Below are 288,358 nucleotides of genomic sequence, written 5' to 3'. Positions count from 1 at the left end.
GCACATGAGGCAAGTAACTACTACACAGGTAAATGGGCCTTGGTAAGGTTAACATTTAGGAATACAGTCCAAAGAATTGCGTTCTGACCGGAGTCCTATACTTCATCTGAGGCTTTTCACTTGGTCTCTCACATGATGCTTTCCTTGGAACTGGGTACACAAATGAGGTTGAGACAATGACTTTAGCAGAAGTGTAAATGGGATCTCATTAAAAAAAACTATTGATCTAGATTCTGACCTGTTAAAAACTTAAATGTAGTTTCTCATGTAGTTAGGAGTTGGGTAGCAATTTTGTTTTTCTCCAACCGTGAGGTTGCTTTTAGGTTTAATGCAATGTGAAAGCTTGCCATAAAAAGATTTCTTGGGTTCTGTCTGGTAAAAGCACCTCCGTTTTGGGGGGCTTGGCTACCCCACAGAATTCATTTCATCCCTTTCACTCACCTGTCTTCCGTCGGTTATCCTGTCAATCCTGTCATCTGTGACACAACCTCTGCCCTCCAAGTCTTGGCCTATAGCCTGAGTTCCTCTTCTAAAGTAACCCTTCCATTTACAGCACTCAAGTTTATCATATCAGTTTTCCTTCATCCTTCAATTTTTGGAAAGCATTATCTATACTGCTTCTCTTTTCCTCTAATGCCCAACAAAGGCCTTTGCTCATTGACTAAATGTGTTTTTTTAATGGATAATCGATAATGGTCAAATTGAATATTCTCTCAGACTATGTGCTGTGTTGTAATAGAAGACTGCAAAAGAAGGAGTCATCTTCGGAATCTAGTCCAAGTGACTGAGATAAATATTTGAGTTGCGAACAAGAGCGTTTACCTCCTTTGAATAGAAGCAGACTTCGGAAAGGATATTAGGTGCTAATGGAGGGCAGAGACTTGAATGCTATTCAGCTAGGGCAATGCTTAAAGTAAATTTAAAACAAGTTCGCCAGTGCTCTCACTGTCAATCATTAGAGTACCTGATGCTTCCCTACTACCACCCTAAAGGCTAGAGTATCAATACTTTTGAGTAGTAGCAGTTTTCTGACAGTATTTACAGTACCCAAGCAAGTTTATCATATCCTCTTAGAGTTCATTGGGCTACTTCCCTCTCTGCTCAGATTTAATATCTCCTACATTCTGGATTCAGGGTAAAAAGGAGAGCTGGATCCCTGCTCCATGTCATCCACTCATGTTTTCATTCATCGCTTCAAAGCTAAAATAAGTAAATTAGTCCTGGACTCAGTTATTTGTTGGACCTCGTCAATAGTGTCTTCAGCCTGCCTTCTCTATTTTGAATAATATATTTTCCACCAGATCTAACGTTTAGAGTCCTTTGGTGCCAGTGCTGTCAATCAGCACCACCACCAACCTCTAGCATGATCCATTGTGCTACTAGGTCCAATTTAAAAACACTCATTTGAGATGTTAACTACTGATTAGAAGTAGAGGGATATGATTAGGAAGGAATCAACTCAACCTAAAGAAATCTAAGATGTGGGGTTTGAATTGGGCTTTGGAGAGCAAAGGACTTGACGAGGTTGGAAAAGACTTGGTGAAGTAAGACGGCACGAGTAAGTGACGACCTAATGTAGGGTTGATTGGAAGGAAACTAAATTGTAAAGGCAGGTAGGACTTAGTCTGAGAAAGCCTGGCTTTCCATGCCAGGGTAAGGAGTTGGAATGTTCTATACAGTGGGAGGCGATTAAAAGTTTTCTATCATTCTAGGAATGGAACTAGTAGCGATGTAACATCAGGAATGGTATAGATTCAAGTGGTTAGGCTATTACGAGAGTAGATGAGAGGAAAAACCTGAATTGGGCTATTGGCAGAAAGGACAGAGACAGCTGATTGGCAATGTTTTAACCACAAATGGGTTGTAATAGTTTTTAAAACCCTTGTATATAGGGCACCAAACACCCTTTTCAAATTCCCACTTGTTCTAAGCTGTGTTATACAAATTGATCACTAGGAGGCATCAGTTCATCAACTAAGAAGCTGAAAAAGGTAGGTAGGCAGATGCACCCATGAAGTCTGGATAGTCCTGTATCTGAGAATACTTAACATTTCCAACTGCATTTTGGAGATTAGAGTCTTCAATAAAGGATTTCTGCTGAGTAGTATCTTAAAATGAACTGAATGGCTAAAAAGTGTTAAATTACAGTGTAAGACCTTCAGGTGTTAGAGTGACCAGACATTTTCATAGATCATTGAACTTTTAGCTATTTTTTGAAAGATACTTGAACTTTGCTGTATCCAAATCTTTAATCATTGCTGAGAGTCTACTGTGTGTTGCAAATTAGGAAGTTCATAGATTTTATAACCTTGTAATCAAGTTGTAAGTGAAAGTAAGTAGTTTTTGTTATTAAATTACCAAGTTCTGTTAAATGGCTTTAAGTCAGTATTGATTAATGGACTTTTTTTTTTAATTTTTTAAATGTTTGTTTATGTTTGAGAGACAGAGAGACAGAGTGTGAGCGGGGAAGGGGCAGAGAGACAGACACAGTATCTGCAGCAGGCTCCAGGCTCCAAGCTGTCAGCACAGAGCCCAATGTGGGGCTTGAACCCACGAACTGTGAGATCATGACCTGAGCGAAGTTGGACGCTTAACCAACTGAGCCACTCAGGTGCCCCTAATGGACTTTTAAACAAGTAGTTGGCTATATGCCAAATAGGAGAAACTGCTACAACTCCGTTCCATTATTTTTCCCTCTTTTCGATTACTCTTATTAGAAACCAGTAGGATGACAGTTTGTATAAATACCTCTCATAATGTTAAATTGCATGTTGCTCAGAAAAGTTTGTAGGACTTCTAGATAGCACCTATAGAATATAAAAGCATGGAAGATCTAGAGAGAGGCCCAGTGTGTGTAGTAGTTATCCATTTTAAAAGATTATACCAAGTACATATTGGTATGGAAAGTTTTGGAAAATTTTCCATAACGTCTTTTACAGTTTGAAAGCTTTTGAAGGGATGCATTATGAAAAATCCGTTACAAGCCTTTGAAGAGCTTGATTTTCCTTTTATATTTCTTTTTTAATGTTTTATTTATTTACTTATTTACTTATTTACTTATTTACTTATTTATTTAAGAGAGGGAGACAGAATCCGAAGCAGGCTCCAGGTTCTGAGCTATCAGCACAGAGCCCGATGCGGGGCTGGAACCCACGAACCATGAGATCACAACCTCAGCCAAAGTCAAACACTTAACTGACTGAGCCACCCAGGCACCCCTGATTTTCTTTTTAGGACAGATAGGGGCTTCTGATTCAGTTTAAATTGTACATATACTGAGCTCCTATTTGCCAAGAATTGTATGAGGTGATTGAGACACATTAAAACAATGATCCTTGCTCTATTGAACTTACATTCTATAGGAAGAGGAACTGAAGTTATAGGCATAATAAATTATTCAGTAGATGTTAGGAGCTAATACATACTGTGGAGAAAATTAAGGGGAATGGGGTGGTGGCAATTTTAGAGTGACAGTATAGCAGTATAGGCCTCATTGAGATGATACTTGAGCAGATTTGGAGGAAGTGAGATGACCCTGACTGCTTTGTTGAAAACTATAAGACAGTAATGAAAGAAGTGGAGAGATATGGACAGAGTATATAATTTGAAGGCCTAGTTGATGGAATTTCCTGACTACATTTGTGGATTATCAATCCACATGAGTGAAGGATATACTACAAGGGAGGCATGCTTCTATATATTTGCAGTCCTGGGGCAAGACTGCAGTGGAGACACAAATGGTTAAATACTTAAAAGCTTCAGGGGCGCCTGGGTGGCACAGTCGGTTAAGCGTCCGACTTCAGCCAGGTCACGATCTCGCGGTCCGTGAGTTCGAGCCCCACGTCAGGCTCTGGGCTGATGGCTCAGAGCCTGGAGCCTGTTTCCGATTCTGTGTCTCCCTCTCTCTCTGCCCCTCCCCTGTTCATGCTCTGTCTCTCTCTGTCCCAAAAATAAATAAACGTTGGAAAAAAAAATACTTAAAAGCTTCATTGAATGAAAATATATTCAATGCACATATCTTGACAATTATATCTACATAAGCACCTGAAAAGCCAGGTCTGATTTATTAAAGTCCAGTGCCACAACATTACTTGAGAGTAGAGCAGATCCTCAGTCCTTCCTTCTCTTCCTATCCCTGTCTGTGAATTGTGTGGCAAGGGGCCTCCTACACATCTGTTTTGATATACTAGCCTGCATGTTCAAAATCTGTCCACCCCTTTAACACACCAGTGCACACACACTGGTGATGTAATGCATTCTCTGCAATAGTTGAGGCCATTTAGGCAGGGTATTTGGGATCCCGAGTACCTGGAGTTGGTCTAAAATGAGTATGAACTCCAGATGCGCATGTGATTTTGACTCGTCTAAAGCTCAGGGCTCTGGATAAGGGCCTCTCAACTTTTAAGGGCTATACTGCTTCAAGGGTTTTGGCCTGAGCCACTGTACTGGTGGAATTGCCATCAGCTGAGAAAAGGGCTGCAGGTAGAGCAGATCAGGGTGAGGAGACAAGTTTGGGAGGACATATATTTGAGTCCTTTACTAGACATCCAAATGATACTGTACAGAGTAAAAACAAAAAAATTTCAATTTACAGTAACCATGGCCTGAACATATCAAAACTGAAGGCTGTTAAAAATGAAGCAAAATAGGGGCACCTGGGTGGCTCGGTTGGTTGAGCGTCTGACTTCAGCCCAGGTCATGATCTCACGGTTCGTGAGTTCGAGCCCCGCATTGGGCTCTGTGCTGACAGCTCAGAGCCTGGAGCCTGCTTCTGATTCTGGGTCTCTCTCCCTCTCTGCCCCATCCCCACTCATGCTCTGTCTCTATCTGTCTTAAATAAAACATTAAAAATTTTTTAAATGAAACAAAACAAACTATTAAAAAACACACCATGGCTTTAACCCCAGATCCTTGCTGAATCAGTTCCATCCAGGAATTTGTTTTAACCAGTTGTATATAAACCTATGGTGGACTTCATCCTACCCAGAGAGAGATTTTTCTATTTTTTTTTTTATTAGCAAAAGCTCTGTGAACCCTACTTTCTATGGCCTAAAAATCCCCTTAGACTCTTCCTTCTAGTAAACTCTCGTGAATGTGTTCACCAGTATTTGTTCTCTTGCCTGGCATGTTAGTATTATTATTATTTTTAAGTGTGGTGGCCTTTGTTTTCTTCTTTAGCAACAAGTAGTTGGATACAGATTGGGGAGTCTGGCATGTCACTGAAAATGATGGGAGTGGTCGAGACCAATAAGTGAGTAGAGATAAGGAGAAGCAAGGACTGTGCTCCGGAGCACTCTAAGACTGAAAGATGGGGGAAGAGGAGGAAGCTGCAGAGGATCCGGAGACAGTGACCAGGGAGGTAGAAGGGAAACTAGAGCAATGTCCTGGAAGCCAGGTGAAGAGCTATCCAAGAGGGGAAAATCATCAACTGGGTCAGGTGTTGCTGATGTACAACCTGATGTAGACAGTTTGAATCTGCCATTTCAAATTGGTTACCAAAGCAATGATTTCATGAGTGTGCTTTCTCAACTTTAGTAACTTGTGACAGTTGTAGAGTCTCATTATATCTATGGCTAAAGTTGCGGTATTTGGGTTACAGTTATTTCCTGTAATTTATTTTTGTATGTGTGTGTGAATTTATTTCATGGTCTTTTTAAAAAATGGCCAAGGGGGCCATTTTGTGAATTGGTAGTGACTTTTGAAGTAAACTAAGCAAAGTTGTCACTGAGCTCCAAGATTCCTACACACTTGCAATTTCCAGTAATCGATGCACTGTGGTCAGAGAAGGCACATTGTAGACTGACTAAATCATTGTGAAATACCCAGCTGGAAATGGAGTGGTAAGGTATCTAGTTAAAGTAAGTGCTTTTGAAAACCATGCTGGTTTTCAGACATTTTGAAGTAATTTAGAATGCATCTGCCCCATCCTGATTAGCTGTGAAAGGTTAGATAACACCAAATATCCCTTCTCCTAAGAAAATGGCTTGCCACTTCAAGATTACATCTTGGTTTTTTACCCAAGGTTTGTATTGTATCATTTCTCCACATGAAACGTCTTCCTCAACTACACCTTCTCTCAGAGACTCTGAATTGCACACTATCCTTCCCAAATGAGCAGAAGAATGGCATTCTGTTAAAAAGATGAACAGCTGGCCATGTAGAAACTCCCTGGAATGTTCACTTGTCCTGCGAAGGCAGGCAGAGAAGCGAGCTGTGAGGTGCAGGGTTTGTCACTGGTACACGGAATTGTTCAAACAATCTTACTAGAAATCTTTATATGATTCAAATACTTGCCTTTCTCCATTAACAATTGGAAGGCGCTGAGAACCTACCAAATGCAATTCAGTGGGACTAAGGACGGTGCCGGCATTGTCTCATTTGCTAAGACACTGTTTCTTACGTTAAGATTCAGGACCCTCCCGTGTTTAAAAGTTATCCTGTGTTTTCAATTACCTTGGGGTTCAGTTGGAAATTTTTCGCATGACATAAAGGATTTGACTCTTCCTCCCACAAGCTCATCTCTCATTTCTTCCCTTGTTGAATTCTTTGTTTCAGCCATAGGAAACTAGCTGATGAGCTAACTCCTCCCGTCTTTCTTGGGCACAAGGAGCAGTCTTTTCCTCTTACTTTGGCCAACTCGGGTTCGTCCATTCCTCATTTCTTCGTGTGTTTCTTCTTTGTATCCTCAGGGTCGATTCACAGTTGGGTCTGTTTACTTAATGGATGAATTTCCCCACCAAGAGGTTTGGTTTCGGTTTGTGCTCTATTTTGTTTTGTTTTCCAGAATTTCTATAGAATTTTTTAAAAGTGAGTGTAGTAGGAGGGAGCTACGGGCAAGTACAGCATTACCTCCCCCAGGTCACAGATAAGTGAGATTGCAAAAACAGATCTGGCCCGTTAGGCGTTCCCAAAGAGAGAGACCCGTGGAGGCCAACCGGCTGTTTGGAGCGCTAAGCTGTGCCTTAAAGTGTGAGGTGTCTCAGCCCTGGACATTTCCCGGATTTGTAACTGGAGTTGAGTTAATGTTGTGAGGTGTTGCAGGCCGTACGGATGGGTCAAGAAGGAATCCGGAGAGCTTGTGTCCCGGGTAAAGATCGGCTAGTGCCGGAGGTCCCGGGTCGAGAAAAGGAAGGCCAGACGTCCTGTGAAGTGAGCCCCCCTTCTCTAACCCTTCCAAACCGGACATACGTAGCGCTATGGCCTTGATCGCCCTCTCTGCTCCAAGAAGAGCTAGTTAATGACTGTGAGCAAATAGGAGTGTGAAGACAGCGTGTCCTCTGGGGCCTTTGTGCCCTGAGCTGTTTACGTAGGGTCCGGGGCACTCACACTTCCGCGGGACTCCGCGGCTCGCGAGCCTTATCCCCAACCTCCTCCCTCGGACACTGGCTTTGCGAGATCTCCGGGCTCATAGCGAATGCCTGGGTTTGGTCCCCGAGGGCAGCGAGACAGCTCGGCATTCCAGACACTGTCTGGTAGCCGTACCCACCCTCGCAGCCCTATGTTCATTTTCTGAGGCTGTTAGCACAGAGCCCCGCCGGCCGGGATAGGCGGGACGGAGGATGGCCTCTCGGCGCCCTCTGGGTGTCGGCATTCGTCGCCGGGCAGCTGGGGCGCCCAGGGCCGTCGCCCTACGCACAGACGAGGAGTTTCCGGGGCTGGAGTCCCTGCAGCCAGCGCAGGGAACCAGCGCGGAAGAGAGTGGGCGGCGGGAGGCGGAGCAAGAGATGCGGGGGGCGTGGACGCGGCCCGCTTTGGAAAGGCCCCAAGTTAATGAGGCGTGCGCCGGCGGCAGAGCGCCTTTCCGAGCTGGGCTTTCCCCCGCGGTGCGGGCGCCAGGAGCCGCCTTTTCCGCTGGGTGTCACTCGGGGGTGGGGGGGATGGCCCATTCAAAAGCGCCGCGAGGGGGCCCGGCCAGTGCCTTTCAGTGAGCGCTCGCAAGAGGACGGCAGAGGCCCGGAGGCTCGCTGCTCCGGGACCTTGTGGCGCATCAGGACGCGGCTGCCCTCCTGCCCGGACCCCGAGCCGCCTCCGCCGCCGTCGCTCTGCTTCCTGCGCGTTAGCCTTCTCTGCGCGCTCCGGGCAGGCGGCCGCGGGAGCCGCTGGGGCGAGGACGGCGCGCGGCTGCTGCTGCTGCCCCCGGCCCGGGCGGCTGGAAGTGGAGAGGCCGAGCCGATCGGCGCCCCTCCCTATGCCGGGAGGATGTTGGAGAGCAGCGGCTGCAAAGCGCTGAAGGAGGGTGTGTTGGAGAAGCGCAGCGACGGGTTGCTGCAGCTCTGGAAGAAAAAGTGCTGCATCCTCACTGAGGAGGGGCTGCTGCTCATCCCGCCCAAGCAGCTCCAACACCAGCAGCAGCAGCAGCAGCAGCACCAGCAGCAACAGCCCGGGCAGGGGCCGGCCGAACCGTCCCAACCCGGAGGGCCCGCCGTGGCCAGCCTCGAGCCGCCGGTCAAGCTCAAGGAATTGCACTTTTCCAACATGAAGACCGTGGACTGCGTGGAGCGCAAGGGCAAGTATATGTACTTCACTGTGGTGATGGCCGAGGGCAAGGAGATCGACTTTCGGTGCCCGCAGGACCAGGGCTGGAACGCCGAGATCACGCTGCAGATGGTGCAGTACAAGAACCGTCAGGCTATCCTGGCGGTCAAGTCCACGCGGCAGAAGCAGCAGCACCTGGTCCAGCAGCAGCCCCCGCAGCCGCAGCCCCAACCCCAACCCCAGCCCCAGCCCCAGGCTCAGCCTCAGCCCCAGCCTCAGCCTCAGCCCCAGACACAATCTCAGCCGCAGCCCCAACCCAAGCCCCAGCCGCTCCACCCATATCCGCATCCGCACCCGCACCCGCATCCGCACCAACTACCGCACTCGCACCAACAACCGCTCTCACAACCGCTCTCGCAGCCGCACGGCCACCGGCTCCTCCGCAGCACCTCCAACTCTGCCTGAAGGGGGCAGCACCCGGGCCAGACAAGGTAAGGTCCCGGCAACGCGGGCTACTCAGGGCCTTTCCGAGGAGTAGGTCTCGGGGCGGGCGGGGGGAGTAGGTCTTGTGCGGAGGAGTAGGAAGCCTAAGTCACGGGTTTGGCGCTTGGAGAGGAAAATGAGAAATTATTACAAGTTTCTGCAGATGCGGAAAGAAGGGAAGCAAGCTGGAGCCTGGAAAGGCCGGGCAGAGAGGGGAGGATGGGGAACTCGGGCCAGGCTGGGACGCCTCGCGGACCGGCCTCCTCCCGACCCTGGCCCGCGCGGGGGTCCGTGGTGCGCTTCCCAGCCACGCCGCGGGCTCCCTCCGTCGCTTCCCACGTGCGCCGCTTCGCTGTGTCTGGGCACTCGAGGGAGAGACCCCGGTGTCTTTTCGAGCACGCTCTGTGCACCGGACTGGCCCGAAGAGAACTGGGTCGTGGAGGATTCTGAGCCACTTACTTCATTGCCTGTCATTTCTTTCCAGGTTTTGAGGACTTGAAGTGGGACGAACACCTGTCTATTGTCTTCACTTGAATCGAAAACAAAAGTCTCCCCGCCCTGCACGAGATCGAGTAGTTTGGACCTCACCCGACTGATAACTTGAGATTCCTCTTAGTTTTCTGCATACTCTTCATCACAATGCAGGAGACGGTTTCAGTCCAGAAGGCTTTATTTATGAACCTTTGAAAGGCTCTTCCAGTATGGTGGACCTTCTAGGAGCGATGATGTACTGTAATTTTATTTTAATGTATTTTGATTTATGATTATTTATTAGTTTTTTTTAATGCTTGTTTTAAGACATTTCTGAATGTAGGCCGTTTTCCAAAAGAGAAACTTTTATTTTCAAAAACCTATTCCCTAGTAAGTTCTAATCCTGGAAAAGAAAAAAGTAGAAGGGCGGGGTGGAGGGGAAACCCATTAAGAACTCATTCGTTATTCCTAGGCATTTTCAGAAGGTCTGACACTTTCATTGTTATGCCAGGTGGTTGAAATTAAACTCTGATATTCTTCATTTTTTTTTGAGATTTTTTTCTTTAGACATATATTTTCTGTAGAAGTTCAAGAAAGCTAAGTGTTCAAAATTGTGTAATTATGAAAATCTAACTGCTTTTCTAAAAGGAAATTCATAGTAGTGATATCTAATTCCAAATATTTAAACCGTAACCCCAGGTGACGGCAGGATGAGCATATCTTGAATGTACGGTAGGGCTGGGTGTAATGCAGCAAAAGCTTTGCTTGTGTCATCCGTTTGAAGGGCTTAGTAAGGAGATTTCCATGGTTTCTGAGTATGACTGCCTTAGGTGTTTCCTTTCAAAAAACACAGTGCGGGGGGAAAGAAAACCATTCAGCTTGCTTAAGAGAACACTTGTGCTCTTATCCACACGAGAGATTACCCTTCTCCAAGATCTTCGCACGCTCCGCTTGAACCACATTTTCTGACCCTTTTACCCTAGGGTCTAGAAATACACCCTAGAATCTCATAGCTTAAAATACAGTTTGTAAATATTTCAAAGGACCAGGGGTCCTTGCTTTTAGGTATTCATACTGAAAATAACGTTGGTCAGAGAAACTCACTGTTTTACGTTTCGTGGCTCTGTGAGAAATTTGAGGGTTCTATGTTTTGTAGTTAGGTTAGCTAACCTCAGAAATTGGAAAAGGAAGGACAGGATAAACACTGGATTTTCAGTGAGAAAACAACCCAGTCTTGTTTGAGCAGCCACTTGTTCAGGAGTCTGAGGGGCGGGGTGGAGGGGGGAGGATGTGCTTTTAAAGGTAGAACAAGCCCTCCTCTGTGTCAAATCAAAAGGATGGTCAGAATCCACAAGGGCAGATGCTACTTAAGCTTAAAAAGAGCATAGTTGATACCAAATCTTCCTGGGGCTGAAAATCACTTCCTATCTGCATGGCTTTACTGACAGTCTCTGTTTCCCATTACCTTTTCTGCAAAGTCTTGATCAGTATTTTTCCAGCACCCAAATTGGAATGGTCAGGATTAGGCGATTGCTATGTTATGTGGTCAAGAAATGAAAATAGAATTTTATGCTAGAGATGTCTTTATTCTCCTTCCATCTAGAAAGGAGTCTCGAGATCAGATTCCTGTTTAGCACAATATTGAAATGATGAAACTTTGAGATCACAACCCGAATCTGAAAAGTTGTGGGGCAAGACTACAAGTCAGGCAAATGGCAAGCAGAACTGAATTGGGCTCTCGCTTTCAGTGGCTAAGGCACGGTTGTGAAAATACGCTGTAAAGATTTTATATATACAGGATACAGGCAACTCAGACAGCAAATCTGAAGCGTTCTTAAGTGTGATTTGGCTTCTGAGAAACTACTGCTGTGCATTTTAGAGAATGCCTCTTTGTACTGTCATTTTAATACATGCAGATCATATAACCCCCAATTAAACCGCAGTTTTTTATGTCAAGTTTTGTGCTATAAAAATAGTAAAGTCCATACCAAATATTTTAAAAATTGAGATTCACGTGGGCTTTTAAAAGACATTTGCTACGTTGTTAGATTACATATAGGCCAGGTAGTATTCCGGCTGCTGGAATCCTCTGTCACTCCCTCCACTCCCCCACCACAATGGCTATGGTTGTTAACGGGGCCACCAGAATCATGGTTCCTTATCTTGTCTTTCCACAGCCCTTATTCCTTGGTCTGCTGTGATATTTACATTGAGTTGGCCCTCTTAGTGGCTCTGTTAGTCTGAACCCCTCTTAGCATTTACCTGTGAAACCTCAGAAATTAGGAAGGAGAGGAATAGGATGTTTTTTGTTGTTTGACACTTTGAAATGATTGTGGCTGAATAATTTTTTCAGAATAACAACAACAAAAAAAGCACGCTTACCAAAACAAAACACAAATGCAAATCACTTAATGTGATTTGCAGTGGCAGAATTCTACCATATTCTCTAAGAAAACGATACAAACCACTTAAGGTATTCTGAGGCCTGACAAATCACCTTCATGGAAAAAGGTAAAAATGATTCTTTCAATCCAAGACAAGGAAAGGGGAAGGGGCAGGTCCATGGAAGACGCACCCCTTAAATAAACACAATGTAAAAAGTTGGAAAAACTAAAAGGAATGTCCCCATCTGGAAACTGAACTTTTGTCCTTGAACTTGGGTTGACACCACGGCCTTGTACACAGCGAGCTCAGTAACTATTTGTGGAGACAAATTAATGAAAGAAGGAAAAAATATGTAACTCCCAGTATCCAGGAGGTGGTTTCTCTTGCCTCACACAGTGCTTCCTTCACTTGCTTTCTTGTCGTTCCCCAAGAACAAGTAATACTGGGCAGGCTAAGCCTCATGACGAAGCTCCTTAGACATACTTTCTTAGCAGAAATGCACGTAGATCTATCTGCGTATGCCCTACAGGGAGTGCTGAGGTCAGGGAGTAAACGGTTATAAAGGACCCTTTCAAAATGAACATTTTCGTCATAGAGGAAGTTGGGATTCTCTCATCATGGCAGAAACCAAACTAACTGTATAATTTCACTTCACATGTTTTTTTTTTCCAATGGAGGTTTAAACAACAACAAAAAACTCAACCTCAACTCATTGCTTAAAGGAGATCCCTTTCCACGTAAACACCGTGAGGAAATCTGGCTTAAACCCAAAGGCCTGCTTTAACTCCTTCCTGCTCTGGTGTACTAATGCTGAATTTCTCCTACAGACCCCTCACTTTAAATCTGACGCTCCGCGAGCCTGTTGCCAGTGTGTGGGTGGGAGCACACTGGTTTGTTTTCTGTTCCCTGGGGAAAGCGACTTGGTTTTAGCTTGGCTCCAATCATTTGCAGGCTGAGAAGAGGGTCTGAGGCTTGAGTGAAGCTGGAGCCAGCAATCCCATGGATCCCAGAGCTCTGTAGGTGAAACCAGGCCGATGAACATCCCTTCTCTCTTCGTTGGGTCAAACTAATTTGCTTTTGCTTTACCAATAAACTGCCTTCAGCAGCAGAATCATATTTAAATTTGGGGATTACAGAGCTTGATATTGAGTATATCAGCGATTCTCCCGAGAGAAATATACCCGTTCACTGAAAGCAACCTAAGATGTATTAATTGTGGGATTCTGGTGAATGGGTTTTAAAGAACTGTTTTCTAAATTCTTGACACAATTCGAAGGGTGACTTTTTCATCTGCGGTGTTGAGCAGCCAATCTAGATTTACAGGAGATTGGATGACAAAGTGGTCTGTGACTTTGTTGGCAGGACATTTGCCGAATGGAGGATAGGAGCCAACAGGGTTTTCCTGCCAGGGCATTATTGTCCAGTGAGGGCAGCGGAAGGGCTCTGGAAACATCCGCAGAAAAGCTGTGAGACCTTCCCCAGCCTGCTCTTCAGCCGACCTGTCGGTGATCAGTTAGGCTTTGAGGAAGATTTTAATAATAGGTGGTTCTTCGAGATCACTGTATTTATTTTGAGAAGAGGACACGATGGTCCGTTACATGCCGCTGTCGATCTTGTGCTTAAAGTCTTAGAATATGCAGATGTCAGCTTCTGAAAACCAAGCATCACCAGGTACCAAATGCTTTAGAAAGTATCCCATTTGTGAACTCAATAGTGTGGTCATAGTTTGTATAAATATGTCTCAAATGATTTTGGAGAGATGTGATTTATTTTTCATATTTTCAAAATGCATTCCATTTCAAATAAAGTATCTATGGAGATGACCGATCTGTGCATCTTTTGGCGGCCTTACGTGGTGCGTACAGTGTGGTCCCCCTAGGAGAAAAGTTCTAAAGGCCTTGGCTATTATGAAGGCCATGGCCATTCTGGGAAGGAAAGGACCGTTTTCAAGGTTGGGAATTCTTCTTGAAAAATTACCTGGGAGTTTTTAATAAAGAAGATAGTAATTCCCTAAGATCTTTTGATGAAACAACTAGCTTCCAGAATGCTAATGAATATGTGTTGGATTTTCCATAGCCCCCCAGAGGATGAGAAATGGTACCTAGTGATTAGCTTGAAGGCAATTTTCTCTGAAAATTCTATAGCTCCCTATAGAATTGGTTTTTGGTGTTTATTCTTTTAATGTTTAACATTTTTTCTTGAGAGAGAGTGTGCAGGAACAGGGTGGGAGGGGCAGAGAGAGAGAGAGAGAGAGAGAGGAGAGAGAGAGGGAATGTTAAGCAGGCTCCATTCTCAGCATGGGACTCTATCCCGAGACCCTGGGATCATGACCTGAACTCAAATCAAGAGTTGGACACTCAGCCAACTGAGCCACCTGGGTGCACCCCTATAGAATTGTTGGGGCCTGTCTCAACAGTGAATTTGCACTGCAGTTCAACTCCCCCTCTGCCCAATCTTGTTTCCATTGTTCCCTCACAGCTGAGGTTCCCAGGAAGCCTGACCCCCCTCTCCTTCTTCCCCCCAAAATCTCCTGCTATCAAATCTGAGAGTCTCAGAACCTATTTCTCAGGGAACCCCATCTATGACTATGTCTGTGCATGAAGATATATAGGAAGAATGTATGAATACACATATTTATATATGTATGTATATATATATGTGTATTTATAAATGTATATACATAACATAATGGTTAGGCCTATGCTTTAGAGTGGAAGCTCTCAACCTGGGGAGATTTTGTTCCCCAGGAGACATTTGACAATATTTGGAGACATTTTTGGTTTTCACAACTGGTGGTTTTCCAGAACTGTTTTCAAAATGCTTTGGTTTTCACAACTGGTTGGGTATCAGTGTTCACAGTGCTCAGGACAGACCTTCACAACAAAGAATTATTTAGCTCAAAATGTCAATAGTGCCAAAGGTGAGAAACCATGCTTTAGAATCAGATCGTCTTGCTCTTATTAGTTGAGTCCCCTTTGGCAAGTAATTTATTTTAGCTTCAGTTTTCATGTGTAAAATGCAGACAATGATAGTACCTGTCTTGCAGAGTTGTGAACCCAATACTAGGTGGTTCACATAAAGGGCTATTGCTATTCCTGTCACAAAGTAAGCATTCAACAAATAAGCATGGTAACTGTCATCCTAATTATTATTATTTAAAGTCATATGGCAACATAGTATCCCATTGTTTTGATATATTATTTCATCAATTTTCCTACAGTCATCTAGTGAGTTCCTGTTTTCCTTTTTAAAGTTTATTTATTTATTTTGAGAAAGAGAGAGAGAGAGAGAGAGAGAGAGCACTTGCATGAGCGGGGGAGGGGCAGAGAGAAAGGGAGAAAGAATCCCAAGCAGGTTCCATGCTGTCAGTACGGAGCCCGACTTGGGGCTCAACCCACGAACCATGAGATCATGACCTGAGCCATAATCAAGAGTCAGATGCTCAACCGATTGAGCCACCCAGGTGCCCCATTAGTTCCCGTTTGTATGCTATTATCAATATGGCTGCAATAAATATCTTCACGTGTTCATCATATTGAAAAGGGCAAGGACGTGGATTCTAGCTCTGACTCTGCTCAGTCATGTGACATTAGGCAGCTCATTTCATCTCTCTGAGCCCTAGTCTGCTCATTTTAAGTCGGAATAGTAGCCCTGCCCTTGAGGAGATATCATGGACACACTATGAAGTGTAAGTGAAATCTGCATGAGTTCGAGTCCCAGAGCCATCACTTAACCACTTTACTTACAGCAAAGTTTTATGCAAATGAAAACATTGTTACTATCTGGATACCATTTTAAGAGAGATTAGATATTATATCTATAAATCTGTTATACCTATAGATATTAAATGTATATATATAATATACATATGTGTTTTCCAATCCAAATAATTTAGATTTAAGAAGTAGAAAGTTATTGCAACTAAAAAAAATAGCATCAAGTAATTCTTAGGTTTCTTTTTGTAGAATTTGAGCCAAATTTATACTTACATTGGAGTCAAAAGAATCATGTGAACATAATATTACGACTATCCAGAATTACTGACAGAGGAAAACCTGAGGAATGAACGCACTGGCCATTGAACAGGTGTTATTACTTGCTTTGCTTCTTTTTCAGAACCTTGTTGGAAACTCTTGCCACATAGAAAGGCAAACAAGTGTCATGGTGGGAGTGTTCTAGATCCTGGGTCCTGATTGCCTACAAAGTGAGCCTGGGTCTCAAAGATGGCATAGGTGGGGGCCAGAGGACTTTGGAGATTTCAGGGATGTGGGTGGATTGGGGATGTAGGCAGGTCTTCTTGGTCTGAGAAGGGTTGTTTTGAATCTGACTTTAGTTTGAAGAGATCGTTAGCACCTGAGGACAGAGGGCGGTCCACTTTGTTACCTGATAGGTCACAATTAACTGCTCCGAGATAGAGTAGATGTGGAAGTGGCTTATTCCCTGCCAGGGCATTTACCTGAAGCATTTGATGTTTGCTTAGACTCCAGAAATGAAAACTTGAAAAATAGTCCATGTGGTTATGTTGCATACTCTCAAAACCCTGCCAGAGTCATTTATAAGAGAGTGAGCAAACACGGACTGCCATCCCGTAGGGCCACACAGCCTGATGAATGAGTATTCGACTGTTGTGCAGAAAGAAACAGGAAATGACTCTTGAGGAGGCCCAACGTTTTAATTATGTCATTGTCCTCCGCTGGCTCTCGCCTGACGCTCATAGTTCACACAGGTCAGTTATTTTGCAATTATTTTGAACGTTGCTGTAGCAAATTCTACCAAGTAGTGCAGCTTGACTCCGTCAGGGCTGACTCATCACCTCAAAAGAGCAGACCGGCTTTGTGACTAATCACAGTCAAGGCAGCCAAACTTGTAATAGTTTTAGGTATATTCTCTTTCTAGTTTTTCACTGTTGAAGAAATGCTCATTTCTACAAAGCTTGGCTGCAGTTGTCAACGCATACCTACCTTTAATGATCCTTCTAAGTAATTCCCATTATTTATGTGCACGTGTGTGTGTGTGTGTGTGTATGTGGTTCACTTTTCTTGCTGGTAACTTTCATGGCTAATGAAGGCAGGTCGGTCAGTTTTTTGTTGCGGAATGTGACATCTGAAACAGTACTGGGCAGACCTAACTTCCTCCAAGCTTTGAGGTTTAGCCCCACCCTGCCTGAACTCGTATTACAAAGCAGTGGTCTGTGGTAGAGACAGATCCCTCTGCAATTTCCTGTTGCCCTGTTCTAACACCACCACTGGAGGGAATGGCTAGGTCTCAGTAACTGTACCCTTAGTGACAACCCTGTACCCTTTGTGACAACAAAGGAGACTTTTTTTTTTTAATGATTATTTTTGAGAGAGAGGGAGGGAGACAGAGAGAGACTGGGTGTGAGTTGGGGTGGGGCAGAGAGAGAGAGGGAGACACAGAATCTGAAGCAGGCTCCAAGCTCTGAGCTGTCAGCACAGAGCCCGATGCCGGGCTCGAACTCACCAACTGCGAGATCATGACCTGAGCAGAAGTTGGCTGCTTAACCGACTGAACCACCCAGGCGCCCCAACAAAGGAGACTCTTAAGGTCGATATGAATATATGAGTTGTGTGAGAGTGAATGTGATCCTTCTACAAGGCAGAGGCTCACTATTCAATAATTGTAAATATTGCCAGAAGTTCTAGTTAGATCCTGACGCCTAGAAAAAGGGCCCGGCAGCTACTGGAAGCTGCATGGCTGTCTCAATAGCTAGTGGACCCTCCTTTGTATTTGCCTTCTATACAGTGGTAGGCAATAATACCTCTCCTAGAGGAGAGGTGAGTTTGAGACCAGGGGGGAAAATGGAATTTTAGGAGTTTAGACAGAGTCTCCTTAATCTTTCCCTTTTTTGCAGATGAAAAAATGAAGCTAAGAGGGGTCAATGACCTGTCCACGGTCACACAGCCAGTTAAAGACAATGTCAGATTAGAATCCAGTTCCCTGATTTTTTTTTTTTTTTGAGGGGCAATGAGAGAGAGGGGAAAGGGAACAGAGAGAGATGCCAGGCTTGAGCTCACCAACTGTGAGATCATGACCTGAGTTTAACCACTGAGCCACCCAGGCACCCAACTTCCCTGATTCTTAATTAATGCTTTTCCCACTGTACCACTACTTTGTGAGGTATGGAAGATAATTTATGTAAATTCAAGGTGTTGTCCTTCTTGTGGATCGTCACTTGAAGAATTCAGATGTCATATCTTTTCCCCCCAAAAGTACACATTTTTGTTTAAATTACATAGACCATCTTAAGAAGTTTATAGATATTGAAAATAAACATTTAATTTAATTCCACAATTTTAAAAAGTGAGTTGTGACTTAAACCTTTCAAATATAATCCATACGGGTTAACAGAAACCTTAAGCAAGAGGAAAATTCACAAAAAGGTATATATACATAATATATTTTTATGTATACATTTAATTTATTGAAAATCATTTATTTAGACATTGGGTTAAAAAGCTATTTGGAATTTATTTTATCATACGACTTCTGAACTATTCATGGAATGTTTCCAGTATTGCTAGTCACCCCTGAGGTCTTGAAATTATCTGCGAAGCTGAGAATGTTGAAGTGATTTGAATGTTTATACAGTTACTTGAGGAGGTAGCTGACTGGTTTTTCTAGCCTGGCTGTGTAGGTGTCAGAAGCAATACTCCCTGAAAAGTTTGCTGAGGGTGATGGATCCTTGGGCATCCGTGAAATCCTAATAGGTAGAATGGCAAGACTTGTCGCTGCCCTTTTAGGGAACTAGGTGAGTGTAATCCACATAGCCCCAAGTTCAATCATAAGTAAGAGTGTCTGACCTAACATAGGACATTAAATACCCAAACCAGATAACTTAGAGATTTCAGAATCCTACCTTTTAGTGAGAGGATTGGGGAGAGAAAAGAAGAGGGATCGTTAACAAGTATACTACTTCAGCATCCAGTAAAAAGGTTTTTGATTAAAAAGTTGTGTATGCGCCCTGGGTGACGCCATTATTTCCTCTTACATAAAATGACCTTTTAGAGGGCTTCATTCATAGCACTTGGCTCCCTCCCGGAGTCACAGAGTTTGTCACAAGGCAGCGGGCTGCCTGCTTGTCCTTCTGCAAGTGATGACTGGAACGGCTTGATAGGAGGATGCTGACAGCCGCTCTCTGACAGCAGATTGTCAGCATTCTTGACCCGGGCACTTCAAGAGCCTGGGAAAACACTTTGATTTCAACGTGGCTTTTCAAAACAGTATCGAGTTGAACGGCGTGTCTGTGTCAAATCGGTCCGCAGAGTAGTTTTTGCAGGATCAGCTGGTCCTTGGTGCCCCCAAACAAATTTATGACGATGCCAGTGTCATAATCAGGGTATCGGCTTATTTGGATGCGTTTAACTTGACACAGAAAATCAGTATTCTTACTTCAAAGTTATTGCATGGAAGCTAACATGCAGAAAAGGCACAAGAGACAAAGAGTGTGTCTGAATTAGAAATATGGAAAGAGCCAGGTGTGGAATGGAGGGCTGTGAATTGTAAGGGTGGACGCAGACATGCCTGGGGAGCGAGGAGATCTTGCAAGAAAATGGACGGGGAAGGAAGATATTTTTCTAAAGCCTTTCTCAATTCATGCTTTCCTCAAGTATCATGAATGTTTCCCTTTTACTCAGGATGTAAAGTTCCTACGGACCCTTAAGGGTTTGGTTTGTTTCTAACAAGTGATTATGAACCTCAGTTTTAAAAAATAGAGTTTATTTTGGAGGAAAAAGGAAATGAATTAAGCCCCCTTCTCTCTTTTGAAAACTGTTTCTTCTCTACATAAGTCTCCAAAAACGGACGTAAATACAGAAGAAAGGGAAACTTCTGTGAGTTTTCGATAGGCTCAAATCTTTTAAGAAACATCTTCTGTAATTAGGCTTGAGTTTGGAAAGCTGACATTCATTATACTAAACTATAGGAAGGGGTGAAGGCAATCATACTTTCTCCCACAGGACTGATATCAGCAGTTGATTCAGACAAGGTACATAAAAGGCTTAGCCTCATGCCAAGTTCATAGTTAGTGCTCAATAAACAATAGCTACAATAACAGTGAGATTGCTAGACATGGGTGAAGGGGCGTGGCAGATGGTTTTGGGGTCCAACAGGCAGACTTGCCATGATTTTTTGCACATTTTTTTGGTAAATAAAGATAATGTTTTGTTAACAACACACCTCAACGAAACCGGTAGCTAATTCACATGTAAAGAAGACAATACATACTTTAAAACGAGAATTAGGAAATACAGACACCTATATAAAAATTGGACCTTTTGCTCCAGGTTTTGTTATCAATGATTGATAAGCTGGATTCTCCTCAGCTGATTTAAGCTAAAAAATAAACTGAAGTAGAAGATGGCTTTAAGAAAATTTGCATGCAGGGCCTAGCTGGCAGGCCTATGGGGGATACAAACGGAAATATAATATAAGGTTTGCTCTCAAGAAAATTGCATCTGAAGCACGGGAAAGATAAGACAATGCGATTGGTGGTCTAGTACTAATCATAGTTAATGGAGCATTAGTAATAGCAGTAGCAGCAACTAACATTTACTGGGTAATTACTAAATGTCAGGCCCGACACTACATGCTTTGTATGAATTATCTTATTTATTTAGTATAAAGGTCTTTGATGTAGATACTTCGATCAGCATTAGATTTGACTGTATACAACAAGTGTCTCTAAATAAGCACATTAAGATTTAAAGATTCACTTCTCCTTTATATAAAAGAAATCTGGAGGTGGGTGGTTGGGGCTGGTATAGTGATTTCTTGACCATCACGGAACCAGGCTCCTTTTTCTTTCTCTTCCACCACCCAGTTGGTAGAGGGCTTATATCCTCATGATCCAAGACGGTTGCTGAAGTTCCAGACACATTATTTGAGTTCTAGGCAAGAAGAGAAATGGGGAGCAGATCAAAAGGAACACCTTCCAGATAAGTATTTCTTTTTAGAGAAATTTTGGAATCCCCATATGACGACTTTCACTTACATCTTATTTTCCATCCAAAGTTGCAAGGAAGGCCACAAGTGTATTCATTCAAGGCACACTGCCATCCCCACTAAAGTTCTTTCAGCAAAGAAGAGGGTAAAGAATGATTTGGGGGAGGAGAACTAGCAGTTTCAACCATAGTTCTTCTTTTTTTTTTTTTAAGTTTATTTATTTACTTTGAGAGAGAGAAAGAGAGAGAGAGAGAGAGACAGGGAGGGGCAGAGAGAGAGTTAGAAAGAGAATCCTAAGCAGGCTCTGCACTACCTTGAAGCCCGATGGGGGGCTCAGTGCCACGAATTGTGAAATCATGACCTGAGCCGAAATCAAGAGTCAGACACTTACCCAAATGAGTCACCCAGATGCCTTCTCAGCCGTGGTTCTTATCAGCCTCCAGTTAATAGTTGAGAAACTGAGGATTAGGAGTTGAAGACATTTGCCAGCAAAGAGTGGGACCAAGATTGTCATTCAAGCATCTAACTCTTTTGTCTTTGTGTTTAAGCCCTATGAAAACCATGCTCATGTGCTGTACTGCCATGAAAATATAAGCCAGATCTCTGGCAGACAGGGGTGGGTGGGGAGGGTGTTGCTTAGAAACATCAACGTGTAGTCTCTTACGTATTGCTACAATTCCTTCTAAGATCTTACATTTTTCTTTCAAATATGGTAGTGTTGTAATGATGTTTAATTGGTTCTTTTTTACATTTGATTTTTAAAACAAATGTAGTCACTTTCCATGCCTTCGTGTCAGAGTCCTAGAGACATAAGAGATACAAGAAAGATCTAAGTTTCTCAGAGGAGTCTGGAGCTCTAAAGAATGGTGCTTGGTGATTTTACAGCAGCCAGCCCTTTTAGAGACCTCATGTCCACCACCATTTATAGTTTCCATGACAAGATCCTAATCAGGGAAACAGGAGAAGACATGAATGGTTTTCATTCATGCTCAACAAGAGTTTATTATATCTTGAGAACTTCTTATCCTTTTTTAAAATTTTATTTAGTTTTAAGAGAGAGAAAGAGAGAACATGAGTGGGGAATGAGCAGAGACAGAAAGAGACACAGAATCCCAAGCAGGCTCTGTGCTGTCAGAGCAAAGCCCAACGTGGGGCTTGAACCCACGAACTGTGAGATCATGACCCAAACTGAAGTCAGATGCCCAACTGACTGAGCCACCCAGAAGCCCCGAGAATTTCTTATTCTTTAAGGAGTTCCTTCAAGGGTCAGCAGAGTAGTACAAAGAATCCTGGATTCTAGACTTGGCTTTGCTGCTAATGAGCTGTGTGATACTAAGCAAATGATTTTGCCTAAAGATTTGTCTTCAGTTGCTCCCTTTCAATGATAATATTTTACAATTATTAGTTACTTCTAGACTCGATTTCCTTTTTATGAAAAGGCAAAGCTTTGAATTTGGAGGACCTGGGTTCTACTCCTAGCTCTGCCTCTCATAAGCTGTGTGACTTTGCACAAATCACCTAATGTTCTTGAACTTCAGTTTCCTACCTGTAAAATGGGAATAATGAAACCTGTTCTATAAGGCTGTTGTGAAGATGAAAATAATATATGTGAAACTGCTTTGTATAGCAGTACATGATTAGTAAAAGCGATCAATAAGTATGTTACTAACCCAACCTAGAGCTTCTTTTTTAGTACTTAATGCATTATACCTATTTTATACCCAAATAAAAGAGAGAGATTTTATGTCAATTCTGTGCATTGGGAGAGACAGGAAGGGAAAGGGTTTATAGCTTATACCTATAGTTCAAAATACAGTCTCTTCTGTTCATCTAGTATGTTTAGATACAATGCCAAATACCTCTTTCCCTGCTGGGAAGCCTGTGTCTATTCAGGCAAAACATCTAAGAAGAGCTTGTCTCCAGCGTATGCCAAAGAGCATCCCCAGCTCATGACCTCTTTATTTCAATCCACTGGAGGCACAGACAGCAAAAACCTCCATCAACTTTCAAAACCATCTGTCTTTATTCTGTGCTTTCCCCTCCTCCTTCCTTTAGGAAAGAGAAGGAATCTACAAAAGACATGCTACTTTGTAGGGTTTTGTTGTTGTTGTTTTGACAGCCCAATCCTTCAGCTCAACCTTCTTCAATGCCTATCTGATGAAAACCCAGCTGTATAATGAGACCCGCTGACTAGAATGATGAAAGATGCTCTGTGACCCAAGTGCCCAATTATTCCCTAGAGCAAGAATGCACCTACCATGATCTAGAATGATTTTCTACACCATGGCCTGAAATGAAAATGGGTACTTCTGAAAGATTTGATTCAGGCAGGAAATTAATTTGAGCTAAATCCTCTATTACCTGAACACTCTAGTGAGAAGTGTTTACCTTCAATAATGTAACCAGACAGAGTAATGATTGAGGAAATAATAAAAATCTAACAATAGTAGTTTCTATTTTTTCCCTGCATTTACTTTATGACAGGTCCTTTATCTTAACAGTGCTACTAGGTAGGTATTGTTATCTCCCCTTTTCTGATAAGAAAATAGAATCTTATAGAAGTTAAATAAGTTCCCAAGATCAGAAGGCAATTACACAGATCTGGGAGACCTCAGAAGTCCTGTTCCTTCCACAGTGGGAGGCCGACTTCCAGCCCTTAAGACTTATCAGGAATGGGGGTGACCAAGCACAGCTGGGCACACCTTTTTCTGGGGAAAGAAGAGCTTGGCAGAGGGCAGCAGTGTGACCAGTATGGCTTTCCAGAGAAGAGTGTGGTGTCAGAGGTCATCACACAGTCTGCGGATTCTCTTCCCAGACCACCCTGCTAAGCAGTCTGTGTGCTTTGGAGTTATCACTTTATTTATGGAATGATGGGGTTGTGGATCAAGGGGAAAAAACATAAAGACTAGTTTCATGTAGCATTTATTAAAGAAAAAAACATGTCTTTATAAGGAATGGAATGGAAGCCTTGTCTCCCAACTGCAATGACAGGCATGACTTCCTGGGGAATTAATGAGAACATCTTGTCATCCCAGAACCCCCCACCTTGCCAAGACTGAACCTTTGGCCTTATCTGAGGAAGACACATAATTCATGTGTCAAGCAAAGGCTTAGGAGGACTGTCTGTCCAGCCAGTGGGGTGAGGGCACCTGCACTGAACACAAGTGGAAAGGAGCTAAAATCTAGAGAAGGTTATGAGGACTCAAGACCTGACCCATTCACCACTCTACCTTCACCCTGTTGTCACCATCCCTTGCTTTCATTTGAATTTTTAGTAATTTATCAAAGCCTCTTCTGGCCCTCTTGCTTCTCCCCCCACTCTTTTTTTAAATAAGCATTTTGGGGGTCTCTGCCATATCACAGAAATGATGCTCTCCTTAGGTCTGCCTGCAGCCTGTCCTTCTCTGCTTCTCCCATCTGACTGCATCCCACCTCTGTGGGTGCTCTGGAAATAATGATACTACTATGAGACCCCTTAGGTTGGTTTCTTCCAGCTCCTGCCTCATTTCTGGGGGATTACTGGGCCCCATCCAAATCCTCAGGGCCCCGGGAAGTGAAGGCAGGATGGAGCTGAGGCTCAGTGTGGGAGCACAGAAGGAGGAGCTACCCTGACCTTCTCCTCCCAGCTTTGTGTCTCATTTGCTTTTAGAGACTCTGCAGAGCCTCAGAGCAGAGCTGCCTCCCTCAGTCTGCTGGTCAAAGGCTTTGGAATCCATGTTGCTCTTCAGGTGTGAGAGGCACCTCCTTGTCATAAGAGGCCCCCTCTATCTCCCATTGGGAGGAAGTGTGAGCGTGTGGAAGACGTGTTCTTAGGATGACTAGTTTTCCAGGGAATGTGCAAGTTACAGAGAGGGCAGAGATGTAAACAGCAAGACAGGCGTTGCCAGGAAGCAGAAAGGGGAAAGATTTTGAGCACAGATGCAAATTCCAGCTCTTACAGAGAGAAGATTAAGGGTGAATAGCCTAGAAGAGTAATGAGGCTCTCACATTTTTACCTGATTCCATCCGTGCCCTTTATGGTAGGTGGTTACGTTGCCCAGAAGTGAGCATCTTTCCAAGAGTTGCAATCTGTACTCCCCTCTCCGCCCCCACCTTGGTCTGCCTGCAATCTCATCTCTCCAAGGTCCCCGCATTTGACATCTAAACAATCTGCCTACTATGTGGATGGGGACCTTCCTTTTTGACTCCTGCCCACTCCTTCCCACATGATCAGTGCACCTCCAGCCACTTAACATGAGGGTGCTTTCTAGAAGGCCTCTCTCATGGAATACCTGGTCCTGAGAAGCTAAGGATTCTAGGAATGGAGCAGCTCCACTTTCCCTGGTGGTGAGCATGTGCAAAGTGTGTAATAGCACATCACCAGTGAAGGAAAGTAGCTGGGGATGGAAATGGGGTTCAATGGAGCATCAGAATCGCAAATGGCAGAGAAAAGAATGGGGCTGTGTGAAACCTGCGGGTGGGAGGTAAACATGGGTGGCACAAACAGGAAAGGGGCTGATCCAGTCTCCATGAGTATTATGGTATGGTTAAGAAATCCAAATGTCCCCAGGCCCCCTGACCATGGAGATAAATGCGTGGACAGGACTGACAGTGGCATTTGGTATGACCCACTCACCTTTGCGTCCTCACCTTTTTTCCCTAGAAGGTCTAGACAGTTCGCTGAATGCTTGGTGTTAACCGTTTAGTCAAAGCTGTTATCAGTGTGACTGCTGCCTTGTCCTCTGTGAAGGCTGTCTCGGTTTGTCCCTCCGGTGACCACAGGGCCTTTGAGATCCTGGAGTTGAGTCTGGCTTTTTCATTTTATACCCTTGTCCACTGAGGAGCTTTGAGAGGCCTGCCTGGCCTGGGCCAGGTGTCATTTGTGACCCCAGCATGTGTGATAATTGCAAAGTGCCCTCAGCAGAGGTCCCCACACAGGACCTGCCCTTAGTTGCTTCCTCCTGGGTGGCCCTGGAAAATCACTTTATCTTTCTTATGTCCCTCCTGCTCTTCCAGGAATCAGGGCAGCATTTGCTCAGGAGTGTTAATCCCAGTCTACCAAGTGTCTGACTGTCAAGACCGAAGTCCCTTTGCTGTTTCTTCTGGGTAGCTAAGGGCTTCCCCACACAGATAGAGGACTCTTGGTAGCCTGCCTCATTTTGCAGTTTCCAAAATAAGCATACAAATGAGTACCCGACAGTGACATATAATTTAAAAAGTAGCAAAATAATTCTTTATGGATGACTTGTAGAGACCAGGCCAGACTTGTGTTTTTACGCAAAAACAGAGACTATTTCAATGAGGTCTTATTAGGCCCTGAGCTATTTTTGAGGTTGAGTGCTGGGAATCCTTTTGAGTAATACAAGGCAGAATCCCTTTGGGCACATTGGACCACCCCCAGAGTTGCAAAGTGGATTGCAGAGGCATTCCAAAGAAAGGCTGGGAAAAACCTGACAGGAAGTATTCCCAGAACACTCTACTCCCCAAGTCCCTGTTGGCTAATGACTGGGGCATAACTGTAAACACAGCAGAAGAACTTCAAAGAATAGCAATTTGTATAAGTGAACATATGCTACTCAGCAGACAGAGAAATGCCCTCCTGGTTTTGCCAACTCATACACCCCTTCTGCCAGGACATTCTGACTTTAACCAAGCAAACATACATGTCTGTTACCCGTGGCCACGTTTAAGCCCTGCCTCCAGCCCCCCAAACACACCACCCAGTGTATTCCATCTTTCAGCCAGATTTTCCTGGAGCTAGAAAGAAGAGTGATGGCGGAGGCATGAGAAAAGGGGACAAGGAGGCCAAGATGGTTACTGGATCTCATTTGATGTCCACACAGGGTGAGTTTCTGGTGGTCACGGTCTTGACACACCTGACCTTGCTGATCTCCCAGTTAATCCTGCTCAGCACTGCCTGGCCTCACAAAGCAAGGCATACATGAGCTTTGGGATTAGATAAGCCTAGAGCCAAAACTCTGCTCTATCACTCAGCAGCCTTGAGAGCTTACTGGACCTATTTTCTCATCTGTACAATGGGATAAATCATTCCTGATCCATAGATAGGGCTCATTTTGAAATTATAAATATATATAAATGAATGTATTTTAGTGCTTGGCAGACAGGAATAAATCCTGTTATTATTATTAATATTACTTTTCTACTACTTTCACAAGTATTTTAAAGTAGTGACTGGTCAGTGAGTGCTTACCATATGCTGGGTATTGGATTAAACATTGTGAATACACACATTATGTGATCACCCTTCTATCGTAGAATTTTTTTTTTCAAACCATGGTTCTTAATGCAGTTGAGTGCTGCTATATATCAATTTAGTTAAATGAGAATCTCAGTCAGGGAAGGGAGGTTTGAATAGACTGATATTTTTGTTTGCATTTGTTTACTTGAAATTCACTCCTGTTTCACAAGTGATCTGTATTTCAGCCAAGAAACTATATTGTATTTCAGCAAGTGTTAGTCCTGACTGTTTCTAAACTTCTACATGATGTTGAGAATTGGGTCAGTTGGCTGTGTAGGCTAGGTTAAAAACCTAGAGGTAACAGGGTAAGCAAAACAATCCCCCCCCCCAACACACACACAAAAAAACCCTCTACTTTTAGGTAAACAATTAATGAAACCTAAGAATTAAGTATCAACTGTTTTAATTATTTTACTATCTGACATAATCTTCCTTGACTCTGCTTCTATATAGATGCAACTCTTTTATGTCACTTCACACTTATCCAAAATTTCTGGGCTCTTTAATAAGTGGACAGGAAACATTTACTACTCTAGACTATGTGAAGAGTCTGAGATCATTAGCTTGTGATACATCATGTGCCAATACATTTTGTTGGGGAAGTCCATAGCTTTGATGATTCTCACACTGAGTGCCTCACTCTAGCTGAGAAGCACAAGAGTGCCCAGTTGAATAAAAACCTCCAAGTGGGGTGTGGTTAACCAGCATGGTGGGCTCTCTGTGAAGGGCAAACACACAGCTCCATCCCTGCTTTTCTGCAGATGTCTGGTAACAACTATTTGCCTTGTGCTTCCAACGTGATAGAAAAATTTGTTTTTGTTTTTATTTATTTTATTTTTTAGTGTTTTTTTTAAATTTTACTTTATTTATTTATTTATTTTTTCAACGTTTATTTATTTTTGGGACAGAGAGAGACAGAGCATGAACGGGGGACGGGCAGAGAGAGAGGGAGACACAGAATCGGAAGCAGGCTCCAGGCTCTGAGCCATCAGCCCAGAGCCTGATGCGGGGCTCGAACTCCCGGACTGCGAGATCGTGACCTGGCTGAAGTCGGACGCTTAACCAACTGCGCCACCCAGGCGCCCCTACTTTTTTTTAATTTACATCCAAATTAGTCAGCATATAGTGCAATAATGATTTCAGGAGTAGATTCCTTAATGCTCCTTGCCCATTTAGACCATTCCCCCTCCCACAACCCCGCCAGCCACCCTCTGTTTGTTCTCCATATTTAAGAGTCTCTTATGTTTTGTCCCCCTTCCTGTTTTTATATTATTTTTGTTTCCCTTCCCTTATGTTCATCTGTTTTGCCTCTTAAAGTCCTCATATGAGTGGAGTCATATGATATTTGTCTGTTTCTGACTGACTAATTTCGCTTAGCATAATACCCTCCAGTCCCATCCACGTAGTTGCAAATGGCAAGATTTCATACTTTTTGATTGCTGAGTAATACTCCATTGTATATATATACCACATCTTCTTTATCCATTCATCCATCGCTGGACATATGGGCTCTTTCCATACTTTGACTATTGTTGATAGTGCTGCTATAAACATGGGGGTGCATGTGTCCCTTCGAAACAGCACACCTGTATCCTGTAGATAAACGCCTAGTAGTGTAATTGCTGGATCGTAGGGTAGTTCTATTTTTAGTTTTCTGAGGAACCTCCATACTGTTTTCCAGAGTGGCTGCACCAGTTTGCATTCCCACCAGCAATGCAAAAGAGATCCTCTTTCTCTGCATCCTCGCCAACATCTGTTGTTGCCCAAGTTGTTAATGTTAGCCATTCTGACAGGTGTAAGGTGGTATCTCATTGTGGTTTTGATTTGTATTTCTCTGATGATGAGTGATGTGGAGCATTTTTTTTATGTGTCAGTTGGCCATCTGGATGTCTTCTTTGGAGAAGTGTCTATTCATGTCTTTTGCCCATTTCTTCACTGGATTGTTTTTTGGGTGTTGAGTTTGATAAATTATTTGTAGATTTTGGATACTAATCCTTTATCTGATATGTCGTTTGCAAATATCTTCTCCCATTCTGTCGGTTGCCTTTTAGTTTTGCTGATTGTTTCCTTCACTGTGCAGAAGCTTTTTATTTTGATGAAGTCCCAGTAGTTCATTTTTGCTTTTGTTTCCCTTGCCTCCGGAGATGTGTTGAGTAAGACATTGCTGCGGCCAAGATCAAAGAGGTTTTTGCCTGCTTTCTCCTCTAGGATTTTGATGGCTTCCTGTCTTACATTTAGGTCTTTCATCCATTTTGAATTTATTTTTGTGTATGGTGTAAGAAAGTGGTCCAAGTTCATTCTTCTGCATGTCACTGTCCAGTTTTCCCAGCACCACTTGCTGAAGAGACTGTCTTTATTCCACTGGATATTCTTTCCTGCTTTGTCAAAGATTAGTTGGTCATACGTTTGTGGGTCAATTTCTGGGTTCTCTATTCCGCTCCATTGATCTGAGTGTCTGTTCTTGTGCCAGGACCATACTGTCTTGATGGTTACAGCTTTGTAGTATAGCTTGAAGTCCAGGATTGTGATGCCTCCTGCTTTGGTTTTCTTTTTCAAGATTGCTTTGGGTATTTGGGGTCTTTTCTGATTCCATACAAATTTTAGGATTATTTGTTCTAGCTCTGTTTATTTTTTTAATGTTTTAATTATTTTTGAGAGAGTATAAGTGGGGGAGCAGCAGAGAGAGGGGGACAGAGGATCCCAAGCACACTCTGTGCTGAGAGCAGTGAGCCCGATGTGGGGCTTGGACTCATGAGCCGAACTGTGAGATCATGACCTGAGCCAAAGTCAGACACTCAACTAATTGAGCCACCTAGGTGCCCTGTTTTTATTTTTTAAGTCAATCGATGTGTCCAGCACGTCGAGATGATCTACTTTCCTATTTTGGGGACACACATGGAGGATTGAACATATGTTTCTCTGACATATAGTCATTGAATGAAGGCTACAAACTGTGGGATGTGAAAAACAAAAGAAACAGTTATTGATCCATTCCCAGTGCCAGACTCCATGGTAAGATGCCTCATGTTCCATATCTCTTCTGAGTGTGCCAGTAAACTGTAAATTAGTTATTGTTATCTGAACTTTATAGGTGAGGAAACAGAGGGGTCAAGGAACTTACCCAAAACACATAGTAGCACCATCAGGATTCAAACTAGGGTCTTTCCAATATCCACGCTGGTATCCAGATGATTGGCACGTTCAGAATAACTGCCATATTGGTAAGAACATTTACTTTGTCGTTAGAGTTCATGGGTTTCAGTCCCAACTCCTCCATTGTGTGATCCCGGGCAATTTCATGCATCTATGACTCAGTTTCTCATGTATGCAAAAGGGAAAATAATAGTAACAGGGGTGTAGTAGTAATGCCTACCTCAAAGATCGACCTGAAGGATTAAACGAGGAGGTGCACATGAAGCCTTACCACCTAGTAAAGCCAACAAGTACCATCTGTTACTCACGTTATTTTTATTGATGAAGGATATCATTAGTTTTCCTGTGAAGGATACTACAGCAGTGGGGTTTCACAGCATCTTTTTAGAGACTCCATCACCAGAGGTAGGGTAAGAGAGACGGTAATAGTATGTAATTCAGGATGACAGAAGTAAGGGTTAGCAAGACTTTCCATACTAACTAGAGGGAACTTCAGTGCAGTGAAAACACAAAATCTGCGCCTGAGAATCTTGAGCAGCAGTTGAGTTGGCCTGACGTGAGGCCTGGCAGGATACAGGAATGAGCTCCTCTCTGCTACCAGTAAAGGGGGCAATGGTGTGGGGGGGGAGGGTCCTATTTTGGTTGCCTCTGAAGGATTTAGTGACAAGGACTAGTGGCTTTTGTCACCATTTGCCCCAAACAGTGGTCCCTGGTAGCTATTTCTGAGCCAATCCTTGGGAAACTGGGTGTAGACGATGGTGGTGATGGTGTGTGTACCTGCTTGTGGTATTTGTGTATATTTGAACATGTGTGTGTGCATGTGCGTGTTTGAGAATACTTGGGAAACAAGAAACCACTATTGTGGGATTCTACTGTGTCATCTGTCCTTTAATTTATTCATTCAATGCATATGAAATAAATATTGAATAATCCTTGAAGGAATCAACATTTCATGATTTCATTTATTCAACAAACATTAATTGAATATTTCCTACTTGCTAGGAACTTTGAAAAGGTCTGTGTTAAAAACCTGAGTAAGACACAAGTCTCTGCCCCAAGTGAACTCACTGATAGATAAGTGAATGAATGAATGAATGAATGAGTGAATGAATGTCACTAGGAGAGTCTGGCAGAGGCTTTTCAGGTAACTAGTTCTTCACCCGTCACGAGAAAACATGACATTCAGTTCATAGCAAACCATGGATTTTGCCCTTAAATTAGACATAGATAAATGCCTTATAAAATACAAATGCCATTGAAATAATGGGTTGAAATGCATTCAGTTACTCTGTGTAACAGGTTACTGCATGTGTAATCAGGGTGACTGAAAATGACTGACTGACTCCATCTGATTTCAATGCAGAGCAAAGGGCACGGATAGGGGTAGAGAGTGACAGCTGAGGAGGAGGGGCAGGTATAGAAAAAGACGGGAGTGGAAGACAAACTTCCCACTTGGCCTCGTACGGTCTCAGTTCACCCCTGGAAGGGCAGCTGGGGGTGGGGGGCATTTTCATCCTGCCTGGCTGCAACATGCTTTTGTGGCGTTGGCACCAATCTTCTGGCAAATAAAAAAAAAAACTTGCAATTTACTATAAAGTAGCTTTTAAGGATTTGTTAATCAAACCATCACTCTATTAATCTGTTGCCTGTGGTCTCAGTTATAGCCCTTCTCCTAGGAGAAAGCTAAAAAGAAGCCTCAGGACCCCGCAGACAGTGTAACATGTGTGGGATTTGCCCAGCAATTCAAGCTTGTTATTTATTTAACTGAAAAGCAGTAAGGACTAAATCTAATGAAAGATAGAGGAGAGGTAGATTAATCCACTGAATAATTAGCTCTGGCAGTAAGGTGTAAATAAAGTCTTCTCTCTAGCCTCTTCAGTTCTCAAGAAGACTCTGAGCTGATTCCCTGACTCTCTGGGGGGAGAGGGTGAATGGACAGGCTCTGAAAGTTCTTGGGTGCTGAGCACAGCATCTCCACCTTCCTGACGGTGTCCTCAGACATACTCTGGCCTTTCCAGTGTCGGTTTCTCATCTGCAAAACAAGGATGATAATACCTATCTCATAGAGTTAGCTGTTGGAACAGCCAAATGAGATCTTATCTACAGTTACGGGATCTTGGGCAAGTTATTTAAATACTTTATGCCTCAGTTTTATCCATCTGTGAAGTGTGGATAATGTGGATAATAGTAGTATCCACCTAACAGAGTTCAGAGAATTAAAGTTAGTTAATATACACAATATACATCAAGTGCTGAGATACACACAATAAGCACTATTAAGTGATGATGATGATGATGGTGTAAAGCATTTGCTGGTATCAGTAAGTGGTAGTTCTTATTTTATTGTTTCTTCTTTAGTCCCAGGCATGCCATTTTGTGAAAGCACTGCTTTTATCATACAGCTCTCTAACTAGATTCATTAGGATTATTATTCTAACCGTGGTAACAAAAAGACCTAAAAGTGTCAGCATAATGACTTTTTTTTTTTCCTGTAATGGTCTCGGATGCAATGAGGCTGGAGGGACATAGGTAGACAGGGGTTCTGGCGTCTCGAACACATCCATTTCAAGTTACTCTGGGGGTGCCATTCAAGTCAGCGGGAAGAGGAAAAGGGTAAGGAAGGAGACGTGTAACAGGTTTTTATGGTCTGGGTCTTGAAGTGGAATACATTATTTCTACCCAGTTTTTGTTGGCTGGTTCTCAGTCACGTGGCCACACCTAGCTACAAGGGAGTCTGGGAATGTGGTTTACCTGCCCCCAGGGAGATGAGGAGTTAGAAGACCCGGCAGCCTCTGTGAGTTCTCCTGACTTCATGATCAACTAAAGACCACTCTTGCTGGCTGTACAATTGCCACTGCCCTTGAATTTCATGGTATAACCCAATACAAATTCTCTGCTCATGTTGGCCCAGGGTCCTCGCTGCCATGTTCACAGACCCATGATCCTCCCTACCAGACTCTCCCTACATTTGCTGCAGATTCAGATTCAACTAACACTTATAGGCCTATTAGATGCCAGACACTTTTTGATTCACGTACATGTACACCAACCCAATGAGGTAAGCATTATTATATCCATTTTCTGGATGAGCGATCTGAACCCAGAGAGGTGAAATAATTTACTTACAGTCATATTTTGCCCACTCCTCTTCTCTTTCTCAATCTCATAGCATTTAGAGTCTCTACCAAATCAGTTAGTATTCAATCCTCCCTGATTTTATAAGAACAGGTCTTGCTTCCCCAACAAAGATGGAGTTAAAGCTTCTAGGTCGAGCATGGGAACTCTAGATGTTTTTCAGATCCCTAAAAGGTTCTTACACAGGGTGGTGAACATCAGGATTACTTGAACCTGAATGTAACAAAATCTTATTGATGAATGTACTAATGGATCTTCTTAACTTAGGTGTTAGCCTTCATTCAGGGTAAACCCAAGATGGTTCAGACTCTAAGTTACCTACAAACTTCTCTCTTTTTCTTCCTCTTAGTGCACGTTGAAAAAACTGCTGTCTCTTGCTGAAGTATATGGTGCTTTGCCCAAAGTTTTCCCATCCCCGCTCCCCGAGTCTCCCCATTACATGGTACATTAGTTTTGCTCTTGAAAAATAAACTTTAAGCAGAAACTCACAGCTGTGATGTTTCTTGTCCAACTTCCTGTGTTTGATGTGTAAAGACTGGAAATGCTAGCTCCTTGACCACCAAGAGGTCCTTGCAGTCTTTCCTTTTGTGATCCCTTCAGGTCATGGAAGGTCCTCAGAGCCAGCAGCTCAAGAAAGAAAACCAGCCGGGCCTCAGATGATGATTATCCCAAGTGGCTGGTCAAGAGCAAGGAAATGGCAGCGGTGAGTTTTATTGCTTTTGTTGTGCTTCCCCCCCTCTTCAGAGATTTTTATTATAATTATTTAAAGATATTTACAATAAAACAAACAGTTACAAATGTTAGGAAGATCGTATTGCACTGGGGTTCTCTTTGGCTTCCTCTCTCTCACAGCTGCAAGTGTTGCCTGTTACATGTTATTAATTTAGAGGTAATCAGGTTTGCATTTGCAGCTGTGCTGCATATGTTTTCCTCCAACAGTCATGGCCACAGGCACCAGAACAATTAAGACTGGAAAACATGCCAGCATTTGTTTCCCCTCCTCTGATGAACTAATAGGGTTTTTCTTTTAATTCTTGGTTTTGTATAATTTCATCAATCGAGTAGAGCAAACATTTTTTTTGAGCACCTACCATGTATCTGAGCTATAGGCTTTTTGTAAGTGTTATCACTTTTAGATATACTATCTTGGTTTTTAAACATGGTTCATATTTTATTAGTGGAGAGAGAGGCTAAGGCCTGAGGGGCTACATGGTAGGAGACATAAGAAGCGAGACACAGTACAACACCCGTAACACTGTAGTCAGGCTGTTACATCAGGAAAAAAGCTGATTAGGTATTTCCAGGTGGAAGTTGCTATTTCTTTTTCCAATTTCAATGGAATTCTAAATCGTCTTTAGGTTATTGCTGTAATCTGATTTCTGACTCAAACACACAGTGTCTTCACTTTTTTGGATACTCGTGTAGAATTTAACAGACCACGGATTCCTTTGAAATAGATTTTAACTGCATTATGGTGTGCAGATGATAGATCAGCCAGGAACAAGGCTTGAGTCAGAAAAATCCAGAACTACAGGATGTTTTCTATTTGGTGTCTAAGCTCCCCTGTTTCTTTCCCCATTCAGTGCAACCTGTTCCTTCTCTTGCATTAAGTAAGGCTATCAATATAAATAAAATTCACTTCAAGAGTGATCCAGCTAAACTAACCCCTGTGTGAAATTGTACTTATTCAGCACATATGCAATTTCATTTTATTCTGTATTCTCTTTATCAGCTTTTCACTAGCGTTCTGAACATTTCACCTCCGTCATGCTAACAATCTAGCTCCGTGGCGGGCAGACTTGCTCAGGTACAGCCCTTGAGTCAACCCTGCCGCCACCTGCCCGTTCATCTTCTTGTTGTCTACAGCTACGTCTGCATTCCAAGGGCAGCGACGAAGAGCTGGGGAGTAGGAGCTGCTACAGAGAGGGCTAGCTTCGTGGGCATGCGGGGTGCGCAGTCACACCGGGCCCTGGGCTTCCCAGCGTCCCGTGCTTGGTTTAATGCTCTGTGGTGGCCATCTTGAAGTCATTAAGAATTTTTGAACAAGGGCCTCTGCATTTCCCATTTTCGCTGGGCCCCCCAAATTATGTGGCTGGTTTGGGTGACAGGGACCGTATGGCTTGAAAAGCTTAAAATAATCATTGTCTGGCGTTCTACAGAAAACTTTACTGCTTCTTGATTTAGCTAATCTTCTGTTTTCTTATATTCGTAATTTAAATCATTTAATGTGCATAAGAATTACCTGGAGAACATGTTTAAAAGGTAATTACTACTGGGGCGCCTGGGTGGCGCAGTCGGTTAAGCGTCCGACTTCAGCCAGGTCACGATCTCGCAGTCCGTGAGTTCGAGCCCCGCGTCAGGCTCTGGGCTGATGGCTCAGAGTCTGGAGCCTGTTTCCGATTCTGTGTCTCCCTCTCTCTCTGCCCCTCCCCCGTTCATGCTCTGTCTCTCTCTGTCCCAAAAATAAATAAACGTTGAAAAAAAAATTAAAAAAAAAAATTAAAGGTAATTACTAGAGATTCCCCATGCTCAGAGATTCTGGTTCAACAGAGGTCTCTTGTGTGGCCCCAGTGTCTACATTTTTAAAAAGCCCCGTATTCCTTAACCGACAGCCAGCAATGAAACGGGGACTCAGCCCTAGGACCATAAGGAATTGAATTCTTCCAACAATCTGAGTGAGGTTTGGGAGTGGATTCTTCCTCAGAACCTCCAGGTTAGAACTCAGCCTGGCTAACCTCTTGGTGTTAGCGTTCTGGGACCCGAAGCAATGAACCCAGCTAAACCAGACTTATGACATCCAGAACTGTGAGCTAATAACTGAGTTTTGTTTTTTAATTAATTAATTATTTTTAAGTTTATTTATTCTGAGAGAGAGAGAGAGAGTGAGAGTAGGGGAGGGGCTTAGAGAGGGAGAGAGAGAGAATCTCAAGCGGGCCCTGTGCTGTCAGTGCAGAGCTCGACGCAGGGCTCCATCTCAGAAACTGTGAGATCATGACTTGAGCTGAAGTCGGACACTTAACTGACTGAGCCACCCAGGAGCCCCAAGTTTTTTTTTTTTTTTAATGATCAAATAAAATTAAGAAGCCCAGTGATGGGGATGCCTGGGTGGCATCAGTTGAGCGTCTGACTCTTGATTTCAGCTTAGGTAATGACCCCAGGGTTGTGGGATTGAGCTCCACGTTGGGCTCCACACTGAGCATAGGGCTTGCTTGAGATTTTCTCTGTCTCTGTCTCTCTCTCCCTCTGCCCCTCTCCCCCACTCCCACACTCTTTCTCTCTCAGGAAAAAAAAAAAAAAAGCCCAGTGATGGTTCTGCTGTCACTGCTTCTTGGACCATACCTGGAGAAATCCCATGGGCCTCTTGCCCTTTCTCACCCGTATTTGGGCTATCTCATTGGATAAAGGCTTACTGATTCACCTGCCACTAGCCCCGTACTTTTCCAATCCATATTTTATCCTGTGGTCAGGTTAATCTCCCCCCAAAACAATCTTCCTGCCTTGCTAGAGATCTTTTCATAGTGACCCAATCTCTGCAAAACAGAGCCCTAATTCATGGGTTTAGCACTGGCCTTCCTCACTGGCTTCCACAAAATCCACTTCCAAATGTCTCCTGCCCCCGCCCTGTACAGATGCAGAAAGAGTCAAAAACAAATTCCTGTTTTTACGTCTGAGTTTTACCACTCATCAGCTGTGTACCCTCCTATGAGCCTTAGAATCTTCACCCCGAAAACTGAGACCATAATTAATAGGCTGCACTGAGAAGGGACACAGCACCATGTCTCCTGTGTGCTGGAGACATGAGGGACCTTCTACAAAATGATTGACAAGTACCCTTCAAAAGTGTCAAGGTCATGAAAGATAGGGAAGACTGAGGAACAGTCACAGGAGACCAAGGAGACATGATGATGAAATGCGATGTGGGATTCCGGATTGATGCTGGCCCAGAAAAAGCACATTAGTAGGGAAATTGGTGACATTTAAATAAGGCTTCTTTTTCAGTGAACAGCATTGTGCCAATGATAATTTCCCATTTTTGATAACTTTACCATAGTTATATAAGGTATTAACATAGGGGAAGCAGGGTGAGGGATATAAGAAGATTCTCTATACTATTTTAGTGACTTTTATAAGTCTAAAATTTGTTTAAAATAACAAGTTAAAGAAGTTGAAATAGTAAGATATATATTACAAGGTTGTAAGAAGTGATAAAATAACAGGTCGCTTCTGAGGGCATTTATTAAGTGCCAGCCGTAGAGAACTTTGCATGCCCTTAAGCCATTCTAAGAACCCTATGTGGTAGGTAACCATTTTTATAAGTGTACAATTCCGGGGTGTTAAGCATATTCGCACTGTTGTGAAGAAGATCACACTTATACATTTTTTAACCCCTAAAAATACTTCAGTTGTCTAGAATATATGACACTCGCTACTTAACAATAAGAACAAACATTAAAGTCTTTCAAGAAAAAAAATGGGCTAAAGATTTAAACTGACATTTCCCCAATGACAGGTAAGCACGTGAAAAGATATTCAACATCATTAGTGATCAGGGAAATGAAAATTAAAACATCACTGAGATACTTTCTGAATGGCTTTAAAAATGCTGAAGATTCCAGGGGCTGTCAAGAACGTGGAGTTCATGGAACATCATCCATTGCTGGTGGGAATACAAAAAGTATTTTGTATTTTGAAACACGGGTTGGCAGTTTCTTATAAGTTAACCTTACATTTACCATATGATCCAGCATTCCTGCTCCTAGGTATTTACACAAGAGAAGTGATGGCATACATGCACACAAAGACCTGTACGTGAATGTTTACCAGGCAGCTTTACTCATAATTGCCCCAAACTGGAGACAACCAAATGTCTGTCCATTGATGGTTAGTGAACAGATCCGAGTACCCCTGTTCTATGCAGCCCACTCAAGTAAAGAGGATCGACTACTGGTCCACACAACAACATGGATGAATCTTGAATGTATTATGTGACAGAAGCCAAATTCAAAAACAACAGTATATAATTCCTTCAACATAACACTTGGGGAAAGCAAAACTGTAGGGCCAGACTAGGTTCAAGGATAGGATTAACTACATACATTTTGTGTCAAGTATTCTATTTTTTTTTTAAGTTTACTTATTTATTTTGAGAGATACAAAGAGCAGGGGAAGGGCAGAGAGAGTGAGAGAGAGAGAATCCCAAGCAGGCTCCGTGCTGGCAGTACAGAGCCTGAGATGAGGCTTGAACCCACAAACCATGAGATCATGACCTGAGCTGAAATCAGGAGTCCGATGCTTAACCTACTGAGCCACCCAGTCACCCCAAACTGTTCTAAATCTTGACTGTGATGGCAGTTAAAACAACGTGACTGCCCAAGTATATAGAACTGTATGCCTACATAAAGTCAATTTTTACTTGGATGTAAATGATAGTTCAGTTGACCTGGCTGTAAAAATACTTCAGATATCTGATACTTCCGGTAGTTAGCACTTAATATACCATACTATTATCAGCATGTAGATAGATCTTAGTTTTCCCTGGGTAGTCCCAGTTAGTGCTCATTTACTTGGTGACCCAATCGGTTTAACATTTGTCGCGGATAATAGAAACCTGGTTTGGATGATATGTAGTCATGGTAGGGCGAGGCAATATTCTCACGGTACTTCAGGCAAACTTTTGAGATACCAGGCCATTAGGTGGAGTGGTCAAGGATATTAGATCAGCACTAACTTTTCTTCCAAGGAAAAGTATAAGTTAGAGCACATTCCTGCCGCCCCCTCTGGCCTAGTCTGACTGATAAAATATGTGACACAGAGTTTGAAGTCCAGTAGATTCAGAATTAAATACTAGGACAGCAGCTAGGTAAGTGGGTATGATATTTAATCTAAACAGCCTCACTTGTAACATAAATATCATAATACTTGAGTCGCAGGGGGGTTATGAAAAAGTGACTTAGCACATTGCTTGGTGCGAGGTCAGTAGTTGCTATAATCACTGTTGTCACCTGTTTTCATTGTCGTCGTCCTCCTCCTCTGTTTCCATTTATGATGGGCTGCCTCACCACACGGAGGGCAAGTAGATTATGCCAAGGAAGGTATACACTTAAGCCATTATGTGTTTTGGCATCCGCGGCCTCTTTTCTTGCTCATGAAGTGGACTTATTGAAAACTTGCTACTCACTTAAAGCTTGGTCCCTCCCAGAAGAATTACTTGTAGTGCCTTCAAGTACCTCCCCTCTCCACGGTTGCCCACTTACTGGTTGCTTGTTGTCTGGTGTTTCCAAGACAGGGTGAAATGTATTTAAGTAATTTCAGGAACGCAGCACACCCAAGGTGTAAGACAGCAAGAAGCACGCCTCACCGGCGCCCTTGCTTTGTCGCCGAGTGTGGTCAGATCAATGGTTAGATATCTGAGTTAGTGAGTCAGAATATTTGAAGAAAGTGTGAAATTCAACTGTGATTCATTTGAACCTATGTAGAAAGAGATTCCTGCTCAATGCGTTCTTGAGAACCACAGTGTGAGCCACCGTGAACCTCAGGCAATTAGAGGGTCACACAATATTTTCTTTGGGCCAACAAATGAGTGCTGTGTTAAGGTATAGACAGGGAATGAAAAGAAATGGAAGATCCAGAACCTGCTTTGAAGGCATTTATGCTATACCCGGGAAGACAAAATGAAAAGGCACAAATCAAGAGAATGATAATATGGAATAGAATTAAGCACCGCATGCCATGGAAAACCCTAAAATATTGCTATTAATAATAATACTACTACAAAGATGTGAGTTAAAGGAGAGATGACTGTAAATGAGAAGTGGTCAGGACAGGTATTTAAGAGCTCCCTTTATAGGACTTTAGTGACTTTTTACATGAGACTTAATTTCTGTCACCAATAAGGATTTCAGAAAATCCTAGTCCTATATCCGAACTGAGTGAGAAGCAGTCAGTGTGGCTAAGATTGAAAACAAAACTCAGTTCATTGTTAGCAGATGCAAGATTGATCGGGGTAGGAGATAGCTGGGGCTGGGAAAGGAAATATTCTCCAAATGTTCAAAAGGCCTGTTTGTGAACTTTTTAAAAAATGTTTTTATTTATTTTTGAGAGAAAGAGAGCGAGCACCTGGGGGAGGGGGAGGGGGGGATCCGAAGTGGGCTCTGTACTGACAGCAGCAAGCCCAATGTAGGTCTCAAACTCATGAACCGTGAGATCATGACCTGAGCTGAAGCCAGATGCTCAACCAACTGAGCTACCCAGGTCCCCTTTGTGAACTTTTAGTACCAAGTTGCTACAGAAACTTCTGTGTGTGTGTGTGTGTGTGTGTGTGAATAAATTATGGGACTTCTACTTTGCCATGAGATGAGATGGGAAGCAGAGGTTAAGAGGAAGCTTCAAAGAGCAAATAAGCCTTTTCCTTTGATAGTTTGTCCATCGACAGATAAAGAAAACGTGGTGTATACAGACAATGGACTATTATTCAGACTTAAGGAAGGAAATTGTGATACATGCTACAACATGGTAAAACTTGAAGACAATATGCCAAATGAAAAATGCCAGACACGGAAGGACAGTATTGCATGGTCTACCTATATGAGGTACCCAGAGTCGTCACATTCATAGAGACAGAAAGTAGAATGGGAGAAATGGGGAGTTATTATTTAATGGGTATAGAGTTTCAGTTTGAGAAGAAGAAAAAGTTCTGGAGATGGATGGTGGCAATGGTTGCGATATGATTGTACCTTATGCCACTGAACTGAACACTTAGAAATAGTTAAGAGGGTAAATTCCATGCTGGTGTGCCTTATTGCAATTTAAAAACCCCAGACATTTCATAAAAAATTACATGCGTATGCAACCAGTTTTTTCTTGATTAAGTATCTCCTTTCCTTATAAAGTGTGGTTGAGAATAAAATGTGTGTCTTTCGTTTCAGTGAAGCATTCCTGTGTGAATCCTAGCTCATTAGATTATATTTGTCAAGCCAGGCAATGATTACTACGATAGGGGATTAAGGAGTCTTGTGAATTTTAGCCTCGAATGCCCAAATCTAGAAGTGATAAGGTCTAAAGTTAGTACCTTCACTGGTACGTATTTATGAGTTCACCTGGGCATTGAGGGGATTCTAGGTGTATGGAAAACAATGGGTAATGGCATGCAGGCAGGAATAAGTATGTGGTGGGGGGGCTGAATGGAGTAAAGGGATTGGGTGAGGGGTAGTAGAGAAACCATCCTGATTAGAGGGAAGATTATATAAAAGGAAATTGTGTGACCAAATGACGGGTTGTGCAAGGTCAGGCTATGGAGGGAGTTCAGGTTGGGTGTATAAGTAATAGGCATCCATGGCAGATTCTTGTTCTGGTTGTACGTGCATTGCATATGTCAAAATGTAAATCCTTTCCAGTGAGGAGATTGTATTCTTGAGAAAAGATGAGAAAAAAAAATATGTCCTTGAGCCTTCAGAATTCTTTATCCCTCTTAAAAGGCTCTGCTATGTGCAAAGATTCTTTAAAATGCAAAGCTTTGTGCATGCAAAATTGAAGCCATTGCAAAGAAGGCAAATTATATTTGCACAGTGCACAATGACTATACTCCGGTGATCTCAGTAAATGACAAAACTGATAACAATTCTTGAAATCCACTCCTGTGACAAACTGTGCCGTAGCTAGTTATCTGACTTGCTTTTCTTGAAGGCTGAGATGAGGGTCACAATGTGTTGACTTGTGGCATAAATATAAATGTTTCCTTCACTTTTTTCTTCTGACATCATCTACTAGCTGGAGAACACGGAGACCTTTTGTTTGATTTGGACAAGGCAGCGTATTTACCAATGGCTGAAGGGTGATTAAGAAATAATGTAACTTCAAAGAGTGTGTGGAGAGAGGCCTAGGTAAAGATTGCCTGGATCTCTTCTAGATATTATGGGAAGGTGACTTGGGTTAAATTTGAACAAGTTGGATAGGTCATTGAAAGTTAAGAATAAGCTTAACTTATTGTAAAAACATTAAGTTGTAAAAACATTGTCTACAATGATAGTCCCTTGGACTATTTAAGAGGCTCTATTGTCAGGATCTTGTAATAAAATTGCAAAATCCCGGTATACTGCAGTTGATAAAGGCAGAGTGAGCCATTCTAGCCTAATCAACAAATATTACTAACAAAGGGAAAGAAGGTGTTAAAACAACTGTGTCTACATGGATAGGTCATATGCTGGAGAGAATTGCTATTAATTTTCAGGGGTAACTGAGAACCAGGCTTAGTCAGATTCATTCTTTTTGGTGAATGAAAAGCTAACAGGAACTATAACAGTGCAGAAAAGGGCCAAGTTATAGTTTCCATTTCCAGCAAAGCCACACAAAAAGTTTAAAGGGTAGAAAGTGCTCAGCATGGGTCATTTGTCATGAAGCCCAGCTTTCTGTTTAGCACAGCTAAAGGTGCTTTGCCAAAAAGGGAAGACTGGAAGGGAAAATACTCACTTTAATTTTCAGGCTATGTGTTGATGGAGACCTACCCTCTCCAGTACCTACTCACATGTGGCTATTGAGCATTTGAGATGTGGCTAGTCTGCATTGACACATGCCATGAATATAAAATATATACGGGATTCTATATATATATTTTTAATGTTTATATTTGAGAGAGACAGAGTGCAAGAGGGGGAGGGGCAGTGAGAGAGGGAGACACAGAATCCGAAGCAGGCTCCAGGCTCCATGCTGGCAGCACAGAGCCTGACAAAGGGCTTGAACCCACGAACCATGAGATCATGACCTGAGCTGAAATCGGATGCTTAACCGACTGAGCCACCCAGGCACCCCCTTCCCGTGTAGTTCTAATACACCTGCCAGGAAACTTGAATTACATTAAGTGGCTTGCATTATAGTTCTATTGGATAGCACAGGTGTAGATGGTACCGCATTGACTTTAAGAGCTAATATTTTTCATTGATGTATTTCATTCTGTTAGCGTAGACATGATAAGTTGAAACTCAGTTAAGAAAGAGGAGTTGGGCTTTTTAACCCCTAAATTATTGTTTTTCAAAACATGAACTGTTTTATCTTACGGAGGCTTTAAAAAATACCCAGTGTGGTTATCCCTCAGCCAGTTTCTTTTGCATTTATTTGTTTAATGATTTTTTTCATTGTGCTGTCATAATGATAACTTTCTATTCTTTGGAAGAATTAGATCAGATGATTAAATCCCCTTCTGAGTATTTAGAAGGGGGCAGCCAAAGAAAGCTGATTTGAATATAGGGAATAAACAGTAATTAAACTGTAAATGTTGATTTTCTTTTGAAGTCCACTGGCGTGTTTGGTGTGAATAAAGAGCACATTGTCAGTTATTATTTCTGCTGCCACAGTTATGGCACGTGAGAGTCGTTGAAAGGCTACGTTAAATTGGGGAGTTTCCCAGGGTTGCTGAACTGAAACTTCCCTTGTTTATATTAAAGCTTAGATAATTTTTTTCCCCTCAAACAGTACACATTGGTTTTAGATAAAATCTGAGCGGTTTTTCCACCACCCCCCCCCCCCTTCAGACTCATCTACTTCACTCTAATCTGGAGATGAGCTTTTAAAACCTGGAAATGTGGCTTCTTCCTGGAAACCAAAAGGGGCTTACTTCCACTCGGCATTTTTGGGAAACTCTAAATAGAAGGTCTCAACCTTAGCTGTTTCTTAGGCTCTCCTGGGGAGCTTTTAAAACTCCCAGGATCCAGGCTTCAGGCTACTCTCTGGATCAATTATATTAGATACTCTGGGATGGGATCAAGGGATTAGTAAGTGATTTTGAACACTCCCCACGCAATTTGAATGCGTGGCTGAGGCTGGGGACCACGGCTTCATTAAGGCTACCTTAATGCAGCTGAACACCTATGTTCATCAGCCTTTTCCAGAAAGACTCAAGGAGACTGGTTTGCAGTGTGTGAAGTTTCTAAATAGCTTTTCTGCCTCCAGTTGAAAATTAGAGGGGCTGTGCATTGCTCACCCCAAAGCACATGGCAATGTATATTTTTCTCATGCTTTAACGTAAACGCCGAAGAGACTTTGATGATTATAAAACCTTCACAAGCTTAATGATTAATGGGACTTGCATTATTCAGGATGGGTGATGCAGGTTATTAGTTTCTTAAAACCACACATGCAACACACACATACAAAGTCAAGGTGTTATCTACTGAAAATATATTTTCATAAGTTATTTTTAATGTTTATTTATTTAGAGAGGGAGAGAAAGTGCACAAGCCGGGGAGAGGCAGAGAGAAGGAGAGAGAGAATCTCAAGCAGGCTCCACACTGTCAGTGCAGAGCCTGATGCAGGGCTCGAACCCATGAACCGTGAGATCATGACCTGAGCCCAAATCAAGAGCCTGACACTCAACTGACTGAGCCATGCAGGTGCCCCTTTCATAAATTATTTATCACAGCATTAACAGTTTCAACCAGATTCTAAAGAGAACATATTCAGCAGAGTGAATATAGCAGAAATCGTGCTGAATTCTTTTGGGTTTGGTTGGGTATCACTGTCTTTGCAAACGTAATTATTATGATGAAAACCAAATTTTCCCCTTGTGAAACTATTTGGTCCTCATGAGTCTGATTCTACTTCATTTAAGACTTCAAAAGGAGTTCATGTAGTGAAGGTGTTTTGTAAGCTCTAAAGCACTAAGCAAAGTAAGCTAATGCATTATATATTGTGAAGGTTGGAGTTTTCATATTTAAAACCGACATCAAACGAGACAGTCCCAATTGTGGGTAGCCAAGAAAGGTGATTTATTCTGGGGTGGCACTGTTGGGAAAGGATGAGGTGGGCTTCTTCAGTAATCTCAAAATGGATGGAGGGTAGACTAAAAGTTCTTGAATCAGTGGCAATTTGCTGTTGGCTGTTTTGTTATTGACAGCTTTAAGAGGTTTGTTCATTCTTTCAACAAACATTCATTGATGGTCTACTGGGTTTCAGGTAATGTTCTAGGTGTTAGAGACATGGCAGTGAACAAAGCAGAAAAGCAATGAAAAACCCACCTTACCTTCATAGACTTTAGATTCTAGTTGGGGGGAGACCGAGTAAATTATATCAATTATGTTTTAGAGGAAAAAAATAAAGAAGTTCTGGGAAGAACCAGATTATGGCTTTTCATGTGACTAGGGCCAGCCTCTCCAATCTTTTACATCTGAGTAAAAGATTGAAGTAGATGAAGGAGCCAGCCACACAAATATCAGAGGAAGGGTATTCCAGGCAGCGGTGACAGGTAGTATAAAGGGCTTGAGGTGGGGGTACGCCTGGGCTTGCCAGAGAAAATACATGAAGTGTGAATTTCAGTTAAATAACACATAATTTTTATTTTATTTAAAAAAAATTTTTTTTCAACGTTTATTTATTTTTGGGACAGAGAGAGAGCATGAATGGGGGAGGGGCAGAGAGAGGGAGACACAGAATCGGAAGCAGGCTCCAGGCTCTGAGCCGTCAGCCCAGAGCCTGACGCAGGGCTCGAACTCACGGACCCCGAGATCGTGACCTGGCTGAAGTCGGACGCTTAACCGACTACGCCACCCAGGCGCCCCTAAATAACACATAATTTTTAAATATAAGTATGTGCCATGAAATATTTGGGGCATACTTCTATTAAGAATGACATTGTAGTGTTTTTATGTATTAAATCTGACAACTCTAGGTATACTTAGCATATTTGGAGGTGTGAAAGGGGGCCAGAGGATGGCCTGGAGTGAGGACTGCAGACAGTAGAAATAGACGAAGGAGGAAAGGCACCGGGGGCCAGAGTGTGCAGGGCCTTTTTGGTCACTGTAAGAATGTTAGCTTTCAGTGCAGCTGACACTGGTCATCACTGGAGAGTCTGGGTAGAGAGATGTTGTCACCTTTCTTAAAGTTTAAAAGACCCAGTGTATCTGCTGTGTTATATGAAGGAGAACAATGGTAGGAGCACGGAAACCAGTTAGGAGGCTATCTCGAAACTCCCGGTGGGGGATAATGGAGGTGCTGAGAAGGGGTGCGAGTCTGGGTATATTCTGATGGTAAATCAATAGTGTTGGCTGATGGACTAGGTGCGGGGTGCAAGCGAAAGAGAGGGAACTGGGGAAGACGCCACTGCCATTCAAATCACTGGGGTGATTTCAGGTGGAGCAGGATTGTTCTGGAGCAGGGGAGGGGAAGATCATGAGTGCATTATTGATGTGTCCACTGGGAGATGTCTATGAGAGATCCGAAATGTCAAGTCGGCAGTTAGAGGTGTCTTTTCAAACAGCGAAATCTGGAATTGGATCCTTTGACCCAAGTGAATAGGGAAAGGAAAACAAGGAAGGCTGTTTAGAATAAGATGAAGTTCATAGCCCTGCTGTTGGGGACTTCACCGGGGGTTGTGGCTGTCTTAGGGAGCTGAGAGCTTAGGGAGCTGCCTAAGCTGGGAGCAGCTTAGGCAGCTGCTAGTATGTGGCGATCTCTTGAATCCCAGGGGAAGACAGGCCACCAGAGCCCTCAGACGACAGATGGAAGAGCTGAGCTGAATATCACATCTCTGCGCTTCCAGCTGCCAAGACCTAGCTGAGTCACTCCATGCCACCACCTCTCGGTTACCCTGCCTCAGTGTTCTGTAGTATGGCCAGGTCAGCCTGTTCTTGCTGCTTGCCCTCCGCATAGAGTAGCTGTGAAAGAAATATGTGGGACTCAGTCTCCGTATAGATCACCTGAGGAGAGAAAAAAAAAAAACTCTCTGTGGAGGGGTGAGACAAGCCTTTATTATGTTGTTGTTGTTCACAGCCAGTCTTTCGCCCATTGCTGTGACGAGTGAGGAGCTCACATGGCATGTCCTCCACCCTGCCTCTGAGAGCCCTCTCCTTTCTTCAAGGTCTTCAGGAGACTCCTGATTCTTCCTTTCAGAGCTTAGGCGGCAGCAGATGTTATCATTTCATCTTGCCCACCCACTAAAACTTGGCTCCTCCTCGAGGCACTTTCACATTTTCCCACACTTTTCTTCTTCAATCTTTTCCTGTCAGCTTCTACGTTTGCTCCTCCCCTTCTCTGTAGATGCTGTGAGATACTTGGCAATTGTCTCTTTGGCTCGTTTTTTGTTACTTATTCTCTCCCTTTCTCCTCCCCCATTTTATTTCTCTGGACTTGTTATATACTGAGATTTGGTTTACATTTTTGTTCTATGTGACTCTAATCAATAAGGCTCAGAATGGAGGTTTTTTTTTTTTTTCAACCCTCATTATGTTACTTGTGGTTTTCTCAGTTTCATTCAGAAATCAATTATACATCCCAATAATGAAACTTAATTTGGGCAAGTTTTGGTGATTCTCCCCATGCCAAGTCCCTGATACAATTGTCAGCTGAGATAAAATATGTAACAATTGCCATTAATATTTCATTGCAAGATTATCAAACTCCACTTGAAAGTTTCCCACTGGTTTTATTTTGCGTAGAAGTTATTTGATCCAGAGATCTAAATATAAGAGATCTATATGGTTCGAGTCATTTGGCTTAAGTTGTTTAATGACTCTGGGTTAACTGGAACTCAGACTCCAGTTCCACATGGTACCGGGTCCCCTTTGTCTGACCCTCTCTTTCTGCCAATTAGCTGGGTTTGAATTCAAAAGCCTTTTTCTCTGATGCCAGTTATTGTTGATTATCTGGACAAATTCTCACTCTGCTGCTCAGTTAAGGGCAACTTTTCAATCTTCATCCACTGGTGTCTCCAATGGGTTCCCCCTTTCAGGTCCACGGGGAGTGTAATATGGGTGAAATTCTTGGAAATTCTTTAACAAAATCTGCTCTTTGGCCAGTATTTTTGTGGTGAGTCTTTCTTGTGCTGCAAGGCCTTATCTTGCACAGACCATCCTGTCTCTGGCATCTACAGTTTTCAAATTGGTTGACTGGAAAAATGCAATGTGAATTTCACTTAAAAAATTTTTTTAAATGTTTATTTAATTTTTGAGAGAGAGAGAGAGAGGCAGACTGCAAGTGGGGGAGGGGCAGAGAGAGGGAGAGACGGAATCGGAAGCAGGCTCCAGGCTCTGAGCTGTCAGCACAGAGCCAGATGCGGGACTCCAACCCACGAGCTGTGAGACCAAGACCTGAACTGAGTCGGACACTTAACCGGCTGAGCCACCCAGGGGCCCCAATGAATTTCATTTTTGTAAAGCTGTCATGTACTGAGCTCTTATTCTGTGCCAGTCTTGTACATAGAAGATGCATTTAGTTCTCACAGCCCAGATCCTTGGAAAGGTTAAATGGCTGGCCCAAGTTAGAGACAGTAAGTATGGGAAATCAGGGCATGTACCAGATCTGTCTGATTCTACAACATGTGTTCCTAAGGACAAAACTTCCTGGGATGATATGGGGTTTAAATTAAATCAGCAGATGAGAATCAAGATGATTCCTTTTCCCTCTCCCAAAGAGTTTAGTTTCCCTGGAAAATGTCCAACTTCTGTGATACTCATTTGAAATCTAAAAATTGAGTTGTCTTTGCAATGTCCTTCCTCTATTCCTGGAGTCAGAACCCTGATTCACCAAGACAAATCCTGAAACTTTAATCTACTACGTTTAAAAAATATATTGTTTTGAGCATAGTGAGCTTCTGAATCAGAAACCAACCGTTCTGAACTGTACATCAGCACCAGACTAAATAGCTATGAAATGCCAAGCTATGGGGAACATGTACTCATTAAAGACAGACTGTTTAATTCTTCCATCATTGCTACACAATGACTGTTATAATCCTAACCCATCTGACAGACGCTCAGTACATTGTTGATAGGTTAGTTCAAGTTAGGAATGAAGGTAGAAGATGAGAGAGTGATTTGTATTATCTTTACTGTTGTTCCCAGCAGAAGGTCAGAAGATGAATTCCAAATGACAGGCTGATCTCAATTGGTCTCTTTCAATGTGTGCTTGATGAGGTGTTTCTGATGGGCTTTTGTTGGTCAAGCTTGAAAGATCATCTTTTCAGAAAGGTCAAATTCCCCATTGTCAAGGAATAGGGAAATCAGACTGCCAGCAATTCTGATGCTGGATTTCGTCCTTTCTCATTTCTTACACATAAGAAAGAAATATAGAAAATGTGCAGATGACAGGTGGGATGTCCACATGGAAATGAGACTTCATTATGTTTTCCCTCTACTGCCTAGTATGATTGCATACCTGAATGTAAGGGAAAGGTGACCATAATCAATGTGGTAACAAATACGATTCACTCGTTTCTTCTTTCCCTAGCCTTATAGGGCCCATACAGTGTGTTAGTGAAGAAGATCTCAGATTGTGAAGTGGGGCAGCTCTAGGCTTAAAGCTTGGTTCCTTCACCAACTGGCTTGATTTGGGGCAAGTGACACAATTGCCCTAACTTATAGTTTCCCATCTATAAAGTAGGGATAAAAGTAGCACCTATATGCTGTGGTTACTATGAAGATTAAAAGGATTAATGTCTGTGAAACCTTTAGCAGAGTACCTAGCATACAGTAAATATTGAATGGATGATAGCCGTTTAAAAAAAAATGATTGCTATAGTCACAGAAAATAGACTAGTTCATTAGCTGAAAATATGGCTAGGGGTGGACGTGGAAGTTCGTAAAGGGGGTGGGAAGATATTACCAGGACACCCTGATACCAATTGTATGTAAATCATTTAGCAGTGCTCCAAGGATCGTACTGTAATTCTGTGCTTGTGAGGGAAGACTGAATCACCTCCATTTCATCCGTAAATGCTGAGGGCAATAATCGGGTGCGGACCAATAAATCCTGCCTGTCTACCTGGAAATGACTAAATCCCTTTCTCTAATTTAACAAAGTAGGATAATGTTAGAGACTATAAAAGAGAGGGAAGTGGGGATGGAAGGGAAAGGAAAGGTTCTAAGGTCAGCCCCAACCTGCGTTCTTGAGCTATGACTAGAACATCATCTGTTTTTTAACGTCCTCTGCAACTTGAGTTACCAAACACAGATCAGAGCTCTGAATTAAGCTGTGTGGCATACGAACACCTAATTCCCACTCTCCTAACCAGCAAGGGCAAAGTTTCTTAGCCAAGTTCATTACGAGGGCAAAGGCCTGGGTAATTTCTTTGAGGGATGGTATACTGTTTTGTAATAAGGTATATAGGGCGCTGTACTATTTGTAGACCCATGTAAGGAGAGAAATTGCATTTGGAAAGCTCACCTTGGAGTGGAGGGAAATGCCTTGGAACTCTGCAGCCCAGCAAGTGCTTACCAATTTCCTGGCCATTGATGGTGAGCGGAGAGGCTGTTGCAAAAGCACTTGTGTTCAGTAACGTAGGCAAGTAGAGATTTTCCTTCTCCTCCTGGATGTTAGCTTTCTACTCTGTAGATGCTTTTGGCTGAACTATATTTAGCTTTCAGGTTAGCATTTTGAAGCCATTCTGATTTTGTTTAAAATTAAAATCACAACCTGAATGTTGGACTATGGCTGTAGAGAACTCTTCAGATTGTGTTGGGACTCCTCTACCGGTTATTGTACTCTGCCTCTCTGAAGCAGACACTGGGCTCCCATCTGCTTAAATGTAAGTGATTCTGTCAAATTCATCCCAACTTTCATACTTGTATGAGTTTGGTTCACTTCCTTGAAGCAAGCCAAGCAGATTCTCCAAATACCAAACATAGGATGCAGATTCCAAGGGGCACTGGGTCATCGCTCCCCTCTATGCAGCTCCTCCACCCACACCCAGCTAATGGTGGAAGGTGTTCAGATAACTGCTTAAGACAACACACCGGTGGATACTGCCAGACTGTTCCAGATGCCAGTTGAAGCGCTAAGTTTTCTCAGAAACTCAGGGCTTGCCCTGTATTCTCAACCCCTGAGCTGCATTCTCCTAACTTGGTTATCTTGGTCTCTTCTGCCAATTGATTTGCATCATTTTTCATGTGCCTTGTCTGACTGCCCTGTCTCCAGCTCTGTTGAGACTGTCTGTGGGTGGTTTCCCTGTACCAAGATGACAAGGGCAAAGGTCAGAAGCTTCCATGATTCATTTCCTCTTTGCTGTACGCAGTGGATGGTTTTCTGGGTGAGTCACTCAGATGCCAAACACAGGAGGGATTTTCTTCACATGCAGGCCCCCAGGCTCCGCCAAGCCCTGAATTGTAGGAACTGAGTTCTTAATATCTCCTTAAAATTTTTGTATTTTTTTCTGATGATTTAATAAGCCCATTTGTATCCCCTTTCTTTGTTTCTGATGACTCTGACTTATGCATGCTGCCTACCCCTTGGAGAACTTCCTGGTATCTTGTGGAGCCCACTGAATTCTAACTCTAGAATAATTGGACTTTTAAAAATATATCCCAAACATACCCCAGTATTAAAACAGTCTCTGGTAAGTCACCTATACTGGAGTGCTTACAGCAGTCTACCTGTGACTCCTTAAAAATATACCCTCTTCTTTCTCTCCCTGAAAATAATCTATGGGAGGAACATGTATGTCCGTTGAGGAAGATGTTTAAATTACCTAGAGCTAAGCTCTGCAGTAAACAGTTTTGTTTTTCTTTCTCAATGATGGGAGGGATATTATTTTCTCTCTTTTTTTTAACCTTTTAAAAATTATGAAATAGAAGATGCAAACAGAAAGCGTAAATGTATAGTACAATGAATAATTATAAAATGAACAGCCCTCAATCAAGAAATGGAAGTCGCCAGCCCATAAGCCCCTCCTTTGTTTACCTTCTAGACCACACCCCCTCCCTCCTTTTCAGAGGTAACCACTATCCTGACTTTTGTAGTAATCACTTCCTTGGTTTTCTTACCACCTATGTATGCGAGGTGGTTATTTTCTAAGGTAATATCTCTTCTATCGTCTACTGGTGGCACTGTATTATTTATTTGTATTAAGCAATGACCATGGGATGACACCAGCTGCAGTTGTGCACACATACTCTTCTCTCCCTCACCCCTAGATTCTGCAGGACTGCTTATCCGTGTTCACTGTGCCGTGAGCAAACAATGTTCGTACCACCACACGTGTTTACAATAATGACAGTGGAGAGGTGAAACAAACATGAAACTTTCAGTGGTCTCTGTCCTGTGTTCTGGTTCCTGAGCTACAAGTAGAATTAAACAACTTTGTGATGGGAGTAGGAACACTCCTCTTCTCCCCATACATGGTCCCCCTCTTTCACTTCCCTGAGAAGTAGTCTGGCAAGGTCTAAAATCTGTAGAACTTGGGCGTGAAAAGGACCCATTTACTGGTCCTGGATTCTCCCCCAGTTTGCTTCCTGTTGTGGGAATATTGCATCACACTCTTAATTGCCATTCCTCATAAGGATTCCTTGGCCTTCGTTGGTCTGTCATATTCTCTGCTGAACTAGAAAAAAAGAGAAGTGGGAATGGGACCTAAAACCTGATTCGTAACCATTTTCACTTCCTGTCTTCTTTCACTTCCCCCATTGGCTCAGGCAGGTTTGTGGATGAGGGAAGGAAAATCACCACTTATTGTACCCCTAATTTTGAGTCCACTATCTTATTAAATGTGAATAACACTATGGGATAATAATAATGATGGTGATTATTGTTTATTTTTTAACGTTTTTACCCCCTTCACCTATGTGTAGCAGGGACCAGGTGACAGAGGTGGTCAGACCAGTGATGTCAGGAAGCACGGATAGTGGCCAGTAGGCTGTGGTAGGCATCGTAAGTGTAACGTGAGAGAATCTAACTGAAAGATGGTGAAGACAACATGGAATGTGCTATGGTGCTACTCACTGTCTAATGCTACTCGCTGCCTGTCCATCCTTGACCTTATCTAGGAGGTGGTCCCAGAAGCACCAGCAGGACTTTATGTCTTGCCTATAAGGCAGTTGTTCTCCATTGTGATTCCTGTAGCCAGTGTTTCCCCACGAGTGGAGGGCAGGTTAAATGCTTGTGTGAAACATTTTGGTCAGTCAAGGAGCAGGTGTTGGGAAAACAAACAAGGCAGGGATTTAATTTTGGAGTATGTCTGGAGGTGGCATTAACAGAGCATGTTGAAGTTATTTTCAGAGGTGCTTACGAATTGTTCAAATCCATGTCCTTAACTTTGGGAGGGAGTAACATCTGAGTCACACTAAATGTGGAACCTGAACAAGGCTCAGAGCCTGTCACAGACACCATGACCTTGGGCCATTGGCTTTCATTCATCCCATGAGGTTTGGTGCCCAGTGTTAAAGGGCATTTTTTTCAGAAGAGGAAGTTGGAGAGAGAGCAGTGGTGGCAGCTCCCCTTTCAACATGTCTCTGGGAATTTTTAACCTGTGTGAGATGAGGGATGGTTTTTCACCCTCCCCCTGCCCTGGCTCTACTCTGCAACTCCTTTGAATTGGTCGTATTGTTGTCATCATTTTACGAAATGTTTATCCTTCTTTTGTAATATGTGTGTTGAATACTTTGTTCATTCTTGATTTTATTCATTTAATCAACAAACATTTAATCAACAAACAACAAACATTTTTGAGCTCACACTTAGTGACAGGCACGGTCTCAGACTCTGGTGATACACAAATGAACAGGCACAATTTATTTCATATTTAAAAGTTTTCAGTGTTCAGTAAACTTTTAAAACACGTGGGACACCTGGGTGGCTCAGTCGGTTAGGCGTCTGACTCTTGGTGTTGGCTCAGGTCACGATCTCATGGTTCTTGAGTTTGAGCCTTGCATTGGGCTCTGTGCTGACCGTGTGGAGCCTGCTTGGAATTCTCTCTCCCTCTTTCTCCCTCTCTCTCTGCCCCTTCCCTGCTCATGCTCTCTCTCCCTCTCTCTCTCTCTGAAAAATAAATATTAAAAAACCTCACAATTATGTTATTACAAGTATAATTACGAGAAAAGAGTTGCTTATGTTTGTGATCCGTAGGAATGACCAAAAAAACCCCACAATGCCATGTGTAACACTCAGACACAGAGAAATCATGAGAATTTTACTAGGACACTGAAATACTGGCCTGACAAGAAAAGAGTCGCATGTGTCCTTTTCTTCGCTTTTTCTCGTTTCTGTTTCTACTCTGGCAGAAAATTCTTGAATTCTGTTTTTGTGAATTAGTCCCTTCTCTAAGTCATTGTAGGAGCATTACTGATTTGTTTCCTGACCTAGTGGGAGTTATCACATCTTTTCACATTTTTGACACAGTGTAGTATCACACAGTGTTAGAATCGGACACCCCTCTGATGTTTATCCATGAGGAATTGTATTCCAGATGGGGAAGTGACTTTCCCAATATCAATGCCTGGTTAGTAGCAGCTGGTCCTGTGCCTCTGACTTCAAAATGGAATTTCTGTCTGATTTGTCTTCCTGACATCCGTTCCACAGCTGATGATAGATACTTCATTATGTCACTGGCTCCCCTCTGTATCTGACAAATATATTTATGTACTGACTATAGTGACCATATAGCTAATATATATTAAGAGTTTACTGTATATGCTAAAAAATAAGCTGAGGGCCTTATGTGCATGACGTTATTAATCTTTACAACAACGTTTTAAGGGGAGCCTTATTATTACTTTCATTTTACTCATGAGAAAAAAGAGTTAGACCAAGTCTGTGGTTCCCTTACCAGTTTTTTAAACAACGAGGTTATCTTGAAAAGCAAAATAAGTAGTGTTAGTCTTAGATTAAAACTCAGCATAAAATATCCCTGATTCTATCATGACATCAATAAATAATTGAATAAATAAATTGAGGAGAAGGAACAAATCTTCCTTATAGAGGATTCCAATTAACAAATGTAAAAGGGGTGAGGGAAATAGAAAATCGCCATTAGAACACCACGGTAATAATTGTTGCAGGTTTCAGTACATGGAAGTTTGAGGGCAAACACAATATTTGTAGTTTCAAAGTATCTCCCTCAAGATATTTATTAATTAAAAATGGAAAAATAACAACTTTCCTATTAATAGAATTAACAGTAGCCTAGCAGGCACCATTTCAACTGAGCGATCAGGGTTAACATCACCAGTAATAATATCTAATGATATCTTGTACCTCTGATATATGCACTGAAAAGGGAACTTCACTTCTGTGGTATTCTTGTTGAAAAGGTATAACATCAGTCTCCTTATGAGAAAATATCAGACAAACACAAATTGAGCAACCTCGTATAAATTATCTACCTTTACTCTTCAAAAGTGTCAAGGTCATGAAAATCTAGGACAGACTGAGGATTTGTCCTAGCTTGGAGGAGGCTGAGGGGACATGGCAACCCAATGCAAGACAGAATCCTGGGGAAAAAGGATATTGGTGGAAATATTGGTGAAAACCAAATAAGTGTCACTCCAAGTAAGTACCACATTATATCAGTTCATTTCTTAATGTTGATCATTGTATTATGGTTATGTAAGATATTAAGATTAGGGGAAGCTGAGTAAAGGATATTTGGAAACTCTACCATTTTTTTTTGCAACTTTTTGGTGAGTCTAAAATTATTTCAAAATGGAAAGTTGGGAAGTAGATTATAGAGTAGGTTGTCAGGCCACACCTCAGACTTACAAAATTAGAATATTTCAGGTTGGTACGACCCAGATTTCAGTACCAGAGAAGCCCTGTGTACAAAGCCATACGTAAAGAAAGTAGTACGGTCAGTATTTGAACCCAGGTCTGCCTGATTTGAAAGCCACTTCCCTTTACCCCCACAGGCTGTCTAGTGGAGACTTGAACTTCATGGAGAGTCAGACTGAAAATATCAGTGATATTTGAGATAAAAATGCTCAGTGCAAAATACTGCTTTTTATATCCTGTTCTTTTAAATACACAGCAATATGTGATTTATGATTGAATAGAACTAAAGACTATTCTTCCTGACCTTAATTCCCAAATCATCTCCATTTGTTTCAGATAAGCACCATAGTTATTCCAACCAAATACTGTACATTGAAAGCTGTAATTCAGTGCTTGCTCCATTGTTAAAGAGGAACTCAAAACTGTGACTGTAAACGTCACCATTGTAAAGTATGGGCATGTCATGTCATAGGAATTGCATGATACACACACACACACACACACACACACACACACACGGGACTGCATAAAAAGAGGTAAATCAAAGTTTAAATGTAAGGCATGTTTTAATGTGTCTTCTTTTCTTTTTGGCACAGCTCATCTTTCAGGTTGCTTCAGGGTCTGGCAAGTAGAAGTTTCCAGGAGGCCAGAGTTTCCCACACTTGGGGGATGGTTGCCAAAGAGGCGTGGCAGGGAGGTTGTCGAAGCGCTTGGAGTCCAAGTCCTCTTCCTCCTCACTACCTTTTGCACGAGGCACCACATAAAGATGAATGTGGTATAGTCCCTGCCTTCAAGTAACTCCTGGCCTAGTTTGGATGGGGACCCATGCATGGTTCGGACTGGGGACTGGACAAGAAAGGGCAAGAGGAAGGTAAACATTGCTTTTGGAACAAATATGACCAACACCATTTTCACACACTGGGACATTGACATAATTTACCCAGATGTGATGGTTCTATTCTTAGAAATTGGGCTTGCACTCCTCCTTTGTATAGTGGATCTCCTCTCCTCCAAGAGTGGGGCTGTGGTCTGGAAATTTAAAGAGCTTTCTGCTGTGCATAATCAAGTTGCAGGAATTGGGGACTGTTACCCAGTGCCTCAGAGGCAACTAAAAAAGAGCAGGAATGTGGAAGTGGGGTGCAGTCTGTGCCCCCCGATTTCCCCAGATAAGTCAGAGGAAGGATGAGCTTGGAAGTGGTGGGGTGGGCAGACACTTATGCTGAGTATGGAAGTGGAAAAGTGGGATAAGAACAATACAATACAGTGGAGTCATGTGCTGATTGTAATAGAACCACAGAGGAGAGGATCTGGCCCTTTAATGGGTCGGGGGCTGGAGACAGGAAAACCTCATAGAGTACATGATATGTGAGATTAAAATATGAGTAAGAGTTCATTAAATGTCGGAAGAGAAAAGAGCTTTCCAGAAAGAGGGCTCATACATTAGTGAGCAACAGTACCACCTCCTAGCACCTTTAAAATTTTTTCTTTGAGTGAGATATTGTATCTGTATAGGGCTCCTGCCAAAATACAGGTAAGTTTCCTGGGAGTGTATTATGATCATGTAACAGCAGTTTCAGAGGAATATACCACGTGAGTTTTGCTAAAGGAAGAGAAAAAAAACAAGGCACTCAGCTCTGGGAGGTCAGGTGCCATCCATATATCTAACCCTATTTGGGGCTGAAATGGGGTCCTGGGCATCCAGGGAGATACAGAACAGCGGTGCTTGACAAAGGGAGTGTGTGTGTGTGGAGGGGGACAGGATCCAAATCAGGCTCTGAAGATAAATGTTCCCTCATGAGCCATGCTGGCTTTGACAAAATGGCGGTTCCTGTGTTTAGATGGGACATGGCTAACCATTCAAACCATTACTGTGTTTGAAATGAACAACATGTCGAACAAAAAATGTGATAGTAACAATGAAATGGCTAATGGTTATTGAGAACTCATTGTGTACTTTATATGCAATTTCTGATTTCAAACTTCCTGCCATCTGGTAAAGTAGATACTATCATTGGCATCTTCACTTTGCAGAGGAAGGGACAGAGAAGGGGTGAACTAAGCTGGCCATGGTCATAGAGCCAACAGGGGCGGATCCTAAATCCCAGAGCAGCCTCCTAACTACTAGCTGTGCTGCCTCTCTGCTGATGGAAGATTCAAGCCAAGATATGAGCATAATCTTAGTGATTGTATGTACACTAAATGTTTTCCATGAGTTTCCCTTCATGGCATTTTGGGTGAGACGATTCTTTACTGTGCTGGACTGTCCTGTGCAGTAGTACCTATGAGTCTTGCTCCCCAACTGCCAAGTGTTTCTCAGTCATTGTGCCTGCCCACATCCACTTCCCCATGCCGTACTGCTAAGAATGATGGCAGGTTCACAAGGCAGGACCTGAGCTAATTAAACCTGAAAATCTGACCATGGGCAAGAGTTTGGGATAACTTGGTGACTCTGGGCAAGCCAAGTTCCCCAAGCCCCAGTTTTCCTCATCAGGATAATAATATTGGTTCTCCAGATCTCATAGGATTGTGATGAGGAACCTCTATTTTCAGGATTGCTTCAAAACAATTAAAGTAGAATGTTGTGCAAGACCTACAGACAAATAAGAAGGAACTGTTGCCCACCTGGAACTCACAGTCTACCAAGGATGAGCGAGGCTATCACCAACCCTTATAACCAATGGACTGATGTAGAGCTTTGCTATACTCAGTGTGGTGCATGGGCAAGAATTGCATCACTGGCTTGTTAAAAATATAGAATCCCATCCCTCATCCCAGCCCAACTGAATCCAAATTTGTCTAATAACAGGATTCCCAGGTGGTTTGGATGCATCTGAATGCTTGAAGAGTCCTGGCTGTAGAGCACGCAGGAGGGACCAAGTAAGTGTGTTTGTTGCAGTGACCAGGGACGTCTTCCAGAGAAAGGAATGCTAGGCTTTGAAAAAACAAGCGGGGTTCCAACAAGCAGTGAGAAAACAGAGTATATAAGAGCCTGATACGTAGGAGCATAGAATTTCTTTCCTTGTCATTATTTCTTAGTTTGAGACATTGTGGCTGCAAAAGGAATGACAATTTATGTGTACTCAGGAAATGAGAGGGTCTTTGAGTATCCAGGTTCATGTCTGATAATATCAATTCAGTTCAACAGATGTTACTGGACATCAATCATTGATTATCATTCAACATACATGTGTTCTAGGTATGTGAACGAACGGTAAACAAAACAGGTGTGTTCTTTCCCTGAGTTCTGAACCCAGAAGAGCCCAGGTTAGAATCCTGGGAAAACCAGACACCCTTGTCTAAATGTGGGATAGTTTTAAGCTTCATCATTCCTCAGTTTCCACATCTGTAAATGACATCATAATGGTACCTACCTCCCAGTGGGTTTATGAGAAGCTTACATGAGTAACACATTTAGAGCACTGAAGTGCTAACAGGAACATAGAACAAGTTTATTGGGCACTTTCTATAATTAGTGGTTAGTGTGGTCAGAGTAGCTGGAAGTATTGGACTAGATGAAACATTTCTGAAGACCTTTTAAGATTCGCTGGATGACCAAATCACCTGTGTTTCCCACCCCTAACGGCAGAGAACACTGACCAAGAGGGTAGCCAATATTAACCATGATACCTAGTTTATACCTAGTCTTTGGTCTTGTGCAAAGACTTTCCTCTTTAGTTATTTCATCCTGGCTCATTCCTTGTTCATGGTGTGACCATGAACCAGTCACTTCACTCCCAGACCTCAGTTTCCTCACAAATATAATAGGGTTGTTATCAGGATTCAATGAATTACTGTAAGTAAAGTGTTTAGAACAGTGCCTGATTTGTATTAAACAACTGATAAATCTTAGCTGTCATTATCATTTCTTTTTTTTTTTATTATTTTTTTTTAACGTTTATTTATTTTTGAGACAGAGAGAGACAGAGCATGAATGGGGGAGGGACCGAGAGAGAGGGAGACACAGAATCGGAAACAGGCTCCAGGCTCTGAGCCATCAGCCCAGAGCCTGATGCGGGGCTCGAACTCACGGACTGCAAGATCGTGACCTGGCTGAAGTCGGACGCTTAACCGACTGCGCCACCCAGGCGCCCCTATCATTTCTCTTTTTATTATTTCCCTTAAAGAACTATCTGAAAATTAAGCACAAGAGAGGGTATCACTCACATATTGTCAAGGTTGGTTCTAACATATAGTGTCCTTTATGCTCAAATCTTTGGCTGTTCCCCCTCTCTTGTTTGATGGGAACTTGATTTGGCTGGTTATTAGGCTACATAGAGTATTCTTAGTCCCTACCTGTCATGTGAGCAAAAAGGGAAATATGATATATATTCTCAAAATAGCTTATCTGTTAAGAATTCCTTTGCCACCACCTGCCCCCGCCCCAAACTCTGTCTCTCTCTCTCTCTCTCTCTCACACACACACACACACACGCACACACACACTCCAGTTTGAGAATTTGGACATTTATTTTCAAGTTTGTGTCTTTAGCATTGGCGATTTGTTTAAAGGGGGGACCGATAGACTGAGGGCATCCATAATGATGTAAAACATGGCAGCTGTTGAGAAGCTGCCAGTCAGCCACATCTCAGATTTCCCATCCTGCTAGGTGGGGTACTTCATTGTCTTACCTTTTTCATTCCCTTGTCATTGCTACACAATGTACTCTTTCACTATGAGGAGAAAATGGAACACCTGTTGTAACTCTTTGAGGATTTTGTTCTGTGTTTTCTTGTAAAACCAAACCAGAAACCCCCACTGGCAAAACCAGCTCACTTCCCATTTAAACACAAACTATAAAGTGTCAAGGGAAAGAAAAAGCGAGTTAACCAATGAAAACAGTACGCAGGGGGCCTGAATTGGTTTTCAAGATTTATGGGCTGAAAGGAAGCCAGACTCTAATGAATATTAAGTGAAACCCTTCTTATTTGTGGAAGACAGGCTATATTTTCTTATGGACGTTTATGTGGGATGCCTCTTTCTGAAACTTGAGTTGTCTCCTTAAAATGATACGCATGTCAGAACATTACAGTAAATCTTCTGAAAACGAAAAAATAAATGATGGTTTGGTACCACGGAAATTATATGTTTTTCCTCTAGAAGGTGTCATACTTTTATCTACAGGCGCATGTTTTGAGTGAAGAGTAGAGATAGAAAGCAGGGTCTTATATTTCAACTTGCTTTACCCTTGGTTTGACGTTCTTGTGATTTTGAAAATGAGGCCCAAATTTGGTATAGAGAGTAAGATGTGGCCAGTATCTGTCCTCCGTGTCCTTAGTACTTTTTCCCTATGTTCCAAATTCTCCTTCAATCCTGGCTGCCCCAAGGAATTCCACCCCCATTTCCCTACCACTCCCACCCCACCCCCAAGTGTTGCCAGGAAAAAATGGACTCTTAGTGTGAATAGGACCTGTTAGCAGAGTATTTTCATTTAAAATATCTTTACTAAGCCTGAAAGGAAAAGCTGATACATCCGAGGTATGTAAGGAATTAATAGTGTTTTGTGGGGGAGTTTCCCATCCTAGGGGCACCTGTTGTGTTATATTCTCTATTTCCTAATGATGTACAGTGCAGAGGCCCTGGAGGAGGAGACTGTAGTTAGCTTCTCAGTGTTTCTAAAATCACACTAAAATACTAACTAGGAGCCTCCCTGTCTGGCCTGGCTGGACATGGGAGGCACATATAGAAACAATCCCAGAAGTGAGGCAAACCAGCCTGACAAAGAAATGAAGTATCTGTTAGAAATGCCTTCCATCAGGCAGGATGGACCCTTGTGCTGGAAAAGGAGGGTAGACAACTGTGAATGACCACATTTCTCGATGTTCACTTCTAGTGCTGTGTTCAAATTGTGCAGAGCTTGAATGTAGAGGTCTCAGCCTTCTAGGGAGGCACATCAAGAATATGGTGTAAATATCCCGGAACTAGGTAGAAGTTCTTCCTTTTGCTTGTGAAGAGTGGTGATTTGGAACATCAGGCTATAGTCTCCAGGTTAGTCAGATTAGGGTAAACTATACGATAACAGGACAATTCTTTAGTCTCTTCTTTGGGAGGCAATACATTTAGTGGTTAAGGAACAGGATTTGGTGTCAGACGGAAGACAAATCCCTATAGGGCAGGGATGGCATCACCTTTGGTGATACACCTGGCTCTATTCCTGGCACAGAGTACATACTCAATAACTATTGGTCTAATGTTGAGGGAACGAATAGATGGACATATGAATGAATAATCTGCTTGAAATGCCAGAGCTGTTATATTTTAGCTTTATGGCCTTGGGCAGGCTACCCAAACTCTGTGTCAGTTTTCTTATTTGCAAAATTGGAAAAATAACACTTACTGTACAGTTGAAAGTAATAGAAATCTATTGTATCAATGACCCTTAGCACGGTGCTTTAATAAAGACGAGCTTTCATTACAGTGGTAGCAGAAACAATAATATTAATTGCATTCATAGTCCCAGTATGGGGTTGTTTTTCCACGGGGGAGGCAGTTAAATACCAGGTATAGATTCCTGTGGCAGCCACCGAATGGACAGAGGAAAACTGCAGTGCTGTGGAGTCTGGAGTGTTTTAAGAGGTTTAGGTGAGAGACCGTGCATGCTTTGGTCTTGGGAAAGAAGGTAGAATGGGCCGGAGTGGGTCTGAGTAAAACTGGCTCAGTTTGAAAGGGAGACTGGTCTTTAGGAAGTCAGTGATGTGTCTAGCCTCAAAGTTCAGGCTATTTCCACCACAGTGGGCCTAATATGACCATCTATGTATAGAAGAGGAGGACTAGATCCAAGAATGCAGGTGTGTGTGTGCGTGCGTGCGTGTGTGTGTGTGTGTGTGCGTGTGTGTGTGTGAAAGGCCTGGAAGGCATTGCCTGGTTGGTAATGGAGACAAAGTCATGGGGTAAGATAGTGGGAAAAAGGGAAGGGTGTGTGTTAATTAAATTCCTTCTATTTTTCTATTCTGGCAGGGATGGGACTTACTTGTGATGTTACCTATGGGAAGCATGACTCATAAGCTGACACATTGGGTTTTCTAACACTTATGTGCACTCACTCTTTCTGGTGAAAAACTATGTTTGCTGGCAAGTGATCCTATGCTACTTTTACAGCCAATATTCATGGCCTTTGCAATTTACAAAGCACTTGCTAAAACGGAATCTATAAAAGTATAAACAAGAACCAATAGAGAAAGTTGGTGCCATCAATGTATGTTATTAGCCAGGGTACGCCAGGCATTGGACCGGATATTTCATATACATTATGTCTGATTTTTACAATCCTTCTTTCCATTTTATACATGGGAAAACTGAGACAGAGAGAGGCTAAGTAACTTGGTTAGCATGTTGTCAAGTCAGGATTCAAACTCAGTATATTTGAATTCCAAAGCAATCCTCTTTCTAGTACTCAGTAATACACGTAAGGATGCAAAGCTAAGCACGGCCCTGTCTGCTTTTGTCTTCTCTCATCCACAAGTTATCTTTCATTATGTGGATGGGCTAGTTCAGTGTTAGGAATAGATACGTTGATGAAAAATAAGCATTTGCTGTTCCAGGGGCCATGCCTGTATCTTAAGAAGAGCTACAGACATGGAGGCCTTAATATATGCCAGTTACTCTGCTAAGAGCGTCACATTTACGATCTCCTCGAATTGTCACGAGCCCAGGGTCTGAGCCCTGTGTATGTAGTGCGCTGGGATTAGTACGCGCACTCCTCCCTAACCCTCTGCTGCGCCTCGCCAGGGTGGGGTCGGCAGCACCGGCCTCTAGGCCGGACGTAGTAGGAAAATTACATGGGGGACTCCTGTTAACGCACGTTCGCAGCATTTTCGGCTTGACCACAGGCAGCTGGTTGGTGTAGGCCCTTCCCCCTTCCCCCGCCCGTAAACAAGTGAGTCGTGAGTGCAGATCTGGTAGTTCTCCCTTATCCGCAGTTTCGCTTTCCAACGTGTCCGTTACCTACAGGCTGGAAGCTGATGGTCCTTCTGACGAATCATCAGAAGGTCAATAGCAGCCTAACGCTATGTCGCAATGCCTCGGTCGTTCACCGGCTGCGCCTCATCATATGGGCATTTTACTTTGTTTTATTCATTTTTGAGTGAGAGAGACAGAGCGTGAAAAGGGGAGGGGCAGAGAGAGCGGGGCGGGGTGGGGGTGGGGGTGGGGGGGGGGTCACAGAATCCAAAGCAGGCTGCCGGCTTTGAGCTGTCAGCACAGAGCCCAACGCGGGGCTCAAACCCACGAACCACGAGATCATGACCTGAGCCAAAGTCGGATTCTCAATGACTGAGCCACCCAGGCTCCTCTCATATGGGCATTTTAGCATCTCATATTTTGAGAAGGAAGGTAAGTACAGTATAATAAGATATTGAGACAGAGAGAGGAAAAGAGAGGGAGGGACCTTATTCAGATACCTTTTATTACAGTATATTATAATTGTTTTATTTATTAATTATTGCTCTTAATCTCTTACTGTGCCTAATTTAGAGTACATCTAGGATAAACATAGTGTGTAAGGTTCGGTACCATCTGTGGTTTCAGCCATCCAGCAGGGAACAGGGAATCTGGGAACGTATCCCCTGTGGATGAGGAGATACTAGTGTACCGCCCTTTACCAATCGATGTGAACTGTAAGCTGGATAGGGCAGCTTTTGTGGGACCACAGCCCGCCTTCTTACCTTCTCCCCTGCAATAGCGGAAATAATACCGACTATGACATGTCAAGCTGTTGCTGAATGCCGGTCTTTGTAGTGCCTTTGCTCCTTTAATCCTCACAACTACTCTCCGAGGGTGGAACTGAGACAGGAAGTCAAGGCCATTTGGCAGTGTCTCTCAGTGAGCAAATAGAACGGCTCCGATTCAAACCCAACGTGTCTGTTCTTAGAGGCTGAATGCCTGGCAAGGATGTCTACAGCTGCTGATCTCCACCAGACTGTAAATTTCTTTGAGGACTATTGTGTTCCGTCACCTTCATAACACCGGTCCGTTCAGAATAGGGACCCGGTAATTCCTGTTACTCAGCAGGGCCACAGAGAGGTGACTGGCAGGGGAGTGAGGCATACTGTATGTGCTCGGTGCCTTTTAATCCACCTGTATTGAAGCCAGGGTTATTTTTCTCTTCTAGATCTGACTTCTGTGTCCTCCTTTTGGCCAGTCGTCTTCCGTCGCTGTGGTTGTTTCACACCTACCTTTCCCAGTGGTTTACAGCCTTAACATTCCGCTCACTTTTCATTTTTAACTTAAGCCTCCCTGCTCAGACCTCTTCTCTGGGTGAATAAGGTTCGCTTTCCACAAAGAGCATTTTCCAGTCAGGATTCCATACTTGGCTGCTTTCTGAGCTGTGAAGACCTGACCTGGGTGGAGGAGATATTTTTTTTTTTTTTCCTGGGGAAAGGACAGGGCTCAAAGCTTTTGATTGGTCTCAGGGCCCAGTTCTCTCTGGTGCCCTTTTAGATGTACTTGATTAGAGAGCTCCCGGGCTGGTTCTTAGGAGCTTCCTGTGGGCCAGCTGCTACGGTGGGTTGGCAGGTACCAGGTGTGGTAGGCAAACACATCTACCTCAGAGGCCAGGGCCCTTTGAAGTGCCGCAAGAATGTCACACTTCAAAGAAACCTCACTGCAGCTGTCACCTGGCTATCTAGCGGAGGTCAGGGAGTTAATATGCAACTACAAACCCAGTCCGCCCACCTCTGACCAGCACCTGGGAAGCTGGAGCACATTTTCCTCCGGTGCAGAGGATTTGAAAGCGTTGCTCCTGATTTATCTCAGCATTGTTCCTACTTTATCTCAGCAGGAGCTCAGTGCCCTGAGTTTTTAGATAAAAATCCATTGTACACGTCTGTCCAACAATAAAATAAGTAAATGAGCTGCATTTTTTCTTTTCTGAATAGGAATTCTTTCGTAATGAAGTCTCTCCAATTACTATTAGCAGGAGTTTGCTTATGGGACTAATCTATGAGAAAAAAATTAGCGAGGCTTCCTACAAACGGGGCATCTTTTATCTGAGGATCTCGACGCATTGTATGCAAATTAACGAACTCTCCTGGGCTTGGTGTGCACTCAATTACTGTTTTGAATGTTCCCTGGGCATCCAGCACTCTGGGGCTGAAGTGGGAGGCCAAAGCTTATTTAGAAATTGCAGCAAGATGGGTGCAGATTAGATCTATAAAAAAAGGACTTCCTGGTTGTGCTGTTATTAAATGCTGGCTTGAATCACGGAGTCCGTTTTTAAAGACTTGCATGATGAGGGCTCCCTGCCACTTCCTCGATGCTCTTTTGCCGCCAAACCAAATCCGCCTTCTCAGTAGAACAAGCTCAGTCTTGGACTTAAGCACAAATAGTAAAGGGTCAAAGGAAAGAAAAAGAGGACTGTGGTGGGGGACCTAGGAAAACCCAAATTCTGGACTCCGTGAAGGCTAGGGCAGCAAGGTGTTGATGCCTCAATTAGCATCGGAAGGAACACGTTTTTCACGGAGTAGATTTTGTTGCTGTTCCTATTTGCGAATTCAGACTTGAACTCCCTTTCCCTCTACCCTGGCCTACACATTCCAATAAAGATTATAGACTCTGTGTTTTTAAGAAAGAGCATAGACAGAATCTGCATATGTGTGTTTAGGATGGAGTTTCAGTTCAGATTTCCGTCTAGTGTCTGACAGATAAACCAGCCCTGATGTTCTAATATTCCCTCCGCACTTGGTTTATATGGGCTTCGCGTTTCTTCTACCTGGTCTTTCTTGGGCAGGGAGAGAAAAGATTTGGAAACACAACAGGCTTTCTACACACTGTCCACAGCTACTCTGTTCGTGGAAACTGGCTGTCCTCTCACTTTTCCCCGGTCTCCTTCTGTCAGTGTCTCTGGGCCAATTAGAACCATCAAGTTTCTCTCTCCCAGTGTCTTATGAGAACCATCAAAAGTTTCTGAAGTTTTGCTGCTAAACTTTGCAAGTAGTTTTCTTCTACCTTTAAGAATCTACCTTCTCACTTCCAGCTGAAGGAGAGTGAGGGGAAGTCCACAGGAATTGAAAACAAGAGTTTCTAGAATTGGGCTGCTTATTTCAAAATTTGGTTCTATCATGTACTAGCCATATGAACTTGCACAAATTTCTTAATCTCTCTTCCTCAGTTTCCGTATCTGTCAAATGGGTACAATAACAATCCTTACCTTATTGAAAAGTTGGGAGGGTTTGTATGTAAAACACTTAATAAGCACATAGTAAGCACTCAAGAATGCTTTGATAATAATAATCATTACTGTTAATTAATTGGACTCCAAAAATATAAGAATGAGTCTTATAGGGGAAGACTCATGCCTATATCTCTTCCTAGAACCAGAGCATCTTCAATTATTATAGTGTTTCTCCAGTTGTGGCTTGATCTTCTTAATGGTTCATGGACTCAATTTAATTAGGTCTCAGCTAGCCCAAGAAAAAAGGAAAAAAGAGCAGTAAACAAGGTGGTATTAAGAATAGTATTGTTTTCTAAAAGTTTGGTTTCTATTATATGTATATTGTATATTATATATGTTTACTTACATACTTACGTATATTTGTAAATATACCCACAGGAGGAATACTGAATACACTGTAAAATATCTTATTTCCACTGTAGTCAAACAAGTGAAAAACATGAGACTAAAATATGAAGAATTGAAAAGGATTGCTTGTTGCCACCCTGTGACTCCTCTGTTGTGGATTATATACTCAGCTTTTTCAAAATGATAGGGTCCTTTAGAAATATGTTTAGGAAAGTCATAAATGCAGCCAATGAGGGAAGAAAGGAATCACTTAAATGACTTACATGGCAGGACAAAAACCATACATATGCAGTATGTAAGTTATGAAAACTCATTCTTTGTAAAGTAGATTCATGCAAAGGGTTAATATCCTTACTGTATAAAGAACACTTACAAAGTATATGAATAGCTAATCCACAAAAGAAGTGAATAGCAAACAAGCATTCAACCTCATTAGTAATAAAGGAATACAAAGGAAAACAGTAAAATTATTTTTCATATATCAAATTAACAATTTTATTTTATGGTATTACTAAATGTAGAAAAAGTTATTGGGAAGTAAATACCTCCACACAAGGCTAGTGAGAATAAAGATTGGCAAAACTTCTCTGAGGGAAAAATTTTGTGATTGCAGTGCAAAAGTCAAAATTGTACCTACCTTTTGAGTTGACAATTCTACTTAGAAGAATTTATCATAAGGCCATAATAAAGCAAGTGAACAAAAATTTAGCAAGCAGATGTTCATTGCAGGAATGTTATAGTAAAACGGGAAGATAAAACATTTTCTTCAAAAAAAGATGATTGATAAAATAAACTTTGATATGCTGATACAATGGAATAAAAGATAGACATTAAAAATGATGCGTGTTTGGCACCTGGAGGAATAATTCCCCTTTGTGTGGGGCCTGGTGCTCACAGGCAAATCCCATCTTGAAAGGAGCCTTTCTTTCCTTGGACATCAGACTTCTCTTAAACTATTAAAGACTTAGACCTTAAGTTTTACAGTTTTTCCAAAGGGCAACAGGTTGAATTTAGGCAAGTGCTAAGTTGAATAATAAGAACATAATTGGTGCTTAGTAATACATAATGAGGAAGAAATTGTAGGTTACTTATGCATGGGCCAGGTGGCCCTCACTGGCCCTGATGTTCTCCATAAAAGTCCTGACCACACCCGGGTCAGCTTTGGCCTCCCTCCCCGGGGAGCCTGATGCAAGGGTCAAGCATTCTGGACTGTGTGTTGTTGTTACACCCACTGACGGAACTGCTGTCCCTCCCCTGCCTGGCCCAGCAGAATCCAGGGCTATGAACTAGGGCTGCCGGTGCCGTGCAGCTACCAGGACACTGCCCACCTGCCTCCCTATGGTCACTGGGAGCACTTCCTCCCCCAGCTAGCAACTGTGGGTGAGGATGACTTGGGCGTCCATCTAGTCGTCCTTTTTGTTTTCCTCATAATGTATTGAGTCTAGACCACTGGTTATAGTTTGTAAAACAAACAAACAAACCCAAAAAAACCCCACTCCTAGTCCTACTTTTGAAATGTAGAAATTAGCCTCTAATCAGGCTGTAACATATAGAAATATGGCCAATAATATGGCAAGTGAAAACGGTTATGACACAGTGTTATGTACAGTATAGTATCATTTTAGGACAAATAGTATGAATTCATATACACTGAAAATAGATTGAAAGGGAGAATATAGCATTGGTAATACATATTAATATACTATATATTTTATTATTATATGTAATATTATATATGTAGCCCATAAAATTGGGATTGGTTGGGAGGATTCAGGTGATACCGCCCTTCAGTTTCTCTCCCTTTTGTAATTTTTCTCTAATAAGCAAATATTACTTTAATAATGAAGACAAGTGAATCTTTTTGTCATTGGTGCTGTCTTGTTCACTGACGCTTGGGTCCTACAACGATATCTAGTGCAAAGCAGATACGTGCAAAGGGTTAATATCCTCACTTTGTGAGCGTATAAGGGACGCTTACCAAGTTTAGGAATAGCTAAGCAGCCTCTCAAGAAACATCTTGGATAGATGAATGAATGGGTAAATGTTGAAGGTCATCACTTCCATTGGGAATGGAGAGCAGTAAAAAGGGCTCTGAGTGCATCGCTCCTGTCAATAGTCCTGGCTTGTTAGGTTCACAGGTGAGAGTTTTGTTAGCATGTGTGGAAAAACATAACTTCCTTTCTGCTTTAAAATCACCCATGGCTCTGGGCTCCCTGTCGTGTGCTCTCTTTCCTCCTGTGCAGAGGCTTCCTGCCTGCTGACCCAAGAGGTCTGGCTACTGCACTCCAGCTAACCCGTCAGCCTTCCCCTGGGGGGTAGTATGACCATGAACTTGGTCCTTGGTGTTCAACTCAAGTCTGGCCAAAAGTTGAAGAGAGATGGCACATTAGCTACAGCATTCTTGTTTCTTGTCCTTCTTCATGGGGGTGTTTTGGAGACTAAATTAACTGAAGCACCAGGTGTGGGGCTGGGAACGTGGTGAGCGATCAGCCAATGCAAGTTCCCTGTCCGTGGCCCTCTGCCCCTTCAAAGCCCTCTTTCTATACTGGAGGTTTTCCTCTGGAGGGCTGGGGTAGCTAATTATTTCAAGCTGGTGTGGGAATTAGCTCCGGAGATTGACTGGCAGATCAAAATTTGGATTGTTCTGACCAAAAGGAGCACCACTCTCTACCTCATTAAGTGTGTTTTTGGCATTTTGTCTTTCTCTCTCTTTCTGGCCACTCTCCTGCTCATACTTCTTTTGGAGTCTGCACTGATGAATCTCAAGTTTTCACAGTACCACAGGGTTTGTGGGAACTGAATAAATTCCTTCAAGATCTAACATAAAAATAAGTCCTGGCCCGGTGCCTAAAAGAAGTCACTGGGAACCCATTCGGAGCTGGGCAGTGAGCCCAGGCCCAGGCTAATGAGACATTTACATTCTAGACCTTCCCTTCCAGTTTGGTCTTTGTGGGATGCATTTGTGAGTTTGTGCCCGAGGCGGGGGCCTCTAGCTTCCTAGTGTGGTGTGATGGGTTCCTGCTGGGGAGCAGAAGCATCATGAAAACACACAAACAAATCCAACACATTTAACAAATGACAAATCCTTAGCCCAGAGCACTTGTTTTTTGCAACTACTTATTTTTCATTTACATTCTCTCCTGAGCCTTTGGGTCTTGCATGTCTGTTTACTGCTAAAATCTAATCTTTTACTCTGACGGGAGGCCAGAATAGGCAAAGGAAAAATGTAACCTCATTTCTTTCAGTATCTGTGGGAACACTTGGCCCCGGGGTCAATGTTTGTTGGAGTTTTAGGAGAGCATTTTAACCTATCAGGCCCAGGAATATTTCAAAGGCACCTAGAAGAGAATTGGGAATTGGGAAATAAGCACTAGGAGGAAGTTGAAGGTACAGTGATCATTTTGTTTGGAGAATAGTCTTGTCTTTCCAGCAGTCCCTAGCGGATGAAAAAGCCAAGAGGGTTGACCAGCTCTTATGTTTAACTTAGGTTAAAAAGAAGTGTTTTTCTCTCAGGTAAAGGTTGGATGCTAGTATGGCAAAGTGTGGTACTTTTTCCAAAAATAGGAAAGCTGTTGTGCCAGTGTGCAGAGAAGAGAACCTGATGGCTTTGTGGGTAACTTTGCAGGTTTTTTTTCTAGGAGAGGGAGAGAACAAAGGGAGGCAATCAGAGGGGCTCCTGAGTTAAAGAATCATTGTTGCAAATCAGGGGTGAGAAGGTACAAAGTTAATTTCCAGAAATTTCAGGTTCCCAGATTTGGGAATTGCTTTTTTCAGTAATGGCTCTTCATATAGTACATTAAAAAAAACTGTTTATCAATTTTTGAGAGAGAGACGGGCGGGGGGCGTGGTGGATCCAAAGCGGGCTGTATGCTGACAGCAAAGAGCCCGATGTGGGGCTTGAACTCAGGTACCCTGAGATCCATGACTTGAGCTGAAGTTGGACGCTTAACTGACTGGGCCACCCAGGCACCCCTTTGTGTAGTACATTTTTATTTGTTTTAAGCACAATTTTAGAGGTGTCAAGAAAAACAATCCCAAACTTGAAAATAAGGGAAAAAGAGGACAGGATGTTCTATCAATATCACATTTGGGGAAATGTTTAAAAGGCCACCAAGGATTATATAATTATTCAAGGAAAAATACCTTTTGTTTGGTATACTATTTACCACCAACAAGGCCCAGACTCTGTGAGGTTACATGTTGATTTGTAGTGTTATGTCTGGTAGAAAAGATAACCCCAAAGATGGTTTTCATTGTCCTGGTAGGACATCAACCAATATTGTATTTAACCTAGCAGTTTTATTCCTACATTCTCTTTTACAAATTTGTATATATACCAGGTCCCCAAATGCTTCCATTGTGTTGGCTCCCTCATCCACGAGTTGAATATGAGTTAACATGTGTTTGTTCTATATTTGTGTGAGTCATGTTTTAACTATTAAAAAAATCACTCTTTGACAGTGGAGTTTGATCTCTGATTGTTTTCTGAATAAGATTTCCCATAATAACTTCTCTTCTGCTCTTTGATTACTAAGGAATAGAGTCAAGATTTTACCAACATTTATTTTTGTAGAAGCCTCATGTGCAATTCCACCTGTATTCTTCAAAAGCATCTTTAAACCTCCAACAAAATTATTTCCTGATTTAAATCAGTGTGCAAAATCTGTCCTCATTCCTTTTTTATTTAAAAAAATGTTTTATATTTATTTTATTTTTGAGAGACAGAGCACAAGTGGGGGAGGGGCAGAGAGAGAGAGAGGGAGACACAGAATCCAAAGCAGGCTCCAGCCTCTGAGCTGTCAGCACAGGGCCCGATGCGGGGCTTAAACTCACCAACTGTGAGATCATGACCTGAGCCACAGTTGGACGCCTAACCAACTGAGCCACCCAGGCACCCCTGAACCTGTCCTTGTTCTTAAAGGAAGTTACGGTGAATGAGATTTCTTCAGAGCAATCCAGGAATTTTACCTAAATAGGAGAATCAATGTTTAATGTAGGTCAGTACTAACTTGAAATGAAGAGGTCTTGTATGTATACAGTTTTTGCTGGCTTTTGTGTTGAAAATTACATCTACCCATGAAAATGGTTTGGGGGAGAAAAAGACTGAACTGGTTTCAAAGAAAGCCAGCTCTTTAAAAAAGAAAATATACTGAGCCATAAACAGTTAAATCCAGTCAGAATTAGTTGTTCATTGCCTGAATGAATTTGACCCCTTGTCCCTGAATAATGAGGCACTTAAATTCAACTGCTTTTTGGTGTGATACAGTTGCATCTTTGAAATTTTGGAGCTGTAGAATGATCTCAAATAGGTTTAATTGCTTGCAAAGAAAAATAGGCAGGAGAAACTGTGCCACTTTAAAAGCAAATAGATACACATATCTGGGACTGTAGCAATTCTATCTGTGTCTTCCATTCAAGCAGGTAAGATCCCTTTATAGAAATAAATACCTGATACTCAGAAAGGAAATACTCGTTATATGAACCTATCCGGTAGCTGGAAATAAAACTCCTGACAAATGAACTCCAAATGTTTAGCTTAATGTCCGATATTTAAAATCAGAATAAAAGTACCAGTGATCTTTATACACATAGATTATTTCTTTCTTTAGAATACTCATTCTGTAGTTAAATACTTAAATTCTTGCTATCAGATCTGTGTAAATGGACTGCCAGGAATTTTTTTTTTCTTATTGTGGGTGTTGGGGAATGATAGAAAATAACATATGGGTTGTTTCTTTTAGAAAGCAGTGTTCATTCATAAATATGGTGTGGTCTTTGTTTAAAATTGGGGTATCTGCTCCTCATTGTACTATTCCATTAGCATCTTATTTCCAAGATGGGGTATCAGTCAACATTTCACAGGAGGGAATGCTTAATTTTCGTAGGTCAATATGTTAAAAATATCTAAGAGCAAGAAGGAAGTTCTACACTCCTATGATTTGTAAATTAGAATTAGTTAAAAAATAACAAGAATTGAGATGTGAATTTTTAAACAGGATTGTACTAACCAGTGTGACAGTTATTCATAGTAAAAAAAATTTTTTTTAATGTTTTATTTATTTTGAGACAGAGAGAGACAGAGCGTGAGCAGGGGAGGGGCAGAGAGAGAGGGGGAGGGAGACACAATCCAAAGCAGGCTCCAGGCTCTGAGCTGTCAGCACAGAGCCCGGCACAGAACTGGAACTCACCAACCGTGAGATCATCACCTGAGCCGAAGTCGGATGCTCAACCGACTGAGCCACCCAGGTGCCCCCAATTATTTATATTTTTAAGGGTGATATTCTTGGCATTGTATGTTTGCAGGCATCTAAATTACAATAATTAAAAGCGGACACACCTAAACTTCTCAGATTCACGAAACTGTTTTTAACTGTTGTTTGAAGATCCCTAAAGATACAGATGTTTATTATTTGGTTCCTTTTTGACTAGTAAGGCGTTATAAATAAATGTAATGAGAAGCTTTTGATCTTAATAAAATGTCTTCAAATTAACAACAAAAAAACTGCATTTTGAAATTGTTGAAATCAATTTCTAGAACCACCCCTACCCCCCAGGTTATTAATGTTTTCTTCCTGTTCAGTGTTTTTTTTTTTTTTTGTTTTGTTTTGTGTGTGTGTGGTTTTTTGTTTTGTTTTTTTGTCTATCAGTTATCAAACCAATTGATAATGGGTGACTGCCGCCTTCCCTACCAGCCTTCAGAGCTGCTTATCTCTACTGTGAAGTTCTGCAGGAGTTATTTCAGGTTAGCTTATCTTAAACAAGCACTGTTTATGGAATTCTTCACTCAGGCTTCTCATCCAGCTTTGATTAATTTGGGGAAAATAGAAATGATGTTCTGGGAACTATTGACCCCTCGACACAAAAGAGTTGGTCCGGCTGTTTTTGGTTTCTCTTGATAACTACTGTTTTAAAAAGCACGATTATGACAGCGATAGATACTCCTAGCTGAATAAGCAGAAAAGAATAAAGACTCATAGGGGCCCAAAGTTAATCCATAAGGCTAGATCAGCCAGGGAAGCCTCTGTTTCTCTTTTGTTCAGCAACTTTCTTTAAAAAAAAAAAAATTTTTTTTTACATTTACTTATTTTTGAGCAATAGAGAGAGACAGAGTGTGAGTGGTGGAGGGGCAGAGAGAGAAGGAGACACAGAATCAGAAGCAGGCTCCAGGCTCTGAGCTGTCAGCGCAGAGCCCGACAGGGGGCTCGAACCCATGAACCATGAGATCATGACCTGAGCCGAAGTCGGACGCCCACCTGACTGAGCCACCCAGGTGTCCCTTGTTCAGGAACTTTCTGAACAAAAAAGAGAGGGTATCTGTTGCAGTCAAAAACAAACTGATAAGTATTCTTAAAATCTTTCCCCCCAAATTCCTTTTTTTAATTAATAAAATGAATCTCGGATGGGTGAAGTAGGTGATAGGGATTAAAGAATACACTTTAAAAACAAAGTATAAAAAAACAAAATAAAATACAAAATGAAATGATACTCAATTTTTTTAAGTTAAAAAATTTTTTTTAAATGTTTTATTTTTTGAGAGTCAGAGGGAGACAGAGTGCAAGCAGGGGAGGGTCAGAGAGAGAGGGAGACACAGAATCCAAAGCAGGCTCTAGGCTCTGAGCTGTCAGCACAGAACCTGACATGGGGCTTGAACCCATGAACGTGAGATTATGACCCAAGCCAAAGTCGGATGTTCAACCGACTGAGCCACCCAGGTGCCCCTAAAATTTTTTTTTTTTAATTTTTTTTTCAACGTTTATTTATTTTTGGGACAGAGAGAGACAGAGCATGAACGGGGGAGGGTCAGAGAGAGAGGGAGACACAGAATCGGAAACAGGCTCCAGGCTCTGAGCCATCAGCCCAGAGCCCGACGCGGGGCTCGAACTCACGGACCGCGAGATCGTGACCTGGCTGAAGTCGGACGCTTAACCGACTGCGCCACCCAGGCGCCCCCTAAAATTTTTTTAATGTTTATTTATTTTTGAAGAGCAGAGAGACAGAGAGTGAATGGGGGAGGGGCAGGGAGAGAGGGAGAGAGAGAATCTGAAGCAGGCTTCAGGCTCTGAGCTGTCAGCACAGAGCCCGACGTGGGGCTTGAACTCACGAGCCGTGAGGTCATGACCTGAGCTGAAGTCAGATGCTTAACCAACTGAACCACCCAGGTGCCCCAAAATGATACTCAATTTTAAAGAGAAGAATAATGATAGAGATGACTTATATAGTTCCCATTCCTTCAATGAAATAGCTGAATAGCATTTTGTTCATGTAATGGCATATGGCCTGTAACTGGTACCTTTAGAAAATAAATCAACTGGCTCCATTTTCCTGTGGGTAGGCAGATGAGATTAGAGCACTTTGTACTAAATGAAAAAAAAATTTTTTTTTAGCTTTTCCTTGAAGTCATTGTTTCACGTTGTACAGGGATTATTTGAAGATGACTTTCCCACAGTACAACTGGCCAACTTAATTCCTCCAAGACATAGGAATGACTGAAGAGTGTTTTTAGTTTTCCTCAGAAAAGCAGGTTAAGCAAGCTCTTGGGTCTGGAACCTGGTGAATCTAATGTAATTGTATTCATCCTGCAGTGACAGCCCCAGTGACCAGAAGTTGCTCAAACTGTAAAAGAATAGAGTGGGTCTCAAAGTAAATAACAATAGCTCAAAGCATTTGTGGAGGGGTAGGGACATTTAAGGAATTTTCAGCCTTCAGGATTTAACAGGTGGAACACAGAATAGTTTGTGTTGCTTGGTCTTTCTATCTAGTAGAAAGATGTGCAGTTCAACTCCAGCCCGTAATCCACAATTGGCCAGAGGCAAAATTGTGAGGCAAATCTTGTTCCCACTTTGTCCTGACTGGGTAGCATTGCAGATAATCTCATGGGCTTTGGAGTCTGACTGCCTGAGTTCAAATGCTGACTCGGCACTGCTAGCTGTATGACCTTGGCAAAGGTGCTTAAACTCTCTGTGCCTCAGTAAACCCATGTATCAAATACAGATATCAGTGGAACTCACTGTCATGTGAGTATATTGACTTAGCATGCATAAGGAACTTAGCAAAACTGCCTGGTGCAGTGTAAGCATTTAGTAAGTGTTAGCTGCTATTTTTCATAATTCTGCCTCTGGTATCTTAGGACTCACTATTTGTTGTTCCTATATACTTGCGTTTATTTATTTTGTATAAGAAATAATCACATATCTAGTTTTAACAGTACATTAAGAAAACATTAATGAGTAAGTCAGAAAGAATTCTAGGGATGGAGAAACCTTTCCAATACTCAGAAATGTAATCACCTAAGTACTGTTTACTGCAGGCTTGCAAATAACCAGATGAACAAAGTAAAGGAAAATTCCTGTTTAGAGTCAAAGGCTGGGATTTTCCTTGTAATGCACAAGGGGATTGATTGACAGGACACTGAACAAGAAAATACCCTTTTCTTAAGTGAAATGGGTTTGTATCTTTTATGGCTTTCTGACTCCTTTGTGTACCCGGTGAAAGCTAACTCTTTTTCTTGCATATGTCCTTTACTCTCACTCATCTTTTAGGTCTCAGCTTGGACATTACGTCCTCTGAGAAGACTCCCTTCCCTCCTTGAGTTTCCATAAGAAACTTTCCCACCTTTTATAGCACTTAGCGTGTTACATCGGAACAACAGTCAACCTGTTAGTCTCTCCCATTAGATCACAGATTCATGAGAACAGAGAAATTATCTATTTTGTTTGTTGTTGTAAACTTGGCCCGTAGCACAGTGCTTAGTGCATAATAGATGCTCAATAAAATTTTGTTCTGTTTAAGACCTTTAAACTTTGGTGCTGGGGGCCGTTGGTTTTGAGCATTAGTAAATGTGGACCCTGGAGGGGCTGGGTGAGCCTGAGGCTTGCTGGGCATTATTTTCACATGCAGGGTATATAAGAAGAATGAATTAGGCCCCTGGAATTCCCCTGGCAATGAGAATGTGCTTCAGTTTCTACTTACCTGTTTTCTTACTCCGTGCTTTGCTCTTCAAATACAATCTTTAACTCCTGAATATTGAATGGCCCCTGATAAACCTATTGTAGGGGCTGGGGCTGGGGGTGGGGCTAGACAAGACCTGCAGTGGGCATTGGGATGGGGAAGAGGCCAGTCACTTACCTGTTCGTTCACTTTTGGGCCATCCCAGGATACAGCTCTATTTGTTTTTCAACTGAAAGGTCAAGTCCCTGTGCAGAGCCCTCAGTGGATGTGCAGATAGCTTGTTTCCGTTTCCATTTTCTGGCCTTGGGCTGCTCTGAGACTTCCTCCAAAGGTTTATGAGTATCTTTGCTAGATAACTTGGGGGTTAAACTTCCTTTTGGAGGAGATAAATCTTACCTGAGTCATTCAAAGAATTCTTATTATTCAGAATCCTTTGTGGTGTGGGTTAACCCAGCTGGACCTGTGGCTTCCCTTCTGTCATCTCATCTGCCTGTTCATCTCACTTGTTCATATCTTTCCGCTGAATCAGGATGTTAACTGGTCAAAGTGTCTGTATACTATATGCAAAATGAGGTTGCTGTTGTGTCACCAAGGAGGAGCCCTTTACCTTTTTGCCATTTGCATGAGAAGAAAAGGTCCATTAAGAAGGTTTGTGCTGGGTAATGATTATGTGCCTCTATCTCTTTTAATTCCTGCTTTTAAAAGGAAGTGACTCATACTGTAGATAAACTGGACTTGAAAGAATGTCTGGCTTATGCAAAGCTCTTATTTACATACTAGTCTCTTTCATTCACAAGAAAATAGGGACTCGAGGATTTTGGAGTTCCTCCCTTTTTAGTCCTGTTCTTTGATAGCCTATATGATCTCTGGGAGGATTTTGTCTATCCTTAGCACCTTCCCCAACCCCCCACCCCCCTTCCTTTCTCTGTTGGACGTAGGAATTGCAGGAAGGTAAGAGCAGAGACCAGAGAGATAGTGTAAGTTCCTCTATCTTACATTCCTAACTCCTGAAAGGCTCAGACCTTCCACCACTAGTATTTCATGCCTTCTTGTCTGTCTAGATGAAGTTATATTTACACCCTACAATGTCTTTCCCAGGGTTTAATAAAGTGGTTTAGAGTCAGGTTAGGGGCATGTGCATTAGTGTCAGCTAGACCTGGCTCGGTTTCAGACTAGCTGTGTGGTCTTGGGCAAGTCATTTATTTCTTCTATAAATAGGAATCCTAATAGTAGCTGGGTCAAGACTGCTATGATGGTGACATGAAACTTTATGTAAAGCACATGGCCTGGTAACTGGCTGGTCGTAAACTCATTCAATATTTGAGATTATCATTAATTGAGAATTTTATGTGTAGGGACACGTGGGTGGCTCAGTCGGTTAAGCGTCTGACTCTTGATTTCGACCCAGGTAATGATCTCATGGTTTGTGGGATTGAGCCCTGTGTTGGGCTCCATGCTGACAGCACAGAGCCTGCTCTCCCTCTGTCTCTGCCCCTGCCTGCAAAATAAATAAATAAACTTAAAAAAAAATTTATGTATAAACTTAGTCTCTATTTTTTAAATTTAATTAATTAATTAATTAATTTATATATAATTTGTTGTCAAATTGGTTTCCATACAACACCCAGTGCTCATCCCAACAGGTGCCCTCCTCAATGCCCATCACCCTTAAACTTTGTTTTAGAGAGAAAGATCATGAGCAGGAGAGAGGAAGAGAGGAAGGGGGGTGGGAGAGAGAGAGAGAGAGAGAGAGAGAGAGAAAGAAAGAGAGAGAGAGAGAGAGAGAGAGAGAGAGAGAATGAATCTTAAGCAGGCTCTGAGCTTAGCACAGACTCAATCCTACAACCCTGGGATCATGACCTGAGCTGAAATCAGTTGAAATCAGTTGAAATCAGTTGGATGCTTAACCAACTGAGCTACCTAGGAGCCTCAGTCTCTACTTTTTAATTTTAAGTTTCTTTTTTTTTTTTTTTTTGCATTTTATAAATAATTTCTTCAAGTTTAATTATTTTATTTCTCAGTATTTGTTGAACAAATGAATTTGGTGAATGAAGGGTAGTAGTTTATGTTCTCAATTATAAGACCCTACTATAGTCTCAAAAGTTCTAATTTGTTCCTGAGGTTTCTGGGCAGACAGTCCACTTCAGGGTGAAGAGTTGATTCTTTTCTTTTACGGCATTAAAAGGGGTTCCTAGAAGCCAGGTTTCCTTGCACTGCCCACTGGCTTCTGAACCAGAGGTGACCTCAGGCAGGTGTAATCCAGAACAACTCCCACTTAGGCCTGGCCCAGTCTTCCCACCAAAATGGCTTCTGGACAGGGCAGTAGCCAAACAATCCTCTCTTGTTTTCCCCTCCCTTAAAATAACCCTTCTCTCATTCAAAGGCAGTTATTAATTCAGTTGTAGCTCATACATTAGTTCAGGTATAAATGACTAATAAAGTAAACTCTTGAGTTTCTCAGGGATTCTTTTTTTTTTTAATATTTCTTTTGCTCTGTTGCCTATCCTGCTTTGCTGCCTATTCATTCATTTGTTCCCCCCCATCCCTTCTCACTCCCAACGATTCAGCCAACCAGCAGTAAATGGAGACTTGAGGGCTTGACATTAAGGCATTAGTGACACAGTCCTTCCATTCATGCATTCAACAACCGTTTGGGAACATGTGTTCTTTGCCAAACAGTGTACTAGATGTGTGTATATTAACTAAAAAATGAGAGAGAGAGACATAATCCTTGTCTCTTAATGGAATTTATAACCTAGCCTCATCTTTATGGGAGATCTTAGGGCTACATTAGGACCCACCCAGCATCCAAGCCTCACAATTTCATAACTGCTTTAATTCGATTTGATTTTCACCTCCATTCCACTTCAGTCATCATTTTACATAGGCACTTCATGGGCATTTACAATTACACTTGACCTTGTCATCGCCCAGTACTGAAATCTTAAAACCCCATAGACTAGCTTGCTAACTACAGCCTCCTGTCCTTCCAGCTTTTTTACCCCCATTTTCCAGCCATGTATTTCCATGTATTTCCTGTAGTTCCTTTTTTCTCCCAGTCTGTCAGTCTCTGCCATATGTTCGCATCCCTTCCTGTCCAGCCTGGACAGGATGATGGCTTAATGCTTCGATTTTTCTCTAGAGAATACCGTCACATTCCTTGCACCTCTTTCTGCTGGCATACCCTTCCAGATCCTTTCCCTGTATTAGTGCATTTTCTTTACTTCCACTTTTTCATCAAGCTCGTGAGTGCTGATGGGAAAATAGTCACGCAACTTTGTCACAACAAATGTATTGTCTTCAGCTTCAGGCAGGCTTGCATGGCTGAATAGTAATCTTTCTGTATGTCTGTGGTTATCTCTTTCATTTTCCATAATTGCTTTGTTTTTTCTTCAGGCTTAAAAAATTTTTTCATTATGGAAAATTTCAAATATACATAAAAATAGTATAGTATCATAAACCTTCATATATCTATTACTTAGTTTGTGATCAATCTTGTTTCATCTCTGACCTCTCTCACCCCAGATTTTTTTTTTTTTTCAACGTTTATTTATTTTTGGGACAGAGAGAGACAGAGCATGAACGGGGGAGGGGCAGAGAGAGAGGGAGACACAGAATCGGAAACAGGCTCCAGGCTCCGAGCCATCAGCCCAGAGCCCGACGCAGGGCTCGAAGTCACGGACCGCGAGATCGTGACCTGGCTGAAGTCGGACACTTAACCGACTGCGCCACCCAGGTGCCCCCCTCACCCCAGATATTTATTTATTTATTTATTTATTTATTTATTTATTTATTTAAAAGTTTATTTTTGACAGAGAGAAAGAAAGAGAATGAGTGGGGGAGGGGCAGAGAGAGAGGGAGAGAGAGACAATCCCAAGCAGGCATCACGCTGTCAGCACAGAGCCCGACACAGGGTTTGATCCGATGAACCATGAGATTGTGATCAAAGCCAAAATCAATAGCCAGATGCTTGCCTGACCCCCAGATTATTTTGAAGCAAACCCTTGGCATTATATCATTTCATCTGTGAATACTGTATGTATTCTAAAAGTTAAGGACAGTTAAAAACTAATCAGCCCCCTTTATTAGGATGCCCTTTCTTCTCTTTGTTTAACTTAACCTTTGAGCCTCAGATCATGGGTTACCTCTTCTTGGAAGTCTTCTTTGACCTCTAGCCCAAGTTAGGGAGTCTTTCTATCTGTCTGCTTCAGAAAATGCATTTTTTTAAAAAGATTTATTTATTTGAGAAAGAGAGAGAGAAGGGGAGGGGCAGAGAGAGAGGATCCCAAGCAGGCTCCACAGCATCAGTGCAGAGCCCACGTGGGCCTCAATCTCACAATGGTGAGATCGTGACCTCAGCTGAAATCAAGAGCCAGATGCTTAACAGACTGAGCCACCCAGGTGCCCCAGAAAATGCATCTTGATAGACTCACTGTTCCACCTTGTCCTCTTTCACCTATTGATCTGTCTGAGATAAACCAAAGTCTTGGCCAGTGCTCACACAGGTGGCTTCCCAAGTTGTGGTAGGTTCCAGTTGGAAACGATCACCCCCCTCCCCCATTTTGTAGGTAAATTTTTTCTGTTTACAGCTTGCCATCTTTAAGAAGGGAATCCAAACTCCCTGTTTTAGCAATTCAGAAGCTGTTTACCAAGGATCTGCCAAGGGCAAAGTTCTATGTTAGACATCTTCAGAGTACAAAGATAGAATCCTTTCCTCAGGTTGCTTAGTGAGGCAGAGGAGATAAAATATCCATTTAAATAAGTATAATTCAATAATAAAGAAGTTCAGATAAAATGCTTACAGACTTCAGAAGAGGGTGTGATAAAGGGCCTTGGTGTCACCAGGGGGTTGAGCAAAGAACTGTGTGGGCCTAATGTTTGAGCTGAGCCTTGAATACAGATGGGTAGGGGACAACTGGTTGGGGTGGGGGGGGGGTTGGGTAGAATATTTGAGGCAGAGAGGCCAGTGAGAGAGAAGAGAGATTAATTTGAATTTTAAACCATGGGCACAATTTGCTATATACGTATCTGAGAATTAGCAGGCCCTTTTCTTTTGTTTCTTTTCTTTTTTAATATTTATTTATTTACTTGGAGAGAGAGGAGACAGCATTCCAAGCAGCCTCCGTGCTGACAGCACAGAGCCCATGCGGGGCTTGATCTCACTGACTGTGAGATCATGACCTAAGCTGAAATCAAGGGTCAGATGCTTAACTGACTGAGCCACCCAGGCGGCCCATGTTTTCTTCTCTTTTTTTAATTATAGAAATTGTGTAACACTGAACCATGGATCTTCTGCAATTTGAAAAAAATATTTATATAGTATACATGTATTATCCTATATTATCACGTTTGTCTGCTTATTCCTAATGTTCACAGAGGCAAAAATTTGGTAACATTTTTTTATTCAATAATCAATTATTGATCTTTGCTAAGAGTAGGTATAATAGCATCCACAAAGATAAGTAAGCTGAAATCACTGCTCCCAGGAAATCATAGTGTTGTGGGTGTGGTAAGAGATAGAAAGGTTATCAGTTGGTGAAAATACAGCATGGTAATAAATTACTCTGGCTATAGGAGCTGAGCCAAAGGGAGTTTCTAACTCTATCTGGCTTGGGGGTAGGAGAAACTGTCAGTGAAGATGTGAAGCAGGTGGGGGTGGAAAAGTGTCCCAGAGAGAGTTACACTGTGTTAGAAGTGAATGGAAGGTGAGAAAAATGGACCCAGGGTGTGTAGTGTTTTGTACTTGTGCAGAATTGCAATAGGGCTTCTGCAAATCTCCCTGATCTCTTGATCCATATTGTTTTTACAAGAAGAAGAGAAATAGAACCAGGAGGAGGAGAAAGCAGAGGACCTGGTTCTGGAGATGTGACTGTAATTCATGTGCTGTGTAATTGAGGCAAGTTATGTAATATCTCTGGGTGTCTGTCAGTGGGCGCAAGCCAGATGATTTTTAAAGCCTTTTCTAGCTTAAATGATCTAGGGCTCTGTTTTCCATAACTTTTCTTTTGATGATGAAGCTGGACATATGTATATTGATGGATACTGGATTGAGATATTTGGTTCAGTGTATGCTGAGAAATAGCGAAACCCATTTTCAGATGTTTTTTTTCCCCATGACTGAGCAGTGTTAGGCTTTTATCCACCAGCAGTGGCTGTTCATCAGCTGTTTTCCTCAGAGGGAGAAAGGGGGAAGGCATTAATTTTTTTTTTTTTAAACATTCTAACACCTTTCCTTGCCTCAGTATCAGTACTGCTCATGAGCTACATAATATGGTGATAAGAACTGAAATTACTCATTGACATTGTCATGGGGCTATTTTGAAAACATTATCTCATGTTCATTTCCTAGAATATCATCAAGTCTCTACAATATCAGTTCCTTAAAAGAGCATGTTGTTTTTGTTCCAACTGAAGCCAAAATAGTTTTGTGAATTTTGTTTTTAGTACTACCAACTTCCTTCACTGATAACGTGGCCAAAAGCATAGCTTTCCGCCAACCATTTGCCATAGCAGAATCTGATAGAGATTGCTGAGTTTGAAGTTAGTTGTTTTCAGTAATTTGTTCATATTTACTCTTTATGTAGATTATCTCCGTTGTAGGTTACTTTTGGAATATCTCAAATCCTGGACTGAATTACTTTCATCATTTCCTGTGCTTTTGAACATCTCTTTCCTCAGCCCAATCCTTCAGTCAGTCAGTGTGCGCTCAGGAGAAGAGAACTCATTCTCCCAATGTTAGACAGAGCACCATCTCAAAGCAGAATCCGTCACAAGTTGGTATTGTATGTATTCCGAAAGGTAGAAAAGGGGCTTTCGTACTGAGAATTTAGTTTGACTCCACTAATGTGGTAAAGTGGTTGTCTAATAATCAGACACTTCTCTTGTGTGACCTTGAAGTTTTATTCATGAGACCAGATGAAGTGAGCATTCATTAGTGTCTCTAGGAAGGATTCTTTTAAAAATTTCTAATGAGTTCCAGTTTTCTTTGCTTTTCTGATAATATTGACAGATTCATGCATTCACTTAAAACATTTAATTCACTTTTAAAAAATGTTACAAAGTTAATTTTAGTCAGCTTCCTTAATGCATTTAAAGCAATAGTAGTTAAGGGGTAAGAGAGCCAGCAGTGTTTTGTGACATCCGGAGGCAGAGGCACACACAGTAAGAAAATTTGGAGCTTCCGGGAGGCCCAGGGGCTTGATGTCTAAGATTTCGATCATCGGAACTTGTTTCAGCAACGGTCTTGCCTCTACTACATGAGTCACAAACATTAAAGGAGGCCATACCTTCAGCTGGATGCAATGGAAAAGAATTTGTTAACATGGAAAATATGGCATGGCTGTATCAGGTAACTAGTATGACTCCCAGGACTGAGTCTTTTAGGCCTGCTAATTACTTTTGAGTGAATTAACATATCTGAGTAAACCCGTTAGGACGTTGCTAGAGCATTATTAGCCAATGAGCAGAATTCCTTGTAAGGCAGCTTGAGATCAAGACCAGTCACTAATGGATTACTCAAACAATCATTCGTAAGGCTGCTACCCAGATAATTTAGCGATAAATAGTTCTGCCCACTCTTGACCTTTCCATCTAGCCTTCCTTCCTACTAACACCTGATACACAGCAATCCAGATTTTTCTTGTCAGTTAATATAGCACATTTTTTTCTCTTTGTAAAGTATCTTTGCATATCAGGCTGTGCTTTCAAAGCTTGTGCAAGGATAATGTCTTGGATGATACATTTTATTGTTAACTTTTCAGATCATCTTTCTGAATAGGATAGTATAATGAAGGTAGGAATTAGTGCAGAGGAGTGAACATAAACACAGAGATTTTTATTGAACACTGCTTTGTTTTTAGACAGTTTTTAGTATTTAATATGCCATGTCTGCTAATTTAGGAGGAAAAAATATTCTCTGGATTCTTCTTTTGTGTAGGTTGTTTCACTTGCTGTTTTCTGGGCCTGGAGTACACAAAATGATAAAATAGGTAAATAGCAATGAACGTGATTGTGGAAAAATAGAAATTAATGGTGCCATTAAAGTGTTAAATTCCTATCAGTCAATATGCATGATTTTAGTTTCACAGGAATTTGACGGTGAGTCTTCTGGCCTTTATGCAGCCCCTTGAAGGCCTGCTATTATCATGAAGGACCAGGGAGGAAAGTCAACTATTGTAGAAGCCAACAGTGCTAGTTTAAGAAAAGAGAACTTTGAAAAGGAGTGAGAATGTGTGAGAAGGGCTACTTCAGGTAGGAGGTTGGTGGACAATGAAGTAGAAAGTGTGGCCACTCTGGGATTAAGGTCCAGGATAAGCAAAGAGCAAAGATGTGTTCTGTGGCTAGGGACAGGCTGTTTGCATAGTGAATGAAGCCATTGTACTTACTGTGCGTGCATTTCATGGAGTGCAGTGTGTGATTGTGTGTGTGTGTGTGTGTGTGCGCATGTGCATATGTGTGTGCATGTGCACGCACGCTTGGGGGGCTGGAGGTTGAGGCAGACTGGAAAAAGGAGCAGTTTCCGTCTAATGAAGCTAGCTGCTCTACTTTAGCTCCAGTTAATTGTTGCCATGTGGTCTTCTCAGTTTTCAAACCACATGGGAACTCTGACATCTTAGAGGAAGTATGTCACATTTAAACGTAGCACCACATAAAAAAAAATGGTGAGAGCCGGGGCACCTGGGTGACTCAGTAGGTTAAGCTGCCAACTCTAGATTTCGGCTCAGCTCACGATCTCTTGGTTTGTGAGATCAAGCTCCCATGTGCGGTCAGTGCAGAGCCCGTATGCTGACAGTGCCCGGCTTGGGATCCTCTTGCCTCCCTCTTTCTCTGCCTCTCCCCTGTGCATGCGTGCGTCATGCTCTCTCTCTCAAAATAAATAAATAAATATTTAAAAAAATTGTATGAGCCAAACTGCCCATATCTATGGGCTGGTAGGACCAGCTGGCCACCTATATTCTAGGCTGATTTCAGAATGACATAGCTACATGCTGAGATTTGTGCTACTTATTAATTGGGTAACCTCGATGTCTCCATCTGATTAATGGTTGTAAGAATACAGCCCATAGGATTGTTTTGAGAGTTTAGTGAGATAATTTATATAAAATCCCCCGAGAAAAGGTTTGTTTCTTCTGTACTTGGTGCAGGGAAAGCGTATCTTGTCTTCCTCACTTGACATTTCTTACTAATTTCCCCCAAATGTTCCCCTCTACCCTATCCCTACTCAGACACATCTTAGAGAGTTATTCCTTAGTGTACAGAAGGTGTGAAGAGGCTTATAGCACCAGATGGAGAAGCAGCTTCATCTTGCCAGCCAGATCCAGGATTGCCCAGCACCTCACACTGAGAAGAACTAGACTTACCAGGTTCAGCATAGAATGGGGTCCTAGTCCATTAGCGATGTCTTCGAGGCCCATGAGGAAGGAGTAGAAATACATGCTAGTCCTGTGCCTAGTGAATATAAACTTTCATTTGAATTGATTTGAGAATGAGGAAAGGGAAATAAATTTGCCTGTATTGACCCTGGGTTTGTTTTATGTTAAAAACTAAAGGATAGAGACCATGTTTTAATGGCTTTACTTCAGAGTTTCATGTCATTTTCCCCAAATATGATGAATCTTTGTTTCTGAAATTATAAATTCTCTAGTATTGTTTCTTTGTCCACTTCTTCCCCCTTCCTTTGCTGTTATTACCACTTCCTAACTTCTGTGTGTAGAAAAGGGAGATGTCTCTTCCAATCCAGTAAAGCCCATATTGTAAGTAAAGGCTAGATTTCATGTGTGAAGATTATTGAAATGTGAAAGGATCTGGAAACTTTGGGTCCCAAGTTCTTTAGGGTCTTTCTGGTAACATTTTTCCAGAAAAGCAGCTTTGCTCTGCCTGGACCACATTTAGTTTTCTGAGGTAAATTTAAAACTCCTGCCATCATGGAGACCTGGGGTGGCATCTTGAAATGCCTTTAGTGACCAGGTGGAGTGTAGATGGGGCTAGCTATGGGAAGGCAGTAGTCCAAATGGGATAATAAATGGTAACTGTTCCTGGACTGGGCATCGGTGTGAGCTGGAATGCATGTGCTCATTTATGTTCAGCCTCTATTGATTGTTGCAATGAACTTGGGGCCCAGAGTTTTAAGAGCAGATATCTGGATATGTTTGTGGATGTTAAAGCATGGTGGGGGCAGATATAACATGTCTGTGGATTGGGTTGAGGCTCACGTCCTTCAATTCCTGGTATCTGAGCTAAGTTAGGGAGTGATCAATGATATGAAGATCATGTAGTCTGAGATCCTTACTTATGGGATTGGAGACATATATGTGTGAGGGGGGATGGGAGTGGGCAGGCAGTGCAGAGAAGTGAAGTCTTTTTTTAAAAAAAATTTTAATGTTATTTTATTTTTGAGAGAGAGAGAGAGAGAGAGAGAGAGAGAGAGAGAGAGAGAGAGAAAATGAGAATGAGAATGAGCAGGGGAGGAGCAGAGAGACAGGGAGACGCAGAATCCAAAGCAGGCTCCAGGCTCTGAGCTGTCAGCACAGAGCCTGACGTGGGGCTTGAACCCATGAACTATGAGATGGCCTGAGCCAAAGTCAGACGCTCAACCGACTGAGCCACCTAGGCGCCCTGGGAAGTGAAGTTTTAGGGACAGTCACTGCAATGTCTTGAGCCCGAGTCCACTGCATGAAAGTCTGCTAGAAGAGAAAATATGTAGGCACAGCGAACTTAATGCTATGCACAGGATGCACAAGTATAGGAGGCACATACATAAGAAAACAGACAGGAAAAGAACAGCGTGGAACAAAGGAAAAGAGCTGTCAAAATTTTGTAACTGTAATGGAGCCCTTTCAGGAAGATATTGAAGAATGCAGTCACTGAACGTCCTTTCAAGATGCACAGAGACATGACTGATGGTGAACCAGGAAACAGGACAGGATTGAAAAGCTGATTACCCCCAAACTGACTAGTGATCATTTACTTGCTCCTAAGAAGGGATTGATGCTCAAAACCAGACCTGTAGGTAGAATATGCTTGTAACTAGTTGCTTGAGATGGTATACCTACATATTTCTTGACTGTAAGTAATTTTCTAGAAGATTCCTTATTATGAAAAGCCCCAATGATTGTATCAGTTGGATTGGTTTCACCAAACCTCCAGATCATGGCGTTATGAGACTGAAAGGAACCGCAGAGATCATATAGTACCTTCTTTTTTATAGATAAGAATCCTGCACTGAGAGGAATGAAGACTTAACTAGTGTCGCAAAGCTTATAATCCATCTGAGACTAGAATCTACTCTCCTGTCTTGGACTCAGATCTGATCTCTATGCTCAGATCATGACAGCAGTTGCTGTCCCCCAAGCGGGTCTCCCTGACCCCCTGTCTGCCTGCCCAGTGGACAGGAATGTTAGGCAGAGCAGGGAAGGGACAGGTGGAATTGTAAAGTAGAATTTGAAAGAAGACTGGGCATATTTAGTATGCCTTTCTTTTCCTCTTCTGTAATTTGGTGGTGCCCATAGATAGAATTCCTGGCTGAAATTATCCCTGATGAATAAAGCAAAGTTCTTACATGTAGGTGGAATCTAACAAAAAAATCTTTTTATTAACCATATAATAAGCTCGTATTGTTTCTTGACTCCTAGAATAAGAGCTAGTTTTCCATACATTTAGAGGCCTAAACAGCATATTTATCATATCAGAACATGATTATTATGTTATTTTCTGTGTGTGGTTTATTATCTAGACCTAGTTTTAATTAAAGCATTTTGGTTAGGATAAGTAGAAAAATAATTGGGGCAGTATGTTAACTTGTTGTAGTTCTGTACATTTGTATTGTGGACGGTGATCTTCTAACACAGAAATACTTACCCTGTCACACCACCTCAGTGCACTCTGCGTAACTTCTTGGCTTCCCACGGGCAGTGATTCTCAAGAGAAGAAGGTGGTACAAGAGAGGAAGAGGTGTATCTGAATCTGACTCGTGGTGGTGGTCTGGGTAGAAGTCCTGTGTAGTCTGGAAAAGCATTCCTCAAAGAGTTTATGACATCCCTCAGTGGGAGCTGTGTTACCTCCTAAGTCGGAGAGTCTCTGCACTATTTGTTCCCGCCTTGGGGGCATGGCCTAAATTAGGAGTATAAAGGGTCTAAAAGGATACTTAGAAATATTCCCCAGCCTCCTCGGCAAAAGGAGAGCTTGTGGAGGCATTATAAGCTAGAATAATATTGTGTTGCGAGGGAGAGGGGCGAGGAGTTGGGGGGAAGAATGCCCAGGTTAGCTATTCTCTCCAAGAGCAGTCCCCACTGCTAACAGTTGCTCCAGTGGCCAAAGGGAATTTCCTTCCCCTGACTGTAAACCTCCAAGGTTCACCAGATCATCACCAGACTTTCAGAAGCAGGTTGGGTCTTATTTCTGTCCTTTCTGGTTCCTTAAGGGTTGAGGAGTTGGATTAGAAAGAAAGAAACAGATTAGTCAAGCATGCTAAAGCTTAAAAGGTGGTTTTATGGTTTGATTATCAGTGTTATATGTGAATTCCATCAGTTGAAAAAATAAGTACAACGCTGCGTCAATGTAAGTTCATTGTAAAAATGTTGTCAAAATGTCAAAAACATTGTCAAAATGTTGACAGTGTGGGAGGCCATGGGGGTTTGGGGGCAGCAGGTATGTGGGAAATCTGTGCTTTCCACTCAGTTCTGTTGTGAACCTGAAAGTGCTCTAAAGAATAAAGTCTGTTAAAACAAAACCCAACAAGTACATGTTCATCTAGTTCCCTTTCAGCACTTAGTGTCCTATAACTTCATAGACGTTTATGTGAAAAACGTCAGGACCCTGTGCTGGAAGGAGTGTGCTAACATATTCCTTTTCTCTTCCTTCTCTTTTCTCTTTCCCTCTTGCTATTTCCCACCTCTTTTTAGAGCTGCTGGTTTTGAAATCTGTTTCCCTCTCTGTCTGAGGCTCACTTATGCTCAGGACAGTGCTTGGTATGCAGCAGATGTTCAAAACATTTCATTGACTGGAAAAAAAGGAATGAACGACCCTGGCTTGGAAGCCTTGCGGTGAAATTAACCTCCATCCCAAATGCAGGGAGCATTTGTTATGTGTTAGGGGGACTCTGGCAATTTGGAGATTTTTATTTTAATTTTATTTTTTAAAAGTTTGTTTATTTTGAGATCGGGGGAGGGGAAGAGAGAGAGGGAAGGAGAATCCCAAGCAGGCTGCACCCCATCAGTGCAGAGCCCGACGCGGGGCTTGAACTCACAAACTGTGAGATCATGACCTGATCTGAAATCAAGAGTTGGGACGCTTAACCAACTGAGCCACCCAGGTGCCCCTGGAGATTTTTAGCCAACACATTATTTGTCAGGGGTTAAACGGATTCCTGTTTTTAGAATAGAATTGTTGTAAGTGGAAATCAGTTTTGAGATCATCTAATCAAGTACTGGCATTTTAAAGTAAGATTTCATGTGTGTGTGCTCCTGTGTGTTTGAGGGAAGAGGGCAGAGAGGTTTACTTATGTGTTCAAAGTCACAAAGTTAGTAAAGGGCAAAGCCGGTGTTCTGAAGCCCGGTTCTTCTGACTCCTAGTGCACATTTGTGACATGACTTTTCTCAGAGAAAACCTAACCTAGGAAGGTCCTCTGGGAGATGACGAATGCCATGCTGGTGATGCCCTCCTTCTATGGCAAGGCGGATGTCACTTATATATTTTCCTTATCATCAAGCTAATTTCCACTACAGAGAATGGTTTTACTTCTAGGGAGGGCTGTGTAGCTTCATTTCTATCCCAAGCTGAAGTTTTCCTTTTTTTTCTTTTTTTTTAATTTATTTTATTTTTTTTCAATATATGAAATCTATTGTCAAATTGGTTTCCATACAACACCCAGTGCTCATCCCAAAAGATGCCCTCCTCAATACCCATCACCCACCCTCCCTTCCCTCCCACCCCCCATCAACCCTCAGTTTGTTCTCAGTTTTTAAGTGTCTCTTATGCTTTGGCTCTCTCCCACTCTAACCTCTTCCCAGGCTGAAGTTTTAAATGAGCCTCCCTCCCTCCCTCCCACCCCACACGCACACACGCGCTCGCGCGCGCGCGCGCGCACGCGCGCGCACACACACACACACACACACACACACACACACACACTTTCACTTAGCTTGCTGGCATCAGGGAATTCTGAATGTGACCTTATGTAAATTTGGATTCCTGCTGAGAGAAGAAAATTCAATGAAGTGGGCCCTGCTGATAACCTATAAAACATTAAGTCATATCTTCACGATCAAAACGGGGGCGGGGTGTTGGAGTACAACACTTATCTTAGACTCCGCTCAAGTTAAGCGCTTTCCTCATGATTGGCTTGAAAACATGGCCTGCCTGGTGGTGAGGGTCTGCTAACAGGTAAGCTGGCAACAGAAACAGAGCAGTCAGTTGAAGGGAGATCTTTGAGAGCATCAAGATGGCATTAAGAGAAAGTCTGATGAGTTCACTTTGTTTCAGTCTCTAAAAAACATTTGTAGTCTTTGCTTGCCATCTGTGCTAAATTACTGCTTTCCTCGACGCCTCCTGGGCCTCCTACCCCCACCCCAAACAACACAGAGTCGTTTTGGAAAAGAAATGATTAACTCTAAATGTTAGCTGTGGCTGCTTTAGGACATTTGGATCGACTGAAAGAAGAGGCAGAAACTAAGCCAATGGGGTGGGTGACCCATGAAAATGACTCAAGTAGTAGGAGATCCACAGGGCCTATTTGAGACAAAACAGTAATGGTTGGGTGACCTTTATACCTTTTACTGATTACTTCTCATCACTTCTACAAAGGCACTGAGGATGCATTTTACACTTTAGTATAAATTCTGTTAGTTTCACACATTTCACATCACACCCTGGTACATGTGTGATTTTTTTTTTTTTTTTTTTTTGTGCTTTCATAAAGACCCAGCTAAGACTCCACAAATACTTTTGGCCCCATGTAGCCTTCCTTGAAAGATGCACTGTAAAGGTACAAGAAAAGATTTTCTGAGTTTAAGTGAATTGAGATCTCCCTCCCTCCATCCCTTCTTTCTTCCATCCTTCCTTCCTTCTCCCTTCCTTCCTCCCCCACCCCTACTTTCTCCTCCTTTTTCTCTTTACTGTTCCAACTCTCCCTTCTTTCCCATGAAAAGAGGAAATGGAAGGAGAAAGGTAGGGCTGGAAACTCTTTATAACTCTTTATCCCTGCCAAGATATGAATATTTAACAATTAATAGTAAAATTTAGACTCTTGAATATAAACAGCTTCCCTTCTCCGCTTTCTGTCAGATGAATAACGCTTCTCTATTCTAGGGGTATGTCTTCCCTAGCTGTATACAGGGAAGGGGAAGAGAGCTCAGAGCTCATTTGTTTCTGTAGCAGTCACCAGGAGCATGGGCTTGCATTCCTGAGCATGCCTCTCCTGGAGGTGAGAGTAGAGAGGCATCTTGGCCTGGGCTGATTCTTCTGCCCCCAGCGTCTATCTGGTGGGGAATATGCAAGCAGCAAAAAGTTCCATTACTGCCCCCTCTAGTCTCCCCTCCATGGGCCTCCCATGGCACCTGGTCTGGTCCATGGGAGGGACTAAGGGCCTACTGGTTGAATGTGACATTATAAGCAACTGTGGGGGTAGTTTTAGAGACATTTCATCAGTCCCCCTGAAAGTTTTCATCTGATACTTTCTGGTTTGTACTATCTAAAAACAAAAATTTCCCCATCCCTTACCCTTTCTCTCACCAACACTCTGAACGATGCATTTCTGAGCATATATGGATGTTTGTGCTTTTAGTGAGAAAGCATTAGATAGTGGAGAAATAGAGAAGGGGCTGTTAGTATTGTTTTCTGGGTATAATTTAAAGCCAAGTTTAAAAAAATGCTGTCCTCAACCCATGAGGGGTTTGTCAACTCAATAGAGTGGCTTTCAACTTGCAGCAGCATTGTTTTAGAAGGAAAAAATGGAATGGAGAATATCAAGAGTGAGTACTATTTTGTGGAACTTCTATTTCAGCCACACATGCCTGTGAGTGCACACATCAGGGTGTAGAGTGAAGTGCTTTCTTACAGTAGGTCTGTGGAGTTCGAAGCTATTGATTGTAGGTATTCATACCTTCTTGGTTTAATTTAAAGTTGCAAATGTGATCTTTGTAAGATCTTAAATCACTCAGTCACTGAGCTTATGTTTCTAGAGCAACTCCTTTACCTGACCAGAAGTAAAAATTTAATAGATAACAAGGTTAAAATAAATAGTTTAAATATCTATTTGTACCAACTGTATTAACACTGAGCCAGTGGCTTATACAGTTAGCTCTCTACTGCTCCAAATTAACAGCTAGCTGATCACATTTGTAAAGAGGTCATCGGCTTATTTAAAAAAAAAATCCTTTTGTATTGTATTGGGAAGGTGTGGGAATGTACTGAAATGGTTGTCCGTGGAGGTGGGAGGGGCTTTTACTCATTCCAAAGAGCCTTGGAACAAACGCGACTTTATGTGGGTCAGGGTTTTCAGTTGTGTTGGGTATGTGTGGTCAAAGGCAGAGCAGAACTTAAAGAGTAAACCCCCTGGTGACAGCCTCTGTTCCTTTTGCAGCCACTCAGGCGTCTTGTTTGCAGGGAACAGGATGGGTGACTCCCTGATGTGTTTATCTGATCATCTGGTTATCTGTATGGGGTTCTCCACAGTGGGGTTGTGTTAGAGGAAATGCATCTGGGGCTGGTGTTCACAGCTGGAGAGGAGGGCCGCAGAGGCAAGGCTGGCCGTGCTGGGAAGCTCATCTCAAGTTGCTGCTGAGGGCACAGAGCTGGTACTGGAACGGGTGGAAACGCTGTGAGTGCCACACATGGCTGTCCCTTCTCTAGTCCCTGCCCAGACCCAAGCTTTTCTTTAGTCTGACAAGGATGGAGGTTTTTTCCCCTTTGGGCAATCTGCCCCATATTGTACAGGGGAAGGCACAAAGAAGCCAATTGATTTATAGACTCCTTTTAGGGAAAACAAAACAAAGGAAAACAAAACAAAAGAAACCCCAATGTAACTGAGGCTATTTTTCCATCTGACCTTGGGTTTTGCCTTCCTTGGAAATAGTGCCTCTTGTATGGATTCACAGCTTTAGAAATTCTGCCTGACCTTGAGGGGTCCGTCTTTAGACAGGTCGGTGAGTAATGCTCATTGAAGCTGTTTTTATTTTTTTCTATTCTAGAACTAGCCCACTTCTTCCTCTCAGACAATGTAATGGCTCCCCAGGCTCAGGAGCTGGCAGGTGGCCTAAGAAAATATATTGATGTTCCATTTGGAAACAGACCTTTTAATTTTGTCCTTATTCTTGCCCCTCCTCTGACTCCTCTAACTGCCCCCAATCTGTTATTTGAGAAGTAGGACAAAGAAATGCAAGAGGAAGGTCTTGACTTGCTGGTGATCACACCAGCTCCCAACGAACAAGAGGGCATCCCCGTATGCTTGGTCTGGACCTCTTGAATATGTTGTCTGCCAGTCTAACTCCTATTTTATGTTCAGGTCTGAAAAGAAAAATAAATGAACATATCGTTATGGGAGCAATTCACCTCAAGTATGGACATCAGAGATACGGCTTTAGCGGGAAATGCCTCCTGTCTTCTCCCTCCAGGATCACAGCCTTTATTCTAAGATCTTTGAACTCTCACTGTCGCTAACCGTGGTTAGTGAGAAAGTGGGAAAAGAAGAGGCACATTAAATGCTATGGGTGGGTCCCTAGTGCTTTTCATTCAGTAGAAGAAACTGGACACTCGTGAGGGAGAGGGGGATGGGTCAGCTGTGTCTTGACTGTTAAGCTCCTGGAATATCTAGGTCTCTTGTTTTCTTGTCATCCTGGTATTTGGTCATTAACCCTGCAGGGGATAAAATTAAAACCAGTGAAGGTAAACGAAGTTCAAAGGTACACACTTCCAGTTATAAGATAAATAAGTCCTGGATGTAATATACAGCATGGTAACTATAAAAAATAAAAAAACACAAAACCCACAATATTTCCATTACAGAGTAGATGAATCTGATCGTACTTAATGAAAGAGAATTTAGCTCCTCTTCGTCCTCACATGGTAAAAGGAGGGTGTCCACTCGGTCTGTCCTTTATTTTCCAGCCGCTGCCTTTTAGTAATCTGATTTCTCAGGGTATTTGACTAGTCAAGCGTATCCTGACCCTAGTTACTGAAGCGAATTGAGAGTCGGCAGTACATGTGCTCATTATTTTGCTTATTTCCTCGTCTAAACGCAAGAACTATTGCTCACACTCCAAACCTGGGCCAGGACCTAGCATCGATGGTACTGTGTAATTCAAGGTGGGATAGACTCCCTCCCCACTAACTCTCCCACAACCCATTTCACTACCTGCAACTGTACTAGTAGAGAGTTATTCATCTGGGCTAAAACCTAGCTTTGCTTTTCCCAGGGAGAAGTGATACCAGATTTAAAAAAAAAAAAACTTTCTCACTTTTCTTGATTTTTGAAATTGGTATGCATCACAAGTGATGAATATATTACAGTGTTCTTTTTCCCCAACAAAGTTTTATTGAATTTATAATGCATTTCAGTAGCTTAGAATATTATAAAGATCATATATTGAGCCATTATTAGTTAATCGTATCTGAGTATGAATTATTTTAGAATTTTTATTTCTGAAATTTATCTGAGAAAAGGGCTTTGTGGAATTAGGAATGTTAATATATTTTTTGTGTTAATATTTATGGATCATCTTACAATGTGCCAGGCTCTGCTTTTGTTAACCGAATCTTGCTTGATCTTTAAAAGAATCCTACAAGGCAGGTATTTTCTATAATAATAATAATAATAATATTAATAGTAATAATAATAGAACTAGCCTGCTTAATAGTTACATTATTATATTAACATATAATATATTAATTATATTAATATATTATATTAATATACAATATAATCAATATATTGATACATAATGTATAATATTAATAATATGTGATATAGATAATATTAATTAATATATAATATAGGATAATTATAATTATATAATAATAATATATTATTATTATTATAGAACTCTGATTCAAATAATTTGAACACCTTTCATTTATTTACATAACAAATATTCATTGGTATTTATTATCTACTAGGTACCAGGCATTCTTTTTAAGTACCAAGGACTCAGAGATGAATAAGGCGGTTAGTGTCTCTGATCTCAGGAAGCCAACTGTGATAAACAAGCAAAAATAAGTGAGATAATTTCAAATATTAAGTGCTCTAAGGAAAATAAAACACAGTGCATCTGGGAATTACTGATTATTGTGGAGCTTACATTTACATAGGTGGAGGGAACAGCAGGTGCAACGCACTGAGACTTTGATTATGGCTTTTTTCAAGGTCACCCAACTAGTGCATGGCTCTGGGTTTTAATCCGTTTCTGCAATAATAAGTGACAGTGGCATGCATGGAAAGTTTTGCTTATTCAAGGTGAAGCCACAAGAGTTATCAGAGCATGTTATTTGCAGATATTTACAGACTGGAAAGGTGCCAGGACACCTGGACTGCAAGGTCCACCCCCTGTGCTTGGAACACTAGGGACTGCAGAGGAAGTATTTGTTTGAATCATTTCTGGAAATGGGATTTCTTTGATGTTTTCTCATTCTGTTTGCCTGACGACCACATCAGAATCAGACTTTTTAAAGGCCTCTCTTGCCTAATGAACTAGATGCTTTGGAAAAATCTGCCAAATAATAGAAATATTTCTCTTTCAGCTTAACTGCTGACCCAGACTAGTCAGAGAAATGGCCTTTCAAAGGATAAATCTATGAAATTCCATTTCTGGGGCCAAGTGCCTTGATTTGCATTGAGCATTGTTGTAAATGTCAACCGTCCGGCTCCCACTGTCAGCTTGAATGGCCGGCAGTGTTTATCCTCCCAAGAAAATTGCAGTAAACTTATTCAGCGCAGGGTTGGGGGCTGTGAGGCCGTACTGTTTCTTGTTAACCTCAACCATACCCCTCTTATCTGTCCTCCTTCCTTTTTCTTCTGTGAGTCACTTCCAAATATTCCAAAGTTATGATGAAATGCTGACTTCTTCGCTTAGCTGGGTTGTTAGTTTTCCTGGGCTACTCTGCTGAGCTGGCATTCCCATGACTGATCCTATGGAAGGGGCTGGGAGGGTAGGAGAATGTGAGCTGGTGGGAGAACGTGAGCCAGTTGAGGGGACTGAACAAAGGAACAATATGTGGCAGTTTCCCTCCCTGCAAATGGAAGTAGATGTGAAGAGCCCAGGGCACAAATTATTCCAAATCAGAAATACCAGAATGTATGCGCTGTCTTGTTTACCACTGTTTCCCCAAGACCTAGAACATAGTGGGTGTTGAATAAATACTTAATGAATGACCGTGATGGCAAGTTATCTACTAGCTTAACCATAGTCTGCATGGTCTCCTTGGCCCCTTTCTCACAATGACTGCTGGGCTTTTGCCAGTTTGCTCTTGAGGAAGGGGTTGAGACTAGAAAGGGAGGGAAGCCTGCTCCTATTGCTGGGCTTGATTGGCTGCAGCTATCGTGACTCTTTTTTCCAGCTGCAGAGCAATTTGTGATAAATGGTACAGAAACATGTCCCTGGCAGCCAACTGGCCCCTCACCAGTTCTTTGCAAATACCAGCCAGAGACGGCTCTGGTCTTGTGCCAGGCTAGAGAGACGGCAAGAGCAAACCTTGCAGGTTCTTAATCCTCACAGGGGGCTCATCATACCTCTATAGCTGTTGTCTGGGGTCTGGATCTTGGTTGATGAATCCCTTGTGATTTTCCTTTGGAGAATCTATGAAGGAAATGTCATTCTCCCACTTCCCTCTAGCTGTACATGTCTGCTTTAACAGAGAATCGCTTTGCTTTCCTTCCTTTTCTACTCTCATCTCTTTGACTCAGAATGTTCTCTCCCACCGGTTACTTCTTGCTCCTAGAGGTATAAAAGACAAGTTTGGTTTTACAGAAACATCAGGAGGATGAATTAGGTCACTTGAGGGATCTAGACTAATAAATTGGAGTGTCTTAAAATCCACCTTACCTGTCCTTCCATCAAGCTGCATTATACTGAACCGGTCTAGGAAAGATAATGGATATAAATGACATGTTTAGCCCAATGACTGAGGGGTTATGTTACCACGGTTCATGGCTTTTGAGAATCAGACACTTTCACACTTTAATATTTCAGAATTTAAGAGGTATCTTTCTTATAATGCACATCACACATTAATTGGCAGTGTTATTTTTCTTTTTTGGTGGTAGATAAAATAGTGGTGTTTCTTACAATTGATGGAGTACTAGATTTCATTAAACAAGGCAGTTAATTTTGGCCAGAATTGTCTCAGGTTTTTTTATAAGACTTTTTAAAAGAGAAGTTTTAGGTTTATAACAAATTAAGAGGGAGGTATAGAGATTTCCCATATACTCCCTGCCTCCATACATGCATAGCCTCCCCCATTGTCAACATCACTCACCATTTTTTTTTTTAACCAAGGATGAACCTACATTGATACATCATAATCACTCAAAGTCCATGTTTACCTTAGGGTTCACGCTTGGCTTTGTACATTCTTTGGGTCTGGACAAATGTATAATGACTATATCCATTATTATAACAATATACAGAATATTTTTTACTGCCTTATTCATCTCCCCCTCCTGGGGCAACCAGTGATCTTTTTATTGTCTTCATCGTTATACCTTTTCCAGAATATCATATAGTTGGAATCATAGAGTATATAGCCATTTTGAATTGGTTTCTTCCACTTAGTAGTATGCATTTAAATTTCCTCCATGTCTTTTTGTGGCTTGATAGCTCATTTTGTTTTAGCACTGAATAAAATCCTCTTGTCTGGATGTACTGCCGTTTGTTTATCCATTCACCTACTGAAGGACTTCTTGGTTGTTTTCACATTTTGGCAATTATGAATAAAGCTGCCATAAACATCCACGTGCAGGTTTTTACGTGGACATGATTTTCAGCTCCTTTGGGTAAATATCAGCAAGTGTGATTACTGTATCCAATGGTAAGAGTATGTTGTTTTTTAAGAAACCACCAAACTGTCTTCTAAAGAAGTGTTACCATTTTGCATTCTTACCAGCAATCAATGAGAGTTCCTGTTGTTCCAGACTCGCCAGTGTTTGATGTTGTCAGTGTTCCAGATTTTGGCCATTCTAATAGGTGGGTACTGGTATCTCGTTGTTTTAATTTGCATTTCCCTGATGACAAATGATGTGGACTATCTTTTCATATGCTTATTTGCCATCTGTTTATTTTCTTTGATGAGGTATCTATTAAGGTCTTTGGCCCATTTTTAAATTGCATTTGTATTTTTATTGTTGAGTTTTAAGAGTTCTTTATATATTTTGGGTAACACTCTTTTATCAGATGCTTCTTTTGCAAACATTTTCTCCCAGTCTGTGGCTTGTCTTCTAATTCTCTTGATAATGTCTTTTGCAGACAGAAGTTTCAATTTTAATGAAGTCTGGCTTATTCATTGTTTCTTTTATGGTTTGTGTCTTTGGTGCTATATCCAAAAAGGCATCACTACACCCAAGGCCATCTAGGTTTGCTCCTGTGTTATCTTCTAGGAGTTTTATAGCTTTGCATTTTACATTTAGAAATAGAATGTATTTTGAGTTTATTTTTATGAAGTGTGTAAGGTCTGTGTGCATATCATTTTTTTTTTTTTTTTGCATTTTTTGCATCCAGTTGTTCTAGCACTATTTGTTGAAGACACTATCTTTGCTTCGTGGTATTGCCTTTGCTCCTTTGTCTAAGATCAGTTGACTATATTTATGTAGCAGTTTGTGTTTTTCAGTCAATTTTTTTCTATTTGGTCTTAGTCATTCAGACTAATCTAGGGGCAAAATATTCTATAAGCAATCTATTTTTATTATTATTATTTTTTCATCTGGGCATGGAGCCTCACATGGGACTTGAACTCACAACCCTGAGATCAATATCTGAGCTGAGATCGAGTCAGACACTTAACCAGCTGAGCCACCCAGGTGGCTCAATAGACATATTTTTTTTAATTTATTTTTTATATTATTTTATTTTTTATTTTATTTTATTTTATTATTTTACCAATAGACATATTTTTAAATGTGTTTGTAATCATACTTATTTTGAATATATGTAGATAGATTTGTATGAAGGAGGAAAGGAGCCAGGAGTGAGAAATTTGGGGTTCTTGTCCTGATTTGCCTTTAGCTAATTGTAAGACCTCACATAAATCCTTGCCTTTTTCTCTCTTTTCTTGGCTATAAAATGACTTGTATGCAGTGATGGCAAATGTTTTGGTTTCATAGCTGCCTTTTCCTCCCATGGGTCATTATTCTGAGTCAAAAGCATGAGGGGGCTGATTAATATTTTCTCAGAGTGAGGTTATGTCACAGTGACTTGCCAGAACCTCTCGTGCTAGACCAAATTAGTCTTCTCTGTAAGATAATGATCCTACAACATGAGCATATAATACGAATTCATGGCTATGGAGTGCCGACTGAGTGCTGGGTATTGCACTATCTGCTTGTTGTGATTGAATTGTGTCTCGCCAAAACCACTGAAGTCCTAACCCCTGGTACTTATGGATGTAACCTTATTTGGAAATGGGATTTTTACAGACGATCAAGTTAAGATGAGGTCATGCTCAGCACAGAGCCTGATGCAGAGCTTGATCCCATGACCCTGGGATCATGACCTGAGCCAAAAATCAAGAGTCAGACACTCAACTGACTGAGCCACCCAGGCACCCCTAAAGATACCACCTTTCTAAAGGGCAGTTTGACAACATGTATTAAACGTCTTCAACTGTGAATATTCTTGGAGCGATTCTAATTTCAGAATTTCTTCTGCCCTTCAGAAATTGTTGGAGCTGGATGAAAAGATCTAGTTACACAAGTGTTTATTGTAGTATAATCTATAACAAGATTGGTTAATATGGTAGAATATTATGTGGTCTTTACAAATCCTGTTGCTAAATGAGAATTTTTAACTGTTTTTGGGTCATGCACCATTTTGAGAATATGGTGGAAACAATCAGCTCCCTTCTTGGGAAGAAGACACATAAGCACCTACCCAAATTTTGTGTGTAATTTCATAGAATTCATAGACTCTCTGAAGTCCATGCGCAGACTTGGGTTGAAGACTACTACTTTGTAATAGACAGTAATAATTTGTGATATGGGGAAATAGTGGCAAAAGCACATATGTGCATAGTCACACGAGACTATTTATATATATAGTTGTTAGCTCTGAGAAATGTTGGAGCTTTTCCGTATTTCTTGGATTTTCCACTGGTAGAATGAATTATCTCAATATTATTTTTAAAGTTATCTTAATATGGAGTAAAAACTACATCGGAGGCTTAGAGAAGTTCCTGAGAAATGTAGAAAAAATTAAAAAAATGAAGAAAAGTGCAAAAGAATAATATTATGTTGCCTACAGTAATAGGTACTCCTATGAGGAGGCACACAACAGTTCTCTGTGCTCTTGGAACATTTAAAGGAAATGGTTATAATTTAAACTAAAGTTTATACTTGGGCAGGAAATAGAATTTCTTTTTCTGTCAGTGCTGTAAAATACTTAGACGGGGCACCAAAGGACAAGTGGGACCTGTGTCCATGAAAATGCAAAAGGTGTAGTAAAAAATTATCAATCTTTTTGGTTTAAGAATCCCTCTCCCTGAAGGCATGAAACAGAATCAGGTGATTTATCTATAGCCCTTTTGCTCCATTTGTCTATGTTTTTGAAGCAGGGAACGCTAGTACACAAGAGGGGGAAGCATCGCGGGTACTCAGCAGTCTGTTCCACCCCCACATCCTTTATTGAGGCCCCTTCTCACACAGCCATCAGCTGGATCTCTATTAATAAATATGGGCCAGCAGGGAAGCTGGTGATCTAATTTCAGCAAAGCTGAAGTTCATTTTTATGCCTTAGCTTAATCCACATCATTAAGTGAAATATACAGTGGGGAAAATCTGGTCAAGTAAAGTTATCCTCCATGCTCCTGGTTATTAACATTAATAACTTCTCTGGAGGAAAGCACTCTGTTTTTTGGCCAGAATCTTCTGGAGACCTGCTGAATCTGTAGGGGACTTTCTCTAATCCACTCCAAAGGCTTGGCAATCCTTTGACCTTGTTATTTCTTGTTTCCTATCATGCTTACCATTCTTTTTATGAATCCCAAGTACTTCTGCTAAAAGTATATACCTTATAGCAATTTAGTTTCTACAACAGAATGCACAAACTGGACATCATTGTAACACACACACACACACACACGTGCACATGTGCGCACACACACAGAGAAACATATACACATATTTATACTACATGTGTAGATGTAGAAGTATGCAATAAAGTTTATGGATAAGAGCATGGGGTCTGTGGACAGACTTTCTGAGTTGGGCTCCTTGTTCTATCACAGCTCTCTGAACTTGGGCAATTTATTTAACCTTAGTAAACTTTATCAAAATGGGTGTAATAATGGTTATCTTACCGGTAGGGTATTGGTGATGATTAAATGCATTAATACATTATAATATTGCCTGTACTACAGTGCGTGTTTGCTAGCAGTATCAACACTTCCTGAGTGTCCAAAGGTTTATGAGAAATTCTCTGATTTATTGTCCCTCCCAGTTCCAGGTCATGAAATTCTTGCTTGTTCCTAAGGCCACAGAAACCAAGATCTCCTTTGGATATTATATACCTTTCCTAACACTAGCTTCTGTAGGGCAGATATGATCCCAATTGTCTCGACTGGTGCTTGGTTATCATGTTGACAGGATGACCCAAAGGCGATTCATGACGTAGAGCTCTCCTACCTTTGGGCACCCATGGGAATGGAGTCCTTCTACTTATTCCTAAGTTAACTTATTTGCCAAAGATACCTGAAAAAGAGGTTTCATCTTAGTTCCAGTCTGAGAACCACAGATTGTCTTGGAAGTGTAGAGTGTCTTCTGGTCCTTGGCTTCACTGTCTCATGAATCTAGTCGTGATCATCTCTTAATGTGCTCTCTGCCTTCCAGTAGGCAGCCTGAATTCCTCTTAGGTTTTCTTGGAATCCCAGACTTTCTGACTTTTCTAGATGAGCTAGAGGAACTGGTTATATTGAGATGTTGACAAGGATAGTTCACAGAATCATGGATGGGTATCTCTCCCTTCACACAGAAGTAAAATTTCTAAAGTTGTATATAGATAAAATTTTTGTAACTCAAATATAAACTTGTTGGAGCACTGTTCTTTTATGGGGGTGGGTAAGGATTCTGCCATATTCTCAAATATGTCTGAAATATTTTAACCATTTTGATTTCCTGAAGGTTGTATATCCTGGATTTACTGGAACAGCACCTGCTTTATGTATTTCATTCTGTTCAATAGAAGTGATTTATTAAATCCACAACCAGAGCAACCTATTTAGCCTTCCACATTGATGTAAATCAAAACCAAAACAAGAACACACCTTTCATGGACCCCAAGTTCTGATATTTGGTTCTGAAAATATGGCCTTTTGGACCCACAGCCCTTCTGGTTTCACAGGTTTCTCAAAATTGCTACTTAGAAAAAGAGGCCAACATGGTTTGGGAGTCTGACAGTCTCCTCTGAGGTGAAGACAGTGCTTTACTTTTCATACAGGGCATCTCGGATTGAACAGCTCCTTTGGCACCGTTCATCGTGGTGCACTGGGCCCTCTGTACCACGATTGTTGGCTTGTTGGCTCTTCCATCTGTCACAGACAACCAAGAGCAAAGTTTGAGTGATCCTGCCATTGTTTATCCCTGGCTCCTCCTTCCTCTCCATTTCCCAAGGCTGCTCCACTTCCTCCACTGGTTAGCTTCTTCACCTGGGGAAACTTCAAGTCCTTACTGAGTGTCTGTCCCTAGTCAAAGGAAAACTCTGGGAAGCTCTGTTCTTTTTTCTTCTAAAGAAGATTGGAGGGGCTCCTGGGTGGCGTGGTTGGTTAAGCATCTCACTCGATCTCTGCTCAGGTCATGATCTCACAGTGAGCTCGAGCTCCACATCAGGCTCTGCGCTGACAGCGCAATGCCTGTTTGGGATTTTGTCTCTCCTTCTCTCTGCCCCTCTCCAGGTTGTTCTCTCTCTCTCTCTCTCCCCCCTCTCTCTCCCCCCTCTCTCTCGAATAAATAAACAAATAAACAAAAAAAGAAGATTGGGGAAGCCATCTCTGTGTTGTGTCAAGTGTACGTTTGGCCTGAAGTGCCCCAGTTGTCTAATCTGAGAAGTCTAGAGCTCATCATTCATTTTTATGTCTTTGGGCTGACAGTTCTTTAGCTGGTTTTGACCTTAGGCTAGAAAAGTAAATTACAAAGGATTTAATAGTGCAAATAATAACTTTAATGATGTGTAGAAAGGACACCTTGATGGATGAAAGAAGACCTTTAGGGCCAACCTGATCCCTGAAGTTAGAGGGAGAAAAGAGTTGGGTCAGGTCAAGTGTTTTTAATCTTTCCAGATCAGAGTTCTGGTTTTGTGAACCCTCTTATGGTTCATAAGCTGTATCTGCTCTAAAACATTTTAGGAATCTTAGCACAAAACCTTCTCTAATAGGCTTCAGAGTTGTCTCAGACTAATTTTCCTTAATTAGATATAATGGATTGTCTGATGAACTATATGACTCTCTGGTCTGGCGGAGGTAATTAGCCATGAATGATTGTACTTGGCCATTTTTTTTTTTATTATGCTGGTGTGCCGATTATGTTTTTATTTTTCACAGCTACCATTTGAAGAAGTCTAAAGACTTTACTGAAGTAAATACTGTGTTTCTTTTCTTTTAAAACACCTGTTTAAAATCAGAACACCTTTATTTGAGGTCTGCCACATTATACCCCTTCCACCCCTGTGCCCCACTTCACCCCTAGTACTCACTGGTTGTATGATCCTGACAAATCACTCATGCTAAGTCTGTTTTATCAGCTATATAATGGGACTAATAATGATCCTCATGGGGTTAGATGAAATAGTATCACAATACTGTTTAATAAATAATGCTATGTCATGTGCTTTATAAAAAATAATAATGAGAACCTCCAAAGCTTGCATAAGCAATATTTTTCAAACAGTGGGTTGCAGCCCATTACTGCGTCCTGAAACTTATTTACTAGGTTGAGATGACCAGTTAAAAAAAATAGCAAAATAGAGTGGGATAGAAAATATAAGTATGCTCACAGGTAGTAAGGACAAGTGTTTTCACTGAGGGTTGTGAAGTGAAAGTTTATGTATAATGTTGTGATTTTAATGTATTTTTTTATTGTGCATGAAGGGCACTGATGTTTGAGAGCTACTGTTTGGGATTTTGTCTCAAAATGGAGACGTTATCGATGGAAACATAAAATTTTGAGCAATTTTATCCACTAGTTTTCCAGCTCCCTTCCTCTGAATTCTTACTGAAGAAAAAAAATCAGTATTTTGAAGTCCTAGACCCACAGAATCTTAATCAGATACATTAACTGATAATTTTGAAAGCACAGTATTTCTGCCTTTAGCAGACCCTGCTGCCCACCTAATTGCTAAGGTCCCACATCTCTTTCTTCCTTACTGCCATCTTGGGGGCACTCCCATCAAACTCAGGGAAGACTGCCATTATCTTCAGTTACAGGGATAAATCCTGACAGCTCTAAGCCAATTTTAACGGTTTCGTTTTCGTTGATGGTGATTAATTTTGGAATGGACATGTGACAGTTCCCGCCATGAGATGCGAGGACTGTTCTCCTGAGGCGCTTCTGAGAATGGTTTCCTTGCAGATAAAAACAAGTCATAGGAAAAGATTCCCTCCTTTTCTTTCTCTACTAGATGTGTCATTCAGTAAAGCCTGGGTGTGTGACAGACAACAAGGAACTGTTTGAGGACATCCCAGTGGATCGCAGAGCTGAAAGAATGGAATAACGGGTAAGGTATTAAGTCCCAAATTTTACTCACCCTGAAGCTAGTCTACATCTACCTGTGACTTCTTTCTAAATGAGATAATACATATTCTTTGTGATTTAATCCATTTTACGCCAGAGTTTCCTGTTGGGTTGCAGCTGGAAATCCCATAGCCAATACACCCAGAACAACATTTTGATTATGTTCCTAAGAAATGTAACCCCTGTCACTGCATATCCTTGGAATATTTTGAGTTCTGTCACATGGCCATTTACAACCTGAGAGCCAGGTGTGAGTCAGAAGGTTCTCTATCATCCTCTTTTAAATCATTATTCCTCACTTTCTTTGGAGTCCTTTCTCTATAGAGGTTGTTGGTATAGGTGTGTGAGGGAAAGAGATTCTTAACACTTCATGTTGGTATTGTGCTTTGTACCTTTTGAAATCATTTTATATCTATTTTTATTGAACATTCATTAACATATCTATTATCGAACACCTACAAATGCTGGAGGGGTAGGTATTTGGACATACAGTGGTTAAGTATGTTCAACATAGTTTGCCTTCCCTGTGAACCTAAAAACAAGGTATTCTCAGTAACTTTGTAAAGTAGGGCAACTTTTATTAAATGTATTGTTTTGTGCATTTATTCATTAATTCACTATGTTTTTGATGAGATTCTGTGTACATGGCAGTACGTCAGGGAATGCAATGATAAACAAAGCAGACATGATTCTTGCCTCCTCTACTCTAGCTCTTCCTGATCATTTTGTGAGGTGGTAAATATTATGAATTCATTCACTCAATAAATATTTATAAAATGCCTTCTGTGTGTAGAGAAAACTGAAGCCAGAGGTGAAATGACTTAACATGCATCATACTAGCTACTGAGAAAGCTCAATCTAGCACACAGAAATCTGTGATCTAAGTGACCTTCTCACTTGATCACACTGTCTCTTAGTACCAAGTACGATGAGAATTACTTCCTAAGAACACCTTGCTCAATCTGTAAAAGAATTGGCATCAACGTTGTCTTCTCAAACAAGGCATAGAAAATTAAGCTGGAAAATTCCTCTCAACTTTAAATGTAACCTTTACTTTTATATCCTAGGGGATGAAGCTAGCCCAAATGTTTTTAGTTCAAAAGACTGGGGTTCCATCAAAATGGAAGGTTTGCAAATGAATAAATAGGAGTATTAGGGTCCTTAGAGAAGAGCAAAAATTCTAGAATTTATGAAGGAAATAGTTCTTCACTGTAAGTGGATATTTGTCTGTATTGTATTGCCTCAAAGAGCCCATGTTTTGTCTCTCTCTGTGTCATGGGACTTCCTGTGATTGTGTTAATTGTGCCTTTCTTCTCTTCAGATCTTTCTTTAGATTCCTTACTTTTTCTAAAGTGCCTGGCCCTATCTAATATCTCTGACTCAGATCCTGATTTACAAGGACAGAACGCATGCTTTAAGGCATAAATATAGGGCATTTAATGCCCAAGAGCCTAGAAGTGTTGAAGTAACATAAATTCTCATAATTTGGAAACAAGGTTAGAAAAGACCACTTTCTGATATGGTAACTACCAAGCATCAATACACCATGACATTAGTTACCTAGAGGAGATATTCCTAGGAAATAGCGTATGTTAAGACTGACAATGATGAAAACAAGAAAACCAAAAAGATTGAATAAATCAAAGAAAAAAAGAAGCTAAAGAAAGTGGTAAAGGATAAGCAGAGAACATGGAGTTAAGGGGATCATCTTTGAACTTCGAAATGACTTGGTCCTAGGAAGTAAAGGTGGTCCCAAGGAGGTCTTGCTCTTCTGATGTGCATATGGATTCCAGGTGGCTCTGGGAGGGTGAGAAAGCCCTTGGAAGGGAACTGATAGGGAAGCTTCCCATCAGTTGACTGGTTCTCTTGGAATCATCTGTCCCTGCTCAGAATACGTATAGAATTTTATCCTCTAATGGTATTGTAACATTCTACTTTGCAGTGTAGTTATCAATTGAGTGAATGGCCCGCCTGGCATCTTTTAGACTGTAGTCTAAAAGGATTGGTGCATTCTTAGTTCTGTTCACCTATTTATAGCTCCAAACATAATTCCTGGTATATGGCAGACAGGCAATGAATGTTCTTGAATGTTCAATCAATGAAATGGAACATGGGTGTGAGTGTGAATATAACTCAAGCATAGAGGTGAAAAGTTGAAATGCGTCATTCTATTTTTATTTCATTTAACTTCCCGAGTGGTTGTTGCTTTTCTTGTTGCAGTATTGTTACCTTCCAATTTAGCAAATAATCAAATAGTGCAATATTGGAAAGCTAGTTTCCTAATGGAGGCAGAGAAATATGAAAGCAACAAGATAGTGACAAAATGATCATCAGAGGAAAACCCGTTATTTGAATCAGTTTGTTTGTTTGTTTTGTAAGACAGTTACCATAGATTTCTTGGATATGTCACTGTATATAAGCTAGAGCGCACACACACACATTTTGGTTTGTACCCAGTGAGAAATATGCCCATTTTCATGGAAAATGAAATCAGTGTCAAGGTTGCAAATAATTTTCTGTTTGAAAATAGTAGCATCAATGTGTTCTTGCATAGCCGACCTCCAAATGGATTGTGAACATGAAGAGCTTGGCCCAAAATGCCTGAGCTTGAATCTCATCTCTGCCTCTTACTAGCTCCATGCCAAGTTATTTAACCTCTCTGTGCCTCAGTTTCCTAACGCATAAATTGGAAATGATGATAGCTCTGCCTCACAGGGTCCCTGTGAGGATTTAATGAGTTAATATATGTTAAGTTATTAGAACAATGCCTGACTTATTGTAAGTGTTGACTATTATTATTAACAATCAAACATTACTGATAACATCAAGATTTAATAAAATATTAATAGATTATTTAGAGCCACCGCATTTTGTAGTATTAGCAAGTATTGACCAAGAAAATGCACAATTAATTAATTAAAAGCTTTTAAGCTCTTAAAAATTATGCTTTTATTTTTTATTAATTTTTAAACATTTTTTAAAGTTTATTTTTGAGAGAGAGAGAAAGAGAGAGAGAGCGTGCACATGGAAGTGGGGGAGGGACAGAGAGAGAGGGAGACACAGAATCCCAGGCAGGCTCCAGGCTCTGAGCTGTCATGGGGTTCTAATTCATAAACTGCAAGATCATGACCTGAGTTGAAGTCGGCGCTTAACCAACTGAGCCACCCACCTGCCCCTATAAATTATGCTTTTAAATAAACTTGTATTTTATTAATCAATGGCATTTATATATACATTTGAAACATAACAGTACTGGACATTTATGAATATATGTGGATATACTTGTTTGTGGCATTGTGTGTGCATGTGTGTGTATGGCATTGTTTATTCAGTCTTTGCATGAAGCACAGTAAGTATATATATGACTTTGTGGCCCTTGAGGGATCCATGATATGTGCAGTCCTCAGTTTGGGAGCCATTGGCTTCCTAAACCTAAATGCTCACTCTATCAGTCATACAGATCAGTGCAGATCCTTTTCCTAAAAGATATTACGTTAAGAATTGATTAAGAATCAAGTACACTTAAACATAGTTTAACCAACAAAACTGGGCTAGGATCTCCCTTAGGCTAGTGGAATTCACTCCATGGTTCCAGGGATCTCGTGGATCTGCTGGAGATTAGTGAAGGAAGAACCAAGGGCAATTTTGTGATTGGAGGTAATGCAGACAGCAGAGTGATTAAAAGCGCACAGCAACTCTGTGAGGAAGGTGGTATTATTGTTTCTTTTTATAGGTAAGAAAACTGGAGCTCAGAGAGGTTCAGTGACTTGCTGAAAGTCTTACAGTAGAGCTGAGATCCAAATCTGAGATTGGCTGTCACTAGGGCAACATATTTTTATGCTACAGTCCTTCCAATAATGGCTCTCATTTTAAGATAACCTCAGGATTGTGCAGGGTTTTTGTTATATTTTTATTTTGCCTGACCCCTAGCACACACCACATCAATGCAATGCAGGCAGAGATAACAAAAGAATAAACATAGATGTTCATCGTGGCAGCCAGCAGCAGGGAGGGGCCTGGGACCTTCCATGAAATTCCTTATAGTTCAGAGACTAAAATGTAGGTTATTTGAATCAGTTACTTGGGCACTGCTGGTCAGTAAAGATTAGGCCTCAAGATGATGCCTGCTTATGGGGCGCCTGGCTCAGGTCAGGATCTCAGCTTGTGAGTTCGAGGCCCGCGTCAGGCTCTGTGCTGACAATGTGGAACCTGCTTGGGATTCTATCTCCCTCTCTCTCTTTCCCTCCCCTGCTCTCTCTCTCAAAATAAATAAATAAACTAAAAAAAAAAAAAAAAAAAGATCAAGCCTGCTTAAATGGCTGTGGGCATGGATCTAAGTCTAAGTCTCCACTACAAAGGTGGTGATGGTACAGCTGATGAAGAGAGTGGTAAGAAAGAGCCATTCCAAATGGTTTGTTTTTCAAAGAAGGGAATGGAGGTAGATAAGGAAAAACCCTATCAAAATCAAGTAGTGCATATCCAAGGAGTTATAAGGGAGGGGGATGGCAGGTAGGCTCACAGAGACATAAGGAAAAGAAGGAGGCTAATAGCTAATATGCATCCATCCTGGTTGGGGGGGGAGGGAGCTTTTTGATTTAGGGTGGAGTGGGAGAATATGGGAAGGACAGGTGACCCTTAATGATTAAATCAGTTCTGCTCCATGTCTGGGCTGGGATGACATTTGAGTGTCTGATCTTGTCTTAGACCAATGTTTGTTTGTTTGTTTGTTTGTTTGTTTTAAGCTGTTTATCCCTTATTGCTGGCAGCTGGCTCATGGTCCCCCTCTCTTCTACTATACCTCTTACTCTCCAGCCCGTTTTTGGATTTTCTGCCTTTGATGATTCCAGAGGACACTCTCACATTACTTTATCTTATTAAATGTTATTCCTGTGAATGAGGTTTATTAAGCTCCTTCCCTTCATCTCCAATCCTCTTGCTGAGTTCCTGGTGACCTAACAGTAAGTGAAAACGAGTGATTGCTTATTGAGCAATCAGTGCCTACTATGTGTTAGGCACTGAGAAAACCATGCTCGATGAAACAGAGTCCCTCCTTTAAAGAGCTAATATCCTCTCATGGAGGTGACTTTGTCAGAGGGGAAAACAAAACTGCATATAATACAGTGTAAGAATATAATGTTAAGAATATGTGCAATGCTGAATGTGAACCCCCTTATGCCAATGGAGTCCATTCAACCTTAGGGAAATTTTCCCTGTCTGAGAGGTCCTTGTAGGTCATTACCTGGCAGCAGGGAGAATGGAAATGGATGAGTCAGGGACTGTGAAATGATTCCACCTTTTCAGTGAACAGAGGACTATGTCAGCCCAGAGTTGGCCTCTGTATGGAAGTGCAGAAGAAACAAAAGGTACAATATGTGAGATAATTATGCTTTCCCATCGTAAAGAGTAAATTTCTTAATACTGTCTGCACTTCTTCCTCTCCTTACTTAGATTAAAATTGGGTGAGTTAGTCTCAAAAATTTTTTGGAAGAGGATTTAAAAAGAAACTGGATGAAAATCTGTCTGGAAGCTAGTTGGGAGATTATTTTGAAGAGATGATGGTTCCTGGAGCCCGGCTCCTGATTGCTCAAGGAAGTACCTGAGAATAATGAACAGTAATGTTGGGACAGAAGAGAAGCTCAACCCAGAAGTGTTGTTCTGAGTGCCTGGACCCTCCCTGGCAGGAGCAGTTGACACAAGAGAAGATTTTGCAAATAGGAGGAACCAAAACTTGGCACCAACTTTTGGAAACACAGGTTAACTGATGCCAAGAGATTCAAAATGAAAATGCTTCAGGACAAAAATTTGCTAAATACTAGGAAGACTCAATCTACCTTTGGGAAGCCATCTGTCTAACTGTTAAAGTATCTCTATGGATTTCAAAGTTAAGGAATGACACAAAGGAGGGATATTAAAGTGTTATGTAAATATGCCCCTGTTAGAGTAGGATGTCAATGAAAAGTAACCAAAAGACTGACAGAAAAGACAAGACGGTGGGTCTTTTCTTTTAGCTTCCTCCCCTCCCCTCCCCTCCCCTCCCTTCCCCTCCCTTCCCCTTCCTTCCCTTTCCTTTCCCTTCAAATGGAAATTGAATTTCCTGAGATGGGAACTTGCAAAATCTCTGAAGTCCCCAAGTAACAGTGTTGACTCAAGATCCAGAAATAGTGGGAAAGGAAAACTGGCCTGGGAAAAGGTCTACCTGTGCATGGATGGGACAGTTGCTTCTGGGCTGTCTTCATAAGAGGAACTATATAAAATATGAATCAACAAAGATACAACTAGCTAGGGGCCAGACACTGTTTAATGCTTGTTATTTATGCTGAACCAGAAGAAACTGTGATCTGGAATTTTGGGGTGGTGGAGTTCCCAGAGCTGTGAATGGTGTCACTGCAATTCGATAAATATTTATTGAATATCTGTGTCCATCAGCACCATGGAGGTACACCAAAAACTCTAAGATTTTTACTTGTTTTCTTTGGTCGTATCTGGGCTGTGATTCATGAATTGGATGAAAATGCAATGGGATTTTTGGATAGATTAAAAAATGCAGCCTGCACGACACTGAGCATAAAATTATTTGCAGATAATTGAGAACTGACCTGATGTCTGAGAATCCAGAGCTTGCTTGGGAGCACATGGAACACATCCAAGGCCCCCAAATCCCATCTCCAAAAAGTTGTGTTATTTTTCTCCTTGCTGTTTCTCAGAGAGCAGTGGGGATTTGAGGGTGGGGTGGAGGGGGGGACAAGGGTGAGCTTGAAGTTGTATATTAAGGAGAGAAGCCATTTCGAAATTGAGATCTGTGTTTACCAAATATCTGGCTTTAAGGAAACAGTGTTTAATCCAAAGTGAAATTGGTGGATTTCACAGATGCATTTACCCCTCTATAATTAAAAGATCAGTCCCGTACAGTTCTTTTCTTTAAAGATGATTCTATAATGTGAATAAACCATTCTCAGAAATGACAGCTTCTCTCTTCTGAAACCTTTCATCTCTTCCACAGCTGATTAAAAGGGCTGCTCATGGTCTTTTTCAGCTGCTTATAAGGAATATAAAGCAAAGCAGTGCAGTAGAAAGAGATGAATAAAGATGCCTTTGTTCCTGATCACGTGCCTGAAGAGAGAACACCACTGCCCTTGAGGCGCTCTCTTGAGTGGGTTCAGGATCTTCCCTCTTCCTGTAGCAGTCTGCGTGATTCTCTCACAGTGCGGCATGAAAAAGCGGTACTGTTCCCTCTGGGCTGTGCCCCCACCGTGGAAACTGCCCCTGCCGCCTCCATTCCCCTTCGCCCAGACGACAGACGGAAACTGCTAACAGCACAGCGTGTTTAGTTACTCCCTCTGCCTAGTGGAAACTTGTTTCAAAGAAAGTAACAAGGATTGCCTGGTGTTAGAAGGCTCAACAAAGTGAAAATACATTTTGTAAAATAATTTGGCTACATTATCTGAATGTACATGGTGTCTGTTTGGGGGAGTTGCAAAGGAATGGATGGGCGTATTTGTCAGGGAGGGAAGGAGGCAGAGGAAAATAAATCCATAAATCCTCTCTCTTTGGGAGGCATCATATGACTTTAGTTTACACATCGCATCTGAATATCTGCCCAAGGAATGTGATATGTTTGTTTTGATTTTTCTAAACTTATAAATTTCCTGGAAAAATAAGACATCTGGTCTTTGGAAACCTTTTCTCTCATAATCTTAAAATTTTTATTTCTCTAATTCCTTGTTCCTTTGCTTGGGTATCTTCTAGATCTAACTTCCTGGTGGATTCCTTACATATGTTGGTGATTTATTATCATTTGTAGCCCTGGCCCCTATGTGTAGCCTTACACACACTGGGTGCTTGATAAATGTTTCTGGAAAAAGTGAATGAATGGAAAAATGAAGAGGTCAATCTTAAACTGTTTAGTGAAAACCTGATGAGTAAGCCTCTCCCCTTGGAAATATTCTGGTCTTGATAACGGGCTCAGATATTAAGTTCCTGTCAAAGAGGCTGATTTTCCTTGGGGTATTACGGAGCTGGACCCTTGGAACATAAGCTTCGGGAAAACAAGCCATACAATGGCCACTGGGGGTAGGGTAAGTGGAAAAGTGGTCAGAAAAAATTTGTTCCATTTCTCTTCAGGAAAATCTTTGATGATTTAGCTGCCTACCTCAGACTTACGAGGCTGTTAATGTTTGACTGTGAAGAAGAAAATAAAGGAAAACATTGCAGGTTGAGTTTAATTCACGGAAGAGTGTGCTCATGGCAGTCTGAAATCTGATCTCTATCAATAGGGCCCGGCATGAGGGTGAGGACGGTGGCATTCTGTGTAGGCCACCAATATTGTTTGTGTGCAGGAAAGAGGCTTAGTCCCTAGTTACTCTTCTGTCCAGCGGCAGTGGGTAGACAGGGCAGAGTAACATCATTCTCTTTTCTAAGGTCACAACTAGGAGAAGGGCCTGTGTTGATTCTCTAGGGCTGCTATAACAAAACGACACACACCGTGTGGCTTAAACAACACAAGTTGTTTTTTTTTTTTTTTAATAGTCTGGAGGCTTGAAGTCCAAGATCAAGGTGTTAGTGGGGTTGGTTTCTTCTGAGGCCTCTCTCCTTGGTGTACAGATGGCTCTCGCTTCCCTGTGTCTTCATACGGTTTTCCCTCTGTACATGCCTGTGTTCATGTTTCCTCCTTTTTAAGGACATATTGGATAGGGTTCATCCTAATGACCTCATTGAATATAAATGATCTCTTTAAAGGTCCTATTTCCAACTATATATTCTGTGATACTGGGGATTAGGGCTTCAACATATGAATTTTGGGGAGGCACAGTTCATAATAGGACAGTTGAAGCCAGATCCTTGTTCCATCATTGTTGGATATAAGTTATTTCACTTCTGGAGGAAAATTAAGGCATAAAAATAGAGAATAGATAATGATTGATTTTAGGGAAGAGTAACCAGAGAGTTAGAGATATTAAAATAAGCTGGCTAAGGGGCAATAATATAGCTGGGTGTGACTAATTAAAACAGAACAACCACATTTACTTACATTGGGTGAAAAAGAGATTCCTAGCATGCAGGAAGAACAAGGGCATTTTTCACTCAAACAGTATAAATCAGACTTTCATATTATTGTGCCACTTGAGGAAGCTTTTAAGAAATGAACAATTTGGGGGCGGCTGGGTGGCTCAGTCGGCTAGGCATTCGACTCGGTTTTAGTTCGGGTCATGATCTCATGGTTTTATGGGTTCAAGCCCCACATCAGGCTCTGTGCTGACAGTGTGGAGCCTGCTTGGGATTCTCACTCTCCCTCTCTCAGTGACCCTCCCCCGCTCATGCTGTCTCTGTCTCTCTCAAAACAAATAAATAAACTTAAAAAATTAAAAAAAAAAGAAATGAACAATTTGGGGGCACCAGGGTGGCTTAGTCAGTTAAGCATCTGACTCTTGTTTTTAGCTTGGGTCATGATCTTGTGGTTCGTGGATTCAAGCCCTATATCAGGCTCAGCGCTGACAGTGCAGAGCCTGCTTGGGATTCTCTCTTTCTTCTTCTCTCTCTGCCCTTGCCGTGCTCGCGCTCTCTCTCTCTCTCTCTCTCTCTCTCAAAATAAATAAAAAACAAACAAAAGAACAATTTGAAGGGTGAAGGACATATGAAAGTGTAGGAAAACAAACTATGGAGAAAAGACAAAAGAATCAATATTGTTTAGTTCAGTGAAATCTGAGAGGTGAAAGAAGGCTCTGTGATATAAAGAATGGTAGGCGTCTTACTTAGGGCTGCTTTAACCAATTATCATGGACTGGGTGGCTTAAACAACAAACCTTTATTTCTTATGGTTCTGGAGGCTGAGAAGATTAAGATCAAGGTGCTGGCAGATCTGCTGTCTTCCTGGATCACAGATGGCCGTCTTCTTGCTGTGTCCTCACATGGCAACAGCAGAGAGAGAGCAAGCTCTGCGTCTTCTCTTTGAAGGGCACCAATCCTATTCATGAGGGCTCTACCCTCATGACCTAAGGACCTTAAAGGCCCACCTCCTAATGCTATCACACTGGGATTAGGATTTTAGCATATGAATTTGTGTGTGTGTGTGTGTGTGTGTGTGTGTGTGTGTGTGTTGGGGGACGTAAACATTAAATCTACAACAGTGGGGTTGTGCAATGGGTTATCGGATAGTGTGGGCCGAGAAGGTGTCCATTTCCATTGATGTCAAAAGTTTCCTTTAAGAGATTGTAAAAGAAATAAGCACTTATATGGATGGGAGTTTTGGTGGATATAAACTCCAGGGGTTTATCCTCAAGATGCCTTTGGAGAGAACTAATGATGTTGAATTTTGAGAGTCTTAAATTGAAATACAATAGAGAGATAAAAAGTTCAAGCCTAACATCAAGAATAGGGAACCATTGCCTATTAGGGGTTAGAAGAGATGCTGTGATGTTCCGGACCAACTTTCTCCTTTTAGAAGAGCCCACAGAGATTTGGATTCCAAGGTCACTCAGCTAGTATGCAGAAATACTGTTGCAGGTCTCAGTTTTTCCCTTTTACTAAACTTCTTAAATGTTCTTAGGCAAGTTACTTAAACACATGTTATTAAATATAGCTAGGGTAGTGTAGGAACTGCAGGAGGGTGTAATGAGAATTTAATGATTTAAAATATTGAATCCTGTGTGATTGAAAATGTACATGAGTCCCATGTGGCTCAAAAATCCTAGCACTTTAAAAAGGTAATTAAAATGAAAATGTGAGCATGTGGCACTTTATTTAATGTCCTTTTTGTGGAGCCAGAACTCAAGGGGAAAATCTGTGCTTTGACTGCTCAGAGCTCCCCATGTAACTGTGCTTTTATTGCAGCTATCTGATTTTCTAGCTTAGAAGCAGAAAGCAGAGGGTTATTTATTGCAAAAGGACCTCCTCCTATTGGCTCCTACTTCTTTTTCTTCCTCCATAGGATTGTTTTTCCATTTTGAGAAAGTTTTATGATAAGGAAAAAAAATTCATGTTCTTTTTTTTTCATGCAGAAGGGCCAGTATTTAAGCTATAAAAGAGAAACTTGTGCTATAGAACTTTGTCCATTTTAACAATTCATCCTTCTATCATCCATCATTCTCTTCTTCCTTGGGAATCTCTCTCTGCCCCTCCCCCACTCACACTCTTTCTCTCTCAAAATAAGTAAGTACACTGTAAAAAAATATAGAGAACGATTTTATTGGTACAGATTTGGAAGTATAGAGTGACATGGCTATTTAATTAAAATTTTGAATCATAATTTTAAAAGTAAGCTTATTAAGTTGGATGTAAGAGACATGAAAGTCATATACTGAATTCATTCAGTATTTTCTGAAAGATTTGATGTTGGTTCAAACTTTTCCACCTTAGAAATGATGGAATAGGGGCACCTGGGTGGCTCAGTTGATTGAGCATCTGACTCTTGGTTTCAGCTCAGGTCATGATCTCATGGTTTATGGGTTCGAGCCCTGCTTCTGGCTCCACTCTGACAGTGTGGGGCCTGCTTGGGATTCTCTCTTTCCCTCTCTCTCTGCCCCTCCCTTGCTTATGCACACACTCTCTCCCTCAAAATAAATAAATAAACTTAAAAAAAATGATGGACTAAATCAAATTAAATCTTTAAAAATGATACCCTGATTTTGACAAAGCATAGCCAATTTAACACACGTATTCACACACATTTAAAAAAAAGACCCTCTTAGCATCTGGGAGAGTTTCCTTTTCATTTGTACTCTTTTTAAGCAGCTAGATTCTGAAGATTTTTACCCCTTTCTGTTTTTTCCATCCACTTAGTCACTCTTTCTTAGCATTTTTAATTACTTAACGATGAAGATAGTGCTTCATTTTTCCAGTGAGGAAGCGGAGTATCTGAAATATTGAGCTCAGCGTTAATCGAGGTTGTTGCTTCCTGAATTTGTTGATGGGTAGCTGTGAGGGTGAGTGAAAGAGGTTACCGTTTTTCATTCTGTCTTCTCATGTGTGTGATGAGGTTCCCAGGGGAGGCCTGAGGCAGGAGATTTAGGTTGATCAGGGGTCTTATTCCCACAAAGACCTGATGGTTGGCTGAGGAGAGAAAGGAAGAGAGTGGTCGAGTGGGCACCAGAGCAGAGGGGTAGAGACAGATAATGAGCTCCCTCAGCTTCTTGGAGAGTAGCCTACAAAGGCCAGGAATTCAACCTGAGGTAGGGGATTTGAGGAACCTCGGCTTCATCCTAGCACGTTGGTTTACTATCTTTGAAGAGTAAACTCTCCAACGTGTGGCCATCTGGGAGATATTGTTCAATTTTTTTTTTTTTTTTGTAGGACAGGGAAGAACTGAGAGAGCAAGGACACCCTTTTGAAAGCCTTATAAGAATTGTAATTCTAATGGGGACCGGAGCTTCCTCCACCCTTGGAATGCTCATCTGTTCATTCGTTCATTCATTCATTCATTCATTCACACATGAAGCTATGTGGCAGGCACTATTTAGAATGCCAGAAAACTTAGCAGCACAAAACTTGAGCCCTCGAGGAGCTTACATTCTAATAGGAGAGTCAGAAAATAAATGTATGTCATAAAGAAGAAGGGTTATAGACAGAACACAGGATAACGGGCTCAGAAGTGTGTAATGGGCGGGAGCTCAGGGCAGACGCCTCTGATTAGGTCACCTGAAAGAAGTGTGGGAATGAGCTCCACAGACAGGCAGGGAAAGGCATCCCAGCGAGTGAGAACAGGCGTGCACTTGGTGTGTGCAACGAGCAACCAGGAAGCCGGTTCTGCTGAATCATGGTGACTAGGGGTGGCACTGGTGCAGGAGATGATAAAAGATGGAGTTGTGGGGCCGATCATGAGGGATCTTGGAGACTCTTGAAAGGAATTCTGCTTTGATTCTGGCTGAGATGGGAAGCCGACTGAGGATTTTGATCAAAAGAGTGATAATTTGACTTTTAAAAGGACCCCTCTGATGACAGAGTAGGAGAATTACTCTAGAAGGATTTGGGTGGAAGCAAGAGGCCTAGTTGGGAGGTGATTGCAATAATCCAACAAAAAATGATGGCAGCTTGGACCAGAGTGGTAAGTGCAGGCATGTGAGAAGTGGTAGGCATCTGGATCCATCTGAAGGTTGAGTCAAAAATATGAACAGGTGGGTTGTGTGCCTGGTGTGAGAGGAAGAGAGGAGGTGAGGATGACCATCGAGTTTGGAACTGCCCATCAGTGAGACAGGGAAGTTTTATGAAGAGCAGGTTTGGGTCAGTTTCAGGAAACAGTGTATGTGACATGACTATTGGGTGACTACGTGGAGATGCTGACAAGGCAGTTGGATAGATGACTTGACTATGGCATTGAGTGGAGAGGTTGGTGCTAAAAACCTTAATTTGGGAGCTGTTTGCATATAGGTGGTATTTAAAGGCAGGAGGCAGTAATGAGAGGAATAGGACATTTGGCAATAGTAAGGAAGTGGCAGCTTGGCACAGGAACAAAACCCAGCTATGAATCAAGGCTTTTGGCAGCATGTGAGGGAAACAAAGTCAATAGCAGATGAAGAAAAGCATTGACCAAGGAGGAGAGTGGATGACCTTGCAAAGGAAAGGTGAGCTGGCCAATTTGGGGGGTGGGGATAGGGGCCAGTGACACAACTTGGTGAAGGCTCAGATCAAAGGTACTTCTTGTTGCAATTGTAATTTGTACCCAGAACGCATGCCTGTTTTGCCAGATAGGTGTGGCCTGGTTAAAGTAACAGATACACTTTCACAGTCCTTGAATTCCAGTCATACTTGCTTCTTAGATAATAAACTTCAAGTCTTCTATTTCCTGATTGATTAAAAGTTCCTTAAGAGAAGATACCATGTTCTAATTGATTTTCATATTCTGCATGGAGCTTAGGATATAAGACTTTGTATATGATAGATGCTCAACGAATACTTGCTGGATGAATTAATTAGAAAATTATTCACACTTTCAGAAACCTCCTAAAGGTGCTTAGAGAGCAATCCTGAGGATTAGCTTGCTAGGCTGTCCCAGGCAAATGGCCTTCTCTGCTTGGAAAATGCCCTGAGCGTGTCTTCAAGTGAGACTCTTTTGAAATCAGTTACTATGGGGTGTCTTTTTAGGAATGATCTTTATGAAACTAAAAATTATAGAGTGTTTGGCCGCTTGTTTAACAGTATTTGTCCTGAGTAAAAGTTTTGCTGTGTGTTATGGCAGAATTATTCAAAAAATATATGCTTAAGTTGAGGTTTCTAAGTAGGCTCTTGTAAAAACAGGCAATTACTTGCTCTAGGCAGTTAATTGCCTGCACAGATGGGTACTTGTGTTACCAATTACTCATTTGCACTTGTGATTACCATTTGAATTAATTCATGAAATCTAGGGGAATTTTTAGGTTCTAAGGAAGGTTTTCGGCATTTAAAACACATATTACTGCCATAAGAGGGGACCAGAGGGAAATAGCTAAACATAAAATCCTATCCCAACAGCTACATTTAAAGAGCATTTTTTGATGCTTATCGTTGCTGAGGATAAGAGGTTTACCTGAATATCTTGCTAAAATTGTTTCCATTTACTCTGTCAGCTAAAAAAAAAAAAAAAAGGGAAAGATAAAAAAATAGCATTTCAGCATTTCTTATTTTATTTTTCTTATAGTAATGGTGGTCTCTGTCAAACTGTTTCTACTTTTTAAAAAAATTTTTTTTAACATTTATTTATTTTTGAGACAGAGAGAGACAGAGCATGAACGGGGGAGGGGCAGAGAGAGAGGGAGACACAGAATCTGAAACAGGCTCCAGGCTCTGAGCTGTCAGCACAGAGCCCGACGCGGGGCTCGAACTCATGAACTGTGAGATCATGACCTGAGCCGAAGTCGGACACTCAACCGACTGAGCCACCCAGGCGCCCCAAGCTATTTCTACTTTGATGGGTTTTGTGTTGTTTTGATCCAAGAAATTTTTCTTTTCTTTATTTTCTTTTTCTGAAAGGCACTCAAAGTTCTTTGAACTAACTTGAAATCACAGATCTGGGGAAAGAGTGGGAAAAAAATCCTGAACCCCCCAAGGTCGTGATGAAACGTCAAAGAGAACTGCTGTTTGAGGTGGGATCTTGTGACAACCCAGTGCCATGAGCAGCAGAAGAAAGGAATTCCCCTCCCCACCAAAATGTGTGCACCTGCTTTAAGAAATATTTTCTCAAATGATTATTGAATATTCTGCCGTGAACAGCCTGACATAAATGCTTTATGAGGAAAAATACCCAGTGCTAATATAGTCTCACGTGATATGCCAATTTTTAGTACTGAAAAGGGAATTAACTTGTCAAACTTGCTATCCTATGGAAGCTACAAAGAACTTTTATGTTAAAGTTCCTCAAGGCCCTTTGCAGGCTTTGTTGTTTTATTCTGATAGTTTAATTGTCTGAAACATTTTGGGGAAAGAAGACAGGGAGTAAATCCAACCCATAAAAGCAGTTTAGTTGATGGAACAATGGATTCAAAGCTTATATCCCTTGGCTTGAGAGTACTGCTTAGGGATATGGGGTTAAGAAGTGAGGGTAGTCAGCCTGAGATGCTCTGAAAAATCTAGCATAATCCTTGATTTGATGATTGGCTCGGTTCTTGGAGTGTGATGATTGGCTCAGTTCTTGGAGTTTCTTGTTGTGTTCTATTCTTGTGCATACTCCTGAATCGAGGAGATCTAAACCTATGAGGCATTGTATCTGTGAGAATAGACTAAATGATGCTGCAGTAACAAACAGGCCCAAATCTCAGCAGCCTAAGACAACAAAGATTTACTTCTCTCCTGTGTTATATGTTCTTTGTGTTCCACACCTGGGAGTGGGAGCTCTGTTTACCAGAGTCACTCTTGGGTCTAAATAGATGGAGCAGTCTCTATCACAAACATTTCTGGTTACTGTGCCGGACAGACAAGAAAGGTCTTGTATTAACAGCTAAATGCTCCTTTTTGGAAGTGACTTATTTCCCTCTGCTCATAAGTCATTGGCTATAAGTAGTCACATGGCTTAACACACCATAAGGGGGGCAGAAAATGTAATCAATTCTATTCTATGTTTGGCAGTAGGGTTAACCAGAAATGTTTGGCAAACAGCACTAACAACAATCCCAAGTGACTTTAGATATAAATGGACCTCATAGCATGCTCTTTAATTGGTTCCAGGAGCCACAGAACTGTTATCTGTAGTCAGACTAGTACCCATGTATTGCTTGCTTTTTAGGTGATTTTTCTTACATCACATATTCTTCCAGTAGGCTAATTAACTACACTATGATACTGAATGCTATCTGGTACACATTTTTTTTTTTAACTCCCATGATGGATGATAGAGTTTAAATAACTATAGGACCCTTTCTTAGGAATTTCCAAGACATGTGAGAAGAAATCCAGTTTTATCATTTGTGGTTGTATATACGATTGTCAGAATTCTCAAGCCCTCCATCAAAGCGTTTACAATTATCTAAACTCCGGAATAAGTGGGCTGTTTCATGTTGGCAGGAGTCATCTTTTCACATTCTATTCTAGTTTTAAGGCATTTAGGCTTTTTGTTTTGGGAAATGTCAGCAGATCAAGAATTGTGTTGATCTGGGGAGTCAGAGGAAAACTGAATTGCTCGGTTTGTTAGCCTAATCAGCTCGAAAACAGAAAAATTTAGGGGAAAATAGTTGAGTGAAAAGGGAGGGGTAGACTAACGTTTATTCTCTAGTTTCTTGGTTTTTCAAGGACTGCATTCTAGCCTTGGTAACAATGTTTATTCAACAAGGTAGGTGGATATAAAAAAGATTTGAGCTAATTCCAGTACTGATCTCTCTTTCCTTCTCACAGAGGACCTACGTCAGCTAGTATGGCTATGATAATATGGTCCATTTCTTTTCATTCTTTTGGTCAGGCGTAAGAGATCCTCTTTTACCTTTTTATCTTTATTGCTAATTCTTAATCTTTGTTTACATAATTCTAAAAGTGCATCTTGATTACTGGGCTTCCATAATTAATTTCTATGAAATCCTTTACTCCCTTCCAGTGTGAATTGCAAATTCCGACTGTGGCTATGCAATGCTGCACCTCTGTTTTCCTACCCTGAACTTGATTTCCTCTCCTACCCCAGGAGCTGCTTGCTTTTTGGAATTCATATTCTATGTTCTGGGGGCTCAGTGTTCTTTCTTATGCCTGTGGTACTGGTTGGCATTTAGATCCCTTTCCTGGGAAGAATTACTTCCCACTTGAAATGGATGCTGAAATATGGTTACTCATGTTCATACAGCTATGATACTTCCCTCTTTGGTTCTACAGGGATCACTCAAACATCCCTAGTAACCATGGTTCCAGATGAGACCATTTGTTTATTGATCATTATAGTTTGTGTTACAGTAGCATTTTCAAATTAATTATCCATTTTTATTTCTGCCTCTGCTACTTATTAGCTATATCACATTAACAGAATTATCAATATTTCTCCTTTCTAAAATTTTTTTTAACGTTTTATTTATTTTTGAGACAGAGAGAGACAGAGCATGAACGGGGGAGGGGCAGAGAGAGGGGGAGACACAGAATGGAAGCAGGCTCCAGGCTCTGAGCCATCAGCCCAGAGCCCGACGCAGGGCTCGAACTCACTGACCGCGAGATCGCGACCTGAGCCGAAGTCGGATGCTCAACCGACTGAGCCACCCAGGCGCCCCAATATTTCTCCTTTCTAAAAAAGAGAATCCTCATGTACTGTTAGTAAGAATGCAAATTGGTGCAGCCACTATGGAAAACAGTATGGAGGTTCCTCAAAAATTAAAAAAAAGATTACCATATGACCTAGTAATTCCACTACTAGGCATTTTACCCAAAGAAAACACAACCACTCATTTGAAAAAATATATGCATCCTTATGTTTATTGCAGCATTTACAATAGCCAAGATATAGAAGCAACCCATGTCCATTGGGAGATGAATGGATAAAGAAGATGTGGTATATACACAATGGAATATTACTCAGCCATAAGAAAGAATGTCATCTTGCCATTTGCAACAACATGGACGGAATTAGAGGGTATAATGCTAAGTGAAGTAAGTTATACAAAGATAAATACCATATGACTTCACTCATGTGGAATTTAAGAAACCCAAGAAATGAGGAAGCAAAGAAAAAAAGAGACAGACAAAAAAGTCCAGACTCTTAAATATAGAGAACAAACTGGTGGTTATCAGAAGGGAGAGGTGGGTGAAAATATGGGCAAAATAGATAAAGGAGATTAAGAGTACACTTATCATTTTTTTAATGTTTATTTATTTTGAAAGAGCATGTAAATGGGGGGAGGGGGTAACAGAGAGGGGGATAGATGATCTGAAGGGGGCTCCGTGCTTACAACAGCGAGCCTGATGTGGAGCTTGAACTCGCAAGCCATGAATGAGATTGTGAGTTGAGCCAAAGTTGTATGCTCAACTGACTGAGCCACCCAAGGGCCCCAGAGTACGCTTATCTTGATAAGCACTGAGTAATGTATAGAATTGTTGAATCATTATATTGTACACATGGAACTAATATAACACTGTATGCTAATTATACTTGAATAAAAAAATTAAAAAAAATTTTCCTTTCCAAAATCTGTAAAATTATTCAGTCTCTCAGGTTGAAAACAAACCTTACCAACTTTTTGGGTACTAACTAACCCACGTGGCACTGTATAAATGAATGCCTAAAAAATTCATGTTTTTGATGGTACAGGTGATTATATTGAAGAAAACCATCATACCTAGACCAGTTTCCCATTTTATATGGTGGTCCGCTTTAATGAACACTTGCACTGCTAGAAATTGAGGCTATCTCCTGTCAGAGACAGAAGTCACAGAATTATGGAAGGTGAGAACTGGAAAAGACAGATATAGCTATGAAACCCTTACCCTATAGGGAAATCTAATGTGGAAATCCAGTATATAAACAGATATGGACTGACCTGCTGTGACTGAAATGTGAGGATGGAAATGGCATCCTAAGGACCCATGTATTCTTCTCCAATCTCTATACCCCAGACTTCCATGATACAGAATTTGGAAACCACTGTGATGCCCAGTCCCATTTTTGTAGCCAGAAATCTGGAGCCCAGAGAAGATATGTGACTTCCTCAATGTTGTGGCAGAGCCAGGATAGTACCTGGCTGGGTACTTCTTGTTTGCCTACTTTGTCCATTTCCATTAAAATGTGGTCTCTGAGGGGCACCTGGGTGGCTCGGTCTGTTCAGCATCCAACTCTTTGTTTCAGCTCAGGTCATGATGTCACAGTTTATGAGTTCAAGCCCCAAGTTGGGCTCTGTGCTCGCAGCATGGAGCCTGCTTGGGATTCTCTGTTTCCTGCTCCCCCCTTTTCTCTCTGCCCCTCCCGTGCTCTCTCTCTCAAAATAAATAAATAAACATTAAAAATAAAATAAAGGTCTGTTAGCAGTCAGGGAGTGTTTTGTGTGGAGAAGAAGGGAATGAACACTTTGTGCTATTACTATTGCTACTGAAAGAAAAACCTGAAAAAAAAATCTTTTGAGATCATTACATAAAGATTTTTGTACTGGGAAGTTACCTCACTCATAAAAGAAAAGAAAGAGAGCTTCAGCACAGTCCCTGGAACAGCGAGACAAGGGGGGGGGAGCTTTCTTGCAGGCAGCCCCCACGCCCCTGCTCTCCCCACAGTCATGGTTACATCTTTCTCCTGATTGTGTGTGACCCCAGTGTGAAATCGAATGAGAATTTGTTGGAACAAGTCAGTGGAGCTTTCCTGCTCAGAAAGGGCTTATCTCAGTTCTTGGGGGGAAAGGAGAAAGGAAAATAAAAAAATACAAAGCAAAACAAGCATCACCTCCACTGTTGCCATAACTGAAACATGAAACCCTAGTCTGGTCATGCATTTTAACAATTCCCAGACGAGAGAAAATTATGTGTATTTTGATTTACACACAAATCAATAGTTGTCTGCTGTGATTAAACTATGCACTAGAGAACTGTACTGTAATTATATTCATGCCAGGCATCAAGGACAGATCCCCTGGGTTTTGAGTAGGTGTGAGACAGGAAAAAATTACCAGTCCAGCCATAGAAGATTGGAAAAAACGTACTCACAAAGCTTTTCTTTCACAATGGTGGGTTTAATTACATATTCTTCATCTAACAAATAACAGTTCTCCAACCCTTGCTAAAATCATTGCATTTAAAAAATATGTGTCTGGGGGAAACAGTGCTGTAAAACAGTTTTATCCATATCTCTGTGGATTCTCCATTGTTTTACCTGTTCCTAGTGGGATTGGATCTTTTTGTGCTTCTGAAAATTGATAAAGCATGGGCACTAGGTTTTAATTTTTCATATTTCCCCTTCCTTCTATTATGATAATTTAAAGACAGGAAAGTCTGCAATTCTGAAATTGCAAATCACACCGCTGCCGTGAAGTGTTCAATTGCACATTGAAGTTTCCTGGAGAAGTTTCGAGGCCACTGATTTATGATCGGATCGAGGATCTTTCCCTTATTCTGTCATATGCCAGAGACACTGTTGCTTTTTTCCAGCAACTGCTGGAGTGCTTTACTGTGTTTCAGGTTCTGTGGTCAACTCTGTGAACACAAAGATGGGTTAGATATAGTCCCAGACTTGAGAGGCTCACCGTCTACTGAATGATTTGGGTAACGGTTCTCTTCAGTTCTTAGTTCACACTGTGTTCCTTACACACAAAATGGGCTGCCCCACTCCCTCCTTTTCTGGCACCTACAGAATTCCTTTTTTCCTATTTGGTGAGAATTTCTCTGCCATTCTCAGTGTTCTCCATTACATCTTCACTGCCATCTCCACCGTGGATGCCAAAGACACTTTAAGGCCCTGCTAAGGGATAGTGAATTTCACCTGGGGGCAGGGTGGGTTCTTCACTTGCTCTGCCCAGCAAGTTGAGAGGTGGAACATGCTCACATAGATGATGAATTTTAAGACAAGAGTATCAAGTTCCTTTTGGCCTAGCTTTCTGACCTGTGCATGGACATCATGGAGACTGTTTTCTATGAGAAGGGAATTTAATAGAAGATTAAGGAAGGCAGAAGTTTGGCTATTTGGGTTTGCTCTTTTCAGAATTGGGTTTAGTTTTCATTAGCCTGTAACACAGAAGTTGAATCACAGCTGAGTGTGGTTAGAAGCTGTTTTGTTTGGCTCACAGTATGTGGTGGTGGTGGTTCTAAATTTGAGTGAGAGGCCAACTTTTCACATTTCAGGCATTTTATATAAACTCTAGAGCCTGACGTTTCTTGACGAAAATCAGAAGATCTGGTAATCTGGCATGGGAAGGGTCAGCTGTTAGCAGCCACCTGGTATAAGGACTATGGGTCTTTCTCTGTTACCACCAGGGCCTCATTGATTTGTATAACCTTCAAGATGACTAAAGACTTTTCAGACTCATCCTTTATGGGAAGGGGATGGGTCAATAATCATTGTAGTCAATAGTCATTGGATACATTTAGTTGGTCCTGGAACCAGTTTCCTCTGAGAAGTTTTCACTGGCCAGTTGCATGCATGGTTCTGAGTGGGTTCTCATACCTCTTTTAAAATCTGCTGTGGTTTGTTCGAGATAACAGAGACTCAAAGTCACTGAGAGAGATCATGTGTAAGCCTGAGGGCTACTCACCTTGCCATCCAACTCCCCTTGGCCACGGTTGCTACTCTTTTCCCATAGTCTGAAATGTCCACTAGGAAAAGACTGTTACACCTGGGAGCACCTGGGTGGCTCAGTGGGTTAAGCATCCAACTCTTGATCTCAGCTCAGGTCTTGATCTCAAGGTCATGAGTTTAAGCCCCACATTGGGTTCTGCACTGGGAATGAAGCCTACTTAAACAAAACAAAACAAAACAAATACTATGCCTGGCAAGTTGGGCGTTTAGAAGCAGAATTGTCCCTGGTGTTATGATCGAGACACCTGGAAATTCCTTTCATATATTTTTTTTAGACAACTAGTATTTATCAAGCCCCTTCTCCGTGCCAGACCTTGAAAACAGAGTAATGAATAGAAGGGATAAAAATCTCTCCCCCTCCTCCCTGCAACTCCCAAGTTTTAAAATGTTTTATATGCTGGGAGAGAGACAGACGGTAAACAACATGTCAGATTACCTTACGTATAGCAAGGGATTATGTATAGTGTTGAGGGGGATAGGCGAATAAGGCAGAAAGAGGGAAGGATGTATTGGGATGAGGAGTTACAATTTTAGATAAAGTTGTCAAAGAAGGCCACATTCAGAAAGTGACATTTGAATAAGACCTGAAGACAGAGCGTGAAGGAACAGACCTTGCAGATGTCTGGGGGAAGGGAATGCAGAGACCATTCAAAAAACAAAGCTGAAAAGAAATAGAAGTGGGTCTGGTGGTTGGATTAGAAGGTTCATAAAGGTCCTTGTACTCCTTGTCTGGATTTTGGCTTTTGCTCTGAGTGGTTGGGCAGCCATGGTAGGTGGAGGGAAGTGGTTAAGCAGAGGAAGACAACTAATTTAGTTGTTCAACAGGATCTTTCTGATGTCTGTGCAGAAAATAGACTGAAGGGGCAGGCATGGGGGAAGGAAAACCTGTGAGGAGGCTGCTGCAGTGATTAAAGTGAGGTATAACAGCAAATAGGACCAGGGTGGGGCATATTTTGGGATATATTTTGAGGGTAGAGATGGCAAGATGTGTTGATGGATTGAACGGGAAGTGTGAGAGGAAGAAAGGAGTCAAGGATGACCTCAAAGTTTTGATGCAAGTAATTGAAAGAATGGAATTGCCATCAAAGGAGGTGGGGGAGACTGAAAGAAGAGCTTGGGGTAAGGGGTGAATATTATTCGTATTTTTGGGATGTTATATTTGGTGTTAAGAAGGCAGCAAATCGTGGCTATTTCAACTAAGGTACAACTTCAAGTCTTTGACTATACAAATGTGCTATGCAAATTCTAAATAATAATTAAGTGTAACCTTATTCTTATGCAATTAAGGAAAGATATGGCTGAAAAAAGATAAAAGATCTTTCTAACATTCAGACAACTTGAAAGGAGGCCAAATTTAATAACCTTCAATTTAACATTAGATTCTTCTATTATTAATGTGAATTTAAAAATCATCATAAAAACTAAATAGTCATTAGAAGTCACCTTGGGCTGAGAGCTGAGAGAATAATTTCTTACTTTAATAGACCTAAAATATATATTTAATGCTGATAATAGAGACACATAAAAAGTCGGTAGGAAGTATGCATGACTCACAAAGGAGGCATTGAGGACTTTTTAATCAAATTGAAACCTTTTATATAAAAGTTCTTTGAATTTTCCTGACTTTTTTGAAGTCAAAAGGTTTCCTAGAAGTAATCTCATTAAGCTGTAGTGAGAGTAGCCAGGACACATAATATTATTTCTAATTTATAGATCTGGCCGTGGAGGAAGACAGGATGCACAATAGAGTTGTTATATTCTTGGTGACTCAAAGACTAAACAAGGTTTGGAGCCTGCATTTTTTTTCATTTCAGATAAGTTATTTCCCAACTTAGCTAAGTTGTTTTCTCTCTTTTGTGTAATAAACAAATGAAAAAAAAAATCCCTGTTTCACTTTCTGTAATGGCTTCTGCCATTTTAGTTCTAAAGGGTCACATACAAAAAGATTTTTCACATTAAAGGGGAGATTTGAGCTCTGGCAAAGTGTAGCTTAGTTTTCAGTCTCTAGGTTTTAAGCTGAGGATAAACGCATGCATTTTCCCCTCAAGATGCATGTGAAGGATGGTTCTTTGCTCCAAAGGTTTAAATGACCCAAGTGAACCCATTCCTATTGTCAAATTATAGCAAGATATGATGTAATATCAACTGTGGCCCGAAATCGTATTTGTCTGTATCCAGTTTTCAGTATTTCCTTTAGAGGTAAATCACGTATATGCAAACAGGAGAGAGTCATTTAACAAACATTTGTTGAGCATCTGCTAAACATAAATCTAATCAGTGAGGCAATGGGCTTTGATAGAGGTAATCTGACAGTAAGAATATATCAGGATTATTTAGTTAGAATTTGGTGGACAATATAAACACTTGTGCCACATACTTTGCCTTCCATGGTCTCAGATACAAGAAACCTCCACTGCCAGCCCCAGTTAGAACAATCCAAGGCAAGGACTTTATTGGCTGAGTTTGTGCCATATCCTTACTCCTTGAGCCAACAACTGTTGTTACCATGGCCGTGGGTTGCCATGACTTGTTGGATCTGGGTAATATGGCTGGAGGACCGCAAACCACAACTGTAGACACTATAGACTTACAGAGAATGGGTAGGGGGAGAGGAGCCATTTCCCAAAGGAAAGAAGGGTCAGGTACGGCTATTATTAAGGGAAAGGAGCCTGAGAAGCTCAATTGCTCAATAGCAATAGATGTTAGCTAATAGGTGACCGTAGGTGGGACACCAAAGAAGGGAGTCAGGTGTCAAGGATGATTTCTTCCAGGAGGTATTGTCTGACCTGAGTTGTTTTTAAAAACTGAGCTAAAAATGGAAAAAAGTAGGCATTCTGTAGTTATTTATGTGTGTATTTTTTGCAGACACAGGAGATATTAGGGTAGTTAAGTAGAGGGAGCAGAATGTATAAAGGTACAAAGCCCATAAAGGGAAAAAAGAGAATTCAGGGAACTAAGGAGCTTGGTGTGGCTGGAGCAGAAGGTAAGCTGATCACATAGTAAGAAATGATCACATTGTACACCATGGGATGGGAAGTCACCTACTGAATTTAAATCAGCTAATATTTACTGAGAACTTCTCCATGCCAGTGCCATTCTGTGCCTTTCACATGTGTTAGCTCATCTAATCCTCACATCGACCCTCTGAGGAAGCAAGGGTGACTTAAAAGTATTTGACAACTCATATGGCATGATCATGATTACTGACCATCAAATCAGAATGGGACGGACCAGCAATAAAGCACCACTTAACCCACCATTGTGTGTATCAATGGCCAGCAGTGATAGATGTGGGCATTTTTATAATCCTTGTGTTATAGATGAGGAGGCTAAGGCACAGAGTTGTTAACTCTGTGTTGCCCAAACACACACACAGTAGATAACAGAGGAACCAGGCTTCACACCAGAGGGGGCTGGCTCCATACCACCTGTCTGTAAATGGGGGATATCAAATTCATTCTTTACGAAAAAGAACATGAGAGAGTGTAGGAACTGTGTCTGTGTTTTTTCCTTGTCATATCCTCAGTACTGTTTCTGACACCTGGTAGGTATTCCAGAACACTTGTTAAATAAGTGACCGGAGGACTCATTGCAGATTTGAGAAGGGCAGGTAAGACTGAAGCATTAATGCAGATGAGAAAACAATAAAAACTTGAAGTAAAGAACCAATTGGAACAAGTACGGAACAAGTGGGGCATCAAATGGAAGACATTAAAGAAGTAAGAATACACAGAATACAGAGATTATTTAGATGTGAGAGGCGAGTCTCAGGTTTCTGTTTTGAACAACTAGGAAGGTGGTGTTTTCATTCACTGAGATAGGAAATACAAGGAGAAGGACAGGTTTCAGAGGTGGTTAAGATGAAGGCGGATAAGGGATCGTGAGCTGCTTTTGCAGCTCTGGAACTGGAGCATCTGCAGTTGTTGAGGAGGCTCCAGTCACAGACCAGCGCTGGTGAGGTAGACTGGGGAGTAGACAGGATACAGGGGGAGATTAAAGGCATGGGGGTAAATGAAATCATCTGAGGGATGTATATAGCAAGGAGAGGCTAGAGAGTGGAGTCCTGGAGCAGGTGAGAGAAGAGTCCCAAACAGAGAATGAGAAAGGGTGGCCAGAGGAGACACCAGAGAGAGTTGTCATGGAAGTTAAAGTTTGCAGGGGCATCAGTATGTGTGTTTTTCTGAGTAGCCTTGCTCTAAATGTGGAAAAGGTAGGCAGGCAGTGGGATTGATCTAGAATCTGGGTTTTTCCAGGCAGTTGTGGCTGACTACAGGGGGTTGACGTTAGTGACAAGGGATGCGGCATGATGGACAGACAGGAACAGCAGGAAGCGAGTGTAGGAGGGCTTGATTAAGAGAAATTGGTCAAAGATGGGAGGTCTCAGTGAGTCAAAGAGAAGGTGTGGTGGGCATAAAGGACTCAGAGAGCTGAAGGGAAGTTGTGGTCAGAACTGAATGGGGTGCTGAATTTTAGATCCAGGTGCTAACAAGGTCTGAAGGTGTAGTTATGATCACGTGTATGAGAGGCTGAAGTGCAATGAACTTGTATTAGGGTTCTTCAGAAAAATGAAACCAATAGAAGTTTATATATATAAACTTCGTGTGTGTGTGTGTGTGTGTGTGTGTGTGTGTGTGTGTGTGTGTGTGTTAAGAGAGAGAGAGAAAGAGAAAGATATATTAAAAAGAATTAGCCCATGTGATTATGGAGGTGGGCAAGTCCCCAAATCTGCAGGATGAATCAGTAAGCTGGGGACCTAGGAGAGCCAATGGTTTAGTTCCAGCGTGAAGAACTGGAGAATTGATGGTATATTTCCAGTCCTAAGGCCAACAGGCTTGAATCCCAGGAAAAACTGATGTTTCAGTTCAAATGTGAAGGCAGGAGAATTCTCCCTTACTAGGAGGAGGGTCAACCTTTTTGTTTTATTCAGGCCTTCAACTGATTGGATGAAGCACATTAGGGAGGACAATCTTTGCTTTACTCACTTACTAATTTAAATGTTCATCTCATCTAAAAACATCCTCACAGAAACACCCAGAGTAATATTTGACCAAGTATCTGGGCACCTAATGGCACAATCAAGTTGACACATAAAATTTACTATCATAGGATGTGATCTATTTATCCCATATATTTTGTCCTTGCTCTGGTCTTTCTGGCCTTCTGGCTCCAAATTCCCACTTCAGCTCCTGCCTTTGGCCATTGACTACAAAAACTGAATCTGTTCATTGTCACTGTGATATGAAATTTCTGTGGAGACTGGGGTTGAGACCCAGGAACTGTGACTGAGTTTTGATCCAGCTGTACAAAGAGCGCTTGCTAGGAAGGACCTGCTATTAAGACAGATATCAAGAAATATTGCTGCAGTTGTTTAATCTGTGCTCACTGCACAAAGCTCACAGAGAAAATCAAGGCTAAACTGGTTCCTTAGAGCATGTGAGGTCCAAAGAAAAGATTGCAGGCACATAATTTTATGTCACCCCCTTAGGTGAGCTTGATGGAACAGATAACAGATGCTGGCTATGTCCAGGTGAGAGCTGAATTGCCCTCACTGTAGGAAGAGGGCTGTTGGAACACAAGTTCACTTACTAGACACTACCCAGAGAATAGATTATGATTCAACCTCATGTTTCCTGAACAGAGCAGTGATCATGGAAATAATGGAAACTCTAAGTTTGTGGCTTCCAGGTAGTAAATGAATTATGAGGAAAATACCTGCTTTTGTTGAGTGATTCTTGTTGTCCCCAAATATAACAAGATTAGTAAGTGAGCTATCTCTTTTCAGGAGCTAATAGGATATTAAAAAGGCTACCTCTTTTGGGCCTCCAAGGTCTGGTTTTCTAGAAGTGACCTTTGACATAAAGTCTGAAAAATTGAACAACTTGTCTGGGAATAGGCCTTGGGAGAGATAGGTATTATCATTCTGGACTTTCTTTTCTTAACCTCATTTTGCTTCAGATTGGCTATATTGCCACCCATACCCGCCCCTATAGGACAGTCCACTCCTCTGAACTACAGGGAATGGAAAGTCCTACATGTATTCTATACTCCATAACTTCCAAAAGAACCTCCAAAAGTGTTCACTTATTTCTCTGCTTCTTAACTCAGCTGTTCAATGATTGGCTTGGATTTTTACCTTTTCATCTGTCTGGGATTGAATCTTGGCTCCATATTTTACATAATATGTAATCTTGGGAAAGTTACTTAACTTTTATGGATGTCAGTTTTCTTATCTATAAAATAGTGATAAGAATAGAATCTACCTTTAGGATACCATGAAGATCCAATAAGATATTTTATATGGCTATTGAAATGCTTGGTAAACATCAAATGCTCAATAGGTGTTAGCTCTAGTTTTTTGTTTTGTTATTCTGCACCTCAAATTTTTCGGTTTGTCTTTATAGGTATATAGCTGATCTATGTTTATTGACTCACTAAGAATAGAATGTTTACCTAACTGTGAATCATATTTTATTTTCTGTAGGTGACTATTATACATTTGAAAGTAGAAACAGGAAAATCTTGCTTTTCATAGTGCACCTAATGCACTTGCTTTTCAAGTGCACCTAATGCACTTGATTAGGTGCATTTAAGGGGAGTGAGGTGAGGGAATGGGTATTTGGGTGGTAAAATTCCATTCCCAAATCCAATCACTCAGCTTTCAACTGTGCAGGAAATCAGTGATTACATTTGTGATACTGATGACCTTTTTGCTCCTGACTCATCTCAGATGATGCCATAAGGAAACCATGGCTCTGGTAAATGGACATATAATTTGTTTCTTGGGTTTAACAGTGTATGAGTTGGAATTCTCTGAGTACTAATCTCCCTAATAAGGACAATTCCTGATCACAAATTATTTAGTCTATGTACAATTTAGAAACTTTGGAACGTTTAGATATTCAGCTGTTTCATAAGACAGATTATTCATATTCAGAGAATGTCTGCTGAATCCTCTGATTTGGTTCAGATAATATACATGCTTATGAAACTCTTGCCAAATGTATTGAACAACAAAGCAGTGAATCACGTGGCTTGGTCAATTCTGCCTTAGGTTATTCAGTCATTCTTCAAACATTTATGCTGAGGACACATAAATGAATGTGATATAATCTCTGTTCTCCCAGGACTCAAGAACACATAGTACCTTTGTCAGAAAAATGTGGCAATTACAGTAGGAAACAACCATTTATCCATATGTCCATCCATCTATCAATTCAATAAGGAATAATGAAGCGTTTTTATGAGCCGGGCACAAAGCTAGGTATAAGTGATTCAACAATGGACAGTATAGATGCTCCCTGTCCTCTTAGAACTGTTAAACCTCTTGGTAGAGATAAATAATTACACACAAATTTGTAGCACAAAGTACTAAATGCAAGATATGGGAACCACTTACAGTACATTGTGATGCATGCAGTGTAAGGAGAGGAAGTAGATAAATGAAGGAAAGAAAGTAGATAAAAGAAATCAATTCAGAAGTGATTTATTTTTCCCCCTTTCTTCCTCTTCTTTTTTTCCCGTGAGACTGCAAAGAGTGGAACCCCTGAGCAGAACAGTTTCATTCAAAAGAGGTCATAGGAGCAGGTTGTGTCTTTAGAAGTCTTTGTTTATATGAATTTATACAAAAGCAATTAGGACTACAAATAGAAATAGCAAACATACTAACATAGTTGATGTCCTAAGGGGAAGAAAATCTGTATATTAGGTACCGGACAATGAGTAATCGCAGACACAAAAAGCTGAGAGTTCTTTATGACTCTTAGCTAATATGAATGTATTAGCACTGACAACGGTAAGCAGCCAAAAAGGACCACCCGAATACAGACAGCATAACGAAAGAAGATGTAGATTCGGACTCGGATGAGGACAGGACTTCTATTCTAAGTGTTTCTAGATAGGAGGGCACTTACACTTGCAATTATTTATATTTTCCTGTACATATTTCTGCTTAAGATAACCGTTAGTAAGTTACATGCATTGAATTCATTTCATCATAGGAGTTGTATTTCCTTAAACATTGTCTCATTTTCCTCATTAGGTCCTTAGCTAAATTTTTTTTTTCTCTTGTTGGTAAGTATCTGAGTCAGACAGAACCAACCAGCACTGCTGTCCTAGTACCCTGAGAAGGTTGGGCAGAGTAAAAAGCCCTCTCTAAGTTTTGGTACAAGGCCCTGAACTAGGGTATCTGAAAGTCAGAAGTTCCCAAGTATACTTGTACATCAGAAACAGCCATGGCGCTTTAAGAAAAAGAGAAAGAAACTGTCCCATCTTGGGAGATGCTGATTTAGCAGGTCTGGGGAAATAGGTGGGAATATAATTTTAGGAAGCCTGCTCAGGTTATTCTGATGGGCCTGGTCTGCCGTGGATTGCTGCTTCAGAACCACTATTCCAGGTTATCTGTATGATTACTCATTCCTTTTCGCTTTCAGGTGGGTCACTCGTTTTAAAACTTTAAAAATAGACTTACATCAGTGGTATTTAATATTCTATTCCCTTCCTTTGTCCCACTTATTTTCTTTCATCTCTTCCACATTTTTCATAGAATCCCAAAATTTGTAGATACATTGTGATTGTCCAAACACAATGCTTTGAGATAAGAGAGGATAAATACTGAACCATTTAGAGGAGTTCCTTACTTATTTTGTTTAGCTTTTTTTATGTTTTATTTGTTTTTGAGAGCAGGAGAGACAGAGCACGAGCGGGGGAGGGGCAGAGAGAGAGGAAAAGGCCCAGAGTCCGAAGCAGGCTCCAGGCTCCAAGGTGCCAGCACAGAGCCTGATGCAGGGCTGAAACTCACAGACCCCAAGATCATGACCTGAGCCGAAGTCGGACGCTCAACTGAGCCACCCAGGCGCCCCAGTTCCTTACTTATTTAGCCCAGTAAATTTTTCTAGAAGAGTCTCAGTGTTGGTAACAATTCACAAATAAGAATGTGTTACAATGAATGCAAGATGGTTGAAAGAGATGTAGGGCAGAGTATATGACAATCTGCTTTTCAGCAGATTTCCAACATATTGTCCAGCTGGCTTTTTTAGACCATACCTTCTTGCCTCTGGTGTATTCTTTCAGTGTGTTATGCCCTAGCCCATTACTCATGACTCAGCTTCTGTGACCTGGCAACCTTTTCAGTGTGGCCCCTTGGTTTGGCAGTTTGGTGATGGCTTTCCTTGTAGGACTGGGCTCATCTGGGCCATACTCTGCCAATTTGCATTTAGCCAATCAGCCTCCTTGGCCTTCTCCTGGCTTCCTTGTACCTTGGCTCCTTCCCTAAGCAAATGGCCTTTTGGAGTGACAGTACAAAACAAACAAACAAACAAAAAAACAACAATACTTTTTCCCAGTATTTGGTCAGCTTGATAGCCAAGTAATTTTTTCCTTGTGTTCAGCTGAGATCTCTGTCCATAATGTAACCATTATCTCCTTATCTGGTTCTCTGATGATCGATTTCACAGGACCCATTTTCCATTCCTTTAATAATATCTTTCATTCAACTCTAAATCTTCATCTTTTTCTTAAATGACTTAGTAAGTATAAAGCACTTTGAACAGTACCTAATATAGAGTAAACATTTTTATCATTGTTTTATTTACATCCTTTTAACAGTACTGTGAACTTATATTAGTATTGTGAGGACTTATTTATCTAATAAGTGGTTACTCTAATAATAGGATGGGGTAAGATTGCTGTTATGTCCCTTTTACTGCGTTGCACTCACATACTGACTTCTGCTCTCCTCCACCCTCTCCCCTGGAACCCTCACCCTCACGCACCTCAGCTAGACTGCTGACTTTGAATTTGTTTTCAATGACAGTGACCTCCATATTCTTCTTCTCCTTTGTCACTGACGAGTACTTTTTCCTCTTGGTAAATTATGTATATTTTGGCAGTAACTTAATTGTGATATAAGGCATACAGATGTATTTCCCATTTTCATTTTCTATAAAAATTGCTGATTGTGCCATCATTTGTTTATGGTAGGAAGTTATGGTCAATAAACTCATATACATACATTTACATTGCCCAGAAGCATGGTTTATAGAATGGCAGATGTTTTATTAGTTGTTGATTTAGTTTCATTCTCCCTGGGTCTTTTTTCATTCTGGTGTAGAAACTTCTCCCTTAAGGTTCGTCACATAAATAAAGTGTGATCAATGAGTTTGCCTTGAATCGCTTCTCGGCCTTTTGGCTAAGATCAAGTGGAGTTTGCCTTGAAATAATTTTTGGAGCATGTTATGAAAATCCAGAGTTGGCCAAAGACCTTTTCCGGTAGGACTTGGCTTAAGCATGAAGACAGAGGACATGATGTAATTGTGGCAAGAGTCAAGGTAGGGGCCAGAGGTTAGTTGGTTATTTGATAAAGTCTGCTAAAGCTGGGAATTTAAAAAAAACTTTAAAAAACTTTAGTTTAAACTTAAAATGCACAGATTCTCTTTTGCTGTCAGGTCCGACTTTTCCTTGCTGTGAGTTCATTGTTTGGAGTTTGTGTCTTTATTTGTACATAAACCCCTCTTGTCATGCATCATTTACAACATCCAGTTTTAATTTCGTTAAAATGGAGCAAGACCTTAGAACCCCTTGTAAAGTGGACTGAGTGTGCTCTCTGTCTAGACTACAATTTTAATAAACTGTATTTTTTCCTAAACTTTTACAGTTGTCTTACCCACACCTGTATGGACAATAATTTTTAAAGGCACTCTTTTGAGTTTTTTAAGACATTCAACTAAAGTTTTACAAAAAACAATCTTTCCTTTTTACATGTATGTTTTATCAGCTTATATAATATTGAATATAATTACATAATTCTAATCACAAATACAGTGGACATAAACATGTCTGGGAGTGAAGACAAGTGACTCTTTATAATGTATCTGATGAACAAAGAAGTGCAGAGGCTGCTGGAGATCAGTCTCTCTTTGGCCATCAGTCACTGTAGGTTTTAAAAAGGGACAGAGATTGTCAGGTGTAACCACATGTCCCAGTTTGTGCCGGTTGTCCTGGCTTAATTATTAAGTGCACCATTGTCACTTAATAAGGTCCTGGGTAATAAATGATAGGAACACCCTTAGAGTTGGTTAACCCAGTTAGTCTTGTTAAGTTGATTAAGAATTTCTACTGAATTTGGTTAAAGTTTTATTATAGCTAACTTGACAATGCTCATCAAGTCTTGCCAACTAGTTGTTAGAATTGGAGTTGTTGAGGAGCCAGAGTTCTTGAGTAAGATTGGGAATGGTGTCAGAGCCAGCGAGTAGCCCACGTGGCTTTAGAGGGGCTGTGATTGAGGGCTTCACTACTGCAGTGGGGCTCCCGGGCTTCTGCTGGGTGGGATCCCTCACTCAGACACAAAGGTATGAGATACAGCAATCATCTCCAGCACCAAAGGTAAATTTCATTGATGTGGGAATCACAAGTATACCATCTTCCTGTGGGGTGTGTGTGTGTGTGTGTGTGTGTGTGTGCACGTTTTAAGCATTGATAAATGGGGTTAACTGACAGTGATATTAAAAGCTTCCCTCTTTACTTTCTGGTAGTGTTTCTGGGGCTGGGTCTCCCTGGCTTCACCCATTTTCTCCATTTCTGCAGGCACTTTCCTGAAGTCTCCCTTCCTCAGGCCCTCTTTCACTTGTTCTATCCCAGCACTGCCTCTTCTTCATCTGGTTCAGAATCCCTGAGAGGATGCTGAACACTTGAGTGTCCTGTTCTGTGGAGAACGAACCCTGCTCAATGCAGCCATGCTCATTTCAGAAGACCACCCCTTTGCTCTCCCTCCTGTCACACACGCTGACCTTTTCTGCTGTGTGACCTCTGTGTTGGTTTCTGTGCTTGAAGGACAACAGCATAGCTGTAGTCCCTGGAGTGGGTTAAGCTTGGAGTTGGCTCTAGGTCCTGGCATCTGGAAGATCTAATCTTCTGTGTAATTGAGTGCTGAGCTTGGAGTTGGGGGCAGAGGGCCAATGTAGAGGCATTCATGGGCCCCGAAGACTGCTACTGCATTAATACTTTTTAACACGTGTTTTTAATGTTTGTATTTATTTTTGAGACAGAGAGAGACAGAGCATGAGCAGGGGAGGGGCAGAGAGAGAGGGAGACACAGAATCCGAAGCAGGCTCCAGGCTCTGAGCTGTCAGCACAGAGCCTGACACGGGGCTCGAACCCACGAACTGTGAGATCATGACCTGAGCCAAAGTCGGACGCTCAACCGACTGAGCCACCCAGGCACCCCAGTGCTTTTTAACACTTTGATTCAGCTTCAAGTTAGCCAGTAATTGAGTGTTTGCTATATACCTGAGGAGAGTACTAGTTACTTTCATAAATGCTATGGCGTTTAGTCCTCACAACCACCTTTTGAGCTAATACTACACATAACGCACACACGCATACACACACATACACAGACTTTTTTTTTCAAACAGATGAAGATATTAAAGCTCACAAGGTAAAAAAAAAAAAAAAACAACTTGCCCATGGTCCCACAAACAGCAAGCGTGGGTCTGAACCTGATACCTTTGACTCAGCATCTCCTGCTTCCCAGAAGACCTTGGTGTCCCTTTGACGTAAAGAGTTGTTCAGAGGGTATTGCTGTTTGCACACTGTGAGCAAATAGATTAGTGCTATGGTTTTCAGGTTTTCAAAAATATCATAAAACCTGTTATTTAAATGAAGTCTTTTGAGGAAGCTCCTAATATAAAATGGCCAAATACAAAGCTGGTCTAAACAGGTGGAGGGCGTCTACAAACATCTCTACTATTTTTCTGCCTCCCCTACCTCCAGCCCCTGAAAGCCGGCTGCAGGGCACAGTTTGACAACACCGGATTAGTGCTATCATACATATTGTACATTTAATTCAAGTGGCTCAAAAAAGGTGTGTAGTAAGAGATCACCATCCATCCCGTCAGCCAGCACCGAGTCCCTTTCCTGGAAGCGACTGAAACTATTCTCCCATGTTCATCATCTGGTGCTTTGTTATCTGCACACGAGCAAGTGAATATCCAGTCTTTTTTTTACTCTTTGGTGAACAAATTGATATATTTTGCATTTATGATCTTATTCACTTTCCCAGTCATCCTTTGGAGTTCAAAAGACCAAAAACAACATTTTCATTTTTTTTAATGTTTACTTATTTTTGAGAGAGAGAGAGAGAGAGAGAGAGAGAGAGAGAGAGAGAGAGAGAACAAGCAAGCATGAATGGGGGAGGGGCAAAGAGAGAGGGGGACAGAGGATCTGAAGCAGGCTCTGCTCTGATAGCAGTGAGCCCAATGTGGGACTTGAACTCAGGAAGTATGAGATCATGACCTGAGCTGCAGTTGGATGCTCAACTGACTGAGCCACCCAGGTGCCCCAAAACAACACTTTTCATAAAGTACTTTGGCAAGTAGTGGCTGAGTGGTAGAGTGACCAACCAGCTCAGTTCACCTAGGACTGAGGGATTTCCTGGACACCGGCCTTGCAGGACTAAAACTACAGCAGTCCCAGGCAAACTGGAAAGTTGTCCACAAAGCCATGAGGACATAAGATTCGGCTCCTGAAGACCATTCTCCAGGGTACCACAGAACTACTGCTCCCATGACCTGGACCTTTTCGTTCCTGGTCCCTGTGGTCAGGTGAACGGCAGGTAGTTTAAGGAGTCTACTCAACTCCTTTGTTCCTGGTCTTGAATTGATCTGAAAACCAATAACAAAGGTGGCCCCATCAAGGAGATTAAAGAACTATGCCTTTTTGTTTTTAAAGCATAGTTAGAATATGAGCAATACCTCTTTACTTCTTCTTAAAGTAAATTTTAATATTTTTTAAGGTAAGTTAATAGATCTATTTTTAAGGTTACCTAGTAGAGAAGTGTCTCTTTTTTTATTTTCTGTGGATGTCATTTATTTTTTTTTAATCACTTTCCTTTATTGGACATAAATAAATGAGTATTGCTGCAGAAGAAAACCTCACCTTTCATTAGTTGCAATGTGTAGTAAGCTGTATTGTTTGGTGGTGTGATTGAGTGCCATAAAAACAGGACTTTGGAGTTGCTTGCTGATAACTTTTCCTTAAATTCTCAGAGCCCAAGCTCCTTCATTGCCTGAATGGAGATAATGACACCTGCCTAATAGGATTAGCGCGAGATGCCAAAGTGCTTGGCAAATTGCATTTGCTTGATAAATGGTAGTTTTCTTTTCTCCCTGGTATGGTCCGGGTTCTGCCTAATCAAATAATCTCATTAGCAGAGAGTTATCAATACGTTGATAATAAAGGTTTACCATGAAAAGTGTACCAAATAGGCATGCAGACATGAGGGAACTTTCTGAGTAATAGAAATATTCTTTATTTTGATCTGGATGATGGTAATATGGGGGTTTACATATGTAAATATTCACCAAACTGTATACTTATACTTATTTTGTTGTATGCAAATTAATCTTCAATTTCAAAAAGTACTCCAAATACAAAAGTCATTTGTATTGATTTGTAAGAGTCTTTTAAAGCAGGAGAGGGGTCATAATCATAGAAATTTATTGCTACTTTAGTCTTAGTGGGGGCAGAAATAGATTTATTAGACTGTTTTAGTAATTCAAATGCCAGCTAAGCCTAATATTACAATACGTACTTCTCCGTTTCTCTCTCTGTCTTTCCCTCTCCCTATTTCTCTCTTTCTCTCTCTCTCTCTCACTGATGTTTATAGAGTGATGGACTCTGCTGTGTTCTGTGTGCAATGGGGAGAGATGATGATCACTCAAGGTCTAAATCACTTGCCTTTTGCATTCTCCATGGAATGTATGCTAAAATATTACTTTTTCCTCCATTGTTATTTGGCTTCCCAGGAAGCCTCAGCTAACCAAACTTGTAGTAGTTCAGTTTTAATCTAGTATCTGAATTCGAGGAAGACAGCCAAAGTCTATACTCCATGGAGCAACAGCCTTATAAGTGATTTTGGAAAATGGATTTGGAAAAAGCCTTTGGGCACTGGGCCTACACAGAGCTCACTCATAGACCCCTGGCAACAACACTTAGCACAAAGTAGTTGGATTAAAAAAGAGAAAAACACTGGCATTTTGAAACTGATTTTTACATTGCAACGTTTATTATAATCTGTCTGTGGCATCCTGTGTTTAAGGAAATAATGTTATCATCTATTTCCAGAAATGGTTTAGATAATTTCTTGGAAACCCTTCCCACGCTTTTGTATTTTGGTATCTCTTTATTATTTCCTACTCAGCCAGACTGACCACAGGGACACTGGGAATTCTAGAGCTCTGGAATGCACTAGCCTCCTACTTTCACATGCTGGGGACACACATGAGATCATCTAGAAAGGGGAGGGGGAGTCATGATATAGAGGAGAAGCTAAATATAGTTATTTGGCTCAACTGAGGGAAAATCTAACCACCACCATCACCACCACCACCACCACCACTGTGGCCTTGTATCATGGGGAGAGGGGAATATTCAAGGGAGCTTCCTGGGAGAATCTTATGAGACACAGTGTCCCAATTCTCTGGTTGGTGGTGACAGGTGATCTCAGAATGGTAGCAGACCAATCAGTGATTACTGAAAACTCAGCAAGGAGGAAAAAGATGACTAATTCTAAGAAAAACAAAAAATTTACAAGAAAAGAAACATTGAAAACTATATGATACTGCTGTGAATAAATATTATATAATCATAATGTAATCCTGAATATTGATTTAAACTAAAATTATATTGGAAAGATAAGTGGAAAATTAGGAGTTGTTTAGTTGTGTGTGTGTGTGTGTGCGTGTGTGTGTGTGTGTGTGTACACGTATGAACGTGTCGAATAGCATGAAAGCTAATTCCTCATTTTTGATAGTATGGAGTCAACAGATAATACTAAATTGGAAGTCAAGAACTAGCAGTATAAACCCACTATGAGAACTCCGGAAGTAAGGAAGAGCTATAAGAACTAAAAGTAATTGCCCTCAGGAAGTAGGGAATAAGAATGTAACTTTGATAATTGAAATTAAGTTAAAAATTAACCAAAATTTCTCTTAAGTCATTTCAGCTAATTCAACCATTAAAATTAGAGCCCTTCCTGAAGAAATTAGGGTGAGGGAAAAGTAGGGCAGCCAAAGGTAAGAATGTTCGTTGAAAGTGGAAAACAGGCCAGAGTTCTGATGTCATTAATTAAAGCTATTGGTGCACAAGCATCTCAATATGGACCCTAGTAAGGATAAGTAGGCCTGGAAAGTAACATGTTACTTTTCTTCCAGAGGCTGTTCAAAAGTTGGTTCCGTAAAAAAGTACCCTACCAGTTCCTGAACACTTGAGAATACAGTCCGGGCAAAGTAGTGGCCAAAACATTTATTCTTCTATTACTGTTATTTTTTACTCCACCAGCTGCTTCTACTAACCTGCTTCTACTGACCTGACTCTACACTCTCCCCATCCCTTCTGTAGAGTTACCTCTAGTGGATTATAACCATGCTCACATATTTTCCCGAATTCTAGATTGTCGTGGTGCCCATCCCTGACTGTGAGGGAGTTTCTTTGCCAAAGCTGAATCATTCTTACTCCATCCTATGATCTCCTCCTACCACAGAGCTAGAAGCCTGGGAACTCCATTTCCAGAATCACTTGCCAATAGCGTTTCCACTTAGATCTGGTCATTTGGTCAGTGGGAGGCACTTGTGAGACATCTGGAGGCAGATGTGATACATACTATACCCAGCAGTTGGAGGGGGGGAGGGGTGGTAAATGGATATGAGATTTTGCACAACAGGTAATCATCCGTTGTGGTGTGGCAGGCAGCTGTAATATCTGGTGGTAATTACTGGGGATTCAAGCAACATCTCGATTCTCTGAAAGTAATGGCAAACTTGACAACTAGTGATATTTCACCTAAACCTTAGATTTACAAAGATCTGGTTTTGAATCCTGACTCCTCCTTTTAAAAAACTATGTGACCCTGAGCTAGATTTTTTATTCTTGACAAGTTTCATCCGTCCAATAAAGATAACACCATTTATCTCATAGGTTATGAGGAATAAATATGATACAGGTAAAAATGCCTAGAAGACTTGGCACTGCAGTAGGTTTTTGATAAATGGTACTATTACTATTAATATTTGTGTACTGTTTGCTACCTGCTAGGTTGCTATTTATGCTCTAGCTTCTGTGCAATCACTAGGCAAGAAACCCTTATTCAGGGTGTTGGATTGAGGAGTGGGATGGCTCGTCCATTCTTTCTTCCACAGGCTTCTTCTTTTACAGCTGGAGAATGTCTACATCTTTCCTTGTCCCTGCCTCAGAGCATAAGCTGGAGCTCACCAGATACCCAGACCTGTCTGTGCGTATGACATCAGGACTGATCAAGTTGTCTGGGACCTTGGCACATATGTTTTGCTTTTTTTGTTTTGTCTAGTTTGCTTCTTTTAATAACCTGCGAGTACAATGGCCCCTCCCTTTTTTTCCTTGTGATGAGCTAACATTTGATTCGTATCCTTGTTTCTGCTTCTTTTTGAGAGTCAATCACTTCTTCCTATTCTTCTGAGGTCTCCATCCTTAAGACAGATTGATACTTATACCTTTGGGGGCTTTCACAACAAATCTTGTTGCAAGGCAGAACCCTTTCTAGTTGAAGTAATAGAGTTCCTGATTTGGAGAATTTCTTTCCCATCCCCCCTTTTATATGTGAAACACCAGATGTTCCAGCTGATGAGCGCTATCAGTGATTTTTTTCCCCATTGGTTTAAAAAAGTGTACCCTTTATCTATACGGCACATGATCAAGCACTTGAAAATGTATAATTAATTAAAGTGTTTACTGAAACTGACAGACAAAATAAATGCAAATGAAGTAGGAAATCTCTAGAAATAGCCTGAGAATAGGTATCTCTGCGTGGTCTGACTTATAGGACACCCTGAAGTCTAAGAAATGGAGGCTGTCTACAGATCAAGGAGGTAGCCAGTCCAGACATGGAGGTCACCACACTTGGTTTGCAGTTTCTAGTTTTCTCTTTCTTACACTAAGGATTCCTAGCAGAAACTTCTGGCCTCTTTCTGTCTTCAAGAAAGATGAGTGAACAGGAAGGTAGAGAAAAAAATGAAAATGAGTTTACAGAGTTACAGTTATACTACTGCTCTATTCTGTTTCCCCTGCTACTTCTAGTTTCTTCTCTCTCTGTTCTGTATTTCCAAAAAACTCACAGGGCCTAGGGGGAAGGCGAGGTGCTGTGAGGGAAGGGAATAGCACAGGTTTCTCCCCTGTCCTCCCCCAGAGACCCTGAAACTGGGAAGATTGTGGGTGGTGCTATAACAGACCAGGTATGGAACTAAAACCAAGTCAAACCAAAACATCTTCATTAAGAGGTTTTTTTTTTTTTCTCCATGAATGAAGAATATAAAATATCCTTTATTTTAAAAGGCAGGATTTGAGTATAAAACTTAAAACCAAAAATAATCAAACAGGTACCTCTTTTCCCTATTGTGATAAGAGCCATGGAAATAAAAGGGAGGGGTGGGGCAAGGAGAAAGTTAAGTGTAGGGTTTTTCATTCAGTGGTCACTGTGTTGGTCAAATTAGTCTCTTTGACAGCTCACTCTTACTGTTAATTTTGGATGTGATTAGCAGCTCTACAGTAATTAGGCACTGTTCACAGATCATCTGCAACTTAGAAAAGCCTTCCATGATTCTGGGGTGGAGCATCAGGACAGCAGACTGGGGACTGGGATGAGTGTGAATGTGATTTTTTTTTTTTTTTTTTTTTTTTTGGTCAGGGACAGGAGTTGAGAGGGAGGCAAGCTATCTATGGGCCAAATCCAGCCTGCGACCTGTTTCTGTTGATAAAATTTTATTGGAACCCAGCCATACACGCTCATTAACATATTGTCTAAGGCGACTTTTGTGCAACAATGGCAAAGTTGAATCATTGTGACAGAGATAATCTGGCTCCCATTGTCAGTGTATTTACTACCTTACCATGCATCTGATCCAGGATGAAGTGTTGTTGTTGTAGCTAGAGTCACATTAGCTGGTGGATGTATATGGAAGACTGAGCGAAATTAAGCCAAGAGCTGAATTGACTTTTGACGTGCTTTATAACACTTTGTAGGAACTGAAAGTTATGAATTGCTTACAAACTGTCATATTGTTGGTTTCAAGAAGGTAAAGTCATTCAGTCATCATTCATGGTTTAGGCAAATGTTTGCACTCACATCACCCTACATGGGTTTGACGAATAGTGGGCTTTCAGTATTTGTTGAATGAAAAAATTGCCCTTGCTAACATCTAAATGCCAAGAAATGCATCTGAAAAGTTATCTCCTTTTTCCTTGTAAAAAGAGATGAAGATATTTTTAAGAAGGTCTGATTAATGATGAACCTTTATTGTTTGTGAGAAAGATGGATACACTAAGATATAAGATGACTTATGATTAGGCAAATTTGGGGGTGCCTAGGTGGCTCAGTCAGTTGAACATCTGACTCTTGATTTTGGCTTAGGTCATGATCCATAGGGTTATAGGATTGAGGCCTGCATTGGGCTCTGTGCTGTGCATGGAGCCTTCTTAAGATTCTCTCTCTCTCTCTCTCTCTCTCTCTCTGCCTCTCTCCCCACTCATGCTCTCTTTCTCAAATTAGAAAAAAATGAATAAAGTCTTTTATAATTAGACAGATTTACATTATAACATAAAAATATTATTTTTAAAAAGCATGTTCATGCCAGTGTCTCCCCAGCTCTTCCTTTAAGGACAGGCCTCATTGAATAGTGAATAAGAGAAGTAAAGGATCTGGTGCCAGACATTCCTGGGTTTGAATTCTGGCTCTGCTGTTACTGGCTATGTGGCCTTGGGAAAATTACTTAACCTCTCTGTATCTCAGTTTCCTCACTTTTAAGATGGAAAGGATAATAACTCAAGAAGTTGTTATAAGGCTTAATTGAGATGAGGCAGGCAAAGACATAGTACTCTGATGGTGGTGACTTAGCTATTATATTTGTCATCCTCCTTGGAAAATCCAGCCAGCTCTGCTAAAATCTTAATTTCCTGTTCTCACTACTCAGAATTCCCCCTTAATTTGCCTGAGAAGTCAAAGGCACGGGCAGTTTGGCTGGGTCATATGAAAATCCTCCTCTGATTAGGGGAAGATGTGATCTCTACGGAAACAGGAGCCCCCTTGGCAAAGAGCACCCTGCAATTATTTGAGCTAACTAGTCATATCCTGGCAGCACAGTCTTTCTGGGGCGGGAGGGGGGATTGTTTGAGTCACGGAGGGGATGGGACCATCTCTGCGTTATTGAACCGTGACCAATGGCTTGCCAATCACAAGAATGGGTCTCTGTCTTTGTTCAATGCAAGTTTTTACCTGCTTTATTGTTCTTCTGACTAGGGCTTGTCTTTAGTTCTTTCATCTGGAAAAATCTCTGACAAGAGGAGCTATTAAACTGCTGCCTTAGTTGGCACAAGGTTAATCCCCTCAGACTTGGGAGATTTTGCTGTAATTGTTCATGTGTGAGGCAGTGCCCAATGGTACTTCTGCATCGTGCTTTCAATCATTTTCAGATCTTCCTTGGGTTATTTTTTGTCACATCCTTTTACTAAAAGGATAGATGTTAGGATTCAAAAGAACTCATTCAGGTGTTGGTGAATCGGAACCATTGCTTTTGGAGGAGAAAACTCCCCAGCAGGCTCAAGGTTGACAGATTCGCCCTTCATCCGTCCTCATTCCGTCCATCTGCTGAGATATTGTGAAATAATACTAGATTTGACTTTTGATTCTACCTAAGATTCCCCTATTAGCTATTTTCTTTTTTTTTTAATGTTTACTTATTTATTTTGAGAAAGAGAGAGAGTGAGAGAGAGGGGCTCTTGGGGGACTCAGTTAAGCATCCAACTCTTGACTTCAGCTTGGGTCATGATCTCACAGTTCATGGAATCAAGCCCTGCATTGGGCTTGGGATTCTCTCTCTCAAAATAAGTAAGTAAACTTTAAAAAAGAGAGTGTGTGTGCACAAGCTGGGGAGGGGCAGAGAGAGAGAGAGAATCTAAAGCAGGCTCCACACTGTCATTGCAGAGCTTGACTCGGGGCTTGATCTCATGAACCGTGAGATCATGAGCTGAGCTGAAATCAAGAGTCAGATGCTTAACTGAATAAGTTACTCAAGTGCCCCTCCCATTAGCTATTTTCATCTCATCTTTCAACCTTCTTTTTCTTGTAAGAAATGGGAATAATACATTTTATTGTTTTTGTTTCTCAGGACTTGTTTCTTATTACCACCCACCCTCCCCCAGTCTCCTTCACACCATATACACATATTTGGATAAATGGAAATACTTTGCAGTCCTGTGACCATTGCAGGTTTGCTATGAAGTTTGTATCAGGCTGAATATGTGAAAACACTTACTACCAGGTCTGGCATAGCATAGGTGTTTTTTGGATCTCTGTAACTGAATTCCAAGGTCTGCTATGTGTTATGGACACAGACATGTGTTTTAGAAGACTTGTGGTAGAGTCCCAGCTCAGTCACTTAATAGCTGCGATACTTTGATCACATACATCGTTAGTTTCCCTAAGCCTCAGTTTTTCATCAATAACATGAAGAAAAGCTATGCCACATTATTAGGGAGATCAAATGAAAATGTATGAAAAGCACTTTCTAAAATTTGTAAAGGTTGACACAGATGTATACTGCTGTGTAAACAGTTGTGACAATTGCAGCAACTTTCAATTGGAAGTGATAAAAAGTTAAGTTTAAAGATATTTCTTTTTCTTAAATTTTTTAATGTCTTTTTATTTTTGAGAGACAGAGAGAGGCAGCATGAGCAGGGGAGGGGCAGAGAGGGAGGGAGACCCAGACTATGAAGCAGGCTCCAGGCTCTGAGCTGTCAGCACAGAGCCCGACGCAGGGCTCACAAGCCATGAGATCATGACCTAAGCTGAAGTCAGATGCTCAACTGACTGAGCCACACACTTGCCCCAGGTTTAAAGATATTTCTTTGCTTTAATTCAGCTTTGCTCAATGGCCCCAGGACACTCATCTAAATGATGGTAAGGTAAGAGAGCTCTTGAACTTGCTTTGCATGCAGAGAAGTCTATGACACCCATCAAATACACTGAATACTCTCAGACATAAGCTGGGGAAAAGTGGGTGTGGCATTCTCAGTGGGTAAGATCATGGGCCAGTTTGCCCCATTAGTGCCCTCGGGCCAAGTGCTAACAGTGAAAAGCTAAAAATGAGACCAGGGATGGCACCAGTTTTACCCAGAGGAGAGGTTGGTTAGGTGCCTGTCCTGGCCAGTCCTTGCCTGTTGCCTCAATTTAAAAGAGGTTAATTACTCAAATTGCCCAGATGTTTGCCCTGAGCCTCTGATTCACTTTGCAGTGGGAGGGAGAGGTGAGGAGGTGGGAGATCTGCTGCTGCTACTCTTCCTCTTCCTCGTCCTCCTCCAATCCAGGGAAATTGGAGGGAGAGAGCAGAAGGAAGCATGAGTCATCGATTACAGACATTTGATTTCTTCCGGGCTGGCTTTCCCTGTTCGTGGAGGAGACCACTTCAATGTCATGAATACTGAAGAAGACAAACTGTCATCAGCATCTCATGCATTAAACTTGTTTGGCTTCATTTTCTAGCCTATGGCTTGGAGTTCTGATGTCAGCACAGGACTCTAGAGAGAGAGAGAGAGAGGGAGAGAAGAAAGAAGACAGAATAATAATAATAGAGAATATAGTATGCTAAGAAGCATACATGTTCAGGCATGTAAGGTGTCTTAGAATAAGTAAGAAGACTCTGGAGGGTAGGTACCTGGTGGTTTAGGCACGGCTGAGCCTTATGTAGAATGAGGTGGAACAGCTGAGTGTCATTGATTAATACAAGAAATTGGATGAAAAAGTCACTCTGGATATGGTTCAAAGAGGCAATAGACAGAGGGGAAAGGCATCTACTATGTTTTAGACCCTGTGGAGGGTACTTCACAAATATAATTTTACTTAGTCACCAAAGAAATATTACAAGAAAAGTTGCAGATGAATAAGCAGAGATTCTGAGAAGCCTAAGGCTATTAACTTCAGTGGAAGAGATTAATTTGACTCCAAAGTTCATGTACTGTCTTTAGTTTCATGCATGGAAAGTCAAGCGAAAGTATGTCACCTGTAGGTAGAACTCTTGTCCCTCTAAATCCATAGGACTTCTCTATTACTGCTGCTTCAGTTGTGGTAAGAATTTTGTTATCTTTACTAAGAAGCACTGTGGCAGCAAATAGTCCATTCACCGATATTCTGGTTCTTCTCCTGCCATATAGATTTGTGCTGCCTCCTTCTTTGAAGATAGCTTTGGCCGTGTGACTTATTTTGAGCAGTGGAGTATGAGTGAAAATGACTTGTGTCACTTTTAGGTAGAGGAATGTAAGAGCCAATGAGACATTCACTGTGTTTTCCTCCACTGGCCACAGCGACTGTTAAACCTTGGTTGGTAAACTTGCTAAGACTAGTGAGGAAACATGGAACAGAATCCATATTCATTTAGCATAAGAAATAAAACCTAATTAAAAACCTCTATAATTTCAAGATTATTTGTTTTTGCAGCATAACCTAGCCCTTTCCTGACTGATACAAGCAAGAAATGATAAATTTATCACTCATGATTTCAAAAGGTATTTTCTTATAGAAGAGAAAAAATGAGGAAATTGGCTGATTGGAGTAAGAAGAAAAGTAAAAACCCATCAAGTCATTTCTTCTGTTTGTGCTTAAAACCAGTGAATAAAATCTATTGTTTTAAATTGTATACGTGTTTTAGGTGGTGGATTATTTCTGAAGGGTGGGAGATAATAGCTTTTAGTTGCTAAGGCTTTTATAACAAATTACCACAGTCTGGTAGTGTAAACAACAGAAATTTTATTTTCTTGTGGTCTGGAGGTCAGAAGTCCAAGATCAAGGTGTCAGTAGTGTAGGTTTCTTCTGAAGCCAAATAGGTTTGGTTTGTAGATGGCCATCTTCACATCGTCTTCCCTCTGTACATGTCTATGTCCTAATCTCCCTTTCATATAAGGACACCAGTCATATCAGATTAGAGCCAATCCTAATGACCTCATTGAATCTTGATTACATCTTCAAAGAGCCCATCTCCCACTTGTTGGGATGAGCACTGGGTGTTGTATGTAAGCGATGAACCACAGGAATCTGCCTCCAAAACCAAGAGCACACTGTACACACTGTATGTTAACCAATTTGACAATAAATTATATTAAAAAAATAAAAATAAAGAGCCCATCTCCAAATATAGTCACATTCTGAGGTACTGGGGGTTAGGACTTCAACATATAAATTTTAGTAGGAAATAATTCAGCTCATAACAACTATGGAATAGTACCTGCTAGATAATATATACTTAAAAAATGATTTTTGAAATTTTGTTTGCCTCAGCCAAGAAATTCCCTATATAATCTGCTCTGTCAGGAATGAATCCAAGCCTCCAGCCAGCTGCTATAAACATACTCTGCCATACGGTAGCTATGGTGTTTCAACCTTTATTGATGTCCTAACCCCACACCAACATGATCCTGGATGGGAAAGACCTCTGATAGAATTGTGAGGCCAGCACTCCTTTTTCTAGAAATTAAATTTTTTTTTTTGTTTTTGGGAGAGCACAGGCTGGGGAGGGGCAGAGAGAGGGGACAGAGGATCCGAAGTGGGCTCTGTGCTGACAGGCTGACAGCAGCAAGCCCTATGTGGGGCTTGAACTCATGAACCCCAAGATCATGAGCTGAGCCAAAGTCGGATGCTCAACTGAGTCACTCAGATGCCCTGAGGCAGGTACTCCTTTTTTTATTAATTAATTTATTTTTTAATTTACATCCAAGTTAGTTAGCATATAGTATAACAATGATTTCAGAAGTAGATTCCTTAATGCCCCTTAACCGTTTAGCCCATCCCCCCTCCCACAACCCCTCCAGCAACCCTCTGTTCTTCATACTTGAGTCTCTTATGTTTTGTCCCCCTCCCTGTGTTTATATTATTTTTGCTTCCCTTATGCCCTTATGTTCATCTGTCTTGTCTCTTAAAGTCCACATGTGAGTGAAGTAATATGATATTTGTCTTTCTCTAATTTCACGTAGCATAATACCCTCTAGTTCCATTCACATAGTTGCAAATGGCAAGATTTCATTCTTTTTTGATTGCCAAGTAATACTCCATTGTATATATATATACCACATCTTCTTTATCCACTCATCCATTGATGGACATCTGTCTGGGCTCTTTCCATACTTTGGCTATTGTTGATAGTGCTGCTATAAACATTGGGTTGCATGTGCCCCTTCAAAACAGCATACCTGTATCCCTTGGATAAATACCTAGTGGTGCAGTTGCTGGGTTGTAGGGTAGTTCTATTTTTAATTTTTTGAGGAACCTCCATACTGTTTTCTAGAGTGGCTGCACCAGTTTGCATTCTCACCAGCAGTGCAAAAGAGATCCTCTTTCTCTGCATCCTTGCCAATGTCTGTTGTTGCGTGAATTGTTAATGTCAGCCATCCTGACAGGTGTGACTGGTATCTCGTTGTGGTTTTGATTTGTATTGCCTTGATGATGAGTGATGTTGAGCATTTTTTCGTGTGTCGGTTGGCCATCTGGATGTCTTCTTTGGAGAAGTGTCTGTTCATGTCTTTTGCCCATTTCTTCACTGGATTATTTGTTTTTTGGGTGTTGAGTTTGATAAGTTCTTTTTGGATTGTGCATATTAACTCTTAACCTGATATGTTATTTACAAATATCTTTTCATACTCTGGTTTCTCTTCAGACCGAATAAATCTTTCGCCTTTTACAAATATCTTCTCCCATTCCATCAGTCCAAGACAGGTACTCCTAATTCCATTTTAATAGTTAAGCAAACTGGAGCTCAGAGATGTTAAGGGACAATCCTAGGTCACAGAGCCAATGCATGTCAGAATTAAGAATTATGTTCTATGAATTTTGAATGCCCGGAATCATCTTTTCATTAGGTCAGAGCTAATGCAGTTTACAATAATAGAGTTTGGGCCTTAAAGGAATGAGGGTATATGAGTTTTTAGAGATTTGCAGAATGGGATGAGAATAAAAACGAGATCACTCCAGGTCAATGGAGCAACATGAGCAAAGGTGGAACTAGGAGGAATAAAGTAAAGGAAGATTGTTAATTTTAGCCACGTGCATTCACCTCTGTTCTGTACAATGGTGTGCATTACTATTCATGTTGAGTACTCGTGTTGAGGTTGGGTTGTCAGTGCCTCTCTAGATAATCCAAGAAATAATAAGCCATCTTGGATGCGTCATCAATTTATTTACTGGCTCATTGGGAAAGTCATAATGGTTATTCATCAGCCACTTTATATTTGCAAAATGGTTTGCCATAATTTTGATTTGCTTTCTCTCTAGCAGGCTAGCTCAGGGTGGTCACCATGAGTTACCCAAACTACTAAGGAAACATTTAAAGATATAAATACATTAAATAAATTAGCCCAGAACAGCTAAGAGCAAGAACGAGGATTAAGAGTTGGAAACTTCAGAGACCTCCTCTGTTTTGCCTCCAGGGCCGGCTTTTACCACAAACAGGCTTCTGGGAAACAGAATGATGAGGAGACTCCATGAAGAGCATGGCATTTTCTATAACCATTTATTGAAAATGCAAGTAATCAAATTAGAAGAAAGGCATACCAGGGAAGCGGGGAGGCCCACACTCTGGGCCAGGGTTTTAGAGCAGGGGTCCCGCACTGGGTTCTGTGTAACACATTCGTATTGACGACCATGAAAGGATTCAGCGTCTTGAATGAGACAGCTGCTTGTACAGAGGCGTTTTTTATGAGCTGACAAGTTAGCCAGAAACAAAGCATGTTTGTAGGAAGTAAATCGTTGCCAGTTTTAATCTGAACTTTTCATTCAGCTGTAGCCGGAGACAATTGAGTTTTTAATGTTCCGCATGAAGTTCCTCGTTTCGGATTTTAGTCAGAATGAGGCCTGGGATTTGGTTTGGCTTAGGTGCTCCATTTTCAAAATGTCACTGAAATCAATGAAAACAAAAGCAGTCCCGGTTGTTTTCATTTCCTGCTGATCATAACTTTTCCAGGGGACGGGGTCTGGACAAACAAAGCTGCCTCCATGAAGGATGTTTATGTTTTGTGCTCCAAGACTGAGCTTAAAGAGAGGAGAGAAACAGTTGACATGTTATGATGTGAGTATGATTGAAAGTCCGCACTGAGATGAGAATTAAACTGAGGTCCCGAGGGAACCCTCTGGGGCCTTGAGGAGTTGGAGGAACACTGATGAGAGTGAAGAGTTGCCTCTGAACTAGCCTTTTTGGGAGGGAAGATGTTTCTCTTAGGTTTACAGATAGATGAAGATAATTTCCTTAAAAAATACTTTGAAAAAAAGCACTTTTGTTGAAATTATTTTAAAATATACGCTTCCATGCCTTACCCACAGGAGTACAGACTGTAACATGTCCTGCTGTTGCTGATGGGGGGTAATCATTATCTCCACACACCCTACTGGAGAGATACTGGTGGGCTCCCGAGCTGCCAGTCTGTGTGTTTTGCCGGGGGAACCTGCAGTTTGTCTGGGTGATGTTTGGGTGCACTTGGGGATTTATATTTTTGTTCTAGGCCATCAATGGAACTCTTTCGTTAGAATCTTACAGACAAAGGCAAGTATCTGAGAATGCTAAAATCCTGCTATGGGAAAATGATAACTATGTTTACTAAGCCAACTAGGTTAGCATTTCAACAGGTAAACCGGGTGGATTTGATCAGCAATACCAGCTCATTAGAAAGTTGATCCTGGACCTCAGGATTTCCTGTCACCTGATACTTTCCACTGTTTGTTTCTTCAGGTACATGCAGCAGGGGCCTTAGAAACTACCTCTGTGTTTTCATAATGTCTAGTTATTGCAGTATAACTCAATCCGGGACAACTCAAACTCTTAAAAACTAGAACTTTGTTGCTTTTTAGACCATACTCACTGAATGATTGCTTCTTTTCTTTTTTTAAAAAAATTTTTTTTAGTTTATTTATTTTTGACAGAGACAGAGTATGAGCATGAACTGGGGGAGGGGCAGAGAGAGAGAGGGAGACAGAGTCCGAAGCAGGCTCCAGGCTCCAAGCTGTCAACACAGAGCCTGATTCGGGGCTCAAACTCACGAACTGTGAGATCATGATCTGGGCTGACGTCAGATGCTTAACTGGCTGAGCCACCCAGGCGCCCCGATTGTTTATTTCTTTTAAAACTGTGTTCAAATTTTATGCATCTCCTTCAAATTTTACCTTCTGAAGGACGAACCATCCACCTTCTTGGGGATTTTACCCTTGCTTCCTGAACATACAGTTCATAACAACAGTGATCAAGTTATTCTCTGGTTATGCTGGGATCCAGTCTGCACTGAACATAGTCAGCCTTTGGCTTACCTGGTCTTAATTGTCTTACCATTTTAACAAAGAGAATGGATATTTATTTCCACCTGAAATTTGGGGTGGGAAAATGTTGGTTTTGTGGCTGAATGCCAGCAAGAAAACCTCTTCCCCAGGTAAAAAATTAACCTGAATTCATGGTCTTTCTAGCTATCCCACTCTGAAACCATCTTCTTTGATCCTATGATACATACTGAAAAACAATATCAATACTTTTGACTTATTGCTTGACAAATGATTGCTTTCCCAATAACTAATCCCTTTGGTGATTTTTAACCTTATAAATATCTTTTCTACTGGTAGATTGTGGTATCTATTTTGCATTATTTTCTGATTCTTGTCTATTTGTTGAAATTTTAATTTCCTGGATAAGGAATCTTTGGATGAGAGTGATAATGTTCTTCATGATTTTAATTGATTTTGTTTATTTGCTGCAGCTTTATTAAATCAAAGGTCTTAATTTAAGGGTGTATGAAGCTTCAATCTTTGGATCCTATAAAATGTTACTTTAAATGGAAAAGGTTTTTTTTTTTTTCAGGTGTGAATAAATTAAAGGTCTTGAGATGGGGAGATGACCCTGGAATATTTGCATGGGCTTTAAATGTAAGCATAGTCTATTTATAAGAGAGAGGTAGAGGGAGGTAAGACACAGATAGAAAAGAAGTTAATGTGACCAGAGTGGCTGAGATTGGATGATGGGGACACAAACCAAAGAATGCTGGCATCTTCCAGAAGCTGGAAGAGGCAAGAAACAAATTCTCCCCTAAAGCCTCCAGAGGAGCATAGCCCTGTTGTGACATCCTGATTTTGGCCCAGTGATACTTGATTTCAGACTTCTGGTCTCCACAACCAGGAAAGAATATAGTCATGTTATTCTAAGTCACCAAGTTTGTGTTAATTTGTTACAAAGGCCACAGGAAACTAATACAAAGTGTAAATGAACTACTCTCAAATTGCATCTGGAAAGTACTCTGCCATCGACAATATACTCTTAATATGTACCAAGTTAAAGGATGTGGTTCCTTCCTTCAGGAGCTTTATGGGCTAGTTGGGGAGATAAGGCTTCATCACAGGACAAGAGCTTGTGATACAGAGCAGTGTATCATTATGTGCTGTATAGCTGATGATTTTCAGAGAAGAGGTAGATAGGTGAATCATTCAGTAACATATAGGGAAGGTTTTCTGGAAGAGGAGGGACATGGAGAATTTGCAGGCAGAGAGCAGGAAGGCAGGTGTTCGTACAGAGAGTAGGAGTGTTGTCAGAAGTAGAACCAAACCTGGTATGCACTGTGAGGGCAGGACCATGGTCGTGCCATTCAATATTGTTCCCTAAGTATAGTGCCTGCACACAATAGGTATTCTGTAAATACTTGATTAAATAAACATAGTATCTTTCTGAGATATCACCATTCTAGGACAGCTAGCCTATAAGATCAAAGGACATACTTTGGGATTAATGGAAAATGAGTTTGGGTTTATAGGGTGGGGCCATTCCTGATGGGTCTTGGATGCCAAGGAGATGAAAGTCAATATACCAGAGTATGGACATATTAGAGAAAAATCGTTCCTTTACAGAGTTTGGAAAGGCATTTAAGAAACATGCCTTCCTGGCACATTCTCTTCTTTAACTTATTATTTATTTTAAATCAGATCTCTGTTCTTCTTGTGACAGTGGGTTGGAAAATAAATAAAACAAATTTGATAATCTATCCTGTTTGAATTGCTTTAGTTTCATCTGGAAAGTAGAGGGTATTGATGGACTTTCCAGAATCCAGTACCAGTAATCAGCCTGAGAATTACATCCCACATGCCATTCTCTGCAATCTAGAGCCTATCTGTACTCTTTTTGGCTTCCCTGCTCCTTCACTGAGCTGAGCTGGACAACAAAAGCTAGCAGTTTTACCAGGACAATTGGATAAATGCTGGTGTGTGTGTGTGTGTGTGTGTGTGTGTGTGTGTGTGTGTGTGTGTTTGCTTGCACGTGCGCTCATGTGGGTGTTGCACTGAAGACATTGTTTAGCTTCCAAATGATAAGAAACTCAGGAACTCTGAATACCAAATCAAAGTTCCTTCTCACAGAAAGAGGTTTCCATTGTTTGAAAGGAAAGGTACTAGCTGCTCAGTGACTTGTCTATTACCCATGGTGATAGTCCCCACTGGCCTATCAAAAACACAGGAACTCTTGTTTCTTTTCCTTTCCTTTCCTTTCCTTTCCTTTCCTTTCCTTTCCTTTCCTTTCCTTTCCTTTCCTTTCCTTTCCTTTCCTTTCCTTTCCTTTCCTTTCCTCTTTCTTTCTTTCTTTCTTTCTTTCTTTCTTTCTTTCTTTCTTTCTTTCTTTCTTTCTTTCTTTCTTTCTCTCTTTCTTTCTCTCTTTCTCTTTCTCTTTCTCTTTCTCTTTCTCTTTCTCTTTTCTCTTTCTCTTTCTCTTTCTCTTCCTTCCTTCCTTTCTAGCATTTGTTAAGTTTTTAATTTTAATTCCAATAGAATTAACATACAGTGTTATGTTAGTTTCAGGCATACAATGAAGTGATTCAACAATTCTATACATTTCTAAGTACTCTTAATCCCCTTCACCTCTTTCACCCACTCCCACCCACCTGCCTCTGATAACCATCAGTTTGTCCTCTAAAGAGTCTGTTTCTTGGCTTGCCTCTCTCTTTTTTCCCTTTTGTTTGTTTGTTTTCAATAATGAAATTATTTTGGTTGCCAGTGGGGCCTGTGTTACCTGTAAGCTTATTAGTCTTCCATAGGATCTGCCCCTTTACAAAATAAGAGAACAACAGTGTATATCATATGGTTAGCACCTCTTGATCAATTAATTCTGAATTATACTTAACAAAGATCTTTTTCTCTCTGGTTATTACTTATTTAAAAATGTGTACTAAAACCCGACAAAAAAATTAAACCTTTGTTGTTTTAGTTTGCACACCCTTTCATGCAACCTCAGATCTCGTGTTGATTGTTGGGCTTTCTTTCTGTTAGCCATCAAAAATGCTCAGTTCTTCGTAGTCCTAAAACAAACAGACAAACTCTTCCTCAATTCTGCTATCCTGCCAAATGGCTATCTTACCTTTTTCATTCTTTCATTGCCAGAGAGCAAAATGGATTCTGGAGGTCCCAGACTGTCAGGCAGTGCACTGACTCTAGCCTGCAAACCTGTTTTATTGTCTCATCCCAAGTTTATTTTTTTCTAACGTTTATGAATTGGGAGGTTTGCATAAATCTGTGTTTCTCTTTCTCTTAACACACTGGGGAACTGGCAACACTAGGCCCACATCTGACATCTCTTAGAACTGAATTTCTATTCCTGACTTTAGATAGAGTATACATTCTCCATTTAACTACAGACCTCACCATTCCCTATTGTCTCCAACACTGAGATGAAGTATCAGTTGCCATTTATCATTGCCATTCAGTCTTGTTTTCCTTAAAGAAATACTTCTCTGAACCAATGCCTCTGTCATATATGGGAAGTGGGGGCTATAGATCCAGAGGGCTGCACGAACTCAGCCTGTTCTCCTCTTGTATGTTACCTTCCTGGCCCCTGTGGCATCTGGGTTTGCCACCTCTGACCTGTATCACACTTTGTTGGCCTCTACCATTCTGCACCTTTTTGGTAGGTGGCTCTTTCCTTTTCATATACTGTCACCTACTCACTTGATAGATCAAATGGCCTTTTGTAAGTTTTCTTTCTCAAAACCTATCAGCCTGCTCTTTCCCCCACTTCCCCTTTGTCTTAAACTACCTTTCTTTTTGACTTCATTTATACCATCTAACATTTGCCGACTCCTCTTCTTTGTTTTTCTGTGTTATGTCTAAGATCCTTTCATCTTTATATACTTAGTCTTAGCAGTTTTCTTCATGTTATGGTTTTGAGGATGTCCTCTATGCGGATGACTCACAATCCCGTCTTTCTCTCTGACTCCTCCTGAGTCCTCAGCCTGCAGAACAGCTCTTCTGGAGGTCCGACCAGCCCCTGAATTTCTTCCCCACATGCCCACATTTTTTCATTGCGTCTTTCTCTGAATGGCACAACCATCCTTCCAGCTGTTCATGGGCATGACATTATTATTATTACATGTTGGGTCAGTCTCTATGCATGTTCTTTCTTTTCTGTCTCATGATTGATGTTCTATTCAAGTCCCTGTCACCCCTTCTTGTTTTTTGATCTATTGGCTTCATACTTTCATTATCTCTTTCCTTTAGTCTATAATATATACTGCTGCTTGACTAACATACCCTAAAAATTCAATTCATTGATTCATTTATTAATTCATGCAGTAAGTACTTAATGCCTGTAAAATGTGTCATTTTTTTCCCTCCTCTTTAAAAGTCATCCATTGCTCTGCATTGCTGACAGAATCGAGGTCACACTACTTATCTGGCCTCAGCCTATCTCTTGGCTCTCGTCTCTGGCTCCTCCCAGGTACAACTCTTTGCTCCTTGAGTTAGTGTCTGGAAACACTTAAGTATAAAGTCCTGGGGCCTGCCTTGACCAAATCCTAGTTCTTCCACTTGCTGGCTCTGTGACCTTGAGCAAATCATGTAACTCTTACGTCTCAGCTTCTTTATCCACTTAACCCAAGGGTTATTTGAAGAGTTAAAAAAAAAAAAAGCCATATGATGCAATACCTGGTGCCTAGTAAGAGCCTAAAAAATGTTAGATATCATCATCCAACCAAATCACAGTTTCCTGTACATTCTCATGTAATTTCTTCTTCCTGGAATGCCTATCTCTGTCTGTCTCTCTCCACATGTCTCAGTCCTATTCATCTTTAAGGCCCAGGTCAAATGGTATGGCCTCTGTAGTGCCTTTCCTGATGTCTACCAGGTAGAAATACTCTCCTTGCACATTCATTTATTCATTCATTCATTCATTTATTTTTGAGAGAGAGAGAGACAGACACAGAGTACGAGCAGGGGGGTGGGGGGGCAGAGAGAGAGGGAGACAGAATCCAAAGCAGGCTCTAGGTTCTGTGCTGTCAGCACAGAGCCCAATGTGGGGCCCAAACTCACACAAACTGAGAGATCATCACCTGAGCTGAAGTCGGACACTTAACTGACTGAACCACTCAGGTGCACCTCCTTGTACTTTTAATATAGACATTAACACTTTATAATTCTCAAGATTGTATTTATATACAGGTCTTATCCAACCTACAATGCAGTAAATGCTTTGATTCCTAAGATCTTAATCATGTCTTTGTCACCCACATCACCCAGAGTGCCTTGTACAAAGTAGATGCTTGATAAGTATTTGTTGAAGCAGTAAATATTAACGTGAGTGGGTATTTCCTTATAGTTACATATTTTTATCCATTTAAGAAAACAGGAAGGATTGGTCATTTGATTTGAGCATGTAGTAATTTTCAGTAATTTTCAGTAATTTTTTCACCTTCTATGCTATAGGTGTAACACAGGTGCCTTTTGAGGAACTTATGTATCTATTGATTTATTCAGAATTTATGCCCTACCTTCTTTCAAAAGGATTTGAAACAGCATGCAAATTAAACCTAATGTAAAATAGGACAATTATGGCTAAAAAGAGAACAGAGACCATCTCAAAGAAACAGGGAGCAGATGTTACCAGGCACCTGGGATGAGCTAATTACTATACTTGGTAACTGGATTTGGCTCTGAGTTTCTTGGCAGCTAAAGCTGAAAGAAAACACATTGGGTTATTCATTCAGCAAACATTTGTTGAATATCTTTGACAAATGGGGCACTGTGCTAACACTGGAAATTCTAAAATGAACAAGCCTGGGTCCCTGGCTTCAACACATCACTTAGCCATGAGTTAAGTGGCTGGAGGTGGATACAAGGGGCAATAGGAACTCAGGGAAAAGACCCTGAATATGCTCGTAAGTGGGAGAGTCAGGGATATCTCAGGGAAAGGGGGAATGCTTTCATTGGACCCCTGAGTGGGGGATGTGGCTTCCTGGCATACGGCACAGCACAGAGAGAGACCGGGAGGCCTGAATGAAGCATAGGGTGAAGGAGTGGCAGAAAGTATGGTGAGAGAAGTTGATAGAAGCCAGAATATGATGGACTTCGTACGTGACATGAAGGAGGTTGGATGGTATTCTTTTGGCCAGTGTTTTCCAACATGGCTGCACATAGGAATCATCAGGAAGCTTTGGAAATATAAATATATATACTTGCTGAATCAGAATCTTTGAGGGTGAAGCTTGAGAATCTGTATTTTTATAGTGTACTTTAGTTGATTTTCACGCAGTCAGCTTTGACATTGGTCACTGGACCAGGTTTGTGAATCACCATGGCACAGGCGAGAGATGAACCCTTAAAGAGTTTGAGCAGGGGAGTATCTGAGAGATGGTTTTTTTTTTTAAATTTATTTTTAAATTTATTTTTATTTACTTATTTTTTTGAAAGAGAGAGAGAAAGAGAGCGAGTGAGTACACAAGTGGGGGAGGGGAAGAGACAGAGGGGGAGAGAGTGAGAGAATCCCAAGCAGGCTTCATATCTTCAGCTCGGATCCCCATGCAGGGCCCAACTGAGGGCCTGACTCAGGGCCCTGAACTCACGAACTGGGAGATTGTGACCTGAGCTGAAGTCAGACACTTGACTGACTGAGCTCCCCAGCTGCTCCTGAGAAATGGGGATTTTTAAAACTACCCATAAGGTAGAAAAGGCAGGGTGAACAAGAGTGAACTGAGGTTAGAAGGAAAGGATAAGACAGGTTTATTCTGCCCACTCTTATGGGTCCTTAGCACAATGCCTGGCATACACTAGGTGCACAAAACATGATTATGGGACATAAAAGCTGATTTTACTTACAGTGGTTGTGTGATTTCTGGGATACAAATGGCTGAATCTAGACACTTGATCACAAGTGAGGTATGGTAGAAAGATCGTGGTGTCAAACAGTCCCAGGTGCAGACTTCAGCTTCATTCTTGGGCAAGTTGTTTGAAACCCCTCAAAGCCTCCGTTTCCTCACCGAGGAGGTGGGAAAAATAACCCTTAACCCACAGGACTTCTTCGAGGGTCACACAAGATAACACATAGAGCACGGGCATCAGAGGGCCAGTTCTCTTGCTCCTTCTCATTTTGTTTGTTAAAAATAGCTAGGGATGCTTTTGCCATCTCATTAATTCTGTTCTGGGTATCTGCTGCTGTATAGCGGATCACACTAGGCTTAGAAGGATAAAGCAAGTCATTTTATTATTCTGGTAGATTCTGTGGGGCAGGAATTGAAACAGTGCAGTGTAATAATGGCGTTGTGTCTGCCCTGCAGTGAGGCTTCAGCTGGGAAGACTTGAATGGCTGGGAGAGGCTGGAATGGCTCGGAGCTAGGACTGTCCATCTAGAGGCTCTTCTCTCACATGTCTGGTGCCCAGGCAAGGAAAGCTAAAGGCTGGGTTCAGGCAGGACTCTCAGCCAGAGCACCGGCTTTGGGGCCTCTACATGTGGCTTGGGTTTCCTCATAGCATGGAGGCTTCGGGACATTTGGGCATTTGGGCTTCCTACCTGCTGGGACAGGGCTTTAAGAGTGAGCGTATCTGTGCATAAGGTGGATGCTGGATGGTCTTTTAGCATCTAGCCTCCCAAGTCATATAGTGTCACTTCTGTCATTACTCTATTAGTTGAAGCCATCACAAGCCTGCCCATAATCAAGGTGACGATACCTAGACTTTACCTCTCAATGGGAAAAATATCAAAGAATCTACAGCCTGTATTTTAAAAGGACTATCCATTTGCCTGAACTTAAAACACACACACACACACACACACACACACACACACACACACACACACACACACACACTTGATCATCTTTGTAGTGTTTAGATAATTGCCTTTGTTTGCAAAAACCAAATAAAGATATGATTCTTGACTGTGTTCTCTGTTGTTCTAATACCGTCTGCCCCATACAGTTGGCTTAGCTCACCCTTGTTTTTCTACTTTTCTCATGTATCAGGCACTAGTTACACGCTTTCACCCCTTCAGGGATTCTTTATGACAAGAATGTAAAACGTGTTTTAAAAACAACTTAAACTCTCCAGAGGGAAAGCAAATGAATGGAATTCTTTCTGGGATGTGCCAGGGACCATGGCAGGAAGATTCTGGACTTACTCGATGCCCATTACTCCAAGTGCTAGAGAGAGAGAAAGTGAGATAAAATGGAAGGACCATTGTGCTTGCTTAGAGCTCATCACAGAAAAGTGATGCATAGTTAATGACCTTTTGTGACAATCTTATTCTTACGATCTAGTGGGGCCATATGTGCCCTGCAGTGACAGATGGTCCCAATCTGCTGTTGCCAGATAATGGCTTGTTTAGAGGCACGGCGTGACTGTGTGACAAGTCTGGGCTGGACCAGCTGTTTCCCCTGCAACGAAAGTGTGGACGGGCTGAATGAACACAGCAACAGACTTTATAAGATGTGCTTCCACTGTACATGGTGGTATCCACTATTTCTCATCACTGGCAAGAGAACTGATGAATATATTTCTTCAAAAACATATATGCCTTTCCTTCGCCCCTCAACCAAGAGTACTGATCTGGGGGTCAAGGGACCTGTATTTTAATCTCATGGTGTTGCTAACTAGCTGTGTAACTATGGATGCTTCATGTAAATTCTCTGAGCTCCCGTTTCCTAAAAGGGTCTGAATTAGATCATTTTTGAATTCTTCTAGACTTTTGCTCTCTTCAATTTTTGAATCCAAATTGTGGGCCATAATGAATTTATCAAGTGTTAGATTCTCTGCTAAGCCCATACTAATATTATTTTATTTAACTAACACAGTGGCCCTAAGTGGCCATTATCATTATTATTCTTCATTTTAAAGATGGAGAAACTAAGTAACACAGAGCCAAGTAACTTGCCTAAAGTAAAATGGCTAGAACAAGGCAAAACTAAATTGGACCTGGCCCACACTTTTTATCCCCATGCTATACTGGATACTGTATATACTGTGTCAGTTGGAAAAGAGGCAAGGCAAGAAAGAATTAAGATGTAAACAAATAAAAAGATTGATGATGATGTGGCATTGCTGTTTCCCCTCTTTGCATGTTATTTGTATACTTGTGATAAGTTGGAAGTATATGCTGTCAGGGAGGAAGAATTTCCTCTGCCCTTCAAGGTCTTTCCTGCTGGACTAAGAATCAAATTGGCATGAGACAGATTGACAGGAGAAAATCAAACTTAATTTCATATGTACGGGGAATCAGCACAGCTGAGGAAATTCCAAAGACAGGCAAAATGAGATATATATGGCATTCTGGAGAAGGAGGTAGAGATATGGGACTTCAAAGGGAAGGAATGCAATTCACAGGAAGATGAAAAAGAGTAAATGTTTGGTAATCAAATGTTTGCTGGGCCTTTCAGAAACAATGAGACAGAGGACTTTGGTCAAACAGGCCTTGCTAGGTTCCTCCCTGTCTATCATACCTAGTTCGTAGTATAATGTAGTTATCTATGGTGATAGCTCTCTTCCAGAGCAGCTCCCCATCTCAATCTTTTCAGGCAGTGGGGGAGGTAAAGAGCATTTCCTCAGTCTGCTGGTTTTGATTGCTTTTTAATTCAAAATAACTTTCATGCCCAAGTGGCCCATCTTGGGGCAGGCTGCCTGTGGCCCCTACAATGCCGTAATCCATTTTAGGACCCCACCATTCAGATACTTGCCTCCCCTCTTCACTGAGTGAGCCCTGAAGAACCAGGCTGCTGGGGTTCCCATGTTGTTTATTTGGAAGAACCCCACTGATGTGCCTCATTGGGGGCACTTCAATATGTGGGAGGGCCAGGTATGGGAGAATGCTCTTTTCTAGGAAAAAGCAAAGAATCCGCAGCACTCTTGTTAATGTATCTCTGTGTGCTTAAGTCACATGTACAGATTTGTCATCTGTTAAGCCCGCTTTATTTTAGTTCACATTTCTGAAACCTCTCATTATATTGGTCTTGTGTTTCCTGGTCATATGAATTTTGAGACAGTGATCCCTTTCTGTGAAGAATGACCTCATTCTCCTCATAGAAAAATTACTTTGGCATTTGAGCAAATAAGAATTAAATGGAAACCCGAACCGCTTCTCTGATTGCAGTAAGCTTCTCCACGCAGTAGCTCTTCAGTGTTTTGCTATGGACATTGAGTTATGTTTTTTTTTCTCTAGGCTCAGATTTATTTTAAGAATATAATATAAATATTGTTTAAATAAGCCCTTCCGCATCAACTATGGGATAAAAGATCGGCTGTGAAAAAAAAGACTAGATATTTAGTTGACCTTGAGGTTAGAAAGGCTCTTTACTAAATTTAGCCAACTTCATTTTCAACTGGGATTTGAGTCTCAAGAGGCCTTTTTTTTTGAAGAAAACTTGTGGGTATTGCCAAATACTGCCACTGTTGGGTCTAGGGAAGAAGGAGGTGTCATGGCTTCCATAAGAGGCCGCCAGCCCTTCTGTATATTTACAGATCATATTACTTTGGTCACTCATCTTCCCATATGGTGTTATTAGCTTTAGGCCCTCTTGGGCCCGGCATGGGGAGGATGGAAGACTCTTTAGAGACCTGCAGAGAAGAGTGATGGTATTTACTTGGTGGCAAGATGTTGAGTGCTGTGGTAAGTACTGCAGAAAGCCAAGCTCTGGGGCCTGCAGATGATACCAGAAGACCTTGTGAATTAGAAAAGAGAAAATTGAGACCACGAGGCAAGACTGGCACCTCTGGCCTTGGTGCCAGAGGGAAGCTAGACTGGAATGATATATACTAAGTTGACATTTTAAATTTAGAAAATGGTTTTCTGTGGACATCAGCTGGCGCAGGCAGCTGTGTAAATTAGTGAAGTATATCATTGCTGGTGTCACACCTATAGTCATAGCAGTTCAGTGATTACATTATAGATCAGTTGTATTGACAGATCCGGCTGGGTCAATAAAGTTGCTGTACTACATGCATTGTCTGTGGAATATTCGTGCGGTTTAGGTGGGTGCTCTCTGCCTTTGCATTATGATGTCAGGGATTCTCAACCTCGACACTCTTGACATTTTGGGTCAGAAAATTCTTTGTCATAGTCAGGCGCCTGGGTGGCTCAGTCGGTTAAGCGTCCAACTTTGGCTCAGGTCATGATCTCGCAGTTTGTGAGTTCGAGCCCTGCGTCGGGCTCTGTGCTGCCAGCTCGGAGCCTGGAGCCTGCTTCGGATTCTGTGTCTCCCTCTCTCTCTGCCCTTCCCCCACTTGTGCTCTGTCTTTCTGTGTGTCAAAAATAAGTAAAATGTAAAAAAAAGAAAATTAAAAAAAAGAAAATTCTTTGTCATAGGGGAAACTACCCTATGCACTGAAGGATGTTTAGCAGCATTTCTGGCCCCTACCCACTACATAATCATAGCATTCTCTCCAGTATGATAACCAAAAATGTCTCCAGATGTTGCCAAATATCCTGTAGGGGGAAAATTAGCCTCTTCTCCAATTAAGAACCTCTGCATCAGATTCACACTGACCCATAGTATTAAAAACGTATGTAAGGTGATGCACACATACAAACATATCCTTCTTTCTTTTTCCACAACATGAAACTAATAGCAGTCCCTTACACACAATGAGCTTTGGATATATAGAATATTAACAAGAGTTTTTATTTAATAAAATTATGCTACCTCTCTTCCTCTTGAAAAGCTGACTCATCTCAAAGAATGATGTGATACCAGGAATGATGTATGGAGGATTATAATTGCCATAGAAAAGTTGTTGAGAAGAGAAGTTGTTAAACCAGACTTGCAAGCATTTCTTCTGTTGAGTGAGGTAATTGATGGAATGAAATATGAGAAAACAACGTAAACATTTTGGTTCTACCAAGCCATCCCTATGACATGTAGAAAACTTGTTGCTGAATTTTTAGAAAACCTATGGATAAGTTCAATGGGTTGCACTCTTTCATTTTATTTACTTTTCCTTTGATAAAATCCTTATTTGTTTTGAATTAGTGGATGATGTGAGGACAGCAAAAAAAAGCTCCCAAGGGAGGCTTCAGGGACAAGTGAGGGAGGAGATATTTATAGGTTGGGGCACTTAGTCAAAAATTTTAGGCCCATAAAACCATAAGATGGGAAGAGACTTTAGAAGCCCAATCACCTATGCCCCCCAACTCTACTGCAACTGATCATGTTAAGGGGTTATGTATTGATAAACGAGTGACTAGTTATCTGCTCTCTTCTTACACTGAAGCACCTGGCACTGTTAACAATCCCCTCCTCAAAACGCAATCTTGTCTAGGATTCCTATAGAGGTTCCTGAAAAAGATTAAAAATAGAAACGCCATATGATCCAATAATTCCACTTTGGCTATTTACCCAGGGAAAACAAAATCATGAATTCAAAAAGATACATGCACCCCTATGTTTATCGCAGCATTATTTACAGTGGTCAAGACACGGAAGCAACCTAAGTGTCCATCAACAGACAAATGGATAAGGAAAATGTGGTATATACACAATGGAATATTACACAGCTAGAAAAAAGGATGGGATTGTGCCATTTGAGACAACATGGGTGGACCAAGAGAATATAATGCTAACTGAAATAAGTCAGACTGATTAAGACAAATATCTTATGATTCCACTCATAATGGACTCTTAAAAATGAACAAGCAAACAATGAGCAGAATCAGAACTATAAGTACAGAGAACAGACTAATGGTTGACAGAGGGGAGAGGGGTGGGAGGTTGAGCAAAATGGATGAAGGGGAGAGGGAGATAAAGGCCTCCAGTTATGGAATGAGTAAGTCATGAGAGTAAAAAGCAGAGCGTAAAGAATACAGTCAGTGCTACTGTAACAACAGTGTCATGGGGCAGACGGAAGCTACACTTGTGAACACAGCATAATGTAGAAACTTGTCAAATCTCTAAGTTGTACACCTGGAACCAGTGCAGCATTGTGTGTCAACTATTCTCAAATTTACAAAAAAAGAGAGAGAGACCTTTTCATTTGTCTCTTATGCAGGCTCTTCTCTACAAGCCTATAAACATTGGAGTTTTGCAGAGCTCTGCTTCTTTTCTATATTCCCTCCATAACTGATTTTACCAGGTCCCAGTGTATACTTCCAGCCCAGAACTCTTCCTTAAGCCTGACTCATATATTCGTTTGTTTTCTTAACATCTCTTCTTCGGTGTTCGATAGACACCTGAAATTTGATTTGGCCAAAGAGGGGTTAATTCCACCCCTCTCTCTAATCTACCCGCCTCCAGTCTTCCCCGTGATGGTTAATAACCCCACCTATTACTCAGGCCCCACATTTAGAATTCATCCTTCATTTCCCTTTTTCCTTATACTAAATCTATCAGAATCTCCCATCGGTACTACCTCTTATATATAACCTGCATCCTATCCTATTCCATCATTTCTAAGCTCTGAACTCTAGACCAAGCCCACCAGCATCTCTCAGTTGATCTTGTTTCTATTCTGCCCATCAACTGCAGGTGGTCAAAAGTGATCATATGTATGGCATACCAAGCCATTTCCTGGTCAAACTCTCCAATGGCTTCCCATTACACCAAGAATAAAATCTAAATCCATTCACATTGTGCACTAATCTTAGAAGAACCAGTGTCTGGCTCCCTCTCTGGCCTTATCTCCTTGTCATTCCTTTCTCTCTAGCCAACCCTGGACTTCCCTCTACCTCTTTAATAGACATCAAGCTTATGTCCATCTCAGGCCCTCTGCCCTGTTTCCTTCTGCTCTTTCCCAGATCTTCACATTGCTGCCAACTTCTTATCATAATGATCTCAACTAAAGGCTGCTCTTTTCCATATCCTATTTCTCTTCCTCATAGTCCTTATTACATCATACATTATCATAAGATACCTTATTTGTTTGATTATGTATTTACTGTCCATCTCCCTTGCAAGAAGGGAAGCTCCTGGAGAGGCTCTGTTTATTTTCTCAGTGTCTGGCAAATAGTAGCTATCGAATAAATATATGTGTATTACCTGGCCAACATTCTACGACATGGCAAAATACAGTTATTCTGACCACAGTTTCAACTGGCTAAACGGAAGTAGCAAAGCGGAAGTTGGCTGGTTCAGAAAAAGTTTATTTATATATCTCATGGGTGTAGATGGAAACAACTGGTTCAAATCTTAGTTTCCCTTTAAAAAACGTTGCCTTTGACATTTGATGGCAGGAGCCAACCCCTAAATTTGGCTGACATATTGAATAGAGTCTTCAGGTATCTGTGTATCATGCTCTAAGGTTTATCTTTTAGGTATTTCCAAATAGTGTAAATAAAAGTGGAAATCAATCCTCAGTGGCCTAGATTTCTACAACAGACACTCCCTACCCCCATCTAAAAAATAGAAAACACACGGGGCACCTGGGTGGCTCTGTTGGTTAGGCGTCTGAGATTATTATGTGCATGAAGTGCTTCCATAGTGCCTGGTAATGAGTAATGAATAGGTGCTTGATAGGACCTAGCTCCCATCTGCCTTCCCTGTGCCACATGACTGGAAGTTAACCAAAGTGTTAAGTCTAGTGTGATGTCTATCTGTTATTCTCATGAACATTTGTGTTACTCTTTACACCTATTAAATGCATTCACATTTAGAGTATGATCTTTCCAGTGATTACACGGACATGTGAGGTACATGCATGGGCGGGACTGATCCTCTCAGAGGTGAGAAAGGACAGCTTAGATGGTTTGTCAATTTGCCCAAGGTCAGTAAAATCAGGCCTCAGACTCAAGCAGGACTCCAAATCCAGCAGTCTTCACACCATGTCTTGCAGCCCTGTGCCATTCTGTTTGAGAAGCATGTTACTTACTGGGAGTAACATGGGAAGAGGCAGTATGAGCAGATCAAATCTATAGTGTTAGAGTAACTTTTGGATAAGTATTCTTACATTAGTCAGGTATTCCTTCCCTGTTATGTCCTTTTATTATGGTGTCTTATTTTCTAAAAGATTGTTTTCTTCATCCATTTATTTATCCATTCATTCACCTATTCATTCTCTAACATTTTTTGAGTCCCTACTATATATATCAAGCAGTGTAAGAAGTACTGCAAATATAAAAAAGCTGAAACATGGTCTCTGTCCTCTAGGAGCTCATGTTGCTGGTGGATGGATATGCAAATAATCATAATACAGGGTCCTGGGTACCCGGGAGAGGAATGTGCCAGGTGTAATCTAGCTCTGGGAGAAATTGATCAAGGAAGCCTGGAGGTGGCAGGGTCATAGGCAGAAGACTTCTTCGAGAAGATGCTTGCATTGGGCACTGATGGGAAGGAGGAGTTGGCTGCTCCCTCTGAGCCCTGGTCTCTCATCTGTGATATGGTGATAAATTAGTAACCTCACATGGCTATTAATGTATATAAAGTGCTTGGTTCTGTGCCTTGCAAGAAGTAAGCACTCCATAACTGTTGTTATTATTACCATTTCATTCAGGAAAAAGCCATTTCATTGTATGTCTGACTTCACAAAGTGTATATAGTAGAATAAAACAAATACTCTCAAATTTTTTAGACATTGGTTCCAGAAAAGAGCTTAAAAGCACACACATACTTGCAGATACACAAATTCTAGGTAACACTGGGGAGAATAACTTTTACATTTTATTTATGAAAGCTTGAAAGAAACCTGTTACCTAACTTCTTCCTCCCTACCCCCTCCTTTGTCCATTGCTGTGGCAGGCAGTATTAAAATGGAAGATTTCTTATTTCCTGTCCAGAAACTGCTGTTCTGCCCAGAGTGCTTCTGGTGTTTCCAACAGAGTTAATTTCAGTGTGGTATTTTTTTTTTCTAACCTTTGGGATGTGGCCAGCCTTTGTGAAGTTCTCCTTCACCATGGAGAATTGCATGTTTAATTGCAATGTGAAAAGACATGAGACACACAGAGTATCCTAACTCAGGATGGTCATTATGTGAGGATGTCTTAATCCTCAGGAATAAGCCCGGTCCACAGGTTAGATGCCTTCTCAGGGCAGCAGACTTCTGAAAGTCCTGAAGCTACCTTGGACCTTTGTGAAATGAAGCTTTCTGTTAGTCATCTTCACATATTTATTATCCCATTTCTTTCCACTTTCTCAAATTGCCTCCATAAAGCAGATGCCCAGGCCTTGGAGGTGTATGAATATGCTGTAGAAAAAAGTATGGAGAATTTTGTTGATTTCATGTTGTTTACTAGCCAAGAAGGGACGAAATGACAAACTCAGGACTCTTGGGACAAATGAAGACTAGGGTTGTTTTTTATTGGGTATAGGGATCCAGATAAGTCAGTGGCCTCAAGTGAACTTAGTCCAGTGTTTTATCTTATTTCCTACTGGATAACAATTCACATCTCCAAAGCCCAGCCGAGAGAGCATGGCTCAGTTGGAATTTAGAAGATCCACAGACTGGGTTGGCACGCCAACTGTATCACATTTCTCCTCTCAAGAGAGAAAATTCTGGGCTGCTAATAGCCACAGTGTTTAGCATTAGCAGGGCCAAAGGAGAGAGCACTTGAGGGAAAACCCCCGAACTCTGTGACTGAATTGTACATTGATAGAGGGGTCTGTTTAACCTTCTGTCAAGCCCCTAACTTAAATATATCACTCTTCCCCTTTATTTCATAGGCTCATCTGATACCTTTGACATACAATAGGAAATAAGTTGATGTGTGTGCATGAATGTGGTTAAGAAATGTAAGCTTGCCTGATAAAAGCAAATACACTTTCAGTCATACATGTTCTGTTGGTGATGCTAACGTGATACTTTTAATTTTAATATAATACAGTGTTATTTCTACATACATAATTTTCAACATTGTTAACAAACTGAAGCTGCACCAGAAGCAATAAAGGTTGATTGGCAAAGGAATTAGGTATTCTGGTGGTTACTATGTAATATGTCACAGCTGCTGAAATAGTAGAAAAATACCTGTCTTACCTTTTATTACATGCCATATCACGTTGTTCACACTGTCCAGCCGCAGACTTATAAAATATATGATACTGTTAGGTGTGAGGCTTAATAAAATTTTATTATTATTGTTATTACTATTACTGTCAATTACAATTAAGAAATTGTCTCAGATTCAAAACAAAATAGCCATGGTCTTTGCTTATTCAAAGATATTTAACTGTGTGTTCCACATATCCTGAAACTAAGTTACACAAATGACTAAGAGCAATAGAAATAGATAGAGATCAGTATAGATATTTGACAAATTGGGAAAGAGGTATATTTTCTATTGGATTTAAGCACTTGGATTTTGTGATTCAAGATTTGTTTTAGAATTTAGCTCATTTTTTGCACATGAAAAATGACATTAAGTTCTTTGCTCCATGGCCGCAGGAAGACTACTTCATTTTAAACACTTCCATTTAGCAGAAGAAACAAGAAGGTATAGACCCAAAAACTCACTTTGGGGCACCTGGGTGGCTCAGTCCGTTAGGTGTCTGACTTCGGCCCAGATCATGATCTCATGGTCTGTGAGTTCGAGTCCTGCATCGGGCTCTGTGCTGACAGCTCAGAGCCTGGAGCCTGCTTCAAATTCTGTGTCTCCCTCTCTCTCTGAGCCTCCCCAGCTTGTGCTCTGTCTCTATCTCTCAAAAATAAATAAATGTTAAAAAAATTTAAAAAACTCACTTAGATATAAGATAGGTACATTTGGGGAGGCAAAATATACATTCTTATTAAAAACTCAAATTTCAGCTCTGTAATTAGACAGGTTTGGGTTCAAGCTAAGTGCCACCTTTAGTGGACAAGTTATATGATCTCTCCTAGATTTCAGTTTCCTCTGCTGTTAAAATGGCAATAATAAAACCTTCTCATATAGTTGTTAGAAGAATAGCTAAGGTGCTTACCAGACTACTTAATAAACATTCAAAGAATGATAGCTCTTATTGATATTATTTTGTATGAAGAGGTTTGAGAGTACTAAGGAACAGGAAATTCTCATGAATCAATTCAAAGATGACTAAATGTTCTAAAGAAAGAGCATTTCTTTAAATTAAAGGAACATTTTGTTCTGTTTCTAATGTCTGTGGAATTCTGTATAGCTAGGAATATAATCATAAGAACCTATCATCCATGTTTTTCATGTCATAATACAGGATAAACTGTTGGACTTCTCTGTATTTTTATTTATGAGAACAACTAAAAATTGAAGGATGAGGATTTAGAGTTGACTCCATTTCTCTGGTTTCCCCCACCCCACCTCCACCCTTTGTTAAGTTTGGTGGTTAAAGAAAATCACCCAGATCCAGGATGAGTTGAGTGATTGTAAAACTGTCCCAACCACAGAAATCATGAATTATTAATTGTATCTGTTTACAGGAAATGTGTGATATCAGTCCAGTTGGCATAAGAGAGTAAAAATGACAGCAGTAAATTAAACATATGGTAGCTAAAACGAACAAAAGTGCTTTTATTTATTTATTTATTTATTTATTTATTTATTTATTAATGTTTTTATTTATTTTTGAGACAGAGAGAGACAGAGCATGAATGGGGGAGGGGCAGAGAGAGAGGGAGACACAGAATCGGAAGCAGGCTCCAGGCTCTGAGCCATCAGCCCAGAGCCTGACGTGGGGCTTGAACTCACGGACCGCTAGATCGTGACCTGAGCTGAAGTCGGACGCCCAACTGACTGAGCCACCCAGGTGCCCCCAAAAGTGCTTTCAAAGCAAAATTATTTACATTCAGAGCAAACTCTCCATTTTTCTACAGCTTTCATGATTGGTTTTTATCACTCCTCTCTGTGTCCTACCATGCCCTCATTGTTTTCTGAAAAAAAGGACCCAAAATAACTCAAGCTACCTAAACTTTCTTTGGCTCACACACCATGTGCATCAATGGAAACAAACCTTGATGTCCTGAGCCTAACTGTGGAGCGATGATTGATACTTGAGCCAGAGTCAGCCCTGAATTGGTTTGACAAGGCAAAGGTCAGCTACAACAGAGGTGGCTTGGTATCAGCTGCCAATGGGACTAATTCAAACTCGATGGGCAAAAACCCCCAGTTAGAGACTGGAATGGATAAATGAAAGAGACACCAGATATAGTGAGTTCCTTCTGTTTATATGATATCCAAAATGGCCCTGTGCTATTGTCTCTTCTCCATGAGGCCAGCTGTACATTCCAATCTCAGAAACACTTGGAAACAGAGGTAATTGGACTGCGAGATCTCACATCCTATAACCACATCCTGAAAGGATGTTGAAATAGCAAGCACTGTGGGCACAGAACATTTATTCTGCGAGCTCTTTAGACAAATGCCCAGAGGTGTTTTCTGCCTCCTTTTCCAAATCAGTTTTGAGTTTTTTTGAAATTCTGGTCCTGTTGAAATGTGCCCCAAGTATGTGCTGAATCTGAAACCAGAGCACCCAGATCACATTCCCAGCTGCTTCCCCTAATCACTGGGGTGACTAGTGGTCGTTTCTTAACTTCTTATAATGACAATTCAATATACATGTCAGAGGACCTGTTCTCATTCTGGTGCTCTGATGCCTTGACGTGTCATTATCACTTAAGAGCCATGTCAGAAGAAATTTGTTTGTAATAGGATTTAAATAATGAAGTTCACAAATGGGCTCACTTAAAAAAAAATAAAGCATTTTCAGTTTTTCTTTCACAAGTGCTTTTTGTTTTTTAGGGAAGCTTTATTGAAGTATAATTGACCTACAATAAGTCATATGTATTTAAGGTGTGCAATAAAATAAGTTTTAACATGTTTATATATGTGCAACCATCACCATGATTAAGGTCCCATCATCCTTAAAAGTTTGCTCATGCCCCTGCTCCTGGTCCTTCACTCCTCCCCACTTCCCAGGCAACAACTGATCTACTTTCTGTTACATAGATTGCTTTGCACTTTCTAGAAACTGTATAAATGGAATCATGCAGTATGCATTCCTTTTTGTCTTCTTTTACTCGGTATAATTATTTTGAGATTTTTCTTTGTAGTTGTGTCAATAGTTTACTTATTGTTGAGAAATAAATAGGTGTTTTGCATTTCCATATGAATTTTAGAATCAGTTCGTCAATTTCTAAAAAAAAAGAAGGTTGCTGGGATATAAGTTAGGATTGCATTGAATCTTCAGATTAGTTGGGGGTAGGGGGAAGAATTGACATGGTTGTAGTCTGTTCAGGCAGGTATAACAAAAATACCATAGATAAGGTGGCTTATAAATGACAGATATTTATTTCTCCCAATTCTGGAGGTTGGAAGGCCCAAGATCAAGGCATAGGTAAATTTCGTGTCTGGTGAGAGCCTGCTTTCTGGTTCATAGACTGCCATCTTTTCGCTGTATCCTCACTTGGCAGAAGGGGCAAGGCACTCTCTCTGGCGTTTCATGTATAAAGGTGCTGGTCCCATTTTTGAGGGCTCTACCCTCGTAACCTAATCACCTCCCAAAGGCTCCACCTCTAAATACTGTCACATTGTGGATTAAGTTTCAACATATAAATTTGTGGGGACACAAACATTGTCTATAGCAGACATCTTAAATATACTCAAGCTTTAAAAAAAAAAAACAGAACAAAAAAATATTCAAGCTTTTGACCCATGAATGTGTTATAATCTCTCCATTAATTTAGGTGTTATTTAATATCTCATAGCAATATTGAGTGTTTTTCAATATATATATTGAAATCTATGTTGTCAGATTTATCCTTTAGTCTTTTTATTTTTTTTTTGATGCCATTGTAAAGGATGTATTTTTTTAAACTTCCATTTCTGATTGTTCATCGCTGATATATAGAAATACAATTGATGTTTATAAATTGGACTTGACTTCTGCATCCTTGGTAAAATCACTGTTGGGTCTAATATTTTTGTGGTTTCCATCAGCTTTCTACATAGGTGATCATGTTGCCTATGAAAAAGATAGTTTTACCTCTTTCTTTCTAGTCTGGATGCCTATTATTTATTTCTGTTGCTTTATTGTCTTGGCTGGAACCTCCAGTTTAATGTTGAATAAAACTGCTGAGAGCAGCTTCTAGTCTTGTTCCGGATCTCAGGGAGAACATTCAGTCTTTTACCACTGAGTATGATAGCTGAGGATTTTTTTATAGATGCCTTTTGTCAGATTGAGGAAATTAATTCCCATTCTTAGTTTGCTGAGGGTTTTTGTAAGGAATGGATGTTGGATTTTGTCAAATGCTTTTTCTTTTTCTTTTTTTAAATATGATTTATTGTCAAGCTAGCTAACATACAGTGTATACAGTGTGCTCTTGGCTTTGGGAGTAGGTTCCCATGATTCATCACTTATAGCAAGATGGTGATTTTTTTTGTTTGTTAATATGGCAAATTACATGGATAATTTTTGAATGTTGAATCAATGTTGCATTCCTTGGCTAAACCATATTTGGTCATGATGCATATATTGTTGGGTTTACTTGATAAAATTTTGTTAGCATATATATGTTCATGAGAAATATTGCACTGTAGTTTTCATTTCTTGTAATATATCTGGTGTTGGTTATAGCAATGCTGACTTTATAGAACAAATTGGAAAGTATTCTTTTCTATTTTTTGGGAAGACTTTGTATTGCTCAGAATTATTTCTTCCATAAATATTTAGAAGAATTAACCAGCGAAACCTTCTGGGCCTGGAGTGTGTGTGTGTGTGTGTGTGTGTGTGTGGTTTTTTGTGGAACGATTTTGAACAACAAATTCAATTTCTTTAGTAGGTCTATAGCTATACAGGTTATCTGTTTCTTTAAGTGAACTTTGTTAGGTTACATCTTCAAGGAATATTTCCATTTCATTTGCAGTGTTGAAATTATTGGTATAAAGTTCTTGATAACATGATCTTAAATCCTTTAAAAATCAGTAGAATCTGTAATAATGTCACATCTCTTATTTTTGAGATTGGTAATTTATATCTTCTCTCTTCTTTCTTCTACTTCCTCTTTTTTTGGATCAATCTTTAGAGGTTTATCAATTTCATTGTTCTTCTGCAGGACTAACCTGTATCTCACTGATTTTCTCTGTTGTTTTCTGGTTTTGATTTTATTGATTTTTATCTTTGATGTTTATTATTTCCATTCTTCTACTTTGGATATAATTTGCACTTTTTTTAATGTTTATTTATTTTTGACAGAGACAGAGCATGAGTGGGGGAAGGGCAGAGAGAGAGAGGGAGACACAGAATCTGAAGCAGGCTCCAGGACCTGAGCTGTCAGCACAGAGCCTGATGTGGGGCTTGAACTCACGGACCATGAGATCATGACCTGAGCTGAAGTCGGACACTCAACCGACTGATCCACTCAGGTGCCCCTATAATTTGCACTTCTTTATCTAGTTTCTTAAGGGGGGAGTTAAAGTCATTGATTTGAGATCTCTTTTTTTTTTCTCTCGAATGGGGAAGATTAATGCTGTGCATTTTCCTTTAAGTAATGCTTTACTAGAATCCCACATTTAAAAAAAAATTGTTGAAGTACAATTGGCATACAGTGTTATATTAGTTTCAGACATATAACATATTGATTTGACAATTCTATACATTGCTCCTTGCTGACCACGGTAAGTATCGTCACCATCTGTCACCATACGTTATTGCAATATTATTGACCATATTCCCTATGCTGTACTTTTCATCTCCAAGATTTATCTATCTTATAACTGGAAGTCTGTACCTCTTAAGCCCCTTTGTCTATTTTGCTCATCCCCTCCCCCCCCCCCCCCCCCCCGCCTCCCCCACATCCCCTCTGGCAGCCACCAGTTTGTTCTCTGTATATAAGAGTCTGTTTGGTTTTCTGTTTGTTCAGTTGTTCGGCTCTTTAGATTCCACACATAAGTAAAATCATATGGTATTTGTCTTTGAGAAAGAATTTTGATACGTTGTGTTTTCACTTTCATTCAGTTCAAAATACTTTATAACTTATTTTGCAGTTTCTTCTTTGACCCGTGGGTTGTAGCAAAATCACAGAAAAGAGACAAAGGGATAAAAGAGGATTCGTTTGAGATAAGAAAAAGGATACTGTCTCTGGGTTGAAAGGAGGTAAGAAAGATGAAGACACAGTTGTGAGTGGAGGGAGGAAAAAGAACTGGGAGTTGAGCAGATCCTCCCTGATCTCTGTGTTCTTGGTGAAGACAGAGGAAAGGGCATCTACTGTACATAAGGGGATAGGTAACATCCTGACTCTGGCGAATTTGTGGGGAACAGTAGTGAGAATTATGGACGCATAGAAAAATCATCGAAGTAATAACTGAGGATGAAGGTCATAGAGTTGTAGAAGCATGCTGTACAGTTTTTCTCCTGCTTTTCCTGGATGCCTGAGTGTAGGATCAGGGGGAGCCAGCAGATGTAGGAATGATTCAAGTTCAGGATTTCAGTGGATTCATTTGGAGGAAGCACAGTGGAGAGAGAAAACAGAAGTTACTGATAAAATAATGATTGAAGAGCTGGTTTAGGTTGAAAAGGGAAGGGAGGTGAAGTCAGGAAAGAACTGATCGGTCAGGGAAAATGCATGTGTGGGGAAGTGGGTCAAAGGACCAGTATTTTTTTTTTTTTTTTTATGAAGTTGAAATACAAGTTTAAAGGAGTTAACAGGAAGTTTACATAGGTTGTGTGGTCAGGCTGTGGGATATTGGAGATTAAGTTTTCATCAGTGAAGCCATTCTGGAGGACAGCAAGTTTCAGGGTGTGGTTATGTAGCTGGTGACAGAATTACAGTGGAATTGAAGGTTATTGGAGTGAGGAGGCTTAAGAATTATGGGGTAAGGCATTATGTGGGGCATGCATGTAGATTCTGAAACTACCCAGGATCATGGTAAGGCTAGGGGTGGAGAGGAGAGTGTGAGTCAGCTGCAGTTTAATGTTTGGGGATGAATGTGAGGAGAACTGTTTGATGACAATAAGAAACAGGCATTCAGGATTATATACTCGAAGGCCTAAGCCTGCAGAGAATGCTGGCCCGTCTCTAAGCTTCATTTCAAGTGAGGCTTGGGAGACGGAACGCCACCCTCAGTGGGGGCTGTAGAAGAGAAGAGTACCCAAGGGGAGGTCCAGGTTTGAGTTCAGACCAGAAGTGGTAGAAGATTCCCTTTTGGAGGATAAAAGTACACTGGTCTTTGATGATCAGAAAATGGGGTTCTGGAGGAGACAGCAGAGAGAGCTGGGAGTGGACGGAGACGGGAGCATTTGCTTCTCCCCTGGTCCAAATACTAATTTGGGTATTAAGGATTAAGGACAAGCTAGATGACTGGAGGGGCTTATGTGATGGAAGGTGTCGGATTGTGAGGCATGGTATTGTTCACAGACCTTAAATTTCTAAAAGGAATTTTGATGTGAGGTTACTTTATTAGTGTTAGAAACTGCCCCTCTAAATGATACTGGAAGCAGTCTGTGAACTTGTCTATTTCAAGACCTCTTTCAGCTCAGGGAAGTGTAACAGCATTCCATGTCAAATATCAATGCATAAAGTATTTTTCTTTCCTGATTACTTGTCTTCAGAGATCATCTTGTGGGTTGTAGTTTCTAAGCTTCCCATAAAAGCAAGGACAGTCCACCTGCCCTATGATAAGGCCTGAGTAGAAAGCTTGGATCCAGGGAAATGTGGGCAACGACGGGGTTCCAGCTGAATCCCTTTGGCAATTCCCTGTGGAATCCCTGTGTCCGGTGATTGTGCATCTTTCTATCCTTTTAACTCCCTTCCTAGCAGGCTATCTGCCAGAGTAGCCCACAATACCAAGTGGATGAGGGGCGGTTTTACTCCTCCCCTTCCCTAAGGTATACCATTAGAAACATTTTCTTTCTTCATTGGTGAGAGCTTTTTCTCTGACTTGGGTTTTCTGTTTTCCAGAAGAGTGAAGATTTCAAATTGCACGTTTATGAGTCCCATCTAGTCTGAGCCATGTGAAAATAGCAGTCGGAGATGCAGTAGCCATCCCAGAGTTGTTGTTTACCTGGCAAGAGAGTCTTGGGCCAATAGTTTGCCTGTTTATGCCTCAGTGTTCTTTTTCAGTGAGACACAACTAACACAGGATGCACTTTGCAGGGTTGAGGTGACCTCTAAAATTGATGTGCGTGAAGTTCTTAGTCCAGAACCTGGCATAAAGAAGGTATTTAATACATGGTGGCTATTGCTTCTATTTAGAACAGCATGCCAGAATCATGCGGAGGTTTAACACAAGTAAACTCCCCGAATCTTCACAATTCTATGAAATGACTATTGGTGATGCCACTTGACAGATGAGGAAATTGGAGTTCAGTGTGAGTCCCAAGGTCAAAGTCAACACCTAGTAAATTGCAGAGCTCAGACTTGGCTTCCAGTCTGTTTGATTCTGAACCTAATGCTCTTTCTAATACAGTTAGATCATCCTAGGGAAATTGTTTAGAATTTGGAGAAGGAAATTTCAAAATGTTCTGTTGTTGTCATGGGTTACTGTAATAGCCACTGTCAGGTAATTTTCTTGGGTTAACCTCATGTGCCTGGTACCGGATGGCAAGCCCTTTGCATCTTACTCAGTTTTCAGAGGCACAAAGAGAGATATGCGTATGAAAGCCAATTTCCTAGGTTAAAAGAATTACACCCAGAGCAGTTGGTTGGTTGTAGAGAGCTGAGCAATTAGGCTTAAATTAGATCATCAGAGCTAAACTGAGGGAAACTATAGTTGATTTCAAATATCAAGAGGGAATGGTAAGAATACTAAAACTCAGAAATATCATACAATCACGCTTTTCCTGATCCAAGCACATCAGAATTCATTTAGTAAGCAGTAAGTAGAGGCTCCCTACTGAGTTCCTTAATTATAACAGTAGGGCACTCTATAAACACAGGAGAGGAATGCCATTCCTGGCAATTCATAAATCATGTGATTTCACTTCCCCTCTTGGGTGGGCATTTTATTGCATACCAGGGCAGGGTTTTTGCTGGACATGCAAACTCTCTCCATTTCATTTAATCATTGACATGACAAGCTCCATAACGCCCAGGAGTGATTTTTAATAATCCACAGCCTTTCAGTAGTTAATTTGCTCTTTCCTATCCCAAGCGTGAAGTATCTGTGTTTCTACTATCACCTGGTAGACACACAGCTCTTTAGCGGTTCTGTGAGTTCCGGGGGGGATTTTAGAGACCATCCCTTTATGGTACAAATGAAGAAACCAGGGCCTCAAGAGGTTTAATGACTTTTCTGACATTACACAGCAAGATAACAGTAAGGTGTTACTAGAAGGATTAAAACTAGGGATCATATCTCGATGAGGCAACCAGTGTCATGAGATGGAGCAGACTTTGAAGATAGAGATACAGCATTTTTTTTTTTTGAGAGAGACAGAGAGAGAGAGAGAAAGAGAGAGAGAGAGAGAGAAATATCACAAGCAGTGGGGGGGGGGGGGAGAGAGAGAGAGAGAGAGAGAGAGAGAGAGAGAGAGAGAGAGAGAATGAATCCCAAGCAGGCTCCACGCTCAGTGCAGAACTCAACAGAGTACAGAGATCCCATAACCCTGGGATCATGACCTGAGCCGAAATCAAGAGTTGGACGCTTAACTGACTGAGTCACCCAGGCACCCCAACAATTTTTTTTGAGTGAGGAAGGAGGAGTTACTTAACCTCCATGAGCCCACTGCCTTCTTGGTAAAGTGTCTTCATAACTGCCTTGTAGGATGGTTGGATAATCGAATAAAGTCATGTTTAGCAGAATGTCTGGCATGTGTGGTGTGCTAAATGAATGATAGATTTTACAAATTGGCTTTGAATTCTACATCATCAGGGTTAAATTAAAGAGACATTTGCTCCACTTTTCTTTGCATTTCCAGCTGAATTAATTGCCCTTCATTACTACCTCAACCCAAATTAGTTTTGGAACCAATCTGGGTCGTGATCGTAAGCACTCATGGGCTCTTACTGCTGTAGATTTAGAAAGCCTAGAGCAGGTCTTGCTGTCATTTTCATGTCTCACCCTTGCTCCTTCCTTCAGTCTGCCTCTTACTCATGTCTGCCATACTACATGCCATGATGCCAGACTGCCAGGCTTGAGAGATTGACACATCCGGCTTTTGGCATCATTCTCCTCTGAGCATTCCTGTTCCTGTGGTCTTCCTTTCCATCTCTCATCTCAGCATCTGTGGCTGGAACTGTAATCCTGATCAAGTTGGAGACAGTCGTTTTCTGCAGTCTCTGGGAGGTCTAACCAGAATGATTGCTGATTTGCTGTAGCCGGTGGTCCCAATGTATCTTCAGGGGCCCATAAGCTTCTTTGCATCTCTCCCAGGCCCAGGTAGAATTGAGTACCTGGAAATGTAGAGTGCAAGAGGGATGTGGGATTTCACAATTGCACTTGGACCATGGACTATTACAGTAAGTTATTTTGTTCTGTGCAAGAATGCAAAGAGGCCAGGTTCTTTTCTACTTTGATCATCTGGCCACCTGATGTTTCTCTCTTATGATTCAGGAGTTGATGTCCAGTGGGAATCTCTTTAAATAACCCAGACAGTCTAGGGTCTGCTCCCATTCCTGTCTTCCCCAGTACTAGATATGGAGTGGGGATTGGCATGGGTCTTCCCTCTTTTATAGCAGCTGGCTGTAACAGAGAGTCCAGACCATCCCCTTCTGATGACTGACTCTCACTGCACCCTTTTGGGGTGGTTATAGGGATGCACCTTGCTTGATTCCCCAAATGAGATCACCTCTTTATTCCACATATGGCTTGAACTTGGAGAAATGAACTGCTTCTGTGCCCTTCCCATTCCTTCCCACTTGATCTTAGACAGTCAGCTGATGAGGTAAAAAAAAAAAAAAAAAAGATTTTTATACTGCTGTCCATGAGATTGGACAAAAGTTATACAAGACACCAGTTATCCAGTACACAGAGCTTGAATAAGTTTTGCTCAATATACATACAAGACTGTAACTCTATAAGCCATTATAAAACCACCCTAGCTTGTATCTAAACAATAAAAATTTTTACAAATTAACTTTTTTCTTTCACTCAAAATGGCAGCAGTTTTAATGAGCCCCTTAGTAGGGGGTTATTGGCAACTGAAAGTACTCACTGTGTTGAATAGAAGAAAGTCAATAAGAAAATTTATGTTTCTTTTCAACTGCTAATGTTAATCACCAGGCGTATTTGAGAAGTAGCAACATGGAGCAGCTTTCTTCGTTTTCATTTGGACTCTAGCTCTCAGGCTAAATCACTTGGATCACAAAGATTAGGGTTGCTTATCACTGCTGGAGACTCTTGTCTTTCCCCACCTTTCTCTTTCTAGGATTGTGGGGACGACTGGTACTGCTTTACTGAAATTCCAATGAGGCAATATCTTATAAAAATGATCATGCCAGATGTAAGACATCATTAAGTACTGATTAATGAAAGAGTACAGTTACAGGCTTTTATTTTTACTTTTTAATGTTTATTTTTGAGAGAAAGATAAAGCACAAGTGGGGGAGGGGCAGAGAGAGAGGGAGACACAGACTCTGAAGCAGAGCCCCATGCAGAGTTTGAACTCACAGACCTCGAGATCATGACTTGAACAAAAGTCAGAGGCTTAACCAACTAAGTGCCCAGGTGCCCCACCGTTAGAGGCTTTTAAAAAGTCACTGTAATTCAGAATCCTCCCTCAGTGCTGAATTCTCTCTTACTTTTTTCTTTTTCTTCCCCATCACCCTTCCCCCCACCCCTACTCATGGAAGGAGTATCAAGACTGGGATTTCAGTTTGTCAACCATGATTGGCCAGTAAGTCAATAAGATACATCTATTCTACAAGGCAGCCAAAAACAGAAGGGTAAAAGACAGCCACATCTTTTTTTCTTTTTGATTGGTTTATAATTACTCCAGATTCACGAGCACATTGTATAAACTTGCTTTTCCAAAGCCCCATTAATCTTTGCTATTGGTTCATCTCCTGGTTCCAAACATGACCTCACCTCAAGTTCTGTCGAGTTATTTGCAACTCTAAAGCATATTCTTTTCTCAATCCAAGAGAATCGGGCGGGAAGATCTTTGAGTTGGTGCTTGTTTCGGAGCTTTGCAGAATGAATCATGGGGCGCCTGGGTGGCTCAGTCAGTTAAGTGTTGGACTCTTGATTTCAGCTCGGGTCATGATCTCAGTTTGTGAGATCAAGCCCTGAGTCAGCTGTGCTGATAGCCTGGAGCCTGCTTGGGATTCTCTCTCTCCCTCTGCCCACCCTCCCCCCCCCCCCACTCTCTCAAAATACATAAATGAACTTTAGGATGAATTGTTAGAGTGTAAGGATTTAGTATGGATTATTTGAAGATAATCCAGGGTCAGAACTCAGGCCTTTGCATAGAATTAAAGTCCATGCTCTGGTGCATGGGTTTCTCATTGGGAATGATCAAAGTTATATAGACTCATTCTCTCTTCTCAATCCTCTTATACATCTTTCTTCCCAGATACCTTTCTTTCTTGCTATTTCAAAAGCGATTTTAGGAGTAAAAGTCAAAGCCATTAGCTGAAGACTAAAAATAGGACCACATTTTCCCTCTAGGTCTAAATTCTCATCTTTACTCTCCAAAGGTCTACCTGGCTTTTCTGTTTCTCTCCTTTCAAATGACAAGGAAATCGAGCTGGTTAGCCCAGAGATTAAGTGATTTGTCCATGTGGTCACACGAGTCACTTCCAGACTATGAACTGTAAGTTGTATCTCAACACAATTCTCAAAAGATTGAGCATCTACTTTTTTTCCTAGGAGACAGGGGTGTTACCTTTAGTTTTATAATGTCTTTTTTCATTTTTTAACAGGTACTACAGTTGAGTCCTTGGTGAATTCAAACTGTTTTCTCTAGTTAGATTGGTAGTAGTACATTGTGTTCAATAGCTTTCATGTCTGAATGCCCCGGAACAGAAATATCGACACTGGAACCATTTCCTAGTTTTAAAAGGTTAACTTGTCTGATGGAACTTACATTGGCTGAATTAAACAGTTTATGGAGGGGCACCTGGGTGGCTCAGTCTGTTAAGTGTCCAACTTTGACTCAAGTCATGATCTCATGGTTCATGAGTTTGAACCCTGCCTGGGGTCCTGCATAGACAGTGAGAAGCCTGCTTGGGATTCTCTCTCTTTTTCTTTCTCTCTCTCTCTCTCTCTCTCTCTCTCTCTCTCTCTCTCTCTCTGCCCCTCCCCACCTCATGTGCACATTCTCTCTCTCAAAATAATCAAACTTAGAAAAAAATTAATGGAAAGTGGTCTAAAAGAACAAAACTAGAGCATTTATCCCAAATTTTATGATAATTAAAAGAGGAGAGAAATAAATATAGAATTCATCTGGAAGTGAGTTTAGCTGAGGGAGAGAGAAGCCAGCAACAGGAGGAAAAGTGCCTGAGGAACTAGTGAGAGCTGGTTTAGCCCTGTGTTTTGGGTTTCCATGCTTTATTTGTGTATGGTTGTACCTTTTCAGAGATGCCAAAGGGAAATACAGCATAAGCAAAAGAAATCCCTCTTACCTGCAGGAGAACAAAGGACCAGGGACAAACACCTCCCTCTTCTTTACTCTGTTAACAGGCAGACTGTATGCAGAGAGTGTTAGCTACTCTCATTTGAAGAATAATGACTAACGCTTCTCTAGCTCTCTCTAGGTATATGTGCTAAATGCTTTACAGGTCTCATATAATTCTCTCTGCAATACTCTGAGGAAAGTGAATTGATACCCCCATTTTGAAGACATTGAAGCTAAGGTTTCTAGAAGTTAAATTGTCTAAGATCCCATGGCCAATAAGTAGAAAAGCTAGGCTTTGAACTTACTCTGCCTGATTCCAGAGTCTATCCTCATAAGCACATCCATTGCTGTCTACATTCTTGGCAAAGGACATCAGTCCTGTGCTCCTTTGGAGGCCAGTGTCTGTCTGGGGATTGTAAAGTGACACACAGCTCTTTCAGCAAAGAAATGGGACATCTTCCCTGTAATACATCACTTACCAGGCCAGTCCTCTTTACTGGGGCATAGGAAATATATTTTTCTTCAAATTTATAGAGAATTAAAGAAAACTTATCAACATAAATAAGATCATAGAAGAGAGGGGCACCTGGGTGACTCATTCAGTTAGGCGTCTGACTCTTGATTTCTGCTGAGGTCGTGATCTCATGGTTCATGGGTTCGAAGCCTGCACTGGGCATTGTGCTGGCAGTGCGGACCCTGCCTGGGATTCCCTCTCTCCCTCTCTCTCTGCCCCTTCCCCACTTTCTCTCTCTCTCTCTCTCTCTCTCTCTCTCTCTCTCTCTCTCTCTCTCTCTCAAAATAAATAAATAAACTTAAAAAAACATTATAGAAGAGAGTATTTTAGAATGTTAGCATCAGTTGTTTAATCAGCAAGTATCTCACATTCACACTATGTTCTTAAATTTGCACAAGGTGCATGGGTCTGGGGTAGTGTTTCTATAGCGTATCTGGACCCTTGGTAAAGAACTTATAACCTCCACAAGCTGACATGAAGCTATTAAGGTCTAGAGGCATCTATTTAAGTGCTAAGTGCTATGATTGTAAGTGTTAAGGATGCTCGGGGAAGGAGATGGTTTGTGTGGGTCTTCAATGTGCTATTTGAAGAATGCAGAACTGACATGTGTCAGAAAATTCCAAGAATTTAGAAAGGATAAGGAAATGAGGCATTGAAGACAAAAGCTGTTGTTATTATTTATTGTATGCTGATTGCATCCCCAGTGATGGACAAGGTGTATAAAAAGAGGTTTGCTGGAAACATCAGGGCAAGCTTTTACTACATATAAAAATGTGTGTTCAATCAGTTTATTGTCTTCTGTATCAATATTAGGATGATGGATGAAGAACATCAAATTCAGTTTTATGTGTTGCTTTCAAAATTTTTGAGATTAAATTCTTAATAGTAACGTCTAATGTGTTAACCCATTGCATTATTCAAAGCCGATTTTACTACCTGACATTTCTGACACAAAATGTGGAATTTTTTCCCCCATACTAACCAATTCTTCACTCTTTGAACACCATCTGACTATCCTACAATTCAATTCAATTCTGACTAGCTATTCAGAGTTAGCACAGAGCCCACAGGTTGAGGGCTCAGCCCCACAAGATGCTCCCACCTCAGATGCCAACGACAAGTCCAGGACCCCCTGTACTTCTGCCTGACTGGCTATAAATTGGGAGGTTCCTATGACACCCCCACACCTCAGGTTTGATAATTTACTATAGTGGCTTACAGCATCCAGGGAAATACTTTGCTTACTTACTATCACCAGTTTTTTATAAAGGAGGCAAAAGGACATCCAGATAGGTGAGGTCTGGAAGGATCCTGAGCACCACAGGTTTGGTCCCTGGAGAGTTGACATGCTACCACCCTCTTGGCACATGGAAATGTCCACCAACCCAGAAGCTCCCCCTAAATCCTGTCATTTAGGCTTTTTTAATGGAGGTTCCTCTAGGTAAGCATGACAGTTAAATCACTGGTCATTGATAATTGAACTCAATCTCCAGTCCCTCTTCCCTCCCCAGAAGTATAGGGGTGGGGCTGAAAGCTTCAAGCTTCTGATCGAGACTTGGTCTTTCTGGGAACCAGGCTCCATCCTCAGCCAAGGGTCACCTCATTAGTATACCAAAAGTTTTCTTATCACTCAGGAAATTCCTGAGAGAACCCCTTAGGGGGCTCTGTGTCAGGAACTGGGGACAAGACCAAATATTATAACAGAAGATGCTTCTATCACCCCCATCATTCAGGAAATTTCCAGGGTGTTAAAAGCTCTGTGTCAGCAACCAGGGAAAAAGACCAAGTATGTACTTCTTTTTATGTAACAATATCACAATTATCAAGACGTGTAATTAAGTTTTCTTGAACATTACACAACTATAGATTATAATTACATAATTATATCTGAGGAAAGATCAGGCAGGAGTCTCTGCTTGTTCGCAGGGTCAGGAAGGACTGTGACGGCTCCCCCACTGATCATGGTGGCAGGTAACGGGTCCTGGAATTTCTTTGTGAAGCTCTGCTCAGATAGATTAACTCTTTTCTTATCAGTGTGCTTCTATTGCATCTCAAGCATAGCTTTTTCTTATCCCGTGAAGTGAACGGTCCAAGAGACAAGGTTAAATTTTTAGTGCCTTTTAAGACCTTGCCTTAAAAGTCATACAGCATCTTTTCCATGGTATTCTATTGGTCAAGGCAGGTAAACATCTACACAGGTTTTGAGAAAGATAAGTACACCCCATCTCTTTATGGAGGATGTTAACATCACATTGTAAGAAGAACATGTAAGAGAGAATATAGTTGATGTGGTCTTATTTAGAAAATTCAATCTGCCACAATATGGAAGGCATGTAACCACACAGTGTTAACAAACCTTAACTATTTTTAATATTACTAAATAAATGTTTTCTTAGAGTGAGTCAATGTATCTTCCTTTGGCTAGAGATTCAAACTGTAGTTAAATAATGTTTTGCTTGTCATTTGTCAGTTTGAAATGATCTTGTCTGTACCTATGTGCTATCTGCATAGACCCATTGAAATTGAAGAGTTTTTAAATTTTACTTTATATTTTGAAATTATTTTAAACTTAACAGAAGTTTTAAGAGTAGTACAAAGAACTAACTTTTTAAACCCTTCTGGATTTGCCTGTTTTAACATATTGCCTCATTTATTTATTCATTTGCTCCTTCTCTCTTCTCTGGCTTTCTGTCATTCTACCATTTTAGAATTAGTTTCAGACATCATACCCATTTATCCCTCATAGACACCATAGTACCATGATCAAATTCAGAAAATTTAACATTGATACAATGCTATTATTTAATATACACATGATAGTAAAATTTCATGAATTTTCCTCATCATGTTCTCTGAGTGGTTATTTTCTCTCTGAGCCAAGATCCAACCCAGTATCACAAAGTTCATTTAGTTGTCATATCTGTTTATTCTCCCTTAATTTGAAACAGTTCCTCAGTTTTGTCTATCACAGCATTGACATTTTTGAAGCATCCTGGGCAGATAGATGTTTTATAGAAACCTCAATTTGGGTTTTCTTCAGGTTTTTTGCCCCCCATGATTAAGTCAGATTATACATTTTTGGCAAGCATATCATAAAGGTGGTAAGTGTTTTCACCAGTGTAAAACTTGTCAGGAAGCACATGTTACCAGTTTATCTTATTGGTTTCATTAACTTTGATCATTTTTATAAGGTAGTGATTGCCAAGTATATACACTATAGAACTTCTACTTCCTGTTGTTATCTGTGGGGAGATATTTTGAGACTAATATCCTCCTATCCTCAAACCTTCACCTAATAGTTTTAACAGCACTGATAAATCTTATCTGAATCAGTTATTATTATTATGATGGCTTCAAAAAATAAAGGCGATTTTTCTAACTTTTCTTATTTCCTCTACTTTGATGTTTTCCCTCAGCTTTACTGAGGCATAAATGACCAATAAAATTGTATGTATTTAAAGTGTACAACATGATGACTTGATATGTGTGTGCATTGTGTAGTGATTACCCCAATCAAGTCAATTAACAGATCTATCACCTAACGTAGTTACTTTCTTTTGTGTATGTGGTGAGAATGCTTAAGATTTACTTAGCAAAATTCAAGTATATAATGCAGCATTATTAACTGTGGTCACCATGCTATATATTAGATTCCCAGAGCTTATACATCATATAATTGAAGGTTTATACCCTTTGACCAGCATCTCCCCATCTCCCCTACTCCTAGCCCCTGGTAACTACCATTCTACTCCCTGTTACTATGAGTTCAACATTCTTTTTTTAGATTCATGTGAGACCATATAGTATTTGTCTTTCTGTGTGCGGCTCATTTCACTTAGCATAACGTCCTCCAGGTTCATCCATGTTGTCACAAATGGCAGGATTTTCTTCTTTCTCTTGGTCAAATAATATTCCACCGCGTGTGTGTGTGTGTGTGTGTGTGTGTGTGTGTGTGTGTGTGTGTGTGTCACATCTTTATTCATCCGTTGATGGACACCTAGGTTGTTTCTGTATCCTGGCTATTGTGAATAGTGCTGCAGTGAACATGGTAGTGCATATATCTGAGGTTTCGTTTCCTGAAATGAGATGCTGATTTCAGCATCCTTTAGTTATATACCTAGAAGTGGAATTGTTGGATCATATCATCATAGGTCTATTTTTAAGTTTTTTGAGAGACCTCCATATTGTTTTCCAAAGTGGCTGCATCAATTTGCATTCCCACCAACAGTGCAGAAAAGGGGTCCCTTTTCTTTACATCCTTGCTAATACTTCTTATCTCTTGTTTCTTTGATAATAGCCATTCTAACAGGTGGGAAGTGATAATCTTATTGTGGTTTTGATGTACATTTCCCTGACGATTAGTAATGTTGAGCATCTTTTCATGTACCCATTTGCCATTTGTATGTCTTCTTTGGGAAAATTTCTGTTCAGATTTTTTCCCATTTTTATCTGGATGATGATGATGATGATTTTTTTGCTATTGAGTTGTATGAGTTCTTTATATGTATAGGATATTAACCCCTTATCAGATATATAGTATGAAAATATTTTCTCTCATTCTGTTGATTCCCTTTTCATTTTGTTGATTGTTTTCCTCTACTTTTGTTAACTGGCATTTTATGGTAAGAAAACATTTCCCTTTCCTTATTTACTTGAATTAGTGGATTCTTATTTTTGTTAAGTGAATTTTAATCCAATGCTTTCAGTTAATTGACTTTTTTTTAAATGTTTATTTTATTTTTGAGAGAAAGAGAGACAGAGCACAAGGAGGGGAAGGGCAGAGAGAGAGAGAGAGAGAGAGAGAGAGAGAGAGAGAGAGAGAGAGAATCTGAGGCAGGCTTCAGTCTCTGAGCTGTCAGCACAGAGCCTGACATGGGGCTCAAACTCATGAACTGCGAGATGGTGACCTGAGACAAAGTCAGACACTTAACCAATTGAGACACCCAGACACTGCCAGTTAATTTACTTTGAAGCTCAAATTAACCCAAGCTTGTCCAATGAGTGCCCTTTTGCCGTATCTTCTATACTAATCTGTTCTGGCTACCATAACAAAATAGCATGGACTTAAACAACAGTCCTCATAGTTTAAGCCTCATAGTTCTGGAGGCTAGAAATCCGAGATCAAGTTGCTGGCCAATTTGGTTCCTGGTGAGAGGTTTCTTCTTGGCTTGCAGATGGCTGCCTTTTCCCTATTTCCTTACATGGTGGGGAGATAGAGCTCTGCTGTCTCTTCCTCTTCTTATAGGGGCACCAGTCCTATTGGAATAGAGCCCACTTTTATGACCTCACTTAACCTTTATCACCTCCTTGCAGGCCTTATCTTCAATAGTCACATAAGGGGTTAGGGTTTCAACGTATGAATTGTAAGGGGACACAGACATTCTGCACATAACATACTTTATCATTTTCTTAAGTACTTCCTTATTTTTTAGTATAACAAGGTATTCCAAACGCTTTTTGTATTTCTTTGCCCCAGACTTCCTTCTTCCGAGGAGTTCTGGTTCTTTTTAGTGAGAAATGGTATTTAGAAACAAGATATTTAAGGGAGCACTGGTACAGGTCATATTTTTTAAAAATTATGTTTTAAAATTCAAGTTATACAACATACAGTGTAGTATTGGTTTCAGGAGTAGAACCCAGTGATTCATCACTTACATATAACATGCAGTATTCATCCCAACAAGTGCCCTCCTTAATGCCCATCACCTATTTAGCCCACACCCCCACCCACCTCCCCTCTAGCAACCCCCAGTCTGTTCTATGTATTTAAGTCTTTTATGGTTTGCCTCCCTCTCTGTTTTTATCTTATTTTCCCTTCCCTTCCCCTATGTTCATCTGTTTTGTTTCTTAAATTTCACATATGAGTGAAATCATATATTTGCCTTTGTCTGGCTGACTTATTTCACTTAGCATAATACATTCTAGCTCCATCCACATGTTGCAAATGGCAAGATGCATTCCCACCAGCAGTACAAAAGATATCTTCTTTCTCTGCATCCTCGCCAACATCTGTTGTTGCCTGAGTTGTTTATTTTAGCCATTCTGACAGGTTGAGGCGGTATCTCATTGTGGTTTTAATTTGTATTTTCCTGATGATGAGTGATGTTGAGCATCTTTTCATGTGTCTGTTAGCCATCTGGATGTCTTCTTGGGAAAAGTGTCTGTTCATGACTTTTGCCCATTTCTTCACTGCATTATTTGTTTTTTGGGTATTGAGTTGGATAAGTTCTTTATAGAGTTTGTATACTAACCCTTTATTCAATATGTCATTTGCAAATACCTTCTCCCATTCTGTTGGTTGCCTTTTAGTTTTGTCATCTAGTGTTGAGGCTATTTAGGCAAAAACTAGTTAACTAGAGAATTCATGAAACAATCAGAAAATCTTTCTTTTTTTAAAAAAAAATTTTAATGTTTATTTATTTTTGAGACAGAGAGAGATAGAGAGCCAGCAGGGTAGGGGCAGAGAGAGGGAGACACAGAATCTGAAACAGGCTCCAGGCTCTGAGCTGTCAGCACAGAACCCGATGCGGGGCTTGAACCCACGAACCGTGAGATCATGACCTGAGCTGAAGTTGGATGCTTAACTGACTGAGCCACCCAGGTGCCCCAGAAAACCTTTCTTACATTAGTAAGTGTAAAGGAAATTTCCTGATTCTTGTCTAAAAATCATCATATATGATACTAATTTTTACAATCAATCAATTGTGAAGCAATAGAGTAAGAGCTGTTCTCTTGGGCTTAATGGAAGTAAGGATCTGGTGAACACTGAGCCAGGTAAGTGGAGAGATTGTGAGCTAGTAAGAGGTCAGGACGCCAGAATAAGACACAGCTCTTGTGGAGCACCCACTTTTCAGACAACTGATCAAAATCAGGAGACAAATAGCCTTCATTTTAAAGTCACTGGAGTGACTGTTTGTACCATCTGGACTTAACCAATCTTAAAACTCAGTTGATATTCCAAGGCTAATTTGGTCTTAGGGGCCATTTGTGGTTTTTGGCTCAAGTTCCATTTCAATGATCCCTCTGTGTAGAATCAGATTTCCCTGACTTGCAGTGAATTTGACTATTCTTTGTCTACCCTAGTTCTTTATATTACTTAGCCTCTCTGATTATTTAGGATGAGACACAGAGTGGAGACAGAAGGAGTCCTGGTCTTGGTACTTCCTAATTATACATGTTTTGGTAGTGAATTGGCCTACTGAGAATACCTGAGTCCCTTCTCCTTTCTGGGACTCAGTTTTCTTATTTGTAGGATGAGAGACTGAGGCTACATTATCTCTAAGTTCCCTTCTAGCTTTCAAGTTCTATGAAACTTTCTCTGACTAAAATCTTTAGAGTGCAAATTAAGCTTGCAGATCAAGATAAATTACCAGAGGGGCTGGGTGCATTACAGAATCAAAGTCTTCAGAGCCCCAGCAAGCCTGCTTTTTGGAGAGTGCTTTCTTTTTACAGCTGTGAAGAGAGGAATCAGCACACTAGCTATAACTTCATATGACTAATGGTAACCATGGCGACCACTAAATATTCCTTCTAGACCTTGCATCTGCACAGCTCACTGAAGCAGAGGAAATAAACGTTGCTGCTTTGAAAAATGATAAAAATAATCTGAACCAGCGACAGGCTTGGAAGGAAAGCAGAGATCTTACATCTGAAGGTCAAGCCATTTCATCTCATTACCTCTCAAGGCTTTGTTTAATCTCAGGAGACATTTGGTGGCAACTGAATAGATAGGTCACAGGCCTGAGGGGTTTTAGCATTAGACTTCTGAAGTACTTGACTAATTTTTAAAGAAGCTTCTGGGGTTCTGATCATATTTGCTCTGTCGGTGTGATGACCCTTATGATGAAGTACTAAAAGTGAACATCAGAACACCCAAAGGGGATCCCACAGGCTCCCAGTAGTTCTTGATGTCAGATCCTGTTACTGGTTTAAGGCTAGAGTGGTGAGAAGATTGGCCAAGGTCAGGTTACACTCAGCAGGAACATGCACAAGAGAACTGGACCACATAAAACCTGCAAATGAGACAAAGACAATGGACAATAGGCAGCCAATACCTTGGGTAAAATGTGGGGTAGTCAGCAGAAAGACCCGAACTAGTGGTTCAGCCTAGGAGGGCCACACAAGAAATGTAAATGAGTGGATTAGCCAAGAGTGGGAGGGGTCTATGAAGAACTGGAGAGTATATGGCCTGTCTAAAGAGGGCAACCTATTGTTTCCATGGAAGCTCACAGATTCAGAGATCTCATTTTTTCAGAAAGACTAGATATTGGATTTTTTTTTTTAGAATATGAAATTTCCTAATTACTTAATGTTGACTTGGCATGGGCTGCCATTTTGGATCCTCTGAAATTATAGCTACCATTTGAAAGTGAAAATACGAAATTCCAGAGAAATGGGATTCTGTATAATGATGTGTACAATGGCCACAAGACCACGGATGCTCCAAATTCAAGCAGATTGACCTGGGTCTGTAATGCCAGGGAGGCACAGCTGTGTGGGATGGTCTTGGAAGAAGTTTACATTTAAGTCATTACATGTTTACAATCACTTGGTTTGGAGAAAGAATGTATCAATAGAAGATGATCTGCATGGCAGGTTTTTTTTCTTTAATATTTATTCATTAAATTTAAAAAAAAATATTTTTGGAGAGAGAGAGATAGAAAGAGAGAGAGAAGATGCAAGCAGGGGAGAGACAGAGAAAGGGAGATACAGAATTGGAAGCAGCCTCCAGGCTCCTAGCTGTCAACACAGAGCCCGACGTGGGGCTTGAGCTCATGAGCCATGAAATCATGACCTGAGCTGAAGTCGGACACTCAACCGACTGAGTCACCCAGGCACCCCTGATCTGCATGGCAGGTTTAAAAGGGATCCAGAATGATATACATTGCTGTCTGTCTCCAGAAGCAGAGGCTATGAGCACTTTCCAATTAGTTGTCCGTCTTCCTAAAGCTGTTTCCCACAGCCAGTCACTGAATCGCAACAGGCATTGGCACCAAGAACCCAGCACTGAGCCAGTCCTATGGTTTCGGCTAGTCTGGGGTCTGTAGATCAGTCATAAACACCTGAGCAGAGTGGGGAGTGAGGTGGTCTCTGACAGGAGAGAAGCCAGCATACATGGAACCGACCACCAGCCTGTCTACTGTGGTACATCACCGGGGACTAGTCTGGGTATTGCCTGCCGAACCTCAGCGCCTGGGCTTCAACAAGGAGCAGTGGGTTATCTCACCCTTTTGAAAAGCATTATTACTTCCCAGATTACAGAATTATTCCAGGAAAATCTGAAAACTGGGGGAAAAAAGACTCGCTTGTAATCGCCAGGTGAAACACAGGTAAGCATTTCATGGAGAAAGAAGAGACCAGCCAGTAAAATGTTGTCTTGTAGGTAATGATGTTGAAGCACCGGTAGCCTCCAAGTACCCTACCAGATGAGTTTTTTTACTGAGGTCATGGTACAAAAAGGCTCACAGTTGGAATTAATATGCTGGAATCGTGTAGCAGGATATGTGTGGGAGGAAGGGCCACACTACCTGAATTCTCTGTTCCATAGTTCTGCTGTGTCCTGACTGTGCCACACCAACCTTCCCTCCTGGTGATGTGGATATGAGGAGCAGGGTGGAGGGGAAGCAAAGGGATTCAGCAGGCAGAAGATGCCTGGAGCTGGTGCGTATTTCCTCTTGGGGAGAGATGCAAAGGCAGGTATACCAAACCCAGCTGCAGTCCCTGGTTAACCCGATGGATGCTTGTGTATTCTATGTGTGTTTGCCAGGCAGAGGATATGTGGGGCCAAAATGGGGCCATCAGGGGCGTCGGCAATGTGTGGGTGATTCGGTGATGATAGAGCCATCGATCTGGAAGTGACACGATTTGTGCCTTATTGCACTTAAGGTTTAATTGTGTAGCTTCTGAGCCATTGACACTGGGGGTAGATGAGGGCATCCTGCCCAAGTTTTGGGGGCCCCTGATCCTTTACCAGAAAGAAATTTAGTTGGAAGGCAGGGAATGACAAAAGTATATTCACTGCTGCCTTTGTGTGAGAGGAGTGTGTTTCTTCCCCAGAATGGGTCTGTATAAAAAAGTAACAGGACCAGAAAGGGTCTAATACGAGTTCCCCCTTAATAACTAAACCAGCACTATTTCCGTGGGGGCGGTTAGGCCTGTGAATGTCCTGCATCTGCAAACAGGAGAATGAATGTATGGAGAAGGATAAGTGGAGGACAGAAGCCGAGAGACCAATGTTTAAAGGGCAGAGAAAGGGGAAGGGTAAAGGGGACGCAATAGCCGTCCGAGAGCGTGAAGGTCCAGGAGAACATGCTGTCACAGAGGCCAGGGTGCTCCAGGAATCCTGCTGAGATAAACAGGACTGCTCATGAAGGAAAGATGAGAATGCGTAAGTGAGCACACCCGTCTGGAAGGGAGAGGGGAGGGGCCAAAGCCAGGGTAGCTCTTGCTGTCCAGGCTGGAAGGTGAGAGAGAGAGAGAGAGAGAGAGAGAGAGAGAGAGAGAGAGAGAGAGAGAGAGAGAGAGACGGCCTAATCCGGAGCGCTTCTCCCTGCACCTGGGGAAGAGTGGAGGCGATGTCAGGAAACCAAAGTGCCATTCGGGTTCCCTTCTTTGAAATCACATCATTCCAGAGTGGGGTTTACAGCATCCCACTACCTGCCCCTTTCTTTCATTCTGCACTTCTAAGGGGGTTTGCCTATGTGCACATTCTTTTTCAGATGTCTAATTCTGACTCAGAAAATTGCTGGTTTCAACTCTTTTGCCAGATGGCTGAGGAAAGAGCAATTGACTGTTAGTGCTAAATGCCTGTGTCAGAGCCCAAAGCAGCCGATTCCAATTAACATAAAAAGCAGCACAGATCTCCCAACGTGCTGGTGTAAAAGGATGGGATGCTGAAACCGTGTCCTAGCTGAGCAAGGAAATCACACTGCATCCTTCCTCCTCTGAGATGCTGGCCACTCTGTTGGGACGAGAGGGGAATCTGTTTGTGAGTGAGCAGGGGCTACATACACTTCAGCGCTCTCAGAACCATACCCTTGCTTCCTTTCTGCGTAGCTGGAAGGGAGTGGCCCTCCAAGTCACATGTCAGAAATCTTTTTTGGTCTATTTGTTTGGGTGGGTGCAGCACACCAGTGCAGCCTTCGACATAATTTCCTGTCTTTTCAAATGAGATGTAGTTCAGAGAAGTGAGTGGTGCTCATCTTTAAGAGGATGGGACAGATTTCTTGACTTTTTTTTACGTTTTGTTTTTAAATTTGTCTTTTTGATAGGCAATACACTTAGATCAAAATAAAAATGAGAAAAAAAAGATTTAAGTGGAGATATTTTGTTTCCATTTACCCTATTCCTTTCTGCCCTTGTAAGTAATCATTTCTGTTATTCTCTTGCTTCTTCTTCTAGTGTTTCTTTATGGATATCTAAGCATATGTGTATATATATTTATATGTGTGGATCTATGTATATTCTTATTTCCCCATTGTCCCCATAAAATATGGCTATTACATATTATACTGTGCCCTGTGTTTTGTTACGGAACAATATATTCGGAGATCTTTCCATATTAATACACAGAGAACTCCCTCATTCTGATTTCACTTCTACATCACATTCCACTATATGGATGTACCATAATTCACTTGACCAGGTGTCTGTGTTTGGACACTTGGATTGTTTCCAGTTTTTTGCTGTAATAGTTCTCTAGTGGATTGGGGCACCTGGGTGGCTCAGTTGGTTAAGCGTCTGACTTTGGCTCAGGTCATGATCTCGCAGCTCGTGGGTTCGAGCTCACAGGGCTCTGTGATGACAGCTCAATGCCTGGAGCCTGCTTTGGATTCTGTGTCTCCCTTTCCTTCTGTCCTCCCCTGCTTGTGCTGTCTCCCTCTCCCTCTCTGTCTCAAAAATAAATAAAAACTACTTTAAAAAAAGTAGTTTTCTAGTGGATTGTTTTCTCTCTATCTATATCCTGTGATTTATATGTAAGAGTAACTGCAAGATAGATTCCCAGGAGATTCCCATTGTGGTTCAAATGCATTTGTAATATTAGCAGATATTTCCAGATATTCTTCCAAGGACGTTGACCATTTTGCATTCTCTCTAGGACAGTATGGGAGTGTCTATTCCCTGCAGCTTTGGTAACTGAGTGTTGTCAAACTTCTGGGGTTTTTGTTTTTACTTGTCTGATAGGTAACAAATTAGTAGCTAGGGCTACTTTTAATTTGTATTTTTCTTATTCATGTTTCTTCAGATAATAGAATATTCTTGTTTTGTTTGTTTGCTTGTTTTGTTTTATTTTCCTCACTCTTCGGAGATGGGTCATGACATGAGGATGCTGCGAAAGAGTCCTTTACATGTGCTCCACTGTTGGGCTGTAAGGACTTCATAAGGTTCTGGGCTCTTTGCCATGTCCTCGTGTATTACTTTTATTATGCCATGTTTCCTTATAGTGACTAGAAATCGTATTAATAACTACCATTTATTGAGTACTTACTATACTCCAGGCATGGTTGTAAATATTCTATATGTTAATTCGTTTACTCTTCAAAAAAAAAAAACTTTATGAAGGAGGGGTGTTACAGTCTTTATATTCAGATATGGAAACAAAGGCACAGAAAGGTTGTAACTTATGCAAAGTCACAAAGGCAGTCTGTTCTAGAGTGAAGAGCTGTCTCATTTTTTTTTTAACAACCTCAGTTTTAGCACTGAATGTCCCATGTCCCTAGAAACCCCTCAGTCCTGGGACACCCTAGTCTGGCCACAGAGTCTTTGCTTATCATCATTAAACTCCTCTTAAGACCAAAAGGGCCTATGTGCTTGTAATCAGAGGAGTGAGGGAGATGGTGTGCTTATAGTATCATGTATGAAAATTAATTTGCAGATTTCTATTTTCATTCCATTAGCATGATGCCAAGGGGGCAGGAAAAAAGAGTGGGGCCACTCCTTCAAGTCAGGCAACAGCAGAAATGGCCATACAGAAAGGGCAGTTAATGTAACTTCTGCCATGAAAAACCTGAGTGGAGGTCTAGTAAAAAAAAAAAAAAAAAAATATATATATATATATATATATATATATATATATAATATATATATGTGTATGTATGTATAATTGTCTTGTCACTGGTAAGTAAAGAATTTTTGTGTATTATCTCCATTATTCCTCTGAGTAGCTCTATGATAGAAGCACCAATATTGCACCCCTTTTATAGGAAGAGGTTAAGAAACTTACCCAAAGCAAAGTTGATTGAAATTTAAGCTGTCTTCCTGCAGTGTCTGTGCCTTTAAACATTATATTTTACCGAAATATAAATACATCTTTGATTTCTAACTGGACCCTTAATGACTATAGTAGGAAAGACTCTCAAACAAAGATAGTCTGAGCCTTTGGGCTTGCTGCACAAGATTCTGGCTTGTGCTCGAGTAGAGTAGCCCAGCAGCTAAGCGATCAGAAATGCCTACAAGGTTTTCTGAGAGCTCTGGGAAAATTCTGAGACAACAGGCCTTGTTTAAATGTGTTGATGCTGTGAAGAGGTGCAGAAGAGGCTCTGCTCTGTCTCTCTCTTTGCTCTCTCTTCTCTCTCTCTCCCTGCCACCTGGAGCCATGAGGTAGTGAGCAAGTCACTCTGGGTTTAGTCACCTTAACTCTAAAATGGGGATCACTGTTTCTTACTTGCTACAAAAATGCTTTGAAGACTCTACTATTTCCAAGATTCTTTACTATCCATATAGCCCTGATTTCTCAAGCTACATTATCCTTGAGGAAGATCAAACCCTCATTAAAAAAAAATTATACCAAGTGTATAATATACATACATTGATGCATCTCAAGAATGCATTTGTTTAGAGTCCTGTGGTAGATAGAATTTCCAAAATAGCCTCCCAAAGAGACCCTGTCCCAACCCCAAGAACTTGCCAATATCATGAAATATCTCTCATTATGTTTTATGGCACAGTTGACCTTCAAATAAGGAGTTTGGGGGCTCCTGGGTGGATCAGGTCATGATCTCACAGTTTGTGGGGTTGAGCCCTGCATCAGGCTCTGCACTGACAGTCTGGAGCCTGGAGCCTGCTTCCGATTCGGTCTCTCTCCCCCACTCGCACTTTGTGTCTCTGTCTCTCAAAAATGAATAAACGTTAAAAATTTTTTTAAAAAATAAGGAGTTTGTCCTGGATTATCTGGTGGGCCCACTGTAATCACATGAGCCCTGAAAAGCAAAGAGCTTCCTCTGGCTGGTGGCAGACAAAGTCAAAGTGGGAGAAAGGGGAATTAGAGAGACTTGAAGCACAAAGGGGCATTTGACACAGCATTACTGGCTTTGAGCGGAAGGATATTTGTGCCAAGGAATGTGCAGCCTGAAGGAGCAGAGAGGAGCCCCTGCCTCATAGCTAGTAAGGGACAGGGACCTCAGTATTTAAAGTACAAGAAAACAAATCAGCCAATAGCCTGAATGAGGAAGTGTCTTCCCTGGAGCCAATATAGCACTCAGCCTGGCAGCACCTTTCTTTCAGTCTTTCTTCTTCAGACCCTAAACAGGGAATGCAGTAAAGCCCACTTGGATGTCTAACGTGTCAGGCTGTGAGATAAGAAATGGGTGTTGCAAGTTGCTAAATGTGTGGTCTGCTGTTACAGAGCAACAGATAATCAATACAAGTCCCTATCCATATTTCTTCGAAGCCTCATTTTGTAGCCCATACCCCTGTGGCCTTCTGTGTGCATCATAGACTGGGGGAATGTTCTCAGAGTCTGTTTCTTATTTCTTCATTTCAAGCAATTGCATGACACTGGGAGCCCCTGATCGTATTATCCTTTTAAGTGAAATTCCTGGCAGAGTGCTGCCTGTTGTCTTTGGTTGTCACCATTTCTGTCCCTCAAGTTACCACTGCTGCAGGCCATGGTGTTGCTTACCGGTCCAGTCCTTGGTACCTCATGTCTCCTACTCTCTGACACTACCAACTTCTTTCTGGCTCCTCCTTAATGAAGTCAAAGAAACTTTCTCTTCAACCTTAAGGCACTTTTGTCTTTGCTCTGATGGCTCAGTCTATTTGTCTTGATTTTCCCCCCATGCAGATATGTAAATCAGAACCCAGCATGACCTGGGCCTACTTAGGGGATGTCCCACTTATGTGCAGTCTTAACACTGAACCGTGTCACATTGCATTGTCTTTGCTTTTTAAATTTATTTATTTTTTTTATTTATTTTTGTCTCTTTTTTTATTTAGAAAAATTTTTTTTAATGTTTATTTATTTTTGAGACAGAGAGAGACAGAGCATGAATGGAGGAGAGTCAGAGAGAGAGGGAGACACAGAATCTGAAGCAGGCTCCAGGCTCTGAGCTGTCAGCACAGGGCCCAACGTGGGGCTCGATCTCACAGACTGTGAAATCATGACCTGAGCCCAAGTTGGAAGCTCAACAGACTGAGTCACCCAGGCGCCCTGTGTCTTTATTTTTCATCTCTTCTATTGGATGATAAAGCCATTAAAGGGAACAATGTATCTTGGTCATTGTTGACACGTTAATGCGTATCTCAGAGCCTGATACATAGTGAGTGCTCGACCAACGCCTGAATGAAAATGAGATATTAACCAATTATCAACATGGTAGTAAGGTAACAGTTTCCAAAAGATGGATATACATTTTTTGGGGGGTATGGACTATGTCAGAGACATTGAACCATTTTTCTAAAAAACTCTCATAATCAGAAACATTGACAACAAGGAAAACCATTGGTTGAAATATATAAGAGCAAATATAAGCTCTAACTGCCTCTCTGGTGAGCAGAATATTTATGGTATTTTGATCAACTAATATTTTTCCCAAGTGGTATAGCTTCAGGAAGTACAATAACAACACCTATTATATACCAAAAACCAACATGCAGTGCTAGTGCTATGTAATTTTTCAGGAGCAGCCATTCTTTTTTTTTTTTTTAATTTTTTTTTTAACGTTTATTTATTTTTGAGACAGAGAGAGACAGAACATGAACGGGGAAGGGTCAGAGAGAGAGAGGGAGACACAGAATCTGAAACAGGCTCCAGACTCTGAGCTGTCAGCACAGAGCCTGATGTGGGGCTTGAACTCACAAACCGCAAGATCATGACCTGAGCCAAAGTCGGACACTTAACCGACTGAGCCACCCAGGCGCCCCTAAGGAGCAGCCATTCTTACAATTTTTATTATCTTCAATGAAATGAATTTAGATGTTACGTTTTCTGTTTCCCAATAATTAAAATGTTTTTATTTCCTTTTTAAATTTCAAAAATTTTAAAAGTAACTACGAGGTGACAGGAGAATATAGGGTTTATGAAAAACGCAGGTGCTTTTTGTAGGCTGAGTGTTGTCAGAAGGACATTATGGGGACAGAGTGAAGCAGTAGAGGTGGAGTCCCAAGTGATGTGAGACTAGGATTGGAACTGGAGTCGCTGTTCTCAGGAGCCAAAATTATATCCGATGCTAGAGTTCAAGGAGTAAAGTGGAAATGGGAAAAGAAACACCAAGGTCAGTAGCTAAAAATGGGGCAGGAATAAGGCTGTGAATGGCAAATTGACGTTTGGTATGCATTATAAGGGGTGAGCATTCTGTCTGTCTGGCCTTAAAGCATATTAGTCCTGTCCTTAAAAAGTTCAAGTCCTAGGGGCATCTGGGTGGCTCAGTTGGTTGAGCATTCGGCTTCGGCTCGGGTCATGATCTCACGGTTAGTGAGTTTCAACTCCTCATCAGGGTCAGTGCTGACATTTCAGAGCCTGGAGCCTGCTTGGGATTCTGTGTCTCCCTCTCTCTCTGCCCCTCTCCCACACATGCTCTGTCTGTATCAAAATAAATAAACTTAAAAAAAAAAAAGAAGTTCAAGTCCTAAACATTTGTTAGCTGGTGCTAAGGTACTGTGTGTGTGTGTGTGTGTGTGTGTGTGTGTGTGTGTGTGTGTATGAGTGTGTCTATGAAGAGTAAACGACAGACAATTCATGGAAAGGTGACGGAGCAAAGTGGGAGCAGAATGGTAAATTGCTTTTGGATGAGAGAACAAGTTTTATATGGATGCATGTTGATTCCTTCTTTTTATAAAGAGTGTTACTGCTTTTATTTAAACAAATTACTCCTTACAAACTTGGGGGCTAGGAGAAGAAATCGTTTTGATAGCATTATTTTAGCCGTGAAAAGGACAAAAAGTCTTTGGTTAAATTAGCAATGTAATATTTGGGACCAATCCATGAAAATATATACACCAGCAACTTAGCTGTTAAGCTGTCTCCGGTGCGTCCTCAGTCAATGTTCCAGACTATGGTATTACCCCAGTAGTACTATTCCACAGTGCTTTCATAGCTGATGTTAGACGTTTTTATGAGAGATCTCTGTAAATAATAAAGTCACCATCCCATAGGTTTCAGCTCAATGTTGTGCTATGTCTAGTTGGAAAATTTACTGACGTTACACAACTTTCTTTTATCCCTTTGGGTTTCTTCCAACACTAACCGTGGCCCATTTCTCTCTTACATATAAGTAAGTGGGAGAAGCGGAGTTGAGTTTTAATTGCTAAAAGTTGGTGCCTTGGCGGAGAAACTTCACCATTACTAATTGGATGAAATTGGTTTGTAGACCTCAAAGGAATCTAAGTTTCATTAGGAGCTTCTTGCTTGAGAGTTTTAGCTGGAACTTTGAAATCTCATAGGACCAGGAATAAGCAGAGAAAAAAGAATCCTGGTCTTTTTCTCCATGGGTGCAGGACCCAATTTTTATTTGGGCAAAAAGTTGTTCTTCAGTTTTTTGAATTCATACTATTGTGTTTTGATTGCATTAAGAGCTCCATTGCTGTTAATTATTGATGAAGGTGAGGATGGTGATGTAATCAGGTGGCCTTAACAGGCTTTAAGCTTTGTTCCTCATTCCTAGTTAACCCAGCATGACTTTTTCCTGGTATTTTTCATGTTATCCAGTTCTTGGATCATTAGAACAAAAATGTGAACGCAAAAGAAAAAAAACACAATCTCACCAGAAATTGGAAGGTTATCTTAATTCATAAAGTAATTTTTGTGATCATTGGGCACCATACCTTATTTATCTGATCAGACACTTTCATTGGAAACAAACCTGTTGGAAACGGTATTTTCATGGTTGGTAACTGAAAGAATTGCTAGGCAATCTTAATGCTGTGGTTTTGGGTTATTCTCTACTGTAACATGTAAAATACAAGTATTTCAATGTCTGATCTCCTAAAAGGGTGAAGACATGGGGGTATCACTCATTTCCTCTTTCTTTAGTGTATTTATTTAGCCAATAAATACTTGTTGAGTATATACCATCTGCCAAATACTGTGTTAGGTGCTGGAAATACATCAGTGAAGAAAGCAGACAAACTCCCATGGCACTTACAGTTTAATCAGGAAGACAGACAGTAATGAAATAAAGCAAGAGTACTATTAGGATAAAGAAGAGAATACTATGGACAAGAGAAACTAGTACTAAAAATGTGAATTCCTAAGAAGGTGGGTAGATAATATGTCAATGATAACCATAATAAAACAAGGCATGGTAGTGTATCATGTAGCTACTGGCCATCTGGGTACTTGATATTTACTGCAATCACTGTCTTTTTCCTTAGCTTTTGATTTCTATTTTTTTTTCTAAGGTTTTCTATTTTATAGAGCATCAGGGTGAGGGAGCAGGGAGATTGAATTGCAGAATCTTTGATCTAATAGTTTTCTTAGGCATGAATTCCCTTCACTTTGTAGGTGATGGAATTGAGGCTCAGAGAAGTTACCTGACTTGCTCTGGGTGTCACAGCTCTGTTAAAGTTAAGTACACGTAGCTAATGCTAATCCCTATGGATTTCCAGTGAGTGGTGCATCTCTAGGTTTTTTTTAGTTTATTGAACCCCAGATCTGTACTTTCATGGTCTCACATGTGATCAACCCTGACATTTCCCAAGTTCTTCAGGCTCCAGGGATTATCTTGTATTTAATTCCTAATAACAACTTGTAAGCCCTCATCCACCCCCAAATCAGGATGGTGTCTAGCCTTTAATGGGCTTCCATGTGCCTCTTCTCTGTCTGGCTTGGTTGGTGGACTTCAGTTTCACAACAGCTTCTCCAGGCTGCTGAGAGTCTCTTCCCTTTACTTAAGTCTCAGTGTGGACACAGTTAATTTTCCAAGCATTTCTAAGACCAAGCTATATGGTTTATAAAACTTTACCAACAGTCTGGGGATAATAGAAGAGTACTCAGCAGAAAGGGATCAGTAGCCTGGATGTGAGATGGCACATTGGTCAAGCCCTCTGAAAGAGGTCCCTTATTGTCACCTCAAACTTTCAACTTTCCCCTAAGCCCAGTCCTAGCACCGTATTTCCAGGACCAGTTTAACACCCCATGGCCTTTGACCATGTTGCTCCTACCTGGGGCCCTGGCTTTTAGGGCTTTGTTGGCTCTAAAGAGTCAAGAAAATCCTTCCTTCTCCCAGAGAGGCACTTCAGTCCATGGTGATGACCTTTGAGAGAATCATACAGAGCAGTTTACTCTTTACAGTCTCATGTTTTCCATTCCAAATTTGAATTTGGGCTTCATTTGTACATAATCAAAATGCTCCAAGTAAGAAATTTTTCGAAGATAGAGAAGTATACCCCTACCCATTAGGAATGCTGTTTCCACTTCCAGCTGAAATTTAAACATATAAAACAAACCAAAGAAACACAAAAAACTGTTGGCAGCTTTGGAATAACTGTCCTATATACCTAACAGCTACCAAAATTTCCATCTTCCTGGATAAAGTTTCTGAATATCTCCTTGCATAATCTGTAAATTTCCCCCCACTTCTCTGCTAGTTGCCTTCCATTACCATCTTCAAAACTTGCCTCAAAACCTATCCTTTCCTGGAAGCCTAGTTAGCCTGATGTCCTAATCAACACTTTGTTCTTAGCATTTACATATTTAGTTTGCATGATGCCATTTTGCTGTATTTTGTCATTTGTAGATGTATGTTCTTTTCTCGATTAGAACACAAACACTTTAGAGACTTTTTAAAAAATTTATTTCTGGGAGAGAGAGTGAGAGAGAGTGGGGGTGGGGCAGAGAGACAGGGAGACAGAGAATCCCAGGCAGGCTCAGCACTGTCAGCACAGAGCCCGGCGCAAGGCCCCATCTCATGAACCATGAGATCATGACCTGAGCCGAAATCAAGAGTCAGACACTTAACTGACTGAGCCACCCAGGCGCCCCTAGAAAACAAACACTTTAAAGGCAGTTACTTTGTTTTAAGATCTACTGAATCCTTGTTTGACAACAATGCTTGTGCCTGTTTAGTACTCAACAAATAGGACCTATTTCTTGTCAGACCCAAATCTATTGTTTAACCCCCAAACATTGCCAAAGGCTGTAGACTTCCTGCATTGCTTTCTATTTTGATGTCTTTCATTTTACTTTCCTACTGAGCGTGTCTGAAGTTCAGTAGCCAGTGCTTGTCATATGAATTTGGGCATGACATCCAAATGAAATTGCCATTCAAGAGCATTGTTTAATCTTCTTTGACATAAGAAAATTTTACCTTAAATCTGGGCTATGGTTTGTCTGTTGTAGATGCCAGGATGCTACACGGACAACTGCTTTATCCAGGAGGATTGAACAGCCTTCTGTGGATGGCAGGGGGATGCTGGTGATCTTAGGAGGGCAGTTAGCAGGAACTGTAGTCAGAGCCTGAAAAGCCAGTGGAGGGGGGGGGGTGCTGTAGGGGCAGAGGGATCACACCTACTGGTGAGTCTTGTTGAGAGCAGCAAGATGATCTAAGGAATAGAATATGAGAAGCCTTTGCCACAGTACCCTCAGGCCTAAGTGTGGCCTGTAGCTTGGGAAGGAGGGGGTGGGTGAGAAGATGGGGATCAAGGAGTGGGGGCTCAGTTTTGCAGGTCCACACTTAGATATAGAAATAGCTGAACTCAGTGTCTGTTAGTTTGTAAAATAAAATGGTAATATATCGAATAAACATCTTTTTAAAAAAATGTTTACTTTTGAGAGAGAGAGAGAGAGAGAGACAGAGACAGAGAGACAGAGAGAATGGGGTAGAGAGGGAGGGAGACACAGAATCTGAAGCAGGCTCCAGGCTCTGAGCTCTTGGCACAAAGCCTGACTCAGGGCTCGAACTCAAAACCGTGAGATCATGAGCTGAGCTTAAGTTGGACACCCAACCGGCTGGGCCACCCACGCACCCCCCCCCCCCCCAATAAAGATCTTCATTACCACCTCTGTGCCCAGTTTATCCCATTCTATTTTTAATATTTAATACTATGTGCAAGTTCAGGAAACTTTGATTTTCTGGTGTTTGAATGGATGAATATGCTCAAAAATACTATTAACGTCTTTAAAGATTTGGTCATTTGTTTATTCAGACTGTATTTTTTCCTATCAAGAGGAAAGTTATCTCTGACTAGGAGTAAACCACTGGAACCCATGGTAGAAATCTAGAATGTACACATCTATAATGACCTTAATATTTTGGGTGTCAAAAAATGTATGCATCTATACCTGTTTGAAGAAACTGATACATAGCTAACAGAATACAGGGAGGATTCATTTACAGTCAAATAGGTTAGGTTCGACCCCACCTCTACTCTTAATTAACTTTCGATCTGAGCAAGTTATTTAGCCTCTTCAAGTCTCCATTTGCCATCTGTTAAATGAGGCTGGTGATAATAGTATTTAATTTCATAGGGGTGTTGGGAGTTTAAAATGAGTTACTATGTGTAAAGCTTGTAGAAGAATGTCTAGCACAGAGTGCCAGATAAATGTTAGCTGTTATTACAATTACACTCCTTTGGTCTACTTCTGTAGTGAGTTTCTGCTTAAAGTGCTTGGAGGTAAAGATTTCACTGTTAATCAACTTTACAAGTATTGAAAGTCGAATTTTCTTCTTCTGAAGAATATGTGTGTATGTGTATGTGCGCATATATAGATGGTAATTTTTAAAGTGTGTGCTTATTAATTTCTGTATTACTCTGTAATGGATTGAGTTTTATTTTTCGGTAATGTGGAAAATGTTCTACTCATGGGGCAAGTTCTTTCTTATCTTAACCACCAGGGATAGAATGTAATTCAAATGCGGGAGCAATTTCAGTCAAGGTGTGAGCCCAGAATTCCCTTTATATTAGGGCCAAAGGAACAGTTTAATTTTCTCTTTGTTATGTTTCAAACACATCTCAAGCTGTACTGGGAATATCACTGTAAAATAAAGGGGCTCTTGCAATTCAGCACCTCCTACACACAGCTAATTAAATAGAATGAGAGGCAAGGAGCAGACAAGAATCAAGCTCATAAATATTACACATTTTTATTAATAACATACAAATGATCTTAATTAAACCTGCACTTTCCATGGGTAACAAGCTCACACGCAGGTTTGTTTCCTTGTCCGGGAGCTCTAGGGTGAGTGAAAATGTCCTGGAATTTTAATATAAAGAGACTCTCTCTTGGCTTAACAGACTCTCCCTGTTCTGTTTTGCAGCCTCTCACTGTAGCTTTTCCCAGCTTCTAGGACCCAAGTGACTAAATGAAAGATGCATGTGTCCTCTGAGCTCTAGATAAGCCTGTGGTCCTGGAGACAAGTCTTATCATTTAAAAAAGATTTCACATCGAAGCACACATAATTCACAAAAGTCTAAATTAGATCTCTTTATGTTAACTATTCTTATTGCCTGCTTTATTGTACCGACTCAAATTTGTGATTTTATACTTTGTGATTATTTTTTATTTTTATTTTTAAAATTTATTTATTTAAGTTCAAGTTAGTTAACACACAGTTTCATTGTATGAAACATTGGTTTCAGGAGTAGAACCCAGTGATTCATCACTTACATACAACACCCAGTAGTCATCACAAGTGCCCTCCTTAACACCCATCACCCATTTAACCCATCCCCCTACCCACCTCCCCTCCAGCAACACTCCATTTGTTCTCTGTATGTAAGAGTCTCTTATGGTTTGCCTTCCTCTCTGTTTTTATCTTATTTATCTCCCTCTCTAGATATAAGCTTCTGAGATCAGAGATTCTATATTGTTCACATTCCAGAAGTAAGCTTAGCTGCCAGGGCTAAGCTTACCTCTGACCTATGATAGGTTCTTTGTGATTTGGTGTGTATGTGTGTGTGCATGTCTGTGTGCCTGTGTGTGTGTGTGTGTGCGTGTGTGTGTGTGTGTGTGTGTGTGTGTGTGTGTGAGGGAGGCAAGCTAAAGCTCAGGATTTTAGGGCTGCTTCTTTTTTAAATTGAAAAATAATTTACAAACAATAAAGTTTATTTTTTGAAGTGTATACTTTCTTGTGTTTTGACAAATGTATGGAGTCATGTAGTTTTTACCGTAGTCAAGATAAATATTTATCACTCCCCAAAGTTCCCTCATGCCCCTCTATAGTCACTTTCCTGCTTTGCTTTCATCCCCAGCCCCTGGCAACCATCAATTTGTTTTCTGTTTCTATACTGTTGCCTTTTCTAAAATATTATGGCCTCATACAGAGGATAGTCCTTTGTGTCTGGCTTCTTTCATTTAGCGTAACGCTTTTGAAATCCATCATAATGTTTTGTGTCTTAGTAGTTTGTTTCTTTTTATTACAGAGAAGGAATACAGTACATTCTTAAAAATCATTTATTGAATATATAAAAAGGAATATAGACCTGGAAGCACATCTATAAATGGATTGATCGAGAAGATTTAAGCATCCTTATCCTCAAATACTAGCTGAATCCCTGGATAATATTTTAATTACCCTTTAACGGTAACCATAGATTTTAATACCAGGTCTCATTTTCATCTTCAAATGTTTTGATGGAATAGTTTTCTAAGATAATTGAACTGTTTAAGCCCCATCTCTAGTGGAAATGAAATCATTTTTTTATTTTCATGAGACCTACGAGTTAGCATCTGGATATTGTCCCATGAAATCTTTAGTGGACATCTTGACATAGGTTTGAGGGAAGCTGATATTTTCAGCATAGATTACACCCATTGGGACAGTGGGCACAGCATTTTTCAAGTAAAGATTTCACATTTTAACCAAAATGGCATGAAAATTATCTTATTTGGATGTTAAAATATGTTGCTTGCCTAACCTTAGCCTTAGAAAAATAAAAATCAATTTTGGAGGCTTCCTAAAAATTTTATCTTGGATCTCTGAGAACTATTTTCCTTGGTGCTTACTAGGGCCATGACAAAGGGAAACTTTGGTATTTCAAAGAGTGCTAACATTAAGTCATTGAGATGAAAGGGAAATCGGGTCTGTTCTTTCTATGATGACAGAAAAGATCAAGGAGAGACGAAATGTACAAGGAAAGAACATGAGATTAAGAATGAATTGTGGAATCTACACATTAGCCAAGTGATTTAACCTCTTGAGAGTGGTATTCTCCAGCAAAACAGATAAATAATTAAATCTTGCCTATCTCTCAGGTTGTTGTTTTTTATTTTTAAATGTCACTACAAATAACTGCTAGTAATCACATTCTCTTCAGATCATCTGTTCTTTTACTAGAGACTGTCCTGTCTGATATTTGAACGTGTTGCCCTTTCCCCTAACTCAGCGGTGGAGATCACTGCAGGGAAGATTCCTTCTTCATTTGCTACTTTGAGGAATCTTATTACAAAAAAATACCTTAGGTTTTGACTCAAGAAGAATATATGACAATACATAAGCTACTTTGTAAAATTCTTCACATTTGCTCCACAGTAGGAAAATTACTAAATACACAGGAATTTTCCTACTATCTTATTTACTTACTGTGTACCAGGCACTGTGCTGGGAGTATACCACACATTATCTCACTTAACCTTCACAGCAATACCCATAAGTAGATAATGATGACCTTTAGCATTTTATAGATGAGTAAACTGAGACTTCCATTTTAGTTTTTTTATGTTTTTAAGTAATCTTTACCTCCACCATGGGGCTCGAACCTACAACTCTAAGATCAAGAGTTGCATGCTCTACCAACTGAGCCAGCCAGGTGCCCTGAGACTTTTATTTTCTTTTTGGTCTTCTGTCTGTTTTTTCTGTCATTGTAGCTGATTTTCATGGTTGTGATTATTGTGAGGCTGTGGGTTTTCAAAACTGCATGGCTGTAGAAGGTGGAATGGGAATAGGGCAAGTTAAAACTTGACAAAACTTGCTGTTCTTATCAAGATGCAACCATTTTTTTTTTTTTTTTTTTTTGGCTAAACACTCTTCAGATTGTTTTAAGCCTTTGGCTAATTTTCAGAGTTCTGAAAAAATTTATTTTGATACACTTTTCCCAGGTTCTCATTGGAGCAGAGTTTGGGGGGCCCTTTTTGCACTATTTCCACTGAAGTCTTGGGAGAGATTATTTTTAGCATGGGAGGTAATGGCTAATCTGAGCCATTTCTTTAAAAATTCTCTTATAAGTACATAAATACCTTTTATGGCTGCATTGATCAAAATGTGGTCGAGGACCATCTCCATCAGAATCACCTGGAAATCCGTTAAGGATACAAATTACTGAACCACCTCAGTTCTATTAAACCAGCTTCTCTAGAGAGAGAATCCTGAACCTTCTATTTTTCACAAACTCCCATGGAACTGACATACATGTACAAACTAAAATAAAAAAAAACATTGCCATATGGTATTGTACAATTGACATAATTTAGTGCTTACACTCTAGATGTTGGGTTGTAAAATTGATTTTAAGCATCTTAAAATTCAGCAACAGGAATTTTGGTAGATTAGCACTTTCCTTCAAATTACATATATCAGAGTAATTGTCTCTACGTAAGTATCATAATATGAAAATATCTAAGGATTGTGTTATTAAGCACCTACCTTCTGCTAGCGGGGCTTTTATTATATCATTTAAATCTCAAAGGTCTGATTTTTTATCTTTATTTTAAAGGTGAAGAATCTGCCCAGGGTAATATGACTAACAAATGGAAGAACTGGGACTTAAAAGAAGCATCCCTGAACCTAAATCCTGGGCTTTTTCTGCTTTACTTTCCTGCATCTCTTAAGCTACATCCTTATTAGACATTTCCCACTTGAACATAAAATGATTATTCTGCCAATAGATTCACAACACTGACACATTTCCATTCTCTTTAAAACCTGCAGCACATTAGATATCTTTCGTATCTCTTTATAATGCAATCAAACACCTCTTTGTCTGAAAGTTATAGAATCACTGGCAAATAAAGTGACTTGTATGGCACCGGCATGAAATGTAGTACGCACGAGCAAGAAAAGAAGATGATTTGGAACCTGTGTGGGCTGAGGGCTGAATTTCACAGCAGCTCTAAAAGGAAGGTGAAAGAAAGGAATTAAGGCCCTTAAGCAAAGCAAAGCGAATTAGTTCAAAGAAGAGGAAATGACTTTCCAGATTAATAGAGATGAGCAGGCATGTACACCCTAAACACCCTCATATTTTTCAATGACTCTATGTCATTTTCTCAAGGCTGTGGGCAATGGGTGTATATTTTAAGGGATGATTTCAAAAGAACAAGTTTTCTCAATGAGCTGGCCAGCATTTCCTGATGTTTTGGTGCTATTTCTTAGAATTCTGGATTTGGGTCACCATGTGTCAAAAAGAGAGAGCACAGCACAGAAGGGTGCCCTATCCCCAGATGTGACCTAGAAAATTGGCTGAACTGACTTTTAGAGCTATCAGCTTATGATTTAGAGCTCACTCTTTGTGCAAAATTCCTCCAATCAGTTATGTGGCATAGAGTACACAAAGAGGAATACAGAATTAATTTTGTGTTCTGAATTTTATCAGATTGGCTCATGTTCATGTATGCATATGTATTTTTTAGTAGATGTCAATTTTTATTTTATTATTAAAGTTTTTTTAATGTTTATTTTTGAGAGAGAGAAAGAGAGAAAGATAGCACGAGCAGGGGAAGGGCAGAGAGGGGACAGAGGATCTGAGGCAGGCTGTGTGCTGACAGCAGAAGAGGGCCCGATATGGGGCTTGAACCCACGAACCGTGAGATCATGACCTGAGCCGAAGTCAGACGCTTAACCGACTGAGCCACCCAGGCAGCCCTAGGTATCAATTTTTAGTTAACTAGACTCAGAACTCTTTGAAAACAAGGACTATTTCTCATTCAGCCTTGTACTGAATTTAGTGGTAGACACTAAAGATGCTTGAGGAATGGATGAACAGTTAGAGTCTACCAATGATGCAGATTAGTAGATTACATTTGTCTCGTTTTTCTCAATCTATGACTTTACCAGAAAATAGATTTTGTGAAAATATAGGTAATAATTCAGTAAGTGTAAGGGTAAAGAATAACATTAAAGCAAAAAGGCATGAACCCACCTAGTTTAAGAAAAATAATGTTAGAATTAACTTTGAAGACTCCTGAGCATCCAAACTCTTTCTTTTCTTTCTTTCTTTCTTTTTTTTTTTCCACTGTATGCCTCATCTCCAGAGGTAACTTCTGTCCTAAGTTTTTAGTTTATTATTCATTCTGGTGCTTTTATGTTAGAAATAAGTGTGCTTATTGTCATTATTAAGATTAATTTTTGTTTAAAGCAACAGTAATCCTTATTGATGGGCTAAACATCCATAACGGATGTGATACAAGGTCAAACGGGATCATTCCTAAGAATGTATTTAATTGTTCGTTTGTTTTTTTTTTAATTTGAGAGAGAGCACAAGCTGAGGAGGGGAGCAGAAGGAGAGAGAGAATCTTAAGCAGGCTTCATGCTCAGTGCAGAGCCCAACGTGGGGCTCTATCCCATGACCGTGGGATCACGACCTGAGCCAACATCAAGAGTTGGACACCCACGACTGAGCCACCCAGGAGCCTCCGTATTTAAATCTTACTGGGAGTTTTCCTAGCCTTCCCTCAAAGGAGTAAATAATGTCAAAATTTTAGTTTCCTTAGTGGGATGAATAAAGGAGAGATTTTAGTTGGGGCTGTTCTTAGTGTCACTGTACATTCCCGTTGGGCCTCACATGTTGCTGTTGTTAATGAGTCTTCGGTGGCGGGAGACATGTTGCTTTCTAGAAGTACAGGTCAGTGGCATAGAGAAACGTGGCCACAATTCCTGTTACCAAAACATCTACTTCTTGTGGATTCATTGATTATGACAACAGCTATTCTAACCTGTAGATTTGGAAGGTATGAGCCACGCTAAAAGCCAGGCTTGATAAACCAGAGCTTTTTTCTCACAGAAGATGAAAGAAGTGATTTGCAGTTTAACGCACAGCAGAGTTTGTTTGAGACCAGGAGAGAAAAAGGCCTCTCTTACAAGAACCTGATTGACTTCTTTGGGGACTTTCCAGAAGAAGGAAGATTTGTGCTTGTTTTTCTTTCTTGTGGGAGTGGATTTCCTACTTTTTCACTGGTATTTTTCTCTGAATGGCCGAGTTTTTTTCTTTGCTCACCATGGGTGAGCAAGGTAATCTTTTGAATATCCTCAAAAGTAGACCTGTTCAGTTTTGTTTGCCATTGAATGAATATGATTCTATTTTCCAATGCCTTGGTATTGGAGGTATGGTGTTGGTATTCTGGTTATTATATTGACAGAATTTATACATTAGTTTTATTCATGGGGCTCATGTAGCACATTCATGAGCATCTAATATGTACTAGATTTTGGGAACATAGCCGTGTATAGAACAGATAGTGTCTGTCTTCAAGGAGATTATAGTCTATCAAGGGAGGCAGACGTTAATTCCAATTCAGTAAGTGCCATGAAGGAAACTTCATCTTACTAAGTGTTATGGAGACAAAACGCTTTCCACCTGCTTCATATTTTCTTGTAGAGGCTTTCCAACTAATGTACCATTCCCGGCTCCTCTGAACTGGGCCTGCCTAGCTTAGTTCTTCCTTCTCTTTTGCTTTTGGGATGCGCCTGTCTGTTCTGAGCCACTGCCTCTGAGTGGAAGGTAGAGTGGGATTGAGGCCTTCTGGGTTTCCAGCACTGCCTTGACTGCACATGCCTGGTTAAGTCAGCAGTGCAGGGTGGGAAACCCACTGATGCCACTTATCTATGCTACATTCACCACAATGGAAATGTATTACTAGTGTAATACTACCTTTAGTAGTAGTATGTTGGTACTCAATCCTCTTCTGCTTGATTCCATCGTCTCTCTAAATTAATTCGGAATTTATAGGGAGAGAAGATGCTATTAGTGGTCCCTTCAAACTTCAGCATTAAGCATCAGATTTGATGGTTATACTAGGAGAACTAATCATGTCTAATTTCTGGACCAGTGGTTTTCAAATTCTGCTTCTCGAAGGAAGAAGGACTATAGTGAGCTGGCAGGGCTAAACCTTGTCTCTTCACAGTGCTTTCAGTGAGAGCAGGTTAGCTTGAGTCTATTTTATATATTAGGCTTCCAATAAAAATTCAGAGGTTAGAAGGAGTTTAAGAACCAGTGACTCAGACTTACAGCTTTCAAGTATTTTAGACCACAATCCACAGCAATGATTACATTTTGCGTTACACATACTGATAATGTATTATATATGTATATTACAGACCCTACTGTTTCCATTTCATTCCGTTTCATTCTATTCCATTCCACTCCACCGTATTCCTCTTCTTTCTGTGTCAGTCAGTTCCTTTCTATTTGATACCATTAGAAAGAAAAGTTTGGTTAAAACTCAGTAAATGGATCCATAACACTCATGAAGTTTGAAAAATTCTGCATCAGACCACGTTCGTTTTACCAGAAGGACATACTCTGACAGGCCTCTTTGTCAATGACTTGACCTTCTCCTGATAGCATCTCTTCTGCTTTATGTGCCTTATTCCTCTCAAAGTTTAATATATTGTTTTCTGAATGCATGTAAATTAGGTTTAACTTAGTAAGAAATTATGGCCTCTTCTGAAAAAGTCTTTTTTCATCATTGTTATTATTACTGAGACTTTCAGCAATACCAAAATCATGTGTTATATTTCAAACCTGGCAACTGTTCCTGAGTATTTCTCTTGAGTCTCATTTGAAACCTTATTATTACTACCGGGCTTTTTGTTTTGTATTGTTTAATGGGGTAATGTTCTATCAAACCACAGCCGTGAACAAAGCTGACAAAAACTCCCAAGTTCCTAGAATTTATACTCTACCGGAGTGTTTCTTTTACATAAAAATATCCACACGACTCCTATTTTCGACTGAATTATTTATGTGAGCTTATTTATTCCCACCACTCCGTTGTTGACAGTATGACGTCCAGAAAATGGCGGCTGGATGGGGAAAAGGAGGGCAGTATCGTAGCACAGGGATGGGTGGAGTACTGAGAAAGGGTGCAGGGCAGCATAAAACTATTGGGCACAGGAAGTCGAGGCATCCAGAGGTACGTGAATTGTCCTGAGAGGGAACTAAGAGGCAGTCAAAGCAAACAGAGCCTCCTTCTGGATGGTGTTAGATCAGCCTTGTCCCTAGCATATGAAGGTGACTTCAAAACAATAGACACTGGCAAGCCATCTTAACTCTTGTCTCTAGAATTGGACATCTAATCGAGAGAGCCTCTGACAGGGGCAAGTGGTCTGTTCCCGGATGGAGAAAGAAGAATATGCCTGCCCCCCAAAAAACTTGGCCTCACTAGATGCCGGGTTCAGTCCTCTTTCCTCCCTCTCTCAAGTCACTGCTTGTTTGCTTAAAATGGGCGGTAGGAATAGGCAAACACAGGTGCTGTCTGCATTGGCAGCATGGCCTCCCCTCCAGATTCAGGTTCTCCCCGGATGGCACTGGCTGGTAACCACAAGAATGAAGATCTAATCAAGTGAATGCTGGCTCTCTGCCCACCACTAACTGGTTTTATTCAGCATCCCCATTGTTGATAATAAAACACAAGTGAGCCTTCAGTTTCTGGTCTGCTGGTTCCAAACCAGCATTTGCTGCAGGCTGTCTGACTTGCCGTTTTGTGATGTCGTGGAAAGAACACTCACCTAAAATCAGCAGACCTGGCTTCTTGTCTGGATCTTGCCTCCAACATACAGTGCATGTCATTTAACCTCCCCGTGCCTTATTTCAACTGGAGATCCTAACCCCTAAGTTGGCTAAGTTTTGTGGTTCTTTATCTCAGGGATTTATCAAGGTGTAAAGTAGAAAACGCTTAAATGAAATTCGAGGCTCTGTCTTAACATCCTCAATGGTTGAAAGGTGTCCTGGAGGGGGTAGGGAGTGGGCAAGAGTCAAGACTGGAGGGAGAGATTTCTGGTGAGTGGTGGGAGGGGGGAAGAGAGAGATCCTGCCTCCAGAACTTGTACGCTACTCAGGAGGTGATAAGGCCTTGAGAAGAAGTGTTGACAAATAGTGAGAGTGCCCTTAGGTAGCTTGAGATCCACCATTTGTGTTTCCCAGCTCGTGGAAGATTTTCACCCTTGTCAAAGAGGCAGCAGAGCCTGGGACCACAGGTCTCTCAGCCACAGCCAGTGTGGACTCATATTTGACAACCTGAGGGGCCTCCCCGCCTCGGAGCTAGGTAAGACCCCAGTGCTTTATACCTTTGCAGGTGGGAGCCCCAAGAAGGCCTAAGGTTTCACTTCATCACAGCCCAATAGGAATGGGACTTGGAGTCAGAACTGAATTGATTTAAAGAAAGTAAAAACAGCTAATGCATAATTTTTTACATACCTGAGTGAGTCGACCGTGTTTCATGCTCTATGTGTCACTGTATTCACTGAATGAAATCTCTCAGAAGACCCTGTGTGTCCTTTCTATACACACTGAGCTGCTCTGCTGGGCACCCCCGAGGGCACTGGAGCCCCACAGGAGGCAAGGCAGGCCTTGATGCAGCATGGGCAAGGCTTGCAGAGCAAAGCAAGATGAGCAACACAAGGCTTGGAGTCCTGCCCGTGGGTGGGTGAGTGGCTGGGCAGGCCCAGGCAGGGCTCAGAAAGCCTGTCACTGAGGAATCACCCCACAGGAGGCAGCCTCCGGGTCACAGTTCCAACGCTTCATTCGCCAGGGCTCCTGGTGCACAGCTGAAACCATCTAGGACTGATAGGTTCTCAGGGCTTCCTCAGCCCCAAGTTCATGTCGTGTTCCTGACTCAGGTCAACGGACTTCCTGCTCTTGAAGGGAGAGACAGGGACCCTGAGACTTCTGGGCCAAAGTTTCTCTCCTGCTGTAATGGTTTCCTGAAGATAGAGACTTTGCCTTGGCTCCTAGACCCAGTTCTCCATCCATACCTCACAGTTCCCAGTCGGTCATGGAAAGAGGAACATGACTAAAAATAACCACCAGCTGGGTCCACAAAGTTCAGCAGGGTGCGTCTGTAGCTAATGGAGAAAGTTTGAAGTCTGTCTTTGTGGTTCTGGAAACTCAGCTGTGATGCACTTGCCAGAAGGGCCCTTCAAGTGGTGTTATTCTTAGTGTCTCTCAGGGCAGCCTTTGCAAAGGCAAGCTCTCACTGCCTGCATGTTATGGAGGTCACCCAAGGATAGCAGCTTTAGGGAAAATAGGAAGAGGAAAAAGAAACTGCATTTTTAGTGCATTTTCTCAGGACTTTGTGTTGCCCCTCTCTTTTCTTGCACTGTTTCTGAAGCCCCTAGAAACCCCCCTCCACTCCCACATTAGCCAGGGAGTTCTGAGCCTGTGTTCTCCCTTGATGCCCAGGGACTTCCACAGTTCCCTAAGTCTGCCTTTTCTAACATCCTCTTGTCCTGGATCTCACTCTCTCTTCTGTATCGAAACTGATGTATCTGTGCATAAGGAAATGAAGCTCATCTGATGGTTTAAAATTGCTTGTTATACAGAATATGGAGCATTCTTTCAAATTGTGGTAAATAACACATACCATAAAATGTACCACCTTAACCATTTTGAAGTATATAGTTTGTGTTGCCAAGTAATTCACATAGTTGTGAAATAGATCTCCAAAGCATTTTCATTTTGCAAAATTAAAACTCTGTATCCATTAAATAGCTCCCGACTCCCCCTGTTCCCACCCCTGGTAACCACACTTGTACTTTATATACTTCACGTAAATGGAATCATGCAGTATTTGTCCTCACGTGACTGGCTCAGGGTTCATTCATGTTGGAGCAGATGAAGGGTTTCCTTCCTTTTTAAGGCTGCATAGTATTTCATTGTATGTATATAACACATTTTGTTTACCCATTCATCCACTGTTGGGCATTTGGGTTCGTTTCCATCTTTTGGTTATTGTAAACAGTGCTGTTATGAATATGTGAATATTTGAGACCCTGCTTTCAATTCTTTTAACTGTATACCGAGAAATACGATTGCTGGATCACATGGTAGTTCTATTTTTAGTTTTTTGAGCCACTGCTGTACCATTTTCCATTGTAGCTGCATCATTTTACAATCCCACCCACAGTGCACTAGGTTTCCTACTTCTCCAAACCCCCACCAACACTTGGTATTTTCTGGTTTGTTGTTATAGTTGTTTTTGTTGTTACTAGTAGCCATTCTAATGAGTGTGAGAGTGTGGCTGCATTTTAAAAGAAGATTTTAATGCTTCATCCTAGAGGAATAATGATGGTGTTGCTTTCAGGCTCTGTCATGGGCCATGCAGAATTATTAGATGTTTCCATTAGGAGATATTTATTGCGTCATTTAAATCATAGGACATAGACCTCAACAGAGTCATTATGTTACCTGAGTGACAGCTCCCCCGTACCTAAAATCTAGATAAGATGACCTTCTCTATACCCCATTCTAGAATTGAGAAAGTCAGACTCATGACATAGGATACCTGCAGGTTTCTGGAAGTCTTATGTCTCATGGCCTCACATCTGGCTCCTAGGTTCTGCTTGTGTTATGGATTTTCTTAAAACTCTCCCAACTAGATCATTCTTATTTTGTTCCACATGAACACAAACACAGAGGTGATTCTTTTTTTTCAGTTTCCACAGGAAGAGTCACTCACCCACAACTTTTCTATATACAGTGGACTCAAGTTTTGAGGAGGGGTTTACATTGCAGAAAAGCAAGCCATTTAAAATGGAATATTAGCACTGCCATTCCCAAAAGTTCTTTGGACCATCCTGCCTCAGAGCATTGGTTTTCCCTGCTCTTCTCGGCCCCAGGTCCACGACTCTCATCCTCCCCAAAGCCAACAGACTTCTCTTAAAAGAGAGACACATGCCCCAAAGTGTATCTCCACCTGTAATGGTTTTCTGAAGCTGGAGACTTTGCCTTGACCCCTAGACCCAGCTCTACCTAGGAATGCCAAATTGTCACTCTTGTGCACACAGATGGACTCTAATGTAAGCCCTTTGCAAACCCCAAACCTCAAAATGTTACCGGAATACAATTCTCATTACCCATTTAAGAGCTCAGAAGACCAGTGGAGATCTTGAATTTTCCTGTAGCGAGTCTACCCACTTTCCTCGAGAAGGGAATGGCTTGAAATAGCATTGCTTTTCTTCCGATATCCAAGAAACCTATGTGATTTAATATTGCTGACAACCATTTTGTCTGCATACGTTTGGGAAGGCTTCCTGGAACAGTTGAGCCTTGCAAAAAAGACAAAATTCTGACATATGTGTTTCTTTTATTTTTTCTTTTTTCCTTCCAGCTAAAATCAAGGCTAGCTGTGACATGATTAGGATCTTTGCTAATACTGACTCTGTTCATTTTCAAGGACTCCCTGTACTGCCTGTGGATGCTAGACTTTCATAGTCCCCATGATGTTGGCTTTCTTACTTGGGCAACTGTTTTGTGCCCTATTCCCACACTGTGGTGACTGTTTGTGGCAGGAGGCTAACAGGGATATTAGCCTCTGTAGCTCTCAGCTGTGATAATACACCCCTTGAACTCCCCTACGTGGTTAAGATCCCTGTTCCCCCCCTCCAGGCAGACATCCTAGTAGGGAGTCAGCCTGAACACCGAAAGGTTGTCGTAGAAGTCACATTTAGTTGCTTCCTCTTACTATATATGGTCGGCTGGAAACGGTATCATGAAGCTAATCTCGTAATCCTTTTTATCCTACTAGGAGGACAGTGGAATTCTGTGGGCCAGAGAAATGCAGGCAGCTGGGGTTTGAACTTTAAGCAACAGTATGATAGCAGCAGCCCTCCTGTCCAGTTTCATTGGCCCTGCAGTGTTGAGAATGATGTATAATCAGAAGACAACTGGAGATTTCCAAGGAGATAGCCTGTAGGGGTCAGTGGGCAACGGAGAACATGTCATGACGTTAAAAAAAAGGGGTGGTGGTGGGAGAACAGTATGTCACCAAATTTGAAAGCTAAGAAAAGATTTTTTCAAATACAGCATAATTTCCCAGAACTTGTCTTAACTATGCTGTCTACTTCCAAAGAGGTTGTAAGTGGGATATAGTAATGGGAGCAAACAGCTTCTTGTCCTATAGTAAAAGACTGCTTGTAGTTTCTGGAATGTGTCATGCTCCCTCTGACGACCTTATCTCCTCTACCTGAAACAATTTTCCTGCCTGGATCTCTCCCCATTTCCCTCTCTCCAGTTTCCCCTAGATTCCTTCTACTGGTCCTTCAGATTTCAACATAGATGCCATTTCCTCTGGGAAACTTTCTTAACCCCCAGGAATTTGGGTGGGATGTGCACTTCATGTCATAGTACTTATCACTGAGGCTAGCAATTGGATCTGTCCTCCCTGATCTTTTTCAATCTCTCAAGACTAGGGTCTGTGTCTTACTCTTCATTGCCCTCACAACACCTAGCACCTGTAATACAAGGTGGCCAATAAATATTTGTTGGAGGAATAGATGATTAAATATATGGGCAAGTAGAAAATAGCTATTTTCAAGGCTTCCTTAAACTAGATCCAGATCCTTTATTGAATATTTTCTGTGCAGGAAATCTAAGTTAGCATTTCCTAAAACATGTAAGGGTTAATTGTGGCTATAAAACTTGCTTTCTTAAGGATTCAATCTTTGGATAGTGAACCAAATAAAGCTTGAGCCTTCTGTGGAAGAATACAGTAGAGAATTTTTTCCCTGAAGGCCAACTTTTTCAGCTTTGAATTTTGCTTTCTTTTACATCTTTGACTAGTGGGTTATAGACTCTGTGGTTATCATGAAAATTAAAGGGGATAAAAGCTTTTAAGGAATTTGGCCCTGTATCTTAGTCACTCTTCTACATGATACCTAAGTGGCTTACATACAGTGGCATATGTCTGCCTAAATATGTGTAAATTAGAAATATGCATCTTTGCAGCAGGCTTCATTTTTTGTTGTACCTAATGTCTTCAAGAACTGACAATATAGAATCAATTCGGGTTGACCATTTTTTAACTTTTAAGATGAAGTCCTAGAAATAAGGTCTGGATATTACTCATCCATTACCCTTCCCACTGTTTTTAAATGCCTATTCTATAGTGGTTAACTTTGAATTTTACCTTGACATAGACCCTAAAATACTTTCTTTATGTTATTACTCCCACATAGAAATAATAGGAGAAAATTAACAATAACAACAAATTATTGATTTTTGAGCCATCATTTAATCTTTTTCATTCACCATCTTATTTTTTCCTTCTATAAAATATATCAAGCATACCAAAAGAACAGAGTATCATTTTATTTGAACTTAAATAAGCCCATTAGAGTATCTTGACATTTTTCCTCTCCCAAAGCACTTTTTCATTTTCAGTGTTTACCAAAATTATCAGAAAGCCTTACTACTTCATCTGACAAAGGCATGATATCTGAGATAGATACAAAAATGCTCTTTTCTATGAAAAGTCTCAATACAAATTTGCGTGACCTGTGAGAGGCAATTGCGTGTACAGCTTAAAGTATGGGATTCTGCAAAATAAGATTGCAGTTAAATATGGCCCCACAAAAATATACTTCCTGATTACATGAACCAGGATTAGAAAAATGAACACCCCCCCCCCACATTCTAGAGTTATCAATGAGAAGCTATGGTGAATATTTTGTTTTTAAAACTCCTCCATCATGTGAATACATTTATCTTTAAAAATCTGGGAAAGGATAATAACACATCAAAACTCATGTGACAGTCAAATCCTCAGTTGTTTTGTAACCCAGAATATGAGCTTTTGAATGGGTTCTAAACTTACAAACAATACGATACCTTATCATCCTTATTGATACACTTGATAAAAGTGATATTAAATTTTCTTCTTTCGTTTATATATTTGGTCAGTATTTACTGACTTTCTGTGCGTGCTGGGATATGTGATAAGTGCTGACAGAGGTCAATGAATTGGCCATGCCACCTGCCCTTATGCTGCTCATTGTCTAGCGTGAGTCTCTATCCACCAGAATGGTAGAGTTCCTCTTGAAGAAGCAGTGCACTGAACTGAATAAATAGAATTATTCCTCATCCCTAATATGGAGATAATAGGAACTACCTTACAGGATTGTTGTGAAATTTAGAGGTGATAATACTTGTAAAGCGGTAGAACTGTAGTACATGTCATGCAATAGAAGCTCAATACTTTTTAGCTAGAAAATAAATATAGGAAATCATAGAACTCAATAGTTGTAGGGGACCTTACAGTTTATCTAGTAATCCAGCCTCCTCATATTAAGGTTGAGGAATCTGATACTCAATGAGGTCAAGTAGCTTACTCAGGGTTGCAACTTTATTGTTAGCAGGCAGAACAATGGAATCTGTGATCTCTTGATTTCTACTTCTGAAGTTTTCACTATAGTAGCTTCCAGAGAAGTTGTGGGTGGGGGAGAATAGCATGATTGTTCCAAGCACGTGGCAGATACTCAATAAATGAGGATTGCATCAATATTGAACAAAATCATTACCTCAAGGAAAAATTCTAACAGTGTAAGAGCTTTCTTTTGATGACACACGGCTGGGTGTTTTTATTCTAATTGAGCATAGTCTGATTTCTTAAAGATATCGTATTGGGTGGTGGTTTATGTATGGGGTGATTTGCTTGGGTTGGGTCCATGGAAAACACACACCATGAAACAACTCCACCATTGTTTATCCATCAGGTGAAGTCTCTTACCTACTTACCAGACATTGGCCATGAGACATGTTCACTCTGGCAGGAGTTTCCAAGATTACCAAAGGCATCCTCTTGGTTATGGAGATTTGAAAAGCTAAGAAAAGTCCTTTTTTCAACCCAACCTATTTAGTTCCGGAAAATATCAAGGAGGTATGAACAAGTGGCAAGTTCTCAATATCTGCCTGCAGACAACATCCAGAGAGAGGCTGAGCTATACCAGGTGAGCACATGAGCCTTTAGAGTCCTATGAACCACACAATGTTTAATCCACCATTTAGGGAACAAGGCGGCAATAACCTGCTGTGAGTCCAAAGAAGAAAATAAGTTTCCTTTCTGAAAAGGAATGAAGTGCTATTGGTTCTTGGCTCTCCTACCTTCAAAAGACCTTGAAGTACCCTGTGGTTTTTTTCTTGAGAGCAGCCTCAGTTACTACCTAAAAAAACTATGCACCTCTTTCAATGCCTCAGACACAGACTTGAAGGAAAGAGTGAAATCACCAGCTTAGCAGTCTGTGGAACTTAGATGAGCAATTTTCCAATGAAGGAAGATAAAAGAGAGAAGGAACAGGGAAAGCAGAGTGGAATTGGGGTCGATATTAATTTTATTTGGGTGAGGATTCATTTGATTAATGATACCAATCCTTGAAATTCAGGGACAAGCCTCTTAACTTTTCTTCTACAACTATAAACATAGTTGTTCTTTGCCATTTTGTGTGTGGTCACGGTATAGTACAGGGCAGTGATTCCTAGTGGGTAGTGGCAGGGGATGATTTGACCCCATCCCCTTCGCAGGGAGACATTAAGCAGTGTCTGGAGACATTTTTGGTCGTCACACCCAGGGTTTGGGCTGGGGTGGTAGTATTGGCATCTAGTGGGTGGAGGCCAAGGATGTTACTAAACATCCTACCATGCATACGAGGGCCTCCCACAACAGAAATGATCCCATCTAAAATGTCAATAGTGCCAAGATTGAGTAGCTCTGGTATAAGAGCTAAAATCTTAACCTATGAGTTCTGAGTTCGCTTCATAACTGGTGACCTTGTACACATTCTTTAATCTCTGTTCCACAATTCCCCTTCTGTAAAATGGGATAATAATAGTATTTTACTTATATAATTTTTATGATGATTAAATGAGTTAATATCTATAAAGTTCTCAGAACAGTGCCCGATGTGTAGTCATTACCGTGTTAAATTAGATATTATTTTTGTGCAAAATAGCACAAGATATATTTAAGAACTGTCAGGATAATGGAATCTTTGCGAAGTATGTTTTGTGGTGAATTTCACTAAAAACTACCTTAAAAAGTAATGGTCAACATAGGCTGATTAATTTGATAACCATAAGATCCTGGAATCTAAGTGATAATAAACCGTGTGACACTGTCATTTTTCTCTGCTAGTTTCCTCCAGCTGATTTAGTGCTATGATGTTGAAACGGAAAAGATGTCAGTGCACATTGTATATGCTTAGGTGGTGTTTGAGTGTACTTAGTAATTGCGTGTTCAAGATTCCTAAAAGTTCAAAGATTTGTGAATTCCCTAAGTGGCTGTAGAGCTGTAAGATGGGGGACAAGGAAAGTCTGATGAACGTACAGTTGAAAATCAACCATGCACGTGACAGGGCTCTTGGTGTCTGTAGGAAGTGGAGGCACTTGCCCTTTAAGAGAACAAAGAGAAAACTAAAAGGCCAGAGTCTGATGAAGTAGCTTGAAAACTAAAGGTGGTGATATTTGTGGGTGTAGTCGACACATTACCATATGATTTATTTTCCCCTTAATTGTAGAGCTGAAGATGCCAGAAAGGGAACATTTAAGTACATATGACAAATTGTAAGTGTTTAGCTGGGAAAAGAGGCCTGAACTGGATGAACTGACCTGTCTGAATACCGTGCCCAGTATTCTATTTAATTTCGTGGTTTTTGATTTGCATGAGGGTCTGAAAATATCTCTGTTAAGCTTGGTTAAGTGGTCCTTGACCTTGAGACCCTTATTTTATGCTCTAGATAATTTCAACAGCCAGGAGACCCACTCTGGCTTTTCCCTGCCCTAGATCCTTTCTCTCAGAATGAAAGTTTTAATTAAGAAGATGTTTCACATTATGAGCTGTAGGCAATTTTAAAGCCTCAGGAGATCACCTATGAAGTCACAGTTTCAGGACAGCCTGTGATAAGTGCCCATCTAATTTAAATATTTGTGAACATAGCAGAAGATATTTACCGTATTATTGAGATTCCCCCAAAACTTGGAAAAAAATGTGTCTTTATGTTTTATACTCACTTTTGAGCTAAAAGGGCTAAAGTTCACCGGCTTCTGGTATTAGTCAAAGGAAGGAGGCCAGCCACAGAGAACAAGTTAAGAGTAGTAATTGCCCTTTTTGAATACCTGGTATAAACACAGTCAGGCACTGTGCAAGGAACATATTCATAAAACTCTGCCCATTTTGTAGACAGTAAAACCAAGATTCAAAGAAATCAGGTTAACTTGCTCAAGATCACAGAGCTGGTGCCAAGGTTGGGGTTCAGGTCTGTCTCTCTTGAGTGACTTTTTTGCTTTATCCAGTTATCTCTTGAGCACTTAACACATGAAATATATCTGTCAGGCACTACTATCATCCTAGGAGTCTTTAAATGATGAGGGGATTTGAGATTGGCCATGTCTGGGGCTGGGAATCTGTCCCTTTGGAATTAACCTAAAACTTATGTCCTCTTCTGATATTTTAAAATAGGAGGATCCCAAATTTTGAGCCATTCTCATTACTGCCTTGTCACTCACCATAATGAAGATATTATCAGAGGAACACAAAAAATATCTTAGTCACAGAAAAACAATGTAGATTCTACCTCCATAATAGATTCAGAATCTATTTCTTCTCATCTCCTATCCTACCAGCCTTATTTATGTTTCCACCATATTATAAGGAGGATTGCAACAGCTTTTCCCAACTGGTTTTCCTGTTCCTCTTCTCACTCCCCTACTGACACTCTCCTCCCAGTAGCTGGAGTGATCCAGGTAAATCTGCTTGTGCCACTCTTTGCTCAACATCCTCCAATGGCGCCATCGTGTATTCAGAATAAAATCCAAACAACTTTGTCCCGCCTTCACATTCTATTGTTCACTCTTCCTACCTCCTCAGCTCTGTTCTGCCTCAGGCTCTTTGTACTTATCATGCTTTATAATGCCTGAAATATTCTTCCCACAGTTAGTCTTCTCTCACCAGTTCAAGTGTCAATATTGTGGAGATGGTTGGTCAGGGGGAAAGTCATCTCCACAATATTGACATTTGAAGTGAATGGTGAGAGAAGCCCAACCCTCACTTGCCTGTTGGGCATATAACTCTCCTTCATGACATCTTCTTTTGTGTTCTTTAGAGCATTTATCACCAACTCACATTGTTTCCTTTATATGTGCATTTATCATCTATCTCCACCTTCCAAGAAGTTTGCCCTCATTACTGCTGCATCTTCAGGGTCTAGAAACTGCCTGATTCATAATAAGCACTTAATAAATATTCATTAATATTGACAAGGATGCTGTGTTGGGAGTCATGGGAACTGTGTTTAATCCTGGCTCCTCTACTGGTTTATTATATAGTATGCTGGACAAGCCAAACTTCTTGGGTCTCTGTTTCTTCCTGTATAAATTGGATCAGATGACCCCTATGACCCCAATCTAGTCCTAAAATATTAATTCTGATAAAACCCTGACTCACTCTGCAGGTCATGAATAGAGTTCCCTGACTCTTCTTATTTTAGGCCCCAAAGGCATTAATATTTGATGAGTGAGAAATGCTACAAGCCTAGATCATCTTTAGTGATAAGGAGAGTTTGTTCAATGATGTTAATAATGAACTTTTTGGTACCTTGAAAGTGAGTGTTGTACATAGGAAAAGCGAATTCAAATTTAATTCTAATTCATAAAAATTAATATTCAATGTAATAGAGTTACAAATAAAAAAGTCCAGTCTAGGGGCACCTGGATGGCTTAGTTGGTTGAGCATCTGACTCAGCTCAGGACATGTTCTTGTGGTTTGTGAGTTCAAGCCCCACGTAGGGCTCTCTGGTGTCAGCACAGAGACCTCTTTGGATCTTCTGTTCCCTTCTCTCTCTGCCCGTCCCCTGCTTGTGCCTTCTCTCTTTCTCTCTAAAATAAATATTTTAAAACCCCAGTCCTGTTGGCTTTTAATTAATTCTGAAAATCTTAGTCTAGTCAATTTTAGCAACTACTTTGATGGAGTCAAATAATATTGAGTAACATTTGGTCCCATTAAAATTCAGACATTTAAATACCCTTAAATATTTTAAATTACATTCTATAGATTTGAACTCTTCTAAAAGATGTTAACTGGCTTTCAAAGATTTCTATGTACTTAAGTACTTCTTACAAATCTAAGAAGTACATTTATAAATATGGCAGTCTTGAATCTACCTAAAGGTTCTAATACTCTATGTAAACTCAGTACGATTTCAACTTAAATTCACAGATCTAAATTTCTCAGATGTATATTTTAAATTGGGATAAACAGGCTGACCTGTTATTCTAGTAGGATAAATTTTATTAAACATTGCCAAAAAATTTCCAAATATCACAGCTTTCTTCACAGAATAGTATTCTTTTGTTTTGATGCACAATGTTATACTTAATTTTAAACCCCCCTAAGACTAAAATATACTTACCAGCACTAAGGAAATAATTACATCATGCTCCTCCTTCCCCAATTTGAGATGTAGGTGTGCATATTTGTGTGAGTGTTAGTTTAAGCTAAATTCTAGGGATAATCAGCAGCACTGATCAGGTATTTACACTCAAGTGCTGTCAGTGGTTGGAAAGATACACACATGTGGTCAGAATGATCCAGTTCCACAGGCAGCCTCTGCAAAGCTTCAGCCATCTTTATCTCCAATCAACAGCAGACATTTTGTCTAATTCACATAATAGAATTATTTTGAAGTAGCTACTTTTTAGCATAATAGATGACAGAAATATGCTCTTATATGCGGAATTGGACTTATTAAAGGTATGTGGTTTGGCTAAAACATTTGGGACAGACTTTACCTTCCGTAAAGAGCATATGAATCTTACTAACCTTTTATCTTTATCTCTAAGTGGATCTGTGTGTGTGGTAGAATTTGGTTTGAGTCTTACCTTCTTAATAACATAGTGGTGAGGTTGTGGGTGAGTAGCTGATTGCTACTGTTATTTACCAAAAAGGACTAATGGTTGTTCCTAACCAGTTTGACTTAAGCCAGTTGGAAACATTTTTCCATGTAATTTTGCTATTAGCTTATAGTTGCATAATGAGAAGAGATTCTTTTTGGCAACCCTGATGGAAACTTATTACAGTTGCTATTTTGGTGAATTCATAACTTCAGGAGTGGTGGTGGTTTCATAGTCAGGATCTTTAATTTTGTACTTAGGGAAATCGATAATGTTCACATTGTTTGATTAGAAGTTGTACTTCCTTTGCTTTTAACTATGTAAATGCATTTTGCATGGATTTTTAAGACCTTTGAACGTGATGGAATCTTGTGCTTTATATTTTGCATTCACAGAATCACATGACTATCCTAATTTTGGATTAAATTTTAGCTCTCTCTCTCCCTCTCTCTTTCTCTCTTTTGGTAACTGTTCAAGTCAGAACACCCAAAAGTCGTTCTGATAATGGAAATTGGGAGAAAGCACTCACAAATTGGGTGGAAATCCTTAACAAAGCTGCCTCTGGAAATACTTTTATTCCAAGTGATGGAAGGTCAAAGGTGTGTTATTCTCCAGAGAAATGTTCAGAAGTGTAGATTCCCTTATAGGACCCCAGGCACATGCCCAAATGTCAACTGGACCAGCTATCTTCATTTGAAAAACAGGGAACATGTGGAAAGGAGGGGTAAGGAGAGGAATGTTGAGTAGGAAAATAGGGGAGAAAATTGCTTTCACTAGTATTTTTCTACTATCAAAATTCTAAACAAAATGTATGCAGCCAAGAATGGGGGAGGAGAGCTGTCAAATGTTAAGTCATTTCAAATTTTTTGCTATCAAGGATCCCTTTAAAAAAAAGTTTCTCTATTGATCCACATTTTGATAGATTTTTCTCTACTAAGCAAATGACATTTATTACATAATAACTTGTTTCCCCACTTTTATTAATTAAAGACCTGCATCTGATCATTAGAAATTCTGATTAGCATGTGCTAACTTGACTTGATCATGTCAGCTAAAGCAGAGAATTGGGATGCAGCTTGGGGATATTTTAGTTAACCTTATTACAAGAGTTCTCTCAAGATACCTAGTGTTTGAAAAGAAATACAGATTTCCAAGCTTCAGACCAAACACTCTGAAATCTAATCTCTTGGGGTGGGATGTAGGAATCTTCATTTTTAAGCACTATCCTCATTCATCAAATGGTTCAGATCTCATGTTTCTTGAACTGTATTTTGAGAAGCACTGCGCTGTAAATTTTGAAATATTGACAATAGCTCCCAGACCTCCCTCTAAACTGACTTTACAGATCTGGTGACCAGTCCAGGAACCTGTGGAAGGGTGGATAATTGCAAACTCAATTTAGATGTTCAGCCTTAGGCACTTCTTTGGTTGAAGCTCAAGAAGCTATGACTAAGCTGACCTTTTGTCATATCTCTTTTCCTCCCTGTTTATTTAAGTTACCATCTTAACTGGCCCTTGAAGTCAAAAGTGCTTTTGTTCTCTGCATGAATGGTTTGATTCACATCACACGAATATAGCTTCAAAGAAAGAAAAGTCTCTTACCTTCAGATAATTTCTCCCTCCCCCTGCAAATGCCACAAGCCAGCTAAATTGGGATTTTAAAGGTTTTCTGTTTTAAGTATTTCAGAGTCTTCAGATTACTGTTCTTTATTTCCTCCTTGGAAGAAATAAGACCAAAAGAAGTAACACCCACTTAGAGCATTTTTAACAAAGGTGATTTCTTCCACAGAATATTGTATTGAAGGTGGTGATTCACACAATGGAAGCTTAAAATGCACCGCTTCCTGGGGCCTCCTCCAGACTGTGTGATTCAGGAGGTGTGGGAGGGGGCCTGGGAACTTGTATTTTGATGCAATGATTAGGCAGGTCTCTGAATCAACACTTTAATGAATGAACCCCAACAGATCACTTGCCTAAGGTTGAATGACCAAGAAGTGACAAAATCTGACCAGGATGACTGTGTTTTCTTTATCATCTCATGCTGCTGGAAATCAAAAGGGCAGGAAAGAATCAAGGCAGTTTGAGCTACTTGTTGTTCTTTGTTGAACTAAAGATTCCTTTATTCACCTGTCCCCCTCGCCCCCCATTCAGTTCATGTTTCAGCTGCACTGAATTTCTCACGGTACCTGATCACACGTGTTGGTTTTTGTCTTCCTGCTTTTGTGCATGTTGTTCTTTCAGCCTAGAATTCTTGTGCCCAACTTTTTCTCCCTGCTGAATTCAGGACTCCATTAAAATATCACTTCCTTGTGAAGCCTTCCTAATACCTCAGGCTGAATAGGTCCTTCCCTTCTCTGTACCTACTTAGATTTTTGTACATGCTAGTATTAGGGTGCTGAGAGACTGGTGTATATTCCACTGCCTGTAATTTACTTAGTATCATTCCTCATAGGCAGTGTGATATGTACATGAGTAATTTAGTAATGAAGTCTACATCCTCAGGCCAGTTAGATGAATTATCCTATCAGGCACCACCTCAAGAAGTGGCAACAATCAGATTTGAATAATGGATACTTTCATTTTAAGAGCCTGATTCTTTGGGGAACACGGAGCAAAAATTACAAATACTAGCTTTCAATGAAATGCATTTTAAATAAAAATATAAATACATTAAATTTAATGCTGATACATATGCTCTATGGAGTTATATGCCCCCCCCCCCAAAAAAAACCTCACTGTGCAATTGATTTATCACCCATTTCATACAGTCTGAACAAAGGCGATTTTAAGAATAGCTGCTGAGAATGCATGATTCGCTCATTTGCAAATAGTGGTGTTCATTTCTCAACACTGTCAAGAAAATTCATCTAAAGAAATTATAAGCCCAAAGAGTCCTACATTGGCCATTCGTCATTAGAAGCATTCCCCACAATAAATAGGCATTACAGGTTGTTAAGCATCTCCAGGAACATTGCTCATTGAAATTTGTTGGAAAGATGATTGAACGCTACTTAAGTAGAACTTTACGTGCGATAAGTAGTACATTTGCAGACTGCCGAGAAAATTGATGAAAAGGATAATGTTCTGTTTTGGACTCTAAACAAAAGGCAATCAATTAGTAGGATGAGTTTGAATAATGTGAAAGAAACAGTGCCTAGAAACTCTCCTGAAAGATTGGACCTCAGGCTGAAATAACTGCTTTTGCATTAAAAAGATCTATAGCTTGGCATAAACACAGCACGGAAGGGTATTATTAACAGAATCCATTTCTGGACCTACATCATGACCCAGAGTTGATTCCCCATGAGCCCACTTTCTTTTCTGGGCCTTGCCTTTATTATGGGCTGCATTTCAACTTCCTTCTAAGCTCACGGCCACACTACACTCTCTGGTCAGCCCGTAAAGTGTCCTCCCCAGCAAATATTTTAAGTGATTTAAAGAGGGATCATTAATGAAGCTTAGAGAATGTTACTGATTTTCGGGACTAGCCCTCCAATGCTACAGTGTGGAGTTCAGTAAGACTCTGTGTTTTGTTGGTAATGGGGACGAGTGAATTTTGATGATGGTTCCTTTACATAGAGGTCACCAGTTCTTTTCCTGTAAAGGTCCAAGTAGTAAATATTTTAGTATTTGTGGGATATGTGGTGTCTGTCATAATGCAACTCTGCCTGAAACAGCCTGATAGCAGCCACAGACAACATGTAAACAAATGAGCACGAGTGTGTTCCAATAAAACTGTGTTTACAAAAATGGACAGCTGGGGCCTGCTCTACATCGAGGGACCAAAATCATGGCTGAACAAGTCCCAACACAGAACAGTGTTAGATCATGCATACATATTTATTTTATTGTATACATTTTTTAATTTGAGAGAGAGAGAAAGACGGAGAGAGCAAGTGGGGGGAGAGGGGTAAAGGGAGAGAGAGGATCCCAAGTAGGCTACACACGTAATGCAGAGCCTAATGCAGGGCTCAATCCCACGACTCTGGGATCATGACCTGAACTGCAATTAAGAGTCGGACGCTCACCTAACTGAGCCACCCAGGCACCTCCATGCACACATATTTATAAGAAATAACTAAACTGTTATCTCACAGATGATGATTTCTAATTTCATATTACTTGTATATTATCTTTGTATTATAAATTTTTAATGACCAGTATTAAACTTGAAGCTCCCTCATTTTTCCTCTTGTGCCTTCCTCTTTACCTTCTGTGTTTCTGTCAGTACTTCCTAACGTTTTTATTTGAATTATATTAGATTTATTCCCCTGGGAAATGGGACCTTTGGAATATGCCTATGAACTCTTGTGTAATCAATTGTTGCACCAAAGCCAAAATCAAGAGGATAGGCACATTTAATTTCTAACCATCTTAATGGATATCAGGTATTCGTACCAGTTAACTATTTATTTTTTTCCCCCTTTCTCTAAGCCTTGAGATTTTTATACAGGGGAAATCAGAAGGCTTAGAAAGGAAGTCAATTAAAAAACAAAACAACTAAATTCTACTCCTGAAACTAATATTATACTATATGCTAACTAACTAGAATTTAAATAAAAATTTGAAACAAAAAAAACAAAAACAAAAACAAAACAAAACAAAACAAAAAGACACTCTAAAACATATTGAACCTGAGGAGTGTCAGGTAGGAAAATGATAACCACTGGTTATATACATCGTAGTTCTCTTAATCGACTTCAGTGAACAGATTTACTCACTGCATTCCAGACACTTTCCATTCCTTCTGTGAAAGAGACTACCTGATTCTCACACCCCATAGAATGATTGGGCTAGCAAGCTACATTCTGGTACATTTCAATCATCTGATAAGCTTTTAAAAATCCTGTTTCCTAGGACCCACCAAAGACCACTTAAATCAGAATCTTTCAGGGGGGCACTCAGATGATTCCAATGTGCAACCAAGACAGAAGACCTGTTCTGGCTACTCAGAGTGTGGTCTATAGACAGCAGCAGCATCTCAGAATTTAGCAGCATAGACTCTGTCCCACCCCAGACCTACTGAAGCAGAATTTGCATTTTAACAAAATCCTAGGTGATCTGTCGGCACATTAAAGCCTAGAAGCCCTGCTCTGGCAGGTCCATACACTTTTGTCACCACCGGCTAATAGCATGCATACCAAGGGTGAGTTGTCTTTGTTCCTAAATCTGCTTATCCAGTTATAATTGTAATTATGTGAGCATCATATAACTACTGAATTACATTAGTTATATGATTAGTGCACAAAGATAAGTGTTGCCATGAAAGCAAAATGGAATATTTTGAAAAATGATAAAGGTGAGTATAAAATTGCCTATCAAATGAAGCTTGAGATAACCTGTAAAAATAGAAGGAAAAATTAATGAAATTCTAGATTGATTGTATAGTCATCTTGCTTCACAATTGCTGTGCCAGTTTAAAGAAACTAAAGGATACATTCTGGACCCTGAGTTTTGGATGTGGTTCATACAAGAAGGATTACTTAAAACCCTAATCATTGGCAGATCCATAGTCAAAGACCCTTCATGTACATTAACACAAGTACACAAATATTTTAAATTAAAATATGAAAGATTCAAAATACGTATGTTTTATGATGTTTCATCTTAATTGGTTTTTTGATTAATTCACTAACCATGTCTGGATCACACTGCATAAGAAAGCTTGTACTGTTATCACTCAACTGATGAATCAGCCAGCTTGCCTACTTCCTCTTTTCAAGGTCCAACTGGTCTTGCTCCATGAAAGTGGTTTCTGGACTTTTGAATTTCACTGATAAGGAAAATGACAGAAGTATTTTGGAGAACCCACATAGAGTTGCCACTACTTCTTCAACCAGTTAAGGAAGAAAATGCAACCCTATCATGCATTATCCATGATTTCAGGAAAGAAAGGACATTAAGAAGTTAGAAGGACACAATCTCAGGATGAAAGAGAAGTCCTCACATGGCATAAAATTAGCTTTATGGAAGTGAATTAATTTTTAAAAAAATTATCTCATTTTACTATGACATGTCAAAACCCACCAAAGCTGTGCTGACAGTCATTGCGAAACCTTCTCTAAGGTGCTAGGAAATGATAGAAGTATGGGATCCTTGAAGTTTACTCTTTACCAGGACCCTACCCTGATGCACCCTCCTGACATAGTTAAGCATGTGCTCCTTTGTGCCATGGTTACCTCTGTTGGCACTTACTTCACTCTATTGTAACTCTTAGTTATCTGTTTACCTTCACCCCTGGATTGTTAACTGGGTCATTCATCCTCATTATGTATTTCTTATGCATAACACAGTACCTGAGACACAGTGGTGAGGCAACGCGTGTTTGCTGGATGAATGAATGCAGTAGGCCTGCCTCATACACATTTATGTCAAAGAGAAGTGGAACTCACCACAAGATATACACTATTCTGGCCCTCGGAGATTCTTGTTGAATATTTTTGCCAAATTGTCAATAATATGGTAATATAGGTCAGAAATTAAGTACTGTAGAGTTGGCCATAGTTGGTTGTGTTTTTTTTAAAATTTTTTTTTTCCAACGTTTTTATTTATTTTTGGGACAGAGAGAGACAGAGCATGAACGGGGGAGGGGCAGAGAGAGAGGGAGACACAGAATCGGAAACAGGCTCCAGGCTCTGAGCCATCAGCCCAGAGCCTGATGCAGGGCTCGAACTCACGGACCGCGAGATCGTGACCTGGCTGAAGTCGGACGCTTAACCGACTGCGCCACCCAGGCGCCCCTGATTGTGTTTTTTGATTACTTCTCCATTATGAATCCATTTGCTGTAGTATATTTAATTAATATTGATTTTCAGACTGAGGAAATTTCAGGATAAAAGAAAATACTGTTTTATTACATTGTGTTTTCATTAAGTAGTAACTTTTGTAGCAAAGCTCTGTTATTTCTTATTAATAGGACAAAAAATTATTATATTGGTACAAGTCAATCTAAGAGATAAAAAATTAAAAATGTACATAAGGTCTTCCTTTTGCAGAATGAGTGGAGGAAGTAAGAGTTGTAAAGAAATGGAAGTATTCTTTTCTTTTGAAAATAAGATATAAAAGGAATAATTAATATCACAAGTTTGTTCTTCAAAAAATAACTCCCTCCTGTATTTGAAGTTATGTAGTTATCTTTTGTCTTTTCGTTAAACATCAATAACTAAATGCCAATAAGGCATGTTCATTATAATCAATCACAATGCCTTTATCTGGATGTTCTGTTTATAAATTTGAACTTCAGACACCACATATATGAGATTTTTTTTCTGAAAAGGATGACACTCAGGATTGATACTCCCATTACTTTTATGTTCGTCTTCATGCGATCCAATAAGAATGCAATTTGAGTTATTTTTTAACATTCTTATTATACTGATAATACTATTAACCTGTTAGCTAACATTCTATCCTTCTTATGTGATAATTACTCTTCTGGCTTGTGACTCCAATGTGAAAACTAAAATATTTTTCTTCTGCTGGGATGCTGTCTAGCCACGTTCTTTGTTTTGATTCCCTTTGTGACCATTGGAATAGAATGGCTGCTAAATGAGGGGTGGGCTGTGGCTGTGAAGTGGAAGAAACCCACTGGTGCTTGTGGGGATGGACACCAGGACTGTCCTATTTAGCACTATGCTTCGACCCTTCCAGCTGATTCCTCAATTAGATCATGAGTATGGCTGCTGCTTTGAACCGTTGGGAACTTCCAACATGAAGACAGCTGGTAATGGACTTCTTGGGATCTAAATATTTTCCCTTTTATTTGAGATTGGGAAGTATATTGACTCAATACTTGGTTTTAAATAAGAGTTATCTTTCTTTAGGTTAGAAAAACAATTCTGAACCTGCAAGGCTAGATTTCTTGCTCTCTCTCTTCATACATAGAATATGAGGGATAAATGGACATATTCTTTCTGCTGTCATGATGGAAATGTGATTTGGTGAATCAAGCTGCCATGGTGTGTGGGATAAGCTGAATCAGGAACAGGTTGTTTTACAACATTAGTGAAGACAGAGATATCCACCATGTAGAGAAGTCTGTCTGGACCATATCATCAGGGAGGGGCTAATGGAATGGGGACAGGGATCCTAGCCCAAGAGTGGTTGATGCATAAAGTACATTTGGATTACCGCTGCTTAAAAAAAAAAAAAAAAAAAAAAGGATGCTGCATATTGAAGTCTTAGAATGATCTAATTCAAACTTATTGCAGTTTTATTCTCCCTGAAGTGGAACATTTCATATTTTGGATAACTGGGGGTCTGCAGGGTTGAGGACTCTACACTGAGAGGAGAATTACATCATCTACTTGAATTACTTTTTTATTCAGTACCTAAGCCCAAGTACTTAACGAGTAGGGTATCAGATAAAAGGCAGAAAAGATACCTGCTCCCTTGGAGCTCAGTACTCTTCTCTGGGTTGAGCCTGGAGGTCAACAAATACACAAATAAATAAAAAATTTCTGTAGTCACAGGCTGTGATTAGTCTTGACAAGGGAATAGAAACCAGCAGAGGGATTAGAGGTCTGTGTTGACATTAGTGCAAATCTTTCCCCACGGTGAGCACCCTGGGGCAAGAATAGGATCTGGGGTCCCCAGTGCTGCTTCTAAGACACTGGGAAGGAGGCATTACCTTGCTCATCTGGTTGCTACAGCTCAGAGAGAGAGATGTCCAGAGGCAAGCTGAACTTTGAAAATCTTCTTCTTTTGTCATCTGCTTAAAGAAGCACATTTGAATTTTCTAAGCCATTCGGTATCTCTTGACGCTTTCCCCAATAATTGTTTCAAATGGCCCAAGGGTAAAGTTTCTGTCAATGTTCTTACTACAGCCATAATAGCGCTCAACTGTCACCTTAACGACTTTATGTCCTGCAAAGTTTAATGGAAAATGTGCCACTTGGATGAAACCAAAGAAAGCTGAAAATGGGATACAGAAAATAACACTGTTACTATGGTGACGGCATCTCTTTGGTAGTTGAAGAAAATCATTTAATAAAGTTATAAAATCTTAGTAAATATTGGACAGCTTTATGGAAATGTGATAAACTGAAGTCCTTTATCAAAAGCACTAAACCTCGTTTTGCGTTTTTGGCACACAGCAAAATCCTAATGCAGATGAGGACTAAATGGCCTATAAATGTTAAATACATAGTTAAGCATGGGATATATCAGCCAGAGTTTTGGTGGCTTTCCTGTGCAATATGTTCAAGTTAAATACAATTGTAAGGAGAAACACCAGCTTTTTCCTAGGCCTACGTATATTTTGTTGTCTTCTCTGGGCAAGAAAGGTAGGACAAAAACCACATCTATTTGCTTGCAGATAATCAGGTAAGATATCAAGAGAAATGAGCAAGGTTGTGTCCTTGGATATGCACTGAAAAGGTAAATGCCGATAATGTTGTTAGCCTGCTACTGCTACTGCTCAGCCTGATCCAAAATGTAATTGTTTTTTGTGTTGCATGCCGTGCCCTCTAATTTGTGAGGGAACTATTGATTTTATTCACAAGACACAGCTATTGTTTTGTGTTTTCGAGACACCACCATAAGAAGCTGGGCTTGGAGGTGTTTTGAATAATGTGTCTTGGGATATAAAAGCTTTTCAATTTGTAGGGAACATTTTATCTTACAAAGAAACAGGTTTCTCCCCAGCAGCTGGTCTAGATTTCCTGCTACAAGGGACAGGATCTTCCTACAGCACCAAGAGGAGGTATTTCCAGCTAAGAAATTGAAAGTGCATCTTTTTCACTATGTAATTCAGCCAATTGCTCTGGGATAATCAGGGGGAGATACTGCTTATTCATGAGGTGGCCAAACAACCAAATGAACGAGTTCATCAGTTACCACATTCTCAAAATGCAAAACAACAGAACTGACTGATGGTTTTCATCGACTCAACCAATGAGCTAAAGTGAAGCCATCAATCTAGGAACTCTGCACAGCAAACCTTGGGCACTAATTTTATTTTTTATGGTTATCTTCTTAGGTTTGGTGTAAGCACCTCACATGTGGCCTTGAAGGTTTCCACGCTCTGTTTCTTTGGTTCCTATGCTTGAGGAGTTCTCAGTTATTCTGCATTTGATTTCTCAAGATGGCTCTCTGGTTCTTCTCTTTCCAATTCTCCAGGGATATTGCTTAGTGTGTATTCTGCCACTCCTTTTAGGACCCTTTTGGATTCATAACTTGCTTAAAGAGATTTATTACAAAGAAGAATTGAGAACAATGTTTCTTTTTTTTATTTTTTAAAGTTTATTTTGGGAGAGAGAGAGAGAGAGAGAGAGAGAGAGACAGAGTGTGTGTGTGTGTGTGTGTGTGTGTGTGTGTGAGAGAGAGAGAGAGAGAGAGAGAGAGAGAGAGAGAGAGAATCCCAAGCAGGTTCTGTACTATCAGTGAAGAGCCCAATGTGGGGCTCGAACCCATCAACCATGAGCTGCAATCAAGAGTGGGATGCCCAACCAACTGGGCCACCCAGGTGCCCCTGAAAAAGCAGCATTTCTTGGGGCATCTGGGTGGCTCAGTCAGTTAAGCATCCGACTTCGGCTCAGGTCATGATCTCACAGTTCGTGAGTTCAAGCCCTGTGTTGGGCTCTATGCTGACAGCTAGCTCAGAGCCTGGAGACTGTCTTTGGATTCTGTGTCTCCCCTCTCTCTGTCCCTCCCCTGCTTGCACTGCATCTCTCTCTCTCAAAAATAAATAAAACATTAAAAAAAAATTTTTTTTTAAAAAGTGGTGTTTCTTGAAGAGCATTTTTAGGCAAAGTTGTTGGTTTGGCTGGAGATGAATAAAGACCAAAGACTGTAATAAAATTAAATGTAAAATGTTCTGAATAAGTGTTTTACCTTGTATTAGAATATAAAATTTGAAGTGAGAAATGGTGGTAGGTGAGGCTATACAAGTAATAATGGGAACATTGATGGGGGCACTTTTACATGCTAGGCATGAAGTGTTTAACATGGAGCATCCCATTGAATTTTTTCTTGTTTTATTTTTTTATTGAGATACAATTGACATATAGCATTGTATTAGTTTTAAAAGGTGTGAAACATAATGATTTGATATGTGTATTTATGGCAAAATGATTACCACCATAAGTTAACATCTATCACCACACAGAGTTATAATTTTTTCTTGTAATGAGAACTTTTAAATATATGATACTTTATTGTTAACCAGAATCACTATGCTGCACATTACATTCCAAAGAAATTTCTGTCTTTCTCTCATCCCATTTAATATTTAAGAGCTTTAAGGTGGGTATTATTATTTTTTTTCATACTTTTCAGACTAGGAATGACATAGGATAAGTAACTTGTTCAAGGTCACATAATAACTAAGTGGCAGAACTAGGACTCAGACTCAAGTCTTTTTGAATCGAAGTCTAGAGATTAACCACTCCCCATATGAAGATAATTCTAGTCTAGGTGTAGCTCTGTATAGTGATCCCTTCCAAAGGGAACAGAATGCTGTAATCGATATCCATCATAGAACTGAAACTTAGAACATCTTAGCATCACTAGGTCCCAGGAAGGTCATGCAATGCACACTAGAGCTCTCTTTGAGGGCCCTTTAGGAGAGCTGATGCAGGGGCCACAACAGAGATATCAGGAAATTGATGGTCAGCTAAGCTCAACACCAAGTTAGAAAAGCAAATGTGAACAGTGAGTTTTGGAAATAAACTATGGGTCAGGGGCTGCAATGCAGGTGTAGATCAAGACAGGGCTAGGGTGAATAAAAAAGATTAACTCAGACTGCATGTTGCAAGGTCAGAATTCTGGCTGATGTGTAAATTAAGTCTACATCTATTGGGTCAGTGTCAGCACCATAAAGGAATCTGACTAAATGGAGAGGAAGAGAGAGAGAGAAGATGAAGGAGGAAAGAAGAAAAGAAGAGAGGAAGGAAGGAAAGGAGGAAGGAAGTTATAGATGATGCATTCTCATTATTAAAAAATTTAGAACATTCATAGAAATTTCAAAAGGAAAAAAGAAGAAAATTTACCATAGCTCTTACTGTCTAAAGAAAACCACAGTTAATACTTTGGTATATTTCTTTCCAGTTTTTCTCCTCTAGATAAGAGAGTTACATACTTTTATACAGATTTGCAAATCTATATATACAGTTTAGTGTTCAGCTTATTTATTTTAATATAAGCATATTCTATATTATCATAATTCTTGGTAAACATTATTTTAATGTCTATGTGATATCCTGTCACTTAAGTGTATAATATTTACTTTACCCTTTATTAGATTTTAGAAGATCAGCATTTAAAGGTTTTTAGCTATTATTCTCTGATGTTTATTGCTTTTTCCTCTTCAGTTTAGGACTTTTTTAACAAAATGTTTATTTTATTAATTTTAGAGAGAGACTGAGAGGGGGGAGGGGCAGAGAGAGAGAGAGAGAGAGAGAGAGAGAGAGAGAGGGAGAATCTCACGCAGGCTCCGCACTATCAGCACAGAGCCTGACGGGGGGCTTGAACCCACAAACCATGAGATCATGACTGAAGCAGAAATCAGGAGTCGGATGCTTAACCTGCTTAACTGACTGAGCCACCCAGGCGTCCCAGGACTCTTCTCTTAGAGACCCCCAAGATGGAATCTGTGGGTTAAAAGCTAAAGACCTGTTTAATCCTTGCCAAATTGTTTTCACTTCCTCCAGCAGTGTTTGAGGGTTCCCTTTTCACAACATTATCATCAGCATTGAATATTCATAAAATAAAGGACAAAACAAAAATTAGGCAGAAAATGGCAATGTATTGTTTGAAAAATTGCAAGTCTTTGATTCCAGTAAACTGGATATCTTCCCATAAGATGATTAGTCATTTGCATATTCTCTTTTTGTGGATTTTCTATGCACATCCCTTGTTCATTCATCTTTGGAGATCCTTTTCCCTTTCTTACTGTGAAATATATATTGTACATACCAAAGAGTGTATGAAACATATGTACAGTCTAAACAATAATTATATAGTGAACTCCTGGGCAACCACAGCCCAAGTTAAGAAATAGCGTGTGAAACATCATCTCCACCCTCAAGATGCATGTGCCCCTCCTTGATCACCACCTTCATCTCTATTTACACCCCCAACTTTCCAGTAAACACAATCCTTACTTTGACTAATCGTTCCCTTGCTTTTCTTAATATTTTTATTACCCATGTAGGCATTTATAAACAACTGGGTTTAATTGTGTCTATTTTTGAACTTTATATGGATAGCATCCTATTCTGAACTCTTAGGACCGCTTGTTCAACATTTCGTTTGTAGGACTTATTCATATTGCTGTGTGGAGCTATTAGTGGATAGTACTGTTATTATTTCCATTTATTACAGCAAGCTCAAATATGACATTAAGTGTTTTCTTCTTTTCTATCCTATTTGAGGCAAATATGTTTTTTAAAAACATTCTTAATAATTTTGGTTATATTTCAACATACAGACATTTTAAATACGTTTGCACAGTGAAGTCCGTTCTCTTTTCCTTTATGAATTCTTTCATTCTTTTGGAACCTAGAAGGTCCTTCCCCTACAGAATATTGATCAACATTATGCTCTTATTTTAGCTTTTTCATGCTTTGATTTCTTTTTTTGAAAACAAACAAATTTAATGCTTTAATCCACATGTATTTATTTTGGTTTATGATCTGATCTGACATCCAGATTGATTTTCTCTCTGAATAGGTAACTACTTATTGAGTAATCCTTTCCCATATGGATTTTTGCTGCTTTCTTTGTTTAGCAGGGATGAGGCATGGCTGAATTTATAGATGAAAGGTAAAACAGCAAACATGTCCAGGTGTGGTGTTGGGCAGAGGGGGAGTGATTTAATGTCCAAGGGAGTTAAAGAGGGCTTCTTAGAAAAGGTGACGATTGGGCTTTGTCTTACATGGCCAATGGGGAAACAGTGGGGAGGGGGCAAAGGGTGGGTGAACCATTTCAGGCAGAGGAAACTGACAGTGCAAAATAGTTTGTGGTTATAAACTTGAGCAACTCTGGAATCTGACAGATCCAACTCTTCAACTTACAAACTCTATGATCTCCAGCAACTCAACCTTTCTGTGCCTTACTTTACTCCTCTATTAAAATGGGGATACATAGGTATTACATCATAGGATTATCATAAGCAATTATAAGATAATACATGTAAAGTACTTCGCATAGTACTCAGTATATCCTAAGTACTCAATAAATATTTGCTGCTCATACTACTTAAGTATTAGTTACCATTCTATTCCTACTGCTTACCACTAGGGATGGGAACATGTCAGACAATCAATATGTATTTGTTGAGTGAATGAATAAGAAACAGAAATTTGAGACATCATGGTATTTTCAGGAATATGGAAATAGTCTGACGTTGTTTGAATAAAATTTGTGAGGAAGTAGGTGGAGCAGGGACCAAGTCATATAGGAAGGGCATCTTTTCAGGGAGCTTGATATTTATCTTGCAGGCAGTAGGGAGACACTGGATGGTTGTAAGCAGAAGAGTGATGGGAGTATAATCAAGAGAAAACAATTACCTTAGGGTCATAGAGGGTGGTTGGGACTCTAAAGATCTCTAAACTTACATCCTCTGCCTCCTACAAAACACTGGGAAGAAGAGATTTTAATTTTATTCATTTTGAACATTTTATATTCAAAGATAGAGGCACTGTGTCCCTACATAAATTACTTTAGCCTTCAGTAGACCTTTAGTTAATGTCTTATGTAGGATCTTCTTTATTTCTTTATTTTTTTTTAATTTTTTTTAATGTTTATTTATTTTTGAGACAGAGAGAGACAGAGCATGAACGGGGGAGGGGCAGAGAGAGAGGGAGACACAGAATCTGAAGCAGGCTCCAGGCTCTGAGCCATCAGCCCAGAGCCCGACACGGGGCTCGAACTCACGAACCGTGAGATCGTGACCTGAGCTGAAGTCGGACGCTCAACCGACTGAGCCACCCAGGCGCCCCAAGATCTTCTTTATTTCTAAGGCAATTTCCTATGTGGTTCTGGATAAAAGTTTGCTAGTTGCTCCTAATATCCGAGTTCTCCTCTTCTTTGGTAACTGAACTCACAATATTTAGCTGGGTATTTGGCTATCTGGAATTAGGACTACATTTCCCAGCTCCCCTTTGGACCGGCTGCAATGATGTGACTGGCCAAGGGAATGTTAGCAGAAGTATTATGTGCAGTTTTCAGGATCTATTCTTAAAAGGAAGGGACCTCCAGACATCATGTCTGCTGGACAGAGTGCAGACATGATGTCTGGAGGTTAAGCAGTCATTTGGGGCAATGAAGTGGGGCCGTGCATTCCAGATGGTAAAGCTGCTTGCTAGCCGTGGCTTGTCTTCTCCGAGACTGTAGTTATGGGAGAACTGCACTTCTGTCATTGCTATTTTGTCATTTCTGTCATTTGCAGCTGCCCCTCATCTTAACAAATACCAATTCACACCTATGTACCCTTAATCACAAGACAACAAATGCACCATTCACCTCTCTCTGTGTGAAAAAATGCTTCTCAAATAACAGGCAAAAATGACCAGAGTTCTCTATCTTTGGTGTTAAATTCTGCAAAGTGTTTTTTCTTTTTCTTTTTTTATCCTTTTCACTCAGATCACTTTTTTTTCCCCCTGATTTACAGTGTTTTCTTTAGGCTTCCTGAAATATTTTGATGTTCCTCCCTAAGGTATTCCTCAAAATGGGATTAATTCTGTATAGGATAAAGGATTGCTTGCTACTATCTTCAGTGAAGATGAATTTTATTTCTTAATTCCAGAATGGTATTGGCATCTTTCATTTATTTCTCAAGTGAGTACCATAGATGCTAAGAAAATAAGGTTATACTTTCCCATGGTTAATTTGTTCATTTCTCACTTGTGTGTATTCAAAATCAGTAAATTCTATCCTGGCCCAGAGAATTATCCTGAACTTGTATCCTAGCTATGTACACAAGAGACAGAGTATAGTAATATTGTGGGGAGGGCCAAGGAGAAAGCTGTGAAGTTTGGACAAGAAACAGTGACAGCTTGGTTTATTAGCTCTGGGTATCTAACTCAGTAAAGTGAATTTAAAAATGTGTGTAAATTGATGTCTTATTGTTCTGAGCAACAGATAATTTTCATTTCACTAGGAATTGTATTTCAAAAATAGGTTTAGATAATTAATATTAAGTAGCAAATGATAGCAGCTCAGAGACGTAATCATTTACCTATTCCTTGCTTCTCCAAGAATAAAGCAGGAATCGCAGGTTCTGTTAAGATGGATTGTTTGGAATATAATTCAGCCATAAAAAATGAGGAAATCCCACCATTTGTAACAACATGGGTGAAATTGGAGGGCATTATACGAAGTGAGATAAGTCATGCAGAGACAGACCAATACTGTATGATCTTGCTTATATGTAGAATCTAAACAACTAAAAAACCAAACTTACAGAAAAAGTGATAAAATTTGTGATTACCAGAGGTCGGGAGTGGAGGGAGGGAGAGTTGGAGGAAGACCAAAAAGTACAAACTACAGCTGTAAGATAAGTAAGTACTAGGGCTGTGATGTACAATACAATGCCTATATATGGTTAGTGCATAGGAAAGTTGTAAACAGAGAGGATCCTAAGAGTTCTTATCACACGGAAAAAAATTCTTTTTTTTCCTTTTTATTGTATCTATATGAGATGATGAATACTAACTAAACTTATTGCGCTAATCAATTCACGATATATGTAAGTCAAACATTATGTGGTACACCTTAATAATACAGTGATGCCTATCAATTATATCTCAATAAAATTGGCAGGGGTGGGGGAAGACTTCCAACAATAACAACAACAATAACAAAATGGATTGTTTAGATGAGTGAGTGGGAATGTTGTACTTTGCTGATTTCTTTTTCTAGATTGAATTGTTTATTTGGTTTATATGCCCACTGGATAGGATTTTTTTTTTAAGCATTAGAATTAATGCTGGTTCACCTTAACAGATAAGTGGAAAGATACTGAAGAGTCAGAGAGGTGTACCAGTGAGAACATTGACTTTGGAATAAAATACAGCTGATTCAATGGTGATTCAAAGCCCACTTCTCTAACTTACAAACCTCTTGATCTTGAGAAATACATTGGAGATAATGGGTTTTCATTTCATCATCTGTAAAATGGAAAAAGTGGCATCTTCTCCCCAGTGTTGTTTTAATAATTTGTCTTACTTCAGGGTTACTAAGGAGTATGGGTAACCCACAAAACAACTGGCCCTGTAGTACCTACTGATCATATTGTACCTGGACCATATTAAACACTTTCCAAGTACTTGTTGAATAAAGAAATGGAAAATACATGTACACATCTGTATACTCTGTTTACTTTCCCTTGGGCTTCAATTCCCACAAAACAAATGCATGGGCTGTCCCTGGATGGCCATGTTGGTAAAGAAGGAGTCGGAGAATAGAGCAAGGGATTGGGTGTGAGGCAGGGTGTGTGTGTGTGTGTGTGTGTGTGTGTGTGTGTGTGTGTGTGTGGAAAAATCCCAAGCCCATCAAATACTTCTGGTTTGCTTTGGTATTTCACCGACATAAGGAAATGTAAACACAGTGCTTTGTTTGGGTTGTGACTTTTAAAAGCTATCCACCTATTTCAGATATCAGGTGGTTTACAGTTTTGACATTGGCTCTCCCCCACTGAGAGAGATAAACGCTCGCAGGTGCAACATTAGAGTTTTTTTGCTCATAATTCTGAGCCAGGGCAAGCCAACCAGAGGAATTAAATGGGGCTAACACGTTGTACATAAAGGTGGCCTCCTTCATGGATTTAAAAGGCAGAGAGCTCCCTCCCAAACTGATGGGTCAATGTCCACCCCCCACCCCCATATTTTATTCTCACAAGAGAATTTGTGTGATTTGTTTCAGAAGGTTACTTTACATAAATCCTGTGTTAAGATGATTCCCTTGATTATACATCTGCAAAATTCAGTGTCTTCAAACCACAAGCTCTAGGTATTCACAATGTTTAAAGTGTACAGATTTCACTTAGGTGTAAATTGATTGAAATTTATAGCATTGCTTTAGCTCCATACCAAATTTTATTAAGGAGGCTTTGATTATATGTGTAACCTTTTCCCTCTCCTCTGTCTTCTAACTTGTGCTCTGCTTAACAAGATGAAAGGATATAATGTATAAGAAAGACATTTTTATTTAAAGGCGAAGTGCTATGCACATGTCAAAATAATAATTTACTGATTTACTTAGCTACCTATATTACAACCTTCAACTTGGTCCCAAATGCAAAAGGTACTTGGCAAAATGGTTTTTAGAATTAGCACTTGTGTTGGGGTACTTGGGTGGCTCAGTTGTTTAAGGGTCCAGCTTCAGCTCAGGTCATGATCTCATGACTCATGAGTTCAAGCCCCATGTCAGGTTCTGTGCTCACAGCTTGGCACCTGGAGCCTGCCTCAGATTCTGTGTCTCCCCCTTTCTTAACCCCTCCCCTGCTCTCTCTCTCTCTCTCTCTCTCTCTCTCAAAAATAAATGAAATTTATTTATTAAATAATTATATTTACAAAATATATAAAATTTTATATAATTTGTAAAATTATATTAAAAAAGAATGAATGCTTGTGGGGTTTTTTTCTATTGTTAAAATTTTATCTTAACAATCTAGCTTACAGAGGGCTTGTGCTTGATCTTTTTGATACTTGGTTCCTTTGGGTTCTCACTGCACCAGATTAGACTATATCAACTCTAGTTTTATAGAATTTTTTTAAAAGTATTTTGAGAGAGGTAGAGAGAGTGCAAGCAGGGGAGGGGTACAGGCAGAGAGAGAGAGAGAAAGAATCCCAAGCAGGCTCTGCGCAGAGCCTGACATGGTCTGGAACTCATAAAATTGAGATTATGACCTGAGGTAAAATCAAGAGTCGGATGTTCAACCGACTGAGCCACCCAAGCACCCCTGGTTTCATAGAATTTCTATTTTCACCATATCTGTAGCCTGGATTAGAATTCAAAGTTCTGAAGTGTGGGATTACCATTCTATTTGAGCTGTAGATGATGTCTATGAAAGGAAATAATTTAACATTTGCTTTATTTTCATGGCTTTCTTTGAGTCATTTGATACAGTCCATTTGTTCTATTATTCATTAAAAATATTTAATAAGTCTGTGTGCTCTGCTGTGGGCTCTCATGGCTCAAGAAAAGGAGGTTCTTTTTTTTTCAGTAATGTTTATTTATTTTTGAGAGAGAAGGGGAGGGGCAGAGAGAGAAGGAGACACAGAATCTGAAACAGGCTTCAGGCTCTGAGCTGTCAGCACAGAGCCTGACACGGGCCTCGAACCCACAAACTGTGAGATCTTGACCTGAGCTAAAGCTGGACGCTTAACTGACTGAGCCACCCAGGCACCCCAAGGAAAGGAGATTCTTTTCTTAATTTTAATTATTTCTCAGAATTAAATTGTAAAAACATTGAAGATGGAACAGATGAAATGGGAAACTTTTAATGAATCTCATGGAGCAGAGCCCCTAGATTATTTTAGGATTTAAACATTGATTGAATTGTTGAATTATAATTCAGTATCAACAAATGATACTCAGTCATTCATTCAAAAGGACTAAATTATGATTCAAACAAGTGTCTTGAAAGTTAGTTAAGATGTACCAGGCACAGGTCCAGGCTGAGAACTCTTCTGAGAACATGAATCTAGGCTCAGAATTTGTGGGTCTATTGGGTCAAGTAAGGATCCCCTCAGGAGCTATAATAGTAACTGAATTTGTAATTTCTCTAAACCATTAGGCACCAGTAGCCCTGCTTTGGGGATCCTTTTGAGTGGAGTGATGCAAAGGGGAAAGATGCGTTCTTCCCACTGCTCTGAGGACCACGATGGTGGCACATGAGGGTGTCAGTATACTGGTAGCAGCACTAACAGGTGACTGTAGGACCTATGGAGCAGCTGCCACGCCCAGTGGGGAGTGGGATTTGTGCCCCCCCCCCTCTTGATGGGGGTGGGTGGAGCAGGTGTTACAGGGGACTTTCTGGGGTCAGACTGTAGGCAAGAGCTGGTGGAAGTTGTGTCTTTATCATTAATGTGACCTTAGACTGGTGGAGCTCTGGGAAATTACGTTACATGTAAAACTGGAAATTAGAACAGGAGGAAAAAATAAATGGTGAAAGAATGGGGAATGGAACCATCTCCCATCCAGAACTTTCTTTCTTGCTCCAATCAAGTGTTTTCGACTGCTCGTGAAACACAGCCATCTAGTCTGTGTTTTTTTTTTATTTATCATTTCTCCTCTTTCCCCCTAGATACCTCCAAGTTGTTTTTGTTTTGTTCTTTTTGTAAATGACATCTTCACTCTGTAAGACATCCAGACTTCCCTTTCTTTCATTCATAACATCCAGTCAGTTTATGAATCTCATAGATATGACCTCTGAAATCTTATTTAAAAGTATCTTTTCCACTCCATTACCATGGATACTGCTCGAGATTAAGCCTTAATTTTTACTTGCTTGTCTATTGTAAATCATTTCCTAATTTGTCTCTGTCTTCTGTCTCCTGGCTTTTCTAAACATTTTGTATACCTGTGTTGGTCTTTCTTCCTGTAACACAATGCTTGTCATGTCACTCTCCTACTTGTCAACTTTCAGGATGTCTCATTTAATGAGTTAAACCCAGACTCCTTACATCCAAAAGTCACAAAAATAGGCTTCAATCTGCCTTTCCAAGTGCACCTATAATCACTTCCATTACCAACAACCTCTACTCCAATCTTATCCTGAATGTACCCTAAGCTCTTCTCTCTTAGAGCTATGTATCATAATTTCCTACATGCTTTAAAGATCCACTTCAAATACCATCACATTCATGAAATCTTTTCCACCCCCTATAATCCCAACCAGGTAAGAGCCTTCTAACTCCCTAGTGTACTAGTTTTCCTTAATATTATAGAGCATGTGTGCCTACTAGTATTCTTACAATTGTGTACTTGCCTTTGTTAATATGTTGTGTACCTGTGATGTTCCTGGCATTATGCTACGCATATTACTTACATTATTTTGTTTAAATGTTAGGGCTTCAACTTCACATCAACTATATGAAATATGTAGAATCTCCATGTTATAATTAAGGAAATTGAGTTTGACTAACTTGTTAAGGACAAAAACAAATTCAAATTCAGATCCATATTACACCAAAGCACATGATTTTTCTGTTAGGTTGTGCTGCTTTTTTTTGTGTTCAAGGACTTTCTTTTACTCATATATATGCCTCCTGTAATTCCTAAAACAGTGGAAGTGATTTGTATGTACTGGACATGGGAGGTTATAGGCTGGGAGCTCCTGGCAGTTATCATGTACCATAAAAAGCCTGAGATTGAAGCCAAGATAGAGGAACACTGAACCAAGAAATGAAGAGATCAGATTTTGATAACATTACTTGAGCCTCTGCATTAACCCCATTCTGTTTTTGAGCCATTCACGTACATGAGCTGGTATATAGTCCAGTATGAGTTCTATTTTCTGTTTACTAATTGGACGTTACTGGAGTGATAGAGCAGGAGAATGTTGTAAGGCTTGATTTCAGCAAGGTGTTTGATATAGGCTCATTGACAAGAGGGTGCATTGCAGTTTGTTTAACATATACTCACATTATCTGTATGGAAATATGTCAGTTTGGAAAATTTCTCTGTTGGTATTCCACGAGTTTTTTAAGTAGAAGAAAATATAAATGAACAAATACAAACTCTGATGCAGAGGAAAAAACTCAGTGGTGTCCAGGTCAGTGTTGGAGATCAGAGAAAAGGTGACAGGGTTCATCCGAGGCCAGAGAGGCAAGGGTAAAGGCAGGCAGCCAAGGCTAAAAATACCTAGAGGCAGGATTGGCATTAAAATCAGTCAGATACAGGTTCAAATCCTGTTCTTGTCAATGAGTAACTGTGTGACTTAAGAAAAATTGCTTTAATTTCAGAACCTCTGTTTCTCCACTATAAAAACAGAAATAATGATGCCTACCAAATGGTCTGTTTTCAAGAATCAGTGGGGTAACCTATGTGGTAACCTAATGGGTACATAGTAGGTGTTAAAACAGAGAATCTATGAGGAGTTGGCTAATAATTTATTGGGAATGAGAGAGAAGACCAAAGACTTCTGCAGCAGGGAAGAGGGAACAGTTATGAGGAGGAATGATTAATTCCTTCAGAACATGTCTTTCTCATCCAGGAACAATTTATCCCCTACCACACATTAAATGCTCTGCTTAGCACCCCATAAAAATGAACAAACTAAGATGATACAATCAAACTGAGCAGGGATAAATGTGACATTTCATATTTAAAAAATCACTTAGGTAACTATACGACCCGTAAAGATGATGGCTTAGTTCAATAATAGCTTAATTGAGAATCCACAGAGTGATACAGTTTCTAAAACCTTGGCATCCTTAGGATGCTTTCGTAGATGCAGAGGGTGCATAGTATAGGAATCATAAAGTACCATGGAATCTGACCAAGAGCAATTTAGCTGAAAAGAGTTCGAACAATAGCACCTTGGTTGACCTAACGATGTGGCTGAAACTGGTATTTCCTAAGTCACAGACTTTGGAAACATTGGAAATTTTGGTGCCTGATTTTCAACCGATTAACCTGCCTTGACTTTTATAGTAGAAAGTTGGAACAATTCCATGTTAGTATTTGAGTTCTTCATGGTTTTCAAGTACTTATTTTTTTCATATTATAAAAAATGCAGACTCATTGCAGAAACGTTAGAAAATGCAGAGAAGCAAAAGAAGAAGAGCAAAAACCCATAATTTCACTCATACATAGCTATTATTATCTTGATTCATATCCATCCAGATTTTTTCCTCTGCATTATATCTGTCTAAGGAAGGGGGCTGTGTTACAAGGGAGTGAATTACCAAGAGTTTTTAAGAAGTGTGAGAATCTGTCAGAGATATATGTCATATAAGGAGTTGTACGGGAGGAAGGGTAGATGTTATAATGTCTATTTTTTTTTTCAACTTTAAGGTTCTAAGAAAGAAATACAGTGTCATTAAAATGTTCACTGTGTATTTTTCACTTATATTACATTTGTAGGATTCAGCTGAAAAAAAAAAACTTCTGGAAATTCTAGCTCTGATTTGTAAGCCATTCTGTTGTTTTCCAAAGTATTGGCTCCAATGCCTATATTTGATTTCTGTGCTTGAGTAAACCCACCCACATGCCAGACTGAACCCCAGTGCGTTTGACATTTTCCCTCTTGAACAGCATCCAGAATAATGTAGCTTACTGGAAAAAATCTCCACAGTATGACTCAGCCAGTCATGCAAGCCTTTCTTTCTGTGGAATTCCTTTTTCTCTCAAAATGAAAATGGACCATATTATTTAAGGATAAACAAATCTGAAAGTGTTTCCAGTAACATCTTTTTATGCATAGGCTGCTGAAGATTAACTAAAAATTCTTGGCTAAGATCTTACTTCCTACCTAAATGTTTCAGTAAATACGGTTTTATTGAAATAGAATTCAACTTCTCAAATTCCCCAACTGAAAATAGAAAATGAAGCCCCATTTCCCAAGAAAAGGAGACATGCTTTCTTCTTCTTTAAGATGTCCCTAAGTTATGCATGCAGTGCGGGCCAAACAGTATGCATTTAATGCTGTCGTAACCACATTGTGTAAGGTAGAATTACTGCTTATGAAAAGTCATGTAAGCTACATGGCCTAACAAGATCTGGATTCTTTTTTCTCCTTCCTTTATTTTCTGATAAATTTCAGGAAAACTTCCCAAATAAGCACATGTATGGTCAGTACTCATAATTTTAGATCTACTTTTAAGGAGTTGTATTTTAGATATGGTTTTAGAATTATTTAAAACAAAATTTTTTTTAACGTTTATTTATTTTTGAGACAGAGAGAGACAGAGCATGAACGGGGGAGGGGCAGAGAGAGAGGGAGACACAGAATCGGAAACAGGCTCCAGGCCCTGAGCCATCAGCCCAGAGCCCGACGCAGGGCTCGAACTCACGGACCGCGAGATCGTGACCTGAGCTGAAGTCGGACGCTTAACCGACTGCGCCACCCAGGCGCCCCTGGTTTTAGAATTATTAATGGAATTTTATTATATGGACTTATACATTTGAGAAGTTCTTTAGGCGGGAGGGTTTTGCAAAGAGGTAAGCACTTACCACTGATAGAGGTAAGCACTCTATCAACTGCTGTCATAACATTGACCATATGAAAAGAAGGAATGACCAAGACTAAAAGGTTGAAATCAAAGCAGAAAATGGGAGTAGAGAAAGAGGTAAGCTACAGAATATTTGATCAGTAAATAATAACAGTAGGGGCTAAAGTAGTGAATGCCCACTATTGTATGTGCTTGATACTAGATGAGGTAATTTATGAAGGCTGCCTTTTTTAGCCAACCTACAAGATAAGCATTATCATTTCCATTTTACAAATGGATAAATTGAAGCTCGCAATAGTGAAGGGTCCTATTATAACTGTCAGTAGGGGTGAGATTCATAGTTTGTCCCACAATAAAGCTGACTTTTTCCTCACTATACCATGTTGTCTCAGATGTGGCATAAATAAACGAGGAAAAGAAGAAGAATAAAATAAGTGAAAAATATTAAATAGAAATAAACAATATTTATATTCACATTAATTTGTTTGAATTTACTGAAGAGATTCATGACAGCAAAAAAAGGAATTGGGCTGAACAGGCAAGTGGAACAGGGTTAGGACTAGAGAAGAGCTTCCTGCCATAGTAAATACAAGGTACAAGGGCCAAACACTTCAGTATCCTCTTTGAATTCTCTCCCCGTAACTCCTATTTCTGATAAGCTGCTTTCTTCTTAAAAATCTCCAGGATGTGCTTGTTTTTGAGCTCACCTTCAACACTGCCCATATATCTGATGACATTGTGAGAATAGCAACACAGTACCTTGTCTGACTGATGAATGAGAAAGGGTCCCTTTCCTCCTCCTGATGGGCCACAGTATATAGTTAGCAGACCATAGTCTCATTTCAACAACCTCCCACCCATAAAGCAAAATGCTTTATGCAGGGCAGAACCTGCATGGCCATACATATGGTGGCCTTGGTCTTGTTCTTTTCTACTACCATCATCTTGACTCTGGTTCAAGTCATAATGATTTCTTCGCTGCAGCATTTATCTTAGTTCTTCTCCTTACCTCCAATCTTGCTCTTATTCAGTGCTTTTTCCACACAGCAGCTGATTTGCTTTCTAAAATACAACTCTGATCATGCCACCCCACCAACAACTCTACAGTACATCGCCTTTGTCCTCAGCATGGAGTACAGACTCTGTGGTTTAGCAAACATGCCATTTTTTATCTGACTCTGCTGGCTTGTCTCCTCTCTTCTCTTACCGTGCCCCTGTTGCCTTCTGTTCTCTTTCATCTTTGGTATCTTTGTGCCCTCAATATGCTTTTTACTCCTAACTTTGTGCCCTTTATCTGTTGATTTCTATTTGTTCTTCAGACCTCAGCTCAAGACATCTCCTCTGGGTAGCCTTTCTGACTCCATAAGCCTGAGCTGTGCGTCCCTCTGTGCTCACGTAGTACTTTTACTTACTGTGAACTGTAGTACTTAAATCACTGTGTTGTAGTTATCTGCCTCTGCCTTTTCCACAAGGCAATCTACTTCTCCAGGACGGGAGCAATATCTGATTTACTACTGTAGCCCAGGGACCTACCATAGTACTCGGCTCAACTGCCAGCTGGCAGCATAACTTGCTACTGGGTGGATGCAAAATCACTCATTTAACTTTTCCCAGAAATGTGAAGATAGGGATGGGGGAAGAGGAGTGGAAATGCAACTACTTTCTGGCCGTAAGATGTTCGGTGTCTCTGTGACAACTTCTCTGGGAAGTTTTTGATCCACGGACTTCCCCTTCTTTCTCATTCTGGGATGGAATTGGAATTGGAATTCGGACTATTCTCTCACACCTGCTTCAGTGGTGTAAAGTGACTCTAAAGGAATGTATCAATTAACTAAAGAGCAAACCACTAGAAATAGCTCTAACAGTGTTATTCCAAAAGCGATCTGCATGCAGAAAAATGAATGAAATCTGAGTGGATCTTTTTAGTGTCTCAAACGGACATAAAGTAAGAGAATGTAGCTAGGGGATGGCCTGCAGGTAGGGTGTTGTTGATATTTAAGACACTGAATTTTGGAATTTTCAGAAATTCCTTTTAGTGGAAGAATTATTGCCCCCAACAAAGTACTGTATCCCTGTGGTGACTCATTTAGCTCTTCAGAACCTGAAGATGCTTTTTTGTGTTGTTGTTGTTGTTGTTGTTGTTGTTTGTGTGTGTGTGTGTGTGTGTTGTTGTTCTTTTTGTTTTTTTGTTTTTTTTGGCTTAGGAATAAGGACCTAAGTGGAAAGAACGTCCATGAAATTATTAACCCTCAAATTTCTCATGATTCTCTCTTCATATCTAAACCCTCAGAATAATCCTCCTACTCTCATGATGTTTAAAATCTACCCTCAGTCCTCCTGAGGGGAGAAACCAGTAGCCATGAAACTGAGCAATGGTAACCGACTCTCCTCCCCACTTGGCAAAGACTAAACCAGCAACATGACATGTGGGATGTTATAGAAGGGCGTTAGCATCTGCTACGGGTCCACAGGAGAGAAAGCTTTTGTTCAGGTCTTTCTTTTTCCCTTTATATCTCATAACTTGCAGGGCTTCTTTCTTTTTTATCATGTATATTTTCTCCCTAGAACAAAGGTCAGCAAACTTTTTTTGTGTAGGGGCAAATAGTAAATATTGTAGGATTTGCTGGCCACCACAGTCTCGGTTGTAACTGCTTGACTGTCATTGTAGTGCAAAAGCAGACCTAGACAATATGTCAGGAGATAGTCATGGTGCGTTCCAATACAACTGTATTTATAGACACTGAGATTTGACCTTCACGTAATTTTCTTGTGTAGTGAAATATTCTTCTTTTGATTGTTTTCCCCAATCGTTGAGAAGAATATAAAACCATTCTTACTTTACAGAGGATGTAAAAAGAGGTGGTGAGCCAGACTAGGCCTTTGGGCTATAATTTGTTGGCCCCCGCACTAGAATGTCAACTGGGGAGAGACAGGGTTGGATTGGTGCTTTCAGCCAGTGAGCTCAAACTTACGTGTGCATGTGAATCATCTGGGGGTTCTGTTAAAATGCAGATTCTGTTGTGAGAGTCTTCATTTCTAACGATCTGCCAGGTGATACTGCTCCTGCAGGGTATGATCTATGGACCACACCTTGAGTTGAATCTCTCCATGGCAGAGAGCCTGGATTAGAGAGACACTGGGTGTGGGTAGAGAAAGGGTGGTAAAGATCAGTTAGGAGGCTTTGGAGAGGTTGACTCCACAGGCCTTGGTGGCTGAGAGGACATGAGAGTAAACAGAGACAGAGAAGTTGGAGGTGAAACCAGGCTTTTGTTGGTCAGTGGTGCCTTTAGCAGAGATTATAGAACTCCACATGGAACCGGATACAGAATAGTGCTAAGAATGTTTTTATTTGATAAATAAAAAGGCAAGAAGAAGGAGTTGGAAGGGGATGGGAGGGGGGAAGATAGTGACCTTAATCTTGGATAGTTTGAGTTGGTTCTGCAGAAACCAAGAGAAAGTAGCAAAAGCAGCTAATGTCTTGAAGGCAGAATGCTGTGTGACACCTGCTCGTCTGGGGACAGGTAGATCCATACGACTATTAGCCAGAAGGAGCACAAACTTTACCCCAAACTTCCTCTTCTTAATGAACAAAAATGGACTAGGGACAGTTGTCACCTTGCAGGTGTTCTTATATACATGTTTATTTTTATTTTACAATAAGGACTTTTATTATAAAAAACCATCAAGGAGTCAGAATTTGCTGGCAAGCATTTTAAAGCTCTGGTTTAAGAACCAACTCAGTGTGAAAATTATACCATAAGGCCTGTTGTCTCAGGCTTTATTCTCCCTGATGTCTAATTTAGTTTTTTCTTCTCCAGAATACAATGTCTTTCATACATCACAGGAATTGTTTCTTTATACGATATCCTTAATGCTTTCTCAGATGAAACAGGCTTCTTTCCTTTTTTTTTTTTTTAAACCCACTTTTACCTTTGCAAACTCTGATGAAAAAGGATTTACCTGAATTTTCTGGTGTTCTGCTAGTCATTGGCCATAAAAACAAAAACAACCCCAAACATATGTGATGTGTAATCAACAACCTTCTGAGCCTCTCTCTGTCTCTGGTCTCTCCCCTCTAATCCAGTTTACCCATTGGTGCCCATTTAATATTTCTGAAGCATATTCTCAGTCTTATTACCTCATTGTTCAATAAACTTAAATTACTCTCTGCGGTCTACAAATGAAGTCCAGACTCATCAATCTGCCTTTCCATTTGCACCTCCACCTGATTTCCATATACATTTTCAAGAGATTTCCTTTCCTATTACTCACTTTCACCCACCACACCCAATGACCAGATCAAACTCAGGCCTCCTCATGGGTCCCACCCTTTCTTGCCTCAGGGGTATTGTGTATGCTGTTCCACCCATCCCCACTCTTACCTCTTATCTCTGAACCCTGGTCCTTTGAGTCCAGGTTAGACTTACCCTTATCCATGAAGCCTTTCTGATTTCTAAGTTGGACTTTTTTTTTTTTTTAATTTCTCAGCTTTTTATTTGTGAAGCAAGATTTTGCAAAAAAGGCATAGGTCTCTAGAACGTAAGCTGAAGGCAGGACTTAGTCCATTTTATTCATTGCTATGTCCCCAGTGCCTAGGCAAGAAATATTGTGTTGAAGAAATATTTCTTGAAGGCGTGAATGAGTGACTAAATGAAGGCATGTGTTGACTTAAATTTGGTGTTATCACATGCAAATGCCTAGGACAAAATAGGTGCTTAATACATTAGCGTCCTTTTCTTTTATTCTCTCTTTTTTATAGATGCTATACATTTCAAGCATATCTTTTTCTACCTTGTGCCTAGAACCTAGTGGGAGAAGATAGAGAAGTAGATATCGAAGACCTACTCCCTGTCAGGTACTGCACAGAGTGCCTTATAATTGCATCTCAATTTAATTTTCTGCAAGAACTCTCTACATTAGGTATTATTCTTTCCATTTTATGGATGAAGAAGCTAAGGCTCAGAGCACCGTGTCCAAGGTCACAGATCAAATAAGTGGGCAGAGCTGGATTTTAAAGCCAAGTCTGCCTGATTCCGAAACCTGTAATCTCAATAATCATTTATACCGGTGTGGGTTATTAGCTAGTAAATTACAGAGTAGGATGCAAAACCTTGTTTACCTGACCTGAAAAATCCATGTTCTTGCCACTGTGTTGTCGTGCCTCTCACGTGCCATTACATAGCAAGTGCTTAATAAATGAATTTTAAATCAATTAATTTTTAAATAAATAAGTAAATAAATTTTTATAGAAACTAATGCATTACCGTTGGTAAAAATCTAATGAATTACAGGACTAATAGATGAAGAATAAGCCACTTTCCAGCGAAAGAATCATGGGTTTAGAATGATGCCGGTTAGCACAGAGTCACCAACTTCCTTTGGCAAGGTTAGTGACAAAACGGAAATAGCCCCATTGACACATAGTCCCTTGCTGCCATCGTGGCAGTCCAGAAGTCCCGCAGCCACCACTGAAACCTGCACCCTTACAACGCCTGCCATGCCATTTCAGAGTCTCTGGTCTATGACTGCAGGCCCAGAAAAGCGGCAGCTGCAACCTTGTTTTGAGCTGCCGTCCATAACAGATCCCAGACTGTGGTAATACCAACACCAGTGGAAAATTTGAAATCACAAGCCTCTCTGATCCACCACTTTAGACTATTCAAATCACAAAATTAACCAAGTTGAGGTAGAGGAACTTTCCGGTGAGAAACTACGCACAACTTCAGGTTATTCACATACCTTCAATGTAAGTCATCACACCATAAGAGATAATAAAGTGATTCCGCTATCAAAAATATCTTCTAAAATCTTACAGGCTGTGTCCCACTCCGTGTGTGACCTTCAACATTTGCTTGACCTCTCTAAGCCTCAATTGTCAAATAGGGACAACAGTGAGCACCTTATCAGTTGGTTTTAAGGATTAAGTTTTTAAAAAAGTGTGTATAGCGTTGGCACCATGTTCAGTAAGGATTTTACTTGGTAATAGGTTACATTGATCCACACAACTTTTAGCACATTGGGCAATTTCTCCCATAGCAACAGTTGGACGCTGGACCAACTGACTTGAAATTTATCCTGATATTGAAAAAACTCATATATATTTTATTTGTAGTATGATTATGGGGGACTAATATCCTGAGAGTCTCTCTCAGGTGTGCAGCCAATCTCAGGTAACTTGAGAGACCTCGGAGTCTCTTTCAGGTATTTACAACACATCGTCTATGAGTTATGATTGATTTTGATTTGATTTCTATAGGAATAAATTCTGATTCTCATCATTAATACACTAATAGTAAAAGCCACCTTTTATCAGACACTGGGTAGGTCCTCGGTATGTATTATCTAACTTAATTCTTACAACGTATCTGTAGAGAAAGGATTACTATCCTCACTTGCAAATGAACAACTTGGATTGAAATTACTTTATGTAATTTGTTGTCCAGCATCATAGCAAGTGACACCACTGTGATTTAAGCCTAGATCCGCCTGACTCCAAGGCGTGTGTTCTTTCCATTAAGCTATACAGCCATGGCACTCTTAAACCCACAGTCACAAACCAAAATTTTCATCTCACTAGTGGTATTGAGTGGTGTACCTCTGCTAGGGGCTGGGGTACAGGGATGGACAAAACATGGTTCTTTAAGGATTTAATAGTTCAGAAAGGGAGACAAGTGAATGAACAGAACTTACAGTGTGAAAAGGGCCCGATTGACGTGTATATTGGGAAGGACTGGATTAGGTAAGACACTGGATGAGGTGATGCCTTACCTGAGTTCTGAAGAAGGAATAGTCGTTAGTCAAGTGAATGGGTGGGGCAGGGGTGGGAAAGAAAGATGTCCTAGGGAGAAGGCACAGCATATACGAAGATCTGCAGGAAGAGACACAGAGGTACAGTTGGGCACCTGCAAGCAGTTTAATATGTATAGAGAATAGAGAGAGGGAGAATGGAGAGCATGAAGCTTTGGGATGAACATAAGGAAGTTGGGTTTTATTACAGTGATGTTTATATTGATTCAGGATGAGATGTAGTTTAGGTAATTAAAGAGGGCCAAGAGAGCTGGAAAGAAGTAGAAGTCATGGACCAGGGAGGGCAGGCTACATGGAAAGGCGAATGAAGTCTGGAGGAGGCTGATAATTTGAAAGTATGGTTCATAAGAGACTGGGAATACACCTTGCCAGGCTTCTCATTACTCCATGCATCTACATCTTGGCCCACTGTGGTAATGAAACTGTGAAATTATAAATGGGATATTGTTCAAAGCCTTATTATATTTAGTTCTCTATCCAGTCTTAACCAATGGCTTACAATGTAAGTATAGTTTCTGGACCCTGTTTATTCAGAATTCTCTCCACTAATTTTTCTCAAGAGTTAGTCTTTGCTAGATACTGTGGAGTTGGGCCAAGGTGAATTCCTCACAGTATGAGTGAGGCTGAAATGCCTGAGTCACACAAGATCCAGAGGGCAGGTAGGTAACCAGAGCCCTTCTGTGTTAGGCAGGTGTGTTGACAAGAACTGAACAGAGAATAATTTCTCCTTCAGAGGCATATGGCTTTAATTTGGGAAGGACAACTCCTCAGAATTTACTAGAACTTTACAGTAAGGAGAGCAGTGGTGTTTTGGCCACAGATGAAGAATTACATGCCACCATGTCCTCTAGGGAAGCAAGGGACAACTTCACAAAAGGATGTTCTTTTGCCAGTAAAAGCAAAACAAAACAAAATAAAGAACACTGAAATGATTAGCTATGGGGAATACTGTGGATCAAATTGCATTTTTACTGTTATAACTTATGGTTGATATTTTGTTCCTTTGAATTCCAGTACTTCTAGGATATAGTAATTTGGAATATGGTTGACTTAGTTACATTTATTGCAGTTATACAGATAGTACTTATATGGTACCCAACATAATTCTAAGGACTTCCTCTATTAGTTCATTTAATTCTTTTATAATCCTATGAGGTAGGTACTGCTGTTGTCTTCACCTCTAATTTATAGATGAAAAAACTGATGGACAGTAATTTGTCCATGGTAAAACAGCTATTTAATGGAGTTGAATTTTGAACCCAGGAATTCTGACTCTGGAATCCATGCTTGAAACCTGGAGTCCCTAAGTTTTAATGTGAAGTCAAAACGCTAGGGCAGTGTGTTAAAATTCAGAATCCCAGGCCACCCTCTCAAAGATTCTGATTTAATATGTCTGGGAGGGGCCTGGGTATTTGCATCTCTAACAAAGATTCATATGCTTGTGATATGGGTGTTTGTCAAGCCATGCTCAGAGAAACACTGCTCGAAATTGTAACATTAGCCTGTCTTTGTTATTGTTGTTGGAAGTCTGCTTGCCCCTTCCTGTTTTCCACTATCCCAGTATGCCCTTCAATGCAAAGAAAAACAATAATGTGAAACTACTGACATTCTGATGATTATCTACCTATCATCTATCTATTCATCCATCCATCCATCCATCCATCCATCCATCTATCCTTCTTTTAATCCATCCATCTATCATTTATCTATCTTACACCATTGGCTCTATCTACATGTATATCAGTTTGAATGAAACTAGTTTTAAATCCAATTTAAAAAATTCTGTCTGATACCAAATATCTCTTTATACTACATTTTTACCCAGTTGTTTCTATGCCCCACAGACCCATTTGGAAATAAATATGTGATGAGTCTAAAAGGAGACAATCCTTTACACTTTTGTTACTGAATTCTTTTGCCCTCAAAAGATGACATTCTTCTACAGTTGCAGTGTTAGAGTTAGAACTAATGTGTGTGTGTGTGTGTGTGTGTGTGTGCGCGCGCGCGCGTGTGTTAGTCCTTTTAAAATGGCCTTTTCAAGCTTGTAGCTATGTTTTGAGAATGTGACCTGACTTATGGCATCTTTCCATTCTTTCAGGAATGTCTAGTGTTTTTTCCGAGTTTTACTATACTTGCGTTATATCTGTGTACATTTATGATGAAAGATACACTGTCAAAATAAAGTGAATATTGAAGTCAGTGTAAAAATTATTAGTTGAAAGGTACTATTTGGAATCTCATTTTTCTATCTGAAATAAAAGGAGTATCTGTTGGGGCGCCTGCGTGGCTCCATCAGTTAAGTGTCTGACTCTTGATTTTAGCTCAGGTCATGATCTCATGGTTGGTAGGCTCAAGTCCTGCATTGGGCTCCATGCTGACAGTGCAGAGCCTGCTTGAGATTCTCTCTCTCTGTCTCTCCTCTCTGCCCCTGCCCTGCTTTCTCTATCTCTCTCAAAATAAATAAACTTAAAAAAAAACAGGGTATCTGTTTTTCAGTCTTACCTTTATCTAAATGTAGGTATTCATAAAGCACATGTTTTTAGGTTAAAACTAAAGCTTACATCTATTTGATAGAAAAACAGTAACAAAAAAAAAAAAAGGCTTAATCAAAATCCTCACCAGTTGCAGTTGAGTTCTCTATATCCACAAAGGTCCCAGACAGGCTTGTCCTCTTTCTTAAGGATGATGCCTTTTGGCCCATAATAGAGGACAACTTTCCTGTACCGACTCTTGCCCACCCACCTAATTGCAACTGAGTAAAATAATTGGTGTGAAAGAGAGATTTGTTTTTGAAAAAATGAGGGAAGAGGGAGAGATTAGCTAGAGACTAGAACAAAGGCATATTAACATATTAACAAGGATTGTAGAGGTTTATAATGTTCAGTGCACCAAAGGAAGCAGAAACTAAAGAGTCATGGGAGGGGAGGAGCCTGAGTGAGTTAAGTGTGAATCCCTTTCTATATTCTCCTTTTATTCTTCGGTGGACTCACAATCCCATGTGGTAACCAGTCTCTCCTCAGAAGTGACTTTTCTCTTATTGCCTTTCTCTATGTGACCCTGTTCCAGAAAGTTTTGCACTTCTAGGCCTAAACACCAAAAAAAGACAACTCAGTTTTCCCTATTTTCCAACTGAAGCTTTGTTTGTAACTCCTTAGGTGGCCTGAGGAGATCTAACCTAACTTATAAGCTTTCCTGTAAGGATACAATTATTTTTGATGTATTTCTACTCCTTAGATTGAGGATGTGGAGTAGAAATAAATGCTTTTCAAAAATTAATTAACTTCTGCTTCAGGCCACCATGGAGAAAGTGGGACCAAGTTTACTCTTCAACCTGAAATAATGAAAAAAAGAGAAAACCAAGCAAATATATGAAATAAAGGTTATTAAGACACTAGCGATCAAATAATGAAGGACAGTGACACCTGAGAGATGAGGAGCAACTAAGGTAGGCTCTATTATTGCTACCACTTCTTGCCCTGAATGAGTTTCCAGACTGTCTACTGTTCCAGTAGGTCCCATGAGTTGAGGAGTAAAACTGAAAGGCTGGGGGGACAAAGCAGTTAAAGTTTGTGGGGCAGAGTTCTGGAGAGGAGAAGCTCAGATACCTGTTGAGGGGCTTCTTCAAGTTTTAAGCAGGATGCTGATGTGTGCATGTGGTCAGAAAACTACTCTTGGCTGTGGAATGAATTTCCCACAAAGATTCAAAGGATAAGTTCCAGGAGCACACATAGGGCTAGGAATGGTGCCATTCTCACCAGCCAGGAAACTTATAATTCATGGGGTATTGGATAGAGTACTTAGAAAAGTATTGCCTCGGTAGTGGGGAATAATTAGTCCTAAACTAAATACTGTTCTGGTACTGCTTAATGAATCTCAAAAATAGGAGTTGAAAATGTCAAATTGTTTCCAATTAATGTAACTGTGTCTCAGAACAAAACTCAAAAATATTTATTTATAGGCATGCAAAAATATGTAGCACACCCCATGATAAAATTCAAAATGACTGGCATCTATTAGGAATTTACCAGGCATGCAAAGAAATGAGAAGATATCGCCCATAATGAGGACACCAAACCAGAACTGGCATAGATGTTAGCATTGCACGGGGCATTAAAACAGTTATTATAACTTGTCTTTCATAGTCCCATGGCTAGATGTTAAGTAGAGACTTGGAAGATAGAGGCCCAAATTAGACTTGTAAAGCTGAGAACTATAATGTCTCAGATGAAAAGTACACCATAAGGGATTAACAGTGGATAAGGCATTGCAAAAGATTAGCAAATTGGAAGACATTGCAATAGAACATATCAAAACAGAAGATAAAGACAAAAAGGAATAAAAAGTAAAGTCAAACATCAGTGAACTATGAGACAACTTTAAGAGGCTAAAAATATGCACCATCAACAATTATAATGACTCAAATGAGAAATACGGAGTATGCTGGATGCTATCAGTTTCTTAAAAACTGTATGACCCAGCTATTCCTTCTTAGGTGTTTGCCCAAGAAATATCAAGTCATTTGTTCATACTTGTTCTTAAATGTTCATAGAAACTTTGTCTGTAACAGCACAAATTAGAGATAATCCAAATGTCTATCAACAGGTGAATGGATGGTATATTGATACATTTGTATATTATTTCCATAAAGTGAACAGTACTCATCAATGAAAAGGAAAGAAGCTAGACAATAGTATATACTGTGTGATTCCATTAATTAAAAATTCTAGAACATGTAAAATAATCTATAGTAACAGTAAGCAGATCAGTGGTTGCCTAAGTCCAGGGCAAAGACAAGGGTGGAAATTAAGGATGAGAGTAAGGAGGGACACCTGGGTGGCTCAGTTGGTAAGGCTTCCAACTTCGGCTCAGGTCATGATCTCGGGGTCTGTGGGTTTGGGCTCCGTGTCGGGCTCTGTGCTGACAGCTCAGAGCCTGGAACCTGCTTCAGATTCAGTGTCTCCCTCTCTCTCTGCCCCTCCCACATTTACACTGTGTCTCTCTCTCTCAAAAATAAATAAACATTAAAAAAAATTTTTTTAAAGATGATAGTAAGGAATTAAAGAACATAGGAAACTTTGGGGGGGTATATACATACGTCAAAATTTAACAAACTGTATACTTTAAATTTATTTAATGTATAAATAAATAATAAATCATTTATTGCATGCCAGCTATACATATAGTAAAGTTATTTTTTTAAGTTTATTTGTTTATTTATTTTGGGAGAGAGCGAGTTGGGGAGGGGCTGAGAGAAAGAGGATCCCAAGCAGGCTCCACACTGTCAGCACAGAGCCTGACACAGGGCTCAAACTCATGAACCATGAGATCATGACCCAGCCAAAGACAGATGCTTAACCGACTGAGCCACCCAGGTGCCCCTAAAATGATTTTTAAAATAACTTTTTCCAAACTATGAACCATGTATCTATCTTATTTAAAAGACTGTAGAATCACTTAAAAATAAGGCAAACTGGGAGAAGTTTTGTTTCTCAATAGTTGGTAACAGAGGGCTTTTTCAAGTCAAAACTCATTGTCTAGAACCTAGATCTTGAAGAGCTGAGGAGGGGCTCGTGGCATAGTCTCTAGGCTTTGCCAGCATAAAGTGGGTCACCAACCAGGAGACATCTCAGTGCCAACTTGAAAGGGATAGTCAGTGAAGTACAGAGCTGAGCAAATGCTGTGCCAGGAGAAAGAAGGCAAAGTATAGACCAAAGAAGAAAAGCAGTGGGTTATGAGCTCAAGAGAAACATCAATCAGGATGCTACATGGTAAGGGATAGAAGAGTCTGAAGGTCAGAAAGAGGAGACTGTAGGGCTGATATAAAAGAGGTAGAAAGAGGCCAACACAGGTCTAGGCCAAAGTGAGAGAGCCTCTGGTGGTTTACCCCTTTGGACTTACTCTAGGCAATGCTTAATGTGCTCTGCTGGTGTGAGGCAAAGCCTAGAAGCAGAGGAAATGCACTCAAGTGTTATAAGGTGTTATGTAATTAATAAAAATTATTTTCTGTGGGGTGCCTGGCTGGCTCTGTCAGAAGAACATGCAACTCTTGATCTCAGGATCATGAGTTTGAGCCCCATGTTGGGTGTAGAGATTACTTAACTAAAACTTAAAAAAAAATTAGTTTCTTATATAGGTTACAGCAACATCTAGGTTGAAACCTTTGATAGATGTGGTATAAAAAAAGAGAATATAGAATTTGTTTATTTAAACATCAGTGAAAGAATATAATGTGTTCTCATTTTTATTGGGATGATTATTACACAGTGATAACGATTAAAGTTATTAATTTATGTTAAAAATTTGTGAAGTAAATTTCATGGCAGGCAGAACAAGAAGAAAGATTTCACTATGGGTCATCAGCTGGGTTTAGAAATCATCAAAACAGAACTTTTATTAAGGAACTTTAGAAGTAATTAAACCTGAACCATCTAATATGATATCGAGCAGCCACACATTTGTTTTAAGTTTAAATTGACTCAATTTTTTTTAAAAAAATTAAAAATTCAGTTCTTCAATCATGGTATCCATATTTCATGTACTCAGTAGCGCTCAATATAGTTAGTAGCTACCATACTGGATAGCACAAATATAAAACATCTCATTCAACATCTCATTCTTTGCAGAAAGTTCTATTGGACAGTGCTGATCTATACAAATTCTGTGCCAGTTTCAATGACTGAAAACATATTTATTAAATTGAGTTTAATTTTAGGGTTGAAGAATTTGAGGCCCAGAAAGCTTAAATGATTTATGTATATCACACAAGAAGAGCCTGAAAATGAACCCCAGTCTTCTGACTTTCATGCAAGTGATCATCAGCATCCCAACCACCAAACTTTTACTGGTATGTCTGCTCTTGAATAAGAGAAGCTTGGATACTCCAAACTGGCAAGCAATCAAAGAATCATTGAGTTTTTTTATTTATACTCTACACTTCTATTTGAAGTTAGGCAGAGCTAAAGTCCAGAAACTTCACTTCAAACAAAATCATGATGTCACCCTATAAAAACATGATCTGGAAGAGCTTGGGTGCTTTCCAGTTGCCCTGTTCTGTCCCTTTATACAAGTCCCCATTCAATCCACTGTACTCCATGCTGGGACAAGACAGTTTGTTTTTAGGTTAACAGAAAGATAGGCAGATCTGTCTCCTCTTAAGATGTCCCGGGAGCACCAGGTGGTAAAGGGCTTGCATTTTCAAAGGTTACTCAGCAGGACTTTGAAAATTAAAGAGAGCCCAGATGAGATGTGGGGAGAGCATGCAGTTACATCTGAAAAGGTGTAGCCTTTCAACTGGGTGAATTCTTGATGAGACAGCAAAGTGAGTCATTAAACAGTAGGCTGTCAATGAAGCTGAGACCCAGATTTGCCTTGGATCTGCTGCAATGCTAATAATTTAGCCATCCAACGAAACCATGGGAGGACCTCTGGTAAACCCTTGGACCTGTTTTTACTACAGGCTTACAATCCTTATTTTTCTGGAAATGGGTAAAGAAAGGAGTAGATATATGTTGAAGAGTTACTGATGAAATTCAAGGAGTCTTTAAAAAAACGACCCAGTATGCAAGGTCATTTTGGAAGGTCAGTGTTTTATAGCCCCTTTACTGGCCTCAGGGAAAAATGATTACTTCCACATTTGAATTTTGGTAAAAGTTGTTTTTCCTGGACCACTGTTAAATTTCATCCAGCTTTTGGCAGGAATTGCCTTCCTGGACCCTGCTGGAGTGCTGGCTGACATGTTACATCTTCCATAGCGCAACAACTGTTCTATCGAATTCTGGGAGAACAGCCTATTTTTGTTACCAGACGCTAGAGGATGCGTGACATGTCATTAACCTTCAAAACTGGCCCTGCACAAGAGTATTGTCAACAGATGGTGACTCTGAATCTTTCTTTCCTCTCCCTGCCTTCCTCCCCCATCCCCAGGGTATCTTCTGGCTCAGAATGCTCATTGGTTTCAAAGGAAATTTGTGTGTGTGCAACAGACATTGTGGAATGTGGAACAAGGACTGGAGCAAGGTTTCTTTATAATTGAGGCTTATAGAAAATAAATGGGTAGAAGAAACCATCAGTAGTGTTCGTATGCAATGACAGGCTAACAGTGATGAAATCAACATCTATGCTAAGAGGCATGCTGTTGTGCATCAGGAAAGGATGGCTGGAACACTGGATGGAAAAGCTGAAAGCCAGCATGGACTTGAGCTATTTAACTTTGAAAATGCTCATTTTGCCTTTTTCATGTTTATCAGTGGAAGTCAATAGTAATTGGAACATTAATTATCAACCATCCCCCAAAAGCTATCTTTGAAACAGGAAGTTGATTGATTCATTCAGCAAATATGTATGGGATGGTTTACAATACATCAAGCACTATGCTAGGCTCTAGGGATAAGATAAGAAATTAACCAAAGTGCCTGTTGGTATGAGGCAGACTAGTAAACAGATGATTATACTGTAGCTCTTATAACTTCCATGGAAACACACATGAGAAAGGGAGATGTCTACAACCATTGCCACAGGGACATCATAGGGTACAGTTCCAGAGGGCATGAAAATCGACGTGGTAAATGTGTCACATCTTTCCAAAGCATCAATTTCATATGATTAGAATTTTAAACTCTTTGTCCTCAAATAAAACATACATTAAAAAGTAGAAATAGGAGTGCCTGGGTGGCTCAGTCAGTTAAGCATACGACTCTTGATTTCATCTCAGGTCATGATCTCATGGTTCATGAGATTGAGCCCTGTGTTGAGCTACGTACTGACAATACAGAGCCCGCTTGGGATTCTCTCCCTCCCTCTCTGCTCCCCGACCCCACTCATTGTGCATGTGCCTGCGTTCACTCTCTCTCAAAATAAATAAATAAGCTTTAAAAAAAAGTAGAAATAAATTTTTAAATAAATTTCTTTCATTCAGTCCAGGTACTGGTTCATTCTCCATTCTTCTTTTTAGGGAAAAATTTGAGATCATTGGCCTAAGACACGATTATTAGCTTTTTGTGCAGGTGTCACTAAAGCCCTGATAGGCTCTTTGTCCTTGGGTTTAGAAGTGTCAACAGGGGCGCCTGGGTGGCGCAGTCGGTTAAGCGTCCGACTTCAGCCAGGTCACGATCTCGCGGTCCGTGAGTTCGAGCCCCGCGTCAGGCTCTGGGCTGATGGCTCAGAGCCTGGAGCCTGTTTCCGATTCTGTGTCTCCCTCTCTCTCTGCCCCTCCCTCGTTCATGCTCTGTCTCTGTCCCAAAAATAAAAAAACGTTGAAAAAAAAAATTTTAGAAGTGTCAACATCATACTGTTTTACATTCACATGGCACTATATTGTTTAAAAAGTGCATTCAATGGATTTTGCACCTCACAGTAAACCAGTGTACCATCCCCATGTGAAAGATTAGGAAATGGGAGCTCTGTGAGATTAATTTGTTTTATTGGTCACAGGGCTGGTAAATGACCATCAGACTGCACCTTGGGTTTTCCGACACCAAATCTATTATTCTTTCCACTAAATCATTCTGCTTTTCTTTCTAATAATTAGAAGACCAAGGTCAAAGTCTTGCTCTGTCTTTGGGAATGGAGAGTAAAAGTGAGGAGGAGCAGACATTGGGTGATGTTGACCTGAAGGTCCTGAGAGTCTGGGTGACTCAGAATGCCCCACTTAATACCTGGGAAACCTTAGGGGAAAATGGCATGAAAATTGATGATGGGGGGGGGGGGGTTTGGTTAAGTAGGGAGTGTAATGGTGACAATTTAGGAACCTATCATGAAAGATTTCAAGATCTGTTGCCAGATTTTTGTTCACTGATTAGGTGGCCTTGACACACATCGTATTCCTCATTCTCTCACGGATGCCTCACGACTGTGGGCTTGCTGATTTGACTTTTTCATCCATCAGAATTAAAGTACAAGGCTATATAAACCCATCTAACATTACTGACATTCTGGGAGGTTATAAAACCAGGAAAAGATTTAAGATCTCCATCTTAAATTAGGTAATCTGGGAGGGTGTCTGGGTGGCTCAGTCAGTTAGGTGTCCAACTCTTGATCTCGGCTCAGGTCATGATCTCATAGTTCGTGGGTTCAAGTGCCATGTCGGGCTCTGCACTGACAGCACAGAGTCTGCTTGGTATTCTCTGTCTCTCTCTGCCCCTGCCCTGCTTGCATGCTCTCTCTGTCTCTCTCAAAATAAATGAATAAACTTAAGAAAAAAAGTTTAAAAAATTAGGTAATCTGGGAGCACTGGGGACCATGTTGATGCTTACTGAGAAACAAAATGAGGCTAAACCACGTATCACTTAGCAATGCTAAATCCCTGAATTGCACGTTTATATCTCACATGTACCTTTGTCATCATATTAAAGAAGGCATTTGCTTAAAGTAGTTACAGATTTGATTAAAGTCACATACTCTGTTTCAAAATTTAAAAACTAAATGGCTAAGACCAAGAAATGACAAACTAAAGGAAGCCACAGTATGGCTGCCAATTATTGTTGGCAGGAAATGGGATGACTCATTCTGCACATGTGCTTTCTTTGCTCAGGACAATGGGGCATGATGAAAATGTTCAACTTATTGAATATTGTGGACATTTTTGTCATTCAGTTTGTAGGAGACTGTTGAAATGCAACCACAGACTAACAAGAATGCCAAAGTGACCCACGTTTTCTTTCATGTGAGAGAACTGATAATAAATGCTAGGAAAAAGTTATAAACCGTTTCAAAAGAGAATGTGGGTGGTGGATCCCAGGAAAGTCCAGGTGGAGAATTTCCAGAAGTTAGGAAGGAAACACAGTATTGCCAATGGGAGGCATGACGCATTGCCAAGAGGTAGGGAGTAGGATTCATTTCTGCGGAGAAGTAATCAAATGTGTTTTGGTTGCAGGAGAATGGGGATATTTCTGAAGTTCTTCCTAATGTGACCTTGATAAGGATATCCTATCAAGAGGATATCTCCTGTCTGGTATCTCATCCTATATTATATAGGATAATATAATCCTATAAAAATATCTGCCAAATAGAGAGGGAAAAGGGCATCGACTTGGTTTGACCTCCGCAAACTGGGTCACTGAGAATACTAAAAGGACTGGGAAGCACTTGTGGGGTCAGGGGGCATATGGGAAATCTCTGTACCTCCCACTCAGTATTTCTGTGAATCTGAAACTTCTCTAAGCAATAAAGTCCTTTTTTTTTAATTAAAAAATTTTTAATGTTTTTATTTATTTTTGAAGGAGAGAGAGACAGAGCATGAGCGGGGAAGGAGCAGAGAGAGAGGGAGACATAGAATTTGAAGCAGGCTCCAGGCTCTAAGCACAGAGCCCGATGCGGGGCTCGAACTCACGAACTGTGAGATAATGACGTGAGCTGAAGTCAGACGCTTAACCGAGGGAGCCACCCAGGCTCCCCCCACCCTTTGTTTTTTTAAAGGACTGAGTTGTTGACAAAGTTCTCAGTGATCAAGACATTCCTAATTTAGCTCGAGGACATTAACTGAAGCTAAGGTTTTATCCCTAACTGGCTCTGTTACTTGCGGGTAGCTTGCCTTTCTGGGCCTGTGTTTCTGTATCTAACTAATGAGAAGGATCCCCTAGATGATCCTCAAGGTCTTTTCCAGCTGGAAAATGCTGTGATTTATGTGAGGAGAAATATTTATGTGAGGAGACTGTACCTATAACAGTCTCAGAGGGATGCACAGTTTTGTCCACAGATAAAGACCTTGAATCATTTTGCCATTTCCCCAGGAAAATATACACTCCATTATTATAGGTTTGCCATGACAGGTGTGTTGTTGGGGGTGGGACATGAACAGAGGAAATGATTATTGTGAGTGGGGAATGGGGATATAGATGGAGAAGATTAGTAATGAAGGCTGCGCTAGGGATCATTTTTCATTGTAACCTTAGCCATTCTGTCCACAGGGAGATCCTAGATTTGCATTTTCTCCTTCCATTTGCAGCCCTAGAAAACGTTGTTCAGTTGGGGCCCTTTTTAGGAAAAGAGTACTCCACCGGTCCCAAGTCGTAAAAGGAAAACACAAAAGTTGGGTAACTGGAGTCCTGTGGTTTGTTCTATAGTGGTATAGAGGTTGCACATTCTCCCCAAATCTGCAAGAACGCAGGTGGAAGGTGCCCTTTGGGGCATGCCCACCCTTTCCTGCATATATGCCAAATAACACCCCAGTGAATATTGCAGGAAAATGATGTGGCATAAAATAACGCCAAAGCAAAAGGCGCCTTTTGTAAACAAATCCTTGCAGCAATCTTGGATGGTCTCTAAATATTCTCCCAATTCATTCACTCAAACATTAGAGCATCTGTTTGTGAGCCAGCAGAGCTTTTCATTTGGACTCATGACACTCTGCAGGCAGTTACACGGAAGAAAATCTTTTATCTCGGCTTTCAAAAAGCTCCATTAGGCAGATCCTTTTTCTTTTTTGGAACAGACCCCTGCTTTTTTGGAGGAGGTATGTTCTTGACAAGTGCTCTTCCCAAATGCACTGCATTGTAATTCAAAGCCCAGTAACTTGACCAGCTTTTGACGTTATCAGATTGGAGAGAGAAGCGCTTCTGCCTGAGGCTCCTGCTGCAAAGGTGAATGTTGGCTGCACCCCTCTCAGCAGGTCCTCGCCTCCCAATGGCTCATTTCAATTTTAGGTTAGAGCCGCTTATAGTGACCTATCGGATCTCAGAAGAAACAGATGTTAGTTTCTTGACTCAAATCTCCAAGGTTTCAGAATATATGAATACTGGTATTTACATGGCATTTATCCCACGTTTCCTGAGATGGTCTGGATTTCAGATTATTTTTCTTGATCTTCAATTTTGAAAATGCGTTGTTTTTTTTTTTTTTTTTTTGCATGAGTGGCTCTCAAGCTTGAGTGTACATTAGAATCATTGGAGAACGCTTATTAAAAATGAAGATTCACATGCCCTTCTCCCAGAGATTCTGAGTCAGAAGATCTGAGGTGGATCCAGATATTTCTGTCGATGTTTCAATGTTTTTATTGAGTTGTCACATGCCCGTAGTAAAGTGCTGCACCTTAAGGTCACAGTTCAGTCGATTTTTTAAGACTTCCATGTTTTTAGAGCTATTTTAGGTTTATAGTAAAATTGACAGGGAGGTACGGAAATTTCCTTTATACTTTCTGCCCCCACGCATGCATAGCCTCCCCCTTATCAACATCACTCACCAGAATAGTATGTGTTACTAAGGATGAGCCCACATCCACACATCATCACCTAAAGTCCATAGTTTACCTCAGGGTTCACTCCTGGTGTTGGACATTCTGGACAGAGGCATAAAGACATAGACCCATCACTATAAAATAGAGAGTATCTCTCACTGCCTTAAAAATCTTTTGTGCTGTACCTAGTGATTGCCCTCCCCTCTTTCCCCGCTCCCCCACAACCACTGATCTTTTTATTCTCCATAGTTTTACTTTTTCCAGAAAGTCACATAGTTGAAATCATACAGTTGTGTACCCTTTTCAGAGTGGCTTCTTTTACTTAGTAGTATGCGTTTAAGATTTCTCCAGGTCTTTTCATGGCTTGATAGCTCATTTCTTTTTAGCACCGAATAATATTCTGTTGTCCGGATGGAGCACCGTTTATTTATCCATTCATGTGCTGAAGGATATCTGGTGGCTTCCAGGTTCGCTTTTGCAGCTATGAATAAAGCTGCTATAAACATCCACATGCAGGTTTTTATGTGGACATAAGTTTTCAACTTCTTTGGGTAAATGCCAGCAAGTGTGATTGCTGTATAGCCACCAAACTGTCTTCCAAAGATGCAGTAGCATTCTGCATGCCCACCAGCAATGAATGAGAGTTCCTGTTGTTCCACAGACTCACCAGAATTTCGTGTTGTCAGGGCTCTGGATTTTGGCCGTTCTAATAGGTGGGTACTGGCATCTCATTGCTTTAATCTGCATTCCCCGGATGATAAATGATGTGGAGCATCTTTTCATGTGCTTTTTGCCATCTGTATATCTTCTTTGATGAGCTCTCTTTTAAGGTCTTTGGCCCATTTTTTAATTGGATTTTTGTTTCCTTATTACTGGGCTTTAAGAGTTCTTTGTATACTTTGGGTAATAGTCCTTTATCAGGTGTGTTTTTGTGAATATGTTCTCCTGGTGTGGTGGCTTGTTTTCAAATTCTCTTGATTTTGTCTTTCATAGAAGTTGTTAACTTTAATGAAGTCCAGCTTATCAATTATTTCTTGCATGGGTCTTGTCTTTGGTATTGAAGCTAAACGCCATCACCATACCCGGGTGGTTTCTACTTGTGAGTCTGCTCCAGTAAGCAGTGACTCATTGTATTCCTGTCTGCCACTCTGGTCTTGAGGGCAGCTGTTTGCTTTGTGTCCTTCCTGCTCATGAATCCAAGGAGAGCTGTTGATTTTTCAGTCTGCTCAGCTTTTTATTTGTTGTGGGGATGGAGTGGCAACTGCCAAGCTCCTTACATGGGAAACTGAGTTTTTATGTGAGTGCACGTCTGTAGAGCCACCACCCAAATAAAGCTGTGGAATGTTCCAGCACCCCAGAATGTTTGCTCATGTCCCTTCGCAGACCAACTCTATCTGACCCCGCCCCAAAATAACCATCATTTTCCTTTTTTTTTTTTGTTTCAGTAGAATTTTAAAAACTTTATTTATTTTTTTAATATATGAAATTTATTGACAAATTGGTTTCCATACGACACCCAGTGCTCATCCCAAAAGGTGCCCTCCTCAATACCCATCACCCACCCTCCCCTCCCTCCCACCCCCCATCAACCCTCAGTTTGTTCTCAGTTTTTAAGAGTCTCTTATGCTTTGGCTCTCTCCCACTCTAACCTCTTTTTTTTTTTTTTCCTTCCCCTCCCCCATGGGTTCCTGTTAAGTTTCTCAGGATCCACATAAGAGTGAAACCATATGGTATCTGTCTTTCTCTGTATGGCTTATTTCACTTAGCATCACACTCTCCAGTTCCATCCACGTTGCTACAAAAGGCCATATTTCATTTTTTCTCATTGCCACGTAATACTCCATTGTGTATATAAACCACAATTTCTTTATCCATTCATCAGTTGATGGACATTTAGGCTCTTTCCATAATTTGGCTATTGTTGAGAGTGCTGCTATGAACATTGGGGTACAAGTGGCCCTATGCATCAGTACTCCTGTATCCCTTGGATAAATTCCTAGCAGTGCTATTGCTGGGTCATAGGGTAGGTCTATTTTTAATTTTCTGAGGAACCTCCACACTGCTTTCCAGAGCGGCTGCACCAATTTGCATTCCCACCAACAGTGCAAGAGGGTTCCCGTTTCTCCACATCCTCTCCAGCATCTAGAGTCTCCTGATTTGTTCATTTTGGCCACTCTGACTGGCGTGAGGTGATACCTGAGTGTGGTTTTGATTTGTATTTCCCTGATAAGGAGCGACGCTGAACATCTTTTCATGTGCCTGTTGGCCATCCGGATGTCTTCTTTAGAGAAGTGTCTATTCATGTTTTCTGCCCATTTCTTCACTGGGTTATTTGTTTTTCGGGTGTGGAGTTTGGTGAGTTCTTTATAGATTTTGGATACTAGCCCTTTGTCCGATATGTCATTTGCGAATATCTTTTCCCATTCCGTTGGTTGCCTTTTAGTTTTGTTGGTTGTTTCCTTTGCTGTGCAGAAGCTTTTTATCTTCATAAGTTCCCAGTAATTCACTTTTGCTTTTAATTCCCTTGCCTTTGGGGATGTGTCGAGTAAGAGATTGCTACGGCTGAGGTCAGAGAGGTCTTTTCCTGCTTTCTCCTCTAAGGTTTTGATGGTTTCCTGTCTCACATTTAGGTCCTTTATCCATTTTGAGTTTATTTTTGTGAATGGTGTGAGAAAGTGGTCTAGTTTCAACCTTCTGCATGTTGCTGTCCAGTTCTCCCAGCACCATTTGTTAAAGAGGCTGTCTTTTTTCCATTGGATGTTCTTTCCTGCTTTGTCAAAGATGAGTTGGCCATACGTTTGTGGGTCTAGTTCTGGGGTTTCTATTCTATTCCATTGGTCTATGTGTCTGTTTTTGTGCCAATACCATGCTGTCTTGATGATGACAGCTTTGTAGTAGAGGCTAAAGTCTGGGATTGTGATGCCTCCTGCTTTGGTCTTCTTCTTCAAAATTCCTTTGGCTATTCGGGGCCTTTTGTGGTTCCATATGAATTTTAGGATTGCTTGTTCTAGTTTCGAGAAGAATGCTGGTGCAATTTTGATTGGGATTGCATTGAATGTGTAGATAGCTTTGGGTAGTATTGACATTTTGACAATATTTATTTTTCCAATCCATGAGCAGGGAATGTCTTTCCATTTCTTTAAATCTTCTTCAATTTCCTTCATAAGTTTTCTATAGTTTTCAGCATACAGATCCTTTACATCTTTGGTTAGATTTATTCCTAGGTATTTTATGCTTCTTGGTGCAATTGTGAATGGGATCAGTTTCTTTATTTGTCTTTCTGTTGCTTCATTGTTAGTGTATAAGAATGCAACTGATTTCTGTACATTGATTTTGTATCCTGCAACTTTGCTGAATTCCTGTATCAGTTCTAGTAGACTTTTGGTGGAGTCTATCGGATTTTCCATGTATAATATCATGTCATCTGCAAAAAGCGAAAGCTTGACTTCATCTTTGCCAATTTTGATGCCTTTGATTTCCTTTTGTTGTCTGATTGCTGATGCTAGAACTTCCAGCACTATGTTAAACAGCAGCGGTGAGAGTGGGCATCCCTGTTGTGTTCCTGATCTCAGGGAAAAAGCTCTCAGTTTTTCCCCGTTGAGGATAATGTTAGCTGTGGGCTTTTCATAAATGGCTTTTATGATCTTTAAGTATGTTCCTTCTATCTCGACTTTCTCAAGGGTTTTTATTAAGAAAGGGTGCTGGATTTTGTCAAAGGCCTTTTCTGCATCGATTGACAGGATCATATGGTTCTTCTCTTTTTTTTTTGTTAATGTGATGTATCACGTTGATTGATTTGCGAATGTTGAACCAGCCCTGCATCCCAGGAATGAATCCCACTTGATCATGGTGAATAATTCTTTTTATATGCCATTGAATTCGATTTGCTAGTATCTTATTGAGAATTTTTGCATCCATATTCATCAGGGATATTGGCCTGTAGTTCTCTTTTTTGACTGGGTCTCTGTCTGGTTTAGGAATAAAAGTAATACTGGCTTCATAGAATGAGTCTGGAAGTTTTCCTTCCCTTTCTATTTCTTGGAATAGCTTGAGAAGGATAGGTATTATCTCTGCTTTAAACGTCTGGTAGAACTCCCCTGGGAAGCCATCTGGTCCTGGACTCTTATTTGTTGGGAGATTTTTGATAACCGATTCAATTTCTTCGCTGGTTATGGGTCTGTTCAAGCTTTCTATTTCCTCCTGATTGAGTTTTGGAAGAGTGTGGGTGTTTAGGAATTTGTCCATTTCTTCCAGGTTGTCCAATTTGTTGGCATATAATTTTTCATAGTATTCCCTGATAATTGTTTGTATCTCTGAGGGATTGGTTGTAATAATTCCATTTTCATTCATGATTTTATCTATTCGGGTCATCTCCCTTTTCTTTTTGAGAAGCCTGGCTAGAGGTTTGTCAATTTTGTTTATTTTTTCAAAAACCCAACTCTTGGTTTCGTTGATCTGCTCTACAGTTTTTTTAGATTCTATATTGTTTATTTCTGCTCTGATCTTTATTATTTCTCTTCTTCTGCTGGGTTTAGGCTGCCTTTGCTGTTCTGCTTCTAGTTCCTTTAGGTGTGCTGTTAGATTTTGTATTTGGGATTTTTCTTGTTTCTTGAGATAGGCCTGGGTTGCAATGCATTTTCCTCTCAGGACTGCCTTTGCTGCGTCCCAAAGCGTTTGGATTGTTGCATTTTCATTTTTGTTTGTTTCCATATATTTTTTAATTTCTTCTCTAATTGCCTGGTTGACCCACTCATTCGTTAGTAGGGTGTTCTTTAACCTCCATGCTTTTGGATGTTTCCAGACTTTTTTCTGTGGTTGATTTCAAGCTTCATAGCATTGTGGTCTGAAAGTATGCATGGTATAATTTCAATTCTTGTAAACTTATGAAGGGCTGTTTTGTGACCCAGTATATGATCTATCTTGGAGAATGTTCCATGTGCACTCGAGAAGAAAGTATATTCTGTTGCTTTGGGATGTAGAGTTCTAAATATATCTGTCAAGTCCATCTGATCCAATGTCTCATTCAGGGCCCTTGTTTCTTTATTGACCATGTGTCTAGATGATCTATCCATTTCTGTAAGTGGGGTGTTAAAGTCCCCTGCAATTACCACATTCTTATCAATAAGGTTGCTTATGTTTATGAGTAACTGTTTTATATATTTGGGGGCTCCGGTATTCGGCGCATAGACATTTATAATTGTTAGCTCTTCCTGATGGATAGGCCCTGTAACTATTATATAATGTCCTTCTTCATCTCTTGTTACAGCCTTTAATTTAAAGTCTAGTTTGTCTGATATAAGTATGGCTACTCCAGCTTTCTTTTGGCTTCCAGTAGCATGATAAATAGTTCTCCATCCCCTCACTCTCAATCTAAAGGTGTCCTCAGGTCTAAAATGAGTCTCTTTTAGACAGCAAATAGATGGGTCTTGTTTTTTTATCCATTCTGATACCCTATGTCTTTTGGTTGGCGCATTTAATCCATTTACATTCAGTGTTATTATAGAAAGATACGGGTTTAGAGTCATTGTGATGTCTGTATGTTTTATGCTTGTAGTGATGTCTCTGGGACTTTGTCTCACAGGGTCCCCCTTAGGATCTCTTGTAGGGCTGGTTTAGTGGTGACAAATTCCTTCAGTTTTTGTTTGTTTGGGAAGACCTTTATCTCTCCTTCTATTCTAAATGACAGACTTGCTGGGTAAAGGATTCTCGGCTGCATATTTTTTCTGTCTAGCACCCTGAAAATCTCGTGCCAATTCTTTCTGGCCTGCCAAGTTTCAAAAGAGAGATCAGTCACGAGTCTTACAGGTCTCCCTTTATATGTGAGGGCACGTTTACCCCTTGCTGCTTTCAGAATTTTCTCTTTATCCTTGTATTTTGCCAGTTTCACTATGATATGTCGTGCAGAAGATCGATTCAAGGTACGTCTGAAGGGAGTTCTCTGTGCCTCTTGGACTTCAATGCCTTTTTCCTTCCCCAGTTCAGGGAAGTTCTCAGCTATTATTTCTTCAAGTACCCCTTCAGCACCTTTCCCTCTCTCTTCCTCCTCTGGGATACCAATTATGCGTATATTATTTCTTTTTAGTGTATCACTTAGTTCTCTAATTTTCCCCTCATACTCCTGGATTTTTTTATCTCTCTTTTTCTCAGCTTCCTCTTTTTCCATAACTTTATCTTCTAGTTCACCTATTCTCTCCTCTGCCTCTTCAAGCCGAGCTGTGGTGGTTTCCATTTTGTTATGCATTTCGTTTAAAGCGTTTTTCAGCTCCTCGTGACTGTTCCTTAGTCCCTTGATCTCTGTAGCAAGAGATTCTCTGCTGTCCTGTATACTGTTTTCAAGCCCAGCGATTAATTTTATGACTATTATTCTAAATTCACTTTCTGTTATATTATTTAAATCCTTTTTGATCAGCTCATTAGCTGTTGTTATTTCCTGGAGATTCTTCTGAGGGGAATTCTTCCGCTTGGTCATTTTGGATAGTCCCTGGCGTGGTGAGGACCTGCAGGGCACTTCCCCTGTGCTGTGGTGTATAACTGGAGTTGGTGGGCGGGGCCGCAGTCAGACCCGATGTCTGCCCCCAGCCCACCGCTGGGGCCACAGTCAGACTGGTGTGTGCCTTCTCTTCCCCTCTCCTAGGGGCAGGATTCACTGTGGGGTGGTGTGGCCCATCTGGGTACTTGCACACTGCCAGGCTTGTGATGCTGGGGATCTGGCGTATTTGCTGGGGTGGGTAGGCAAGGTGCACAGGGGCAGGAGGGGCAGGCTTAGCTCGCTTCTCCTTAGGTGATCCACTTCAGGAGGGGCCCTGTGGCAGCGGGAGGGAGTCAGATCCGCTGCCGGAGGTTTGGCTCCGCAGAAGCACAGAGTTGGGTGTTTGCGCAGAGCGAGCAAGTTCCCTGGCAGGAACTGGTTCTCTTTGGGATTTTGGCTGGGGGATGGGCGGGGGAGATGGCGCTGGCGAGCGCCTTTGTTCCCCACCAAACTGAGCTCTGTCGTCCGGGGGCTCAGCAGCTCTCCCTGCCTTTGTCCTCCAGCCTTCCCGCTTTCCGAGCAGAGCTGTTAACTTATGACCTCCCAGACACCAAGTCGCGCTTGTTGTGGGAACACAGTCCGTCAGGCCCCTCCGCTTTTGCCAGCCAGACTCGGGGGCTCTGCTTGGCCGGCGAGCTGCCCCTCCGCCCCGGCTCCCTCCCGCCCATCCGTGGAGCGCGCACCGCCTCGCCGCCCTTCCTACCCTCTTCCGTGGGCCTCTCGTCTGTGTTTGGCTCCGGCAACTCCGTTCTGCTAATCCTCTGGCAGTTTTCTGGGTTATTTAGGCAGGTGTAGGTGGAATCTAAGTGATCAGCAGGACGTGTGGTGAGCCCAGCGTCCTCCTAAGCCGCCATCTTCTCTTCCGGCCTCTGCCTTATTTCACCATCATTTTAATGATTCCAGGAGTTTGCCTTTTTAACGGGCTGCGAAAGTGACCTGGATGCATATGCTTTTCTTCTTCTTTTGAAAATCAGTTGATTTGGTACCATAGTTGGAAAAAAACTCACTTGCAATTCTGAGACTAAACTAGTAGAAACGGTCACATAATGGATAAACATAACATGCCTGTCAAATTCACCTTTATGTAAGAGATTTAGTAAAGCTGCAAGTCCACAGGATGCTGCCAGTCACAGAAAGGCATGCCTGGAATGTGACTGATGGAAAAGGAAACTGTAGCCCCAGTTCAACTGGATTATAATTCACTTGTTGGTGATCTAGGATGTTTGGTGGTATTTTATGAAGGCAGTCTTGAGAGTAGGAAGTTTTAATGTCTGTCAAATGCTGCTAATCAGGCAAAGGATGTTTTAATTCTATAAAACCTATTGTTTTAGCTAGAAACAATAATAGTTAATATTTTTAATGTTTATTTATTTTTGAGAGAGAGAGAAAGAGTATGAGCAGGGGAGGGGCAGAGAAAGAGGGAGACAGAGAATCTGAAGCAGGATCCAGGCTCCGCGCTGTCAGCACAGAGCCGGATGCAGGGCTGGAACCCACAAACTGTGAGATCATGACCTGAGCAGAAGTCGGACGCTTAACTGACTGAGCCACCCAGGTGCCCCAATATTGTTTGAGCATCTTAATTAATTCTCACAACAACTCTACTGAGATAGACTTTTATCCCAGAAAACCAATGTCAATTTTTTATAGGAGTATAATAATGCTGAAGATGTATCAAATGTTTCCTGTGTGCCAGCACTTTAAATGGATTGTCTTTTTTCCCCTTTATTCCCATATTTGGAAGAGGGAAATAAGCATTCGCGAGCTTGCCCAAAGTCACTAGTATGTGTCAGATAAGCTTGAACCCAACCCTAGCCTCACCTAGATCCTAACCACTTAGCTTCTGTGCTAGACTGTTTCCCTAGAGAAATACAATGCATGTATTTTAAAAAAAAAATTTTTTTTCAACGTTTATTTATTTTTGGGACAGAGAGACAGAGCATGAACGGGTGAGGGGCAGAGAGAGAGGGAGACACAGAATCGGAAACAGGCTCCAAGCCATCAGCCCAGAGCCCGATGCGGGGCTCGAACTCACGGACCGCGAGATCGTGACCTGGCTGAAGTCGGACTCTTAACCGACTGCGCCACCCAGGCGCCCCCAATGCATGTATTTTTTAGCTTGGTGGGGTCTCTCATGTCTTGAGACTGTGTAACTTCCTTGGCTTTAATTTCAGGCTTTTGAAGGATAATTTGTAGATCTGATTTTTCATGCCCACCAGAAGGCATAAACTCCCCGCCAGGAGATAATATCCAACATAAATTTTAAATTGGTGTTATGGTTTATACATCATAATCTTGTGAGTTTGGTCAGTGGGTAAATGGGCTTCTAAAGGGCTGAACATCTCTGTGTACCATTATAAAAATTGAGTTTTAGACTTGAAAACTTGAGAACAATAGCTAGCCCAGGATAATTTCACCATGGTTCTACCAGCAAATTTAGCTCCATCTCCTAATCAGCATCCCCTACACTGTCCTTCCTCCAGTCCCACATGAGGTTCTGTCCTAAAGGATTTACACACTCAGTTTTTCTTTACTTGAAAATCTCAAAGGTGAAATACACATTTAGGGGAGAAATGTATTCTTTCTTTACTGTTGTCATTAAAATATACATACAGTAATACTGAACATTAGTACCTAAAGGTCTTGTCCCACGTTTTATTGGTTGAACATTAGTACCTAAAGGTCTTGTCCCACTGTTTTTTTTTTGTTGTTGTACCGTAAATTTTAGTGAAAAAAAAAATCACCTCAAGGATGTTTTCCTAGGCAGACTTAATTTCTTTCAGAAATGAGAGTTACAGGTGCCATAATCTCCATTCATCAATAATTCCATTTCCTTTTGCTTATTTATAGTAAGCAAAATCCAAGTGTATTCTCATGAATAGATGACCAATACCAGTCTTCTGCTTTGCAATCACATTTCAGTACAGGGCACACCCGGTACTTTTTAGATTCATCTGTTTGTATTCACAGAGAAAAAGCAAATGCCCTTTTCTAATACCTTCTCTTAGCTTTAACCTTGAACTCCATCTATGGGATCCAGCATTCATCAGTGTAAAGAACAGTTTGATATCAATGCCAGCAATGATCCCGTAGCTGGCAGATACTAATTCTTATGGGTCTATCCTGATAAATGCACTCTTGTGGCTTCTAAAGCAATTTAACAGGGACTTAGGAGCTCTCATACCCATTTAGAATTTATTCAGCCATCTATCCCGTTAGAATACATGCTCCATGAGTACAGGGACTTTTACGTGTTTTCATCATTTTTGTGTGTCCTAGTACCTGGACTATAATAAGTGTTCAGTAAATATCTACTGAATGAATTGATCCATCCATCCACCCACCCACCCATCCAGTGTTTACCACCCACCTTAGCTAAGGTACATACATCTTTAGATGCACAGAAGGAAAAATATCAGCTTCCCCTAAGAGGACTAAAAGCAGCTCCCCTGCTCTGCCATTTCATGTAACTCTAGTTCAAATAAGTACTAAGTTACATCAGACTGATGCATCGTTTGCCTCATTAAACCATCCTGCTGCCCAGGAAAATAAATTATTCTTCTGATACAGATCATTTAAGCAATTACGTATTTGTTACATAGCTATTTTGGGGTCAACGTTCACTAAGCAACACCGGTTTGTTCTAATTCTAGCTTTCATTCACGGAAATGCAAAGTCATCTGTTTTTGTCCAATGATCAAGAGAGTTATTGACCCTTGAAATGAGTTTGATTTTCTAATAGGATAGGTAAGGCACGAACAGAAGAATTAATCCCTAAAAGGCCACATTTCCAATGCATGGGTATTTAAGATCAGTTGGACTAAAAGATGAGAAGATAATAATGGCAGACAGAATTTTTGTGCAGCTCAGGTCCCTTCCAGCTTCCCCTGCCTGCGGAGTTGCAATGGTGCTGGTCATATTCCTTCTCCAATATGCCCTGCTATCAGGTCATAAGCAAATAGATAGAGGGCCCAGCTGTGTCTGAGTCTCCATGGACAGTTTTGGTCATGAACTATCTCAACGCTCACCTCATAACTTCAACCCCATCACTTTCTCCCTGGTGTTTTCTTTATCAAGTTTCATTGCCTGGGAGTTCTAGGATACCACTCTAACACATGCCACCTTGTGTTGTTGAATCTTATACAGGCCTGGAAAATGAGCATATTCTCACATGTACTAAACGATTCTGCTTTGAGTGAACTAGAAGTGCCCAAGGCTAGACAAGAGTGACAAAGTTTGGTAACTCCAAGCCCTGACTGGTTGTCAGTGAAGGGGCTGTTGCCACAGAGACCAGGAAATGCTTAAATCCCAAGTCTCATTTGCAAATCCCAAGGGCTTCTCCTTCACTGCTAGTGGAATTAATTATCCCAATAGCTCAGAGACATAATCTTACAGAACCTTGAAGCCATAGACAGTTGAACTCCTTGCAAAGTCAAATCTACATGGATCATTCAAGTTAATTAAAATTGAGTGGTAAATGCTGCTAAAAATTCAGGGCCTCGTGTATGGCAGGATTTAATTGTATCATTACTCTAGGGTTAGGTTGGTAGATTAGCATGCACTGGGACATGTTATTCACACCGATGAAGTGAATGCAATGAACTGGGAGATAGGAATATTGTTATCACAGAATATTATTTGAGCATGCCAGTAAACCTAGTAGGTCTCAGCTTCACTTTAATAACTCCGTCGGGATTTTTGCTCTTGCTATGTGTAGAAAAAACATCTGCTATGGGACCAGGTCCTGTTCTGTGGACTTGGATTCCATCATTCATGGAAAAGTGCCCTGTTCTAGGCCCATAGTCAGGTACATAGACCATGGTATGATGGCTAAGAGATCAGATGCCACAGAAGATTGCCCTGAGCTCTAATCTGGTTCCCCATTTAAACTAGCCGCATGATCTTGGACACATGCTTTAAACTTTTTAAGCTTCTGTAAAGTAAGGGGAATAATAGTAGTTAGACCATAGGATTAAATGTGATAATGTGTTTTTCATTCTGGACATAGTACCTGGAAATCAGGAAGTGTTCAATAAATATTGGCCATTACATTATTTTTATTGTCATTGGAAAGATAGAACCTGAAAGGGGGGTGAGGCTAACGAAAGGTGGAAGATAGGCAAAATTTGCGGAAAGACATTTGACAAACTATCCTTACATTTATTCATTCTTTAACTGATATTTATTGAGCAATTACTTTGTGCAATGCCCTAGTCTATGCATTTGGGATATGCAAGTAGACAAAACAAATATTTCTGCCCATGTGGAGGTTTCAGTCTTTTGGAGGGGAACAGTTAATAAGCAATAGACACAATAAGTGAATAAATTATATAGTAGGTTAGAGGAACATGAAAAAAAGAAAAATAGTAAAGCCCATAAGAAGAATCAGGAGCACTGAGGGGTGGGGAGTGGAGCTAGGGTAAATCTAAGACTCTGCTTATAACCAACATGGGTTAAGCCTCCTGTTCAGTCTGTGAGCCCTTGAAAGAGCACCAAACAGAAAACAAATATTGACTGAAAATTCATTCCATTCCTGATACTGTTCTAAAAGCTCCACATATAATATTTTAAAAAATCCTAACAACAGGTAGACATTATTATTTTCTCCATTTTATAGAAGAGGGACCTGAAGAACAGAGAAGTTAAGTAAATTGCCAAAAATGACACAATTAATCTGTATTGGAGCTATGATTCCTGCACCGGCATCCTTTACCAAGAAGCTATACCAACCCCACAAAGCAGTGAGATGAACTCAGAATGTAGAAATTCTGACATAACTTCAAGGCTGCTTGAGCAACTCTGCCTTTCAAAATAACAAAGTCGCCTCAAATCCAATCATATCCAGATCCCTATTTTTTTTTTTTTTGGTCTTAATACTTTAAATGTAAAATATGTTATCAGGTACTCATATAATGATTGCTTTACTTTAGTCTTCCATTGATAGAGAAATTACAAAACAGCTAAAAGAGACTAAGTGACTATGAATTTGGTAAATCTTTAAATTCATTATTATTTTTCCTGCAAACAGTCTCTACTTTGGTTTTTTATTCCAACGACAGATATGTACTGTTCTTGGTATACATATGCATTTGGGAACTCTTTGCAGTAAATCAAGTCCCCCAGAGGTTTATGACCCATAGGTGGGGCCTTTAAGATAAACTTTTAGTTGGATTTTTGTGGTTGTCTTTCAACTGGGGATGGATGACAGAGTCCAATAGGAGGGAAAAGGCAGACTTTATTTTCTTGTATATCCATTTTCTTAAATGGACTATTGCAAGTTTCTCTAAACAAGGATCCCAATTGAGAATTCTCTGATTTGAAGCTGTATCAGGCTTGAGGCCTTCCTGCCAGCAAACTTATAAAACATATATAACATACGGAGTTAAAGACTGAGACTCCAAAGCAAGACTGTTCTGTCATTGTATCCTAGCCGCTTAAGACTGGATAATCTATATGAGCCTCAAATTCTTTTTCTATGAAACAGGAATCACTATCATCATCACCACCACCACCGCCACCATCATCATCCTCATCATCCTTGGGATTATGATGAGAAGTAAATGAGATTACAGGTAAAATACTCATCCCAATACCTGGCACACACACAACATGCAATGAGTATCATCGATCATTGCTAATAAATAAAGCAGTTATTGATGTTTTTAGTAGTTGTATGAAATAGACTTGCCGAATAAGGGGAAATGATACTTGGCTTTGATTATGCCTTTTTGCATTAGACATAGCAAAACCTTGGGCAACTAGCAATCAGATCGGTTTTCATTCTCAAGCATTCTGAATAGAAAGAGAAATAGAATAATTTATTGTGGCGGCGGGGGCGGGAAGTGTTTTTAAACAACTGGCATAAAAGTTTCGTGGAAGAACCAAAGGCCAATGTGCTATGATTGGTCAGTTTTCTGACTAGGAGGACAAGGAGGTAAAGAGTGTATGCTAAGTAGTGATGTCCATCTGCAGAGAAGCAAAAGGGAGGAATGGAGGGAGGGAGGGAGGGAGGAAGGAAGGAAAGAAGGAAAGAAGGAAAGAAGGAAAGAAGGAAAGAAGGAAAAGAAACAGTGGGGAATAGTACTAGTCATGATAGTGGGGCAGAGGCAGCTGGGTGACAGGTGGCAGGCATCTGGTGGGGTGGGAGTAGAGGGAGAATGGAGCCAGCAATGAAGACAGAGATGCTGAAGAGTGCTTCTGTTTGACTGTTGTTTCCTCAATCCTTGTAAGAATATGCAGTGGGCGTTTTCCCCTCCCTGGCTTGAGTAGTTTCTGAAGACGATGGTGTAGAACACACACACCTCTGTGCTAATAATGATTTTCTATTCAGTGTTTATTATGTACCAGGTGTGCTTTTTGTATCACATAAAGTAGATTACCCCTACTTTATAGATGTGGAAACTGAACCTTAAAGAAGTGAGGGCCACTTAGCAAATTAGTAGAAAAGACTCCAAAATCTTTTGCATATTTCTTCATTCCTTCAGAGCTCTTGAAGTTTCAAATGGTCAACTCCTTGGTATCAGGAAAACTATCAACTGGAACTTGTCATTATGCCATGCAACAGGTTCATTGTGAAGTTTAAAAATAGATATATTACTCTTTTATTGTTTTGTTTGCCAGAGTGAAAAACCAACTTTTTTTAGAAGAGCAAAGAAGATAGGCATCAAATGCTACAAATCTGACATTTGATAATTTTCCGTTAATTATGGATGGCATTTGTTTAACATTTAG

At 40.7% G+C, this 288,358-nt stretch overlaps 1 protein-coding gene and 1 long non-coding RNA gene across 2 annotated transcripts; both read left to right on the top strand.

Annotated features, from left to right (window-relative positions):
• The first annotated feature begins 7,755 nt into the window (after positions 1 to 7,755).
• Positions 7,756 to 13,637, top strand: PHLDA1 (pleckstrin homology like domain family A member 1). Its single transcript, XM_004001594.5, has 2 exons — positions 7,756 to 8,966; positions 9,443 to 13,637. Exon 1 carries the CDS (start codon positions 7,771 to 7,773, stop codon positions 8,938 to 8,940), a length of 1,170 nt encoding a protein of 389 aa, XP_004001643.2. The 5' UTR covers positions 7,756 to 7,770; the 3' UTR covers positions 8,941 to 8,966; positions 9,443 to 13,637.
• An 82,603-nt stretch (positions 13,638 to 96,240) lies between these two features.
• On the top strand, positions 96,241 to 233,933 carry LOC109501672. The gene is made up of 4 exons (XR_006600875.1): positions 96,241 to 99,392; positions 106,026 to 106,121; positions 218,272 to 218,392; positions 224,838 to 233,933. It is a non-coding gene; the product is annotated as an uncharacterized LOC109501672 (long non-coding RNA).
• Positions 233,934 to 288,358: the final 54,425 nt, after the last annotated feature.

This window comes from Felis catus, chromosome B4 (genome assembly GCF_018350175.1).
Source record: "Felis catus isolate Fca126 chromosome B4, F.catus_Fca126_mat1.0, whole genome shotgun sequence".
NCBI lineage: Eukaryota > Metazoa > Chordata > Mammalia > Carnivora > Felidae > Felis > Felis catus.
Note: the sequence above shows the minus strand (reverse complement) of the source record. Positions and strands in the feature narration are given on the sequence as shown.

What these genes read in the sequence shown, in the direction of transcription:
- PHLDA1 (XM_004001594.5), top strand. Translation starts at nt 7,771, where the DNA reads ATGAGGCGTGCGCCGGCGGCAGAGCGCCTTTCCGAGCTGGGCTTTCCC.